At 47.7% G+C, this 280,504-nt stretch overlaps 8 protein-coding genes, 3 long non-coding RNA genes and 2 other non-coding genes across 34 annotated transcripts in view; 11 read left to right on the top strand and 2 right to left on the bottom strand.

Annotated features, from left to right (window-relative positions):
- The first annotated feature begins 39,552 nt into the window (after positions 1-39,552).
- On the top strand, positions 39,553-49,361 carry CTSE (cathepsin E). Its single transcript, XM_045536569.1, has 9 exons — positions 39,553-39,731; positions 40,272-40,428; positions 41,010-41,127; positions 42,095-42,213; positions 43,119-43,318; positions 45,389-45,511; positions 46,533-46,674; positions 46,773-46,871; positions 48,582-49,361. Exons 1-9 carry the CDS (start codon positions 39,667-39,669, stop codon positions 48,744-48,746), a joined length of 1,188 nt encoding a protein of 395 aa, XP_045392525.1. The 5' UTR covers positions 39,553-39,666; the 3' UTR covers positions 48,747-49,361.
- A 6,370-nt stretch (positions 49,362-55,731) lies between these two features.
- Positions 55,732-75,089, top strand: RAB7B (RAB7B, member RAS oncogene family). 2 transcript variants are annotated; one of them, XM_045536566.1, is made up of 6 exons: positions 55,732-55,920; positions 62,379-62,447; positions 62,987-63,113; positions 63,844-64,059; positions 69,553-69,678; positions 72,942-75,089. In XM_045536566.1, exons 2-6 carry the CDS (start codon positions 62,395-62,397, stop codon positions 73,017-73,019), a joined length of 600 nt encoding a protein of 199 aa, XP_045392522.1. In that variant the 5' UTR covers positions 55,732-55,920; positions 62,379-62,394; the 3' UTR covers positions 73,020-75,089. The 2 variants fall into 2 exon arrangements, with proteins under 2 accessions (XP_045392522.1, XP_045392523.1); XM_045536567.1 differs by lacking the exon at positions 55,732-55,920 and adding an exon at positions 57,675-57,763.
- Positions 75,090-101,468: 26,379 nt separating this feature from the next.
- Positions 101,469-128,761, top strand: SLC26A9 (solute carrier family 26 member 9). The gene is made up of 21 exons (XM_045536565.1): positions 101,469-101,553; positions 108,595-108,737; positions 111,417-111,556; positions 111,686-111,796; positions 112,428-112,603; positions 114,096-114,260; positions 114,825-114,977; positions 115,288-115,370; positions 116,147-116,294; positions 116,578-116,691; positions 116,892-116,969; positions 117,549-117,644; positions 119,118-119,224; positions 119,881-119,950; positions 120,070-120,162; positions 120,256-120,369; positions 121,016-121,297; positions 122,324-122,378; positions 123,517-123,662; positions 125,166-125,237; positions 126,496-128,761. Exons 2-21 carry the CDS (start codon positions 108,613-108,615, stop codon positions 126,541-126,543), a joined length of 2,376 nt encoding a protein of 791 aa, XP_045392521.1. The 5' UTR covers positions 101,469-101,553; positions 108,595-108,612; the 3' UTR covers positions 126,544-128,761.
- Positions 118,886-125,135, bottom strand: LOC123627120. Its single transcript, XR_006731144.1, has 3 exons — positions 124,973-125,135; positions 121,586-121,661; positions 118,886-119,360 (listed from the first exon to the last, which is right to left on the bottom strand). It is a non-coding gene; the product is annotated as an uncharacterized LOC123627120 (long non-coding RNA).
- Positions 128,762-130,596: 1,835 nt separating the features above from the next.
- Positions 130,597-152,773, top strand: PM20D1 (peptidase M20 domain containing 1). The gene is made up of 13 exons (XM_045536564.1): positions 130,597-130,838; positions 133,140-133,226; positions 135,290-135,522; positions 135,971-136,057; positions 136,650-136,783; positions 137,062-137,181; positions 138,052-138,127; positions 138,598-138,659; positions 138,908-138,986; positions 140,873-140,944; positions 146,800-146,968; positions 148,605-148,704; positions 149,896-152,773. Exons 1-13 carry the CDS (start codon positions 130,670-130,672, stop codon positions 150,017-150,019), a joined length of 1,512 nt encoding a protein of 503 aa, XP_045392520.1. The 5' UTR covers positions 130,597-130,669; the 3' UTR covers positions 150,020-152,773.
- Positions 152,774-153,164: 391 nt separating this feature from the next.
- LOC123627161 lies at positions 153,165-153,271 on the top strand. The gene has a single exon (XR_006731164.1). It is a non-coding gene; the product is annotated as a U6 spliceosomal RNA (small nuclear RNA).
- A 7,351-nt stretch (positions 153,272-160,622) lies between these two features.
- On the top strand, positions 160,623-182,616 carry SLC41A1 (solute carrier family 41 member 1). Its single transcript, XM_045536563.1, has 11 exons — positions 160,623-161,026; positions 162,754-163,781; positions 171,686-171,793; positions 172,889-172,960; positions 173,618-173,762; positions 173,878-174,024; positions 174,627-174,774; positions 175,671-175,750; positions 176,871-177,005; positions 177,311-177,459; positions 180,036-182,616. The coding sequence occupies exons 2-11, from the start codon at positions 163,410-163,412 to the stop codon at positions 180,219-180,221; spliced, it is 1,542 nt and encodes a 513-aa protein (XP_045392519.1). The 5' UTR covers positions 160,623-161,026; positions 162,754-163,409; the 3' UTR covers positions 180,222-182,616.
- Positions 182,617-187,912: 5,296 nt separating this feature from the next.
- On the top strand, positions 187,913-192,658 carry RAB29 (RAB29, member RAS oncogene family). Of its 5 annotated transcripts, none has more exons than XM_045536559.1 (6): positions 187,913-187,975; positions 188,288-188,518; positions 190,499-190,570; positions 191,308-191,489; positions 191,794-191,915; positions 192,203-192,658. In XM_045536559.1, the coding sequence occupies exons 2-6, from the start codon at positions 188,395-188,397 to the stop codon at positions 192,315-192,317; spliced, it is 615 nt and encodes a 204-aa protein (XP_045392515.1). In that variant the 5' UTR covers positions 187,913-187,975; positions 188,288-188,394; the 3' UTR covers positions 192,318-192,658. The 5 variants fall into 5 exon arrangements, with proteins under 5 accessions (XP_045392515.1, XP_045392513.1, XP_045392518.1 ...); XM_045536557.1 differs by having other exon boundaries at positions 187,914-188,003; XM_045536562.1 differs by having other exon boundaries at positions 187,926-187,975; positions 188,283-188,518.
- Positions 192,659-199,122: 6,464 nt separating this feature from the next.
- LOC123627115 lies at positions 199,123-205,254 on the bottom strand. The gene is made up of 3 exons (XR_006731143.1): positions 205,216-205,254; positions 201,334-201,402; positions 199,123-199,162 (listed from the first exon to the last, which is right to left on the bottom strand). It is a non-coding gene; the product is annotated as an uncharacterized LOC123627115 (long non-coding RNA).
- Positions 205,255-206,832: 1,578 nt separating this feature from the next.
- On the top strand, positions 206,833-238,379 carry NUCKS1 (nuclear casein kinase and cyclin dependent kinase substrate 1). Of its 2 annotated transcripts, none has more exons than XM_045536556.1 (7): positions 206,833-207,147; positions 223,850-223,899; positions 225,469-225,574; positions 228,378-228,433; positions 230,351-230,503; positions 231,567-231,713; positions 232,749-238,379. In XM_045536556.1, exons 1-7 carry the CDS (start codon positions 207,131-207,133, stop codon positions 232,946-232,948), a joined length of 729 nt encoding a protein of 242 aa, XP_045392512.1. In that variant the 5' UTR covers positions 206,833-207,130; the 3' UTR covers positions 232,949-238,379. The 2 variants fall into 2 exon arrangements, with proteins under 2 accessions (XP_045392512.1, XP_045392511.1); XM_045536555.1 differs by having other exon boundaries at positions 231,564-231,713.
- Positions 223,073-223,201, top strand: LOC123627176. Its single transcript, XR_006731177.1, has one exon. It is a non-coding gene; the product is annotated as a small nucleolar RNA SNORA72 (small nucleolar RNA).
- A 611-nt stretch (positions 238,380-238,990) lies between the features above and the next one.
- Positions 238,991-254,392, top strand: LOC123627113. The gene is made up of 3 exons (XR_006731142.1): positions 238,991-239,095; positions 250,826-250,912; positions 254,246-254,392. It is a non-coding gene; the product is annotated as an uncharacterized LOC123627113 (long non-coding RNA).
- Positions 254,393-264,074: 9,682 nt separating this feature from the next.
- Positions 264,075-280,504, top strand: part of SLC45A3 (solute carrier family 45 member 3) — a 21,606-nt gene continuing 5,176 nt past the window's right edge. The window contains exons 1-8 of one of the 16 annotated variants that reach the window (XM_045536544.1): positions 264,508-264,524; positions 266,255-266,391; positions 268,616-268,727; positions 270,243-270,325; positions 271,609-271,669; positions 272,698-272,742; positions 278,404-278,799; positions 280,049-280,504. The exon at positions 280,049-280,504 is cut by the window's right edge and continues 330 nt beyond it. In XM_045536544.1, coding sequence (XP_045392500.1) covers positions 278,625-278,799; positions 280,049-280,504 — 631 coding nt within the window. In that variant the 5' untranslated portion in view covers positions 264,508-264,524; positions 266,255-266,391; positions 268,616-268,727; ... (2 more) ...; positions 272,698-272,742; positions 278,404-278,624. Of the gene's footprint in view, positions 264,098-264,507; positions 264,525-264,615; positions 264,743-265,251; positions 265,523-265,568; positions 265,603-266,254; positions 266,392-267,733; positions 268,536-268,615; positions 268,728-270,200; positions 270,326-271,608; positions 271,670-272,697; positions 272,743-273,213; positions 273,311-275,135; positions 275,588-278,403; positions 278,800-280,048 lie in introns of those variants that run through there. The other 15 variants (XM_045536539.1, XM_045536540.1, XM_045536541.1 and 12 more) reach the window with 15 other exon arrangements.

The following is a 280,504-nucleotide window of genomic DNA, read 5'->3' as shown; positions in this document are numbered from 1 at the left end:
ATACGCCCGGGCACACACACACTGCTTCATTGGGCTGCGGACGCTCTCATACCCTCACAAATAAGTTTATTTTAAAAAACAGTTTATGAATTCCACCAACATGTTGGCAAATATGGAGTTTTCTATAAGCAAAGTCATGATACTTTCCAAGCCTTTGAAATAATACTTGCTGAGCACTGAGGTGAGGTCGCATCCACCATCCTGCTGCAGACGTGTAAACCATTTTTTTTTTTTTTTTTTTGGTGAGGAGTAATAGGTAATTTTATTCCACTGACAAGGAAGTTGGTCAAACTTTAATGTGCATAAAATCCCTGAGGGATCCTATTACAATGCAGATTCTAATTTTAAGTCTGGGGTGGGACCGAGACTCTGCATTTCTTTTTTCCATTTATTTATTTATTTATTTATTTTTTGAGACAGAGTCTCACTCTGTTGCCCAGGCTAGAGTGCCGTGGCATCAGCCTAGCTCACAGCAGCCTCAAACTCCTGGGCTCAAGCGATCCTCCTGCCTCAGCCTCCAGAGTAGTTGCGACTACAGGCATGCGCCACCATGCTCGGCTAATTTTTTCTGTATATATTTTTAGTTTTCCATATAATTTCTTTCTATTTTTAGTAGAGACAGGTCTCACTCTTGCTCAGACTGGTCTCGAACTCCTGAGCTCAAACGACCCTCCAGCCTTGGCCTCCCAGAGTGCTAGGATTACAGGAGTGAGCCACCATGCCCGGCCAACAATGTTCCATTTTTAAAGGAACTCTGGCGGGTTAGTATTGATTACCTAATATCGAATGTCTCATTTGTCCTTAATCACCAAAACGATTCTCCTCTTGAAAGGGGGTGGCCAGTAAGCCGGGCTGATGTCCTAATATGACACTCAAAGTTTTTAATTTTTTAAGGCTCCTCTCCTGATTTATTAAAAACTACACAACTAATAGATATTTGTAGAAGAATTAAAAATATAAATGATAAAAGCATTTTATAAAATCATCTCAAATCTTATTCCATATCCTTCCAAAAAATTTTCTCAACATTTTCATGAATATATGTACTCTATGAATGTGTGAGTGTGCAAATATGTGTGTACACATATACAATCTTTTAAAAACATGAGATCATGCAGATTAGTAGCTTTTTCTTCACTTAACATGTAATAAACATATTTTCTGATCAGAAAAACCTCCATTAAAAGGCCCCAATTTGGGGATTCACAGGCCAAATTTGGCACCTAGATGATTTTTGTTTGGTGATGTACTTTAAAGACTTGAATTTTTATGCCCTAAAATGGGATATGTCCTCTTCAGTTCCTGACTGATCCCTGAAGGCATCAGTTTGCCTCCCCTGAGATTGATAGCATCACTTTAAACTACCACCATTTCACTTGTTCAGTGTTTCTCACTAGTGTCTGACATTTGGGGCTCGACAAGTCCTTCTTGTCTAGAACTGTTTTACACATTGCGGGACATGAAGCATCCTGAAGGCCCACCAAGGTCAAGTAACAAGCAAAATGACCAAAGATGACCACACACATTTCCAAATGATCCCAGTTGAGAATCACTATATTCGATAAATGTTCTATTATTTTAAAACTAAACATCTTATTTTGGCTCTTTATGCAAAACTACATTGCCTACACTTCCTTCCATCATTTTAACATACTATGAGCATCTTCCTAGCCAGATGACACACAGCAGCTGTGTTAAATGAAAGCAGTAGACAGCATAGACGGCAGACAGAGCTAAATAGGGATCCCGGTTTTGTCCCCTTGTAGATGTGAATTATTGAACTCAGTGCCTCAGTTTCTGTGCCTGTAAGATGAGGAGAATAACAGTATCTACTTCACAGAGTTCTTGTGGGGGATCAGTGATTTATGCTGTTTGTTAAGACCTTTATACAACGCCAGGCACATGGGAAGCACTCAATAATCAGGTATTATTTAACCCTAAAACACACCACCTCGAAGGTGACAAGAGTAGAGCTATTAAAAATTGGGTTGGTCTATTTTAGGAGGCTTAAGCATTTTCTTTTTTGAGTACGGTTTGGAGATAAGGAAGATCCAGCACAGGATAAGGTATGAAAATTATGACAGATGTCATTATTTAAGTGGTTAATGGCCCCTAACCACAATGAGCAGCTTGTTCCTTGGGGTCTAATTGACGATTGCTGATCAGACAGAAAATCAGCAAAACATCTGCTCATTTGCTCACACACACACACCCCCTCCCCCAAATAAGTAGGAAATGAGTAATTTAAAGTAATTATGTTGTGAAAAAGCTCCTGGACCACATGAGAGTTTAGTACACTTTGGTCCCTCGTCAGGGTAGGGACTGTCCTGCCCTCTTCCACTGTGCTGAATTTTGACACCCAGACCCACACTAACGTAGTGCCCTGCCAGGCGCTGCAAAACCACACTTCATCAGACCTATAGTCAAAGCTGAATTCCATTTTATTAAATTTCCCTCCTCTACTGATGAATGAGCTTTCTCACGCACGGCCTTCCTATTAATAACAGGTGCAGCATAACATCAGAGGTGGGGGAAAAAAAGATGCCTCTTTTCTTGCCTGACACTATGTTTTCTTAGGATCGATTTATTCTAGAAAGAATGGTTTAAAATGAAATCACAGAAGATTGTTTCTATGAAAATCATATGGATTAAAATAATTACAATCAATATTGTTAGACTGACTTTATCAATCTTTTACAAATTAGTTTTAAAGATTATTTTTGTTGTCTTTATTAATTTATTCTTTTTAACTTTAATTAAAGTATAATGGAAAGAGAATGAGACAAGGAAATGGGGGCCTGGCTTCCCCTGGCTCTGTCACTTGCTAATGGTGAGACCTTGGATGGGCAGAAGTCTCCTCTAGGCCCTGGTGAATTAGGGGGCTTGGCAAAGTACCCCTAAGGCCCTTTCCAGCCTTAAGCATTCTTTTCTGTTCTATTTTTTTTTTTTTTGGAGACAGGGTATTGCTCTGTCACCCAGGCTAGAATGCAGTGGTGTTATCATAGCTCACTGCAACCTCACACTCCCGGGCTCAAGCGATCCTCCTGCCTCAGCCTCCCAAGTATGTTGGACTACAGGCACATGCCACCATGCCTGGCTAATTTTTTCTATTTTTTTGTAGAGACAGGGCCTCACTCTTGCTTAGGCTGGTCTCGAATTCTTGGCCTCAAGCAATCCTCCCGCCTCAGCCTGCCAAAGTGCTAGGATTACAGGGGTGAAACACTGCCCTGGGCCCAGAATTCTGTTCTTTAAAGGCTGGAGTGTGGGAAGGCAAACAGGAAGCAAAGCTGGATGGAAATAGAAGATTTAAAAAGAAATAGATTTTTATTTCCATTTTATAATATCCAGCCTCCTCCACATTACTAGACTTTTCCCCCCAATTTAATATGCAGCTTCAAATAATCAAGAAAAGGAAGAGACTTAAATAAGCCAAATTCATGACATAGGAAATATAACCACAGAAACAGAAGAGATAAAAAAATTGTGGGACGACTAAGATTTTTTGGATGAAATCTCAATAAAATTGGTGATTTCCTGAAAAAAATTATAAATTAGCAAAACTGATTCCACAAAGCACAGAAAACTTAAACAGACCAAAACCAAAGCACAATAACAGGAAAGAAATTTGGGGAGCAGCACGGTATCTGGCCACTAGCGTTGGAGTCAGACTGCTTGGGTTCAAATCCCCACTCGTTCCCAGCCTGAGCTTGGCCTGGTTATTAACCTCGCAAAGCTTCAGTCTTCTTATATATAAGACGGGACAATAATCACCAGTGTCAGGATTAGATAAGGTAAATATTAATGACAACTACTTCTGAGGATGAAATAAGATGTATGCAGAATAGTTATTATAGCTTTTGGCACATAGTAATAAGCATCCATGAATGCAGCTATTATTATTCAGAAAGTAAAAGCATTATCAGAGTTATCTCCTCAAAATCCATAGATGGCATGACAAATGAGTTATTTCAAACTTTTAGGGGAACACGTAATTCTTATATAACATAGGCCAATTTAGGGCACAGAAAAAGATGGAAAACTCTGCAGGCCCATCTCACGTATGAATACTGAGATAAACATACAGTAATAGAAAGAAGTTAGCCCAGCAGGGCCAGGAAATCGATGATCATAATAATGGAAACTAACACCGAGTATTTACCACGTACTTTAATCCTCTCACTCTACAAAAATAGCCATGACCACCATTTCATAGATAACCAAGGCTTAGAGAGGCTGAGCAATTCGCCTTGTTCCCTGGTTGGAAGAGTCGTGTTTCAAAGAGCATCTGACTCAAAAGCCTAAATCCAATCATCACAAGAGCTGCCTTTTATATAATACAAGTACGACATCGATAGATCCAGTTCTAAAAATCATGATCTTGGTAGAGTGCCCAAAGCATTTGATGAAATTGAATCCTCATTTCTAATTTTTTTCAGTTCATAAAATAAAAGCATAAGGAGTGTTTCTTACTGTAATAAAGAGTAATAAATTGGTGCAGCACTGATAACTGTACCAAATAATCACTATCTTAACAAATGGTAAAATATTTTAGCAGTTATCTGAGCACAAGGATGTCTGCTGTAACCATTTTTTGAAATTAGTCCTAGAAGTTCTAATTCCTGGAAATTGAAAGTTCCTCCAACCTCTTATAATAATAAGGATATAAATATTTATTGAGTACGTTCTATGTGGCAGACACTTTTAGGTATATTAACTCATCCAATTCTCAAAACCACCCCAGGAAATAGGTACTATTATTATTTCCAATTAACAGGATAAAACTAGACACACAGAGGTTACCTAACATGCTGAAGCTGGGGAAAGAGTTCACGGGGCTTTGCACTCGGGCAGGAGTACGGAGCAGGTGCTGGAGCCTGAGCTATTAACTGCTACATTAAACAAATGAAAGTATAGCTTTGGGCAAGGAGAAATCAAACTCATCCTTCTTTGCAAAATATATGATTTTATACCTAGAAATCCCAAAAGAATCCCTTGCAAAACTAGTGGAATTAATGAGGCTACTCAGTAACGTCCTGTAGAGAGAATAAATATCCTAAAATTACCAGCTGTTCCTATTATTATACTAGCAATGGACAAAATATAGAATGGGGGGGAAATACCATGAGATTTAGCAACCACAACAACAGAAATATCTAAAAACATCTTAATTATCAGAAAATTTTTGAAGAAAATAACAAAAATTTACTGAGAGATATAAAAGACTTAAACTAATGGAAATTAGAGACATATGAAGTTTCAGATTGAGCAGATAGAACACTTTAAAAGATTCCTTTTCAAATTAAATTACTGATGCAGTGAAAATTTTTTGTAACTCAAGATTATTCTAAAATTTATCTGGGGAAGAAATAAGAACAATCAAGCAGAATGGAATCGTGTTTGAAAAGGAACAGGACAAGGTAGGTTTCTGACTACCACATTTTAAAAGTAGTGTAGACTTGAAAAAATATGCCAGTGTGTACAGTAAATATGTCACAAAAGTGGTTCACAAAGCAAGTGGAGGAGAGGAGAGCATTATTTAACAAACATCACACACAGGACAATGGGTTAGCTGCCTGTAAGGAAAAAGAAAATAAGACTAGATAACAAAATAAATTCCAAAGGGATTAAGGAGATAAATACTTTTAAATCGAGCCATTAAAAGTAGAAGGAAATGAGATTAGATATTCATATATATATTATAATATTTATTAACTCCCCAGATGGGAGAAAATTTTCTCAGTTTAGATGCAATGAAAAAAATCATAAAGGAATACATTAAAAATAGATTTGACTCTAAAATATGAAAACTTCATATGTTAAAATTTTAGAGGCAAATGGACAAAAAATTGGACAAGTATGGCAAAGCACAATTTTGAAGAGTTTACATCTTTTTTTTTAATATAAATTGTTAAGAAAAACACTAGGACCCCCAAATGGTAAATGGATAAAGGGTGTGGAACAGACAATTTACAAATAATCCAAAGCGATTATTGCGAAAGAGCTCTATACTGTATTGATTATAAAAGTGAAAAATGGCAGTCTAAATAAAAAACCAAAAACTAAATAAATTAGGCTTAAGGCATATATGGAATATTATATGTCCGTTTAAAATTACATTTAGGAAGAATTCATCTGGAGAAAGAAATCTGTTCTGTAAAAAGGTAGAATGCAGTTGTATTTAGCTACATACAACACAATCACCCTATGAAAAGTGAACATAAAAAGAAAGATAATTTGTAAAGAGAGAAAACTCTGGGTCATTAAACTTCTTTCTCTGTCATATTAGTTCAGTAATTACCCACCCAGTCAATTTGATTCAGTTTGCCAAATCCAGAATAGTTTAACAATAATATTGTATATCAGATATAGATATATTCACAAATATAAATTTATGGAAAATAAATGGGGATGTTATTTAAATGTACTTTTTTCATAAGGGGGAATTGGAAGAAGATACACCAAAACCTCAATAAAACTGGGTATTGAGATCATGGATGATGTTTTATTTCAGTCTTTATACCTTTTGTCACTTTCAAAGTTTTCTGCAATTAACATGCATTTTTCTTCCAATTAGGCAAAAAATTTTAAATTTATTTTTTAATTGACAAAAGGCGTATGTATTTATTGTGTACAATATGCTTTGAAATATGTATACATTGTGGAATGGCTAAATCAAGTAATTAACATATACATGACTTCATATATTTATTACTTTTGTGGTGCAAACACTTAAAATCTACACTCTTAGCAATTTTTAGTAATATAATACGTTGTTATTAACTATCGTCAAGAAAATGTTTTAAAATACTGAAACAAACTCAGATTTCCTGAGTGCCTTAAGTTAGCATGCCACCAAATTTATCTATATAAATTATATCACACTATGTTGATAGAACACAGATAATCAGCTAGATGTCTGAATTTCCGTCAATCAAATATTTACTGAGTGGTCTATGTGCATGGTCCTGTATGAAATACTCTGACAGCATGAAGAAGGAGAGAAAGCCATTTGCACCTTCAAGAGCTCATTTGTCCTTGGAAAATCAAGACCTTAATATATGAAAAATTATCGAGGCACAGTGGCTCTCATCTGTAGTCCCAGCTACTCGGGAGGCTGAGGCAGGAGGATCGCTTGAGCCTAGGAGTTTGAGGTTGCAGCGAGCTATGACTGCACCACTGCACTCCAGCCTGAGTGACAGAGTGAGACCCTGTCTTAAACTTTAAAAATTCATATATATATAAATTCATATATATTCACACACATATATATGTATGTGTATATATATATATATATATGTATATATATATATATATATAAAGTCAAAAAGCAGAAGAAATGCCACAGGAGAAGAATGATGAATTGTCAGAAGTGGTATCAGTAATATATGATATTTCAGAGGAAAAAGAGGTCCCTGTGTGATAGAATGTTCAGGGAAGAGTCACCGAGAGGGCATTACTTGAAGAGCAGGCAGTGGGTGGATGGAAAGAGGGGAGACTGCAACCCAGCTAAGGGTGTCCACCAACCCTGGCTGCAGGGGACAGCTTTAGTGGAATTGGTTGTCTTCCGACAACGTTCGATTTATATTTGACCACAGGTAAATAAGACAATGTGGAAAACACTGAGTACACTGCAAAGCAACCGCACAAGTGAGGACAGGAGAACTGCGAGGTGCAGGGACTTCGTGGCCACACAGGCTGTGGTGGGATTTCAGCTCTGGCCTTCTCAGCTGTTGAGTTGCTTTACGTCTCTAGCCTCGGTGACAGATCTGTAAAATGGGGATGGCACCTGTTCCGTGTTTTCAACTCACACGTGTTGTGTGTGATACCCATTTTACAAATGAGGAAACCAAGGCTCACAAAAGTTTAGCAAAGTGAGGATTTGAAACCAGCTTTTTCTGGATCCAAAGTCTACGCACTTTCTAGCCAGAGCCCTAATGGCTGCTGCTGCGAGAGCAGACAGATCTCAGGCCTCAGGAACCAGAGATTGATGCCCATAAGTGCAAACTGCTGAATCTCAGGCTCACTCCAAGCTGATTGCAAATTGAATTCCACATCCTGGAATCCCAGCACATAAACAGAGAATCCTCTCTAAAACTTTAACACATATACGTTCACAAACAAATGCACACTCTTCAAGCTAATTTAAAATCCTACTTACCCAGACAGTACTTACCCCTGGGACCATGAGCAAGGTCTGATCCCAGCCTGTGTTTCAGCGATGTCCTAATGGAAACATCTCCCCCACCCCTCTCCGCCCCACCCCAAACCTTCTCTCTCACTGGAGGTCAATCACAAATGTTTCATCATTTCCAACAAGACCGTGGCGCTGCTGCTCGGAAGATAGCAATCTGGCTCCGTCGAGTAGAGCAGGGTGAAGCCACAGATAACACCTCCTGTCTTTTCTGACCGTGCTCTGCCCTGCTCCCCAGTGCAGACAGTCTGGGTAGATGGAGGAGATCAGTAGTCGCTTTCTCTCCATATGTGCACACATTTAAATACTACAAATCTGCACACAGCCTGGTAGAGCAGAAAGAGCACTGGAGCAGGAGTCATGACGCCTGGGTTCAAGTCCCAGCTCTGGCACCAACACGCTGCATGAGCTCAGACAACTCACTTCCCCACCGAGGGATTCATGTTCCTCCTCTATAAAATGAAATAGGTCTCCAGATATGTTAGCAAAGATCCCTTCCCACCTGGCTTGTCTCTGAATCTGTGTGTGACGTGGCTATAGATCAAGAGTGTGCATAGGACATACGGCAAGGGATGAGAATAATTTTTTGAGGACAGCTTCTTTGCCGTTAAGCATCGGTTGAGGCCAACCTAAAGTGGCCATACAGTGTGTCTGACAGATAACACCACAAAGGGAAGGAAGGTCAATTTCAGGCTCTTTGGCGATCTCAAGCTAAAACCCCAAGATCTAAACTGGGGGTGCAGAAGAACGGGAGGAGGATAAAATGACCCAGATATAAAACAGACAAAGAAAGCAGAAATGTATGGGCCTCTATGATGTCACACCTCTATTTGGGACAAATTACCTGAAGCCATTATTTCAATCCAGGCTCCACCACTTGATTTCAATCCTGGCTCCCCCACTTGGTAGCTGGGTGACTTGGGAGAAAGTTACTTAACCTCTCTGATCCTCAGTTTTTTCATCTGTAAAATAGGGTTAATAATAAATATCTAATTTTAAAAAAAATCTCATAAGATTGTGTAAGGTTAAAATATAAATAAGAAGGCAAAGCACTTTAACAGTGTGTCCTTTCTGTGGTAAACAACAGGTCCTTTACGACCCGTTGATGTAACACAGCTCACCGTGGAATTATGGCTGCAGCTGCAGTTTTCCTTCCTTTGCGTAGTTTATGTTAAGAACATGAAGCCCCTTCATTACTGGAGATTTTAGGGCAGCACAAGAACCATGTTAGCAGCTACATGGAGTGATTTCCTACCTGGGCTCTCCACATCCACTCCGGGTTTGCCGTGCCAGTATCCATACACACTTCTCTCTGCTCCCAACTCAGCTGTGGGCTCTAAGTCATTCCCTCTGGCTACAGTTAAGCTGTGGCAATCAAGCCAAGATTCTTGACTTGCTATTTCTATCACCTGTTTACAGGAACCGGTGCAGATAGGGCAGCAGCCAACATCATGCAACATCGCATAATAGTCACACTGCTCTAGTCTTCTGTGTGGACTACTCTTGCACCAGAACCCTCCGTGGTGCTACTCCAAGACTCACAATATCATGTAGTTGTTGAGGATCTTGGAATACAACAAATTTTCGGTCCTCCATGTGTCATTTTTAGAGATCCTCATTTGATTGGGGACTAGGATGGGGCATTTTTAAATCACATGTCAGAGATGGCGACACCTTTATTTAGTAGCTACACTTTTGTGCACACTCTCACCAGGACAGTGTTGCAGCCGTGTGCTTCCATCTGTGTAAGACGCATCAGCGTTTAGTAGAAAATCCACTTGACTTAAATTCCAAAGGCCTCGAGATCTGAGGCGTTTATCCTTTCTGGACTGCATTTTTCTCACATACGATTATAAGTTTTGATTAGATTATTTCCAGCATCCTTTCTGCTCTAAAATTCCTTGATTTTGAGTCTTATGTGTCATCTGAGACTGTGCTCTAAATAGCAAAGTGAGAGCTATTGAGGTTTATGACTTATTCTCTGTATCCCTACTTGCCAAAACTCTGCCTGTACCTAGTAGGTGCTCAATAAATGTTTTTGGCATGGGTAAATGAGTGCATTAAAGTGCTCTGTTACCCATGCATGGTGTATACCTGCATCTTACCCACTCCTTACTACTTTTCCAAAGAGGAAAAGATGATTTGCTCACAAAGGCATTTCACCTGCTCCTGCCCGGAGGCCACTGGGAATGGACTCACGCTTCTCTGCTCCCGAGGCCTGGGTCCAAGCTCCATGCCAAGCCCGGCACGATACAGCCCCCCTCTTTCTGCTTTCAGCTGACAAGACTCCAGCCCCAAGGGTAGCATGCGAGGGGAGATCAGAACAGTGATAAATGAAGTTATAACACCTGTAACATTAAGAGGAAGCTATTTTTGATAGTTTATCACCTGGTGGAGAAGGAGCCGCTGATGGAGGTCGATAACACACTTTCGCCTCCCACCCCATCCCCTCACCGTTTCCTAAGATAACAGCCTCCCTTCCAAGCCCAACACCCCTCCTGTGCATAACGTCTCCCACATTCGTGGGACACAGTTTGTCTCACAGAGAACAGAGCTACTCTCGGCGGGAGAATCAATTTTCTCTCTCCATTTCGAAGCTGGGAATGGTGTGTCAACAGCATCAGGGAGTTTTCGAAAAGGAGAAAAAGTCCTACTCCCTATCCAATCACCCTAATACATTTTTGCATAATGCCCTTGTCTGCATACTTGCATCTTAAAAAAAATAGTTTTTAAAATTGTTTTCCACCTCATAACGAAGGAGCTTTTAACACCCACAATTCTGGTTACATCATTCCCTGCTTAGAATTCTCCAGTGGCTTCCCATTGCATTTAGGGTGAAATCCAAGATCCTAATAAGGTCTATCAGGCTTCCGTACTCTGGAACTGCCACCCTTTCAGCAGTGTCCCTGCTACTTTGCTTGCTTTTCTCTTTTTACACTCTACCAGCCCTGCTCCCACTGCAGGGTGTTTGTGAATGAGGGTCCCTCTACACCCAGACATTTCTCATAGTATTTGTAATTACTGCCAAATATCTCACCTTGCTGATATAACGCTAAATTCCGAGCCGTTCCTACAGGTCATCATTCAGTTGTTTCCAGTATTCTACTGTTGGAGATAATACTATGATGGATACCTTTGTATATATTACATTTTAGGGGGCTTATTTTATTATTTTCTTTTATTTTTGAGATAGGGTGTCGCTCTGTTGCCCAGGCTGAAGTGCAGTGGTGTGATCACAGCTCACTGCAGCCTCCAACTCCTGGGCTCAACTGATCCTCCTGCCTCAGCCTCCCGAGAGGCTGGGACTACAGGCGTGCATCACCAAGGCCAACTAATTTTTATTTTATTTTTTGTAAAGACAAGGTCTCTCTGTGTTGCCCAGGCTGGTCTTGAACGGGCTTCAAGTGATCCTCCCATCTTGGCCTCTCAAAGCTCTAGGGTTACAGGTGTGAGCCAGCACGCCCAGCTTTTAGGGTTATTCTTGATTATTTCCCTAGGGTGAAGTTCCAGGAGCAGATATTGAAGTCAAAGGAAAGATACCTCTATGGCTTTTGCATTATATTGAGCTTGTGCTGTCAGAAAGTCCATTTTACAACTCCACTAGTAGTGTTTGAGTGTGTCTATTTCATTATGACCTGGAAAGCAATGAATTGTCATTTTGCAGTAATTCTTTAGTATCTCCATAGGTGTTTTAATTTATTTTTTCAAATATGTATATTACTAGTGATAAAATGTCTTACTATTTTTTGAGCACCAGCCACTATACCAGTTGTATGCCAGTCTATACCACTATACCTGCCACTGTGCACTAACTCATTTAATGCTCAGAACAACCTTACAAGGAACACATGATGGATACTTTTGTAAAATGAAGAATCTCAAGACTAAAGATGTTAACTTGCCCCAAATCACAGAGTGGTGGTAAGTAGCAGAATTGGAATTTCAATTCAGATAATTTATTATTATCATTTTGAAAGCCATTTGCTTTATGCAGTATTTCTCTACCTTCTGTATCTTCTAGCTAATTGACTTTTTGCACACTCAACCTGCCATGTCTTGGGCTGCACCCAGCAGGCAGCAGGTCTAGACAGAGGACACATATGCACACCCATCACTGTGCCTTTAGGGCAGCGCTCTGTAGGCAGTGACTTCTTGCCCCCTGGCCACCTCTACCACCCTTTCCCTTTCTTGCAGGTTAAACTTTTTATTTGATGAAAGATCTCACTCCATACTCTGAAGCTTAACCCTAATGACAGATGTATTAAAATGCCTACCTCAGAGTATTGTTCAAGATTCCATGAGCCCATATGAAGTACTTTGTTAACTATAAAACACTCTGCAAATGTCAGGCTTTATTATTATCATTTATTTATTTATTTTTTTTTTTGAGACAGAGTCTCCCTCTGTTTCTCGGGCTAGAGACCATGGTATCAACCTACCTCACAGCAATCTCAAACTCCTGGGCTCAAGCAATCCTCTGCCGCAGCCTCCACAGGCATGTGCCACCATGCCTGGCTAATTTTTTCTATATATTTTTAGCTGTCCAGATCATTTCTTTCTATTTTTAGTAGAGACAGGGGTCTCGCTCTTGCTCAGGCTGGTCTCAAACTCCTGACCTCAAGTGATCCTCCTGCCTCGGCCTCCCAGAGTGCTAGGATTACAGGCGTGAGCCACCACACCCGGCCTTTATTATCTTTAAATACGGGTTGAGAGTCCCTGGGTAAGGGCACTTCCCGCATTTCTGCAACCCCCAAACCTCCTCCCCTACACTCGGCGTGTTGTCCGGCAATTGTAGGGGGCAGACATGCAAGGTAGTCAGCCATGCACGTGTCCACAGCCATGCACGTGACCCATGACTTAACCCCTATGGGGTGTTAACTCCTGACGGGGCAGAATAGGAGAGACAAAAACCAGAAGCCGGGCCCTGAATGGTATGAATCCCCCTTCTTAGCCCTTGCCTCAGGAGGAGCGAGAGCTAGGAAGGGCTCCTTTCTTGGCCAGTCTGTCTCAGGAACCTGACTCTGGGGCTGGGGGTGTTCTGGGTGAGCATGTCCCTTGTCTCTCATGTGTCACTCCTGTCCCTTAGAACTGCACATAGATTCCAATAAACGAGAAGAAACACTCCAGCCACCTCCATCAGAATAGGTTTTATGCATTTTTAAACACACACACACACATATACATAAACCTAAAGCAAACGCTGTGGGGGGTCCAGCCAGGGCGCAGGTCTGACTCCCACTCTGAGCATCTCACGGGTTCCCATCAGCGGAACACGATGGAGGCGTACTCCACCTGGTCTGGGGGAGTCGTCCTGGGGCGGTGGAAAGGGGGCACGTTAGCATAAACAGCGAAGTTGTCCTCCTTCCGGGGGGCCAGGTTGATCACGTTGGAGTATATGGCATCGGCATGGCAGGAAAGCTCCTAGAGACAGAACGCTGGTTAGAGGCAGATGGCCGGGCACCAGGAACTTCCAGAGACAAAACCAGGTCCCCAGCTGTCCCTACAGGACGGCAGCTAGGACACGGGGTTCTTGCTGAGCAAGCCTGGGTCTCTGAATTTTCACAAACACGTCTTCCAGGCCTGTCCCCTCCTCGTCCCCACCACCCTCTGTATGGAGTCTGTCTAGGGACAAGAGGAAATGCCGGCCGAGAGGGCCCCGAGCCCCTCTAGGTGTGACTGGACTATTTCCTTACCGAAGATTTGTGGAGAAAGTTGCTCTGATGCCTCAGTTGTCTCTTAAATAATCCTAGAAAAATCAATAAACTCAGCGTCAGTCTGAGTTGGGGTAGTAACCGTCTTTACTTGGTTGATTGCTGGATTTAGGGCTCAGCTTTGAAATGCAAAATCCACCATATTCAACCCAAATAGGCCTCTAAGTTAAATTCCCAGGAAGACAGGGGGGAAATGAGTACACTTTCTAATTTTGTTTTTATTTAGATGAGATGATTTGGTATCAATATTTTTTTTTGTTGATGTGTATAAACCATAGTGTATATGCAGATGGCGTATACTGTACATGGCTTTCAACGTGAAGAATTTGTGCGATGGATCCATCTTATTGCCAGGTACGGTGTCCCTGGCAACTCTAGAGAAGAGAACCTATAGCCTGTCCCTTCCCCTCCTCCCCCAAGGCTGCCCCTTGGGAAAGACATCCCCATCTCTGCCCCAGTTTCTCCTCTTTCTTCATCCCCAGTTCCAGGGCTGGGGATGTTCCACTCACTCTCGTGCCTCCATTTCTTCAGGGTCATGTACAAAAGACACACCAGGAGCGAGATGAGGGCCATGACACCAACGGAGCCAGAAAGGACTGTGGCTACTGTGCCTAGGCTGAGGGAAGCAACCGAGAGAAGTGAGGACGACCCAGCTGCCCTGGCTAGCTTTGGTAACCACGCACAGAAGTGCCCCACCCCTGGGGAAGCCCTTCCAGCTCTGGGCTTCCACCTCCCCAGTGGCCGGCCATCTCCTGCCTCCATTCTGAGCCCTTCTCCTTGGCCCCACCCACACCAGTCCCCACGGACCCCCAGCCCTCCTCCTCCACGGGTCCAACCCTTCTCTCATCCACCTGCTGAGTCCTGCAGTTTCAGTCTCTGGCTTGAGGGTGGTGATGTTCTCTGCAGAAAGGGAGGGAGAGGAAAAGCAAAGGAGATTTGAAAGCAATTCTTGCACACATATGCAAGTGAGCTCCACAGGATCCTAAAGGGTAACATTAGCTACCATTTGTTGGGGACTTAATATATGCCAGGCACATCCGTTCTCTCACATAATCTTCATAAATAGGCACAAAGTAGGAACAATCATTATTTCCATTCTACGGTAAAGAGAACAGCTCACAGGGATCAGACTCAACCAAGGTAATGGAGCTGGTAAGCAGCAGCGTTTGGCCTTGAACCCACGTCTCTCTGGAAGTACATTCTGGTGCCTCCTTGTGATCGTTTCACTCCTGAGCTCTACTCTTCTTGCCAAGGGTAAGCAGATGTGGCAGCACGTCCAGAAGAAAGACAACAGGGGGCAGAGATAGGTATGGGGCAGGGGTCGTGACAGAGGTCAGGATACCAGCATGTTGGGCTACGACTATGAAGAGGTGACAGGTACGAGTGTCTGCCCATGCTCTGGTAAGGAAGGGGAGGATCATTCACAGTGTGAAAGAATTTCTCCTGCCCCAAGGGATGGAGACACCGAGCCCGTCACCTCTCCAGCAGTAGTCTGTCCCCAGAGTCTCAGAGTTAGAAGCAGTCTTAAAAGCCTCCCGTTGTGCAGGGGAGGGACCTCAGGGGAAGTCACTTGGCTGGGGTACGTGCTGGAGTCAGGACTTGAGTCCGCGTTTCTGACTCCAAACTCGAAGCTCTCTTCCCCGGCACTCAGTCCCCTGCCTGTTTCTTCCCCCATAAAGGGGAGCCGCGTGATTCAGCCTCCTGACAGGTGGCGCCTCTCTGGCCACATGTCTTGGGAGCCAGCTACTCAGATACTCTAAGGCAGAGGCTGGTGTTGGGGTTTGTGCAGGGAACATATGGGATGACGAGGGCGACTGAATGAATCCTCACTGTTGACAAACAGCATGTGGGGGGCAAGCACCAAGAATTAAAGGCTTTTGGGGCACCAAGGCCAGATGGAATCATGTTGTCCATCTTAACAGCTCCCTTCATCTCTGCCCTTTTCCCTGTCCCTCTTCTGACCTCGGCGAGTTTTCCTTTGACAGCTCCGTCCACCTACTGGGGGGAGGGCAGGGAGGGGCTTGGAAACCTCATCTTCCCGGCGTCTGCGGCATCGGCTGTGAATCACCCCAGATGAGGCACCAAGTCACAGGGCATGGTGTGTGGGGGTGTGCGGAAGGTGAGATGACATAGATGGGGAGCAATGAGAGGGGAACTTGGGTCACCAGCTGGGGGAGGCTGGTGGGGGTTGGGCACACCTGTTTACAGCAAGGCGGAAAGACAGCATGAGGGTGTCCAGCCAGGGCCAGACAGGCAAGTACCTACCCTGGGAAGGCAGAGGAGGTGGTGGGGGCGGGGGGAGGGTGGAGAACAAGCATGAGGGATGACATCATGAAAGAGCCTGAGATTTAAGGTCTAGTGACCCGGGTCTCATGCACTTCCTAACTGCGTGATCTTAGGGCACCCACGTAACATTTCTGAGCTCGTCCGAGAAATGGACATAATATGAATACCTACCTCACAGAATTGTTCATGAACTCAGTGGTCAGACTATTATTTAACAGTAAGTAACCACCATTTTGCATTGGTCTTACCGGAGCAGAGCAATTGGGTAGGATTGTCCAGGGAGGCGTTGCCGGCTCTTGAGTCCTGGAACCTACAGTTGGTCCAGTTCATTTTGCTAAGGGGCCCATCCAGGGTTTCTTGTTCCAGGTATTGAGGTTCCAAGGACAGGTGGTCCCTGTAGCTAGAAGCAGAGTTTCTCAGCGGTCTTTAGCAGCAGCTGGCAGATGCAGGACCCCAGGGAGCTGGCACCCCTCTGCTCCTCCATGCCTTTCATTCCTCCATGGGAGCCTGCTGGACAGGAGGATGTTAGAATCTCCCACTGGAGGGGGGGCCTCAGAGGGCACGGAGATAGCACCGCTGTCTTGGTGAAGGCACGTTCAGATAGGACTCCCGCAGCACAAGTCCAAAGTCAGCTCCCAGCCTTTCCGTCTCATCTGTTAGTATCTGAAATTATCCAGATCATTTATTTGTTTACTTGATTATTGTCACTCTCTCATCACAAGAACGTGAGTTCCACAGAACAGAAGCCTCCTCTGTTTTGGTCCTCACTACCTCCCCGATGCGCAGAACAGGGCCTCCTGCGGCGAACAGGTTCAATATTGAATGAATGAATGAATGCCACAGACTCCTTCATAGCAGCCTGACCAGGGTCACCCAGCCTCTACCAGAATTTTGAAGAGCCCACACCACAGACTTTTGAATCTCTTAGTTGATGGCAAATCTTTATCCTTTGAAGAAGAAATTGGTTTAAAGTAGCCCAAATTTGCTCTGAATCAACCCAATTGTGTGATAGACGTAGGTGATAGTTGAACTGGATAATGCCAGTTTCAGGAAAAGAGGAAATGTGCCAGTGGAAGGCCTAGAGCAGTGTCCTGGGGGAGCCCGGAGGAGGAAGCCCTGCCTGGGTGTGTGTGGCGAGGGGGAGAGGAAGAGGAAGAGCGGGGGAAGCTGCGATCCCACAGTCACTGTCCCAGGCACTGGCCCGCCTCCGGCTCCAGCCACTGGTCAGAGTGTGAAGCAGGAGAGAGGTGTGCTGAAGACCAAAGGAAAGAAGATTGTCACCTCTGCTCCCCCCACCCCTGCCAACCCCCTGCAAAGAGAACTGCAGGAGCAGTCAGGAAATTCCCTAACAAGGCAAGCATTGGAACCAAGAACCCAGGGGACACAGATGAGTCACTTCCCCGGCTTGGACTCAGTTTCCCTACTTGTGAGATGACGCGAGGGTGACTAAGAAAATGATGAGTTCTTTTCACAAGTGCATCTCCTTGCCCCTTTCTCTTGTTTCCTTCCACGTGTCCCCTTGGACATTGTACATTTCTTCTAAAAATCGTGCTAATGCCCCAGGAATATTCAGAACTCTTTTTGGAGAATAGCCTTTCTAAGTGTTAGAAATTGTTTTTATTTTTAACTTTGTAAGGAGGGAGGACATCATAACCTGTTCAGTTTGGGGCATTTAAAGTTTTGTTTCATTAAGTAACATTCCGATGGTTTAGAATTCAAAAGTTATGAAAGGATAGTCCTTGAAAATCTGGTCTTCCACCCTTGACCTCGGCCAACTAGTTGCCCTTCCTGGAGGCAGCCAGCAGTCCCAGTTTATTGTCCACCTTTTGCATGCATGAGCAAACACATACACACACTCTGTGCAGGTTTTTTTCCTACAGGTGATAATGTACTATACACATTGTGCTGCCTTATACTTTTTAAAAAATAAATCTTGGAGTTAATTTATTATCAATATGTGCAGAACTTTCTCATTCTTTTCTTCAGCTGCAGAATGTTCTATTCTATGGATGCCCACAGTTTATTTAACTGATCACCCAGTAGTGGAGCTTTAGATAGTTTCCATTTTTACTCTTGAAATGATGATGCCGTTATTAAATTTCTACAAGCGTCATTTTGCACGTGTGTGAACATATGCATACACTTAGATGGCCATTAGACTTGCAATCCGAATTCTAAAAAGTCAGTATTACTTTTAAGAAACTCAAAATGCAGTGTCGCCCAATGTGACTACTCATATTATAAATAAGATTTCACTCCAAGTGCCCTCTGGCTGTTTCCAAAAATAAAAATGCTCCTCGAAGAACAAAGATTTGAGACACTGAGGATATTAGACAGAACTGCCAACTTCTCTAACCCTGTCCTCCGTGGAGTCTCCAGATACCTTCAGCAATAGCAGTATCACTAGAGCAAGTGGAATGTGTGCCCAGATGGTGGCTATGGGTGGGATAAACCCACAATGGCACAGATATTTCCAAATATTTCAAACAAGATTTACTGAGTCTCAACTATAGTCCGTTTAAAATCCAGACCGTAAGGATGAACAGAGAATGGCCTTGTCATCAAGAAACTTATGGTCTAAGGTGCTAGTTCTCAAAGTACGGTCCGAGGATCCCCTGGGGGTTCCAGAGATCTTTGCCGAGGGTTGATGAGGTCAAAACCATTTACATGATGATATTAAGATGCTAGTTGCCTTTTTCACTCTTAGTCTCTCTCAAGTATACAGTGGAGTTTTCCAAAGTCTACATGACATATGGTACGGCAACAGACCGAATGCAAAAGCAGATCTGAGAATCCAGCTCTTTTATCAAGCTAGAGCTAGCTATTAATAATGAGGTTTGCAAAAAGGTGAAACAATGCTAGTCTTCTCACTAAATTTTTCATGTTTTGGAAAACAGTTATTTTTCATAAAATATGTAATGTTTAAGATATAATCGTTTTAGTACTATTTTTAAAAGAAATTAAATAAACATTTAAAAACTTTTTAGTTTTCATTTCTGATACGGCCAATATAGATAGATATGAAACAAATAAACAACAGCTCTTTGGGGTCCTTAATTTTTCAGCGTGTACAGGGTTCCTGAGACCAAAGAGTTTGAGAACCACTGGGCTGATGGCATCTCTTCACCACAGGGTGAGATGGGGGCATTTTGCCAAGAGTGTGTGACATCACAGGGTGCAAGCCAAAAGGTACAGGGGGAACAGAAATGGGTGTTCTCAAACAGTATATGGGTCAAGGAGGTCAGTAATCTCTTGGGAGTGAGAATTCTTCCGGCCTCCTGGCTGGCAGAGTGGCAGCTGTTTAGACATGGGGGTACCGAGGCTCAGGGGTGGCGGGGGCTGGAGAAGCAGCAGCAGCTGTTGGCCAGACTAAGCTGCCGTCTGCTTCCTGTGGTGATCCCAAGGGTCACCTGCCCTAAACACTTCCTCGCTGGCTGCTGCTGCCTGAGATTCTCATGGAAGTGTTTCACTCCCTTAGCAAAAAGGCATACTCAACCCCAATAGTGCCAGGTATCACTGGAGCTTTCACAAATGTGTAAGTAACATTCTGGAAGATAGATTAGGTCACACTGTAATAAAACAAGAGTCCATGGAAGCAGTGGGATGGGGTGGGTGGGGGAATGCCAATGGAGAACAAGGGGGACTAAAACATATGAAATAAATAGAGCATAAGAACTGTGCATGGCCCCATGATGGCAGAGCGCCAGCAACTAAAGAGTTTAATCAATCTAGTTCTGGATAGCTAAAATTAAAGAAAAAAATATAATCCAGCCAAACTTTTTTTAGTACGTGGTATGTGTCCAGCAGTGTGAGACCGGTGGCAGTGGTAGAGAAGAACTGGACATGGGCCATGAATTCAGAAAGGAGCTGCCCCACGCCCACCCCTACCCTGGTCTAGGCGGGAAGATATCCACCCTGCCCAGCAGCTGTAGCAAAAGGCAGGTATATGGTCAGTGCTACCAAGACGTACAAAGAAAGGGCTGTTGGATCAGAGAGGAGGGGCAAGTTGTTTCTAACTTGGGTGATGAGGGAAGGCGGCATGGAGGAGGTGGCATTTGTGCTGTCCCTGGATGCATGGGAAGGATTCCTACATGCAGTGCTGAGATTATGGACACACCAGGTGGGAGGGGGCTTGGAGCAAAGGCGTGGCAGTTGTAACATGCAGTCATTTTTCCTCCCATGAGCATCTGAAATCATAGTAAAGGATGGAGCGCTGGGCTCCTGAGGGCGAAGGGAAAGCTGTCACCTAGGATGCGGAAGGAAGGAGAAACAGGACCCGGGCAGACAGACTGCGAGAAAGATAGTTCATGAACTAGACCTCAAGAACCCCATGTGGACTGGGAGCCTGTCGGATTTCACTTGTCTCCCCAGCACCGGGGCCAGTGCCTGGGACACAGCAGACCCTCGATAAAGCTCGGTGAATGAATGACAGCTGGTCACGCTCCCTCTCTCCTTTCCAGGCTGGCCCCAGAGTAGCGCTGTAATCACGCAGAACCATCAGGAACAGAGGGGAAGGGGACGTTCACGCAAACTTCCTCCTGGCTTCCTCTGAGGCAAATACTCTCCCCGTTTCTGGGACTTTAAATGTTTTCCTGGTTGTTTTTGCAAAATTTCATTTCTCAAAATAGAAACCTGAGGTTTTTTACAGGGCCATTTGCTGGTTGAGGTTGCTTTAAAGATCACCATCAGGACTGCAGTTCGCACAGTTGCTTATCTGCAAACAGCAAACACGCCCTTAACACTGGGCTTCCTAAGAAAGTCAAAATGTCAGCCTCTTGGGCTCCTACCTCAGAGCACTGGTGAAAATGTGAAGCAGGTGATTTCACAGGAACTGACCCCATATTCATGGGAATTACTGTCCTTTACTGGCCCTGCACGTATCCTTCATTCGATTTAAAAATATAATAAAATTCTTTTTAAAAGCAAGCACATTTTTAACAAGTGCCAAATGGAAACCTTATTCACATCTATGATCTCATTTAATACTCAGAAATGGGGATATCTCCTGTGACTTTCAGGCAGCAGTTTGAAGGATTGGGCATACCTATGTCCGTTTGGAGCTCAAGGTCACAGTTAGCAAACAGCGAAACCAGCATCCAATCACAGGTCTTTTTAAAAGGTTTTTAAAAATAAACATGAAGAATCTGAAATGATCCTCAATAGGAATGCTAAGTATTCAAATTTCAAATCTGATCTGAAATATGTAATTATGAATGCTGCAAAACAGGTTCTATATGATAAGGAAAATATTGGCGTGCTGTGGTTGAATACATAATAAACACAATTCCGTTTTGGCAAGACCAATCTGGCATTCAGAGAATTATTCAAGAAAATGTATGAGCAGTATAACCAGAATTTTCTTCATTTACAGAAACCATAGAAGATTCCTAGCTTTATAGCAGAACATTCATACAGAATACAAATATAAACACCAAATAACATTTACACATTATTTAGAAGATGAAAACCAAAATCAAATAATTAAAAATAGCAGATTTGTTGACTGAAATCATTTTGAATTTTGTAAGAAATTTTAGATATCACACAAACAACCAAGGTTCATCTCCCAATGTAAGCCATGGGGAATGGTTAACAAGTTTTTTTAGATTGTAAATTTTTAAGATGCAATTATGTCTATGTAAATATTTTAAAAATTTTTCCCACAGTAAATGATATTGCTGGAGAAGGATTATACAACTTTTTAGTAGACCACCAATGAAAAACCACTGAATCTAAGCTAGAATCATTGAGGAAGCAAAAGAGATACAACAATGATGAAAAAATGTGTGACAAACAAATGAGTTTCAACGTTAGTCCCTACAGGATTCTAAGGCTGCCTATTCTTTAAGCCTAGTAGTGAACAAAATATCAAAAAGGTTTTTTTTGACACCACTGAATCCTATATCATCCAAGAACTGTTTGACTTCAGCAAAACATTGGAGAGTATTGAAAACAGAGTGATCAAACATAAAATTGAGACTAGTGTCAAATATGTGACAGAAATATCAACTTGAAACCATTACCCAAAGAAGTCAATTAGAGGCATATGGAGCATTCTTTAGAGATCACTGATACTGATAAAGATAATACTAAAGATTCTAGAACACAAGCAAATCTATACTTTTGAAAATATATAATTTTAAATATATTTTCTCAGCACTAATTGGGCATGATATTTTAATTAAAATTTACAACAGCATAAATATTAAAATAAGCAGGAATCAAAACTTAATGTACCCAATGTCCCTGAAAATATCAATAGGATTAAGAAACTCTTGGAAAAAAATAAACTTTTACCTAGTTTATTACACAATGTTTACGAAATATATATTATTGATGCGAAACACGTTGTAATCTCATGACATTGATGCCAACTTCTCCGAAATAGAAAGAGCTAAAAAAAGGAAAGAGACGACTCATTTTAACTGTGACTTGTGTGACCAGCCCTTCCACGCTCCAGAGGTCAATATCAAAATCAATTTTATTCTATATTGGAAACAGTATCTCTTTTTAAAAAAGGTTTATGAATCTAAAAGAATATCATGGCCTTTTCAGTATTCTGGTTAACATGTATAATTTGAAAAACTATGATAAATGTGAGTTTCTGAAACCATTAAAAATACATGATTGAAATTGAGGAACATCATACACGTAAGAAGTATGACACTGTAGATGCCACATTGCTGTAAAGGGGAACTAAAATCCTTAAGTTGCTTTCTAAAATCTAGATGACTCACAAGAAGTACCTTGATATATTTGTAGTAATAACATACTGGTCACATTTTACTAAAACCACTGGAACTCTCCCCCAGTGAAAAACGTAGCTTCTCACATATAAAATTTATAAAACACTACTTGTTCACAATGTCACAAGAAAGACGATCAATTTTAGTGACCCTTTCTATAGAAAAGGGTCTCTGCACCTAACTGATAATTAGGTTATCAATAAAAGTTGGGACAAAAACACACGCAAATGGCCAGATACACACATCTATTTTAAAAGTTCCATCTCACTAACAATCAAAGAAATGAAGTTAAAACAATTTGGAACCATTTTTTTTTTTGTCAGCCTCTTTGAGAGTATATACATATATATATATTTTGTGTGTGTGTGTGTGTGTGTGTGTGTGTGTGTGTGTGTATGTGTGTGTGACAGGGTCTTACTCTGTAGCCAGGCTAGAGTGCAGTGGTGTATCATAGCTCACCGCAGACTCCAAATCCGGGGCTCAAGCAATCCTCCTGCCTCAGCCTCCTGAGCAGCTGGGACTACAGGTGTGCACAGCCATGCGTGGCTAATTTTTTTTTTTTTTTTTTAGAGACAGGGTCTTGTTATGTTGCCCAGCCTGATCTTGAACTCCTGGCCTCAAGCAATCCTCTGGCCTTAGCCTCCCAAAGTGCGGGGATTACAGGTGTGAGCCACCATGTCTGGTCTAATTTGAAATCATTTTTTAAAAATAGTTAAAATGCTCAGCCCAGCTAAGTGTTCTGCAGGTAGACACTCTAGCAGGAAGGCAAATTGTTATGATCTGAAGGCAAATTTGGTCATGAGTATCAAAAAGCAATGAAAATGTCCATACATGTTCTTTGACTCAGCAACTCCGCTTAGAGGAATTAATCCTGAGGAAATAGTCAAGAAAGCATGTGCAAAGGTCGAGATGTGAGGTGGGTGACTGCTGTGTCATTCACAACAGCAGCAACTGAGGAACGACCTTAATTACCTAATTGTGTAAACCATGGGACATCCATGAGATGGAATACAACTGAGCCACTCAAGTATCCATGGAAACAAACTTAGCAATAGCAAAAGATGTTCACGCAATATTGTTGAGTCCACAAAAGGCAGATAACACAACAGAATGTCAAATAGACTCCGTTAAAATGAATACGCTGTATGTATGTGTGTCTGCGTGCCTATAGTGTATATTTTTTCCCCACTTAGCAATACATCATGACCATCTTTCCACATCCACGTCATGGAAAAGTAAATACCAAAAGTGCAAATAATAATTGTCTCTGGATGGTGAGATTTCTTGGGATTTTCATTATTTCTCTGTTTTCTAATTTTTCTATAGTGAATATACATTGTGCTGAAAGAAGGAGGAGAGGTTAAAAAACAAAAGAGCAGGCTGCAGAGAGAACTGTCCTCCCCTAGGCTTGTCAGCCCTCACCAAGGTTAACGATCAGAGAGTGAAAGGCAGGGAGTGGGCCAGGGAGAAAGGAAAGACCGGGAATTAGGAGGGCAAGAGGGAGGGGTTGAGTTGGGAGCCCTGGGAGCTCCAGCACTGAGGTAACAGAAGCTTTGGAAAGTGAAGACGGTTTTTCAAAAGGAGTGTTGAGAGGCAAACGGAATTACCAAAAGGCAGCCTGGGCAGGAGTGAAGCCGCCTGTGAATGCAGCACCTGGGGAAATATTCTCATGACAGTTCAACTTCTTTTTACAACCCTTAGGTTTTTTTGGGTTTTTTTCCCCCTATTTACAGAGCATCCCTCCTTTTCGCATCTAGCAAGGCTCGCAATTTATCTCGCTGCTCTGATCTCTCTCTAGTAATGCCTGCTGCTTTGAATGTAGGTCAGCGAAGCAGCTTTGCAATGAACTTGGTTTTTTTTGCAATGAATCTATTTTGATATGTGATGACCAAGGGTTAGACTCCTTCCATTTTCCTACTATTCTATTTTAAAACACATTTCAGTAAATGTTCTCTTCATCTGGGACACGTAGCACCGGAGCCTCGTTGGAGTCCCTTTATATTTAGCTCATTTTGCAAATCAAAGCTGCAGACAGAGCAGATGCTCAATACGTGTATGCTGTAAAGCGAGGGGGAAAGTTGCGAAGCAAAGAGAGCAAGTGAGAGCCGGCCGGTGGCTCAGCAAGAATCTCCGTCCTGAGCAGGGACTCAGGTTCTAGGCCCAGATCCTCCTGCCCCTCCATCACCCAACAGACACTTCAGCCAGTTGTTCTTGGTCTTTTCTATTTGGGCCACTCTGGGGAAGGACTTGCTGGACCCAACGCTGTGGGAGGAGGGGTGTCCCGTATCCAGCCGTCTCCCCTGAAGCCTTCCTTCCCCCCAGGGCCGGCAGCACCAGCCTAGCGCAGAGTGTGCCCTCCCTGGAACTGTCCTCTTCCCAACCCTGCTTCTGCATCCCCTCCCTCATCTTCATTCCAGACCCGCACGCCCAGGGGCAGCACTGCCACTCCTGCCCAGACAGGACAATGCTTTGCCCTTCTGAAGGGGCCCTGGGCTTTCTCTCCCATGCCCTGTGCCTCAGAGGCAGAGCCGGCAGCTCCAGGAGCAGGCGAGAGCCCCCGGCAAGAATGGCAAGTCAGCAAGGTACTGGCACCTCACCACTTCCTGTTGATTCGGCATTTATTGAGTGCCTACTGTGTGCTCCCTGCTTTGCAAGGCTCTCAGCCCAGTTAAAAGTTTACATAAATTTCCCTCAGCAGTTTCTAAAAGCACCACACTGTTCCCTGGGGGCAAGAATACGTCTTTACAACCTTGCTAAGATTAAGGTCATTTTTACCTTTGTTTTTAAAGACATCATCCCTGTTTCTGAAGCTCGTGGTCTTTGGGGAGAGGGGAGAGTATAAATAATAAGCTTTAGCCAAACAGAAAAACATCTTAACTTATTCTGCCCATCAAAGCTGCTGCCTGCAAGGTTAGGCTACCCTCCGGGGGCCTTTTCTTAGGGATTTTCACAGGAAAGATGTATTTAGAGGTTACATACATTTATGACTTGACAATCTCCATTGTCAGCAAATTGAAAGATCTTTGAGAATTTATCTGTTTGTTTGTTTTCCAGAAGTAACTCAACAGGGCTTTTGTTGATATAAAGTGTTTTTCCTCCTTTTCTTTACAGCTGCACGGGGTTAGGCAAGGCTTCTTAGTCACGGCCTTGAACAACAGGTGGGCCCTGGCTGCTAATAGGCACAGGTAAGACACAGGTCTTCAAATCCTAACAGCTCTTCCCGTCCCTTCTCCCCCCACCCCACCTTCAACCCCCAGAAGCAAATTTCAAAGGGAGTTAGATAAAGGATGTATTTCCCCAACCCATTCTTTTTTTTTTTAACATGAAGGCTCAAAGACTTGAAGTGAATTAATTTCAGGCTCAGCCTACTTGAGCAGATAAAAATCATTATTCAGCCCTAAATCCATTTAGAAGCACTAACGACTGCAGGGCACTTAAATTTACCCTCCAGGGATTTGGAACAAGAAATGGCAACTCATTTGGAAAATTAATCTTCATCGGCCTTCTTAGCAGCAATCAGCAGGCATTGAATAAAGAAATGTGGGTGAGGCCTGAGCTGGGCGGATGGGTAGAGGGGGGTTTAGCTGCCTTTGGACTAATCAGCGCACAGCTGTGAAGAGCCTCCGGGCTGGACTTTATTAGCTCTTCACATCTAGCTTTGAAAAGGGAAGGGGCTGTCAGTCTCAAAGAGTGGACTCCTAAGGCCGGCCCCACTTTGATGCTGCTCTTATAAAACGGGCTTTTCAGGGAGGATTATTAAGCAGGCTTATGAAAGGACTTGGCACTCCTCTCGGATCTGCTAAACAGGTAATGAGGATTGCTAGTTATTAGAGCAACGATACCGGATTGCAATTCCCAGGACATGCACCAAGTATGCAACCGCTCTGGAAACCACCTGCTGAGTAGGCAGCCGTCAAAAACCCCCTAATCCTTGAAAATGAACTTGAGGTTTTCTGCCCACCCACACAACGTGGACTCCCTCGTCCCGAATTTAGTGTTCAACACATTCAACAGAAACCTGAACATGAGGAAATAATAAGGTTTTCAGATTTTTTTGAATAAAAATTCTTTAGAAAACAGTCCACTAATTCCAGATGCAAACCATTAGGGATTAAGCTACACGGGCAGCTGGGTGAGATGGCGGCACTTGTCTATAGTCGCAGTTACTTAGGAGGCTGAGGCGGGAGGATCGCTTGAGGCCAGGAGTTTGAGGCTGTTATCTCGCCTGTGAATAGCTACTGTACTCCAGCCTGGGAGACATAGCGAGATTCTGCCTCAAAAAACAAACAAACAAACAAGGCTACAAAGGCAGCCTAAATCGGTTTCCCCACCCGGCAGGCTCAGGATCACAAATGGCAAACAGTAAAGGTCCATTTTGTTTTAGCTCCTTGTCCTAGGTCACTTAATAATAGAATGTACCCGGGTGCTCTGAGACCCAGGTGGGCTCATTCCTGCCTGGCACAATCTAGAAATCTGTGATAAAGAGTAAACCATCCAGGGTCTCCTGAACCAGCCCCTTCCGTGGGCAGGCATCATAGAACAGACAAACAAGCGGGAAACCCCTGGGGACTCAGCTCAAATGATGCAGAAGTGAAGCCACGTGCTACCAGCGGGGGAAACTCGCCCTTCGAGTCAGGCACACCAGGTCTCCAGCCCTGACCCTGAGCTTCTTACTAGGGGGATGATTTGGGACGAGTTATCAGAGCTCTTAAGCCTCCGTTTCTTCATCTGAAAGAAGTAGAGAAAGCAATGCCTACTTTACCAGGCTGGTAGGAAAATAAATTCAAAGAAGATAAAATTTGTAAAGCTGGTAGGTAGCCTGGGCATTCAATTAAAGTTAGTCCCTCTCCTATTTGCCGCTGCCTGCATTTCTTTATCCTAGAAAAAAGGGTGCAATTATAGATAAGGCTTAAATGACATGAACAATGCATTTATTAAAGTGTAATAATCAGTGATTCAGCAAACATAAAGGGATCCTGCTCTGGTCAATTAAAGATTCTGAGGGCTTTAGACGCCCAGGGAGGAGGACGTCTCTAAGTCTGGTTAGAGGTTAGGGGCAGCAAGGGAGGGTGGGAGAGGGGAGGCCGGGGAAGTATAGATCAGAGATGTTCAATAGAAACATAATGCAAGCCACTTGTGCAATCCAAAATGTTCTAGTAGCCACATTTTGAAAAGTAAAAAGAAACGAAAAAATCTTAATAGTGTATTTTATTTAACCCAATATACCCAATTTTTATACTCAATATAAAAATTATTAGTGTATTCTGCTATTTTTTTTCCTACTAAGTCTTCAAAATCAGGGTGTATTTTATACTTAGTGCAAATCTCAATTCAAGTGCTGGACAGTGTGGGTATAGACAAATCCTCATGTCCAACAGCTGTTCTGGGTGTTGGGAGACCAAAAAATCTAGACCAGAGCATGGGTCCTGCCCTCGAGGGACTCAGTATCTAGTTTGGGATCTAGAACAGATGGGGAAAATTCACCCAACAATATGCATTTTCCTGTAGGTTCTCAAAGTGCTTATCATAAGGTACTCAACCTGTAGCGCGATCCTTTGCCTATAAGCCTTAGACATACCCCAACCACAATATTCCTTCCCATTGTCCACATAAGCAGTTGTCAGGTTACGTATTGGATTTGGGGGGTTGGGATATACAGCACCCTAGAAAGCAGTTCAAAGGAAGGGGGATGCCCTACTCCCTAATCCCTTTGGGCCACGTGGTGCCCCCTTTATCCTGGGTGAGCCCAAATTCCGCACAAGTAGGAAAGGGACTGAAAGAGAAGTCGCAACCCTACACAGACTATTTACCTGTCTCCTGGCCGAGCAGCAGCGGCGGGAGGAGCCCTCCGAGTTGAAGAGGCAGCTGCTCTCACTGCCTGCTGCACCCGCACCACCCTGTCTTCTTCTTCTTGCCCCTCCCTTGAGAGCCTCTTCATTTCCTCCACTGCCTGGCTCAGCTCTCGGGGACACTCCGCACCACCCTGAAATGAAAAGCCAGTGGCTGCTGTGGCTTGCAGAGCAGTCCTCACGCTGTGAAGGCATGAGCCTCAAGCAGAACCAGAAATTGGGGTTTGCTTTAGATTCCCTAGCATTTTTTGGAAACCCTTTCCTCCCTTATGCAACCCCTCCCCCACCCTAAGATTCTTCCTTAACTATCTCTGCTGAGAAACTAATTCATACTAAAGGGTTAATGACTGTGTGGGCCATCTTTCCCAGGGATATTTGCATTTTTAAAAGACTAAATAATAACAAAAAGAAGAGCTAAAAATGTATTGAGTGCTTACTAGTTGCTAGGCACTGTGCTAAGAAGGTCATGCCTCACTCCAGGGGAACGACTAGACAATGGCAGGATTTCAAGCAAGGTTTCACCAGGTGGAATAGAGGTATCTTCCTGATGCTTTTAAAATACTCAGTAGACAACTCCTGTGCAACCCTACGTATGGGGAATGGTTACTGGAGTATATAAGAGAGTTGCACTTTTTTCCCCCTTATGTTTTCAATTTTACAGCCATTTTTTTTTGTTTATGGATTGAGGGTAAAGGAATCAAAGTTGTTTTCATTCATTCACTCACTCATTCATTCAACAAATTTATTGAGTGCCTCTGCTGAGCCAGGCAGTAGAGCAGGTGCTGGGGATACAGCCGTGATCAAGACAGGCAAAACTCAGCACTCATGGAACTCACAACACGGTGAGGAGAGACAGGCAATAAACAAACCAACAAAACAAGGCAATTACAGATTGTGATCATCCCATAAACAAAATGAACAAAGCGGGGTGATAGAGAAAAACTGGGGAGTAGGCTGGAGGCTCTTCTAATCCAGCCTGCCGGGGGAGGCTCCCTGGAGGAGGCAGTGTGGTTTCCCCGAATCCCACTGGTGCCCCTTCCTGGCTTCCTTTGCTTCTTCCTCCTTACCCTACCTGTGGGCTTCCGAGCACCAACCTGGGGCTTCTCCTCTTCTTCACTGGAGAACTCTCCCTGGGTGCTCTTGGCCAGTTCCATGGCTTCAACCACTTTCTATATGTTAATGACTCCCAAATTTATATCTCCAGTCCCAACAAGTCTGATGAGCACCAAACCCACAAACTCAAGGGTCAACCTTTTATCACCCCTGAAAAGTCTACTGGCACCTCAAACCTCATATGCCCAAATAGACCACTTCCCCCAACCTATTTCTGCTCCCTGGATCCCTGCACTCGGTGAACAGACTGCTATCCACCCGATGGCTCCAACCAAAAGTTTGGGAGTCACTATTTTGTCATTGTATTTTAAATTGTTTTTGAGTAGGTAATTGTGGTAGGCAGAATAATGGCCCCCAAAGATGTCCATATCTAAGCCCTGGAATCTGTTCTGTGTTGTTGCCTTACATGGCAAAAGGGACTTTGCACGTGTGATTAAATTAAGGACCTTGAGATGGGAAAGTTCGCTTGGATTATCTGGGCAGGTTGAATCTAATCACAGGAGTCTTTAAAAGTGGGTAACCCTTCCCAGCTGTGGTCAGAGGGAAGCACAGTTTTGGAAGAAGCGTCAGAGACATACAACACTGCTGACTTTGAAGATGGAGGAAGGAACCATGAGCCAAAGAATGCAGGCAGCCACAAGAAGCCAGAAAAGGCAAGAAAACAGATTGCCCTAAAGGGCCTCCAGAAAGGACCACATCTCACCAACCGCTTTATGTTAGTCCAGTAAGATCTGTGTCAAACTTCTAACTTACACAACTGTCAAATAATAAATTTGCACCATTTTAAGCCACTACCTTTGCGATCATTTATTATAGCAGCAATAGAAAACCAATAAAGTAATATAGTCCCATGATTCAAAATTCAAAAACGTACAAAATGATATGCAACAAGCCCCCTTCTCACCCTGCCCCCATCCACCCAGTTCTCCTCCAAGTACCTAATGCTACTGATTTCTTGGTATATCCTTCCGGAGATATTCTACATGTACATAAGCGAGTGGGGCTATGTATATTTTCACCTTTTATTTTATATGAATGATACTACACATACCACTCTACATTTTCTAACCCAGCAATATATTCTAGAGGTTTTTCTTTGAAGCTTTTCCTTGTTCTATTATAGCTCCACAGCAATCCATTGCTTAGATGTAATTATGTAGCTATCTCTTATTGTTGCCTATTTCCAAGCTTTCCGATCACAAACAATTCTCTGTGCATAAATAACCTTGAACCTGCAGCATTTCGCCCAGAACTCAGTGTGTCCGTGAGACAAACCAGGAGTCATCCTTTCCTTCATCCCTATCTAATCCACAGGCCTGCCCTGTGGGTTCTGTCTCCAAAACAAACCTCAGCCCCCCACCTCTTTCCTTGTCCATCACCTCCACTCCATTGCAGCCACCGTCATCTCTTGCTTGGGCCATCGCAGTGGGCACATCCCCGTGAGAGTTGGATCAAGAAGATTGAGTTTCCTGTACTTACATCTTGCCCTTTTGAGGACAAGCTCTCTTGGGGCCTCAGATTCCTAGTCTCTCAAATAGGATCAATGAGACTAAACATCCAGATTTTTCTTTTAATGAATAAATGGTGTTTGCCAAGGCTTCAGTGATGGGGCTCCATTCGGAGGCTCTCCTATAAAAGAAACTTGTTAAACCTGAAAGGAAAATCAGATGAGTGTATCCGTGCCTTGGAATAGACATTATCTTAATTGCGTCTGTAGTGTGTATTTTCCTCCTGTGGGCTCTCAGGGCATTTAATAGGCTGGGAACAAGACAAGAGTTTTTAGGAATGGAGATAAATGCACCTTACACAAGACCCTGAGATTAAAATTTTGCCTTTATTTTATTTACCCATAGCCTAAATCCTTCCCTGAGGGCTCTTGAGGAAGCTCCAGGATGGAAACTGATGCAGAGTCCAGCGGGAAGTAAAACATTAGAGAAAGGAGCACTACAGAGGGAGGTCCCTGTCACCATAAATCTAAAAATGCAAACCCATGGAGACTCACAAAGGGAAGGAACCAGATTCATGACATCCTTTGCCTAGTGTACTCTCTTCTCTTATAATAAAATTTTAATCAATTATTTTTTGAACACTTACTATGTGTCATGCATTTTCACGTATGCTTTTATTTAATTTTTCTAACAACCTCATTTTACAGATAAAGAACCTGAGGGGTCAGACAGTATTTTTATTATCTAGCCTTCAGTGGTTGCGTCCTTGATCACAGAGTAAGAACTGAGGACAGGTAGAAGCCTTAGCAGTGTTCCTGAACAATTAAAATACACACAAGGGCGAATGACCTTCAGTACATATTTCAGTCTGTAAATACATGCAGTAACATACATGTGAGCTGTACGTGGCAGCTGAGAGTTGTATTTAAGATCACAGACTCTGTAGAGAGACTTCCTGAGTTTGAGCCTGGTTCCATCATTACTGGCTGTGTGACCTTAGACAAATTCCTTTACCTCTCTGAGCCTCCTGCTTATTACATCTAAGTCCACTTAGAGCAGTATGTGGCATAAAGTGGGAACTCAGTCAGTGTCAGACACTTGCCCTGGCACGTGTGCTTTAGCCAGGGTACCCCTACTGAGGGCTCACTCTGCGTCAAGCGCTGGGCTGGGTGACACACAGAAAGCACTCATTCTGAGCGCTTTGGTCTCATGGTCTCATGGAATCCTCACAACTTCCTGCAAGGAAATCATCCCTCCTTTTCTATAGTGGAGGAATCTGAGGTTTTCACACATCCCTGATGTCACACAATCGTCTGTTAAATGGCAGAGCTGGAATTCAAACCTTGCTTTTTCCGCTTTCAAAGCTGGGCTCAGTAACGCGAGCAGAAATTGGTGGTGTTACTGTGCAGGGCTCCTCTCTGAAAAGCCCAAGGCATGAACTGCTCCTCCCACTTACAGGTACAGAGACACATGCACAGGTGTGCACACACCACACACACACACACACACACAGAGGAAGTATTCAGGTAAGAAACTTCCCCAGTGCCTGCACCCTCTGCTGACTGGTGCTGTGACAATTTCTGGCCTAAAAGGCACTTTTCTGGCATAGAATTGTTGATGGTTTTGGAAATGATTCAAATTAATTGAATTCTTGACATGGTGAGATGCTAGAGACTTTGGATCCTTCGTATTTACTGTTGCATGAAAATGAGAGGCTTTGACAAACCAAAGCAGATCAAGACACAGGAAAAGTAAGCATTTAGTGCCAGGTGCTCTCTTTTAGCAATAAACAAATGATTTGATCACTTTAAACTTTTATTTTTTCATAATTCAATGTGAGGGGGACTAGCAGAGTGCATGGGGGCATTTTTGCACCTGTCAGCAATGCAATAATGATCCTTTCTAAGAGTCTCCTTGAAGGCAAAATAGAAAATGTTTGCAAAGATTATGCAATGAGAAGGTTTCTCATCACGCAGCTCCTCACCTCCACACGCCACACTGCACACACTCTTCTTATGATAAAAAGTCCTCAAGTTTTTCACTATCCAGGAAATTCTTCTTCTTTCTCTCTATCCCCTTCCCCTCCTTCTCCCCAACCTCATCTTTCTTTTCCAGGAAGAAATTCTAGAATGTTAGACCCTAGAGATCATCCAGTACAGTGCACCATTAAGAATACACGCTTCAAAGTCAGGCAAACCTAGGTTTGGGTCCCGGCTACAGCACCTTATGCAAGTCCCTTAAACCCCCTGTGCCTCAGTTGCCTCCGTTGCCTCATGTGTAAAACAGGCTTAAAAATAATACCTACCTGATAGGGTTGGAATGACATTTGAATGAGCTGGATGCTTATAAGTCCCTTAGCTCAGAGCCTGGCACATAGTTTATGTCCCTAACGTGTTCCTTGTTGTATCAGCTAACCCAACCTCTTCATTTTATAGACAAGGAAACTAGATTCAGAGAGAAGTGATTTATCTGCAGTCATATGGCCAGTAAGTGGCAGGGCCAAAACTAGATCAAAGGCATCCCATCTCAGCCCTCTTTCTGCTGTACGCACACAGCATCATGGATCTTCCCTCGTTTATTAACTTCAAACTGAAAGACGTTGGGACATTTTCCAGTTGCCAGAGCCAGGGCACCCTGGAGTGCATCCTGGTGGGCATCCTGGAGGGCATCCTGGAGGGCTCCCTGGAGGGCATCCTGGAGGACATCCTGGAGGGCACCCTGTAGCGCCTGCGCCCTCTGATCAGGAGCCAGCTTGTGTCCTACAGTAACACACTCTGTCCCCGGAGCTCTCAACCCCTGATAAAGCTGATTTCTGCAGAGCACTGAGCAACTGTCCTCTCATTATTAATTTACCTTCTAGAAGCTGAAGCTCCAGAAAGGAGAGGTTGATTTAGGTAGTGTCGCCGCCAACAGCTTTCCCATGTTCTGGAAACAGACAAAACCTCCAATCCACATTTCTGAGGGTCTCTCTCTCCCCAAAGACCCTCTCCCGTTGCTGAGAGACTAGATCATTGCCTATATTATGCCTCATTTTTGCCTACAAAAATGTGGTACTATTTTACCCCAAATGTTCCTCCCTGTCCCTTTTCTCACAGGACACACACACACACACACACACACACACACACACACACTGGCACGCATATGCCCAGGGGCTGTTGTTCCCTAGAAAGTGTTCTCATTGTCCACAGCAGTATTCAATTCCGGCTGGGAGGTGCCAGTAATCAGCAGTCAATTTTGGTTCCTGGTGTTTCTGGAGAAAGCAGATCCCATTTGCTCTAACAAACGTCCCACGCTCCTGCTCCTAACCCTTGTCAAACTTTCCAAAATCCAGCCAGACCCTGGGGCTCCTTGCGGGCAGTCCAGGCCGTGTCAGCCCACTCAGTGGCCAGGCAGCCCACAGCTGCACGGGCCAATCAGCACTTTTTCAAGCCTAGGCCAGCCAACCCCTCTACTCTTAGTGTGGGGAAAGGTCTGGAAGATGGAAAAGGAGGCAGAGGTTATGGTTATGCTTGTTTCAACAGTTCACATTAGAAGGCTGAGGCAGAAGGATTGCTTGAGGTCAGGAGTTTGAGACCAGGGCAATAGTAAGACCCCATCTCTACAAAAAAAAAAAAAAAACAACAGAAAAATTAGCCAGGTGTGGTGGTGTGCACCTGTAGTCCCAGCTACTCAGGAGGCCGAGGCAGGAGGATCACTCGAGCCCAGGAGTCTGAGGTTGCTGTGAGCTATGGTGACTCCACTGCACTCCAGCCTGGGTGACAGTATGAGACACTATCTCAAAAAAAAAAAAAAAAAAACAGTTCAGTGATAGTGACGCTATAATTCTGTAGCAGAAAGATGGCTGCACTAGAAGTTCGGCCGCCTGGGTCCTAACCCTAGCTCTGACACTAAACGAACCACATGGTCTTGGATCGGTCACTTTGCTCCTCTGTCCCTCAGTTCTCCCATCTGCTATATAAGTGGATTTACCTTGAGGACCTATAATAAGCTTTTCAGTGCAGTTTTTATAGTGACGATCTTCAGTCCCTAGTACATGTGATAGTTGTTAAAGTACTTCCACATCCAGGCCCACCTCAGAGACAGTGTGGCTTTGATTCCAGACCAGCACAATAAAGTGAATATTGCAATAAAGCAAGCCACACAAAGTTTTGGGTTTCACAGTGCATATGAAAGTTATGTTTACATTGTACTGTAGACTATTAAGTGTGCCATAGAATTATGTCTAAAAACACAATGTACATACCCTCATTAAAAATATTTTATTGCTTAAACATGCTAGCATTCATCTGAGCCTTCAGTGGGTCATAATCTTGTTGCTGATGGAGGGTCCTGCCTCGATGTTGGTGGCTGCTGACTGATCAGGGTGGTGGCTGCTGAAGGTTGGGATGGCTGTAGCAATTTCTTAAAATAAGACAACAATGAAGTTTGTCATATAGATCGGCTCTTCCTTTCATGAAGATTTCTCTGTAGCATGTGATGCTGTTTGGTAGTATTTCACCCACAGAACTTCTTTCAAAATCAGAGTCAATGCTCTCAAACCCTGCTGCTGCTTTATTGACTAGGTTTGTGTAACAGTCTAAATCCTTCATTGTCACTTCAACAATGTTCACAGCATCTTCACCAGGAGTAGATTCCATTTTAAGAAACCACTTTCTTCGCTCATCCATAAGAAGCAACTCCTCATCTGTTCACATTTATCATGAGATTGCAGCAATTTAATCACATCTTCAGGCTCTGCTTCTAATCCTAGTTCTCTTGCTGTTTCCACCACATCTAGTTACTTCTTCCACTGAAGTCTTGAACCCCTCAAAGTCATCCATGAGGGTTGGAATCAGCTTTTTTCAGACTCAAGTTAATGTTGGTATTTTGACCTTCTCCCATGAATCATGAATGATCTTAATGGTGTCTAAAATGGTGAATCCTTTCCAGAAGGTCTTCAATTCACTTTTCACAGATCTATCAGAGGAATCACTATCTATGGCAGCTATACCCTTATGAAATGTATTTCTTAAATAACAAGACACAAAAGTCAAAATTACTCCTTGATCTGTGGGCTTCAGAATGGATGTTGTGTTAGCAGGCATGAAAACATTAACCTCCTTCCACATCTCCCTCAGAGCTCTGGGGTGACCAGGTGCATTGTCAATGAGCAATAATATTTGGAAAGGAATCTTTTTTTCTGAGCACTAGGTCTTAACAGTGGGCTTAAAATATTCAGTAAACCATGCCCTAAACAGATGTGCTGTCATCCAGGCTCTGTTGTTCCACTGATCGAGCACAGGCAGAGTAGATTTAGCATAATTCTTAAGAGCCCTAGGATTTTCAGAATGATCAATGAGCATCAGCTTCAACTTAAAGTCACCAGCTGCATTAACCCCTAACAAGAGCATCAGCCTGTCCTTTGAAGCTTTGAAGCCAGGTATGACTTCTCTCTTTAGTTATGAAAGTCCTAGAAGGCATTTGCTTGCAGTAGAAGGCTGTTTCATCTACACTGAAGAATCTGTTCTTTAGTGTGGCCACCGTCATCAATGATCTTAACTAGATATTCTGAATAACTTGTTGCAGCTTCTACATCAGCTCTTGCTGTTTCATCTTGCACTTTTATGTTATGGAGACGGCTTCTTTCCTTAACCTCATGAACCAACCTCTGCTAGCTTCCACCTTTTTATTTGTATCTTCCTCACCTCCCTCAGCCTTTATAGAACTGAAGAGAGTTAGAGCCTTGCTCTGGATTGGGCTTTGGCTTAAGGGCATGTTGTGGCTGGTTTGATCTTCTATCCAGACCACTACAACTTTCAGCAATAGGCTATTTTTCTTTCTTATCATTCGTGTGTTCACTGAAGTAGCACTTTTAATCCTTAAAGAACTTTTCCTTTACATTCACAACTTGGCTAACTGTTTGGCACAAGAGGCCTAGCTTTTGGCCTGTCTCAGCCTTTGACATGCCTTCCTCACTAAGCTCACCATTTCTAGGTTTTAGTTTGAAGTGGGAGGTGTGTGACTCTTCCTTTCACTTAAGCACTTGGAGGCCATTGTAAGGCTATTAATTAGCCTAATTCCACAACTCTTGTTTCTCAGGCAGTAGGAAGGCCAGAGGAGAAGGAGAGGGATGGGAGAATGGCTGGTCAGTAGAGCAGTCGGACACACAAAACTGTTATTGGTTAAGTTTGCTGTCTCATATGGGCAAGGTTCTCGAAGCCCCAAAACAATGATAGTAGTCACATCGAAGATCATCGATCACAGATCACCATAATAAATATAATAATAATGAAAAGTCTGAAATATTGTCAGAATTACCAAATGTGATGCAGAGACAAGAAGTGAGCACATGCTGCTGGGAAAAGGGCGCCGAGAGACTGGCTTGGCACGCAGTTGCCATCAACCTTCAATGTGTAAAAAAAAACATGCAGTATCTGCCAAGCACAATAAAGCAGAGTGGAATAAAATGAAGCATGCCCGTACCTTATTTTGTATATTTAATCCTCTGGTGACAGGTAGGGTATTCATCACATGACAAAACTGAGGTACCTGTTGGCTAGGAAATTGTGGGCAAACCATGGCAGAGCATAGTGCTAAAACAAATTATCTCAACTTCTACCCACTTCTGACTCATGCTGCCCTTCTGGGGGTAGACCTCTCCCTCCAGCGAAAGGTCAAGAGGCAGTCTCCTAGGAAATGGGTAAATACTAAAGAGGCTTTGTTGCCTTGGCGTCAGAAATTAAAGGTCTAGGTTGTTCCTCAAATCTTTTTGATGTCTTTTTCACATTTTTGGACCCAAGGGAGGGTTTCCCTTAGCTCCACACTCCCAGTTTGCTTGCTTCTTGACCTTCAGAGGTCGAAGGCAGAGCCCACAGCAGCTAAGAGATTTGCCAGAACACTAGCTGGTCAGGACAGAGCTAACCTAAACCCAGGCCACCCACTTCCTACTTCAGAGCTAGTGCCCTCTGGATGCATTGGCACGTGTAACAGTGGGGGTGGCCTCTGCTGCCCTGGCTCAGAGGGTCCAATTACTTGAGTCAGGGTCAGGAAGGGTTTTCCTTCCTGTCACCCCTCCGTCCCCACCCAAGGCACCCTCTGTTTAGGAGGCAGATGCTCACAGAGATGAGCTGATGGTGAGTGAGCTTCTCATGCTACAATAACTAAGGCCTGAGCCCCACCCCTGTGCTCAGTCCCACTTGACAGACTGAAGATCCCATGGTCCCTGGGCACTGTTAAGGGATGAACTCTGTCCCCCAAAATCCATATGCTGCAGTCCTATCCCCCAGGACCTCAGAATGTGACTGTATTTGGAGATAGGGCCTTTAAAGAGGTATTAGGATTAAATAAGGTCATTAGGGTAGGCCCTACTCCAACATGGCTGATATCCTTAAGAGCAGAGAAAGTTTGGACACAGAGGGACGAGCAATGTGAAGACACGGAGAGAAGGTGGCCATCTACAAGCCAAGGAGAGAGGCCTCAGAAGAACCAACCCTGCCAACACCTTGATCTTGGACTTCCAGACTCTAGAATCATGAGAAAATGAATTTTTGTTGTTTAAGGTGCCCAGCGTGTGGTGCTTTGCTATAGCAGCCCCAGCACCCTAATAGGGGCACCTGTTCCAGACCCTGCCCCTGCCTTGACCCTCCATGGCTGCCCCTGTGTTCTCCTACACACACACACAGTCCCAGATTCATCAAGGCCTTGGGATCAGGAGAGGTGACTCCACACATCCACAGCCAAATCTCCCCATTTCGGGGCCTTTGGGAGTGCTGATTTCTGCTCTGAAATTCTCCTTTGCGGAGGGTAAACTGCCTTCAGGCACCTGAGGGAACGAGGAGGGAATGCGACATACTGAGAAAACGGACCGATGACTGTTTTGAGTTAAAATCCTGCCACACATGTGACAATTCAGCTTCTGCCCCTCTGGAGTCTTCAACCAGACCTCTCGTGGTGACAGTTCAGTAGGGTGGCTCCCAGTGTCCAGGGCCACGCCGCTTTCTCGATTAATACAGGGTTTCGTGGGCAAGGGTAGGCTGCCAGGCCCCCGGTAGAAGCTGAGCCTTGGTCGACCCTCTCGTGCTCAGAGGTGTGCGGAACCCCAAGTTCTCACCCCAGACTCACACTCCCCTCGCAGGAGGGGAAGAGATGGCGGGGTGGAGGGGAACGCCCTGTCCCACGTGCTGTGTTTACTCTGGGCCAGGCTAATGACTCCAGGGCCTTATCATTGGCCCCCAGGCGGGGCTGGGCAGGGCAGGTCTGCGAGTCGGGCAGAGCCGGTCCCACTGCGCTGGGGGAGAGAAGGAAGACGAGGGGAGGAAGAAGCTGCTGGCCGGACCCACAATGAAAACGCTCCTTTTGTTGCTGGTGCTCCTGGACCTGGGACAGGCCCACGGATCACTTCACAGGTGAGGCCACGTCTCCGGCATTGTGTTCAGCTGGAACAGTCCCCTGGCCCCCAGCTGAGGGCCGCCCTGGGAGAGGAAAGCTGGCGGGGAAATGAAGAGGAGAAGAGACTGCGGGCTTGCCTGAATCCATGGAAGAGGTGGACGGCCTTAATCTCCAGCCCCGACAGGGCATCCCCCTGCCTCCGCCTGCAACGGAGGTGCCGGCTCAAGCCCCCAGGGGTGTTTCTGTCCCTCTAAAGCAGCCCTTCAAGGGGTTCATGTAAAACGTCAGACTGCCCTACATCTCCCATCTTCCTAGGGATCTCAGAGCCTGTCTCCAGGGGGGAGGGCCATTCCCACCCTAAGATTCTAAGAGTGCACAGGGCAGAGGTGAGGCTGGGGGGAGCAGAGCCGCCAATTCCAGTCATACCCCAGCACGTTGCCTTGCAGGTCCCCTCCTGTGCCACCTCTAGTTAACCCCTGAAGACACGGGACAGGAGGAGGGGAGGGAAACGAGGGAGGCACAAGTGCACCTGCTCCTCACGTGGGCTTTGTCCCCAGGGTGCCCCTCAGGAGGCATCCGTCCCTGCGGAAGAAGCTGCGGGCTCGGAGCCAGCTCTCTGAGTTCTGGAAATCCCAGAAATTGGACATGATCCAGTACACCAAGTCCTGCTCAATGGACCAGAGCGCCAAGGAGCCCCTCATCAACTACTTGGATGTGAGACATCCCGGGGAAGGGGGCTGCGGAGGTGGGGAGGGAGGGAGGCTCAGCCTCAGGGCATGGCCAAGGCCACTTCAGCAGCCTTGACGGCCATGGCGGATTGCTTCGCTTGGATGACCCACATGGACTGATCCCCTGGGTCCCCGGGGACTGGGCTAAGCAGGCCCCAACGTGCCCCAAGGTGTAGAGCTCTCTGCGGGAGGGAAGCACAGAGGGTGCCAAGCATCCCGCAGGGAAGGCCCTGCTTCTGCTCTGGCGGGCAGCTTGCTAGCTGTGTGCCCTGAGGCAAGATGCTTAACCTCTCTGGGTGCCAGCCCCCTGATCTGCAGAACGGAGGTGTAACTTCCTCCTCTGCCTTGCTGACAATGTAGTTATGAGAATCAGGATAATGCAAGTAAAATCAAACGAAGAAGCCAGGGGGCTTGATTTGATTTCCTCCCTCACGGTCCTGCCTCTGCTCCTTCTACCTTTTATCTCCCACCTTGCCACTTCCTAGGCTCTGTGAGCTCTAGCCCTCTGGGGAGCACCCTTGTCCCTCCCCCCCCCACTCCCTCCTTCCCTCTCTCCCTTCCTTGTAGATGGAATACTTTGGCACCATCTCCATCGGCTCCCCACCACAGAACTTCACTGTCATCTTCGACACCGGCTCCTCCAATCTCTGGGTCCCCTCCGTGTACTGCACCAGCCCGGCCTGCAGTAAGTGGGGCCAGAAGGCCCAGCAGGGGACGGCCCCAGCAGGGCCTGGTACTCCGGGGGTGGGGGGCTGGCGTTCCCGAAACTGGCCCTCCCTGCCGCACCAGCTTCCCCTCCCCATGTCTGAGTCTGCCCTGGAACAGCAGAAATAGGGCCAGGCCAAGGAGAGAACTGAAATCTGGCTGCTATCCAAGACAGCAACTTCCATAGTGATCAGAATTAACAGGGTGAAGCTCAGCCACTGAAAAGAGAAATCTTTGACATGATGACTCACTTCCTTCAGAACACCCTGAGGAATGCGGGAGAAGTTCCATTGGATTGGCTGTTTCTGGGCAGGTGGGGGAGGGGGGTCGGGTTCTAGGGCAGACTGTCCACTTGCTTCAAGGAGACTTGGTGGCCTATCTCCCAGGGCACCAGAGGAGGTGGCGGGGCGAGATGGCTCAGGTGGGTCCATTTGGCCAGAGGTAATTCAGCGGTTTCAGTGAGGATTGGAAAAAGAAGAATTAAAAAAAGATGTCTTGGTTGATACAGGACAAGTTCCAGAGACACTCTGTCTCAGGAAACCCCAAGGCTTGACGTCCATGGATTGGGCAGAGTTGGGAGTAATTTCCTGGGGTGGCAATGGTTTATCCCCGAGTTTCTTTTGAAAGCCAGGCTCTGACCCACACTGGGTGGCAGAGATTGTGGCTGGCGCCTGATAAATGGTGCTTATCTCAGCGTGGCTCATGAGATCATTGTGGACAATTGGGTTTGCCCAGGGACAACTGTTTGGTTTCCAATTAGGCCACACCTGTGGCTAGAGGGAAATGGAGCTGCTCCCCAGGGAGGGCCCTGGCTGGCCTTTCTAGGGGCCCCCACTCAGTGTTCAGAGCTGAGGGAAGAGACCCTGCAGCTCTGGGGCTGGGGGCGTCAGGGCTGGGATGCAGGGGGAGCCAATGGCCTAGGCAAGAGCAGCACCCTTGTTTTCCAGAGACACATGCCAAGTTCTACCCTTCCCAGTCTGACACCTACAGCCAGTTGGGGCAACATTTCTCCATTCAGTATGGAACCGGGAGCTTGTCTGGGATCATTGGAGCTGACCAAGTCTCCGTGAGTGCAATTTCTTCATCATTTCTTTCTTGGCCAGAAACTTGGAAGACAGAACATTGATGAGTGGTCTTAGGTTTAAAATCTGCCTCAGGAATAGGTGGAAACAGGGGGTGGGGAAATTTTCTGGGAGAAGGAGGGAGCAACACTCCCCACCTGAGACAGCAGCAGTGGGTCAGTCTGCTCAGCGTGCTGGGCCCTAGAAGGGCAGGTTGAGGGCAACTCCCACAGAAAGCAGCACCCAGTGCACAAAGCCTGGTGGCTGGAGCACCAGTCCCCAGGCCTCCATCTTGAAGGATGGAGAAGTCCAAGCCAGGGGACAAAGTGGGGACTCAGTTACTAATATAAGGGGGCAAAGTATGAAATGGGAGTCCAGTCGCAGAGACAAGGCAGAAATACATACATGTGTTCAACAAAAGACATGTACAAGCAGCACTATTAGTAACAGTCAAATAAAAGACACAACTCAAATATCCATCAATGGTAGGATAGATAAATAATGGTGAAATGTTCACATCATGGAATACTAATAAGAATAAACAAATTACAAAAATTACAACAGCACATAATAAGCACCATGTTGAGTGACAGAAGCTAGATACAAAAGAGTTCATGCCAGATGATTCCATTTATGTAAAGTTCAAAAATAAGCAAAAGCAATACATGCTATTAGAAGTCAGGAGACACGTTACTCTTGAGTAGGGGTATAAGACTGGCAGGGTGCATGAAGGGGCTTCTGGGTTGGAATATCCTGTTTCTTGGAAATATGGCAGAAATCTCTGTGCCCATTTAATCAATGAAAGTTGAGAAGGAGAAGAATTAGCTTCTGGTCAGAGGAAAATCCAGGAATCCGAGACCCTTTGCCAGCAATTCCCTGTGCAATTCTCCTGTGGGCTTTCTCCTGCCAGGTGGAAGGACTGACCGTGGCTGGCCAGCAGTTTGGAGAAAGTGTCACAGAGCCAGGCAACACCTTTGTGGATGCAGAGTTTGATGGAATTCTGGGCCTGGGGTACCCCTCCTTGGCTGTGGGAGGGGTGACCCCAGTGTTCGACAACATGATGGCTCAGAATGTGGTGGATCTACCAATGTTTTCTGTCTACATGAGCAGGTAAGGCCTGTCACACCTGCCAGGGTAAGGTCACTTACGACTACAGGGAGACAGCATGGTGCACTAGACTTAGCAGCCAAAAGACCTGGCTTGGATCTCTTGGCCTATTACCAGCTGTGTGATCTTGGGCAAAACACTTAACTTCTCTGAATATTGAGGAAATGGGATTTGCTTCATAAAGTAGTTGTGAAAAGTACTTTGCAAACTCTACCACAGTGGGTTTAATTTAAGAAATCTCTGGGATTGGCTATTCATTTATGCTGTCAATAAATACCAAGCTCCTATTATAATATATGCTGAGCATGATGCTGGACACTGGGGACAAAAGGAAAGAAGAAAGACAGTCCCTGCAGTGGGTGAGGGAGGCGGGGTAGGGAAGAGAAGCAGAAAAAAATTAATAATTAAGCTGACAATAAAATAATTGCATGTAAATTAGGTGGATAGACAAAATGTGGTATATTCATACAATGGAATATTAGTCAGCCTTAAAAAGGGAATTCTGACACACTACAATATAGATGAAACTTGAGAACGTTATGCTACGTGAAATGAGCCAGTCACAAAAGGACAAATACTATATGATTCCACTTATGTGAGGTACCTAGAGGAGTCAAACTCCCAGACAGAAAGCAGAATGGTGATTGCAGAGCCTGGGCTGGGAGGTCAGTGGGCAGTTCCTGTTTAAGGGGTTTAGAGATTCAGTTCTGCAAAGTGAAAAAGTTCTGGAGACTGGCTGTACGACAGTGTGAATGTCCCCAGCACTACTGAGCTGTAGCCTCAAAAATGGGGGAGATAGTAAATTATGTCATGCATATTTTAACATAATTTTCTTTAACATTGCATATTGTAGTTGGAAAAGTTCATAGGCTCATCTGCCTCTAGGCACTCTTGCCTGGGGTCCCGGGAGGGTCGTCTTATCTTCCACCTTACCCAGGAAGGAGATTTCTGACTTCTTTGACTCACTCACCCCCCACCCCACCCCACCCCCGCCCCATTTCGGCATAAGCCCGTTCCCCCGGGTCCCCTCCCCGTCTTTCCTCCGTCAAGCCGGCTTCCTCGCCAGCACTGCTGCCCTTGCGACCAGGCCTGGGCAGAACTATGAGTAAGAGAGGCAGGTGGTCTGGACACCTCCACTTCCCCTCGCAGAGCTTCCTGCACCCCTGGCCTGGGAGAAGTGGGCTGCGGTGGGAACAGCAGGGGCTTTGCTCTCAGGCTGGCCTGCATTTAAATCCTGCCACTTACTTTGCTTCATCTCGCTGAGGCTCAGCCTCCTCAATGGACACCAGGTGGGTGTTAAGTAAGTTCAGGTGGACAAAAATCCCAGCACGGCCTTGCACAGAGGCCAGCGACAAATGCTAGTTCCTTCCCCGGCTCCCTCTCTAAAACCACTTTCCTAAAACTCCTGCAGATACTCAGTTCTCTCCTCACTTTCCTATCCTGTCCTGCAGTGCCTTGATGTTTTCTAATTTTCTGATCCTTTTCCTCCTGAAAATGAACCCATTTTATGTCCTATTTCTCCAGAATCCTGCTAGGTGCCAGAACATAATCTGAGAAATCAACACCAATGAAAATAAGTAAATATTTAAGCTCTAGTAAATCATAATACATCCAAATTAACTTCTTTGCCTTAACGCAAAGGAGTGAGTGACACAGAAACTCCAGGCACCACCACAGCCATAGTGGGGAAGATATTTTGGGAAAAGCTGTCTTTTATTGGGGGAGGGGGTCAAGTCACACAGTGTGCACACACCAGGGACAGCCCTGGCCTTGGCTCTAAACGACCAGACCTGTTGTCCCCATTTCCCACCTCCATAATCTCTCTATCCAAGAAGCAGGAGGACATTCACAGATTGTTGAGTGGAGCTGTTTCTATCCTTGTGCCCAAAGGCCCAGACTAATCAGCCTGCAACAGTGAGAAGTCCTGGTCTCAAAGCCCAGGCAGCTGTTCCTGCCTGCCGGGTGCTCGGTATGAGTAACCAGACCAAGAAGCAAAGGCTCCAAGCTGGGGCTCATCCCTAGGGGTTTCCCGTGGCCCTTCCTAAAAGACAACTTGCCTTTCTCTCCACGTAGTGACCCGGAGGGTGGTGCCGGGAGCGAGCTGATTTTCGGAGGCTATGACCACTCCCATTTCTCTGGGAGCTTGAACTGGGTCCCGGTCACCAAGCAAGGCTACTGGCAGATTGCACTGGACAAGTGAGTAAACTCCACGAAGCAGTCACAGTGTGATGGATGAACTCGTAACAGCCACGACTCCAGCTGAATCAACTGGATGAGACTGCTGGCCACTAGGAGAGGATGCCGGGAGCTGGCTGCATGGGCTGGGGGTCTGGAAGTGCTGGGCAAAGCTGCAGGAAGGGGCATCAGTAAGCAGGGCAGCAGGCACAGCTTCCCTCCCTGTGCCCGCGGTGGGCCTCCAAGCCGACAGACGGTAAACACCAACAGGCAGCCGCTGCCCTTCGTTCTTCGACATGAGCACGCAAGGCCAGGGCTGAGTGACGTGGGGAAGGCAAAGTGAATTGGATTCAGGTTTTTCCCTCACAAAGCTCACACAGAAGATAAGACCCACACACAAACTGCTATCACGTAAAGTGGAAGGTGGTCAGTGCTCCAAGACAGGTGTCCCCAAAGTGGCCCAGCAGATAGGGCAAGACAGCTTCTATCCGAAGAAGCCTCAAGTGTCTCATGGAGGGGGTGGCTTTGAAACTGAGCCTTGAACCCTGTGCAGTATCTGGGCATGGAGCCGCTGGGGAAGTGGGACTAAATGCTGCCACTTACCTAGTGCTGTGCTGGACGATGCAGGAACTCAAAGACGGGTAATTCAAGTTTCAATTCAGCTGAGACTGAGTTCCTGCAAGGTGCCAGGCATTAGGAATACAGAAGTAAAAAAAAAAGCCTCAATGGTTCCTGTCTACCGAGGGTTTTTCAAACTGTAGAAATTTACATATTTGTGGGCCATGACAGCATTTTAGAAGATCATGACCTACATTTTTTAATGAAATGGAATACAATAGAAAATACCAGCATGCACTTCAACTGTGTATAGGTGTGTGTATGTACTGGTTCAAGAAGTAACTATTTCCTACTAAAGATATCAGTCCAACAAACTGAGGACCACTCGTGATGGGAAATGTGTTCCATGTACTGAAGAACCCAATAGAGAGCAGGAGTTGCCTGGGATCAGAGGGCTGGGCTGACCACGACCCTTTGTCTTCAGCATCCAGGTGGGAGGCTCTGTGATGTTCTGCCCCGAGGGCTGCCAGGCCATTGTGGACACAGGGACCTCCCTCATCACTGGCCCTTCTGACAAGATCAAGGAGCTACAAAAGGCCATTGGGGCAGCACCGGTGGATGGAGAAGTGAGTGCCTACCTGGGGGGAAGGGTGGGGGCAGGAGAGCCAGGCCTGCTCTTGGGACATGGAGAGCCTCTAAATGGAGCCTTCGTGTTGTGTTTTAGTACGCCGTGGAGTGTGCCAACCTCAACGTCATGCCGGATGTCACCTTCACCATCAATGGAGTCCCCTACACCCTCAGTCCAACTGCCTACACCGTGCTGGTAAGAACTGTTTCCTTATTCTGCAAGTCCCAGGGCTTCCCCATGTGCCTGCAGCTTCCCCTTTCCAAACAGTCGCCTGCACTTACGCTTCACCCTCCCCAAGCCCCCTCCCACCGCGTCCTGCTCTGACGTGGCAGTCCCTCTGGAAGGGGCACAGCTTCCTGGGGTGGAAAGACCACTGGGCTAGTTCAAGTTTCCAGTTCTGCCATGAATCAGCAGTGAGATTCAGGCAAGCCATTTAAGGAGGCCTTCTGATACTGCCACGTAGGACTTCTCAACTGACAAAGTTAAATCCCCTCAGCCACCAAGTCAGACTGGAGAGGTTACTGTCCCATTTTGCAGATGAGGATATTGAGACTCAGAGAGATAAATCAATGGTTCAAGATGTGAGCTGTTTAAGGAGGGGTAGAGGATAATTTGAATGTTTCTTCTAACATTCAGATTAACTTTCCTCCTCAAGCGAGAAAATGTCTTTTGTTGCAGTCATTTCTCAAGTTTGTAGGGAGAGGTAAAACGGGGACTCGCATGCATTTTGGACGCCTATGAGCACTTTACACCACAGGTGGCCTGGGTTTCCAACATTTCAGTTCTTTGGCAGCACACGTGAATGTGTTGATTTTACCAAGGGTCGCCCAGAGTGTCGGGGTGACTGTGCCAGAATAGAGGCACGAAGGTGCAGACTGAGGGCTTTAGCCTTGTCCCCTACGCCTTGATCTCCGTTAACTGCTTCCCAAAGCCACCAAATAGAAACAGACACTCCGAAGAAAAACAAATGTTTGCTTTAAAACACAGCTTCATGGTAAGCCCCCACGCCTCCTGCCACTGTGCACACCACTCTGAGGACCAGCCGGACGTTCAGACGGAGCCCTGCTCATCAGTCTGCACAGCCGTCACCTCCCCAGCACCCCACTCTCTCCCACCTTCTCTCACCTGAGTCCCCGCTCATGCCCACACCCTTCCCCGTGCCCAACATGGTGCCCTGCGTGGTCCTTTCCTGCCAGCAATTTCAATGAGAGCCATCCCAGTCCATCAAGGATGACAACTTTTTATTCCCTTCCTCTCGAGAGGGCTCCTTAGGTCCTCTGTGCATTTTCCCACACCTTCTTCAGCAGCAGCCTCAAAGTTCAAATAGTTGTTGGAAAGACCACACCTGCCTGGCAGAGCACAGGTCTTTGCCAAACTAAAAATTAAGGTTGGGGGAGGTTACACTCTTCCCATGGAGCAAGGGATGCATACCTGCCTTTTATCTAAAAGGGATTACCCAACGATTTCCTTCCAGAACATCAAAACAAGTAAACAGCCGTGGCTAGCCACTTATAGAGCAGTTTCTCTCCCTTAAAAAAATTAAAACGAGCTCTGCTAGAAACTAAGGAAACCAGAATTTAAACCAAAGTCTTCTAGCACCAAATCTTTTGTTCTTCCAGCCAGCAATAAGGTTCCAGTTTTCCCAATAGTAAAATGGTGGGGGAGGGGTGGGAGTGTGTGACACATGAACAGTTCTGCCCCAGCTCACATGAATGAACTTGTGCAAACAAACGCTTTATTGAGAAAACTGGGGTATGGGGCTTTGAAGTTCCACCAACCAAAATGGTGGAACCCACCAGCTGTCCAAGGCCATTCAATGCGGCCACCACTGCCACAGGACAGCCTCCAGGCAGCACTACTTCCTTCTTCCCCTGTCTGTCATTTACATGCTTGTTCTCACCCCAGGACCTAGTGGATGGAATGCAGTTCTGCAGCAGTGGCTTTGAAGGACTTGATATCCAGCCTCCAAGTGGGCCCCTCTGGATCCTGGGGGATGTCTTCATTCGACAGTTTTATTCGGTCTTTGACCGCGGGAATAACCGTGTGGGCCTGGCCCCAGCAGTCCCCTAAGTAGGGGCCTTGTGTCTGTGCCTGCCTGACACCCCTGGGGCCTGTTAGGTTGGAGCATTCTTTACACCTGTCAAAAAGTTGTTTTTCACAGAATGCTGTTGTTCCCAGAGTTACAGCTTGACTCAGGACCAAACAGAGCATGAGAACACACCCTAACACACACACACATATGCACATGCACAGCCTCACACACATTTCACATATGCATACCGACCCCACCACCACCGTGATGGAAGAATTAAGTTGTGTGTCCGTATCTTTGATTGCTCTGTTAGCTTTTTATTATGGAAATCCCCAAACATGCACAAGCAGAGGTCATAGTACAATAAATCCCTATGCGCCTCCACCCAGCTTTGACAACCTACCCACACGTGGCCAGGCGTGTTTTATCTACACTGCCGCCTGCTCCTCTCCCCAGCTCCTAAAACTGCACCTGGATTGTTTTGAAGCAAATTCCAAGTATCACATCATTTTGTCCCCAAATACTTCAAACATCCTTAAATATGCAGTCAATATTCAAATGTCTCCCATTGTCTCATAAATGTTTGGCTGTTCTGTTTTTTACAGTTGGCTTGTTTGTATCAGGATGTAAACAAGGTCCATAAATTGCATTTATGTGAAATGTCTCTTAAGTTTCTTCATCTGTAGAGTTTACCACGTCTGGAATTTTCCTGGTTGAAACCCAGAGGTTCATTTAGCACGGTTCTCGGAGCCCAGCTTCCCCATAAAATGGTCGTTAGATCTGGAGGTCTCGTTTTGTGATAAAAATACGACACAGATGGTGCTGGATACTTCCTGCTGTGTCCGTCGAGAGGCAGTTGATGCCTGGCGCCTCTCAGGGCTAGTGCTGACACCAGTGAGTGGGTTTGGAACTGTCAGCCTTAGCCACCTTGCCATCGGTCCCTTTGGTGTTTTATCTAATGGTTTCAGCAGCCACCGATGGTCATGGCTGAGATCCACACTAGCATTAGGGGTTGCAGAACAGGGGGTTTTTCTAATTCTGTTATTCCTTCTGTATTCGTCAGCTGGAATTCTGTAAAACATAACCTTTCTTCATCAACTACTTGCTCAGGAAAGACGATAACCACGTGGAGTTTTATTTCCCTTTCTTTACCAGTTTTCAGAATGAGTTGGTGCTAGGGTAAATGCCAGTGGATTTTAAACACATGTCATCTGTTTCAACTTACTGGAGTTTTTTTAATGCTCACGTCACCCCGTCTTTAGCCGGTGAGTGACCTTCGAGTTAGCTCCTGTGAACTTTTCCAGCCCTTCTTGTGCTCTTCCAGCCCCATGTGCCGCACCAGCCGTTGTCCCAAGGACTCCTGGTTCCTTGCAGTGCGCCCGTATTTTGTTATGACCAAAAATATTTCATAGTACGTAGGGGATGAGGAGAGAGAGCACGAGGTGGAGGAGTGAGGGGAGAGAGAGAGAGAAGGATTGAGAGAATGTTCTTTCCACCTTTAAGACCCCAGGGCCCGTCCTGCGGAGTCTGACATGGAGAATTCCGGTCTGAGACACATCCCTGTTCTGACGCCACCGGAGACAACTCATTTTTCTCTTCCTCCCTTTAGCTTTTGCTTCTTTCAAAATGGAAGTATCTTCAGTCTTTTTCTTAGTATAAAATGTAAGATTTGTCCATAATTCTCCCCCTCAGAGAAAAGCACCGTTATCATTTCAATGTGATTTGATACAGACATCTTTGTTGCACATATCAACAGGTAGAGATGGCTATTGGTAAGGAAACCTTTTTCTTTTTACAAAAAAGGGATCGTACTCTACATTTTCTTCTCCAAACTGCTTTTCCCATCTGACGGTAGATTCCCCGTCAGTGCACATATTCCTCTAACACCTACAAGGTGTCCATTTATTTATCAAATCCTCTCTCAAATGCACATTAGGTGCATTTGGGGTTTAATTCAATCCAACACAGTAAATATTTATTTTATGCCAGGCACTAAGTGAGGCACTCTCAGACTTCTAAGATAACTGGGACAGATGCTGACTGTCACATTTTGGTAGCAGGAGTCATAAGAAACACAGGAGGCTGAAGGTCAGATAGCCTGGATTTACATCTGTGCTCCGCCCCTCATCAACCTGGTGACCTTGGTAATGACTTCGAGTCTCTGAGACCCTCACCTCACAGAGCTGCCGGGAGAATCGGTGAGCTCAACTTGGTGGAAGCACTTGGCTCAGAATGTTCTGGCTTCCCTTCCCCTTTGGGTGTCGTGCTCAGAGTAGGTCACAGCTACACATGTACAACACACACATATACCTTTTTTTGCTTTGTTTTTACTTGTATTTTTGCCTTTTTAACCAAATTATTGCTTTCAGAATTAATTCAGAGCAGTCTAATCCAAACAAGCTATCCAAGCAGCATAGTAGAACAGTTAACAACACGGGCTCCGGAGTCAGGCTTGGACTTGACTCCTACAACCAGCTGTGGGACTCTGCACCTCAGTTTGCTCATCTGTCAAGTGGGCATGATAATAGCAGCTACAGTGACCCTCGAACAATGTGGGTTTGAGCTGTGCAGGTCCATGTATATGTGGATTTTTTTTCAACCGAAGGCAGATTGAAAACTATTCGTGGGATGCAAAACCTGTATATATTGAGGGCTGACTTGTCCTATATGTGGGTTCTGCTGGGCCGACTGCAGGACGTGAGCATGCTCAGATTTTGAGATGTGTGGGGGCCCTGGAACCAATCTGCGTGTACCAAGGAACGAATGTACTTCATGGGGTTATGGTGAGGATGCAATGACATATTGCACATGTGTAAACACGTAACTAGCTCATCTGCCTGTGCTCATCAGGGAACAGACCTCACTCGAGACTGGAAGCCTTTCCTGTGCACTCTCTCTCCTGCCAACCTGACATTCAGCGCTTCTCCTCCGGCCCCCAAGTCACCGCTCCTTATATTGAACCTGACCACGCCCTCCACTTACCACACACCTGCACGTGTTCCTATCCTCCGCACCCTTCAAGCTCCAGTTCAAATTCCTTCTTTCCACGAGGTCCTCTTTGATGCCCCCTAACTAGAATTAATCTCATCCTCCTCTAAACCCCCACAACTTCTTAGCTGTGTTTCTTACACCATGATTTGCTCCAAATCTTATTTCCAATGGTAAAATGCAACTATCAATTTTTGTGTCCCCCAAAGGGTCTGCCGTACTCAGATAATTGAATGAAAGCCTGCAGGAGGGCAGGAAGGAAGGAAATTCAAGGAATGAAGCAAGGGCGAGGCTGGTTGTCATTCTGCCTCAGAGCGTGTGTCGGAGGGAGAAAAGGGAAGTTGTTGGTTTTTGATCCATGTGGATGGAGGAAGTGGGACCAGAGCCTGAGGGTGGCTGGCGACTTGGCTTTCAAAGGTGTTAGGGATAGTTCTGCAAATGGCCCCTGAAAGTACCTGTTTCAGTCCTGGATTCAGACGCTGTAAGGACTAGCCGCGGCCAGTTCACTTCCCCTGCCCCAAAGCACCCTCAGCAGCGGCAGGCCCAGGAGAACTTTCCCACGTTCTCTGAAGGAGGCTCAAACGTGCCTCTACACCTCCATGGGCTCTCTCTCTCTCCCTCTCTCTCTCTCTCACACACACATACACACAATGTTCATTTAAAATCTAGTTTCAGAAAAAAGTGAAAGAATATGGGGGACAAAATTCTAAAAGGACACAGTTTAAGAACACGTCAGCTGTCACAAATTAGTGTTTGTCCTAAGCATGGATTGATGCACACTTTCCCAAGTAACCAAAATAGAACATTGTGGGTAAAGTGCTCTAGAATTTTTCCATGTATGATGTCTAATCTTACACTTCATGGAAATCTTTGTGTCCTCTCCCCCCCCCACCCCCCACCCCTGGCATGTTTGCGAATGGAAACAAGGAAATGAACTTCAACTTTAGTTCTACCAAAAACTCTTTAGCAAGGCCCCTGCCTATCATTGAGCAGGGCCAAGAGTGAGATTCAAGGACATTCACTCTGCCCTTGAGGAATGTGTAGTCTAATTAACCAGATTAGACATGAACAGTAGCAATAAAGCAGCATCAGAGACTTAGGACAAAGAGGAAGAACTTTTTTACCACTGGGATTCTTAAACAGAGGGATGGGCCACCAAGGAGGCCAAACCCCATCTCAGAAGGACTGTGGGGATAGAGGGGTGCATCAAGGGCATTACACACCTTGAAGGGATCCCTTGAGATCTGATGATCCACTTAACTTGGGCACATCCACACTTACTTCGTTCCCCTTTCATCTGCCAACCATGGTTATTCAAGGCATGGCTCCAGGAAACTCAAAGAGATACTGAAATTAGCCTCATGCTAACAGCATTTTATTATTTATTTATTTATTTAATTTTTTTCTTTTTTAGTTTGCTCTTCCTTTCCCCATTCCTTGAGATAATTCATTAGATTGTTGATTTGTGATCTTTTGGACATAGGCATTTAAGGCTATGAATTTTCCTCTTAGGACTGCCTTTGCGGAATCCCACAGATTTTGCTAACTTGTGTCCCCTTTGTCATTCGCTTCAAAGAATCTTTTGATTTCCATCTTAATTTCCTCCTTGGCCCAATAATCGTTTAGCAGTAACTTATTTAATTTCCATGACTTTGTGTACAGTGGAGTGTTTCTGTTGGAATTGATTTCTAATTCTATTCCACTGTGGTCTGAGAAGATACATGGTATAATTTCTATTTTTTTTTAATTTGTTGAGACATGCTTTGTGGCCTAGGATGTGATCAAACTTAGAGAATGTTCCACAAGCTGAATGTATATTCAGTAGTTTCAGCGTAGAATATTCTGTAAATGTCTGTTAGGCCCATTTTTCTAGAGTTCTGTTTAAGACCATTGTTTCTTTGTTTATTTTCTGCTTGAAGGACCTATCCCACCTGTCAGTGGGGTGTTGAAGTCTCCGGCTATTACAATGCTGTTGCTTATCATTTTGTTTAGATCAAGTAGGATTTACTTTCTGAATCTCTGGACTCACCTGTGTTAGGTGCATAAATATTTAGGATTGTCATGTCTTCTTGTTGAATTGTTCCCTTCACCATTATATAATGGTCATCTTTGTCTTTACTATTGTTGATTTGAAGTCTATGTTATCTGATATGAGAATAGCTACACCAGCTTTCTTTTGGTTTCTATTTCCACAGAATATTGTTTTCCATCCCTTCACCTTGAGTCTGAATGAGTCCTTGTGGGTTAAATGTGTTTCCTGGGAACGGCAGATACTTGGCTTGTATTTTTCTGTCCATTAAGCCAGGCTGTGTCTCTTCAGTGGGGAGTTCAAGCCATTCACATTTATTGAAAGAACTGATAAGTAGGGTGGATTTCTGTTCATCCTGTTGTGTAGAACGTTATGCTTTGTGTTACCTCTTGAGCCATTGTGGTAAGTGGGCTCTGAACTTTATCATTTGGATGGTTTTACACTGGTGGGTGTGTCTTGTGCTGATCTGCGTATAATGCAGTTCCGAGTGCTTCCTGCAGGGCCGGTCTGGTCTTGACAAATTTTCTCACCATCTGCTTGTCCGAGAAAGTCTTTATTTCTCCCTCATATAAGAAACTTAGTTTTTCGGGATACAAAATTCTTGGCTGGCCATTATTCTGTTTGAGAAGACTGAGAATGGGGCCCCAGTCCCTTCTGGCTTGTAAGATCTCAGTTGGGATCTGCAGTTGGTCTCATGGCCTTTCCTTTGTAAGTTACCTCATGCTTTCACCTTACAATTCATGGGAGTTCCTCTTTCATGTTAATTTTGGCCAGTCTGATGACTATGTGTCGTGGTGATTGCCTCTTGGTGATGAATCTCCCAGGAGTCCATCGCACTTCTAGTACTTGGATGTCCAGATTTCTAGCAAGAACTTTCCTCAAGTATTCCCTCAAATAGGTTTTCCAGCCCTTGTGTATTTTCTTCTTCACCCTCAGGGATGCCTATGTTCTTATGTTAGGCCTCTTTACAGAATCCCATATTGTTTGTGGGGTCTTTTCATTCCTCTTATTTCTCTGTTCTTTCTTTTTGACTGATTTGTTTAATTCAAAGGTGTTGTCTTCTAGCTCTGAGATTCTTTCCTCTGTCTGGTCTAGCCTACTTTTAAGGCTTTCCACTGTATTTTGTATTTCCTTGAATGGATTTGTCATTTCCAGAAGATCTGCCTGATTTTTTTAAATAATTCAATTTCTTTAGTGAATGTTTCGTTCATTTCCTACATTGTTTTTGTGGTTTCTTTGTGTCAGGTTTCTATTTTCTCTTGTATTTCATTGAGCTTCCTTACAATCCATATTCAAAATTCTTTATCGGTCATTTCAATATTCTTGTTTTGCTTGGTTTCCATTGGGATGGAGTTATTGTTTTCTTTTGGGGGTGTCCTTTCACTCTGATTTTTCATGTGTCCCAAGATCTTTTACCGATTTCTTCTCATCCTAACAGCATTTTAAAGTGCTGTAGTCTCCTATATACTTTCGTTTGGGTCACACATCCTCACCTGAGAGGCCCAGGGCGATGTCAGGACTTGTCTCACATCTTACAAGCCTGGTGTGGTGGATTGTGCGTGTGTGTGCGTGTGTATGTGTGGTGTGGAGTGGGGAGGGGTGTGTGTACGTGGAGTACTGGGCTGAGCGAAAGGCACGAGGACCAGAACCTTTTCCTACCAGGCTGGTGGTGGGACTGAATCTACCACACGTGTGTACCTAAACCTTCAACAAACTAAAGGGCCCCTTTACTGGGTGGCTTCCAGCAGCGCAGGCAGAAGGTCCTAAACCCAGCCAGAGACGCTTTATGGTGCCCACAAACTCGGCACGTTACCCTGCAGGCACCCTGACCCGTGAGCTCCCACCCTCCCCCCTACAGGCCAGAGTCCCCATCGGCTGCATTCTCAAGGCGCCCCAAGTCCAGAAACCTCAGCCCCAAAGCTCAGAAAGCTTGCTTTCCCATTCCACTCCACCCCCTCCACCCACACAGCTGAGATCACACAGCCCAGCCTCTTTTGCAACTTTCCCAAGTCTGTGCCCGAGAGACAGAGAGGAGGAAAACCCAGAGGGAGGAAGCCTGACCTCAGCAATCTCTTTTTTGCTCCCGAAGTCTTTTTCCTGTGGCCCAGCCAAGACTGCTGCTCTAAGAAGAGATCTCCAGACTCACAGAGAAACCCCATCTGGCTTCGGAGGCTGAGTGCTGCTCAGCCACAGCAGTAAGTGCTCTGGAAGTTTCTCTCGGTCCTTCTGTCTGCCCCAGCAGCCCCAGGGGCTATTTGCCAGTTTGGGTGGAGGAGTGGAGAAAGGGGGTGCAACGATGAGGCTTAGAACCTGGCAGCTGCAGGGTTTAGATCCAGTCCAGAGAGCCCCACCCTGGAGAAACTCCCGGGGAGTGACAGCAAGAAAGGACTTCCCTGCCTGCCCGGGGAACTGGGGCCCAGCTCAGGACCGAGGCAGGACGCAGCTGCCAGCTCAGTCAGAAGAGGGCAGCGCTGCTCCCTCAAGCCTGCAGGACCTGCCAGAAACTAGACCCTTCAGGTGGGCTGAGTCCTGTTGGCACCCGGAGTCCCCTTGCCACACGGACAGGGTACCTTCCGGGAGGGAGCTGTGTCGGCCAAAGGGTCTCATCAGGGGAAGGGTAGCCCCCGGAGTGGGAGATTATCCCTCTTGTTCTAAATCGTAAATGCTTCTCCAGGAGCACTGCTGCAATGCTAGGGGAGCCAATGAATGGAGGGGGAAAGATCTGGGTTCTAGGCCCAGCTTGCCGCTAACTACTTAGTCTTGACTCAGGAATCCACTGCGCTATAATGGCATTTTGTAAACTGCAAGTGCTCTATAATTTCTACACATTATGTATAAGTAAAAATAATTTAGAGGGGCTTAAAGATCAATCCCCTACCACACGGGTCCCAGCAAGATAGTAACTTGCCGGTATCCTCAGACCTACATCGTGCTGGTGCATAGTAGGCACGAGATACATGAGCTGGACGGATGGATGGATAAACAGAGGGACAGTTGGATGGATGGCTATTTGTGGAAGCCTCTGTAATCCCAGCATCAGTCAGGGTCTGCAGGGGGGATACAGAGAGGTGCGAGGCACAGTCTCGCCCTCAGGCATGGCCAGTCTCCTTGGGGAGACAGGACTAATATCTACAAAGAACTTACAGAACAAGAGTGCTGAGCCTCCTGAAACCAGGGGTGTGGGGGCACTTCCCGGAGGGAGCGGGTCTGGACCTGCCAGGGTTTGAGTGGGAAGGCAGAGTCGTGTGTGTTCTTAGGAAGCAGCAAAGCCTTGTACTCCCTAGAGAGCCTCTTTTCGCAAACTTTACTCCCAAGATGGTGAGTCCCATTATTTTTCAGGGTGGATGTATTTGTCATTTTCCAAGGTGTGGTATCTGGGTTGGGGGCGGGGTGCTGAAAAGTAGGGCAAGGAGCCAGGTAAGATAAAGTGATGGGAGTGGGGACGACTGTGTCGGCTTCAGAATTCTCAGCTGCCCCTGCTCACTGGCCCCCCTGTCAGCAGAAATGACTCCTCACCCAACACAAACGCAGGAGAAGACAGTGCCTGGGTCCCGGCTGGGACCAGTGGGGTAGGGAGGGACGGGAAGTGAGAAGGTGAGAGCAGGGCAGGTCCAAGAGGGCTTGTACCACTGCCCCCCAGCCGGACAACTCAGTTTTTCTTACTGCACAGGGACTCAGCTACATTGTAGCTTTGGCACATGGGCAGGGCCAAGGCTCGGGGCTTAGAAGTGCTGCCAGGCCAGAGTGGGAGAAGAGCTGGTCACACCCAGTGGGGAGTGGGTCGCCGCGGGTTCTGCTCTGTGTAGACCTGGTCTGGCTGAAGGCAGTGTCCAATCCTGCTTTTCCAATCCTGCTTTTCACTCTTACTTAACAGTGGAGGATGACTCAGACTGGCCTCTAGGAGGATGTCTTCCTTTGAAGCATGAGTCAGCTGAGTGGGTGGGAGGAGGTTTAAAATGACAGTCATTGCCAAAGCCTAGCAGAGAGGACATGGGCAGGGACTCCAGCCACCATCTGAGATCTGCATATGCCGCCCAGGTGAGCCAGCCTGTGTCTACCCCTAAGCGGACCGCACCCCCCACCCTTGCCACTGACCCAGTCCTGGTCACTCTCTTGCTCTTGCTAGTGATCCCAGACCCAAGGACCAGGCTATTTTTAAACAGCAGCCTCAGCAAATTCCTCCCCTTCTGGGAGTGGGGCAGTGCAAGCTGCAGGGCGACACACTCTGAGCCACATGCAGGGGAGGGGGCCAGGGTGGTGGTGAGCAGGGACAGCTCAAAGTTAAAGCTGAGACAAGTGCAAGGCTCTGAAGAAGACTTGAAACCCAAAGGGAAGACTTCTAACCTCAGAAGGGCTGGCGGAGGGATTGAGCATTTCCATGTGACCCTGCAGGAGAAATTCACCCCTAGTAGGGAGAAGAAGCTCCACGAGGCAGGTCTGGTTCTATCTTTCCATGCATGTGTCAGAGAGGGCTCAGGCACGGCTGAGAGACTGGATAAAGTGGCCTTTGCAGCAGTGTGCTGGTGCAGGCTCTACACTGGTGGCTTGAATCAGCCATCGTGGGAGTAGTGACATCATAGAAAGTGGCAAGCACTGCAAATCAGGTCTCTGGCCCCTACGCTCCTCCCCACTCCCAGCTGTTGAACATTTATCTGGATCTTTCCAAACGTGGGGAGCCTGTCGTGCTGTAAGCACATGACACATGCTACCTGCAGAGGCAGCCACAGCCAGGAGCGATGCCCATTTTACCCCTGCGGGCACAGGCTGCCCAAGGCCAAGTAACGCATCCAAGCTCACAAATGTGCAGAGCTGGGATGAGAACTCTGACCCCAAAACTCAAGAGCACTGCATGGTACCAGGCAGCCTCCCTCTGCTGTCCAGACACAAAAGCGATTCATCCTATTAGGGAGTCACATTTGGGCTGCAATCCATCCACAAGGTCTTTTTAAAGAAATGTTGAGTCTTTATTTCACACTTTTAATTACAAAAACAACTTAAGCTTGTGTAACAAATTTTAAAACAAAACATATAAAATAAAATTAGCTTTTAGCCTCTAATCTAACTTTCCCCTCTCTTCTTGTTAATCATTTAGGAGGTATCTACCATAGCTTTCTGTGTATTTACAGGACAAGCGTATATATAATATTAAGCATATAGTCACGTATGTAGGGCTGTTGTTTGTTTTTATACGATTAGCATCATGCTATACAAAATGTTCAGTGATTTTTTTTAACCTAAATTATCATGTTTACCTTTCTATAATATTTTATTACTTCATCTTTTTAAAACTACCTAGTGTTGCACAGTATGAATGGATTAGGATACTGATGGACATGTGGATTGCAGCAATGCTTTGGCAATCATCTTTGTACAAATATGTGTCTGCGCATATGCGTGAGTATTTCTGTAGGATATTAATAAACTCCTAGCATAAGAACCTACGGTATGTGCATATTAAGTTTTGATATTGTCAAATTGCCCTTCAAGGACTGTGCCAATCCACACTCTATCAACAATATACTGGAGTGTTTCCCCCGCACACTTGCTAACCCTAAATATTGGCATCAATCTTTTAAAATGTTTGCCACTCTGATGGGTGAAAAAAAACGGTATTTTGAACAATTTTTATTTCCTTGATAATTAGTAAGGTTGAGTATCTTTTCAAAGCTTACTAATCCTTTATAACTGCGGTCTCCAACTCTTGGGCCGTGTCACCGTCCGAGCTCCACCTCCTCCTACCAACCCTGGAAAGATGGTCTTCCATGAAATTTAGGAACCGGGCTGTACAGCAGGAGTTGAGCAGCAGTGAACAAGCGAAGCTCTATCTGTATTTACAGCTGCTCCCCATCACTCGCATCACTGCCTAAGCTCCGAATTCCCCCCGACCCCCGTCCGTGGAAAAATTGTCTTCCATGGAACTAGTTAATGGTGCCAAAAAGGTTGGGTGGGAACTGCTGCTTTATAAGACTTCAGTTGGTTACTTGTTCATATTCTTTGCCCGTTTTTCTACTGGTATGTCATCTTTTGTCATCTGTAGGAGTGCTTTACACACGGTGCACATCCATGCTCTGTTGCATACATCACATACACTTTCTACCTCCCCCGCCCACCCCAGCGCTCCCCTCATAAGCACACAGCTGGGCTCCCCGTGTCAAATCCTCACTCATCCAGCCCCTGAGCTCTCTGGCAGGGCCATCACCGGGCAGGGGGTGTGATCCTCGTTCTAGTTTTGCAGACACAGAACCTAGCAGTTAAGTGTGTAGTCTCTGGAGTAAAGTCCAGACTCCAATTCCAGCCCCAAATTCAGGCTGCACCACTTCCAAGGTCTATGTCTTCAGGGATGAACTGCTTAACTTCTCTAAACATGTTTCTTCAGCGGCCAAACAGAGATGATAACAGTGTCAATCCCACAGGCTATTTTTGTGTGTGATAAAATGGCTAACATTTCTTGAGTCCTTAATTTGTGCCAGTGAATATGTCACAATAATGTGTTATAATAATGTGTTAATTCATTTAACCCTTACAACAATATGTGTATTATTTATTTGCATATTCACAAAGCCCTCAGCACAGGGCCTGCCAGGTAAATGTTAGCTTAAAGTGTGAGATGCACCCTAAGGGCTCAGTGGCCTCATTCCCCAGTTGCAAAGCCAAGACTCAGAGAGGGGAAGTAACTGGCCCAAGGTCACACAGTAGCAAAGTGAGAACCAAGGCCTCAGGACATCCAATTTACATCTTTTTCCAAGTACCAGGGGAAACACAAGCTGCCCAACTTCTGACACCTCAGCGGCGCAGAATCGAATAAGGTTTGCTCAGCAGCCTGGTGCATCCAATGATAAAAGACCCAGGAGTTGGGAATAGTGCATATGTACGTGTGCACATAGGGTGAAACCAAAGAGCCAGTTAAGCACAGACCTCTGTGACAGTTTCGCTTTACCTTGTTAAAAAAAAAAAAATATATATATATATATATATATATATACACACACATATATATATTTTCTCTTATAGGAACAAGATATACTTGTTATTGAAAAAAAATTGGAACATACTAAAAAGCATAGAGAACAAAATTAAAATCATGTAATTTCCTACCACTCAGAATTAATCACTTACATTTTTAATTGACAAATAAAAATTGTACATATTTACCATGCATTACATGTTTTAAAATATGTATACACTGTGGAATGCTAAGTCAAGCTAATTAACATATCCATTACCTCACATACTTATTTTTGTGTGAGAACACTTAAAATATACTCTCTTAGCAATTTTCAAGATTACAATATGTTGCTATTAACTGTAGTCACCACGTTGGGCAATAGGTCTCTTGAAAGTATTCCTCTCCTATCTAACTGAAATTTTGTGTCCTTTGACCAACATCTCCCCAACCACCCACCCCAGCCCCTGGCAACCACCAGTCCACCCTCTACCTGTGAGTTCGACTTTCCTAGATTCCACATATAAGTGAGATCACGCAGTATTTGTCTTTTTGTGCCTGGTTTATTTCACTTACCGTAAAGTCCTCCAGGTTCATCTGTGTGTAAAGGATAAGATTTCTTCTTTTTTAAGGCTGAATAGTCTCTATTTGTATGTGCCACATTTTCTCTATCCATTCATCTGTTGATGGGCGCTTAGGTTGATTCTATATCCTGGCCATTATGAATAGACTGCAATGAACTACAGATGTTTCTTTACCATACTGATCTCATTTCCTTTGGCTATATACCCACTACTGGGATTGCTGGATGTAAATTTTTTATATATTCCTTTCTAGGCCTTTTTTGCGCAAATAGGAACTCATTTAAATATTTGGGGAGGTATTGTATGCACAGCTTAGCATCTTCTGTTTTTCACTTGGATCCTAGGGCATGAGCTTTTTCTCTCATTATTATAATATATTAACACTCAAAAACTTCATTTTAATGACTACTTAATAGTTCATTGTGTGCCCTGATTTAACCACTTCTTCATTGTTGGATGTTTATAAACACTACTGTGAAGAACATTCTTGAAAAAAATCTTTACCTACATTTTGGATTATTTCTTTAGGACGAATTCCTAGAAGTGGAGGGCAGGAACATTTTTAAGGCTCTCAACACTTGCTGCCAATAGCTTTCCAGAAACATGTACCAATTACACTCCCACCAGCTGCATTAGAGAAGAGCCTTTTGATTCTGCGATTGCAGCAACTCTCTGGGCTGGGGGAGGGGTGCTCTTCCATCCAAAGACTCTGGGTGTTCCTGACAATGAACGCCTTGTCCTGCCCACCCCCCATCACTTCTTCCCGCACTGCCCTCCATCGCCGGCTCCAGGCTTGGCTGTCTGCGTGGCCTCTGTTCAATCCTGTCCTGCCCTCTTGGCGCTCCAGGCTGCCTCCGGGAGCAGGGTCGGTAGAGGTGAAGGATGAGAGGTTTGCCTGTCCTGTGGGGCACCATCCTGCCAGCCCCGAGGAGGTCCCCACGGGTAGTGGGGGGAGGGCATGTAAGGCTCACTGAATTTTGTGCCTCTTTCAGAGAACAACCCCACCTAGTACTGGGCCAGGGCAGTGACCTGCCCATGGAAAAGGGGAAAGCTGAGGCCAGCCTCAGTGACAATGACCACAGGGGACACTGGATCACCTCTGTGGATGACCTCTGTTTCCCTACAGGCTCTGAATCCCCTCCATGAATCCTCGGAAGAAAGTGGACCTGAAACTCATCATCGTTGGAGCCATTGGGTAAGCTCAGCTCAGCTCTGGGAGTTGGGAAGCAGCCTCTTACTTAAAGACAATGAGACCTCAAGGGTGTGTTCCCACCTGCCATGGGTCCCTTTTTTGATTCAGGGAGGCACCAGGAAGTGCATCTCACCCCAAGGAAGGGAGCTTAGTTGGGAAAAAAAGGCTGGGAGTAAGCAGATGGTTTCTGGCCCCAGCTCTGCAGTAACTCTGCAGGAACCAGCTGTGTGAATTAGACAAGCCACTGAGCGTCTGTCTGCCCTCCTATCTCCTACCGCACACAGGGAAAACCGAGCATTGCTATGAGATATTCAGTTCTCTCCAAACCAGTCTGCTCACTTTGATTGGTGTCTGCTTCTAGAAATAATTTCCCAGTCCCTTGCTACTCGAAGTGTGGTCCATGGACCACAGACATTAGAAATTCAGAATCTCAGGGAGAGATAGTGGCAGGAGGGGCATGATAAGATTCTGAGGATGGTGTGAGTGTATGTGCGTGTGTGCTTGCATGTGTGTGCTCACACGAGTCTGGGGTTTTTCCTCAGTGTGGGAAAGACCTCTCTCCTTCACCAATATGTGCATAAAACGTTTTACGAGGAATACCAGACCACGCTGGGGGCCAGCATCCTCTCCAAGATTATCATGCTGGGTGACACAACTTTGAAGCTACAGGTGAGCAGCCCTCCCTTTCCCACTTCAACTTGCAAACACCTGAAAGTCACCCCACACCCCCTGGACAGCCACTCGTGTAGCAATGTGCACCAGAAGCTAGGATGGTCTAGAGCAGAGATGGGCAAACTTCAACTCATGGGCCAAATCTGGTCCACCACCTGCTTTTTTGTAAATATGTTTTCCCTGGGGCACAGCCACATCCATTTGTTTATTTGCTGTCTTTTGCACTGTAATGGCAGAGCTGAGTAGTTGCAACAGAGACTGTGCGGCCTACAAAGCCTGAAATATTTCCTATCTGGCTCTTTACAGAAAAAAAAAAAATGCTGATGCCTGGTCTAGAAGGAAAAGCACTAATGCAGCAGGAGCTGGGAGGCCCCACACCTAGTCTCAGGTTCCCTGGAAAACTTGGCGGGTGGCTTTGGGCAAGTCACTCCCAACGTCCAAGTTTCTAAATCTGTCAGATGAGAACAACAACCCCTGCCCTGATGACCCAGAGGAAAAATGAGAGCTCAGAGGTGAAAGTACTCTCAGGATGCTAAATGTTACTGTAAAGGTGTCATAGTTTGCATGGGTGGGACAAAGTGCCACAAGGACCACATGCCACCTGTACCAGGGCTTCCTGCTCCCTACTTGGAAAAGGAAGCCTTGACACGAAATAACCAACCCAGGTGGGCCTGACTCCAGCCACTCACCACGATGGCCCCTCGGGGCGGCTGCTCTTCCCCTGCAGATCTGGGACACGGGCGGTCAGGAGCGGTTCCGCTCCATGGTGTCCACATTCTACAAAGGCTCCGATGGCTGTGTCCTGGCTTTCGATGTCACCGACCTGGAGTCCTTCGAAGCCCTGGATATCTGGCGGGGCGATGTTCTGGCCAAGATTGTCCCCATGGAGGAATCCTACCCCATGGTGTTGCTGGGGAACAAAATCGATCTGGCTGACCGGAAGGTACCATCGATTCATTCATTCATTCATTCAAAAAACATGTGAGCACCCACTATGTGCCAGGTACGGTGTTAGGTCCCGCACGTACAGAGCTGAATCAGGCACAGTCCTCACTTCCGGAATTTCACAGTCTAGTAGTGGATACAGACACTGTAAAAGACAATCGTGGTACAATACAGTAAATGCAGCGATAGAGAGAGACGTATCTTGGATATTTGGGGACCACAATAAAGGGACATCTACCCCAGCCCAGAATATATGGCAGACTTCCTACAAGAGGCGGGTTCCAGGCTGAAGAAACAGCATGATGTGAGTGAAAACCGAGGACAGTTTTGTCTGGAGACAGGGAGAGGAGCAGCTAAGGCATCAGAGATCGGCAGGAGTCAGGTCTCGGTGGAATTTGAATTAATCTGTGGAACAACAGAATTTCTGCCTAGGGTCAGATGGGGGGCCTGCAGTTATAAATTCTTGGATCTATAAGTTTTCTAGGGAAGTAATGGTTTTTTATTAGCTTAAGAATATTCTGGATCATTAGCTGAACCACCTGAGAGCTGGTCCGCTCCACCGGCTCAGGTGCCGGCCGTCACAGGGCCGCCGCGGAGAGAGCCCTTTCAACTATCACCCGCTAACAAGGAAAGAGTGTAGGTAGACTTAATTTGTAAAAGGTGCTCTGGTGTGAAACGAAGCCCAAATGACACCCAAAAAAGCTGTTTGAACTAAGTTTTCTTAGTGCTTCAAATGGAGAAAAGTAATGGGGAACGGAGCCATCACGTTTGAACTACACTTTCACAGTGGTTCAAACAGAGAAAAGCAATAGAAGGAGGCATCGTTTGGCACAATTAAGTGTGCTGATGGATAGAAGGCAGGAGGGAGGGACGATGCTTCCAGCTGAGCCACCGCGGGAAAGGAGAACTTCCTGTTCATAAAGCGACGTGTTTGGTGTGGACATGCCGAGTTTGAGGAGCCTGTAGAACAACTTGTTGGAGATGACCAGCAGGCTTTGGAACACATAAGAATGAAATTGCAAAGGAGAAGTCTGTCCCAAGAAGCCCGTCCTGTGTTCTGGGTTCGGGTAGATGCCCCCTATATAATAAATATCTAGCAGTCATCAGTTCTACGGTCACTTCAGGTTGGAAACTCAGTGTCAACTCTCTAATTACAAATATCCAGCCTCAGATAACAACCTGAGGTCATTCAAAGCCAAGGTGTCTCCCTTTCTTCCCCGCCCTGGGGCCAGCTGCAGGTGAGAACCCTGAGGTGGTCTAAGAGAGGGGGGAGGGAGGCCAGGGTTCATGTCACAGTGACCCTGGGAAGACGAGGCTGCCCTGGACAGAGGGTGGGAGGGCAGCTGTTTGCTGAGGGAGGAGGAAGCCTCGCCCGGTTGCAAGAGTCCAGTGAATGAGGGGCACCTGCAGGCCAGAAGGGCAGCGATGCCTCCCAGGGGTAGAGCGGCCCATCCAAGCCTCAGGGGGGTGAGCTTTGATTTGCAGAGAGGAGGAACAAAGGTTTGAAAGGAGTGGTGAAGGACCAGGCAAGCCACTGCCTCTCTGGGACCTGCATGAGCAGAGCATGCAAATAGCCCCAGGGGGCAGGCCAGGAGGACAGCAGAGACCCCAGGAAGAGCCAGGGCTCTGCCAGGCGGGACTGGGAGGGAGGATCCTGGAGCATGGAGGATGAGAGGAGTTTGTCTTTCAACAAGGCAGGTGGGGAAGGGGTTTGGAGGGAGGTGGTGCAGGAGGGGCAGAGGTGAGGGAGCAATAGTGGCATGACGACAGCAAGTGGCGAGGAGGAGGTGGGCGGGGAGAGCAGAGGGACTCTCACTCCCAGACCCGAGATTGTCAGGCTCTGCACAGACCTAGCCAGGGCTCTGCCAGGCCCTGGATGGTGTGAGGAAACGGAGAAGGTGCCGCTGAGGGCGGCTGAGGGAGCGCCAGGCTCACATCCACTCGCCCGCCCGTGCACCTCGCGGCCCGTCTAGGTTCCCGTCAGTGGAATGGAGACCAGAACCCCGACTCCCTGAGAAGTCATTAAAGGAAATGATGCAACTGATATCCCCTTTCTTACCATCTCCAAGGGATGGGCTGGGGAAATACAGCGGCCTTTCCTACTTAATACAAAGAAAATGAATATTTAAAAATATATTGCTAGATGCCAGGTGCGGTGGTGCACCCCTGTCACCCCAGCTACTCAGGAGGCTGAGGTGGGAGGATCACGTGAGGCCAGGAGTTAAAGTCCAGCCTGGGCCACATAGCAAGACCCACTTATCTCCACCCTGTCTCTAATATATATATACATATATATATATGGCTAGATTTGGGAAGATGAGAAAGTTCTGGAGATAAATAGTGGTGATGGTTGCACAACCACATGAATATAACTAATTAATGCCCTTGAAGTGCATGCTTAAAATGGTAAATTTTATGTTCTGTGTATTTTACCACAATGAAAGCACACACAAGTATACACACACACACACACACCCGTGTGTATATGCATATATACACACACATATAGGGGTGTATATGCATGAATATATTTTTTGCCAGAATGATTTTAAAGAACTTAGTGACTTAGCTTTAAAGAAAGTCCCTACTCCTTCTATGTAATGTAATAGTGAAAAAAAATTAGTTTATTAGAAAGCTTTGCTAGCATCTATGCTATAAGGAATTTATTCACTGGGATGTGAATTCTTTGGTCTATGCTCAGGTGGGTAATTTCTGATTTACCACTGATTCATAGAATTAGGATCATGGTTCCTAAAAATATTCTTTGTTATTTTTAATAATAGTTTAGTAATTAGTACTTGACATGCTAATTTTAACACTTGCATAATCGATCATTTTAGATGCGTATGAGATGGAAAACATCATAAATAAAATGATGTAAACTGGACTAGTTGTGTTAAAAGTGTGGCCCCCAACGAGCCGGCAAAACTGTAACAAGTAAACTGTTAATAGTATATTGTCAACCAAAAGCAGAATTAATGAAAGCAACACTTTGAGAATGTTCATCCTTCTCACGTCCCCAAGTACCACACCCGGAGCTTATTTCTGGAGTCAGAGCCTAAGTTATAAATAACTTTCAGTTTATAAATAAAAGATGAGATGATCTTTAAAATCATGAAACTGTAGCTGGAATTGGAAGAGAAAAGAGAAAAGTACTGTCTGGGTGGCTTTCTTCCCAGGCCAACTTTCTGAGGTTGAGTAGCGGGGGAGATGCAAAAAGAATGTTAATTTGCAACATAATCTCCACTGATAATTCAGAGTCTGTATTCAGTCATTTCATATAAAACAAACAGAGAAAGAGCAGGGAAAATGAGATCAAAAAGTCCGTCCTAGCTGGACACTCAGGCAGACCCGGCCATGACAAGAGGGCAGGTTCGGCCGAGATCGGTGACCTGCAGCCGCGAGCGTGTTCCCGGTAGCTCTGGGTGAACTCGGGCACCCGTCCTGCCCTTCAGCTACTCATGCCATGAAATATAAAGACTCCCCCTGCCTCCCGGAGAAGCAGGGTCACTTCACTTCATTTCACTTCACTTCAATTTGTACTGTAACGTCTGAGCACCACCTGCATGCCCAGTTAAATGCTTGGCACCTGGGGGAGTGGGAGCCCAGGCCCGGGCAGGGTAGAATGAAACGAGCCATGAGGAGTGTAAGTCCAGGCCTTGCCTTGAAAAGATACAAAACCCTTGGCGATCCTAAGATGCTATCAAGGTATAAGGTGTTAATTTCTAATGATTATTTATTTGCATGTTACCAGTAAAGATGATAATATTCAGTGGCCTGGCCATCCTTTATTCTTTAACGAGATACCTCAGGATTCTGCCTGAGCCGTGGGGCTTCTTGGCTATTCACCATGTCTTGGGCATCTACGCCCCACAGGAGGGAGTACTTTTGGCCAATTCTGGGATCAGTTCTCCCAAAGGCAGGAGGATCTTAGAGGTCAGGGGCCAGGACTAAGGCCTGGGGATTCTGCCTGCTGTGCCCAAGTTCAGCTGTTCCTGGGCATGTGGGTGTCACCTGGGCTCCCCAAAGTTCAGGCTGCTTAGCTGATCCCAGCCTTCACCCCAGTCTTGGGTTGTGAGCCTCACGAAGCCAGAGTACTGCTGGGGGACACAGAGGCATTGTGAAAGAAAGCCACGAGCCACCGAGCCCTCCTGTCACTTCTGAAGCCAAAGAAATGAGGACCAAAGAGAGAGTGGACAGCAATGATACTTTTTATCCCAGTAAGATAGATGTTCCCAGAACCTGTAGGAGTGACAGAGACAATTTGAACAGGGGCAGTCTCTGCTCTCCCCCTGCCTGCACTGCGTTCTGGGAGACGGCAGAACGGTCCTTTCTCCATGAGAGAGACCTTGGTTCTCCCTAAATAAATTGAAATAATGGTTATAAAATACCAGGCACAGCAAGTGCTTGATATGTTGTCATTTCCTCCTACCCAAAATAATCGGACATCAAACTTAGTGGTACCAGTCGTCTTTGGAAGTAACTCAAAGACCTGCCAGAGCATTTCCGATCCAACATCTCCAAACTGTCAGCGGCCATTTGCACTTGGGTGGAGATGTGTTCATTCCCCTGTGCTGCGTGGCTCACGTGTGTCAGGCCAAGAGCTGAAAGGTCTTGACTCTGAGCTTAAGGAACCTGTAGTCTAGCAGGACAAACGGAAAGGGAGAAGCATGGCTCTTACACAGTGCTTAGATGCCAGGGGAGTGCTGAGTGGGGGCTGCATCCAAGCTCTGCCTTCTCCCAGCTGTGTGGTCAGGGGCAAGTCACTGAACCTCTCTGAGCCTCAGTGCTCTTATCTAGAAAATGGAGCTAATAACATTCATCTCACAGGGTCATTGAGAGGCTAAGATGAGTTAATGTCTGATAAACTGTCTAACACAGTGCCTGGCCCATAGTACGAGCTTGTTAACTCCCAGGACTCTATCCTGGGTAAAAAGGGTCAACAGGGACCCAAATCTCTGCCCAGATGTAGGCCTCCCAAGCGTGGGCCTACCCAGCTGGCTCAGGGGAAGGAAGCCCTCTCTTCCCACCCTTCCTGGCTCGTGTCTGCTGCGTCCATCTCCCTTTGAAGGGACTGAAGAAGGAGCCAATGGCAGGAAGACGCTCCTAAGATCTTAGACCTTAGACCTTAGGAAGGCAGCATAGTGCACTGGGCTCTAATTCCACCAGGCCTGTGTTCAAATCCTGCTCAGCTGCATATATTTAAAGCAAAGTTGTTTTTTTCCCTCCAGGCCTCAGTTTCTTCACCTGTGGAATGGAGCTAACAATACCCACCTCACAGATTTACGTTGAGGATTTAAGAGATAACACGTGTAAAGTTACAGACACGTGAAAGGTGTCTGCCCAATAAACAGGCGTGGCGGTGATGGTGGTGGTGATGGTGCTAATGTGATGCAGATGTGGTGATGGTGGCCACGGTGGTGACGTGACCATGGTGGTGATGGTGGTGATGATGACACAACAACAGTGATCATTTCTTCCCTTCATTCAGGTGCCCCAGGAGGTAGCCCAAGGCTGGTGCAAGGAGAAGGATATTCCGTACTTTGAAGTCAGTGCCAAGAACGACATCAACGTGGTGCAAGCCTTCGAGATGCTGGCCAGCCGGGCTCTGTCGAGGGTGAGTAGCCGTGGGGGAAACACCTGCCAAGACTGGCCCCTGGGTGGGGAGGACCTCAGGAGCTTCCAGAGAAGAACCCCTGAGTACAGGGAGGGATGCGGGTGGACAGGACTGCTCGTCGTCTTAGCTAACTGTTTTGCTGATGGGCTCAGTGAAACTCCAGTGCTGGAAGCACAGAATGCCAGGCACAGCCCTACCCGAGAGCGTGTAGTCACTGGCCTCTCAGTCGGGCTGTCAGGGTCCTTTGTGGAGTATCTGAAAACTCCAGTCCCGAACCTCACCCCCGAAGATTCTCATTTAGTAAGGGTTTGAAAAGTGATGATCTGGTCTAATCCTCACTGGCAAGAGGGAAGCCCCATGGTGCCAAGCATTTATCCAAGTGAAATATCAAACCTGCAGGAGTTGCTGACATCCTTCCGTCAAAAAGATGAATAGGGCCGGATGCGGTGGCTCACACTTGTAATCCCAGCACTTCGGGAGACCAAGGCAGGAGGATCGCTTGAGGCCAGGAGTTTAAGACCAGCCTGAGCAACATACTGAGACCCCATCTCTAAAAGAAATTGAATAATTAGCCAGGCGTGGTAGTCCCAGCTACTTGGGAGGCTGCGTGGCAGGAGGATCACCGGAGCCCAGGAGTTCAAGGTTATAGTGAGCTATGATGGCACCACTGCACTGCAGCCTGGCCGATAGAGTGAGACCCTGTCTCAAAAAAAGAATAGATGTGGGCCGGGCGAGGTGGCTCACGCCTGTAAGTCTAGCACTCTGGGAGGCCAAAGCAAGAGGATGGCTCGGGGTCAGGAGTTCAAGACCAGCCTGAGCAAGAGTGAGACCACGTCTCTACTAAAAGTAGAAAAAATTAACTGGGAGTGGTGGCACACATCTGTAGTCCCAGCTACTCGGGAGGCTGAGGCAGGAGGATCACTTGCACCCAGGAGTTGGAGGTTGTTGTGAGCTAGGCTGACACCACTGCACTTCAGCCGTGGCAACAGAGCGAGACTCTGTCTCAAAAAAAAAAAAAAAAAAGAATAGATGTAGATCCCTTGGGGGTGTGGTGGTTCAACAAGCACGTGTTGAGTGGCAGGCCCTGTGCAGGGCTTGGGGCCCTGTCTCATGAGGAGGGCAGACAGGCACCTGAGCGACTGCAATTCAGTGTCGCGTGTTGGGGCAGAGCCTGGTGAAGGGGCCCAGAGGAGGGGCACAGACATCCCACGCTGCAGGGGAGGGGAGTGGGGAGAGAGCAGGACAAGATCACGGAAGGCTGCCTGGAAGCAGTAGCAGGGTTTTAATGCCAGTGTGAGGTGGAGTTCGAAGCTCAGAAAGGGGCCATGAGAGATTGGCACGGGAAGGGTCTCATCTTTTTTGTTTATCATTCCGCCACATTTAATCGAGGCGGGCTCCTTAGACGAGGGAGAAGATAATCGTGGCAGTGATTCTGAATATGTGGAAACCTCCGCGGTCATCACGGGTGGCCGTGCACTGCCAGCTGTCCTGGAGAGAAGTGCCCAGGGCCCGGCTGGGGGCTGTCCCAGACGGAGAGAGGCAGCGGCTGCCTCTAGAGGCTGCGCAGGGAGAAGGTTCCAGCTAGCCGCCCTTACACTCAGAGCCTAAATCTTAGGACCCCCCGACCCCGCGAGCTCTTCTTGTGCCTCCCCTGCCAGCCCCCAGCCCTCACCATCTCCAGCTACAGGGAGCAGCCGGGCGTCCCTGTCTTAGTGCTTGGTCACAAAGTGTGGCTTTGTGGTCGCAGTGGAGTCGGCTCCTAAAGCACAGACGGGTCTGTTCTTTCCATTCGGCATCGCCCTGGCATGCCAGGGGCGCCGTTGGAACTCGTATGGTGACATGTGATAAACAGTCCTCCACAAACACGGCGCCGCGATTGCCAAATGCTTAGTCACAGGCCAGCTTCCGTCAGCCCGCAGCCCGTGCCTGTGCACAGATAGTATCTGTCCTTTCTGGGGAAGACGTGTCCTTTATTCTTCAAAGTGTGTCCTTCCTACTGTGTCGCTTTTATGACACGGTGCTGTTCGTAGACAGTAGCGTGTCTGCTTGTTGTTTGTTTGCTTTTTTAACATCCTGTCTTGTTAAAGAAGAGGTTGGCAATCCCATGTGAGTCCCCCACATTTATGGGGGAAATGTGCTGATCAGGGTCTGGAAGTCACAGGTGTGGTATCTGCCATCAGACCGACCTGGGCTTGAATCCTGCCCTGGTTGTTTCAAACGCCCCCCTTGGCAGGCATGTGACTTCTCTGAGCTTCAGCTTCCTCATCTGTAAGGTGGAAATAATTCGATTCCTTAAATATCTCTTCAGTTGTCAGGCGAGGGCTGGAGATTTTTTTCCTAGCCCCCAGGTTTCTAGCTCGACAAATGAAGGGACAATGGATCCGTGATGCCATGAGCCAAGATAGGGAATAGAGGAGAAGACAGGGCCTTCGTGAGAGCGAGGGGTAATGAAGTGCATTTGGGCACATGGCACTCGAGGTTCCTGGAGACACCGGGTGGAAATGTCTGAGCTCTGGACTAGAAATAGCAATTTGTGAGTCATCTATAGAGAGACCAGGGTAGGTGCTCAGTCAACATTCTAAAAGCAGAGAAGGTAGGTAGGTTACTTTACTGTACCAATTTGGCCACATTCAAGGTTTAAGGTCTTTAGTTATTCCAAAATATGACTAAGAACACCCTGATAATTAAAGAAGAGTCACCCACCTGCTCTAGGGGATTTGGGTCCTAGAATGTTAGCAACACCATCCCTGCTGGGGCTGGTTGGGCCCCCAGCTCCAGTGGCCTGAGATGTCACAGAGAGGCCCAGTTCCCTTTGGGTTAATTGGAGAAAGACGAAATTGCCACATTCGGGAAGGAAGCAGTCTGGCTAGCGGCTGCCCAGTGGAACTACAGCACCTTTATGAGGTCCTCAGGATGCCACACCTGAAGGCAGGGCCACCGGGGTGACCAGGCCGAGGGCACGGGGACAGACTCCCACAGTCACACCCCCACTGGAAGGGCGCACGCATCAGGGCAGTGCCGGCTCACTTCACAGTTAGGTGTACGTGTTGCCGAGAGGGCCGGGGCCTGCAGAAAGGATTGCTCGGGAAACGCAATCACAGCCAAGTTTGCAGGAAAGCTGAGGAGCCAGATGATGCCACGATCGAGTAAAAACGATGTCGTAAATGGCAAGAGCTCGGGGTTGACTTGGACCTGGGGAGGCTGTGAATGTTATCTCTTCGCATCTCGGGATGTGCATGCTGACTTCTCCTTTCCTTCCCCAGTACCGAAGCATCTTGGAGAATCACCTCATAGACTCCATCAAGCTCTCGCCGGAACAGTCAAGGAGTAGCTGCTGCTGAGCTCCCGCTCTGGACGCCCAGAGAGAGCCAGCCTGCCCTGGGCCTGGCCGTCCCGGCTCGAGATCAGATGACAAACCCTTCCAGCCCTGCCGCCTGCCCAGGCTCAGCCCAGGGGCCAGATGTGCGGCCAGAGCCCTTGGCCCTATCGCTGGGCTTCAGGCTGAGTGTAGGGAGGGCAGGGCTGGGCCCCCAGGGGTCTGCATGAAGCCCAGAGTGTCATAGCCAAATCCTGGCCTGGAGAAGTCACAATTCCCTCAGTGGCTCCAGCTTGCTGCCACCTGCCCTCCCCAAACACGCTCCTGCTCTGGAAAGCGGATCTCTGCAGACAGGCCACTGTCTCTAGATATGGTTAGAGTCTCCTGTGGACGGCCCTTCTCACTCTGTCCCACCTCCGACCCCTGTGGCCACAAGCACAGCTGTGGACAGTGGTGCCGCTCAGCCTCCCTGGGCGATCAGGCCAAGCAGTGAGGCTCCGACACTCGTGCTGGCCCTGCCTGGACTGCAGGCAGAAGCTCGTCAGGCCCAAGACAGCCCTCTGCTCCCTCCAGGGTGCAGGACTGAGGGAACACAGGAAAAGCCACCAGGGCTCTGGCTCATTGCTCCTTGCTGGGTGCTCAGGCAACTGACATAAATCTCTGAGTCTCAGTTTGTTTGTCTGTCAAATGGGGGTGATGTGCGCCCTGCCTGCATTAGAGTGTGGTTTTGAGGACCAGAAGCTGTGCTTACGTCCCAGTTGCTGTTGTTGATATGCATTCATTTACTCCTTCAACAAGCACGTCTGAGTATCTGCTATGCACGATGCACTGAGGTCCAGTGACAGACAAAACAGACCAGGACCCTGCCCTCCCGAGCCCAGCTCTGGTGAGGGGAGAGGCAACAGACACAGAATTTAAGCAGATATTTTCAAAAAGCAGGTAAGTTCTATGCACAAAGTGAAACACAGTAATGGGATAGAGAGACAAGGGCTGGGATGAGGTGCTATTTTGACAAAGTGATCCAGAAGGGCTTCCCTGAGGAGGTGACATTTGGCCTGAGGGCTAGAGAATAAGAAGGCAGCTGCCACCTGGGAGCTGGAGGAAGAACATTTCAAGGAGAGGGAGCATCAAGGGCCAAGGCCTGGAGGTGAGAGGCCACGTTCCAGGAACAACAAAAGGACATTTTTTGACATGAGGACTCAAAGCTGCTGCCCCAGAGACAAGGCAAAGGGGACCCAGCCCCCTGGACGGCCCCCTGACGCTCTGCGGTCTGGCCAGCAGAGGGCAGCAGTGCTCTTCTCTCCCAGGCTGAGCGGCCCGTGGGGGTGGCACGGACGCCGGCGTTTTTGTCCTGCAGGTGCTCCAAGCTTGCTCCCCGGCTCAGGCCATATTCAGCCCTTCGAGATTTGTGGGGCAGAGAATTCCAATTTCTGCAGCCTAGAAAGAAATGAGCAAAAACTGCAACATATATGATTTGGGCAAGAAATCAATGTCTGTGACAAATACTAGAACGATGGGCCTGGAGAGCTCGTGGCGTCTCTGTCCTTCTCTGTCCCTGCAGAGTTAAGGCCACAGCCTACTTTCTCTTCTGGCTCCAGACAACAGAGGTAGGGCCCAGCCCAGAGGGGGTGGACAAGATGTCCTTTCAGGGTCTTCAACAGCCAAGTCCCTGCCCACCACAGGGGTCTCCTGTCCACACAGGTATCCTTTCCTGAGTTCCGAGCAGAGCTGGGATGTTAGCTTAGGACAGCCAGTGTCATCTGACTCTGAAGCTACGCCCAGAGGTGGGGGGCAGCAAGGGAATTTGGGGGCCTCTTTTCCCCCCCGCCCAGCTCTGGAGCTTGATATGGCTTGTCCTGGGCAGCAGCAGGAAGCCGGCGTGGGAGCAGGGTGGGCCTGGAGCACACCTGTCTGTGACAGGCCCTCCTGGCAGGGGACGGTACATGTTGCCTGTCACGTGGGCTGTCCCGGGAGTCGGCGAGACGCGACTGGACGTGTCCTGCATGGGTGTGCAGCAGCTCCTGCACCACAGGGGACATAAGAACACTTTCTAAATGTGCGCAACAAATAATAAATGTGCACTTCTTTGTTTTTATCCTGCGTGGCATTTAGTTTTTATATCTACAAAACACACCTACATAGTTCAAACTGCAAAAGACACTAAAGGGCAGACAACTAAAAGTGGACTAAGACTGGCTACATGATTTGCAGGGCCCGGTGCAAAATGAAAATGCTGGGTCCCTTATCCAAAAATGATTAAGAATTTCAAGATGGCAACAACAGAGCCTTAAGTGAAAGATGGGCCCTCCTGAGGGTAGGCCACGCATCCGTGAAGTCCGTCCTGAGCAAACCTGAGTTTTCAGTGCCCCCCAGAGTGACAGCACCCCTGGCCAGGCCCAGCCCGGTGTGGCCCGGTGTGCCTGGGCCTTAGACACACTGCAGCGTGAAGGGAGAGGATTCTGTGTTTGCAAGAGTCAGAGCCGCACTGAGATTCAACCCTAGGCCCAAAGCATACATTCTGTGGGAGTCAGGAGCCAGGACAGAATGTTCCAAATGGGGGGGGGGAGCTGGAGAGTCTGAGAACCCAGAGCATCCATCCATCACAACCGACCCATGCCCAGGGCAGAGGGAACTGAGCTGAGGACCACCCCACCCCCCACCCCCACCCTGCTCCTGAGTCTGAGACTGGCCCTCGGTACCCTGCCCGGTAGATGGAGGCAGCGCCTGGGGGCTGTGACTTCAGGCTGGGCCCTGATGGGGGTGTGGCAGCACTTGCCGTGCCTTCGTTGCCACCCCTTCAGAGAAAGGACCCGGATGAACAAGATGGCTCTGGCCTGGGCCTGGCACAGCCCAGCCTGAGGAGCAGCCCCAGACTGCTGCGGGTAACAGCGGGACTCCAGGCCAGGGCTCCGGGTGGCGCACGCCCTTGGGGCTCGGGGGAAAAACAAAACCAAATCTTATCACCAAATAAACCTGGGCTGGGCCAGGCAGGATGCCAAGGGATCCGTTCCCTTCTCCCCTCACCCTCTGCTCCGCCCTCCCCGCAGCCTCCTGCCTGCCCTCTTGCCCCCTTCCTCGTCCCTCCACACGGTGGCCATCCCTGTGGCATCCATGAGGACAAAATTCTTCTTGGGGTCCTCAGGGTCCCCCCCCACTGCCCTCCACTGCCTACTGGTCAGGCCTCAGCTCCCTCAGGGCTCCCGAGGAAGGGACTTCTCTCAGTTCCCCAGGCCACTGTGCCTGTCACCTCCCTGCCCTGGCTAGCCGGAGACTGCTGGAGGGAACACTGGCCCTTCTCGCCCTTCACCTGGCTAACTCCTCCCCAGCTCTTGGTTACCAGTGGAAACCTCCTTCCCTGCAGGTAGACTTCCCGGACCAGGTGAGAGGCCGTGCCCTGAGCCTCCACCTCCCCCAACCTCCCTTGTCCCAGCGCCAGAACATCAGCTGCACTGGGATGGAAGTGGGACAGGGCTTCTCATGGGCTGTATTTGCCGTCACCTCCCCTGCGCCCACAGCAATGCCTGGAGAGCGTGTGGTGCTCAGCATTTTTGCAGTGAATGGTACCTGCAATACTTCATTGCAATTGTCCGTCTGTCACCCTTAGACTGTGGTCTCCCTGAAGGCAGGGCCCGTTTTGAGTCATCATTGGACCCCAGCACCCAGCATAGACATCGGTGCACAGTAAGTGATGAATAAATATTGGTGGAATACGATAGAATATGACACAGCTGTTTTTAAAAAGAATGAGGAAACGGTCTGTGAAGTGGAATTGACACCCAAGATGTGTCATGACGTGGAAAGGCAACTGCAGAATCACATGTATAAAGTGCTCCCCTTTCTATAACAGGAAGTTTAAATAAGACTGTATGCTCATTTTTGCTTACACATAAAGAAAACGCTAGAAGGACACATAAGAAATGAATAAAAATGACTACCTTTCATAAAAGGGACCAAGCAAGTGGGAGTCAGTAGTGGGAACAAGGCTTTTCCTCGTATAACTTTATGTTTTGAATTTCCAACTCTTTGAATATATGACCCAATCAAAATTTAAAAAGAAGGAAAACAAATATTGGTAGAAGAAAGAGGGGAGAGAAGGAGGAAGAACAAGCAGGGAGGGGCGGGATCCCAACCAGGACCTAGCTGCCGCCAGTCGGTCACACCATGGCCTTGAGTCCAAGGCTGACAAGGTTGGATTCCGCGGCAGGAGAAGGACACAGGCTTCACATGCTCTGGCAGAGATGCCAAGTCTCCCAGCTGGGGTGAGATTGCCTCGCTTGTTCTTGCTTCTCCTGTGTCAGAGGGGAGGCCAGTTTTCTCCTGGGATGTTGGCCAAATAACAGCAAGTATTTCCAAGTATTTCCAGGCTCAGCTCTGGAGATAAACTATCAAGTGCATGTACCGCTCTGTGAATTACCATGTAAATGACTATGCTCAGGGTAGATACTTCTCAAGGTTAATCTCAAGGCCTGCCAGTGAGTTGACACCTTGGAGCCCCCTTTCCTAAGCTCAACACCGGCCCCTCCAAAGACCCTCTTCTAGCTTGCAGACTCCGAGGGAAACTAGTACAACTACTTTGGAGAGGTATTGAATAAAATGCACCACAAACAGGCCCTGTGACCCTGCAGTTCCACCCCCTCACACATACAACCTTGTCAGGTGCATCGGAGGACATGATCAAGAATTTTCTTTGGGCCGGGAGCAGTGGCTCACACCTGTAATCCTAGCACTCTGAGAGCTCGAGGAGGGAGGATTACTTGAGCTCAGGAGTTCAGACCAGCCTGAGCAAGAGTGAGATCCCGTCTCTACTAAAAATAGAAAAAATTAGCCAGGTGTCATGGTACATACCTGTAGTCCCAGCTACTCAGGATGCTGAGGCAGGAGGATCCCTTGAGCCCAGGAGTTTGAGGTTGCAGTGAGCTATGATGACGCCACTGCACTCTACCCAGCGTGACAGAGTAAGACTCTTGTCTCAAAAAAAAAAAAAAAAAAAAAAAGGAAATTGAACCTCACTCCCCCTTCATATTAAAAAATAAAAAAAATAATAAAATAAAAAAGAATTTTCTTTGTAGCATTGTCTGTAATAGCAAAAAATAAATAAATAAAACTGGAAATGACCTAGACATCCTTCTGCAGGAAATTGGATAAACAAAATGTGGTACAGTATATTCAAACAATGGAATTTCACAGCAGTGGAAATGAATAAACTGAAGCCACACACATCAACCGGGTGAATCTGAGAAGCACGTGGAAGCCAGCAAGCAGGGGAAGAAGACATGTTGTATAACATTTATAGAAAGTTCAAAACCAAGCAAAACTCAATAGTTTACCTTTGCACATGTTTATCAGAAACACATGTGATAAAAACAAGGAATGGCAAAACCAACATTTAGATAGAGGTTAGCCTGGAGTGGGGTGGGGGCGGGGCACACAAGGCAATCCTATTGGAAATAGTCTATTCCAGACTCAGATCATCTGGTTAGCATCGTGGTCACTTAAAACAGAATTTAAAATGCAAATTCTTACACCTGCTTAGAGTCTACGGAAGTAGGTAGCTGACAAGCTTAGCCCCAGGAAGATTCTACCTCTACCCTCTGAACCGGACAAAAGATCCTCTGCCCCCACGGCACCTGGCGCAGTTCTGGGCCCACCGGCTCCCTGAGAAGACAGCTGCTCATCGGGAGGAGAGCCCATCGGCTGGCAGGGAGCTCCCCAGACATTTGCAGGCTTGAATCTGTCACTCTTGAGCCTCTAGGAGTTTTCCTTGACCTTAAACTCTCTCAGCATTTGTCTTATTTACAACAGCCTATGATTAGAGAGAATTAAATGGATTTCCAAACTCTGAAAACTAGGCCTTCATTTTTAGCCCTTCTGAGAATCTCTGCCAGCCTCTGATATTAATATTTTGTTTGTTTGTTTTGTTTTGGGCTAGATATGGGGGAGGGAATTACCCGTGGAATCACGGATAGGGCAGTACATTTCGAAGTCAGATAAACTTAATTAAAGCCTCCGTTTGACCTCGAGCCAGACTCATCATTTCTAGCTTCAGTTTTTTTCCTCTGTAAAATAGAGATAGCAATTATTTCCTGCTTACTTCACAAGGATGATGTAAAGATAAAATAAAATCATGACTATGTTGGAGATTTGGAAGCTACAAAGCTCTATATAGCCTGGTTCAGAGGAAGAAGTCTAGATTTAACATCAAGATACTTAGATTTTTTTTTTTTTAGTTACCAAATATGTATTGAGGCTTATCATGTACCAGGCACTATTCTGAGTGCTTCATGAATGTTAACGCATTTAGTTCTCATGACAATTTTATGAACCCAGTGTTATGTTATCATTCCCGTTAGGCAGGTGGGGAAACTGGAACACAGAGAAGTAACTTGTCCAAGTTGCACAGCTAATACGTGGCAAGGCCAAGATCCAAACCTAAGCAGCTGGGCTCCAGAAACTGGGCCCCTTAACTAGCTATTCTGCCGCCTGCTTGAGAGGTTTGAAGCCTAGCTCTGCCATTCACTAATTCTTCTATCCTTCACTAATTCATCCCACATATATTTACTGAGTGCTTACTATTTGCCAGGCACTGTGGTAGGGGCTGAGGATGGAGCAATGGACAAAACAGATTGTCACAGAGCTTACATTCTAGTAATCACATAAGGTGTCCAGCGGGGTAAACGCTGTGGAAAAAGAATAAAGCAGAGCAAGGGGACAGAGCATGACATTAGGCCAGTGGTGTCATCCCTTTGAACCTCTGTTCTCCTTTTGTAAAATGGAGACACTGAAGCATGCCCTGCCTCCTTTAAAGGTTTAGGGGGCAATCAAATGAACTCTGCAGGTGTGCGTGGTGCATAAATTGGAAAACGCTACTCAGGTGGAGGGATTGTAGTATTCATTGTTGCTGCCTCTGTGGGCCTGGGTGCTTGGTCCGTAGCTCTGTTCAGCACACTCACCCTTGTCTCGCAGCCGGGCACGCGGGTCTCTGTGTCATTCAGTACACTGAATCTTGGAGGGCAGGAACAGATCCTGACACACAGTAAGTGTGAAACAAAGGTATAATTAGTAATATTAATAATCACTATTTAATGAGCCCCTACTAGTGCCAGACACCACCAGACACTTATACACAATGCTGAATTTAACCTCCAGTATAGAAGTTATTATTATCCCTGTCCCAGAGGAGGGGACAGAGAGCTAGGTAACCTGCCCATGGCCATTCACCAGTGAGTGACAGAACCACAATCAGAACTTGTACCTCTCTGACTCCAAGATCCACCATCTGTCACCAACCCCATACTCATCCATACATACCCAGTCAACAAATATTTCTTGAGCACCTACTATATTCTAGGGGCTTTGCCAGGTGCTGGAGCACAGAGATGGCGAAAGCAGATGAAGTCTCCGTCCATAAGAAAGACAGAACAAACAAGTTACCACAAAAATAAGATAGGCACAGATTTGGTACATGGGGCGGGGTGGGGGACATCAGAGCTTCACTCTGACCGGTGAGAAGGAGCTGGCTTCAGAAGACCTTGGAGGAAAAGCCAACAAAGGCAAAGGAGCTGAGGTGTGAATGAGCTGGGAATGTTCTCCAAGCAGGAGGCAGCCAGGGGCCTGAAGAGCCACCAGAAAGGGGACAGTGGTAAGAGGTGAGGAAAGAGGGCTGGTGCCACACCACACAGGGCAGAGAGACTGGAAAGAAGAGGTGCTGTCGAACGTCTTCAGGTAGCGCAGTGTTGCCATCTGAGCTCCATTTGAGAATATCACTGTTATGAATTGTTGAAATAGCATCAGAGTTTGCTAATCATAATTATAACAATGTTTTTTTAAAAGCTTGTTTAGAAGAGAGAATGAAAAAGAAGCAGGTGGGGAAGATGGGCGCAGGCTGGGAGGAGAGAAAAGGTATTTGGCCAGCAAACGACTTTTGCAGGTGTTTTCCCTCAGCTTAGTTTCAGCCGAATCAAGCCTTATTTATCTCATATGCAATAATTGGCCGTAAATGGAAATACCTAAATAGCCGTCCAGGTTTCTGCTGTGAGAGGGATTAAATTTCTTCTCCCTCCCCACCCCAGGGAGAGAGATGGCCTTGGGGAAGGGGGGCCCCTTTTGCTACTACTGGGGGCAGGGTACCTGTTGCGGGGTTTGGAGGATGCTTAAGACCAGTCCCTTCTCCCCAGGAGCAAGGCTCTTGCTTTCTAGATGCAGGTCAGCCTCTGCCAACACGTGGCCTGGGGTCCAGCTGTCTGCGCTCCTGCTGTGTGGGCTTGGCTGCGCTATGGGGAAAGGGCAGACAAACCCAGCCTCATCCCTGCCCCACTCCCACGAATCTGCGAGTGGAAATAAGATCCCACAGCACTCTGGCAAGGGGAGGGCTTAACGAAAACATCCCACACACCTCAGGGTCCTTGGGCGTCATGGGTGGGATGGTGGGAGGGGAGACAGCCTGGCTGGGACCTGGCTGAGACCTCAGATGTCTACACTGTCCCTCTTCTCCTCCAACTCAGATGTCTACACTGCCTGTCTTCTCCTCCCCACCCTCTCCCGGTGCTCCTACTCAGTCCGCTTCTCTCTCCTGGAGAGGAGGCAGATCTGCACCTTAGGAAGCTGGCAGGAAGCCAAGGAAAGAAAACTCCAAGAAAGAGGAACTTTTAGGAAGCAAAACGATGGAATTCAAAAATTTCTGGAAAATTGAATAACCCTCGCCCTTGAAAGTGACATAGAATTACGCACATTTACACAAATCAGTCACATTTCTTTCTCTTTATTTCCAGCCCCACCATCTTGCACACCTGGAGGTGTCTGGAGGTGAGGGGTTCCTGACAGAGTCCCCCCACACTAACGCAGAGCTTGAAGAATTGCGTTTCCGACCTCTGCCCCTCCTGGGATTGCAGATTCTCCCTCTGGCTCTGTTTCCATCCACTGACCCCAGGGAAACTCCTTTACCAACTGCCCCCCTCCAGATTGCTCTTGTCCTGGTCACTGGACAGGACATTTATGTAGCATATTTATTGATGATGGAGCAGGTTTGGAGGAGGGAGGAGCTGAAAATAGACTCATGCAAATATAATCTATTTATGCTAATGATATGCAAACACAGCCACTTTCCTGTTCCTTGGCCCCTTGGAGCCCAGAAATGACTTGTCTGTGTGCAGTGGACCAAAAAGAGGCCAGGAGAGAGAGCTGGAGGGAGGAAGAGGGGAGAAAGGCCTGAGAGGCCTGGCTGACCCCCACCCCTCCCCACCCCCAGACACAAGTGACCCCCCGGCACAGCTGACAAGGCGTTCCAGGCTGCCCCGGGGAGAGCTGTGGCTCCAGGCATGGAGCTCTGGGTGTCTGGGAGTGCGGGGACGGTCGCCTGTGTCCCTGAACTTTCAGAACAGGTGCTGTCCCATTTCACCCCCCTGGGGAGTGCCTCTCACCACTTCCCTCCACCTGTGTAGAGATTGTCTCCCTCTGCGCTATTATCTCCTACAATTGCCCATAAATGACACCACCCCCAGCGGCCCCCGCCCAGCACTTGAACCCCTTCTGGCTGGGCCGCTTGCCGGAGGATTAGCTCCTCTTTGGAGATCCCACAATAGCCCTCCATGTCCTTTGTGTCTCTGTTTGCCGCAAATATTGAAGCTCTTTCCTGAAACCCATTACAGGCCCCTGGGACAAAGGCTTTCCGCGGGTCTCCAGGACAGAGCCGGTGCCAGGATGTTCCTGGCTTCTGTACCTGCTGCCTCACCTGCTGCTGCTTCTCCAGTTACCCCCAGAGGAAAACGATCCACATTCAGACTAGGCGTCTCTGTGCCAGGGCAGCGGGCGGAGCGGATGCAAGGGTGCCCACACCCCGTCTGCCCATTGGAGGGGAAGCGGGGAGCTGGGCAGCCCGGGGAGTAGGGGGCGGGCGGGGTCACAGTAGTTGGGAGACGGAAAGGTCAAGGGTGAGGACATAGCAGCAGGTGTGCTGCACTCTTTTGCCATCAGGGCTTCACAGCGCTGTTTCCTCTGCCTGGAACACCCCTCCCTCCCACTCCCCAGCCTCGTTTTCAGGGACCAGTTTTATTCACCCTTCCGGTTTCAGCCAAGACTTCACCTCATCACCTCCTCCAGGAAGCCATCCTTGCCTCCCCAATTTAGGTGTTGCTCCTCAGTACTCACACCTGGTATTTTAACTGCCCACTCACTTTCTGCTTTTCTTATCCCCCGGAAGTCCCAGCCTCTGAGCTGCCAAGGCACTTCATTATTGTGCCCACGACATCTGACACAACTCCCAAACATGGCGGACAACTATGATTGAATAAATGAGTGAGTGAGTAAACTCAGCAGGTGTGCGCTGGGCCTCCTCCTGGAGTCCTCGGAATTCTGACTCAAGTGGTGTTGGGTCACGCAGGGCCCCAGGGCAAGGACGGAGGGGCTTTCGGGGCCTTCCACGTGGACAACTCAGTTTAGTGAAGACAGTACTGGGCTGCAACTCCCTGGGTGAGTCTATGAGCCAACCCAAGCACAGGAGCTGGGTGGACACGAGGGCCACGAGAGCAGTCACGTGGAAGGGATGTGACAGACCCTGGCTCGGGGCAGGAGAACAGACGAGCTCTCTGGGCAGGTTGTGCTGCTCTGACAGTCACCCAGAGGCCAACCTGTGACAGGCACGGGGTGGGAGAGGACGTGGGGGTCCTGCTTCCAGGTCTGAGGGAGGGGAAGGCATCCCTGGGGCTGGGGACTGCAGGAGGCACCCCCAGGGCCTGAGAGCCACTCTCTGCCCTTCCCGTTCCCGGTTACTGTAAGTAAGGGGTCTGGCCGGGCAGGCCGAGGTCTGAATCCAACTACCTCCTGGGCAAGTTACTCATTTCTCCTCACCTCAATTTCCTCCTCTGTAAAATAGAAATAATAACAGTGCTACCTCGTAGGGTTGCTAAGAAACTTCAATGAGATAAACTATTTCAAGTCTTTAGCGCCACTCCCAGCACATAACAAGTGCTCAAGGAACACAGCGCATCATTCCCGCCTGCCCCTTTACTCACCCTCGCCTTGGTTCGGGGAACCACAGAGATCATCGTCCCATTTCACAGAGGGAGAATCCAGATAGGTTTGGAACTTGGCAGAGGTTATCAGTGACTCGGAAGTGGGAGTTAGACACAGACCTGGGCTGTCTAGGTTTCTACTCCCATCTGCTCGTGCCGAGGTGGCTCTGGCAGCCACGGGAGCTTGGGGCTGGGGGCGGGGAGCTGCTTCACGGCCTGGCAAGCCGGGCAGCGGCACCGGTCCTGGGCCAGGAGCTTCCCCCGCAGGACTGTGGAGCTCCAGTAGCAGCCTGGGCTGCTCAGTTTGGCCGTATAACAGGGCTTTGAGTCATCTGGAAGAAGGCTGCCGTGGAAAGGTGGTGACACGTTCGAGAGCTGGCAGCAGCTGATGTTCTAGAAATGTCCCTGCACAAGCCATGGGGGCAGTTGGCAAGAGAGAGGGCACTCGCAGGGAATCCTCATCTCCACGGTACAGAGGGCGTCCCGGCCTGCCACGCACCCCCCCACCCCCCACCCAGGGTCCCTGGCACATCCTCACCCCACCCGCCAATGCCCCTTGGGGATCCAAGCCACACGGGGCCATTTGGGCAAGAACCACGCCTGTGCGTGCCACCCGGGCATCTGACAGGGACAAGGAGAAGGCTTTCCAGGCACACGGGACTCTCCACCTGACCTTCAGCTCACGAGGGAGGAATCATGTGTCCCTTGTTCATGGCTCTCTTCCCTGTTCCGAGCAAGTGCCAGGCACAAAGTAGACACTAAAACACACTTGAGGCACAATTGTCCTCAAAAAGCAGCAGGCTGGAAGCTTCCACAGCCTTCTTCCTGCGCCCGCGTCAGCACCTCACAAGTCCCACCCTCTCAGCTCACCTCGGTCCTTTCAGCCGCGGCTTAATCTCTGATTGTTTGGTCAAGAGTCTAATAAATAAGCCTCTCCAAGTTCTTGGAAGGCGATAAGGTGCCCTCAGCCTCCTCTGGAATAAGTGATCCTAAAAATATCTTTCATCACTTCCTGGGCTCTGCTCTTGGCCCATCTCCAAGCCTTTCCTCAAGTTTCGTCTTTGGACCCAAACCTGAGCGTTTCTGGTTGGCTCTGCGGACGGAGAGAGCTCTTGTGTGAAGTCCGAGGTGGGGTGGCGGACGGGAGGTGAGAAAGCAATTTTCTGCTTCAAGGGCGCCCAGCCAGGGGCCTGCCTTCCTGCCCTGTCTCTAACACTCTGCTCATTCCACCGGTCTTATCTCACCGCCACCAACCCGACTCCTTCCTGCCATCCCCGGAGACCAGCCCCTCCCCGGCCAGGGACAGTGGGATGGTCTCATGCGGAGGCTCTAGGCCTTACTGTTCCTAAGGACTCCCGGGAGAGCTCATTAGGATGCAGATTCTCAGGCTCCATCCCCAAAAATTCTGAATCCGAGGACCTGGAATGAGGTCCAACCAGCTCATTCTCAAGAGGTTCCCCAGAGGATGCTGACGGCCCAGGAACGCTGCTCCTGGACCACCTTCCCAGGAGACCAAAGTGCCTACTGAGAGGGGACAGATCCTGCAAGGAGACAGAGCCCTGGCCTTGCTGCCCATGGCAGGCAGGAGTCAGACAGAGAGGTGGGGCAGGACCTTGGGTCTGGCCACCCCCAGAAAGTGAAACCGTCTCCCACCATCCCCCCACTCAGGGCCCAGAGCGGCAGGAAGCTGGTGGAGGGAGGGGCAGGAAAGTCCCAGGGAAGAGAAGAAATGACACAGCCTGGCCTGGCCACAGCCTCTGCAGTGACAGAGGTTTCACTTGGCCCAGGGCACAAACAGGCAGAGACCGGCTGCCTTACAGATGAAGAAGTGTGATTGCTGGGTGAAGGGGGGAGGAGGGCAGGGTGAGTGGCCCTCGATGGCCTGTGAGGCTGTCCACTTGTCCCTCCAGTCTCGGTCTCCCTGTCTCTTAGGAGTCACTCCAGCCCCTATGCCCGACAGCCCAGCTCGAGGCTCCTGAGCTTCCCGACATGTCCAGCTCCCCCAGCCTAAAGCTGAGCAGCAAACACTCTCCCGTTGCCTCTCGGCCCCATGCAGTCTGGAGATTCCCACCATAGTCCCGCAGTCCCCACACCTAGACTCCATCAGCCTCTGTGCAAACTTACTGCCCACCCTCCTATCCCAGGGGAGCTCCCTGGAGTTCCAGACAGCCTGGAGTGCAGAACGTAGAGCCAGGAGGCCTGGCCTGGGAATTCCATCTCTGCTGCTAACCAGGCCTGTGAGCTGGGCAGGCTCCTGGCATTTCCGAGCCCAGGTTTTCATCTATCAAGTGGGGCTAGTAATCCCCACCTGCCTGTGAGGTCCAATGAGAACATGCCATGCTGGGGCACCTCATACGAAACATTCATGCTGAATACTCCATGTGTTTCTGCCGTAAGCTCCACTTAGGGAAACAAGGAAAGGAGACGTCTACATATTAGCGCCAGTGGTGGTCAAGAGGTGACTTCCAGAGAAAGATGCCCTGAACCATCGTCCTCCATCTGAGTGGTGTCTGGAACTCTCCAGAAAGGGGGTGTTTCATCAATCAAATGCACGCTCTGTGGAATAGACACCACCCACTCAGCCTCAGCCGGCCTGGCCCTGTCACTCTCCCTCAGACACCCATTCCTCTACGCCCACCCACACGCCCTCCCTCTGCACACCGAGACCCTGAGCATCTTTCAGAGCCCAGCTCAAACCCCAGCCCTCCAGGGCCTCCTCAGACTCCAGTGCCCAAAGAGATTTCCCTCTGGGGGGAGACAGACACATAAACAAGGAATTGATCATTCATCGCGCTAGGTAGGCCCTACGATAAGGCTGTGTGGGGTTCAGCGAGCTCAGGGAAAGATACCTGGCCCAGCCTGGGGGCTGACAGAAGGAGAAAGTGGGCTGAATTCAGAAAGGAGAAAGGGCATTCCAGGGCAGGGTAGACGGCATGAGCAAACGTGTGCGGAAACACAGCACGGCACATAGAAGCTGTTTGCACATGCTTAGAGAGAGATCTGGAAGGGTGTACACCCAACTGCTAAGACTGGTTATCTCAGGAAAGTTAGATTATGGAGACTTTTGCTTTTTTATTGGCACGTTACTGTTTTATTTGAATTTTTACAGTAAGCAAGAACTACTTTCATGAGCAGAAAAACTATAACTAATAAAGAGTGTTCTGTGTATGATGGAACTTTAAGAAGCATGGTGTTTAGGAGCATAACATTGGAGGGGGGTTCAACTAGGAGTGGAAGAGAAAAGGCAGGGAGCTGTCACAAGTCCCTGGGCCTGGAGAAGCAGCAGGTTGACACCAGCCTCCAGGCAGTGGCCTGGAGTGCTCGTTAATTGGGCGATTCCTTTGCTGGGAAGCTGCAGGGCAGATCGGGGGAATATCCGTCAGCTCAGGCTGATGTCTCCCAGCTAGAGCTCCAGAGAGTAAGCAGATCCTTGGGGTTCTGGTGCCCCCCAGATAAAGCTCCCCCTTTCCTTTGGGTGGAGCCATGCGAGGGTGAGGCTGAGAGCCGGTTCCCACTAGCAGCATTAGAGGGTTCTAACTGGGGTATCTTTCTTGGCCTCTCACTCTTTCCTACCATCTCACTCCCCAGCCTAGACTGGTAAAGGACAAAATGCCTGAAAGGTCTTTGAACAAGTTCATTTGCAAAAAAAAAAAAAAAAAAAAAAAATGTATTGACCTTTCTAATGGGTTTTCTGCAGACCTCAGTCATTTTTCTGTAGAAGATCCTCTACTTGTCTTTTGCTGGAGGAGGAGGAAATAACTGGCAAGCTGTAACTCAGGTGTGTCATTCAAACACACACTTGTACAGTATCTTCCCCATTCCGTGTGGCACATGAGAAGCGGCCGCAATTTTAGGAGCAACAACCGTGTCCCCGATTCAGAACACCCTCTCCCTCACTGGCGCTTGGAATTTTGTTTGGGGATTAGACACGCTCATCCTCTTCCCAGAGTGTGTGTGTCTGTTCTCCCTTTCCTGGCACTTTTCCCCCTTATAATGGACGCCCTGGGGAGGTTAGGAGGGGCTGCGTCCCAGAGATTGAATGCAGGCTTCTTAGTGAAGACTCTTCCCTGTGGAGGTCACAGACCTAGATGGTATTATTCCACTGCTTAAGGTAAGCTCAGTAAGGAGATGGGGTGCTGGGGACAGGCTGGGGTCCTGGCAGGTCTAGATTACCAATGTCCCCTCCTTGCTTTGGGGACTGAAGAGAGTCTCCCCCCAAAAAAGATTGGGAGAATCCGGTCATTCTGAGGAAGAGCTTGGTTCAGGCCTGAGACTCAAACTCACAATGAGCCAGTCCCTAATTTGACCATTTTGCTCTTGGCTAGAAAAATGTAGAACTGCTCTCTCCCTCCTCCAAGGGTTGTTCTGCCTTCCAGAGCCTCAGCAGATTAGGAGCGGCTCCAGGGGACAATGACACTGCTGACAAAGAGATGATGGGCTTCGGTAACAAGGTAGAAACAGCAGGGAGACAGAGGCACGTTTCAGAGAGTATTTGATTTAAAAAGTGATGATGTGAAAAATCATCCATGACCAATCAAAACAAGCTCATTTGTGCCAGAAAACACAGGACACATGGTTGCGAGGCGAGGAGGGGAAGACGGCAGGATGAGGGTCAGGGAAGGGCTTCCCCTACTGGGCTGTGTGTTTGAATCAGCCGAGGAGCTTTCACAAAATCCTCATGACCAGGTCCCCCCGGGACATAATGAACACGAACACTTAGGGCAAGGCCTAAGAATCTGTTTGTTTGTTTCTTAAATCCTCCAGGTGGTTCTAAGGTACAGCCAAATCAGATACACCTATTCGTGGTTATGAAGGGGATGGAGGATGGGGGAAAGACCTCCAGGTTCGGGCAGGTGAGGCAGGGAGGGAGGAGCTGAGAACAGGCAGTCCCGTGCCCGCCCGTGGTGGCCTCCTGATGCGGCCAGGGCCTGTCTAGAAAGAACCTGGACTCCTCCACCCTGAGCTGGTGGAGAAGCAAGCCCCGCGGAGTCAGTTTCCCCAAGGGCAGAGGCCATCTGGGGAGCAGGGACACCCCCTCTCTCAACCAAAGCCCTGATGAAAGGACCATCTTGGGTTGCCCTTCAGGATCAGTGGAACGGACTGAGTGATTTTCTGGGTCCCTCAGACCCCAAATTCCTGCCAGTGCCCAACATGCCTTTGCCAAAATCTAAGCCTCCCAACCCAGGGCACACTACGGCGGGTCAGGGAAGCCCGAGCCAAGGGAAAGCCACGAGACAGACCCTCGAGCCTCGCTGTCACGCAGGCATTTGGCAGGGCTGGGGAGGGGAGTGCGGGTGGCTGTCTCATCCACCTGCCCCCTTGAGGTGACACACAATTCTTCAACGACGCACCTCCTGAAACTGTTCTGACCTCCCCTCCCCCCTTCCTAATTTTTACTTCGGGTCTCTGGTCACTACCTTTGGGTCTTTCAACATATTCAAACCTTTCTATCTCTCTCTCTCTTTCTTTCCTTATTTGTTATTATTAATGGGTCAGCTCTAGACAGCGACTGTCACCTCCCCTCTGGGCAGGACGTGGGAATCGGCATCACCCTGCCCCTCATCCAGGTTTGCCGGCCAGGGCATCGCTTTGATATCATCAAGGCTTTAAGTTTCTGCACTTTGGCTGTGGCTTGTGTCTAGGAATGAACAGGAACCTATGACATCTGTTTAAGGAAATGCTGCACCCGTTGAGCATTGCTGAGTTGCGTCTTTGGACTCCTGTGGGGACATGTTCACAGCTCCCCTCCTGCCCTGCGGGAGGGAGCCCGACGGCAGGTCCGAGAGGCGAGCCTGTCAGGCCCCGTTTGGAGATAAAAACAAGTCAATACTTGGTAGAGGCAACACCTCGGTGGAAGGCAGTCCGGTTACAGTGTAACCGGGACTCTCCGTTATCTAGTGTAAATGGCCGCTTATCAGATCCGTCTGGTTTGGTTCGGGAGATGGGGGAGGGCATGAAGAAGGCAGAGACCTAAGTGCCTGGAGTGGGAAGAAGAGCCGGGGTGGCGAGGGGGCCGGTGGCCCTCCAGAGGGCAGTTAGGGGCAGAAATAGCAGTCTGGGGGCTGAAAACCTGCCCACCTGACACGCGCCTCTCAGCCCAGCCCTGTCGCGTTTAGCTGGTCAAGGACAAACAGAATGAGTGCATGTGCATGGCCTCATGCCCTTGTACACACAGCTTCCCTGAACTTAATGCAGATTAGATTTGAGGACATATATTTTGGTGGTTTAAGAAAAAAAAAAAAAAAAGTCTGGCTTTATGTAAAGCAGACTCTTTCCCACAGAACCCAAGAGTCACTCTGCTGAGGGACATAAACCCTGACAAGGGTACACATTGTTTGACTTCATTTATACGAATGAAGTTACAGAACAGCCAAAACAAAAATCTGTGGCAGAAAAAATAATCAGAATAGCTAGGAGTGGGGCAGGGATTTACTGGGGCTGGGCATGAGGAAAGCTTCTGGAGTCTTCCCCACGTTCTGCACCTTTAGAGGGGTTCAAGCTGCACTCGGGGCTCGCAGGCGGTACACTTGAGATTGGTGCCTTTCGTTGTAGGTAAAATTTATCTCGATAGAAACAAATAACTGCGAAAAATATTGAACTCTTGTTAATGATACAATGCTGAAATATTGGCCTAAATGGGTCCTGACATCTACACCTTGCTCTGAAATGCACCCAAAAATACAAGGGATTGAGTGACAGGTAGTTGGGCAGACACGTGATAAAGCACGTGTAACAAAATGTTACTGGCAGAATCTAGGCGGTAGGTGTGTGGTGTCCGTTGTGGAAGTCTTGCAACTCTTCTATACGTTTGAGAATTTTCATAATAAAATGTGGAAATAAAAAGAATTAAAGTGTCAGGGTCCTACCTCCTTAGGACCCTCTCGGCCTCTCTCTTGGGCCTTGGTTCATGTGTCCTGGTGGGTTCTGGCTGCGGGCGAGGACTGGCCAGCAGCCACACTGTAGACCTCGCCTGGCTTCCCGTCGTGCCCTGTCGCCTGAGTCCACTTGCCCGGGCAGACCTGATAACTACTGTAGATGTTATCAGCCACTGGACACATGGAAATCTGTATCTCACGGCCTGTCACCCACTTTCCTTTCCGAAGAGCCAGAGAGTCCTGCTTCCCTGATAACCACTTGCCCGGCAGGCAGGCAGCCCCTCTCCCTGGATTCAAAGTATGTCTGCTCTCTTCCACTCCCAGGCACAGAGATAAAAGGATATCGTTCCCAGATACCTCTTGTTTTGTTCCTTTATTGCTTTGCCTTCTGCCTGGGCTTGAAGGCTGTCGCCAATAGGAATTTCACACCTTACTTATCCAGCTATCTCTGGGCAAGTCCAGTTTAGCTCTTTCCGACCTGACACCAGGGGATAAGCATTTCTTTCACATTTATAGAAACTATCACACATCCTTCAGAAGATTCCACACTGTCCAGTCTCTGATCTCATACAATCACTCTGGGAAATTCTCTTTTGTGTCTAACCTAAATCTTGTGTGCTACTTTTCTATAGAAGCAGATGGGGCCCTGTGGCCCGGGGCCTGTGGCTCTTGACATGTGGCCATGTTCACGTCAGGTGCATAGGTCTGTGTTTGTGTAACTGGTGGGGCAGCAAAATCAGGGGCACTGGGGTCAAACCAACCTTTCTTCCCCACTGGCCCTTGATCCCACACTCTACCCAGGCACCTGGTGCGGCTGGGCCACTGGAGGTGAAAGAGCAAGTTCCATCCACCCCCCACCCCCTGTCTCTCTGGGCTGAGGACTTCTCTCACATGATGCTTCCCCACCCAGAGGACGGCCTCGTGTGGTTCACCCCAGGTGAGCAGATCTGGGAGCAGCAGCCAGCTGCCTCTTCCTCCCCAAACCCCAGCATCCTCGGACAAGTCTAAGCCCACCATCCAATCTACCTTGCAGTCTCCGAGCAAGGGCAGGAACGGGGACTGAGCCTGTGAAATGAGGAACAAACTCTCCACTTGGTCTGGGAGCGGCAGGGATGTCCTTCCCGTTTACAAAAGGAGAAACTAAGAGTTGTGTTGGTTAAGTGGTCCCCCAAAGTCAATACAACACCCTCTAATGCCATCCTCAATATTCACTGCTTTCTGAACATAAGTCAAAACACGTCACTTTTCAGCCCGGCAGTGTATAGAAGCAGAGCACAAAGCTAGAAGTCAGGAAGCCTGAGGTCTAATCCAAGCCCTTCCTAGGTGTCAGTAACTGATCCTCAGTTTCCACACACGGAAATGATGACTAGCCCCTGTCCACGTCACAGGGCTGCGGTCGAGATTAGATGAGCTAATGCCTCTATAAACTGTAAGTTCTCTACAAATGCAAGGAATTATTAAAGTATTATTTTCTTAACCCAGTTAATAGCACAACTTCACCCATCACCTGCTCGCTATTCCCAGGGTTACACTAAGAGAGACCTAGAAGATACCAACTCACAGGGTTCTTTCTTGATCCTAAAGACCCCAAAAGCTTGCCTTCTTTTCTCACCCCAAGCAGGAGACAGAGGTGAACCAAGCAGGAGGGCTGAGCCCTCACTTAGTGAGGCTCACCTTATACTGGGGCATCAGTTACAAAGATTCTGCTGTTAGAGATGCACGGAGCCAGGTGTCCCAGCTGACCCTAACCTGGGATCCAGAGTCTGCAGATGTCCAGTGAGGGTAAACTGGAGGCCCTCTGGCCCTCTGTTTATACAAGAGGAAGAGTCCCTGAGATCAAGTCCCTGGGAGCAGAGAAGGAGAACCCAGGAAATGGGCGTCTGTGGCCTCTTTGCCCAGCGAGGCCCTGGGGTTCCAACCAGCCCTTCAAGAGAGGGGGTGCAGGACTCCAAGCAGAAGCAGAAGAAGATATTCTCTCACCAGGGACTTAATGAGACTCAGGCCCACGTGTGTTAAAGACTAAACTATCATAAAGAGAACCTCAATACAGTGGATTACGGAATATAGGCGTTTTTCTCTCCTTGAAACAATAGTCTCAAATTGAGTAGTCCAGGCTGGTGGTGCCCTCGGCTCCATGAGGTCATTCACCGGCCAGGTTCCCTCCATCTGCTGCTTTCCCACTTGCCAGGCCATCGTCGTCACGCACGGTGGAAGCCGGCTCACCTGGGCTCCAACTGCGGGAAGACAAACCGTCACGGAAGAGGCTCAACATCTGAAGGCTGGACCTGCAAGCAGCTCACCTCACTCTGTGTTCCACTCTGTGAGGACCCAATCGCGTGGCCACACCTCACTGCAGGGAGCTTGGGAAGTGGAGTGCGATCTCTGGTGGTAGGCAGCTGGCCGTCTGCACCACAGCACATCAGGGTTGGCACAACACAGCATGGCACAGATTGGAGAGATGCCACCACCCACACTTCTCTGTGACACATGGCATGGCTGCCGGGCACAGTGTGCCCTGAGGTGTTGGGCCCTCGAGGGCTGGAGCTCCAGGACATAGCACCAGAGCGGAGGGCAGGATTTTCAGGAGGGTCCCTCTTTCTGTGACTGGGTGGGCAGTAGACAGTAAGAACGAGTTTGGGGCAGAAAAACCTACCCAGAGACACCGAGACTCGGGCTAACCACGGCAAAATGCTGCAGAGGAGAGGATACAGGCCCTGAGTCAGAGGAACGGGGCTCACGCCAGCGAAATGTGGGTAAGTCACAATAATATGAGCTCACCAGCTGGTGGGGAGTGGCTGCAACTAAAGCACATCTTTGGAACTCTTGGACCTCCTAAGTGCAGAGCTGAAACCACAATAAATTATGGTTCTTCTAATTGCGCTGGGGCAGGACCCAGTTGGGCATGTTCAGTCGTGGGTAAGCACCCGCATTCATATGCTTAGTATGTTTTGGTCCGTGAGAGAAACAAAATAAGGAAACTGCCCAAATCCCATGCTCCAGGAATGAAGCCTCTTGTAAACCACTGGAGCCAAATGCCTGACAGCACTGGGTCAAGTGTCTGGCTACAGTCACCCCCTGAGAGTGCCACGGGAGTGTGGGTACAGACAGAGCAAGCAGCAGGCTTCACGGAGATGTGGCTTGAGCTGAAGGACTTGGGAAGTGAGAAGTGAAGGGAGGACATTCCCAGCTGGATGGGGAGAGGGGTCAGAGAAAGCACGGTGTTGGTGGGAGGGGCCCCTCTGGGGTTGGGGAAGTGTCAGAACTCAAGCTGAGCGCTTCTCATGCCTCACTCAGGTGGGTGATGTTATCACCCACATTTTGCAGATGAGGAAACTGACAGCTTGGGGAAGTTTAGGATAATAACTTGCCCATATCTAACATCTTGTTCCTGGGGGAGCCACAGCCCATCTCAGGACGCTCAGGTGGCAGGGCCTGTGCTCAGCCTTCCTTCCCAGGGCCGGCGAGGATGTCAGAACTTCTCGGGCAAACTTGCTCCTGCCCTTGGCCGAAAGCCCCAACCAGTCACATCCCAGCCTGACAAGCCCCTGCCACTTCTGAGCTCCCTGCTCAGTAGAGCAATCCTGGTCCTGCCCACAAGCCTGGCGTCCTGCCTGCCCCCTGAAGATGTCTTCAGTAAGAATCACAGCCAACAAATGTACCAGCACAATGAGACAAGCTAAATGCTCAAGAGGCTCCCGGAGAACAATGAGGCTCTGTGAGCTGCCCAGGCCAGAGCACAGCCCTGGAGGGCTGCCAGGGACTAGTCCCAGCCGACCAAGAACCCACTCGCACTCTGGGGGTGAAGGTGCTTCTTGAGCCTTGGACCCCAGCGCCTCTCAGCCAGCCTTTGTCACACCCACCCAGGGCCCGCCTGCCATGCTGGTAGACACAGAGAAGTGGCTCCAGCTGAGGTCCCAGTGGGCTGGCGCCTGGGTTCCCTCCTGCACCATCATGCTGGGACCAACTTGCTCAGGGAACGCCATGCACAGCTCACATCCACCTCACTCCCAGAGGGAGAATGGGCTGTAGGCTGGCCAGGGCGGAGCAGGCTGAGAAGCCTGAGTGTGTCCCAAGCTAAAGCTGTGGCTTGGTCCCAGTCCCCTTCCCAGAGTAGACATGTCCCTTCTCTAGAGCTGAAAACCTATTCTTGACCATGTTGCCACCTCTACCTTAGCCCTTGGTGAGCGGTTCTGGGGAAGGTTGCTGGAGGAGAGAGAGAAAAATCAGGGCTAAGTTCCCTGACCTTGGAAGGTCATTTTTTAAAAAGCACAGCAGTAGCAGGTTGACTTTGTGCAAGAGTGCTGGTGAGTTTCTGGACTTGCCCCCAAACACGGCCCCTGGGAAGAAACTCCCCTCCACCCTCCCTTCTCTCCAGTGTGAATTGGGGGCAGCCCCAGCTGCAAGACTCTGCTCTTGCAAAGGCTGCCCACACCCAGCATGGGTCCGGCCCTGGTTCATTCCTTAGGTGGGAAAGCTCCAAGGATCTAGAGTGCCGGGGGTTCAGCTGCGACCAGGGCTAGATGAAGGACCACCAGTCACCAGGGGGCGTGTGGAGGTGAGGAGGGAGCAAGAGGAAAGGTGTTCTACCTGCCCCAATGCCCCTTCATTTTAGAGAAGCGTTCTTGCTCTTGCTTAGTAAACTGCGCGCACACACGTGCACGCACACCCTCTCCACCTGGCACCACCTAAAAGGAGAAAAGGCAGGGGGGCGGGCCAGGGCTCGGGCTCAGGTGCAGGTAATGCCATGATGTTTTGGCTCTGCTAGAGACGCTTGGGAGAAGAGCCTTCTGGAACCTATTCCATCACTTGGCTGCATCTCTGGGAGATTGTGAGAGCAAGGCCTACAAGTGAGGGCTCAACAACACTCCTGGCTCCCCGGGACAAGGGAGCAAGGACCATTCCTTGTGCAGGGTAAGAAAGGGTGCCACCTAGCGGGGGCGTGGCTGACAGCTGAAGGCAGCGGGGTATCGGGGGAGACATGGAGATAAGCAAATGGCCGTACGGTGCCTGGTCATCCGTGGGCTGTTTGTGCCCAAAGGAAAGGATTTTGCCTTACGACAGCACTGCCTTTTGCCACTTGTCCCCTTTCACAGATGAACAAACTGAGGCTCAGAGAGGTTAACACTTTGCCTGAGGTCATATGACTAGCAAGCCCCAGAGTCAGGATTTGACCCTAAAGTCTTCATTCCTGCCATGATAGCCTGATGTTTTTCAAGTGCATGTGACAGGATCCCTGGCCTCAAGGAGCTGCTGCAGAGACAAAACCAGCCTTCGGCCAGGAGTGAGGGTCAGCAGGAGCACTGTTAGCACTCAGAGGACAGCGGTCTGTGTGGTCAAGTGTCCCCAGGGACGAAGAGTCAGGTGGACGGGACCAGATGGTGGGTGACAGGTGCCTTCTATTTTCAGACTCATTCTTGGAGAACGTGGAATAGGAAGGGGGAGACAAGAAAGTATCATTTTCATATGACTTTCCCGAGGTCGCAAACACCACCTTCTGACCTCATTCCCTTGCTGCCCAAGCCAGATCCTGGAGATAGCGCGAGGCCCTGGGCCCCAAGATTACTCATTCCACACCTCTCCGGCTATCTCAGCTCTCCCTGAATTGGGGGTCTAGGCCCCCCACACCCCACCCGTAGGCGCATCCCTATGCCCAGGTTAATATGTACTTGGCTTAAGTCCCCAAAGTCAGAATTGCAGCCAGGAAGCCTGTCAGTCAACACTAAGCCTGGAACTCACCCCCTCCGGCCCCATTCTCGGCATTCTCGGGGCAGTGTGAACTGCCTTGAACGCCCTCCCCCAGTCCACCGATTTCTGGTTCTGAGCAGAACCCTTTCCTCTTTCCAGAAGCTGCAGGACCCGTCCACCTGTGAGTCGCATCCCCCTGGGCTTCCCGGCCCTGACACTGCGGACCCGCCTCCCGCACCCACCTCGCGCTCGGCCCGGGCAGCCCGAGCTCGGCCGGGAAGAACAGACCGTCCGCGGCGCGGGCGGCACCGGCCCACCTCGGGAGCATGTGGTGTGTCTGGGTAATGACCGGGTGGTCCTGAGACTGGGGAGTGGGGGCAGGTCCCCGAGTGACCTCTTGCCCCCTCTGTGGAGGGGGAGCTTGGCTTGTGCTCCAGGGACGGGGTGGCGGGGGAGGGTGGGGGTGGGGAAGCACCGACCTAGCCGGCTCCTCAGCTCGGCCACTGTCTCTCTCAGTGACCTTGGGCAGGTCCTTGGCCCTCTCTGGGGCATCAGATTTCTCATCTGTAAAATGATGCAGGTGAACCAGATGGACCCTAACGTCCCTTCCTCGTCTCCCTGCTCTGTGGTCTGTGACGCTTCCTTTCCTCTGGCCTCGGATACGTAGGGATCGTGGCCAACTCTGACCTGACTCTCCAGACAGGTTCTGTCCAGACCTCCACACTTCAGAGTCCCCCCTGAGCTCCCTCCCAGCCTACTGTCCCCCAGCTCTGTCATTGCGTGTATTCTGCAAAGCCTCGCTCTGCCTGCTCCTGTCAGGGTTTTCACTTCCCAAGTACCGGTTCTCACCGGGCCTTGTAGCCCCAGAGCCCAGCACAGCGCCAGGCGCACGGCAGGAGCTCGGGCTCCCTGTGCTGAGAGACGGAGCACCTCCTCTCCTTGCCTCCTCTGTCTCCTGACCAGCCCGAGATGCTTACTGCTGGGCCGCTGGGGACAGAGTGAGCATTAGCCATTCTTGGGGTCCTCTGCAGCCCCACTGGCTCCCGTGCACTCATGCGTGACAGTGGCAGCCACAGAGCCGGGCCAGATCCTGCCACTGCAGGGCAGGGTGGCGAAGACATTTCTGTCCTCAGCCTTGAGGTGTTTGCTTAAGTCACTGGGCTGCTCTGCCCAAAACACGATCCTGCCCACACCCTTGGCACCCACACAGGGCACATGTGCAAGAAGCCAGTAGGTGCAGGTAGGGCCAGAGGCCCAAGGATGGACAGAGGTCCAGAATTTGTCTCCTTCCTGCAGGTCTCGCCTCAGTTTGCTCATCAGAAAAAATAGGTGTTCCTTAGCTGGACCTTCTCAAAGGCGAGACATGTCCGGAGTGCACCTTGTGAATACTTTGGCTTTATCTTCGTAACCCAGTAAATCCCCAAGACCTGTTTGTGTGAGAGAGAGAGAGTGTGTGTGTATGTGTGTGTGTGTGTGTTTGGAGGAAAATGACCAAGCCCTGGTTCAGAGGGGAACACAGGGATGGGCTTTAAAGTGAGAATCGTGGGTGGGTTCAGATGTCAGAGAGGACTTGGGGACAAGCTAGAAAGCCCTTCTAGAAATAGTGCTTCCAGGGGCAACCCACATCCTACTTCCTCCTGGGAGCGCTCCCCACCCCAGGGTTATAGCTCAGGTGTCTAGGCTGCCGCTATGGCAGGTCCTCTGTGTCCCCTCTTGTGGGAAGTCCTCCCAGACCTCCCTCTCCCTCTCCTCAAAGGCTGAGCTAGGTGCCCCTGCCCTGTACTCCCATGGCACCATGTGTTTCCATGTTCTAATGCTCTCTTTACCTCCCTGTCTTCCCCACCAGATTGTGAGATCTTTTCAGGACAGGGATTGTGTCCTATTTATTTCAGTATCCTCAGGATAGGACCCTGGCCCTAGATAAGGGGTTCCACGTGAATGAATGAATGTATGAATGAACAAATGCGGCTTCTAACCCTAGGGGTGGGGATGAAATGGGGTGCTTCCAAAGGAGAATCTACACAGCTCTGGAGAGAGGTATAGGGTTGATGTTTCATCATGAAAAACAGACAATGACTTAACAAAACTCAAGACTTGGCTGCTTTGGACGTTAATGCATCTTTCGCTCCTTTCTCTTTGTTTCGGAGTCGTTGTGTCCATCTCTGTTTCTATTTCTGTCGTCTGTCTGTCCGTCTCTCCATATCTTTGTATTCCGCCTGCTAGCCCTAACCCTGTCCCACAGTTTAATTCTATCCAAGATGCCCCCAAGTGCCCTTTGCAGGCATCAGGGCTGCTCTCCCTCCTGCCCTCAGCTTCCCCGACCTCTGGCCTGACTCCCTGCTTCCTGGGCCTCCCACCAGGACCAGTCCCCAGATTCTGAGGCTCCTGTCCATCTTCCTTAGTGACTTCAGAGGAACCTCTGGACTCATCTAGCCCTCCTGCCCCTGCTACGCAAGGCCTACCTGCCCAGAATTTTGCTGCAAAAGTAGAAGAGTTACGGAGGAGAGTTAACAAGTCCCCAACTCCAGCACGTGACTAGGAGGCCCCAGCCATTCTCATCCAGGTGATCTTGGGAATTATACCTGAGAGGGAGGCCGGAAGTGTCTAAAAGGTAGGGTCTTGTGTAGGGTCTCATCCTTAGCTTTGCAGGTTCAAAGATGAAAGTGGACTAAGCAGAGGATTTGAAGTATAACATCCAAGTTAGAGTCCTATCTCTTTCATCCAGATCTTGTGACCGTGGACAACTTATTTCACTTCAGTCAACCTCAGTTTACTCACCTAAAAAATAAGAGTACCATGCCTACATGGCATGGTCAGTATGAGAATTAAACTAGACAACCTGTGTGAAATCCAAGTGTTACTATGGAAAGCAGGTCAGACTCAGAGGAAACTCACATTAATAAAACTCACACTAGACCAATTGGTAGCCCAGTATGTCTGTGGGTCATTTAAAAGAAATAAATGTACATGCTGACAGCCCTGGATGCTCCAGTCAGTGCTCAGTGCATTCTCTGCCCTGAGCATGTACAACCAGAAGATTCCCTGGGGGGCATGGCGTCTCAGCAAGGGGACTTAGTTGTTTGATCTTGATGGCTACTGTCACCTGGCTGTAGGAAGAGCCTGATGACTCATCTGCTTTCTAGGAATTTCCTGGCAAAGTTTAGGACAGGCTACCAATGACACTGGACAATGCTGGAGATACAAGGACAAATTCTTGCTCTCTGGCTCTGTTTTGATTAAAGACTATTGCACAATCATTCATTCATTCCACAAATCTGTACTGAGCTTCTGCTACATGGCAGGCACTGGGCTAGGTGCTAGGGATACAAAGACAGGCACTGCCCACCTGACCTCCCCATGGAATTTACAGTCTTTGGAGAAAAACTCACAATCGAATGCATAATTACCATTCGTTGTGATCAGTGTTACGATGAAGCAGAGGAAGCCATGAGAACAAATGTGCAATGTGGCAGCTAAGTCCGTGCAGGGGCTGGAGAAGGGCTCACAGAGGCAGTGCCCACACACACATCCTTCCCGCGGCCGGCGGCAGAGCGTGCTTGCTTTCTGGCTTTCTTCAGCCGGTTGTCTGGCTACACCCTGACAACTCCAAGTGACCTCGGGTGTTCCCCTAGTCCCCACAAGCAATGCGGCTACAAACTATCCCTTGGGTTGGGCTTGCAGACAATTCATTCTTTCATTCATTTAACAAATATTTATTGAGTCCCCATTATGTACTGAAGCTAGCTCATTTCACCTTCCCAGGGAGACTCAACTTGACTCAACTTCCAGGGGTGCCTTACTAAAGCCCCCTGTTCTGATTCTAGCCCACTTCGGAGCCTCTGGTTTCCTTGGGGGAGATGGGAGGATAATTCAGGACTAGGACAGGGCAGCCGCAGATGTCTCGAAGAAAGGGCATCTGGCATCACGTAAGGACTCTCCCTCCCAGGAGATATGACAAGAAACTCCCCCTCTCCACCTCCCACCCCTTGTCCAGAACTGGTTTCTGAGGTTCCCTCACAGTGCTCAGTGGGCATGGACGGGCAGCTCTGCCCCAGAAGGCAGGACACAGTCTGAGCAGTGCCATGACCCAGTCGGACATTAATGCCTGGAATGGCAGAGGCCTGTGAATCGGAGATTTGCTGGCCTTCAGGTCACCTTTCAAACAATTGCTGTAAGTCCAGTTTCTTGAGCTCCTTTACCGGGTCCTAAACCCCCATGTTCTAGAACTTTGCACACCACCTTGGAAGTTAGGAGGGTCAAGAATACTCTCCCCATTGTACTGCTGGATAGACCAAGGCACAGAGCTCACAAGTGACTTAAGGCTGGGGACAGAACTGGGAACCAGGTCTCCACCACAACCCCAATTCCCCCAAGGGCAGGCTCTCAGGGCCTCCCACACTCTGCTTGTCCCCTTCCCCAGGGGTGTTCAGAGGTCCACGGTCCCCCACCCCCAGATCTCCAATCTTCAAAGCAAGCAGCCCCAGAACCCAACCCCTCTGGTGGCCTCAATGGCTCCCATTGTCCAGGAGGCTATTTGGCTTGACCCCCAGCCCCATGAGCAGCAGGACAGCAGGCTCGGAGAAGAGTCTGCCTTGTCCCCCTGCTCGGCTGGCCGCTGTGGGGGAGCCTGTGTGGCAGCAGCCCCGCTGAATGTGACCTATTGTCTTCGGGGTGGATTTAGGAAGTGCCAAGCTCCCATCAAACAGCCCTGCTCCCCAGGTAAAACAAAAAAAGGGCTGTTCATTTGGGACCTTTTCCCCTTATCTCCTTTTCCTATCTCCTCGGGCTTAGCTATGGTGTAGTGTTCAAAACCACTTCCCCTCCGAGCCAATCAGAAGCCGGGGCTCACCCCGTGGCCCCGAGGTGAAGTTATTTATAAACGTCTCCCTGGATTATTTGAGCAGAGCCCTTTCGCACACCTCAGGAACACCTTGCAGCCGCCCGCTCCCCGGACGCACCTGCAGCCCTGCCCGGCAGCTCTGCTCACCCACCGGTAAGCCCCACCCAGCCCACCCCGGCCCACCCTGCTGGCTGGGGTCAGCCCTGGCAGAGGGCGGGCACCGGGGGCACCGAGAGGCAGGATGACAGGATCCAACTTGCCCGGGGCAGGCTGTTTTCCAGCCTCAGCACAAACGGGAAGGATACTCAGGCCCTTGGGTGTGAGAGCAGACCCCACCTTTCCCTTCTGGGAGCCCACAGGGTCCTCGCTCCCATACAGGGACCTCGGCTGCAGGGCCGAGCTTGGCTGAGAGAGCACAGGGGACAGAGGCTGTGGTGGAGGAGGTCTGCCAGACCCCAAACAGAGGCAAAACAGCCACCTCCTTTGCAAGGCCTTCCAGGGAGAGGAGAACGGTGGACCTTCCTCAGGGCATCAGCCTTCGAAGCTGCTGGCTGCACCTCTCTGCTTTCCTTTCAAGTCTTGGCAGCAAAAGCTCGCGGTGCTTGGCTCACCGGCCCACTCTGTGTGGCTGTCTCCCCCACTTCTGCCCCCCAGACACCCTCCTTCGCTCATTCACCTCTCCAGCAGCTCAGGGCACTCAGCATGGACTGCATGGAATCCCGTTCGTCCCCTAATCCTGAGGGTTGCAAGAAGTGGAAGGAGAGGAAATCGAGGAGTGTGACAGTGAGCAAGGGACCAGCTCCATCAGGCAGGCAGGCAGGCAGGTGCAGGACCCGGGGGACCTGACTCCCAGGCGGATGCTGCAATGCAGATGGGTGTGGGCCAGGACAGCGCAGGAGGAGCCAGCTTCACGGCTCCCAGCCTCCAAATCCTGCAACCTGCAGCTTTGAGGGCCCCCAAGTTGCCCTCGGGCAAGGCCCCCATTCCTCAAAATCAGAGGGTTCCTAGCCTGGGCCAAGAAAATCTCTCTATTATGCTAGCATCAACTCCACACTTACACTTGGCCCCACTGGGTCTGAGCACCAGGAGGAATTCCAGCTTTAAGGGCATGTCCCTTGGAGTGACATAGCCCCCCAAGTGGGCAGACTGAGGGCTTTCCCCAAATGGCTTCCCCACACAGACAGCCTCTCCTGGAGCCCTGCAATCCCCCTCCCCCTCCCGCAGCAGAACCTGGCAAGACCCTGCTTGGGGGTCACGGAGACCAGCATTCCAGGAGCACCTCCCCACCAGGGTGGCCTTCTGGGCACTTCCCAGGGCCTGGCCGCCTGCTCTGAGGCTCACTTGCATGGCGTCCTGGGGGCAGAAATGGATTCTTTATCTCTTCACGTCTAGAGTCTTCTAGAGACTGGCACACACTCAGTATTTAGTGAGTGCGCGTTGAGCTGTACTAAACAGCCAGAGCCTGATCAGCAGTGGGCTCCCCGAGGGAAGGGGGACCCGCTTGACACTGGCCAAGCTCTGGGGGCTGAAGGACTCACCACTTGTTCAATGGAAGCTGCAGGGCCACCTCCTCAGGGGGAGTTGGCCTTGACCTGGTGCCTCTCTGGCCTTTGACCATGACTCCTTGCCCCAGAGCAGCCGGGCCCTTCACTGGCTTCCTTGTCCAGGCCCCTGCTTGCAATGGGAGTAGCCTGGTCTCCCTACAGACTTCCAGGAGTCTAACCTCAACTGTCCGTTCCGGGGATCCCATGACCTTGAAAGTGCTTCTCAAAGTCCAGCCTTGATCCCTTTCGCTGGAGCTTATTTCCTCAGCCCAGCACTATCCACCCCTCCCCGGCAGGGACAGGGACAGGGAGGGGAGAGTCGGCTTGGAGGCAAAAGTGGGGATGTGGGGGTGGTAGGAGTGACTCTCTCCCTCCTCGGGATAAGTCCCTGGACAGCCAGACAGTGAGGAGACACCTTAGCGACAGCTCATCCTCTGCTCACATTACGATGCGGAAATCGGGCTGGGGCGAGGAGGGGCGGGAGAGTGCCCAGCAACACAGGGCCAGTAGAAAGAAGAGGAGTGTTTAAAAATGCTTTGGGGTGCACAGACCTCTACATCCTCCTCCTCCTGCCCGGGACACGGTCTCCAGCTGAGACCCCGGCCCGCTTGTCCCATCACCAGCTCACACCTCACCCTGGCCCCTCAGAGGCTGCCCTTGCTCCCACCCCAGATGAGCCCGTGAGGCAGCTAGAGCAGAGGGGAACCTCAGAGTGACCTTTCCTCTGCCCAGAGCAGCCACCAGCTGGGCAGGGAGCAGCGATAAGGACGCCAGGGTGGGTTGGCCATGCCGGGGCTGCTCTCGTGCCTGGCACATGTGCGTCAACCCCCCCCACACACACCCATGCACACCCTGGGCAGGGCTGAGGGAGGAAGTCGGTCTGGGCCACAATGACAGGATCACCTCCAGACCTGGGCAAAAGCCCACAGACAGGCTCCCCTCCTTCCTGCGCCCCAGATGCTCTGCCCTCTTCTAAAGAGCCTTTCTGCTTTTCCTCTCACCAGTCCTGGGAAGGTTTGGTGGGGTAAGGGCATGGGGCGGTGGGTTTAGGTACAGACAGGAAAAAGGAAGCCAAGAAAGGCAGAGGGGCCTGCCTGGGGTGGCAGAGCAAGGAAGGGAATGTTCTGGAGGAACAGCAGCGATGATGATGGTCAGTTTATTGCTCTCAGTCCGAGCCTCTCCCTGCGTTAACTCGGGCCCTACGCCCAAGCCGATCTCTACCCACAGTACTCTGACGGTGTCAGACTGGGTCAGAAACGTGACTGGGAAGAGGCACCCATGGGCTTTCTTTTGCATGCACCCTTTGCAAAGGGGATCCCAGAGAAACCCAGGGGATTCTGCTCCAGCCTGTGCCCACTCCCACAGAGTCCATTTGGACTTTGCTCCCCCTCTCCCCGTTCCTTTGCTCCACAGGACCCCTGGCACTCTTGTCCACCCACCCCCAGATTTGACCCCACTCCCCTGCTAGGAATTGTCCAGGCTCCACATCGCCCACCCTCTGCTCTCCCCTCCCTCTATAATCTTTCAGCCCCACGGAACCCCCTCAAGTCCCTCCAGCTCTTGGGGACTGCCCCTCCTTCCCCCCACAGTGGGGGAGGAGCAGGGTTACCCTTGTGTTCCTCAATATTGTCACATGGCACCGCTATTTATGCCTGAGCTGGTGGGGGGATGGGAGGCGGTGGAGGGGTTGACACCATTCAGCGGGGGCAGGGCTGGTTGGTACACACCTATGGCAATAGGGCACTGGACTTTTTTTCCAGTGATATTGACATCACTCGGCAGGGCTGTGTGTTTGTTTAACTGGGGATCAAATTGTCATGTTCCCTATACCTGGTTCCCTTTCTTGCTCCCTCTTCCACCTTCCTACCCCTAACCTAGCATTGTGAGGCACCGTCTCTGGGCATCCCCCTTAGCTCTCTGAGACCCTGGAAGCCCGTCTGCAAGAGATAGGGCCCTCCCCACCACGCAGACTCACCCTTTTGCCCCTCTCCCATCCCCCTTCCCTCCATCGCTCCAAGGCCTGAAGGACTGACGGGGAAGAAGTAACCTCCCCTCCCAAGCTCCACCCCACCTCAACCCCTATTCTTGGAATTAGGAAGTACGGCTAGAGCACCTCCTCACCAGGCGCTGCAGACTCTGTCTGTCATTGTCCTGGGAAAACTGATGCCAGGAGGGGAGGCCGACCCCACAGCAGAGCCCTCGAGAGGAGAAACAGAACCCAGAAGTCCTGTCCTGTTAGCTGGGGTGGCAGGGCCACCAGGGCGGTCCTATAGGGGCACTCTGGATGCCACTCAGGGGAAAACCCCCAAGGAGCAGGGAGCAGGGAGCAGCGTCGTCCATGGAGGTCAGGGGCACTTGAGTCAAAGGCCTGGCTCAGTTCCCCTCCCGCCTCTCTGCAAGACGCGCTTTTCTCACCCGCAAAGTGAGAAGACTGGAACAGCATGGTCCTCAGTTCCCCTGCTAGACAAACTTCCTGATTCCAGCTGGCTGCTGGGTTCTCCTCTTTGTACAAACTCAGGATTGTGACAGCTCCCAGAGCCTTCTCCCCTTTGGGCAGAGAGTACGGGAAAGGGACAGACGTGACATTCCAGTACAGCAAGGGAGTTTTTCCCCCAGTTAGCCTGTGTCAGAGGGGACTCCCATGGCTTCTAGTGCCCATCTGTCGGGAAGCCTGTCCAGAGGGACAGAAACAGCCCTGAGCCACCTACCTGCTGCTGTCGGAAGGACCTCCACCACCCCTGCTGCTTTCCTCCCACCCTTCCCTGGAAGAAACAGCCGGAATGGCCAAAGCCAACGCTGGAGTAGCTGGATAGGTACACAGGAAGGAGATCCCTCAGGGCCAGGGCGATCAGGAAAGGCTTCCTAGATGGGAAGGAAGAGTGGGAGAGGGAGGAGAGGGGAGGAGGAGGAATGTAAACAGGTCTTAAGGATGGGCAGGTCTAGAAAGGCAGAAATGAGTCAGGGCATCTCAGGGAAGGAGGAGAATGTGAACAGAGACCCAAGCTGGTTTGGGGGTGTGGAACAGACCAGCCTGGGTGGTGTGGAGGGACCCAGCCAACAACTCTACCGAATACACCAAAACAAGGCCAGAGGATAAAAAGCAAAAATGCCAAAATAAGGAGTTTGGTCTTCATCCTCCTGGAAATGGGAAAGATGAGCTTTCTGAGCAGGGGGTGTGGGACGGGGTGGGTAGAGGCACAGAGGAGATGGGCAGGAGAGAAAGAAATAGGGGAAGGAAGGAAATAGCGACAGGGTTTGATGAACAACTGAACGTGGAGGCTGAGAGGGAGGGAGAAGGTGGGGACGAGTGTGGGAGTGAGCTAGGAGGCAGGGAGAAAGGTACCATGGAGGAAATAGGGAAACCGGGGTGGGAAGGCAGGGAGGCTGGGATAGTACGGGTCAGTAGGATCAGTGCTAATAACACCCCTCCCACAAACACACTGCTGGAACTTACAGCCTTTGGAAGCAGCCTGGGAAGAAGCTTCAGGCATCGATCGCTGCCTGCTGGCTGGCATGGAAGCAAGTCGTCCCATCACCTCCCTTCCCAAAGGGCTGTCCTTTTCTGATTCAGCCCCCCTTGAAATTTTTGGCTATTTTTTTGCAAGTGGTCTGTTCAATGGCCTGGGATAGGACTCCCCAAACCACGGGTCTTTCTCTGTAGCGAGGTCTGCAGGTCTGGGTTCCTATAGCGGGGTGGGGTCCTGCTCCCAACTCGTTGCTCCCAAAGAGCCCCCCAGACAAACCATGCAGAAAGACAGACCCTTGAGCGGGTGGGGACGAAAAGCAAGATTACTCTGCCTCACTGGAGGGTGACGGGCTGGAAGCCTCCGAGTAGCCTCTCCTACGAGGAAGAAAGCACCTCCCATCTTAATAATAGTAATCATCGCCGTTACCATTTACTGGGTGTCCACGAAAGGCCGGCCACTTCACACACATGATCTCATTTAATCCTCACTGCAACTGCCGGGGACTGTTATTATCCCATTTATAGATGAAGAAACTGAATCTTTGACCCAGGTCATTCCGGCTCTAAAATTTCTGCCGTTTTCCTTATGCCACCGTCTTTCATTTCTCCCACTGAAACGTCTCACATGCCATTTTTCTTACTCATTTCTGCCCATGTCTCCTCCAAAATCCCATTTATTGATTCACTCAACTAAGTGCCAGGCAAGGGGCTGGGCACAGGCGCTGTGGGGGTTCATTTCCCCATCTTCCCTTCCATCGGGCATCATCCGTGGGGTTTTGCCAGGCACCCGGTTCCCAGTGGACCTTGAGTCCGGAGACCGAGTGAATGACATGCACCAGCCCACGCTCCACCAGCTTGAACACAATTTTATTAATAATGGAAACTCATGTTTGCATCATTCTTTACATTTTACATAACGCTTTCCTATCCAGTAACTTGTCGATCCTCACGACTCTGTGAGATGGGTATGTTACCCCCATTTTAATGACAAAGAATCTGGGTTCAGAGAACTGATGTCACCTGTTCTGCCTCACTACTAAAGCTAGGACTAGAACCCAGGTTTCTGGACCCTTCGTGAATGCTCTATCTTGCCCCAGTGTTATCTTCTGCAAGGTGCATCAGCCAGGCTGCTTCCCTCCGGTAATTTCCCCACTCACCCAGTTTCTCCCCTAGGAAGCTGGGGGCATCTCTGGCCCCTGTGAAGTTACTCATTTCCAAGTACATCTAAATCTTTTGCCAAACTGGCCACAGCCACCCCACACTTCCCATCTCCCAGATACAAACCCTCCCTCTAGGCCCGCCCTATTTCTTCCTTCTCCTTCCTTCTTCCTCTGTGGTCCTCCAGCAACTTCTCCCAGCCCTGGGGGGCCCAGGACAGGAGGGGGACCTGTCGTTGGGGGAGGGAGGGGGAAAGGTCCCCACAGGGAACTCCTCTGGGCCTCAGGGGCCCTGGCACTTAGCTCTGCCCGACTCAGCTCCTGGAACGCCAGCAAGGTTGCACAAAGAGCGGGGAGGAGAGGAACTCTGGTACACAAGGGTGGGGGAAAGGTTAGGCACAGGAAGCCGTGGGAGAGTGAGCAGGCGGGTGGACCATCCTGATTTCCCCAAACACACCATTGTCTCCCGGGGAAACCTGTCGGTGAAGTTCTAGGCATCTGATTCAAGAAGGGTCCTCCTGAGGTCACCATGGCTTATCCCCCTGCCTCCGGGCAGGCTGGTTTCTCTGTTTCCTCCAAGCTCATTGGCTGAATGGTATGAGCCTTTCTGCCAGGGGAAACTATGGTGTGGGGAGAGGGACTGGCTTGTGGGCGCACCAGGGGCCGGGGGAGAGTCGGATCCACGTGCTGGAGTCAGTGGTGACCCCTGCCCTTGTACTCCCACCTCCTCATTGCCTGGTGTTCAGCGGGGGTGATGGTGATGTCACATGTGCAGAGTGCCAGCCACGTGCTGGGCGCCAAGCAAAACAGCCAGGGCAAGTGTGTGCATCATCAGTGCCTGGGAAGGAAGGCCACCAAAAGAAGAAAGTCTGGTGGAAAGACTTGACAGAGGGAAGGGAGGCACCTTGCTGGTTGGGGGCGGGGAAGAGAATAAAACTCTGCTGCCGCAAGGACCAGAGAGACAAGGCCCGGGCTGGCACTGGGGAGGGATGCTCCCTCATCCTCCCCTACTCTGCTTCTCCCAAAGCTTGTAAATGCCCCAGACATGAGCCAGCCCAGGCCCCGCTACGTGGTAGACAGAGCTGCGTACTCTCTCACCCTCTTCGACGATGAGTTTGAGAAGAAGGACCGGACGTACCCGGTGGGAGAGAAACTTCGCAATGCCTTCAGGTAACGTGGCCCAGAGCCCAGACTCCTCTCCTCTCCTCCCCACCAAATCCTTCCTGCACCAGGACGCGGCTTCTGCCCCAGTGTCCCTAAGACAGGCTTTAGGGAAGCCGTGGGGAAGTGAGGTTCTGAACCCTGAGACCCCCAGGGAGGATGGGGAGGAGGAGCCAGAATCGTCCACAGTCTCAGAAGGGTTATAGGGCACCCCTGACCCCTGCATGGGGTCCCCCCTATTCTCAGTCCACTCCAGTCTTCTCTGGGCTTTTAAGGAGTTGTACATGGACATGCTACAACACGGAGGGTTAGGGAACACCACAGCCCTACTGCAGGCCCTGTTCCCTCCTTATAAAAAAAAACCAAAACCTGAAGACACAATTACCCCAAGCCCTTTGCCCTTTCCCTCCCAGATGTTCCTTCCTTCACCTGGTCCAGAGAATGCTCAAAGGAGGCCCTGAATTCCTGGGCTCTCCAGCAGGGGACCTACCAGGGTATAGTCCTAGCAGCTCCCAGGCTCTCTCCATTCTCAGATCCCTGGAACTGCCGGTGGGTGGTGACACCTTGCCTCGGTGGGTGGTGACACCTTGCCTCTCGGGAAGGGGCTACCCCGGCAGCCTGAGGCTGTGAGCTTCATCCTCCCCCTTCCCTGTCTCCTGGGCAACCTGGCTTAGGCCTGGCTGTGGGCTGGCTCGCTCTTCCTCGCTCCCCTGGGGAAACAGCTGATTCAGTTACCTGGATCGAGGTCATTGGCAATGGCTGAAGTGGAGATGCAGGTGGAACTGGTTCAGGCCGGGGGAATCACCCACTTGAGATTTTACTAAAATCCCCAGCCCAACCCTGTTTCTCTTGGGAGGCTCCATCTCTGTCCAGTTACAGTCAAGGCCTTGGGTACTCAGTACCCACAACTATGCTCCTCAGACAGGTGGGGCTCTGTTGGTCTTTGTGCCCAAAGAGTTTAAGTTTGGTTTGCTTCTGTGCTGGAGGAATGAAGGGATCTGCTGTTGTCCTAAATGATTAGGATGATCAAAACTACAAAGGGATGCAGGGAACTAACAATTCCCACAATGCTAGCATGGGAACCTCAACCAGTGCCTGGCACACCGAAGGTGCTCCAGTAAATATCTGTTTAATGAATGAGTGTCAAGAGAGCTGATCTCTTTCTCCACTTCCCTCTTGGTCTCTGCTCCCAGCTATTCTTTCAGGCTTCTGATGGCTTTGTCCAATATACGGCACACTTGCAAGTAAGGTTGGGCATGGACTGGCCCTCCAGTGAGTTGCTTTTCTTTCCCTAGCCAGCTCTCCATTCATGAGTCCAGTCTTCTTTGCCACAGACAAACCCGATAGACTCCTACAGGGCTGGTCCTCTCTTAGAACGAGGCTTTAGAGATGCATTAAGCAATTTACCACCAGTCCACCTCTCCTCCCACCATCCCCGGGATGGGAAGGCACCATGAGCCCCAGAGGAGACTGGGAAGTCAGATGTTGATGAGGATGTCATTCCATGGGGTGTTCATTGGGAAAGAAAATCTGCCCAGACTTTCCAAAGTACAAAACATTGTCTGTGTTGGTTTCAGTCTTGGGTGACATCCAGGGGACCCAGTGTCAGGGAAACTATTGTTGAGCAACTGCAAAGAGCAGGAATCGGTGCCGGGCAGGAAAGGAAGCCTAATCAGAGCAGGCCAGTGAGTCACCAGATGGGCCCTGAGTATTTGAGTTCCCTCCACTGGGAGAAGAAAAGCAAATCCCCCCACCCTCCTCCAGTCATCAATCCACTGGCTGTCACCCTTGAGTTTGTAGGCCCTTGTTCCTACCGCTCCTGAGTTTCTATAAAAGGACCTCAAGGTGTTCAACAAACAGGGAAGGGATCAACTTTCCCCACCCTGCGTTGACCAACGAACAGCCCCCCCATTCTTCCCTCCTCCACAGATGAATTAACAGGGGAAAGAACTCCGCTATTGGAGTTATCACACACAAAGGCTGGTGAGTCAGCAGAGGTGCACCCTGCAGGAACAATAGGGCCTTTGGTGCTGGGGAGAGTTCTAAGAAAAATGGCAGCAGGAAGCCCCCACTCAGACTAAGTTGCAATACCAGCCCATCCTTTCACTTATTCATTTATTCAAATAATATTTACTAAGCACCACTGTGTAATGCTCAAGGTGTACAAAGATGAAGAAGACAGACTTCTCGCCATGGTGGGGTGTGCTGTCTGGTGGGAGAGACAGACAAAAAGCAAGTAATTACAACACAGGATGCACACGGAGGGAGCTGCAGGAGCCCAGACAAGCGTAGCCAGGCCTGCCTCGGTCAGACAGGCACTCAGAGGAGCCCTTCCTGGAGAAAGGCCATCTGAGCTTGGCATGGACCTGAGACCTGAGAAGGCTGAGCCACCATAAAATGCACACCTGTAAGCCAAGTCTGTGGACTTCCCAGGGGAGCAGCCAGCAGTCAGACGACCTCCAGCTGATGCCCAGGTGTATGGACGAGCTCTCAAGAGAAAGTTCCTGCCTTTTCATCTTGGTACCCCTGGCATACAGTACAGTGTGGGTGCTCAGTGTCATATCTGAAATCTGAGTGGATTTTGAGTGAGTGAATGAATGAAATGAACAGGATATTAACCATCCCTCTCCAACTCGGAGCGTCCAAGCCATGCAGAGCCGACCGGAAATCTGCCCTCTTTCCCTGCAGGTGTTCCTCAGCCAAGGTCAAAACCGTGCTGTTGGGGCTGCTGCCTGTGCTCTCCTGGCTCCCCAGTTACAAGATCAAAGACTATATTGTCCCCGACCTGCTTGGTGGACTCAGCGGGGGATCCATCCAGGTCCCACAAGGTGAGGGGGTCCCCTCAGCCAGGCCTGGCCTGCTGCTCCCCCATTCCTCTCCCCACCCCCGCCCCATCCCTCTGCGACCCTTATAAGCTGACTGTGTTCTTGAGGCTTCCATGTCTTTGTCCTCTGCAGGCATGGCATTTGCTCTGCTGGCCAACCTTCCTGCAGTCAATGGCCTCTACTCCTCCTTCTTCCCCCTCCTGACCTACTTCTTCCTGGGGGGGGTGCACCAGATGGTGCCAGGTAAGGCCTCTCCCCTCCGGACCAGGACGGGTGGCATGGCGAAGAGGGTTGGATGCTTTTCCATCTGCATTCTCCTAGAGTTGGTGCTGGCCGGTCCTGGAGGGACGGTCCCTGTGAGTGTCAGTCCCACATCCTTGGTGACCTTGGAGAAACCACTGAGCCTCTGTGAGCTCCGTTAGAATTACCTGTTCCATCTTCCTCCCTGGAGTGAGAGGAAAATTTGGCAGAACAAGATACACCACATGCTATAAAGGGCTAAGCAGATGTGAGAAATCACTGTCTAACTCCCAGGCTGGTCCGAGCAGCTCACTGCAGGGACATTTGGACTTGTCTGGTACTAAGTGACACGGAGAAAAAGGACGTGGTCACAAGGGCTGGTTTCTGGTTCGGCTCCTGCGTGTATTTCTATTTCCTCATATGTCCAATGAGATAATATTGACAGCTGAGGTGAAATACCTTGAAAAGCATAGATTATGGTTAGATGTGAACGGTTGTCACTGTGCTGGAGATGACCCTGGAGGTGTGAGGATCCATCACCCTGGGGGGTCGGGGAGCATTTCTGGGCCCCTTTCTGGTTTCTGAGGGTGTGGTCCAAACCTCTGATTTTTGCTGGCTGGATGGGGCACCACAGGTACCTTTGCCGTTATCAGCATCCTGGTGGGTAACATCTGTCTGCAGCTGGCCCCAGAGTCGAAATTCCAGGTCTTCAACAACGCCACCAACGAGAGCCATGTGGACACGGCAGCCATGGAGGCGGAGAGGCTGCACGTGTCAGCAACGCTCGCCTGCCTGACTGCCATCATCCAGGTGAGGGAACGGGCCCCAACCCTGCCCCTGCCTCAAAGCCCTCGTTTTGATGTTAAATCTGGTTTAGGGCTCTACCTCCTCCCTCTTCTCCATCTCAGGGCTAAAAAGGACCTTGAAAATTCAGAGTACCTCGCACCTGTAGCTAGCAGGCCCATGCATAGGAACGACAGCTCACCTGATAAAACTGTCCTGAGCCTAACGGCTGTCTAAAAGGCTCACAGCCTCTCTCCACTACCCCGGGAGAAGCCCCACTCTCTGGCAGCGTGGTCTTCCAGACTGCTAAGTTTCTCTAACGTCCCTCATCACCCCCCAGCCTCCTCTGCTCCAAGCCACAGCTGCAGTGGCACAACATAAATTCAGCTTCTACAGAGGACTGCAAAGGAGTCTGCTAGGTTTTACAAAAGGAAGCACAGCATGACAGAATGCAAGAGCAGGAAGCAGTCTCAGAGAGCACCTCGCATTCATTCATTCAGTTAATGTTTTGCTCCAGGAACTGGGCTGGGCCCTGGGATACAAAGACAAGTAAGAAAGAGGCCCAGTTCCTGAGCTGCTCACAGCACAGCAGAGGAGCAGCCATGCCAACAGGCAAATTTGAATGTCGTCAGACAAGCAGCAGAGTAGAACTGCGTACAAAGAGCGGTGGGAACACAGAACAGAGAGTCGGGGAAGACCTCAAAGAGGAGGTGACACTTGACCTGTCTTAAAGGATGAGTAGGAGTTAACCAGTAACCAAATGAGCAAGGTACAGAAGGATGGTCCAGGCAGAGGGAACATCGCCCCAAAACATCAAGGCCTAAGAGAGTGTGATCTGACCAGGAACAGCAAGGAGTGGTGTATGGCTGGAGAGTAGAGGGCCAGAGAAGAGGCTGGAAAGGTGGGCAGAGGCCAGACAATGAAGTCTGGGGTCTGTCCCCTAAGCAGCAGCTCTGGGTCTGATTGGCACTTTATAAGGATCATTTGGGCTGCAGAGACGATGGGTGGGAGGGGGATTAGAAGCAAGGCAGGGGACCTGTTGAGAGACCCTGCAGAGGCCCAGGCAGGAGCAGTAGGGGACTAGACAAGGTGGCCCTGGAGAAGGAGGTGGGAGTGGACTTAGGAACATTTTGCCAGGAGCATTAACAGAGCGTGGTGACAGATTGGGTGTGGGAGGCAGCGAGGATGACTGTCAAGTTTTCAGTTGGGCAACCAGGTTTATGATGGTGTCATTTATTGAGAGAGGAAACTCTGGGGAAAGACCAGGTTTATTTTACAGATAAGGAAACAAAGCCAGAGAGGTGAAGGGACAAAGAGGCCTATGCCCTAAAGGAACTAAAGGTCTGATGGGAGGCACACAGGGCACAGCGAAGGGCAGGACAAGGTCACAGGCTCATTTCCCTATAGCTACTGCTATCCCAGGGCTGCATGGGACTCCAGGCCTGGGTGTGTGTCAGGCAGGTGGTGGGAATGGCTGACCCATCTTGGCCTTCCCCCAACACCCCTTTTCTCCTCGCAGATGGGCCTGGGCTTCATGCAGTTTGGCTTTGTGGCCATCTACCTCTCTGAGTCCTTCATCCGGGGCTTCATGACGGCTGCCGGCCTGCAGATCCTGATCTCGGTGCTCAAGTACATCTTCGGACTGACCGTCCCCTCCTACACAGGCCCGGGGTCCATCGTCTTCGTGAGTCTGGGGATGCGCTCCTGCAGCTGGGCAGGCGCGGGCAGCACTTAGCAGGGCTTACTGTTTCAAGTAGCTCTGAGTTTCTCATTATGAGATATTCTCAAGCAAGGGCTGGCTGACCCGTGGTTTAGGGAGGATTCCAAGGGGGTTCCCACCTTGAGAAGGAAGGTCAAATGCATGACCTCGAGAGCTCGCTGAGGTTCTTCGTAGCTAATCCCTGCAGGAAAGGAGATGTGCATTCTCCATCAGTCCCCCGTTCCATTGCCTCAACCCCTCCTTGCCTAGAAAGTCCTTCCTTATGTCTAATCTCTATCCCTCCTCCTTTAGCGCGAACTCTTCTAGAGAAAAAAAAAAGCATTCCCGTCGGAGCATGAGCTCTCAGTGTGCCCTTTGGGAGAGGGTGGTGGCAGATGAGACGGTGTTCGTGACCGGGGTCTGGATTCTGCTTTGGTGTGCCTCTGTTAGCCCTGACGGCAGCCCTTCCCTGGGCCAGGCACCCAAGGGTGGGTGACATGGGAAGAAGGGGTGGGAGCCTGTGAGCGTGCGTGATGCTCTCTCCCCCAGACCTTCATTGACATTTGCAAAAACCTCCCCCACACCAACATCGCCTCGCTCATCTTCGCCCTCATCAGCGGTGTCGTCCTGGTGGTGGTGAAGGAGCTCAACGCTCGCTACATGCACAAGATCCGCTTCCCCATCCCTACGGAGATGATCGTGGTAAGGACCTTGTCCGGAGCTGGGTGTTGGGGGGCCACGCTGGAGAGGCTGTGAGAAGAGGAATCTAGCTCCAGCCAGAGCCAGGGGAGCCCCACCCCACCCCCTCCACCGGCAGCCAGTGGGACCGGAAGTCAGACGTGAATCCATCCCATCCCCTGTGCGTGGCTCTCCCTCTCTTCCTGCTCCTCGGATCCTTCCCCTCAAGGAGGCAGGCGAGCGGGATTTGGGGCCCCCAGAGAAAAGGCGGACTTGGGAGAGATTCCTGCCCTGGCCCCAACTTAGCCCCCATTCTCCACTTTGGGGTTTGCAGGTGGTGGTGGCAACAGCTATCTCTGGGGGCTGCAAGTTGCCCAACAAGTATCACATGCAGATCGTGGGAGAGATCCAACATGGGTGAGTCCATGAAGCCCAGGCCCCCCTCCAAACCCCGCCCCCACTAAGGCCTGGGCTCAGAGACAGAAGACACAAACGCTAGGAAAGTGCAGGGCACACAGCATGGCGCTGACCATACGGGAATTACTAGTGTCACCTATCACTGAGCAGGGCCACACAGCCAGCCAGTGCTGGCTGCTTTATGGAAAGTGAGTCTTAACTGCCACGCTCCCCTTCTGAGTCTCATTCCATCAATGCTGGTAAACAAAGCCTCTCTGATCAGCCCCTTGCCGGCTCTCTGCCCTGCTCTAATGCCCTGGCTCTTTGTCCACGTGGAAAGGCAGTATTCGGATCAGCAAAATTCATTAAGCAGCCCCTGTGTGCCAGGCACCACACTGGGCCCTGGGAGGAGAGGGGCAGCACTTGTCCTGCAGAGTGGGGGCAGGCGAGGGTGGGAAGGGCTCACGGCACTGGGGGTCTGGGGGTCTGGGGGCTTGTGAGCACAAAGCCCAGAATCCGGGAGTAAATAAACCAAGCCCTACAACATACTGGTTCTGTGACATTGGACAAGCTGGGTTCTCTAAGCCTCGGTTTCCTCTTTTGTAAAGTTGGAGTGACGGTACCTACCCTACAGGGTTATACTGAGGATCCGGATTGGACGGGATAACTTATACAAAGACCTTGGCACAGGGTGGGGGCCTGGCTGGTCCCTGGAGGCTGGTGAAGGACACAGCGGCGCCCCCCTCCCCACAGCGCTCACACCCTTGGGCCCTGCCTCCCTTCTGGCTCCTCGGCAGGTTCCCCACTCCGGTGTTGCCTGTGGTTTCGCAGTGGAAGGACATGGTTGGCACCGCCTTCTCTCTGGCCATTGTGGGCTATGTCATCAACCTGGCTGTGGGCCGGACCCTGGCCAACAAGCACGGCTATGACGTGGATCCGAACCAGGTAGCTCCGGCCATGGCCGGCAGGGCTGGGTGGGATGGGCCACCAGAGGCTGGCTACGAGATATCTCGGGGCAATTTGGGCTGCGGTGAGGAAGCTGCCTGCCAGCAGGGGGTGGGGGAGTCTCTGACCCCAAGAGGCTGACCTCCTCTTGATTGGGAGTGTATGACCTTATAGCGACAGGGTCACTCTCAAGCCCTAGGCCCAAGATCCGGCTTGCACGGCTGACTGTGCTCAGTCCCTGCCCGGCCACCACTGGCTTCTAATCCTGCCCCTCTCCCCACAGGAAATGATCGCCCTGGGCTGCAGCAACTTCTTTGGCTCCTTCTTTAAAATTCATGTCATTTGCTGTGCTCTCTCTGTCACTCTGGCTGTGGATGGAGCTGGAGGGAAATCCCAGGTGAGCCCTGCACTAGGGGAGGGAGGTAGAGGTGGTCGCAGGACAATTGCCCCAGAGAAGCCCAGGCAGCCCGAGCCAGGCCGGCGCTATCAGCCTTCCTCTTCCCTCCTGAGTCTCCCTTCCCCAAAGCCATCTACAGGACATAAATCGGGAGCAAAACTGTCATACCTACCCCCCAATCCCAACTCTTTCTTGGACAGGTGGCAAGCCTGTGCGTGTCTCTGGTGGTGATGATCACCATGCTGGTCCTGGGAACCTATCTGTACCCTCTCCCCAAGGTAAGAGCCCAGCCAGAGAGCAGAGGACAGCGAGAGACTCCGGTGAGAACAATCCCTAAGAGCTGTGTAGCACTTTGCAGATTGTAACGAGCCATCATGGTCATACTCAGTCTCAATCACAACCTGTGAGGTAGACGATGCAGGTTTTATTCTCCCCATTTTACAGGTGAGGAAAACTGAGGCTGAGAGTCTAAGTGATCTGTCCATGGTGAGACAGCTCACAGTGCAGCGCTGGTCTCAAACTCCAGGCTTCTGGCCTCAGAGTCTGATCCCCAGGCAGTGTTTCCAAGCACCTGCGAGTGCCAGGCACTCCTGTAGCCCAGCTAAGAGGGCTCCGGGCACGAGCCATTTAGGGGTGAGGGAAGAGAGGAAGGGCAAAGATGGGGCCAGGATGGACCCCATGGCTCTAACGCCAGCACTTCCTAAACCTAAGATTGAGTGCAGAGATTGGGGGCTCTGCCAGGGGAAGCGTTCTGGAACTCCAGCTCCGTCCTGCCAGGCTCCAGGGTCAGGAATGTGTAGGAGGGCAAAAACAAGGGGATACCCCAGGTGACACAGAGCAATGTTCTGCTTCTCCAGTCTGTGCTGGGAGCCCTGATAGCTGTCAACCTCAAGAATTCCCTCAAGCAACTCACCGACCCCTACTACCTGTGGAGGAAGAGCAAACTGGACTGTGTGAGTATTGAGCAGGCTCTGGGTCCCAGCACGCCCCTACCCCCTCCCCCAGTGCCACAGCCCTGCAAGTTAGCCCTGTCCTAAAGGTGAACCCTCTGGTCTGCTGCTGTCTAAATGGCTGAGAGGTTAAGAGTTCAGACTTTGGGGTGAGATATCCTCTGTTCAAATCCTAACTCAGCCATTCACTGGCTCTGTGGCCAATGGCTAGTCCCTTAACTGCTCTGAGTCTCAGCTTCCTCATCTGTGAAATGGGCGTTGTATACTTCCTATGCCCTAGTGTTTTTTATGAAGAAGAAATAAGATAATACAAGTAAGCTGCATGTTGTCTGAACTGCACTAAAGCCAGAGGACCAGGGTCTCGATGGTGTTATTAGACTTTTGTGGGATCCTATTTCCTCATCCGTGAACGGGCGTGGTAGTCCTCGCTGCGTCATGCACGGGCTCTGGGGATTAAACGAAATCATAATGGGAAAGCACCGTGTAGCCATAAACATTCTGCAAACATGACTGGCTGCTGTGATGAGTCACATGCTCCACTGCGTCCTTCATTGGACAATAGCAATACAGGCGACCGTGGACTGATGACACTGCAGTAGCTTCATTTAAGCCCCACCATGACCTCGGAGAGAGGATTTACTAACCTCCCTCAGAGATGATGAAACCCAGGCTCAGAAGGGTTTGGCAAATCGCCAAAGGCCACAGAGGTAGGACGTGGCAGCGTCTAGATTGGAACCCCAAGTCTTGGGCTCCAAACCTCTACACGGAGCTGTCTGCCAGGCGAGGGAGGCTCCCCCACATGGTGCAGGGAAGGAAATCCTGAAAGCAGAGAGGTGAGGGGTCCACCTGGGGTTCCCCAGTGAGGGAGTGATGGGGATAGGGAGAAAAATTATGTCACAATCCCCAGCCCAGGGATCTGCTTCCACCACACCCCAACAACTCCCTGCTGTGGCAATAGTCCCTTACGTTCATGGAGTGCTTTGTGTTTCCATTGGGTTTTCGCGACGATTCTCTGCAGAAATCCAGGTAGATTTCTTTGCTTTGGAGGAATCTGGGGGTCCTAAAGCTCCACAGGAGGCAACTATCAAGACTTCACCCAGCCCTGCCCCCCACCCACACAGCCAGGCCCCAGCCCCAGGCTGCAGGCTCTGGACAGGAACGTGGAGCTTGCATTAGACAGAGAAAGGGAACTCACAGTTAGTGATCACCCACTGAGTGTCTCAGGAGGCTAGGACCTTTCCATTCTTAACTCTTTAATCCTTTCATAAAGTAGGTGTTACGATTCTTCCTTTTTGGATTAGGAAACTGAGGTTCACATTGCTATTAAACAACCAAACTTTGAACCAAAATGCAATAAAAAGGGACGGGGAGGTCTGAGGTTGTGCTAGCAGAGAATGGCTTTAGCTAATCCAGGAAGACTTCCTGAAAGAGGCAGTTTTCTCCCCAGGCCAACTTTTGACATGTCTCTTTTCACAGTGCGTGTGGGTGGTGAGCTTCCTCTCCTCCTTCTTCCTGAGCCTGCCCTACGGTGTGGCAGTGGGTGTCGCCTTCTCCGTCCTGGTTGTGGTCTTCCAGACACAGTTGTGAGTAACAGCCTCCTCCCTCCCAGGCACTGGACGTGTTGGCAGGCCCAAGGAGAGCCCGACCTAGCCAGGACTATAGGCTGGCCTGCTTGACTTCCATAACCTGAAGACCCAAGAGGAGCATGGTCTTGTAGGGCTGGGGAGAGGAAAAGTAGGGGAAGAGCCGGAGGGGGAGACTCGATGTCCTTCCAAAGGCACTGCCAGAACCCCAAACCGTATGGGACCCCACCCCAGGAGAATACCAGGCCGAGGACGGATGCTGTGTTCTTCCTATAAAAATACTAAGTAGTAAGGGCCGGGATACCAGGGGAAGGGGGTCCTGGCCAGGGCAGCGAGGATGCTGAATGCTGGGAGAACCTTGTCTTCTCTTTCTGAGAACTCAGAACAAGGACGTGGTGATGTTGGGGCCACTTAGACTTGTCAGCCTCTGTGCCCCACCACTTCTATCCGCTGAGCCCCCGTCTGGCAGCTGTATCAAGGGCTTGCCACCAGCCCCCAGGGCAAAGAGGCAGACACAGCGAGCCTGGGATGGGGACAGGAGGGCATCCTACCCTGGCTTTGCCCCAGCCCCCACCCCCACCCCCACCCCCAGTGTCCTTCCAGGCCCCACGTGCTATTAGCATTCTCTTATGTTTTTCTTTTCCTCCTTCATCCAGTCGAAACGGCTATGCTCTGGCCCAGGTCACAGACACTGACATTTACGTGAATCCCAAGACCTACAATAGGGTGGGTAACCCAAGCCTGTGACATCCCTCTCTTGCCCTGCCCCATCTCAAAGAGAAGCGGTTTCTTTAAAAAGCCAACAAAAACATTTCTGCAACCTGAGCTCAGTCTCCCTGTCACAGGTCCAGGAAATTCAAGGGATAAAGATTGTCACTTACTGCTCCCCTCTCTACTTTGCCAACTCAGAGATCTTCAGGCAAAAGATCATTGCCAAGGTAAGGCTCAGTCCTTGGTGACCAGAGGGGCTGGACAGTGTGTGGCCCAGAGAAGGCCCCCCACAGAGGCTGCTGTCGGCTCTCTCCCTACAGACAGGCATGGACCCCCAGAAAGTGTTACTGGCCAAGCAAAAATACCTCAAGAAGCAGGAGAAGAGGCGAGCGATGCCCACCCAACAGAGGAAGTCTCTATTCATGAAAACCAAGGTGAACGGAGCCTAGGGGCGGCCCTCATGCCCTGTTCCCCTGGTGCCTGTGGTACTCCTGGGACCCCACCTCCCACCCTGAGAGGCAAAGATGGAAAGTCTCTGGGAACGCTGCCTGGGGGCCACTGGCATCCTTCTGCTGGGGTGAGGGGCTACCGGCTCCCAGGGTAACCGCTGAACTCCCACCGACCCTCCCATTTTCTGGCTAAGATAGGACGTGGCCCGTGGACTTATGAACAACCCCAGACGGGGAGCAGCAGAGGATTTTCGGGGGTGCCCAGCCAATGTAGAGCTGGCAAGGCTGGGGTGCGTGTGGGAGTTCAGGGGGGAATAAGGTGGGCCTAGAAAAATGCAAAAAGGAGCTCAGTTGTCTCCAAAGGGGCTTCCTCCCAGAGCAGAGTGGGCTGAGGCTTCAGCGCCCCTCTCAGAAGGGTCCTCTGACTTTGGGTCGTGGGAGACTAAGTTTGCAGGCCCTGCCAAGGAAGGGGCTTTGGGAGAGGCCTCCCCTGGGGGGTTTTCAGAGCCTGCATTCACCACCACCGTGCCGTTACTCACCTCCACCTGCACCCTCCTTGCCCTGCTTCGGCCTAGCAGTCTGGCGCAGTTCGGGGGTCCCTGACTCTGCCCCACCCACCCCACCCGTCCAGACTGTCTCCCTGCAGGAGCTCCAGCAGGACTTTGAGAACACCTCCCCGACCGACCCCAACAACAACCAGACGCCCGCTAATGGTGCCAGCGTGTCCTACATCTCCTTAAGCCCCGACACCTCCTCAGCTGCCCAGTGCGAGCCACCAGCCTCTGCTGAGACCCCTCCTGAACCCAGTGACACGCTGGCCAGTGTCCCACCCTTCGTCACCTTCCACACCCTCATTCTTGACATGAGTGGAGTCAGCTTTGTGGACTTAATGGGCATCAAAGCCCTGGCCAAGGTGAGGCTCTCTGCACCTGCACCTCCGCTCCCTGCTCTCTTGCAATCCCTTTCCTCAGGGCCCTCATTTCAGCAAGCTGAGGGAAGAAGAGGCCAAGGAGGCTAAAGGCTCCGAAGGACCCTCCTTCCCCCAGACCTGACCGGGACAGGGTGCTCTCTGCAGAGCAGGCCCAGGCAGGCCACGACAGTGAGTTGCTGGACAGGGCTACCGGAGCCTCCGGCCCCACTGATCCACGCCCCCTCCAGCAGAGGCCATCCCAAGTTCCCGCTCAGGCCCCCAGGAACCCACCCAGGGTCCTCTGACGAGAGTCCAGCTTGGCCCCTGGTTGATGGTCTACTTCCCCTCACTGCACTCGCTGGCCAACCTAGGAGAGAAGAAATGACATCAGGGCCCCACAGTGCCCCACAGTGCACCCCCAGGCCAAATAGGCAGCCCCACAGGACCCTTGGAATGAATGTATCCATCCACCGCCAATGGCAGGGAGTCAGCAAACCTCAGAACTGGCTCAGGTGGAGGCAAACCAGGGAAACAGAGGGACACAGACAGCATACGGGCTGACATCACCATCAGCGGGGTGCAGAGAGGGCCCCATGCCCCACCTGGAACCTCAGCCTGCCTCCCTAGCCTCGATCTGGAGTCCCGACCAGCCTTGGCTGAAGTTCCAGACTCTCTGAGCCTCGGTCCTCCCCTGCAGCTTCTGTCTGAAGCCACAAAGTCAGGAAAGAGGTGGAGACTAGGAATCTAAGCCACTGAAAGAAAAGATCTGGCCTCACAAGAAGGGGCCACGGTGACTTTAAGTGCCCACCACGTTGGCAACGTCCCATTTCCGCCCTGCTTTTTAGAGAAGCCCTCAGCCGACACTCCAGAGAGAAGTGGTGTGCTTTGCTGCTATTTTTACCTTCGGCCGCAGGGCTCTCAGGGTTGCTTACTTGTTTGGCTTCCCCTCTCAAGTACATTTTGTGAATCACTTTTAAGACTCACTCAGAACATTCCTTCCCTTGTGTCTCTCCACCCCACCACTTCCAGCTGAGCTCCACCTATGGGAAGATTGGTGTGAAGGTCTTCTTGGTGAACATCCACGGTAAGAGAGGAGGACGTTTAGGGACTGAAAGCCTTGCAAGGCGATGAGAAAAGGCTGCTGGGTCTGAATGGTGAAGGGGTGGAAGTGAGAGGACCCAAATACCCTCCCAAACTACTGCCTGCTCACAAGAGCTTCAGACACAAGTCCAGAGAGTCTGTCCAGATCGTATAAACATCTGAGGGGTCTTGATAACAGTGGGGGGTGGGAGGACATGGAGTTGGGAAAGGACAGCTAGGATTCTCATCTGCCCCATAACTAATTTGCTGTGTATCCTTGGCAAGTCACTTTATCTGTCCAGGGACCCATTCTACCTACGTAAAATGAGGGGGTTGACTAGATGAATCTGGGGATCCTCTCCAACTCAGATAGCACATGAATCTTACATAGGAGGCACAGAACACACACATATCCTAGCTGCCCAGGGAACAGACAGATCTGCAGTTTATAAGCGTGTAACCTCCAAAGGGTGCATGCACACAGCCTCCAGGTCATGGCCAGAGATCAATGCACAGTCCCAGCGTTAGATAAAGCAAAGTGCAAGGATGTGGAAATACAGCAAGTGCACACGGACACACAAGAGAATGTGACAGGGCACAGCACACATGCCCAGCTTCCTGTGGAGGGTCGGATCTGTTCCAGCAAGGCTGCACGGCCCACGCTCTGCAGAGACCCCACTCATGCATCATGCTATGATGTGCTCCCAAGTTAGAATGAGTGGATTCCTCCCACCCTCCCTGGACACTCCCTCAGGCAGCCATCTCTGGGATTCAGTAAGAGTAAAGGCTCTGCCACACATTGGAAAGTGCAGGAAAGATCTGGGTAAACAAGAGGGAGGATGGCCTCTCAGGGGACAGACCTGGCAGCAGCCTCTTCACAGACGGTTTAGCCTTTCCCTCTCAAATCGCCACAAAGTACCGACTCCCTATCAAACTGCTTCCTTCTGCCCTGGGTTGATGTTCAGCATCCTCAAGCTCGAGTTGCCCTCTGCCGTCCTGAACTGAAACTGCAATGCCAATGCCAGGGCCCCCATGCAGCTCAGGCTTCTCTCTTCTTCCCCCACTGCCCTGCTCTCACCCTTCTCCCCCCACCCCCAGCTCCAATCGCGATCTCTCTGAAGGTTGATCTTTCCTCCTTCCAGCCCAGGTGTACAATGACATTAGCCATGGAGGTGTCTTTGAGGATGGGAGTCTAGAGTGCGGCCACGTCTTTCCCAGCATCCACGACGCGGTCCTCTTTGCCCAGGCAAATGCCGGAGAAGTGGCCCCCGGACGCACCTTCCAGAGGGTAAGGTCCCTGCACCTGGGGAATCCTAGGCCCCAGGGCACTGAAATAGCAGGACCAAGGGGCATTAGAAAGAACACAGGAGAAGCTTTGAGTTCCAACCCTGATTCTGCCATTTAATTTTTCTGAATCTCAGTTTCCTTATCTGTAGAATGGGCACTGTCAATTAACATCACCTACCTTACAGCATTTTTCTTTTTTGTTTTAGGATTAAATGATAATTATCTCTTTTATGTCCCTTGAAAGTACTTTGTATATTGTAAAACGCCTTTCTTAATTTTAATTTCCCGATTGCACAAACCAAAGCATAGTACGGTATGCCCACTATTCTGGCATTGCTCCCCAGCCTCCTCCTCCTCCTCTCTTACTAAAAAGGGCTTTGGGGGAGGGCGGGGAGGGGAGTAAGCTTGCTCGTTTTAATTTAGCAGAGCCTGCAGATTTCAGGCTGGTGATGGATGAAGAGGCTTGGGGTAGAGTTTTGTCTCAGCTTCTTGACATTTAATTTACTAGCTCAGTAAGTGGTATGCAAATGAGATACAAAGAACACTGTCTAGGACTCCAGAAAGCTGAAGAGTCAGAAAAAGTCCACCCCATTGGGGTCCCTGCCCAGGTCTCTCCAGCCACCCCTCACCCCCCAGGGTCCCAGGGTCCCCTCCCAGCTCAGCCCCTGCCCTTGGCTTCCCAAGACTCTATTTGTACCCCAGCCCTTGGTTTAAAAAAAAAAAAAAAACCTCCCCTGCCCGCTGTGGGCCATAAGAAAGGTTTTTCTGGCCCCAGAGCAACGATTTGCTCGTTGCCTTAAGAGACGGACAAAGGTGAAGCCATCTGTCCTAAGTGCTGAACGACTGCCCAGGAAAGCAGGGCCTTGGCTCCTGCCCTCCCTGCTGAGAGCTAAGGAAACTCTGGGGAACAACAGGCTTCCTGCTTCCCGAACCTTGTCCACACGGCAGAGAGAGAAGATTCTGGACTCGTGCTCCATGTTGCACTAATAATGTCCAGTTATTACAGTTTACTTACACAAGTTATATGTTTATAAATAATTTATATTATAGAAAAAATTTATATAATTACATATTACAGAACGTATTCATACATAGAAAAATCACACACACACACCTCTTATCAACAGCAGGGTGAGGGACAAAGCCAGCAGAGTGAGTCTGATTGTCCTATGTTTACAGATGAGGAAACAGACTCCCATGGGGTGAAGGAATCCCCCGGGGCTTGGCTAGCCTAGTCTTTGCAGGCTGGGTAAACCCCCCCCCCCCCCCGCCTCTAAAGCACCTCAAAGGCAGGCAGACTCTGATACGCACCTGTCTCGAGTAAGGGGGAGACCACAGCTGGGCCATATTTTGTGAGGCAGGTGAGAGAGGAGGCAAGAGAATGAGTTATGTGTTAAAAAACATGGTGCTGACCCAGAGCCAGCCACGTGTCCTTCCTGCCACCATGCGCTGACTTTGCTGTTCTGTCACCGGAGCTCACTCTGCACCGGCTTCCCCCCTGCAGGCTCCAGGGGACACTGAGCTCTCCCTGTATGATTCAGAGGAGGACGGCCCCAGCTACTGGGACCTGGAGCAGGTGAGCGGAGGGACGGGGCTGCGAGGGGGAGCGGGGAGGGAAGGAGGTGCTCTCAAATGCAAGGTGTACACTGGGCTCTCTCGCCTCCCAGCCAGAGCAGTCACCTTGAAGGCAACAACGTTCCATCCTCATCTTTCCTTTAATAACAGATCTTAATTCTTCTCATTCCCTGAGAGGCATCATGGGGGAAGGGAACATCACTGGACCCAGTCCCAGAGAACGAATGTCTATTCTTAACTCTCCAGTGCATCAACCATGTGGTCTTGGGCAAGCCACACAACACCCCTGGGGCCCACTTTTTATCATGTGTAAAGTAAGGGAAATACGGGTAACCCCTGTCTCATCCACCTCTCAAGATTAGCAGGGGAATCATTTGTTCTTTCATTAATTCTACAGGTATTTATGGCGTGCCTACTGCTTGCCTGACAGTCCCAGGAGGGGCACACAGCAGTGAACAAGCAAAGACCCTGCCCTTAGGAAATATATTCAGATAGAATCAGATGAATTATAGAGGACAGATGAATTATTACCGCGTGTGAATAGGCCTCACAAACTAAAAGCTACGCAGATACGAGGGGGTTACTACCCCCACGGGGCCCGTGAAAATTAGCGCCACTGCAATGCCCTGAATGAAGAGCAACTAGATGACTAGTTTTAGAGAAATCTGGCTTTGGGTCTATTAGAAATAACATCTCTCTTTGTGTGTCTTCCCATTCTTTTGGGGTTCGAGTTCCATGGTCCTCTGAACGTATCTCTCAGAGCGCCAATGGCAGGTGGGAGACATCAGAAAATAGAACTGGAGCCACAGAGATTTGGCTGGCTGATTTCTGTGCCCTCTTGGAATCTCCACCACATTCCAAAAAACTGGGATAGGACCAAAATAGCTTATCAAAGTGACAATGACCTTTAGGGCTTGTCTAGTCTCAACCCTCATTTAGCCTAATGAAGAAACTAGAAAAAAGGGGGAGAGGCACACGTGGAAGGTCACAGAGCACACCAGGGGCAACTTGCTCCTGTCGCTGCTGGACCAGTTCACGTCTTAGGCTGACCCTGCCTTTCCCCTGTTCACACATACACTGGCTCACGTGCACGCACGCACGTGTGCACGCACACACACACACACACACACACACACACACGCATGATACTTCTTTCTGTCCAGGGGTCCGTAGGGTCACCTCTTGGTTGCAGCCACTCTGACCCCAATAGGTCTAATGCTCTCTCTTCCCCTCCTGCTTCCTTCCTGTGGCCCCTGCAGGAGATGTTTGGGAGCATGTTTCACGCGGAGACACTGACTGCCCTGTGATGACCCAGTGGGTCCTCGTGCTGCCTCCAGAGTGCCTGGCCCTTGGGACTTCCATGAAGGATGAGCCTGGGATCGCGGGGAGTGCTGGGTAGAGGACAGTGCACCCACCAGGAGTTCAGCCCCTCTCTCCACTCTCCCTCCTCTCTTCTTCCCCTACCTCCCTCCCTGCATCTCTAGAGAGAGCTTCTCAGCAGCAGGGAGAGCCTACTCTTCTTACAGGAGTGAGAGTCTGGAGAACCTGCCCTTCACCCCTCCCCGGACCCTCAGGCCCTACCCGCCCATGCTCTGCCCGCGGCAGCTGATAGACACCTTGGCTTCCTGACTTAAAGAGTGAGTCAAGAACAGAAGGACAAATACAACTGTGCTGACCTGGTATGCAAGCTTCAAAAGGTGTCCTAGGGCCTGCAAGGCTTGGTGTCAGATGGAGTCAGGCTGTCACAGGACACAGGGACGAACTTGGTTGGGACTCTCTGGCTTGCCTCCTCCAGCTGCCCTGACTCAGTCACCGATGGCTCTCCACACCCAGGAGTCTGTCTTGGTGACTGACTGCCCTTCCTCCTCATCCCGAGGCTGCCGAGGCCTCCAGTACTGTCCAGCCCCTCACACGCTAGCCTGGGCAGTGGCTGGGGCCCTCAAGACTACCAGAGCTACCTCCCCAGGGGCAGCCCACCAAGAGACTGCCTCCGCCTCCAGAAACATCACTCCCCCTGCCCTGAGGGGCTGCTCCCTTTCACTTGAGGCTGGGTAGGAACCCAAAAGGGGGGATGGGTAGCTGGCAGAGTCCTCTGGCAATCTAGCAATAGATACCAGTTATTCTGCTCAAACGCTTTTGGGAATCCCTCTCTGTACCACAAACGTGGAGGGGAGGAGGTGCTAGTGCCAACCCAGGGCAGACTGGTGGGACCTGGGCCCCATCAGGGAAATACCTCCCCTCGGGACATCTGCCTTGTCCTTCTTTACTTGGCAAAGAGCCAATTATTTTAACTCTCCCTTATCAGCTTGTGGCCCAGAGCCATAATGGGGTCCTCCTGCCAGGCAAGGGAGGAAGTCCTCCAGGGACCGGCTGCAGCCTCTAGCTGGGTGCAGATGTGCAGAAGGGCTGGTCCAGACTAGGTCTTCTTCCACAGGGACCCCCGAACAACCTTAGGACCTAAGGCTATCTTCTTCTTAGAAAGATGAAAATAGGGGTTAAGTTCTTCATATATGTAGGGGGCATCTAGAGGAACCCCACCACTGACTTGAAAATAAAGAGGTTCCATATGTACGCGTTTTGCAAAAGTTCCACGGACGTGCATGGAAAATCTTCTGGCCTCTCCTCACTGATCCTTCCAAGCTTCTTCAATGTAATGACCCCCAACTCTACCAGGCTGGGCTGGCCCAGCCTGGGAAAACATCCCAGTGTCTAACTTCAGCCTGACCAGCGTCGTCTGTCTGCGTGTTGAGTGAGCTGGTCAGCTAGCGAGGCTTCTTAGAGTTAAAGGAGAGAGTGCCGGCGAAGAGCCAGCACATTCTTGGCCTGTGAGCATTGCTTTTTTGTGAATTCATTATGCCATCTGGCTGCCAATGGAACTCAAAACTTGGAAGGCAGAAAACAATGTTATCTGGGATTCACTGTGCCCAGCACCCGAAGTGCCAAATTCCAGGAGGACAAGAGTCTCAGCCAATGACAACTCACCCTCCCCTACTCCACCTCCTCCAAAGTCCAGCTCAGGCCCAGGAGGCAGTGAAGGTCACAGAGCCTCAGGACATGCTAAATCAGAACCCCCTTTGAACCAAGGGTCTAGATCCCCTGAGGACTTGACAAAGTGACCATTAATGCCCAGGCCAGCCCCAGAACTGAAGGGGACTGCTGACTCATAGTGGCCTGGAGTTAGGCTCAAGGAGGGATCCACAATGCGTCTGAGGGTACAAGTACTCACAGAGCCCACGTGGGGGTATGATTGGAAACACGTGGAGCAGAGGGAAGACATGAAGAAAACTTCTCCGATTGAGTATTTTGGAAAGAACACAAATTCACAGACTGCTCTTCTGGACAGGACTGAGGCAGGGGAGGGGGGAAAGTTAGCGAAATAATCCAGAATTTCAATACTTTTGAATGTGCTTAGTGCTACCGACTTGTGATGATATGATTCCCAGGGAGGACCGGGAACCTTATCTCTTGAGATGTTTGTGTAACTTATTTAATTTAAACGCCATTCTCCTTTTGTTCATTTTGGTAATAAAGTGGATTGAAATGTGAACAAATGCACGTGTTTGGGTGGCTTTATAGACAGGTAAAACCAGTCGCCTCCAAGGATGGCTGGCCGTGCTCTGCACCACCCTGAGGGGACGCAGCAAGGACCGAGACTTCCCCAGGGGTCTCCCAGCTCCTCTCCACGTTCCAGTTGTCCACTCCTGGGAATGAATGAACTTCCATGAGCTAGCTGAAGGATCCACACACCCAGGACCAGTTCCCAGAGCCAACTCTGTGATTTTGTGGCTATAAGGGAAGTAGAAGTCCTGTCATCCCTTCTGCACACCCACCACTCACTGATTCTTTCACATTTATGGGATGTCTATGAAGGGCCAACCCCATCAATACTCAGCAAAGCCTTGACTGAAATGTTAACTGAAATAATCCAAGCACAGAAAGCCAAATACAGCATGTTCTAACTCTGTGGTCCCCAACACCTCCCCCCGCCATGGACTGGTTACTGATCCGTGGCCTGTTAGGAACTAGCCACAGGGCTGCCTGAACTCCCCTCCCCCCAACCCCCTGGAAAAATTGTCTTTCATAACACTTAAGAACTGGGCCGTACAGCAGGAAGTGAGCAGTGGACCAACAAGCAAAGCTTAGAAGCTTCATCTGTATTTACAGCCACTCCCCATTGCTTGCATCACCGCCTGAGCTCTGCCTCCCCACCCTGCACCCTGTCTGTGGAAAAATTGTCTTCCATGAAACCAGTCCCTGATGCCAAAAAGGTTGGGCACCACTGTCAGACTAACTCATACGTTGGAGCTAAAAAAATTGATCTCATGGAGATGGAGAATAGAATGATAGATACCAGAGACTGGGAAGGGTAGGTGGAGGAGAAGTTGGTAAATGGGTATAAACTTACAGTTAGACATAAGAGATAAATTCTAACTTTGGTAACAGACTAGGGTGACTATAGTCAGCTACAATGTGTTGTATATTTCAAAACAGCTAGAAGAGAGGACTTGAAATGTTACCAACACATAGAAATTATCAATATTCAAGGTGATGGATACCCCAAATACCCTGAGTTAATCATTACATATTCTATGCCTGTAAAAAATACTCACATGTACCCACAAATACGTGAAAGATTATGTATCAAAAGAAGAAAAAAATTGTAAATCTAAGCAAAAAAATCTAATTTTATACTGTCATAAGAGTTTTTTAAAAGAATGATCCTCCACTCTGAACTATGAAATTTCAGTTTAATGCATCAAAATTATTAATGCAACAAAATTTTCTTAAATATTTTTACAGTGATCTTCGTAAAAATCCTTCAGTCTTAGCGTATTTGACTAGAATCGCAAAAATGTAGCGTTAACATTAACATTCAAAATAGTTTCAACGAAATTCGTGAACAAAAGCAAACGAACCTTCTAAGCAGTATCTATAAACAGGGCAGTGCTGTGCCAATTTCAGATGAAATCAAGCCAGGATCCCCCAAGGAATCAAGGGAATGGTAGTCAAGTCCTAAGCTTCAAAAGAAAACAAAAGCAGAGTACGGTATGACAAACGTCATGCATTTTATCTCGCTTTTTTCCCCCTTTAGTTTGATTCACTGTCATACAGCACGGGGTTGAGGAGTGCCTGGGGCCGATCATGTGCAGATAAGACCTGACCCTCGCCCAGAGTCCTCGGTCACCTCTGCTCCACCTCCGCCTGCGACTGCGCGAGAAACCACACCCCCAAAAGGCCTTGCGGGGCTGGGGTGGGGCCGTCCCGTCGGATTGGTTGTTCCCCGGCCCCAGCCAAGCGATGATTGGCCAGCTCCGGGAATGGGGCGGGGCTGAGGCTGATCGCGGGAGTTGGAGCGGAGCCGGGCTGAAGAGGGCGGCCGGGGAGTTCGGGCGCGGGTTCCGGCGCAGACTGGCGGCGGGGTTCGAGAGGAGCATGGCTCAGCGGTACGTTTGCGCGCTGGCCCTGGCGGCTGTGCTGCTACTAGTTTTTGCCACCGTCTCCATATCGAAGGACCTGAAAGGCAGGGAGCATCAGGGGACGTCGCGAATCCCTTCTCAGTTCAGCGAAGAGGAGCGCGTCGTGATGAAAGAGGCGCTGAAAGGTGAACCTGGGTCCCCTTCGCCCACCTACGCCCAGATGTGGGCCGCTCCCGCCTCGGGTCAACCGTGACTCTCCCTCCCTCCGCTATTTCAGCTGGAGCTGAGCACCCAGGCCCCAGCACCCTTCCCAGCTCCTTGTGCCCTGGTTGGGGACTCCGCTCTTCACGCCACCCCTGGCTTCTGGGACTCCAGTGTTTCCTGCCTGGCCTGGAAGCTCCAACTTCACCCCTCTTGGCGTGGCCACCGTCCACTCTCTCCTTTGCTTGCCTTGAGTATTACAGCAGCTTTTATTTGTACAGCACTTTTAACCTTTGAGAGTTTTCACCTCTGTTAAATCTCTACGGTATCTTAAAATAAGACTAAATGGCCGGGCATCGTGGCTCCTGTCTGTAGTCCCAGCACTTTGGGAGACTGAGGCGGGAGGATTGCTTGAGCCGAGGAGTTGGAGGTTATAGTGAGGTTTGATCGTGCCACTGCACTCCAGCCTGGGCAACAGAGCTAGACCCTGTCTCTAAAGATAATAAAAATTTAAAAAAATGAAAGTGCTTAGCTAAGAGAGACACAAATTGCAGTGGGAGCCAGGAGAAAAAGAGCTTATCATTTTGAGAAAAGGAAAAAATTAAAAAGAAGAAAAATAAAAACCAAAGAAAAAATCTGATGGACACTAAAGTTTGAGGGAGAAAAAAGAGGAAGAAAAAAAAGACTAAATGATCTTTGTCTTAGCTACAGGTAAGGGAAATGGAGGCTTAGGTCAGTTAAATGATCTTCCTCAGGGTCTTACAACAAAGAGTGAGCACTGGGTGACAACATCTAATGCCAGTAGAACTTGCTGGGCTCCACATGGCTCTAAGAAGGGGTTTGGAGTATTGCTGGGGTATAGGATGTTCCTAATTCCCTCTCCTAGTTGAAGAACATCTCTCCCCTAGACCTCCAAGCAAAGCTAAAAATTCATTCACAAAAATTCAGGCCAAGGCTAAAAACTTACAAATACTCAGTTCTGAATCTGCATTTTCCAAGAGAAAAGAGGAACGTTTCTGTGAGTGCTAGATCCTGTGGAGTAGTAAGATCCTTCTTCACCATCAGGCTTAGCTCCAGGTTTTTCCATTTCATTAAATAATGGATCAAGAGAAACTGCCTACGTTAATGTGTGCAGGCAAAAGCAGGCACTGAAAGCTAACCCCTGTGGTTGGATGTAGATTGTACATGTGATGGAGTGATAGGCCTGGGAGACAGATCAGGGCTTTCCCAAAGCATAGTATAAATATTCCTCTAAAAGGCATTAGGCAGCCTCTCAGAGTCTGCACAGAAAAGAACAACAGCTAGATAAAAACCTAGAGTAGGGACCTTACAGCCACATGTCTTAGAACTCTGAGCTGGGAGTTCTAAGACCTGAGTTCAGATCTTGGGTCTGCTCTTGAGTAGGCACTTAAATCTTTTTGAACCTCAGCTTCCCCATCTATGTGGTGGGCTATGATGATATAAGGTTGATCTTTAGCAAAACTGAATGTCTTTCAGAGGCCATCCCTGGTTGTCAAGCTGCCCCAGGTGAATTTGTTGTGTTCTTGGATTGTGTTTCTCCTCCTAGTGATGTTTGCATTTGATAATGGAACCCTTTAAAACTTAAAGCCCTAAAGACAAACGGATAAACCTAGCAACAATTCAGGAATTGAGACAACTGAGTAGGGAGAATGAGATTAATTTAGGAATGAAGAGCTTGTTTGGGAGCTTTGAATCCACCCTTTCCAGACAATGTATGCCCAAAAAGCTGGCCTCAGTTGAAAGATTTGTGAGACTCTGGATGAGCCAGTCCATGAGGAATAAGCCCACCGTTTACACCCAAAAGCACACAAGCCTCATTGATGTAGGGACCTAGGACGGTGGATTCCTTGAGACTGATGAAGCTTGGATTCATCAAAGGGAATGGTGGTTTCAGAGGCAGAGTGAGGCGTAGGAAGAAATTTATAGTAGCTTCCCCCTCAGGATTAGGGTCCAAAATCTACTCCCCCCGAAACTTGGACTTTATTTTCCTGTAAGAATCATATTAGCCTAAACAAACCCAGAAGACCTGGGTTTAAATCCCAATTCTGCTTGTTGCTGGGCAATCTCAGGCAGCTTACCTAACCTCTCTAAACTTGTTTCCTTGTCTTTGAACTAGGAAAAACAGCAGTACCTACCTCACAGGATTGTTTTGCTCTCTGCAGAAAGATAAGGAACACAAAAGAAGTTTTTATGCACAGAGGACTGTAAAAAAAAAAAATGATTGTTATCATCTTTAATCTTTTGCCTCTATTTGACTCTGACAGGTGCCATCCAGATTCCAACAGTGTCTTTTAGCTCCGAGAAGTCCAATACTACAGCCCTGGCTGAGTTTGGAGAATACATTCGTAAAGGTCAGCTACAAATCATGGCCAAGCATTGGTACAGGTAGCAATGGCGACACAGTTCTTTTACAACATGACAAGTTTATTTTGTTACTAATCAGGGACAATTTAATCTCCATGGACAAAGTAGAGACTATAGATTTGCCCTTTGAAGAACTAAGCCACATAGCAGTTGGGCTGGAATTTAAACTCTCCTAATGTTTGCCCTAGGTGTGTGTCACTCAATAAATATTAGGTAATCAAAAGATTATCTTTTTGAAGAACTAAGGGTTTCTTATACCTATGCATATGTCCAGAACTATGACCCATGCTCCTCTCACCCCTACCTCTTTACACACACCTACACAGATGCACTCTACCTACTTGGGCCTACTCCAGATTCATTACTAACATGTTTCTAGGCTTCTAGGCAGTCAACAGCTTCAAGCTATGTCGGTCCTCTCCTCCCATCCCCACTACCCGTGGCATACAGAGCTGAGGAAGTATGGGTTAAAGGAAAAAAGGATTCTTAGAACTCCCCCCTTCCCTTTATGAAGATCTCATTGAGAGTAGTGAGGGTACCCTCCTAAATCAAATACAAAATAGCCCCTCACAGTTGTTGGGTGGGAGGAGCTGGTCTAGGAGCAGCAAGTAGCCCCCTCTCTAGCACTCTGGGACAAGTGGATCTGGGATTAATGCCTAGTAGCCAACCTGAGGCCAGGCTGGAAGACTGTACTAAATAGGAGATAAAAATAGGGAAATAAATGTACAGTGACAACAAACAAGATAAGCTGGGTGACAAGAAAAAACCATATTTTTCTTCAGTTTTTTGTTTTCAGGTATTCACAGAGGTATAAGTGGATTCTTCCAACAAAGCCCAGAGGGAGATAAAAGTTCTTTCTCTGGTATAGCTAAGGCCACTCGAGTAATTGACCCTGGGAATGTTACCACCACTTGTTCTTAGGTTCTGCATGCAATGGAAATTGATAAGAAGCTAAACAAGTTTTCCCAGAGGGGGCTTTATTGGGGCTTATGCTGCAGCAAAGGCAGTCAACATAGCAGGAAGAATTCTCAGACCAGCTCTCCACCGGGAGTTCAGGGAGAGTTTTAAAGAGACTTAGGCAGGAAAAGGGTGACAAGTAAGCATGTAGAGGTGGAGATTTTCCTGTGCCTGCGTAGTTCTTTTAGATGCTTCTTCATGTATTGCATGTCTCATTAGCATGTTAAATCTCTACCCCTGCATGATTTTTAGCATTAAAATGAGATTATAATGAGGAAAAAGTCAAGGTAAAGTCAGTAGGGGGTCTATTCTGGCTTGAGGCGATTAGATCCAGAGAGGTCTGGTTTCTTTTTAGCCAGGTACCTTATCAGCTTGTGTCAGTGTCTTGCTTTAGTGGTCTTGAAAACCATTACAAGATTGATAGTTTAGCCGTTTCCTTATATGAGTATGGGCTGAATTCTGGCGGTTGGGAAACTATTTGTTTTAGCCCTTCTGCAGCTAATTAGGCCAGGGTATGTTGACTTCTGTGGTCAGGGGTCCAGGGCCTGAGTCATGTCCCTGTTCTGTCTCAGGAATATCCACCCCTGCACACAGAAGTATGACCTTGAGCCAGACAGGATAATCTTTACCTCCATATAACACAAACAGTAGGTATGTTATTTTTTTAAAAGAAAAATATCCCTGAATTTTTTTATATAAGCATCATGTTTGATTCCAAGTAATTTAGCTAATGGGGCCTACTATATTCAAAATTTAACACACCCCTAGTCTGCATGGCCCTTAAACACATACACGTGGTGGCATGTTATAGGTCAGACCAAGCCCGATCTTGAGATATTGACCATTTATCTTTATCTTAATGGCGGGTCTTGGTTTGCATGTTATTCCATAGTAACAGCGCATTAAAATATGTGGAAGAATTTCAGAGATTGTCCAGGCAGATCAGGAGTCAGACTCGCTGTGTCCCAGAAGACCTCCCAAAGGAGGATGCATTTAGGAAAAAAAAAAGGACAGGGATCACAGAATGGTAGGAAAACCTAAGGAAATTGTTAAACCTGGCTTTCTACCTTGCTTTTTATCCTTTTGCCTCTAGTCTTTCCTACAGTGTTCAGCACCAGCTTTATCCAGCATGAAACTGTGGGGGACTACTCCCACCTGTTCACTGTCCAAGGCTCAGACACCAGCTTGCAGCCCTACATGCTATTGGCTCACCTTGATGTGGTACCTGCCCCTAAAGACGGCTGGGAAGTGCCCCCATTCTCTGGACTAGAGCACGATGGCTTCATCCATGGTCGGGGCACACTGGACAACAAGAACTCTGTGATGGTCTGAAATGCTATTCCCTCTGCCTTAGGGCTCTAAAGGTCAACTGAGGATGGGAGTACTTGGCTGACCCCTGGGAGGTAGGAGGTAATGGTAGAAGAACCTTAGCTCCAGAAGACCTGGGTTCCAGCCATCAGTTTGTCACTTCCCTTTTCTGAGCCTTGATTTCTCAGCTGTAAATAGGGATTGGAGTAGATGACCCCGAAGGACCTTTCAGCTCTGACATTGATAAGTTTATGCTTTCCTCCAGATGGTAAAGACTTTATGCAGAGTTCTGCTTCCCCACATCTGATCCCCAGAACCATTTGAATTTGTTGTCTTAAAAGAGAATCTGTCAGATCCTGGTCCCACCAGCCCTGATGCAGGCAGCTGAATGAATGTCTCTGCTACCCTGGTACTCCTACTTGAATGATATGCCTTTCTCCTCTTCCATTGTGCTTCTGAATCCCAGGCACTCCTGCAAGCCTTGGAGCTCCTGCTGCTTAGGAACTACATCCCCCGAAGATCTTTCTTCATTGCTCTGGGCCACGATGAGGAGGTAGAGCCTCCTCATCCTATGCCTACCTCTGGGACCCCTGTTGGGGGGAGGGGAGCAGGTACTTCACTCTAGTCCAGATGGCTCCCTAGCTGTAGGGTCACCATGATATGGTGTAGTGGTTTGCCAACTTCTCCATGTGTCCGTGTGCCAGAACTATCTAAGGACCTTGACAAAAATTCAGAGTCGTGGGCTCTGTGCCATAGATCTGAATTTTAAACAAATTCCCTGGTAATGTCTGAGGCAGGCAAGTGATCCATCAGCTATACCTTGAGAAACACTCGTGTGATGGAAAGAGAACTGAACAATGACTGTGTTTTATTTTCAGTGATGCCACTCACTTAGACTCTGGGCAAATCACTTCCCTCTCTGGGCCTCAGTTTCTTCATTCATGTAGTGAGGGGGGTTGGGTCCTTCTAGCTGTGACATTCCAGGATTCTATGAGGCAGGATTGTCTAGGGTCCTGCCCCACAGGAAGGAGACTAGATGGGAAGGTTCTAGAGCCCCTAGCTAAGCTGAGTAGGTTCCCATTAGCTATCCCTGGAGGTCTGTCTCTGACTGAGGAGGACTCTGGCTCTGTATTCAATGTCTGCAGTTGTCAGGGATGAATGGGGCTCAGAAGATCTCAGCTCTGCTACAGGCAAGGGGCATCCAGCTAGCCTTCATTGTGGATGAGGGTAGCTTTATCTTGGATGGTGTCATTCCCTATGTCAAGAAGCCTTTTGCCATGTGAGTAAACCACTCCTCCCCAACCTTGGAAGGGGTTCTAACCCCATTTGAGATGACCCCAGCCTGGTATATGTAAGCCATGCTGAGACAACCCCTTGTTTGCCCCTCTTGCCTTAATCACCCTGATCTTCAACCTGTCTTGGACTTCCGCTGGTGTATATTTTTCAAAGCAGCATAAAGCTGACCTCCTAGCCCACCAGACCACCACACAGATGGGCCTATGGGATAATTCAGGATGGGAAGAAGTCAGGACGACTATCTCTGATCCTCTTCTGTAGGATTTCAGTCTCAGAGAAGGGTGCAATTAACCTCATGCTGCAAGTAAACATGACTCCAGGCCACTCTTCAGCTCCTCCAAAGGAGACAAGCATTGGCATCCTTGCAGCCGCTGTCAGCCGGTAAGCAGCTCCTGGCCCTGCTCCCATGCCAGACTCAGGATGGAAGACCTGGCACTTTCCCACTTTGAGTTTGAGAAGGCTTAGCTTTCTGCCCTGAAGCTGGCTGGGAAGCCATGGCATGGGCCACAGGAGGGACAGAGCCACCAGTACCTAGGCAAGGGCTGGGGTCAGATGGGAAGTTTTAGTATATCCACGTGGCAAGCAAGGGCCAGCAGGCAAAAGCTTGGTCACATAGCTGGGGTAGCCCAGAGCCCAGACAGTTAGAAATCACATGTCGGCAGTGACTTGTAGAGCTGTCTAAATTCTCCACCTGCCCTGGCAGGAGGACAAAGATAAACAATATGTGTTGACTGTGGGCAGTTGACTGTAACAGCAGAGCTCACCCCTGGCTGGGTTTTCTTAACAAAGTGGGAAGAAGAGATATAAACATTTCACAAATATTGAACTAAATAGCCACCATGGTCAAGGCACAGAGCCTATGTTACCTACCCCCTTGACCTAGGTGGTAGGCCATACAGTAATGAATGAAACAGCCTCTGTCCTCAAGGAACTCATGGTTAGCAGAGGAGACTGACAATTCTGCTGCAGTGTGAGAATGGACACACAGGATGCCGGAGAGCAGTGTAGTGGGGAGGAGGGGCCCTAACGTGGACTTTGTAGACAGGGAAAGCTCCTGCTGGTAGAGTGTAGGTAGTCTTGCTGGTGTTTTGACTTCTTCAGAATGTTGAGTTGGTGGAGGTGATAGGGAGGTGAATGGGAGACCTCCTGGCCAGGCTTGTGGAAACTTCCTCCTATCTCCCTCCTTCTCCTTCAGGCCACTGATCTTTGACTGGGGTTGTCTAAGTCCTGAGAACTCTGTTTCTCTTCCAGACTGGAGCAGACACCAATGCCTCACATGTTTGCAAGCGGGCCGTTGGAGATGACAGTGCAGCAACTGGCAAATGAGGTATGGGAAGGAGTGTCACATACTCCTGGTCAGGTAGGAACAAAAAGGTGGCAGAGAAGGGACCTTTAGGGTAATAAAAGGGCCCTGGTGCTGACCAGTGCTCTGCCCATTTTCATCTATTCCCAGCCAGTGGCTGAGCTGGGATGAAGGGATCTTGATGATGTTCATCTGAGACCCTAAGATCTAATATACCCTGGTACATTTGGGAGCTGGTTCCCACTCACCCTTGGCTGCTGAGGCTGCTGAGCAACTGTTCTAACCAATCAGATAAGCCCAGCTAGGTAGTAAATAATTGCTTCCCCTTCCCTGGCCTTCTGGAAGAGATTGAGCTAACTGAGCTCAGCAGCACTCCTGACCTCTGAGGATCCCCGAGGCAGGTCTAAAGCAGAGAGAGACTCAGGCCTCAGGAACACTTGACCCTGTTGGGCTGACCCCTCTGAAATCCTGCTGACCTGTTCTTTCCCTTTCAGTTTCCCTTCCCTATCAATATACTCCTGAGCAACCTGTGGCTATTTCGACCCCTGATAAGCAGGTAAAGTATTATTCTCTTTCCTCCTTTCACATCCCTTACCCCAAACCTACCCACCCCATGAAGTCCTCTCTCCTTGGCTTAACTGGCCCTACCTAATCATCCCTCATCCACCAGACACTACATCTGTAAGATATCTCTCTCAGTCTTAAAGATCTCCAAGGTTCAGGAAAGTAGATGATCTTTCTCCTCTTTCTCTCACCCCATTGGACACTTCTTCCTAATGTCTGACCTTAATCCTTTTGCTTTAGGTTAATGGAGAGAAATCACTTAACCAACGCACTGGTCAGGACGACCATGGCACTCACCATGTTCAATGCAGGGATCAAGGTAAGATCTCCTGGTTCCTTTCCATACACCTTTTTCTCACTGCCCTCCACTCCTCCCTCCCTTGGCTTTAACTACTGGCTCCTTCTTCATTGTCTGGTTACAATTTAAACAACAGGAAGAACCAGTGCTGAACTGTCCTGTGTCATCCGTTGGGTAAACATCATGAGCCTAGGGTCTAGTTGAGGTCTACATACCCTCTGAAATTGCTGGCCAAATTTTATACATGTGTATTTTAGTGGACGGTGTCATGGCCCTGTCAGGTTCTTTAGGTCTATACTTGCAAAAAAACAACAGTTACACTAGTGTGAAGAGGGGTATTTGGGGAGTTAAGTTTTGTGATCTATGTATGCTCAGACTGTCATTCAACATGTTTTATATTACCTCGCACTTTGGTCACGTAGACTAAAGTTTTCTAACCTTTCTACCACCAAGGTTCTTTTTTTATTCTTCCCCATGTTTTAAAAGATTTATCCACCTAACAAATTTAACGATTAATGTATTTTCCCCTGGTGTTACCCTAGATTGAAAAAGAGAAACTCACCTGCCTTTTAAAAAATCTATAACATGTGTGATATATACAACACTTAAACACAGTGTCTCTTCCCAAAAAGTAGATATTGGGTGGCCTTAGCAAACATAAGTTCAGCAATAAATTCTGTATTAGGTTTACTTTTATAGAAATGAATTTCAGGTGAATTCAATACTTTGAGAAATTTTTATTCCAAGAATTACTTTTCAGCAAATTGGTCCACTTCCAGTTGCGTTAGCCACTAAGGGGGAGTCTCTCTTTAAAGGACCAAGCTTAGCCGTACAAAGGCACAGGCCTTTCTGAAATCTTGAAGGGAGTTAGACTGTTCCTATAACTGCCAATGCCACCAGCACAACTTCAGGGGGCACCAGTCACCTAGAGTACAGTGTGACCTTGAGGTGCTCTGGCGATCTAGAGCCCAGGTTGGATATAAGTGAATGGTGCCCCAGAATTCATTTCTGCCATAACTGACTGGAGTGTCCAGTGTGCCAGCTGGAACCAAGCTATCTTCACCACCTGCCTGTAGTCGTCACCGAAGTAACAGTATTGTGTTCTTACATTTGAATGGTGTTTTTATTGCCCCAGAATACTTGCACGTGTTACTCCATTAGATCCTTCTAAGAGCACTATGGTTATTACTGCCCGAATTGCCAGTTGAGAAAACAGAGGCACAGAGAGGTTGCAATTATTCAAAATCATGCAGCTAATTTGCATTAGCCCAGATCTCCTGTCCCTGACCTAGTGCTTTTTTGCACCATACCAGTTCAAAGAAAGGGTTGTACTTGGGTAGTCTGTTCTCTCCACCCTCCAAGGAACAATCCCTCTGTAGCCTGTCTTTAATTAGTCCTGGGTTCTTCCTGGTCAGGCAAAGAACAGAGTCAGATTTTGCAACTAGATGTGGGAAACCATCATCCCCCTCGGGTATCAAACGTGCCATGATGGGGGCCTACAGAGGTTCTGGGTGCCCTGTCCTGAGTAGGCACTAATGTTAACAGCTGTGGAAATGTTCCGGGTGCCCTGGGAAAGAAAGCGCACACAGAAGGATTCTAATGGCACAGCGTGGGCCAAAACAGATGTCTGAGCAGTCACAGAGAAAGCAGTGTTGCTCTGAGCAGCTCTGTGACCCCTCCAGGACCAAGAAGCACAAAGGTCTGGCCTAACCACTCCTCTGGCTCTGTATATAACCACATATCACTTGGCTCAGAGACGACAAGGGACAGACTAAAAAAATTAAGCCCTGGGTTCTTAAATCAGCTTTCACTGCCCCTACTGGTGGTAATTGGCATTTTTCTGGGTGGGGATCAGGTGTGGAAAACTTGAGGTTGGCTCAGGCCATGGTTTGTGGTTCTCTCTCTAGGTGAATGTCATCCCTCCAGTGGCCCAGGCCACAATCAACTTCCGGATTCACCCTGCACAGACAGTCCAAGAGGTACGTACTGTATGTTTCAGACAACTGGTTCAGCATCAGGGAGTGTGGCCCTCAGGACCTGAGTTTAACTCCAGTCCTAGGGCTGGTCCAGTCTCTCATTTGCTCAACCAACATTTTTCAAAGGCATCCTGTGTACAAGGTATTTGGCTAGGATAAGTGATCTCTGGTTTTGGGGGAACCTGGAGTCTGGGTGTGGGAGACAAATATGAATAAATGATAGCAATACCCGTAGTAGTAAACATATATATAATGGGCTTGCTATGTGCTTGGCACCATTCTAAGGTATATACACACACACACACACACACACACATATGCACACACATTTAATCCTCACAACCACTCCAGAAGGTAGAAGCTGCATTATCCACATTAAAGTGGTGAAAACAGGCACAGAATAACAGCAGTTAAGTAGCATACCCAAGATCACATGTCTAGTAATCTAGTTCCAGAGTCTGCTTCTAGTCATAACACTAGGCTGCGATTATAACAACTAGAGATGAATGAATTACTGTAGGACCACTGCAAATAAGAAAACTGATAGTACCTCTGAGGGTTGAAAGTCTTTTATGACCACTAAAAATGTGAGCTGGGCCTTAGAGGACATATAGGACTTTGCTAGAAGACACTCTTTGTGGCTAAAGAGTGGGATAAATTGGTAAGAAGTAATGGGAGACGAAAATGATGGGAGAGGGAGTTGTAGTTTGGGCATCAAGGCCTTGTATGCCATGCTAAGGAGTTTGAGCCCTAAGCTGTGACAAGAGAGAACTTTCAGAGGTCTTCAGAGAGGGTTGTGATATACTCAGGTTTGTTTTAGTGAGATAATGCCGGTGGCAATGCCAAGGAAGTGCTGGAGTAGAAAGGGACAATGAGGAAGCTATTGCAACATCTCAGGCAGTGCAGATGGAGGTCTGCAGTGAAGCCATGGCCATGGGTGGAGAAGAGCATACCCCCCAGAGGGAGAGAGAGAGAGGTTAAACAGGATGTGGTGTGTGTTGTATACGAATGTGGGGTGAGAGAAAGGCAGGACGGCTCCAAGGTTTTTAGCCGCACGCTAATGCCTTTGACCAAAATTGGGAATTCAGGAAGAAAAACAAGTTCAAGGAGAAATACAATAGTTTCAAAGTTTGAGAAGCTTACAATATATTAATAGTTAATTATAAATACCTCAGGTCTGGAGAGAGACATGAACTATAGATGCAGGCTGGAGTGTTATAACAATACCGGAAACTCTAGAGTCAATAAAAGCCCATGAGAAGGATGTGTAAAGTTAGGAAAGTGGGAAAAAGTTGAGGCCAGAGCCTCCAATCAGTGTGCTGCAATGGTCTGCTATGAACATCAATTTAAAAGTGAATGTACAATCAATTTAAAAATGAATGTACAATCACAAACCACAATGAGTGCTTTGATGAAAAGAAACCTGGTGTTATTAAAAAATGTGACAGGCCGGGCGCGGTGGCTCACGCCTGTAATCCTAGCACTCTGGGAGGCCAAAGCAGGAGGATCATGTGAACTCAAGAGTTTGAGAACAGCCTGAGCAAGAGTGAGACCCCATCTCTACTAAGAATAGAAAAATTAGCCGGGCGAGGTGGTGTGTGCCTGTAGTCCCAGCTACTCTGGAGGCTGAGGCAAGAGGATCACTTGAGTCTAGGAGTTTGAGGTTGCTGTGAGCTGTGATGATGCCACTACACTGTACCCAGGGTGACAAAGGAAGACCCTGTCTCAAAAAAAAAAAAAACTGACATATTTTTAAAAAAGAAATATGAAAAACATACACAGAATGTTTGACATCTATAGGAAATGCCAGCTTTTTAAATATCAAGTTGAGCTAACAAGAATTCGAAAGGTAAACCTGATCCTTCAAAAAAATGATCCACAAAGGCAACCCAACAACTCTTAGATGAATAATACATTCTAGAATATAATAGGGTTAAGAGCAGTTCTCTGGCATAGATCATCAAGGGTCAGCCACACCTAGACATCTGTGGTCCTTTCTCCTAAACTCTTCCCCATGGAGGATTCCATTTGTCCTCGTGCAGGGAGGGAGGCACACTCCTCATCGCAGAGGGAGGAGAAGGTTGACATCCTGCCCAGAGCCATCCAGCATTGGTCAGGGGGGACCAATGTGGGCCCTGGGCTCTGCTGCTTTTCATCAGGTGCCAACCTTTGTCCTCTCCCTGGGGCCAGGAAATCACTGAATTCCCCTCATTGAGCTTCTTTCCACCAGTTTTTTCCCAGCCTCATTCCAACCCCATGCCCTTTCCAAGGGCTGTTTTCCACCCAGCTGGGGCTTTCATCTGCCCAGGTCCTGGCACTCTTCCCTCCTCTCTATTCCCCCACCACAGCGGCCTTCCTTCCCTGTCTATCTGATGACACCCCTAGAATCCATAGGCCATCCTGCCCACCTGCCCCAGTGAGGAATGGAAAGCTTCCATCATTCAGAAAGCCCACAGGGCCCATGTGTCCTCTGCTCCCTCAGGCCCCAGTTCCATGTTCAGGCACACTCCCTGCCAGCCTGAGGGCTGTGTGCACAGAGCCTCGGGCTGGATCCGGTGGGAACACAGGCAGCCCCAGATTTCTCTACCTCTGTCTTCAACAGGTCTCCCCAATGTTCCAAATGTAGATAGGTCTCCAGCAGCTATCTGTGAAGAACAAGTCTGTAGAAATTTAATAGGCTACCATGTGGAAAGGAAGGCTTGCCCTGAGTAGGCCTCAAGGAGTAGAAAGAAATGAGGCCAATGAGAGATGTTTCCAGGAGCCTCTAGTTAAAGGAGAGTTTGGGAATACGCCATCTTGGACAGCGACGAGCTCCTCATCCCTAAAGGGCTCAAGCAAAATGTTAGAGAAAACTCCTTCATTTATTCACTCCCCAAGTGTCTGTCGAGTGGCCACTGTGACTGGACATTCCTCTAACCACTAGAGATAGCAGTGAACAAGATAGGCAAGATTCTCATCCTAACAATGTTACATTCTGCTGGGAAGAGACAGCAATAAGCAACTAAATCAGTAAATGAACTAGGTGAATTTGTAAGTGGGAAGTACCACAAAGGAAGTAATAGGACGCTGTGTCACAGAGTGGGGGGTGGGTGTGGGGCAGCTGAGCTACTTTAAATGCAGCGGTCGGTGAAGCCATCTGAGAAAGAGCGAAGACCTAGCAACGGCATCCGGGCAGCAAGAGCACAAAGGGCAGACGGTACAGATGCCCTCTGATTTTGACAGAGCTGAGATTCTGCAAAGTGTTTATGATGCGTCTAGTACCATATTGCCTCCTGTGGTGTATATACAATATCATTAAAAAAGGGAGAGGGACTAGATGTTACAGGACGCCATGTCTCAGTTCATAAGAAAGACATTCATAACCCATAAGCAAATTGCTTAAAAATGGGATGATATATAGCTGCGGTCCCTAACCCCCGGGGCTGTGGCCTGGTACCAGTCTGTGGCCTGTTAGGAAATGGGTCGCACATCACTGCCTGAGCTCCACACCACCACGCCTCCACCCATGACACCCCACCCCCCAGCCCTGGTCCATGGAAAAATTATCTTCCATGAAACTGGTCCTTGGTGCCAAAAAGATTGGGGACCACTGATACATAGTGTGCGATGGTGAGCTTTCTGCCACTAGAAGTATTCAAACAGATTGGATGATAACCTGTTATGAGTTTTCTAGTGAACAGTCTTACAGCAGGACGGAAGCTGGACTTGATAACTCCAAAGACTTTTCCAATTTTTAAGTATCCGTTGTCCTTCAACAACTATTCCATTCACCTAAGAGGAAAATATCTCTACATGTAAAATAAAAAATAACGTTACATTGTGGGAATATGCTGTAAGGACTGTGGGAGATCAAAGAAACAAGAGGTCAATGTGCTCTAAAGTGACCTTTGAGGTCTCTCTCACCATTCATGGGTCCCCCTCCCAGTCCCATCCTCGTAGCTCTGATTACTGCCCAGGCAAGCACAGCTAACATTTATTGAGTGCTTACTGTGTGCCAGGCCCTGGCCTAAGCGTGTTACGTATACTAACTCCAGTAATGGTCACCATCACTTAGGAGGCAGGTGCTCCCGTCATCCACATGTCAACGGATGAGCAAGCTGAAGCACAGAGAGGTTAAGGAGCTCACCCAAGGTCACACAACTATGAGTGACTGACTGAGGCACAGGGTTTGTTGTCATTCCTCAATTTTTGTGCATCCCCCTGTCTCTGCTGAGACTATCTCTTGCTTCTTTTCCATCAGCTTCATATACTGCCTTCAAACTTAGGCTCAAAATTCATGCCACTAGGGAATCCATCTCAGATGAACACCTTATTTCTGGTCTACGCCACACCACCTCCACCTGTGTGTACTTAGGAAGCAGTAAAGCATTGTTCTTGTGAAGTCAGACAGTTGCCCAGCCCGGTGATACTAACTGTATAACCATGGACAAGCTAATTAATGAGACAACTCCTATTATTATTTTTATTGGTTCACATCTTTTAAAAATCTTATATGTCCGACATTTATTGCATGCCTTTCATATGCTTGGTACTGGAAATACAGAAGTGAGATAGACACAGTCCCTACCCTGGCCTGGCCTAGCAGCTAGTGGGAAACATGGCCTCTTATAGTCTCTTACTGATGGAATCCAATCTGTGTGCTGCCTTTGATTTCTGGGGACAGGAACCTCTAAGTAATTTGGGGTGGAGGGGTGGCAGGCACAGTCCCAACCCACCTCATAGGGGCTACCTTCAGGAACCTCCCAATGGGTTGAGAATACATCAAGACTGTACATTAATTCTTGTAGTAGAATATTCAGGCTTTAAGGGCTAGAGTGAAAATAAGCTCTGATGACCTCACCCATTCAACAGCAGAGAATTTGGTTAGACTCACATGATGGTTTCTAAGCCAGAGGTAGGACTCCTCACTCTCTTCTAGACTCAGACCCTACTATTCTTCCATGGCACACTAGCCTAAAAGGGGTACTCTTGAGATAATGCCCCCCATTCAAGTGATCCCCACCTATGGGATGATCCCCCCCCCCTTCCTAGGGCTGAGGCAGTTTTAAAGCAACTACTGATCAAATGGGTTGAGACTAGTGCTGGGGCTTTCCTTGGGTGGCTGGATGGGTTTTGTGGGGTCCACCTGAAGCCAGCCTCCTGATCCATTCCCACATGGCCCCATGGAACGTAATCCTCAGGGTCTGGTCTACATCCTGACTGGAGCCCGGAATTTTGCTGGATTCGCTCTAGTCATTTCAGACTGAATTTTCTAGGAGTTTCCTCAAGTTCCTTCCTGAGGAAAGGAGGCAAAGAGAGAAAACTTGAATACCAGTACCCCAACTCCTGGCTTTTCATCTGTGCTGAGCTCATCTTCCTGGCTCCAGTGTGACTGGTTACAAACAGGAAGCAGGGATACCCAGAGAGGGGAAAGAAAGTTGTGTGGCCCTTTCATCACCTGTCTGAGACTCCCAGGTTGAAGCCGAGTCATCACATCTATCCCCCTGCCTCCAGATGGTTGAGATTCCCATTCTGCTGTCTCCTTGACACTTTCACCCAGCCCATGGCTCACAGCCCAAAGGGGAAGACACGTAATTTCCTGATTTTCCAATTACCCATCTGATTCATGGCTATAAGACAAGTTTCTCGAAACATTTAACCTAAATCCACCATGCTATAAATTGCTTTCCAGGAAGACACAGCTGTTCCATCCCGGATAGCTAGTCAGCTGAAATCGAGGTCTCAGCGCTAGAAGATGAGTCCTCTCTGTAAACCCCAGGGCTCTGCCTTGCTGGAGAGAAATCAGGATATTTAAATTCTTATGGTACTTGGATAGTAGATCGATAAGAAATCTAATCCCCTTTATCTCCACCCTGGAGGTCCTAGAATTTGTCAAGGATATTGTGGCTGACGACCGAGTCCAGTTCCACGTGTTGAATGCCTTTGAGCCCCTGCCCATCAGCCCCTTTGACGACCAGGCCTTGGGTTACCAGCTGCTCCGCCAGACCATACAGTCCGTCTTCCCGGAAATCGATATTGTCACCCCAGGTAATGACTTCATCAGCTATGACTAGAGGGAGGTGGGGGCTGGAAATGTTTCCTCTCCAATGTCCACTGCTCCACCCCCACCCCAGCTGTTCAGCTTGGAAACAGCTGGCCGCTTCCCCTCCTGATGGGACTGGAACTATATTTTCCCCTCATGGTGGAAGTGAGAAAATAAACAGGAAGGGAGCAGAAACAATAAATTAGGTCAGTTAAGCCTGGATCCTTGCTTAACCTAGGCCAGCCACTCTGGCATAGAGGGGAGGATTGCCTTAGACTCCTCCTCCCCTGGAGGAGCACAGAAGGGGCCAAGATCTTCCCAGATTCTGGTTCTAGTCCATTCTAACATAACAGCTCAGCAGCAAGGCTCAGAATCCTCGGCCCAGAAAACTCTCCCAGCCCATACCATTTGCATTAACCTCATTCACCTCTCCCAGCCCAGACCTATTTCAGCAGCACCCCTCTGCACCCCCTCCCCAGTCTCCATCCAAATCTGTGCTGTGTAGACTTAAGAGTGGAAGAGGATCACCAAGGGAACTTATTAAAATGCAGATTACCCGGACCAACTCCCAAAGATTTGCGTTAACCAAAACTGCATCGGACCCTAGAGTCTACCTTTTAAACAAACACACCCAGGGGATTCTGATGCAAGATGACAGTTGACCACTCTGTGAGACTCTCTGGTCTATGATGTGAGGAGAAGATGCTCAAATGTTAAGGCCTGTGCCCAGTTTCTTTTTATCCAGGTTTAATCAAGGGTTCCTCCAAATATCCAGGAACCTTGGCCCTCATAGTTCCAGATTCTCTTCTCTTGGCCCTCAAAAGCTCCCTAGTTTACTCTCTCCCTTCTGGGGCACCTTCCATAATCCCATCAATAGGGTCAGGCTTTTACAGGAAAAAGACAGGCAGAAATCCATAAAGCAAGGCATTGTGAAGGGTCTGGCTACCCATTTGAAACCAGGAGAGGAAAATAGAACAAAACACAAATCATCATCTCAAATCATCCCACACACGTGAATTGGTGCTCCAGGGTATCTTTTCCCAAAGAACACACCTGTGGGGACCAGTCCCAGCCCCAGCTAGGTGATCTGCTACCACCTTCAGGAGAGTGGGAGACTAGATAGACAATATCCTGGGACTTTCCAGACCTGGGGTTTGACTCTAGGAAGACAGAATCATCCTTCAAAGGATAAGAATAACAGGAAATTATGTTCCATATTATGGCAGTAAAGTTCCCCAGAGTATTTATTTCTGACCCAGGATGATACAGAATAAAGGTCAGGTTTGATAAAGCAGTGATATCTAGACTCTGGTTTCTTAAATAGCAAATGGCCGTGGACATGGGTATGAAATGAAGATACTGGCCTCCCTAGTCATCTTGGAGAGAGAACGCTTAGCTTTGGACCATTCAAGGGATATCTCACCAATGCCCTTGGAAGGAAATTCCATGTCCTTGGCTGAAATGGTGTTTTTTGTAAGGTGTTCTGGAGGACAAAATATCATAGCCACAGGCTCCTAAGAGAGCCCAGGCATTGCTCTATGGTGACCAGTCATCCTAATTTTCCAGCCAGCCCACCTCTCACCACTTCCTTGGCTTGGTTGCTCATGTAAAGCCCCTTTCCTCTTCATCTGCCCTTTGTAGGTATTTGTATTGGCAACACAGACAGCCGACACTTTACGAACCTCACCACTGGCATCTACCGGTTCAACCCCCTCTACCTGCAGCCTGGGGGCTTCAGGAGGTGAGTGGAACAGGTGGGAGCAGCAGGAGGGAGAGAGGAGATAATGTCTGGCCTCTTTTTCCACCCCACGCTCCTGACAGTCCACCGAATGGGGGAAAGCTGGGGTTTGGCAAACTAAAATGGAAACATCATAGAACCTAACTTGGCCCTGTCATCCCAGAATTTGTAGGAAAGGGCCCCTCTATTACAAGGATGGAGATAATCAGGTGATCGGTGAGAACCTGGTGGATAGTACCTTGGGTGCTAATCCCAGCTCTCCCTCTCTGGGAGAGTGCTTACCCTCTGGACCTCATTTTCTCTACAAAATGGGGAGACTTTTCAGCATTCTCTGAATTGCAGACACACATGAGGTCAAAGGTGGGCACATGCTTTGACTTCTCAGAAGAAAACACCATGGAAATCCAAGATGTGATCACCAATTTTAACTGCTATGTGTGAATTACTATCTTGTGGGTTCTTCAGCAAACTTTTAATCCTGGGGCGTGGGAGGATGATTCCAATTACTTCTCTGCTGCTTATCACATCCAGACCTGATTTCCCTACCATAAGTCAGTTATAAACAGAATGAAAGTATTTGCATGTGAGCTTAAGAATGAATAGCTTTCACGTTTTTGTTTTTTAAACAGGGGGCAGGTAGCTACTCTTTATTTCCTTTCATCTTTGAGGTTACATGTGTAGTTTAGTTGTTTGTTTCATTTTGTTTTGCTTTGTTTTTCTTTTTTGTGGTGGGGAGGCAGGTTGGTGGGCATGAGATCTGATAGTAAAGTTCCCAGGTGAATCAGAAAACTGGATAGGTACCCTGAGCAGTTGCCCTCCTTACCCTGACTTACCCCTAGTAAGTTGAGGGGGCAGGGGCTGGCTTAGAGGTAAGTCTGGCTAGGTACTCTGTCCTAAGAAAGAGAGAAAGATAGTTCTCTCAGGAGACATATTATTGCATGGATTTCAGAGCAAGAGGTGATTTTGAACTCTCCGGGAATTTATTCATTATGTACTCCACTGTTCTCTGTCATGAGCATGGGTCCTTGAGGTGACCAACATGTCATATGAAACCTTACAAATGGCCTCTCCCACCTTGCCCACTTCCTACCCCTGGAGGGTCAAAGGCCAGTGGTTTCAGGGTTGGGGAGCCGGTAGGGAGCGTGTTCTGTAATAACACTTGCACTGCAGCACCTAGCTCTCTCTTTCCCTCAGCATCCACGGAATCAATGAGAAAATCTCGGTCCGAGGCTACGAGACCCAGGTGAAATTCATCTTTGAGTTGATCCAGAACGCTGACACCGAGGTGCAGCCCATTCCTCACCTGCATGAACTGTGAGGTCATGGAGCAGCTGGGTTAGGGGTGCATAACCCTGGGCCAGGAATAACTCAAGGGGGTGAGTTATTGATGAAACTGTTGATGAAACTGTGGGCAAAACCACATTGTGATACATTTCCCGCCTGCCTTGCTCACTCCTAAGCTCACCCAACAAAAATGCTGGGGGTAAGTGAGGTCAGCAGAAATCTGCCTTCTCCCTTCCTCCCAACATTGCATCCCTTGACCGTCGGGCATTTACTGCCTTCTTGTCCCTGTGTGTCTCATGCTGGCTATTTCACCGCTCCACCCTCCACCGCTCCAGCCTCCTTAAATGCAGATTTGAAAAATCTCAACCAGGTTTTGCCTGCTAGGAGTGTTTAATTTAGGGCACTCTTGCTGGGATGCCTTCTTCAGGGCTTATATATTTCTTCTTGCGAGAACCTCCTTTCCCCTTTCTTCCCTTCTCTTCTTGGACTTGTGAGCTGCCTCTTTATCTCTCCTCTCCTGGCCCCACATCTCTCCCCCTGCTCTGCAATTTACTCGACATCTGGAGCTGGATTTACTCAGACCGTGATACTGCGTGATTGCTGCCACAATTGGTCAAATAAAGTTGCCATGACCAGCAGTCACTGGGGGGTGAAACTGAGGCAGGGGCTCTGGAGGAACCCCAGACCCCCTGGTTCTGGAGGCCAGAGACTGGAAAAGAAAGCCTCTGTCCTTGGGCTTCTTCTCAAGGACTCCCTGGGCTTTGTTCCCTCCCCTGCCCTGTTCCTGCCACCTGCTGCTGCTGTCTCACTCCAGGAGGCACTAATCTGTGGAAACATTTCCCTGGCACATCCTATGGACTGAGCTCATAAGGGAAGGGCATTCGTGACCTGGCCTCCCGGCGGAGCCCAGAACCAGCAGGGCCCTGGCCCTGGCATCATGTGTTGGTTCCGACTGATCAAGGGGAAGTGGAGGGCATGGTGGGGGAGGGCACGAAAGCTGTCCTCCATTAGGGGACAGCAGAGCTCCTGACTTTTTTCTCTGGCCAACCCTGAGCATATTTGAATCTGCTCAGTAGCTGCCAGGTGGGGGGCATTGGAAGGCAGCATTTCTTGGCTCAAAGCTAGGAGCTGTGCTTTGTGGATCACAAGGGAGGCTGGGTCACAGAGGGAGCTGGGACTTGAGACTCCCCTCTTCTTCCTCACCAGGCAAGGACTTTCCATGTCTTGCTGGGGTTTGACAGCAGTGGGCTCCTTTTCCTTCTCCTCACGACCCCCCTGCCCCTCACACCCCCAATTTCTCACCTCCCTCCCATGGACGTGAGCTGTTCCTTGGAGCTCAGGCTTAATGGAAAGTGTTAGAAACACAGTGTGGAGATTATTCAAGCTTTTTCGCTACTCCCCCTGAGGGTCACATTCCTTCCCTTGCCCTCCCTTTTTTGGCCAATTCAGTACTTATTCAGCCTTTGTTAGAGGCCGAGCTGAAGAACAAAAATAATCCTTCACGTTTGTACAGAGCTGTACAAAGTGCTTTCATGCACCTCCTCTCAGCAGAGCCCCACAAGAACCCAGTGAAGAAGGTGTTGTTACCCTTTCTTACAGGGCAGGGATTGGTTCTCACAGAGGTTAAGTATCCAGCTAGGGACAGTAGGCTCAAATCTATGTCACTTGGTCCCAAACTATTATTCTGTGATCCTAAATTACCAATGGAATCTACTTCCCATCAATTGTCTTATTTAATCCTCACAACAACTCTAAGGTGGTTATTGCCCATTTTATAGATGAGGCAACTGAGACTCTGAGGTTAAGTAACTTGTCCAAAGTCATGCAGGTGTTAGGGGCAGAGTCGATCTGATTCCAAAGCCTGTACTAAAAGTACTTAAGAGGAGACTGAGATTTGCCCAAGATGACAAAGTTCTTAAGAGGCAGCCCCAGAATTAAAATGCAGGTCAAAAATCCCCGAGTCCAGGGTTCAGTTGCACCATGCTGCCTGCCCTAAGAACCTGTGGAGTGTGGCTCATTCATTCTGATCCAGGGAGATGTCAAGGACAAAGGCTATTCTACTTTTGGATTTAGGTCTTCTCTCTAACTCTGTTCTCCTGGCTGACCTCTCCCTATTCACACCTCTCCCTCTGTCTGCCAGCACTTCTTAATGTCCCTACCCCCGAGCTTCTGGATTCAGCTCTTTTCCCTTCTCTGAGTTTGCGGACAACCAGGTCTCTAATGATCCATGGAGTAACCGGGAGAAAAATGAGCAGCAGACCCTGTCCCCATCCAGTGTCACCAGCCTCCCAGCTTTAGAAAGGATAGTTTTCTGAACCCCCAGAGGGGGAAGGAAGGCCCCCGAGAGGGAACTGCTACAAATCCTGGCTCTGAAAACACAGACATTCCAGCCTAGCGGCCCCTGAGGACTTCTGAACAGAGCAGCTCAAAGTGCCTGGCCAAGACAACATGAGCCCCAAGACTCTGGGTGGGATAGGGTAAGGAATCTGGGACTTTCCTCCACCTCTGTCCCCATCCATCTACAACTCCCCAAATCCACCTTGGAAGGCTCCAGCAGATAGTCACAGATATACCCTACACCTCCATCAAGGACTTAGTTCAAGCTTTTTGCTCACACCTTACTACCTAAGATGGGAAGAAAAACAAAATATTCATAAGCAAGGAGAATGGGAAAGGAAAGGAATAAATAGGAGACAAAGTTCCCACTCAAGAGCTAAATATTTCATTAAACTTTTTTTGAAAATTTTAATCTAATTAAATAGTTTTAGAGAAATGAAACTATTTGCAATTCTGGTGATCAGTGTCCCCCTAACTGTCGACAAAAAGAATCAGTATCATGTTTCACATGTTACATTTAGCCCTCCAAATATGAAAATTTAAGATTAATGTAAATTGTTTAATACTACAAAATGTTCCTCGGCCCATATGTCCGATGTGGCAAACACTACACTGATTCTTGGATACTGGTAAATAACATGTCATAAAAGAATCTACCACAGTCGCACTATCTGAGAGGAAGGACTTGACAAGTCAATCTTCTTTTCTCTTAGCTAAGCACTTTAACAGCTCAATTCCTCCCTGCTCTTCAAAGCCATGGCTGTCTCCAAAGTTCACAGTGACACAACCCACAAACCTTCAGGGCATTCAGATGCAGTTACCTTTGTTTCTGAAAACAGGATGTGCTTGCTTCAGTAGCACATATACTAAAAGTGGAACCTTACAGAGAAAATCAGCATGGCCCCTGCACAAAGATGACACAGAAATTTGTGAAGAACTCCATATTGTTAACGTATACATATTTCAAAATAGCAATGTGTATGCAATAAATGTATATAATTTTTATTTATCAATTTAAATGAACAAATAAGACATAGGGCAAGATACAGAGAAGTGTTTCTCTGGGGCCTTCACTGTATTCGTGTCAGGAATGTGTGTTCAGGGTTACTGGTTGCTCTGTGCCAGCCCTGAGTGATGAATGCCAAGTGTCAGAGACATCCCTGGGTTTTTAATAGATTTATTAATAGCTCCTTTGTGGTTATACTGTATGATGCCTTCTAAAGCATGAAGCTCAGGGCAGGGGGCTCTCTTGCCCAAGTCTAAGAGATAAGGTCATACCTTATATAATTTAGTCATTTGGGAAATGCAAATCAAAACCACAACGGAATACCACCTCACATCCACTCAGTTGGCCATAACTTTAAAAAAATGGAAAATAGCAAATGTTGGCGAGGATGTGGAGAAACAGGAACACTTGTGCATCGCTGGTGGGATATAAAATGGTGTAGCAGCTGTGGAAAGCAGTTTGCTGTTTCCTCAAAAAGTTACACATAGAATTGCCATATCATTCAGCAATTCCACTCCAAAAGAAATTAAAACAAAAGGTATTCAAACAAAAGCTTTTACATGAATGTTCACAGCAGCACTAGGCACAATGACCAAAAAGTGAAAAGAACCCAAATGTCCATCAATAAATGAATAGGTGAACAAAATATCTTGTACCCACACAATGGAATAGTAGCCATACAGAGGAATGAAGTACTGATACCTGCTACGATGTAGGTGAACCTTGAAAACATTATGTGAAAGAACCCATTCACCAAAGGTCACATATTACATGGTTCCATTTATATGAAATACCCAAAATAGTGAAATCCGTAGGGACAGAAAGCTGACTAGTGGTTGCCAGGGGCTGGGGGAAGGGGAGAGTGGGGAGTAACTGATTAATGGGTCCAGAATGTTCTTTTGTGGTGATGAAAATGTCCTGGAACTAGGCAGAGGTGATAGTGGCACAACATTATGAATATAATAAATGACAATGAATTGTACACTTTAAATGGTTGGTTTTATGTTAGGTGAATTTTACCTCAATAAAAAAAAAATAAATCCAAAGAAAGAAGTTATTTAGGATGGGTAGTGGGGAGATGGGAAAGTAGAATGACTCCCAGGTGGCTGACTTGGGCAAATGGAAGGGGGACTCAGTTTCTGGGATGGAGAAGACTGACGAAGGAGCAGATATCTAGGAGATAGCCAGCCCCATTTCAGATATGACAAGTTGGAAGTGCTGAGACATATGAGTCTGGAGCTCAGAAGAGAAGTCTAAGACAAAGATATTTTGGAGTCATCCACATAGCATGATAAGTTGGCACCATGAGAGTGAAAGAGACTCAATATCTAAGAGGCTGACAGAGAAAGAAGACCCAAATTTAAATTAGAATAGGTCAGCAAACATCACAGAAATTTTAAAATACAAAGCATTAAAAATTAATATAAATTTTAAAATATAAACTCTCTATGCTCAAGGACCTTGTAATATAGCTGGAAAAACAAAACCCACACATAAAATATTTAGCTCATGAAAAGAGGCCTTAAGCTGTGTAACTCACATATCACGAAAGCTTACCATTCGGCTTTCATCTTACGCTTCTCCACATGCCTTCGACTACACGTTGAATAACCTGCTGTTCCCTGAAAATGCCAAATTCTCCCTTGCCTGCCTGCCATTTCACTGTTCCCTCTAACTAGAATAATTTCCAATTCTTTTAGGCACATACTTAGGAGTGAAATTGCTCGTTGATATGGTAATTCTATGTTTAAATTTTTGAGGAAAACCAAACTGTTTCCTACAGCATCTGCACCATTTTACATTCCTACCAGCAAACATACAAGGGTTCCAATTTCTCCACACTCTCACCAACACTTCTTATTTTCTATTTTTTGCTTTCTTTTTTATGGCCAACCTAGTGGATGTGAAGTGATATTCCACTGTGGTTTTGATTTGCAATTCCCTACTGACTAACATAAATAACTTTACCTTTTTCCAATGCACTGACCCCATTTTTCACCTGTTATATTACAACTTACCTCATAGAGTAATTATTAGGATTCAGTGAAGTCACATACAAACCCACAGTCAGAATCAATCAAAGCACCTCCATGTCTTTGAAGACTTCCTCGGCCTTCCCAACGTGCAGTGTTTCCTCCTATGACGAAGGTATGTTTTTGTTAAAGCTCCCCAGGAGGTTCTAATATGCAGCCAAGATTGAGAATCACCAGACTGGGGCAATGTTCCCCCATCTGGTGGGATCATGGGAGTCACCTGGGATACTTATTTAAAAGGGTGGATTTCCTGGCTCAACACGAGACCTTTGGAAACCGAATTTCCAGGAAAGAAGCCTGAAAAATGCACATTTTAAAAGAAGTGTGCACCGGTGATTCCTATGACCAGGCCAATTTAGGAAACCCTAGGCTAAAGGATAGTCATAGGGTAGTAAACACAGAGGGTAGTTTGAAACTAGATAATCTGGTTTGCAAGATACAGTCTCTTGGCATTCTGGCTCTTGTAAGGTAAAGTTTACTGTCTTTGGCTTGTGACCCGCTGCAGGGATGCTGCCCTGATTAGGTCCCCACCTGCATCCACGTGGGAGACTGTCCATCTTTAACTCTTTCCAGTCAGGCATGCCCTCACACTATGAAGTCTAAAATTCAATGTGAGGCCCAGAGAGAGCTCTTCCTCCTTGGTGAAACTGTAACAGTCCTACGGTGTGCAGGGAATGTTCCAGATGCTATGTTACTGCAAATTCTTTCATCATCTCTGAGAAAGGGAATCCTGTCTCCAATTTATAGAAATGGCCCAAGGTCACACACCTAATGTATGGCTGAGCATGGACTCAAATCCATGTGATCACAAAGCTTTGGCACATTCTACTCTGCAGCTCTGCCCCTCAAAGATTACTTCTCTATCGCCAGTTATAGTTCACCAGACTATTTTGCTTGCCATTAAGGCTTGCTTCCCAACTATTAGTAATTTCAGAACTGCAGCTCCAAAATACCTGGAATCATCCTGCCTAGAGGAAGCCCAAGGTGGATGTCCAGTGGGCTTTTGGAAAGGGGAGCTAGCTCAATTATAGAGAAGCAAAAGGGATGGTGACAGCTCTGAGCACAGGTGGCCACACTTCCCCATCCCACCCCCATCACTACATCCTCCTAGAACTGAATGAAGCCGGAAGGGGATGTCACCTCAGCTCTGGGCAGCAGGAAAGAAGTTGACCTCTGGGAGGGAGATAGCAGGGGAGGGGTTACAGCAAGGGGAAAAATGGGAGGGGGCACCCTCCCCCAACAGAACAAAAGACAGAAAAGTTTCCAGCCATGTCAGGCCAGTCTCGTGACTATGCCACGCTAATTAGCAGGTCCAGGATCTACGGGGCTCTGGAATCTTATGACACTTGAAGATGAGTATCCAGGTAGTCCATGGAGAAGCCATTGGTAGACAGCAGCTGTTCCTGAAGGAAGGCCATGGGGCTCAGAGGACCTCAGGATAGGGGATCTATAAACCATATATTAGGACAAGTGCCAAGCAGGATCGAAGAAGGCTGCCCGTGCCCCATAGAGGCTCTTCCGTCACAGGCTCCTCCAAAGGCCCCTGGTAGTGATTAACAACTCTCCTTTCCCGAAACCCTCTGTTCCCCTCCCCCATAAACTCATATTCTAAGTGAAAACACTGTGTTTGCTACACAAATGCCATTTCATGGCAAGTCATCCAGCCTCTCTCCAAATAGACTGATGCCCCAAGCTCATCCTATGTAATATTTGAAGCTACTACCACATCCTATGAAATATTTGGAGCTACTACCACACTGCCTTCTGGAGGACCTGGGGAGGAGATGCTGTGAGTCTGTTACAGTGTTGTGAGGGGGGACCTCTCTCTCCCACAGTAATGGCAATCAGTCTGAGACCCCTGGCCAGACGGCTCCACTACCGCTGAAGGAGGAGAAGGAGAGCATTCTGGCGAGAAAGACAGCAAGAGAAAGGCGCTATAGGATGCAACAGCCTCTAAAAAGACTTCATGGAGAAGAAGCTGGCAATGACTTAATGGTCTTCCATATTCGGGATGGACATTACAGACTATGAGATATGAGTAAAAGAGTTCCCCAATGGGGAATAGGAAAAAGACCCTGCAACCAAAGACTCAGGGGACCTCCTCTGGAGAGAGAAACATGTCTCTAAGTACAGAAAAGTTTTTTCAGCGAATGATCTTTGACAGTAGGCATGTCTTGAGGCAAGAAGAGGGCCCACATGACCTTTGGAGGTTCCTGTCATACAAAGGACCACATGATGCTCAGAGACCCTCACTCTCTTCTTGACACTCCCAACTGAGTCTCCACTTCTGGAGTATCTGGCTGGCTTGCTACCTGCTGCTAGTTCCTGTCTTTTCATCTGTGACCTCTGCTCCCTACATCTGTGCTCCTCGATTCACAGACTGTAGCTATTTCTGCTCCTTCAGTAGAGAAGGGCTGGGATGTTTTCCCCTTCCCAAGGTCACAGCTGGCTGGGCTGGAAGGAAATCTGCTTACCCCAAGCCCTCTTGGTGTTTGACTCTAGGGATCAGTACAACATAGGGCAAACTACCCAGATGAGTCTCTTCCATCTCATTCGATATTCATTTAACATATTTATTGGGTAACTACTATGTGCTGGGAGCTGGGGATACACTACTGACCAAAAGAGATAGAGAAATTATAGTCTTGTCCCAGTGGTCCTGGCATTTCAGAAGATCCTAAAACCAGGGACTTCTGTACTTACATACTCATAGAAATATTTGCAATCCCTACAATCAACAAAGGACTCATATCTGAAATATATAAAGAACTACAAAGCAATAAGATAGAAAGCCTAATAGAAAATGGACACAATACTTGAACAGATATCCCAGTGGCAAATAAATGTATGGAAAGATGGTCAATCTCATTGGTTATCAGGGTGAAACAAATGTAAACTACAATACCACTATACCCACCAGAAGGGCTAAAATTTTTTAATCTTTTTAGATTGACAATACCAACTGTTGATGAGAATGCAGAGCAACTGGAATTCTAAGACACTGCTAGCAGTAGTGTAAATTAACATAAGCACATTGGAAAATTGTTTAGTAGCATTTTCAAAAGCTAAGTATATGCCTACCCTATGTCCCAGTAATTCTGTTCTTAGGCGTATATCCAATAGACATATAAACGTAAGTGTACCAAAGGACATGAACAAAAATGTTACAGCAACCTTACTCATAATAACCCCAAACTGGGAGCAACCCGAATGTCCATCAACAGAAGAACAGATTAATTGTGGTATAATCATTAAATGGCATAATGTACAACAATGAAAATGAATGAGCTACTGCTACCATAATTCTACACAATGTTATAGGTGAGTTTCACAAACAAACAGACACAAAATAATATCTACTGAATGGTTCCATTTATATAAAGTTCAAAAGCAGATAAAACTATAGTGCTAGATAAGGGTTACCTTGGGGAAGAAAGGTGGGATAGTGACTAGAAGGGGATAGAAGGAGGGCTTCTGGGGTGCCAATCATGATCTCATTCTTTAACTGGACAGTGGTTACACAGGTATATTCACTATGTCATAATGTGTTGACCTACACAATTCGGGTTTATGGACTTTCCCAAATGTGTAGTATACTTCAGTTAAAAAAAAATACCCACAAGAGAACGGAACTGTTTTCAGATGGGTAAAATAATGGAAGGGGGGAAGGGAATGAATAGGAGAGAGATCAGATTTTGTACATAGGTAGCTGACCTGCAGCAAGATGAAATGGGGTCGGAGCGGGGAAGGAACTGTTGAGTGGAGCAGGGCGGAAGTTGTCTGCAGCCCCTGACTGAAGTGTCTCCAGATACATCAAGCCCTAATTCCCTGCCCAACCCTACACCCCCTATTCACAAACCTGATCTTTCTGAATGAGGCCTAGTGTTTCCCAGTCTAGCAGCTACCTCTGTTTCCAAGCAGAGAAGCCCAGTATTTAAAGTCAAAATTGGAGTTTGAGACACTTACATTTATGCTAGGTCCTGTGAGTCCGCAGGCACCTGATGCAAATGCTCCAGCAGCTGAGCTGGAATAATTCTAGGGGTACTAGATACTAGATACTATTCCTAGAATATTCTAGGGAATAGGAGGTGCGAGAGGATGGGTTGTGTACGTGTATTTGTCATCCCTGTCCAAAGAAATGACCTACTCGGGTTGCTGTGTGTGCTGTTGTGTGTATGTGCCGAAAACTTCATACCCAGCACTGTGTCCTTCTCTCCCCAGGCACATCTCTGCCCCAAACCCTTCAGGGGTCTGCAGTCATGCTTGAATGCCCCCTGAGCCACTTTCCGGGAGGAAAAGGGTAGGAAGGAACAACTGGTCACAGGTTCAACCGACAAGAGAGGAAAACCTGGGGGTGGGGGTTCCTTTATGGGGAAGGTCACACCCCCCTGCACAAAAACATCCCAAAGAGACCTGGTACACAGTTTGCGTTAGAGAGGTGGAGATACCCCAGGGAGGAAGTGGCAAAAGGCTAGCATGGGAACACCTCTCTTTGATTCCATAAGGTGCGTCAGGGAAAGTTGGATTTCGTTTAGCTTGGGATAGAGACATCTCTCCCCACACTGCCACCAGGCTCTGTGGGTCAAAGGAAGCGAGGCTTCCCTCCACCCCCACCCCAGGTGATGCATGTGAGACCCCAGCCGTGAGCCTGACCTCTTTTCCCTCCCGCCCGGCCATCCCCACCCCTTTCAAGGCCGGGGCTTTATTAAGGCGGGATCCGTCAGGGCTGAGCCATTTGCTTAGAGGAACGCGGCATCGGGTGGAAGCGCGAGGTGACCGGCCAGCGGGACAGGCGCCGTATCCAAGAACAAGGTAGGGACGGTTCTGTCTGGGTACTGAGCGCGGGGAAGGAGCGCGGGGGGTCAGAGCCGGCTGGCTCTACACACGCAGGGACGCCTGCCGGGCTCCTCCAAGGCCCGAGGCTCCGAGGCCGCAATCGAGAGGCCGGAGTGGACGCGCACCGGCGCACACGCCCTTCCAAGGCCCCAGGAGCGCCGGCGCGGCGGAGCGGGCCCGAGGGCGGCGGCCCTGCCCAGGGAGCGCGGGCGGATGGGCGCTGGGACCCGCGCTCGCGCGGCCAGAGCCGGCTGCAGTTCCCGTCACTCCTCGCCCTGCGTTTCCCCGCGCCCCGCCTCCGGGCACGAAGCGAAGGAAAGGGGCTGGGCCGGGGCTGGCACCGCCCCCTCCCTGGGTCCTGATTGGCTGCCGCAGTTGTCTATCCGAGAATCTATTTTTGATGGAGGAGGGGGTGCCACCCAGTCTGCCCCAGATCACGTTTGCCACCAGCAGCCAACCAGTCGGGCCCAAGTCCGCGGGCAAGAAGCGATTGGGGGCGAGTGAGCTCGGCCCCCTAGTCCCCCGTCCGGGCTCCCCCAGTCCGGGTCACCCCCGCCCGGCCCGAGGCGGTATATCCTGCCCTCCCCGGCCACCTCCCCCCTCGTGGAAGCGGAGCGGCGGCCTCGCTGTAACGCAGAGGCGAAATGTAGCGAGCCGGGTGTCGCGGCTGGACGCTAGCCTTGGCTGGGGGTGTAGGGGGGACACGCCGGGGGCCGAGGAGGACTGCTGAGGAGGAGTGATGAGAAGAGGGGGTACCCTGCAGCCCCCGAGACCACGGGCCCCTGCTGCCACTCGCCAGGCGCCCCCTTTCCTCCCAAGCGAGGGGCAGGTCAGTCCTGTTGGGTCTGGGGGGGCGGGGGGCGGAGGGCGGGAGTCCTGGCGCGCAGCGCATTTGCTGAGTCTGAGCGGTGGAGAGACGCGGGGAGGCCACCCAGCTACTTCTCCCCTCCCTGGGTTGGGGTTACTAAAACGGATCTTTTTTGTCCCCGACTGGGAGGAGGAGATAGGGCGTCCTGGTTCACTTTTTGCTTCTTTCATCCCAGGGCCTTAGGCCCGTCTGAAGTCTCTTTACTGGGGAGTGCGTGAGGGACTGGATTCCCTTCCTGTGAGCCCCCTTTCAGGTTAAGTGGCCTGCCAAGCTGACAGGAGGGAGGTGGGGGTGTCACATTTTAGTGGACTCAGAAACTTTCGTGGCACAGGGGCGAAGGACTCAGAGGTTTCTTCCTGCATCTCTGCTGAGAGTCTTTGAAAGAACCACAGTGCTGTGTTTAAGGAGACTGGAAAAGGGAGTCCTGGTGGGTGACTGGATAGAAAGGGAACAGTTCCCGTGGGCCAGCGACTGGGGTTTGATCCAGCCTTTCCCAAACTGGAGCTAATTGTGTGTGTTTGGAATACTTAAGGACCTGTTCTTCTTACCTGGGGGAACTCTCTTTAAATTTATTTTTTACTTGTAAGAGCTGTTCTGGTGAAATGGACTTCCATTAGGAATTAGGAAACCTGGGGATTCCTTAGGCAAAGAAAGGTGGAGCTATTACAACTAAAGAGACCCATCTGGGAGCAAGTGCACATTGGCATATGGTGCCTCAGTTTTGGTTTCTTGGAGGGTTTTTTATTGTTACTTTTTGTTTTTTGTTTTTAAGAATTCTACTATATCCAAGTCGCAGTAACCCTGGGGAACAGGAGGAGCCTAGGGAACTGAAATGTGTGGGTGATAACCAATAGTTTATCTTCTGCCCCTTCAAACTGAGATAATTCCCTTGTCCTATCTGACAAGCTCACAGGCCCAAGAACGGGGCAGAGAAGTAGAGACAGAGGCCTGGATCTGAGTCAGAGTCAGCCTCTGAGCTTTTTGTAACACTGTTGACTCTCAAGGGCAGGAGTGGGTAGGCCTCTGGCTCTTGGCCTTGGTCTGGCAGGCTTGCCCCTCTACCCAGGGAGTCCTCCTAGTTTTGTTTTGTTTTTGTTTTTTTTCTCAGAGGCTAAGTGTTTGCAGATCTGGGGGCCTCCACTCAGTGGTCAGGTTCTTCTGTTTATTTGCCTTACGTGGCTGTCTTGCTGTGGCTGTCTTGTGACGATAAACAATTACCTTCTACAGTGGGGTGGGTGGCTGTGTGGCAGGGAGTTTGCAACTGAATTTATAACTGTCCCCTCTGAGAGACCACACTTAAATAATCCTGGGCTCTTAGTGGACATTCAAGAAGGGATCTCCCTGAGGACATCTCTACCCACCCCACGATGCTGAGAAAACAGTGCCAAGGTCTCCTACCCAGCATCTTCCCAGTGCCAGTCTGGTCACATCTCATTGCTGCAGACCACGGTCGTGATCCCTGTGGGTGGTAGGTTGCTGGCTGGGAGGATGGTGAGGGTCCCAACCTGTTGGACCTCCAGATGTAGCAGTGTAGGATTGAGTAATTTTACTGGAAAAAGGGAAGCAACTAGCAAACCCTCTATGTAACAAACTCATAACTGCCTGAGGGGAGAATTCTCCGGGTATGAGCTGTCCTTTGCTGTACCATAACATTCTCTTTTTTCTTTTCTTTCTTCTTCCCACATAAGGTGTTCCACGCAGATTCTTGTGACTTTAAGGACCAGGGACTTGGGGAGGCACAAGGTCTGCTCAGGAAGGGAGGAAATCTCTGGAATAGAGGGGAACGGCCACAGACAGTGCCCTGGGACCAGCAGAGCCTGAGGAGCTGCGGGAAGCTGGAGGAGCCCAGCAAAAGGAGCAGGAGGGAGCCACAGCCCCAGGCTGAGGCCGTGTTCTGAAAGATTTGAACTCAAGCTACTTTTGATGAAAGAGGGGTCTCTTCAGAGGGCACCCCAGACTTTGGTTGGGCTCTTATACTCTGGATGCCCCCTGCTCTGAGGAGCCTGCTGCTGAGAACCAAAGAAGATAAGAGGCCAGACACGTTTCCCCAGGCACAGAGCTGGTCGGTTGGAGTCAGGCGTCTGCACCCCTAGTGGCTGGCTGCTGAGTCTGGTGAGGAGTTTCTTGTTTCCCTCCAGCTTGTGGCTTCAGTGCTTGATGGGGCTGCCTGTTGGTGGATCAGTTTTTGCAGTGCCTGGTAGGAGCGGAGAGCCGTGGGAAGAGGTCCCGCGGCACCCAAGCCTGGGTTCACCCCAAGACTAAGTTCTTTCCCAATTTAGAGAGGGAGAGAGAAAGCAGAAAAAAAAGAAAGGAAAGTTCTCCCTTCCCCTCCTCCCTGCCTGTCATGTCCTCTAAGTCGGAGCCGAAGGACGTCCACCAGCTGAACGGGACTGGCCCTACTGCGTCTCCTTGCTCTTCCGATGGCCCCGGGCGAGAGCCCTTGGCCGGGACCTCAGAGTTCCTGGGGCCTGATGGGGCTGGGGTAGAGGTGGCGATTGAGTCTCGGGCCAACGCCAAGGGGGTTCGGGAGGAGGACGCCCTGCTGGAGAACGGGAGCCAGAGCAACGAAAGTGACGACGTCAGCACAGACCGCGGCCCCGCACCACCCTCCCCACTCAAGGAGACCTCCTTCTCCATCGGGCTGCAAGTGCTGTTTCCCTTCCTCCTGGCAGGCTTTGGGACTGTGGCTGCTGGCATGGTGCTGGACATCGTGCAGGTAGGACCTGAGTAGGGCAGCTCCTGACTGTGAGCCCGGGGCCACCTGTGCCTCCTGGGAAACTGCGACTCTCAGAACTTCCTCTCCACCTCCCTGCTAGAAGCAGCTGCTGCTTCCTAGAATACTGTTTCCCTTTGGGTCATGGCCTCAGTTTCTTCTTGGTCTGGTTACTTTCTACAGAAACCTTGAGGAAGCCGAGTAGCCCCGGGGAGGCAGTGCGGGCAGTGTTGCTTAACGGAAACAGAGTTGGTTCCAGAACTCAGGCTTGGGAGAGGAGACGTGGAGCAGGGTTGTTGCTTGCCTTTCCTCCTGGGCATTCCTACCAAGCCCAGCTCAGTGAGAGACATTTAAATGGGTCTCTTCTTTATGTCTTTTTTTCCCTTCACTTGGGGTTTCAAGGATACCCATAGTGAAAAGCTCGGTTTCAAGCCTCTCCTCCATCCCCCTGCTGGGCAGGAATTTGTTCAGCTGCCCGGAGGGTCTCATATTAAGTGGGAAGGCTCTTAAAGGCATTTTGTGTTGCTTATCTTCCTGTAACCTTGGCACAGGCTCCTTGCAGAATAAGGGTGGGCACATGCTATCTGATGCGCGATTTGGGGAGTTGGCGTAACAAAACCTAAAGTGCTAATTATGTGCCGACGTAAATGGGGACAAAATGTAACCAGGTCTAGGCAGAACTGTCTCTTCTCTTTGTTCCCCACCTGTCTTTCATGAACCTGCCCTGCACAAAGAGGGCTCTTTATTTTTTTATTGTATTTGTTTGTCTTTTTTTGTGGAGATGGGGTCTGGCTATGTTGCTTAGGCTGGTCTCCAACTCTTGGGCTCAAGCATTCCTCCTGCCTTGGCCTCCCAAAGTGCTGGAAGTACAGATGTGAGCCACCTTATCCTGCCAAAGATGGTTCTTGATGAAGCTACTGGGTAGAATGAAGGATAAGAGTGAGCAGGACCTGGAAGATAAGAGCCGGGGACATGCTATGTTAGCTCATTGTGAGTTAGGGCTTATGCAGAACCTCCAGGTCCAAGAGATGAAGTTTTGTTTCTAGGTAAAAGTTCTTGAAGCACAGTATGGCACACAGAGCTTTTTGAAGGTGCTGGGTTTATCTAAGTCGATCAGCAGTGCGTATCAAATTCCTGCTGAGTGCTGGCTTCTGTCCTAGGTACTCAGAGAAACACCAAGGCAGGAGGAGATCTGGCCTTTGCCCTTTGGGACCCCCCCAGTGTTCCCTGACCATGACATCTCCCAGAAGGACATGAAGCTCAGCATCACTTTCCCTATGCCAAGCCAACCCTATAAACCGTGCATGTAGTGATGTAGAGTCCTGCTGGTAGGTCTCACCACACTCGTGTCCCAAGGGCCTGAAGGTTGGTTGTTCTCAGTGGTTGCTTCTATAGTATCCACCTGGACCACTTTGACTTGAGCCCTTCAGGAGAACCTTCGGTTGCTAATGAGAATGTGTCTATGTCATGCCAAAGTGCCTTGCACTACCGCCCCTCCCTCCAAACCTGTTACCTTGAAGATTGTTCCTACGCGGAGGTTAGGAAGCCAGCCCAGAGCTTTGGGTTCCTCCCCCCAGTGACTGCCCCTCCCTCTAGGGCAGTGAGTGGAGGAGGGCAAGGAGGAGAAATGAGACAGGTAGCTGTTTCCTTGCCTCTTCTATCCCTTTCCTGTGGCCTTGGTTCATTCTTAAAGTTTTTGAGTTCTGGTTTGGTACCTACCAAGGGTTGCCAAACCAAGATCCACTGGTGAATTAGGGGAAAGTTGTCTTATTTTCTAGATGATAATGTAGTGGGGAAGCATTTTGGAGGCTCTTCTGTAGGCCTATGAGATACGAACCATAATTGTCTCCATTTCGTAGGTAGAGATCCTATGGCTTAGAGAAATTCGGTAACTTGTCCCTGTTCATCTGACCCCAGAGCCTGTACCACTTACCTCTGTGGACTTCACTATGGCCCTGGTTCACCAGTTGGTTAAAGACTCTGGGAGGAGCCTGCCCTCTTTGTCTTCCCCTGGAGAGCAGGGTCGACTGGAATCTGGAATAATTGCAGTTATCTTCTGATGTAAGCAAGAACAACAGTTTTTTTGTTTGTTTGTTTGTTTGTTTGTTTTTGAGACAGAGTCTCACCCTGTTGGTTGCCTGGGCTAGAGTGCCATGGCGTCAGCTTAGCCTACAGCAACCTCAAACTCCTGGGCCCAAGCAATCTTCCTGCTTCGGCCTCCTAAGTAGCTGGGACTGTAGGCGTGCCCTACCACTCTCGGCTAATTTTTTCTATTGTTAGTAGAGACGGGGTCTCCCTCTTGCTCAAGCTGGTCTCGAACTCCTAACCTCAAGCAATCCTCCCGCCTCAGCCTCCCAGAGTGCTGGGATTATAGGCATGAGCCACCATGCCCAGCCAAGAACAAAAGTTCTTAGAGGGGGTAGGAAGGCACCCCACACACACACACATACCCGTACCCATCCCACACACTCAGATTCCAGAGCTGAAAAAGCCCTCTGATGTCTTGCCCCACCCCCACCCCATACCCAGGAGCCCGAGATACGGAGTGGCCTAGGTGGGGAAGCCTTGGCGCTGCCCTTGCTGTCACACCTAGGGCATCTAGGCTCAGCCCACAGCTGGGGTCGAGTTGGTGTGGATGACAATGGCTGGTTTGTCCTTGGCCTCCTCCCCCAGCCTCCCTGCTGCAGCTGATGGCTGTGGTGATCGCAGGAGGGGGTGAGTGCAGAAGGACCAGGGAGATTCTTACTCCACATCCACAGGAGGGAGGAGGGTGCCTGACGGTCTCAGATTCAGGAAGAGCAGGACAATGTCTAAGGATTCATACCTGCATTCCCCCTTCACAAGCTAAGATGGCCTTCAGTGAGACAGAGTCTGGAAGTGCCTGTCACACTGGGCCATCTGGAGGAGTTGGCTGGAGTGTGTCCCCCAGTGTCTCAGAACAACTGAGCAGAAGTCTGTGTTGGCCGGGTTCAGCTGTCCCCTGGGTCCAGGGCCCCCATCTTTCCCCACTGCTACAGAAGACCCAGTCTCTCCCTGAAAGGCCCATTTCTCTTATCTGCCCTCCGCTCCATTCAACCAGCGTGGCAGCCACAGCAGTGGAATAAGGGGCTGGCATACAAGCCAAAAGTAGAAGGACAAATGGGCCGTGACCGGCTCCATCTTCCCCCACCGTGGCAAAAGTTCCCGTGGCGTCTGGGCCCAGTGTTGGCTTCTGAAGGGGGCTGGGATATGGGAGCCTCTTCGCTGCAGATGCTTGTGCCGCTCCCCCCCGGTTTGGCCCTGGGCTGCCAGGGGATGTCTCACTCCCTTTTTCCGCAAGCCCTTGTGCGGGCTGGGGCTGTGCCGGGCGGTGGTGCACCGGTCTCCACTGGAATCCCCAGCTAGGTTAAGACACGTGGGACTCTCAGGTCCTGATTTTAACTTTCTCCTCACTTGCGAAGGATCTTGAAGAAAATAGACACCTCCTCTCCCCCCGAAAATATATCCTCCTCTGGCTTCTCTGCCCTGCGTACTGAGGAGTCTGTTACAGCTACTGGGAAAGTGGGTAGCAAGCATGGCCTCGGGGAAGTGGCGTGGGAAGGAAGCATTCCTCCCATGGCTGGTCTGCTCCCATGGCCACTGGCGTTCCTGGGCAGGACACTTGGATCTGGTCTCACTTGGCTACCCCGTCTGCTTTTCCTATCTCTGCCCCTTGCTTGCTGTCAGCGACCCGTCTGCTGTTCTCTTTATTTGTACAGCCTTGTACACCCAGGTGTTGCCCTGAGGCCTTCTTGCTTGGACTTCTAGAAGATGCCTCTGGGGAAAGCCGCAGCCAGATGAAGGCTGGGGTTCCTGTAATCTGATCTGACCCAGTGCTCACCCTGAAAGGTCAACTCCAGCCCAGTTTTCGAGGTTCTCCCATAGCCTCATGCCTAGAGCTTGTATCTGGGAATTTAAATCTTAATGTCTTGATGCCATCTCTTCCTGGCTCTGACTTTTTTCCCGGCTGCCACCCTCCTGGAACAGAAGGCAGGTGGGGGTCAGTGTATGAGGCTGGAGGAGGTGAGGGATGCAAGAGGCAGGTTGGAAGGACAAGGAAGAGGTACCAGCAGGGCCACTGAGATTCAAGACTTAGGGCGATTGCTCTGAATCAGGATTAGAGCGTGGGAGAAGTGGTCTCATCCTTCACCCCCCAGAAATTGGGGACCAGTGACCCCCCGCCCCAAGAATAGAGAAAGAAGGGGAAGAGAGGCTGCATTTCTGAGAAGCAGTGAGAATCTGTAGCTATTTCCCCACCCCTGAGCAGGGCAGTGCTTCCTGGACGGTGCCCATTTTCACCCCCCGCAGAGCAGGAAGGCGTGGGTGGCAGCTTGGCTGGCGGCTTGGCTGACGGGTTTGACTTCAGGGCAGATACTCCCAGCCTGGATGAACAGGATGGGCCTGAATTAGGCCAAAGAAGGAAGAAGAGCTACTCACTGTCTTCCCCTGCCACGTCCTACCGACCCCTAAGCCCAGGGCCGCCCCAATTCCTGGGCTGGTTCCACATCCCCAGCCTCCAGCATCTCTCCCCAGAGTCCTGTGCGTGCCCGTGTGTCCGAGGCTCCCCTGTCTGAGCTGCATCCGTAAGGGTTTTGTGGGTGAAGAAAGTATATGTGACTCAGGTGCCAGCTCAGGGCTTTGCTGGGCTGGGGGTCAGGTAGAGTGAGGTTCCGGGCTGTGTTCTGTGAGGGCTGGAAGACTTTTGCATGGGGACTGTTGCCGTGACTGCTCCTTCTTGCCTGTCTGTCTCTCATCCCTTTGCTTCTAAAATCCCATATTTTCCAGGTCCTCCTGTAGTTAAAAGGGGAGGGTGAGCATGTGTGGGGAGGTGGAGGAATTGGGGGGCGTGGTGGCAGCCAGAGGAATTTAGCTGAGGTTTATACGTTTTTTTCTTAAGTAATAATAAAGACCAGCAATACTTCTTCCAAACAATTCAGGAAATATTTACTTGCATACGCTTGGAGTATTTCCTTCCAGGCCTTTTCTCTCTACCAGTGCATGCACATTACATACGCCTCCCTGCAGAACTTGGATTTTCATGGAGCTGGAAACAGGATGGAGTGGCTGTTTTGGGGTAAAGATGGGATACGAGGCTGTGCTCTGAGAGGAGCTTCGAAAGCCCACAGGTGGAGAAGAAGAGGGGAATTCTTCCATCCCTGGAGCTGCTTGTCCAGTTTGGGAGGCGGCAAGAGGCAAAGCAGTGCAAGGCGGGACTGCAGGGAGCTGGCGCCCGGAGAATGCACCAGCGTGTCCAAGAGTAGCAGTCCCTGTGTTCCTCTGGGGCAGATGGGACTCCCAGGGGGTGACAAGGGATTCACATCCCTTCAGTGGCAGCAGTGTTTGGAAGGGGCTGGCTCTATCGGTGGCTCCCTGAAAGCTCAACACCTGTGGTTCAGAGGGGGATATGTCGCCTCGCCTCCATCAGTCCTCGCAGAGGGGCTCCCCTAAAGAGAGTCTTAGGTCCTGGCCAGGCCAGGAGCTCAGACAAGTGTGGCTCTGGCCCCAGTGAAACAAGCCCCTCCCCGGGTCCCATTAGGTGCCCGCTCCCTGGACACACAAAGGGAACTCCGACAAGGAAAGAGAGGCCCTTGTCATACAGGCGTCCGGTGTCCAGCCTCCTCTGGTGCCAGCCCCGTCTGCTAGCCAGGCTCATCTTTTTTTAATTGTGGTAGAAAAACATCCAACATGAAATTTACTGCCTTAACTGTTGGCAAGTGTGCTGTTCAGTAGTGCTAAGTGTATTCACACTGTTGTGCAACAGATCTGCGGAGCTTTTCGTGTTCCCGAGCTGAAACTCTGTGCCCACTACACGCGAACTCCTCTTTCCCCCTGCCCCCAGCCTCTCGTAACCACCGTGCTACTTCCTATCTCTATGACTTTGACCACTTTAGGTACCTCATGTAAGTGGAATCACATGGTGTTTGTCTTGGTGACCGGATTAGTTAGTATAATGTCCTCAAGGACATGTTCATCCGTGTTGTGGCATGTGACAGGATTTCCTTCCTTTTTAAAGCTGGGTAGTATTCCATTGCTTATATTTGTCAGGTTTTGTTTATTCATCTGATAGACGTGTATTATGTAGCACTACACATGGCATACAAATACATCTTCAAGACCCCACTTTCCATTCTTTTGGATCAAAATCTAGAAGTGACATTGCCAGATCACGTGGTAGTAGTATTTTTAATTTTTTGAGGAATTGCCATACTATTTTTCATAGCAGTTACACCATTTTACAATCTCACCAGTGGTGCACAAGGCTTCCCATCTCCACGTCCTTGCCAACCCTTATTATTTTCTGGGTTGTCTTTTTTTTTTTTGATAGTAGCCTTCCTAATGGGTGGGAGGTGATACCTCACTGGTATCGGTGGTTTTGATTTGCAACCTTGCTCATCTTTAACAGTAGAGTGTCAGTGCTGGAATCACCTTTAGAAACCATTTGATCTGGCCCCTGAATTGAACGTTTTACAGTCCGGAGCTTGAGGCCCTTGTGTCTTGTCTAAGATCTCCAGCTGGTCTACGCCAGGAGGCATGTTGGGGAGATAGCGTGAGCCCCTCCCTGTGGTCTCTTACAGGAGACACGGGCTTTCAGTGCAGTGCAGGTGCCCATCACAGCACTGTGCCTCCCGCCCGCAACACCCAGGGCAGCTGGCACACCCACACCGCTGCCTGGCCACCTGCCCCTCCTGCCTCTCCCCACCTGGAGGCTTTTTTTTTTTTTTTTTGGGCTGGTCAAGTGAAGCGGTGGGAGTGGAGAAGGAACAAAGGAATCTGTAACTGGTTGTGACCAATTAGTTGTAAACACCACTACACTCAGACCAACCTGGAGGCTTTTCATTCTTAAAACAAATAAAGGAAACCACATTGCCCATCAGGCCAGGGAGACTAAATCCTAGCCTTTTTTTTTTTTTTTTTTTACAGAGCCTCCGTTTCAGTTGCAACTAAAGGAGTTTTCAAATAGCCAATCCCAGCTCCTACCTGTTTTCAAACACTTAGCACTAACTCGTATGATGCTCTCTGAACCGAAGTTTCCTCACTTACAAAATGAGAATAAAAAGAGCTCCTATCTCATTGGGTTGTTGAGATGGGTAAATGAGGAAATCCGTGTAGAGCACTTAGCCTAGCACACAGTTAGTACTTAATAGGTGACCGAGGAAACTGGTAGGAGAGCCAGGGCCGACTGTCTGGAGACTAGAACCCATGTCTCCTGGCTCCCAGTCCTGGGCTCTTCCTACCGGGTTCCACTTGCTTCTGCTTGCTGAGACTGGGGGAAGGTGTGTGGGGTGAGGGAGGGCGGAGGGAAGCCAGCATTCTGAGGTTTGGGGTCACCATCTCAATTCCGAGCCTGTTCAGGAGAATTGCTGTGGCCCAAGGCCCTTGGAGATGGAAACCAAACAAACTCTCTAATCTCAGCCCAGCCCCGGCCCCGCGGAGCCCAGCGCTCCACAGCTGAGACAACACCACCCAAGGCTGAGGCCACAGAGCAACTGGACTAAAGGCAAAGGGGCCGGGGATTGTGATTTGAGGGGGGATTGCAAAGGAGTTCTGGGGTGTAAGGCAGCCTGGGGCAGCTCAGCTGTGTGGGTTCCCCCGCCCTCCCCACCGGCTCCAGGAAAGCAGGCAGAGGACGTACAGCCGGGCTAGGGGTCTCCTGACTGGCAGAGACCCTCTCCGTCTCCCCTGGTCCAGGTGGCAGGATGGGGGGCTGCATTGTTTGGAGAACTGTGGGCTTGGTTTGGTTCCAGGGTTCCTGGAGGAAAGGTGGCAGGCGTGCTCACTCCCTGCTGACTCCATTTCCTCTTCAAGCCCCTGATCCCAGACTCTCTCTTGAACCTCAGTGCCAGCCCTTTGGGGCACTGAAATTCCTGGGTTCTGTTTTCACCTTGTAGCACTGGGAAGTCTTCCAGAAGGTGACAGAGGTCTTTATCCTGGTGCCTGCGCTGCTGGGGCTCAAGGGGAACCTGGAAATGACCCTGGCATCGAGGCTTTCTACTGCAGTGAGTGTCCTGGCTAGGAGGAGGGGGACACAGAGCCGGGCGGTCGCTACAGGCCCTGCTCCACTGCCCAGGCCTGGAGCGTGGTGGGCTGGAGTGGGAAGGGGGGCCTGACTGGGCAGGTGTAGGGAGATCCCTGGGTGTCCTGCGCCTGCCCAAAGTGGTTCCCTGCCCAAAGTGGTTCCCAGGTTTGGTTTCTGGATGTCCCAGCCGTCCCTGGACTCCTGCCCCACCCCCTGCTTCACAACCCGCCTCGTGACTGTTTGTGCAGCTTTGACAGGCGGGCATCATGCTGGTTCCTCCAGCCGCACAGATGGGGGCCTCCTCTGATCTCCAGCCCTAGTCTGCAGCTGGGCGGGAGCAGAGCCAGGCCTTCCCAGCCCCCTCCCGTCCCATTCCCATTCCCTCTCCCCGTGGCCTGGCCGCTTGCTCTTCTTTAAGGTGGTAGACAGGGATGGGCCACTTGTCACTCCCGCCTCCCACCTCCCATTAGATCAGCCATGATGAGTCAGGGACTGAACCAGGCAGCACCCTGGGATGGGAGGCGGTAAAACTCAGGAGGCGAAGGATGTCCCTGCATAGCCAAGAGTCTGGAGAAGGCGGGGCAGAGAAGTAGCAGCCAGCTTAACGCACCCCAACTTGGCCCACCCTACCCCTGGCCCAGGCCACCCACTCCTTCCCAAACACTCTTACAACCCCGTTCATGCGCCAGCAGCTGACCTTTCCTTCCCTGGGATAGCAAGCTGGCTTCAGAGTTAGGGATGGAGTCATTCTGACCCATGCGGGAAAGGGCTGCCCAGATAAGCAGGGCAGAGGATGGAATCTGCCTCGCTCAGCGGGCGTCCCGAGAGGAGGAGAGAAGAGGGGGCTGCCTTGGGAGCCCCCTCGCACCCCCACCCAGCTGCAGGAGCTCAGCTTTAGCTCCTTCCCTCTCAGCCCAGCACCCCTGATCGTACTTCACTTCTCCAGGACTTTCACGTCCTGGTCCCAGAGTCTTGGGCCACATGTACCGCTCACTGATCCAGGCAGGGGCCTAACGGAGGGAGCTACAGGCCTTTTCCAGCCTGGAGCTCCAGCCCCTTGCCCTCCCTCTCCCAGGCCAACATCGGACACATGGACACACCCAAGGAGCTCTGGCGGATGATCACGGGGAACATGGCCCTCATCCAGGTAAGAAGGCAGGCACCGGAGAGGGTGGGCTAAGTGTCCCCCTTAGTCAGGAATCTCTCAAAGGCTTAGGTCAGCCCCAGCTGGCTCCTGAGTGAATCCCCAGCAGCCTGCTGAGTTGGACTCTCCCAAGGTGGCTCCAGGAGGTAACCAGATCACCCAGGAAAACAGCCTCCATGGGGAGGGGCCCAGCATCGCCCATGTCAGTTCTCAGTTCCTAATGGCACAGGGGCCTTTGAGTCCCCACAGATCCCAGCCATACAAGCAAACTCAGGAGTGCTGAAATGTCCTGTGCCACTGCTATCCCACCTGCCCATGAGGCCACTCAGGTTCCAGACGGGGACTCTTCCCTCTTGAGCCCCAGGCCTTGACTCTGGACTGAAGTCTCCGGCCCTGTTGAACCTCCCTCCCAGCCCCAGAGGAACGCTCATTGGGCCAGTAACATGTCCCGGGCTCCTGCGGGGGGCACTGCCCAATACTAGTGTCTGGTGTGAAACTAAATAAATAAAGACAGGCTCCCAGCCTGGAAGGGCTGGAGAGTCCAGTCCAGCCTGCCTCCTGGGGCTGCTGGGGGCCAGGAAGAGGTCTGCCCGAGTGCTCAGCGACCTCAGCCAAGAAGCTCGCTGCTCCGGGTCCTGCGAGTTACCGCTCCCTTCTCAGGTGCAGGCCACGGTGGTGGGCTTCCTGGCGTCCATCGCAGCCGTCGTCTTTGGCTGGATCCCTGATGGCCACTTCAGTATCCCGCACGCCTTCCTGCTCTGTGCCAGCAGCGTGGCCACAGCCTTCATTGCCTCCCTGGTACTGGGTAAGGAAGGGAGGGCGCAGAGGGGTAAGGAGGGCTGCCCCAGAGGTGTTGACTGCACCCGACACCTCCTCTGTCCCCTCTCACCCTCCCTGTCCCTCCTCCCCTTCCTCACCAGGTATGATCATGATCGGAGTCATCATTGGCTCTCGCAAGATTGGGATCAACCCAGACAACGTGGCCACACCCATTGCTGCCAGCCTGGGCGACCTCATCACCCTGGCGCTGCTCTCGGGCACCAGCTGGGGACTCTACCTGGAACTGAGTGAGCCGCCAAGAGTGTGGCTCGGTGGACTCCTGGGCGGGATGGGGAGAGATGGTAGTAGTTTTGCAAATGTGCGAGGATTCTGTCTGTGTTCTTAACTATTTGGCTTGAACACAGGTTGTAATAACTCCTGATCTTAGGTGTGGCCAAGTACTGATCTCAAACTCATGCAGGTGGCAGGGGCAGGGGAAGTATTGGAAATATATTCCTGTTTGGTCCTGTGGATTCTTGCTTTCCTTGGAGGGGTGAGGCGGAGAGGGTAAAGGAAAGGAACTGAAGGCTGGAATCTGCTTGCAAGATGAGCAAAGGGATGGGAGATAGTGATTTCTGGGATCACATCAAGACACGTAGAGTCTGGTCTCTGCCTGTGATAAATTCAGTACCCGGGTAGCTCTCTACTTTGGTTTCCTCTTCTTTAAAATGAAGAAGGCTGGCCACACCTACCTCCCGGACTTACAGTGAAGAGCAAATGAGGTAGTATGTTTACAGGCATTTAGTATAGTATTGCTCTTGATGTGTCGGGACATTTGCAGGCTGAGCCAGGAGGAAGCTGGAAGGGGGCAGCCACAGTGCTCATCTCCTTCTGATCTCTGCTCTCTCAGGTCACTGGAGATACATCTACCCCCTGGTGTGTGCCGCCTTTGTGGCCCTGCTGCCTGTCTGGGTGGTGCTGGCCCGACGGAGCCCAGCCACGAGGGAGGTGCTGTACTCGGGCTGGGAGCCCGTCATCATTGCCATGGCCATCAGCAGGTAGGCTCAGGCCCTAAGGACATACCCCGCCCCACCCCCACCCTGTCACAGACTCCCGTTTAAGCCCTGGAGACAGAGGTTGTGGGTCAGACCCTAGAAACATGTTCAATAGGGTATTAGCCACATTCTCTTTTGTTGCAAGTGAGAGAAACTATCTGAATGGGTTTCATTCCAAAGCAGAATGTATTGGCCTAGAAAACCAAAAAGGAGCAGCTGGATTCAGGGACGTACATAATATCAGGGCCCCCCGGTACTGTCCCCCTCTCAGCTCTGCTTTTCTCTCTGATGGCCTGCAGTCCAGGTTAGTGTTTTTCTTATTCCTACCAATTCCAGTCCGAAGAGAGAGATCTTTCTCCCAACAGTTCCACAGAGTCCCAGAATAGCTCCACTGGTTCTCACCTGGTCACATAACTATCCCTGAATCAATCGCTATGGCCTTGGGGATGTGATACTCTGATTGGATGGGCCTGGAGCCTGGCCATCATTGGAGCAGTCACCTGAGCCCCAGGGACTGAGCTTGAGAGAGGTGGTTCGCTGAAGAGGAGTCCAGTGCTGTTGCCAGAAAGGGAAGTAAAGGCAGAGCAGGCAGCACAGTACAGGTCCTCCCAGCAGGGAGTCCTGTGGGAAGCTCCTCCAGCCAACTTGGAGGGTGGGTATAGGAGGCGGCTGCCTGACCCAGCCCCACCAGCTGGTCCTGGGGGCACTGTGCCAAGTCAGAATGTTACAGGCAGCACCTGGTTCTGGCAAGGGAGGCGAGGACTGGAAGTAAGGCACTCCTGGGAGCCACCGTGCTTCCTTCCCTTCCCAAGGCCAGCTGAACCTACAGCCCTCATCGCAGAGACCAGAGCAGAACTCTTCCTTGGTCTTTATGTCATTTTGTCTTTGTGTCTCTGTAGCGTGGGAGGCCTCATCTTGGACAAGACTGTCTCAGACCCCAACTTCGCAGGGATGGCTGTCTTCACGCCTGTGATTAATGGTGAGGTCTTGGCATCAGCTTCCAGGGGGGGAAAAGGAAAAGACTTAGGGGGTTGGTTTCTGTATCAGTCGGGGTCCAAGCAGGCAAGAGAATCCAGCTCAGATAGTTCAAGACTTTAGTGAAGGGACTGCTTATGGAGGTGGGAGCAGGGTAAAAGGACGAACAAGGGATGTTGATGCACCCAGAGACTAGCAACAGCAGGAAGCCTTTAGTCCTGAAGGGTCCAGGGGAGTGTCTGAGTCCATTGTTTGTTGCTTTAATAGTGAACTTGAAACTAGGTAATTTATAAAGAAAAGAAGTTTATTTAGCTCACAGTTCTGAAGGCTGGGAAGTTCAAGATCAGGTGGCTGCATCTGGTGAGGCCCTCATGCTACATCCAAACATGGTCAACCACTGCCAAACAGCAGAGACACCAGGAAAGAAATACCTGATCTCTCTCCCCCCGCCACCCTCTGATTGCCTGCTGGTGGCTCCCATGGAACAAACCCAAGTGGAAGCAGCCAGCAAGGGAGGCTGGGTGATGCAGTCCATAGAAGTCAGTCCTCTAGGGCTCAGAGCAAGGCTTAGAAAAGCAGAGACCAGATTGGGGTGTGAGGGAAGACGAAATAATCGGCACAGTTTCTGGGACAGATACTGGATTCCAGAGTTTGGAGCTCAAACCTGACACTTGAAACTGTTACTGGAACCAACACACGAGCGTTGGGTGCTTGGGTCTGCCCGGAGCACTGGAGAGGGGTGAGGCAAGGCAGGGCTTTGTCCCCTTGGCTGTGCAGGAAGGCAGGTGCACACGCTGTGCTGGCTGAAAAGTCAGGCTTTCTGAGTCTGCAGATCTGCCTGTGTCCTTTCCAGCACTCTCACAGCCGTGCCAGGGTCACATGGGACTGCCACAGCTCCATAGAAGGGAGGATGGAGGAGCCTGGAAGACTCCCCTGGAGGTGGAGGTGTCTTTCTCTTCCTTCTTAGTGCCTCACTCTTCTCTTGGGGACCAGTGAATGGGTGACGCCCACACAGACCCTACATGAAGACAGAGGACAGTGCCTCTAAGATAAAAAGACAAAGAACGAGAAGATCGTTGCTTCCCACTGCTCCCCGGGGTCTAAGCCCTTACATGTCTCTGCAGGTGTTGGGGGCAATCTGGTGGCAGTGCAGGCCAGCCGCATCTCCACCTTCCTGCACATGAATGGGATGCCAGGAGAGAACTCTGAACAAGCTCCTCGCCGCTGCCCCAGTCCTTGCACCACCTTCTTCAGTCCTGGTAGTGCTCGGCCTCCCAGCCCCATTCCAGCCCTGGAGGGAGGGGGCCTCCAGTCAATGAACCCCACTTAAGAGACAGCTGGGGCCAGATCCACAGCTCTGCTTCTCTGCTGGGCTGTGCCAGCTGTTCTGGCGGCACGAAGGGTGTCTTTTCCTCGGACCCCCTGGGGCTAGAGACCACTGGATGGAGAGGTAGAAACAGGTGTCTACCGCCCCGGGGCGTGGTGCAGTCCCTCCTCACTTTGAAAGGCCTCCCGGGCCCAGGGCTCCTCCTCTCCTCTCACGCCCTCTCTTCCCTGGTCCTAGATGTGAATTCTCGCTCGGCCCGGGTCCTCTTCCTCCTCGTGGTCCCAGGACACCTGGTGTTCCTCTACACCATCAGCTGCATGCAGGGCGGGCACACCACCCTCACACTCATCTTCATCATCTTCTATATGACAGCTGCACTGCTCCAGGTACGGACTGGCAGGAGCAGGGCTATGGGGAGGAGCTGGGACGCCCTGCAGGGATGGGAGAGGAGGCCCAGGCTGGGCCCAACGGATGCTCTGCCACCTCTTTCTGTGTGTTAGGGCTGCTGATAAACACCAGACAGGGGCTCAGGAGAACAGACTGTGGTTCCAGCAGTTACTAACATGCTGTGTGACTTTGACCCGGTGATTGTTCTTCTCTGAGCCTTGATGATATTTATAAGTTGAGAGGAATGAACCGGAAGTGGTGGTTTCAGGCAGGTGGTTGTAGAATGCCGAGCAGGTGGGCCTTGGGTGCCACCCCCACTGGCCTGGCCGCAGAGCTCTATTTGGCTCTGTTTTGCATGCTGGGCTTCCTCGGGAAATTGCATTTGAATAAAGGGGTCCACAGCGTGAAAAAGTATCTAAACCACTGCACTGGGTAATCTATCTATCTGTAGGATACCATCCGGCCTTGCCATTCTATGACACTGTGACACTTTCTCACTTCTTGTATTATTACATTTTTTAAACTTTTTATTTTGAAATAATTATAGATTCACAAGAAGTTACAAAAAAAATGTGCAGGGATCCCATGTACTCTTCACCTAATTTTCCCCGGTGGTAACATCTTACGTAACTGTGGTACAATATCAAAACCAGGAAATTAGCATTGGCACAATTCACAGTACTTAGTTAGATTATACCAGCTTTACATGCACTCGTGTGTGCGTGTGTGTGTGCGTGTGTGCGTGTGTGTGTGTAATCTGCCGTTTTATCACAAGTGTAGGTAGATTGGTGTGACTACTGCTGTAATCAAAATACAGAAAACTGTCACCACAAGGCTCCTATATGCTACCACTCTATGGCCACACCCACCCTTATTATTACATTTTAAATTGGTATAGATTTGTTTCTGGAATAGATAACAGTCACATAGTTCAAAAGTATTTTAAGGTCACATTCATAGTGCGACCTCCGTGAAAAGTCATCTTCTCTGCCGTCCTCTTCCCACCCATCCAGTGTTCCCCTTCGCAGGCCATCCGTGTTACCCGTTCCTATGGACCCCTTGAGCTTACTCTGAACTTACACAAGCAAACAGATACATTTTTCTTATTTTCCTCCCTTTGTTACACACATGTAGTACACTGTACACACTGTCTGCACCCTGCTTTTTTCACTTAAGAATTCATCTTAGAGGTCATTCTGTATTAATACATAACAAGAAGAGCACCCTGATTTTTTATGGCAGCATTCTCTTCTCTTATAGATGTTCCATAATTTTATTTAGCCAGTCTCGTATTGATGAACACTTATCCCTCCAACCCCCCCACCCCCAGCTTCAGAAAGGTTGTGTTAGGACATCTTGGCAAGGGCTGGGCTGAGAATCGGCCATATGCTGTTGCCCTGCAGCAATTAGCCAAGTCCCCGTGTTCCCTTCCGAGTGGGCTCAAGTGCAGCACGTGGCGGGAGAGGGGAGGGGGTGGGCATGCCGAAGGTCTATGATGGAGGTTTTCAACTCGTCCTTTGGCCTGGGTTGGGAAGGATAACCTTGGCTCCATTACCTACTATGATACCCTGGGGGACACTCTCACTTCTGGTTTCGTCTCTAGATCAGCAGAGGGTCACAGTGTGGCACATGATGCCCTCTAAAGGTTTTTTTTCCTGATCCCTTTGCCACCACCTCTCAGCCTTGTCTCCTGGGACCAGCTCAGGTGGCTGGAATGTGAGGACAGCTGCTGCTATTCCCTTCCTGGGGGAGGTCCCGAAGGCCTCCTGGCCACACTCTCTTTGGGATTCTTCTGCAGCTGCTGGAAAGGGTGTGAAGTTATGCAGGGGGTGGCCTCACGGAGGGCCAAGGCCATGGGAGTGCAAGGCAGCTGTGTGCGGGGCAAGGGGGATGTGCGTGAAGGGTGCTGAAACTGTAACCTCTGGCTTCCTTGGAGAGAGGACAGAAGAGCAACCAAGTTTGCCTTCAAATAGGTGTCATTTCTGGCTTCTGGATCCATTAAGGGCTCTGGTTCCTGCATCTGGGCCCCTTAGGGGAAAATTTTCATATCACAGTATTTGCAAAGTACGGTCAACAGTGAAACGTCCCAGATGACTACACTGGAGCTTCCACCGTTTCATTCTCATGCAAATGCAGTCATTTAGGGAGCCCAAGTGTCAGGCGTGGTGCAGATTATAGAAGATGCAGGACCTGCTGTACCATAGTATTCTAGGTCAAGTGCATCTCCAACTTAAAAGTGCTTGTGAATCTTCCCAGAATTAGAATCAAGAGGGCTGAATTCCTGCAACAAGTAGGATTTAAATTAGGAAGCCCCTTGCTTGGCAACTTTGGGAGCAGAACATAATGCTGATGTGAGTGACTCCAGGTAGTAATAGCGTCTTCCCCTCTAAAGAGCCCTTTTGCCTATTATCTGCTCAAGTTGGTAATTGTGGGATGGAAAGATGAAGATAAAAGATAATGACTGTGGCTCTCCAAGCCTCGTGCTGCACTGAACCGGAGTAGGTCTGATCGTGTGGCCTCTGGCTCCCCCTGGAGAGAGGGGATGGCTGCAGGCTGGGCCCTTCTGTCTCTCCAGGTGCTGATTCTCCTCTACATCGCAGACTGGATGGTGCACTGGATGTGGGGCCGGGGCCTGGACCCAGACAACTTCTCCATCCCATACTTGACTGCACTGGGGGACCTGCTTGGCACTGGGCTCCTAGCACTCAGCTTCCATATCCTCTGGCTCATCGGGGACCGAGACACGGATGTCGGGGACTAGCTTGGTCACTCAACCTTCTCCCCATCCCTCTGTACTTTCTCTTTGAAATTTTTCTTTTGTTCCCTTGTCCCTACCCCACCCCACACTCCCACCTCTTTCTAGGACTTCACTTTGATACCAAGTTCTCATTATTTTCAATGGGAATTTTTATACATTGAGCCAAGTTTATATAGCACGAATTCAGGAGGGACAGATGGACTGAGATAAGCAGTACAAGTAGATTTTTGAGACAATCACCAAGTGCAATTTCATGGTGGGTGCCTCCAGGTGAGGTGGATTGGGACAGGGGGCTTTTGTCTAGGGTCTGGGGACATTTTGTTTGGCTTTAGTAACCTCAGTCTTGGTCCTAATGAGAAACCCTTTGTGAGTGGGTTTTGGTTTTTGGTTTTTTTCTTTTTCTTGGTTGAACAGCGGAATAAGTAACACTCCCAAGCACACACATACTTTTGTAGACATGGACCAACTTCAGAGCCCTGGGCAGGAGACAGCTGCTCCAACCCCTTCTACCCCTCACTCATCCCAGCCCGATTCTCTGCCCTCTGGACCTAGGCCCTTCTGCTGTCAGAAGGACTAAGGTGGACCGACCATTCATTTGTGCCCATGCCTCTTACCCGACTGCCTGATCAGCATCACTAATCCCTCCCTCTGATCTTTTTCAATTGGTTGTCACATCCAGGAAGAAATGCACAGTGGCCTCATCTCCCTGTTGACCCGTGTCTACCCATAGGTTTCCCAAAACTCACATTCTTCGTGGGCCCAGAGGACTGATTGTTTGTCTCTATCCAACCTTCATCTTTAATTGTCTCTAAGTGCTACCTTCCCCAGAGCTCTCCAGGTTGGGTTCTGAGATTAGGGGCATCATGGGTATCTGGAGAGTGATTTGGAGGTTGAGGGCAACCAGGGGTGTTTCATTGCTGCTGTTTCTCCCAAGGACATAATCATGTGGTCACCTTGGACTCTGTCACTTCCTAAAATCAGTCATCTTATGCCATGAAGGTCAGTCTTCCTCTCTCTTGGCTTCTGCCCACGGTCATCATTCATTCATTCATTCATTCACTCATTCAGCAAATACACAGCCTTCCCAAGATGAGCTCTTCTGCAGCATGATCCGAAACATTCATTGAACAGTATTTATTGAGTGCCTACTATGTGTTAGGTACTGTGCCAGGCACTGACCAGCCAGTGATAAGGGAAACACAGCTCTAACCGCCCCTCATTCTCCAGGTTACAAAGGCCATCTGCCCTTTCAGTGTGGCAGACAGAGTTTCCTCATTGTAAGTATTCTCTACTTCACCAGCCCGGGGTCTGCCTGTTTCTCCTGCCTAGATCCCAACTCTGCAGTGCTGACCACAGCTAGAGCCACCAGCCCCATCGCCCAGCCAGTGTTCGTTTCCCTAAACTGCCCTTCCTCACCTTCCCTTCCCTCCACTCCTCACCAAGCACCCAAAAGAGGATTTAGAACTAGCAAGCTGGACAGCCAACTGGTTGCTTCTACTTTTCTCTGCCTAGCACAAAATTGGGAGAAAACTGGAGCCTCTGCCTCTTCCCCACACATTGCTCTGAACAGCTCAGAAATCTGTCCACACTCACACATGTACAAATCTGGGCATTTGGGTGGAGACTTTTTCTAGCTTCCCAGAAGCCTCCCCATAAGCCCTCCCCTCTGTAGCCCACCTCCAAGGGAAGGCTTAGGCAATGACCCTGTTTCTGCCAACACCATGCCTTATCCCAGGAACTGGCTCTAGACCTCCAGAGACTTCTCTCCCTGCATGTCTACCCAGGCCACCTTCTGGAATCATAGAACCTTAGGGTTGGAAGGAATTGTAGAGGTTATCTAGTTGGAGTTGTGGCCAACAGAGCTCATTAACACCAGCCTGGGCTTGTTTTCGCTCTTCCCTCTGGAATTCTTTCCTCTTCATCTTCTCCACCTCAAAACATACTCGCACACAGACTCTCCTTGTACAGGCCCCAAACCGACTCCTCTGCCCCTGAGGCTGTGAGCCCCTGTCACCTCCAGCCACCTCTGCCCCAGTCCTTCACTCCTTCCTCATCTCGAGAGTTCAGCCAGGCAGTCCTGGAAGACTCTGGAGCGTCTGCCTAAATATCAGAAAGATAGGCGTGCCCCAGGCCCTGAGTGTGTGAGCAGAGGAGGACTGTGGGGCGAGAGGGAAGGACAACGAAGTTGACTTTCATGGAAGATTTCTTTTCCCCTGATTGCACCAACTGCGCGTACTTTTGGCCTGGCTGTAAGGAGCAATATTGGTTTACTCTTGTATCCTTAAAAAGTTACAGAACTGTGTCTTAAGAGAATTATTTATAGTTACTATAACTGAATTGACAAATGTCAACTTAACTGATAAATTATATTTGGTAAAATAAAGAGGACGTTTATTTAGATGGTTGGTGGTTCCTGTGTGTCTCATCAAAAAGCAGCTTCCACTGTCTTCCTGGGCCCCTCTGGAGTCCCACCCTCTCCTCACTCAGAAGCAGAAAGGGGCCTAAGTGTGACAAGAAATGCAACATCTCTTAAATACAGAGATTGTGTAATAGAAAACACATCAGGGTTGGGTGTGGTGGCTCACACCTGTAATCCTAGCACTTTGTGAGGCCAAGGTGGGAGGATCACTTGAGGACAGGAGTTCAAGACCAGCCTGAGCAAGAGTGAGACCCTGTCTCTACAAAAAATAGAAACACTAGCCAGGTGTAGTGGCATGTGCCTGTAGTCCCAGCTCCTCGGGAGGCTGAGGCAGGAGAATCACTTGAGCCCAGAAGTTTGAGGCTGCAGTAAGCTACGATGACTCCACAACACTCCACCCAGGGCGACAGAGTGAGACCCTGTCTCAAAAAACAAAACAAAAAAGCTCACATCAGTCACTTATTGAGAAACAATCAGTGGTGCTCTGGGGCATAGTCCAGGAACCAGATGCAGAGTCCTTACTCTCGAGGTTATACTCTGGTCTCCACTCATTAGCTCAGCCTCAGTTGGGGTATTGTTCTAGGGGATTCCTAAAAAGTTTCTTCCCTACAGACGCTTATAATCTTGTTGGGTCAAAATAATAATAGCTATTATATGTGGAGTACTTACTGTGTGTTTTCACTGCGTTCAACCCTGTACCCTGTTAACCCTTAGAAATTTACAATTGACTGCAAAGGGTTTAGTGTCAGGCCTAGGTTCAAATCCCAGCCCTTCTGCTTGTATTTGTATGACCTTGGGCAAATCATTCACCTCTGAGCTTCAGTTTCCTCATCTATACTAATACCCATTTTATAGGATAGTTATGACATACAGCACTAAGCTCTGTGCCCAATACATACTAAACCCCAAATCCTAATCAGTACTACAGTGGGGAGATGACTAGGCAATGACAATCCACCGGCCGTAGGGGTAACTCAAGGGCGGCTAAGGGAGCAGGCAGGTGCAAAGGGCACCTGACCAAGCCTTACGGGTCAAGGAAATCTTGGCGGAAGCAGAGAAGAATAGGATTTAGCCTAGCAGAAAGCGGCGGGGAAGAGCGTCCTGCAGAGGGAACAATGGGCTGAGCCAAGAAATGAGCCTGACGCTTTGGGGAACCGCAAACACTTCCACAGGACTGGAGTTTGCAGCACAACCTTAGGAGACATGCAGATTTGTGACGAGGTAAGTTTTCTGAGATGGCAGATATAGAAAGAAGGGCGGAGTCAGAGGTCTGTCTGACTCCCAAGCCTATTCTGGGAGCCATTGCCCACCTAGGACACGTCCCCCACAGCAGCGGTCCCCAACCCTTTTGGCACCAGGGCCGGTTTCATGAAAGACAGTTTTTCCACGGACGGGGTGAGGCGGGGCGGAGCTCAGGCAGTGATGCGAGCGACAGGGGAGAGGCTGTAAATGCAGATGAAACTTCACTCCCCCTGCTGCTCACCTCCTGCTGTGCACCTGGCCCCCCAACTTTCATGGAAGACCATTTTTCCACAGACCGAGGGGTGGGGGGCGGCAGAAGCTCTGCAGCGGGTCCCTCGTAGGCAGCGGACCAGACTGGGGCTTGGGAACTGCAGCCCCACAGGATACGTCGCAAAAGTAAATGGCATATACTGAGTGCTGAACATTTCCCAGCCTCAGAAATTAACAGTCTGTGCTCCTGTGCTAACTCTTCAAAGCAGCACTATGTCAATAAGACTATGAAGGGTTAATAGAGGAAAATTGCTTGTTGATTATTTATATGATGTTTTACTATACAGTGTATTATACTACATAGTATACTTTTAAATCATAATAATAACCTCATTTACAACTTCAATGGTATCTCTAATAACTATGAGATAGATACTATCACCATTTTACAGAAGAAGAACTGGGGTTCAGAGAAGTTAAATGTCTTGCCTAACATCATACTTCCCACCCAGGTCTCTCAGCGGTGCCTGCCTTCCGTGCCTGGAGCCAGATGAAATGGCTGCCAGGGTGCTCCTCTCTACAGAACACAAAAATTGCTAAAATGATCAAAAATATGGTGCCTGCTACCTCAGTTCTGCTCATGAGACACCTCGCCTACTGCAAAATGTTGTTTACTGAAATAGACAGTATTTTCCAGTGGACATTTAAAATCATGCCTCCCAGGCGCCAGCCTATCTCTGATGATATTTTTACAACATAATTACAGACAGTACTACCAACCCTGAGGTCAGCCAGCTGACGGTTTCCCGAAGCTAGTTGTCTCTTTCAGCTAAAATTTAGAAACTGAATAATGCACCGCTATAGTGCTGTTTACTGTACCGTACTGTATTTTATCACATTATCTAAATATAAAATCCTTTAATATGGCTCCCAAGAAAATGTCTGGCTTGAAGATTGAAAATACAGCAACAACAACAAGCCCAACTCTAGAGCCAGGCATGGGGGCTCACATCTGTAGTCCCAGCTACTCAGGAGGCTAAAGCAAGAGGATCACTTGAGCCCAGGAGTTCAAGTCCAGCCTGGGCAACATAGCAAGACTCTGTCTCTGAAAAAAAAACCCACTAGAAAGGAAACAAATTGCAGAAAAGTGAGGAAAATTTGGCCAACCAAAAAGAATTTTTGAACATAATTTGAAAGACTTTAGACTATATTTACATTTAGTTAAGTCTGAATGACTATCTAGCTAGTGGTGATTTTTTTAAGAAGTTAAATGATACTACTTTTATCTGAAAAAAAAGGTTAAATGAAAAACAAGTCCAAATAACTTTAAATATTATGTCATATTCAGTTATATTTATATGGTATAAATTCCTTATTTTGAACATAAATATTTTTCACTATATTCAAATGTTAAGAGAAAGGAATGTTGAAAAAGTATGTAGAGAATATTGCTTTAGGGGATCTCCAAATTGCAGTCTACCCCGTGTTTATTTGTCCTTGACTCTGTTACAGACTGTCACGTGCATAACTTTCAACATATTACCTAAGTTGTTACCTACTTCACAAATTATTCAGAAATGAAGTATTTGGTTTTTAGGAGTTAGAAATCCATAGAAAGAGTCACTAACGCATTAAGAGGTTCACTGACCCACACCAGGTGCCAAGGGTAGAATATTAACTGTAGCCTTCTGATTGGCAGGCCAAAAACCAAACTGCCCATCAATACCAGTTCAGGAAGTTGGGGGAGATGTCCCCATGGCCCGAGGTGCTCTTGGAGGGGACCCACTCCCAAGCTGAGAGCACAGCCCCTGATCTTTCTCCCTCATACCTCCCATGCTGGGGAGGACAGAATAGTCCATCATGTGCCCACTCATGCTTCTACATTCTATATCTCTTGCTTCGTTTAACATCTAGGTTATCTTTTTCCTGTATCAGGTCAAAGCTGGCTGCCAGAATCCCCTGGGAGGCCTCAAGGCCTACCTAGAATTCTACTTCTCCAAACAGAAGCAACTGCCAGGCTGCCAGTTTCGCTCTGTTGCCCAGGCTAGAGTGCCATGGCATCAGCCTAGCTCACAGCAACCTCAAACTCCTGGGCTCAAGCAATCCTCCTGCCTCAGTTTCCCGAGTAGCTGGGACTACCGGCATGCACCACCATGCCTGGCTAATTTTTTCTATATATTTTTAGTTGTCCAGATAATTTCTTTCTATTTTTAGTAGAGATGGGGTCTCACTCTTGCTCAGGCTGGGCTTGAACTCCTCAGCTCAAATGATCCACCCACCTCAGCCTCCAGAGTGCTAGGGAAACAGAGAGGATAAGTGGGGGAAACCTTTACTGAAGGAAGAGTCAATCGGTTGTGGCAAATGACTTTTTTAAAGGGGAGGAGCTGTAAAGGGATGTGTGTAAAAGGAAATGTTAATGATGCTTGAAGTCTGACGTCTACGTGGAGGGAAGAAATGACGAGGCCAGTGACAGAAATAGGAAAGCTGAGAAGACGAGCTATTTTTGTGATGATATAGTGAGAGGCAGGACATCCAAGTGGAAGTGCCTTTTTGGAAGTTGAACATACTTGATTAATGATAAAGAACAAATAAAGTGAAGACAGAGAGATATGTGAGTCCAAGGGCCATTCACTAAAGAGTTTATAGAATGATCAACTCAAGGACCAAGAATCAAGGTGTAGGAAATACTTAGAGGGAGGTAGGATGGAGAGAAACCTGAAAGAAAAAAGGTGATTATCAGAGAAGTAGGAGGATGAAAAAGAAAGAACAATATCACTGAAGCCATGTGGGAAACGACTGTCAAGGATTGGTCAACTATGTCACAGCAAATAGGAACTGAGAAAACTGAACCCTTAAAGATGAGTATCCTAGCCTAGACTCCTGTACCTAGGGAACAAATGTTTTGGGCTAAATATGTTGTGAACCATGCTGATGTTCTTTCCTCACAGAATGTGTGAAGCCCTGGGCTGTTTTCCCATGGCCCTGCTGGTTCTCTTCCTCTATTCCTGGAAAAAGCATAGAAAATGGAGCTCTCTTTGCTTGCCATTGAGCTCATGCCCTGCCAAGGTCCTCCTCCATAAAGGACAGGGAGATCAGCAAAGTTACAAGCTGAAAAATTAAAATTATTTGCCAGACTGTAGTTTTATGAATATTCATGAGCAACAGCAGCCGGAAATGCAGGAGGACTCCCAATGTACTTCAATTAGCCTCCAGCTCAAATGAAGAGTAGTGTGGCTAGAATGGGAATTGTGGAAGTGTGAGTGAGGAACTGTCTCTTGTTTTCCATCTTTATTGCTATTGCTAGTTATTAAATGCTGTATCTTTTGGCATAGGTTTTTTTTTCTAAGGATTGGTCTCTTGGATCAAGATTTCCTCCACTTGCCTGGTATTGGGTCATATGGAAAATATGAATCGTGTTCACAAGGTCCTGGACTTGTCTATCTGTTTGAAGGAATAAGAAATGGACTTCACCTGAGCATGATGGATGAGGCTTGGGTTTTTCTTAACGGAATAATTTTTAATCTTAACTCAATAAAACCTTTAAAGATAGGAGAAAATTATCTGGGGACGGATTTAGGCAGGTGAGAGCATGTTGAACATATCTCCTCTTAAGAAATCTTTACTGACCCAGACTGGTTTTAAAATAAGATTCCGAACAGCTGAAGGAATGTGAACGCCTTGAAACTGCAGGGCGTCTTAAAACACAAATAGTGAAGAAACTACACTTCCCAGGAGGCCTCGCGGGGAGTCTCCGCACTCGGCTGGTTCTTTCTACCGCGAGGTAAGCTGGGAAATGTAGTGCTCCAAGCAACGCTGCACGTGACGCTCGTAGAGGAAGGCGAGAGGGACCGCGCCGTCGGGGGCGGGACGGGTCCAGGGCATCGAGGTGCGCCTTGGTCCTTCCCCACAGTGTGGTGTGTACAGTGAGGGGGGGGGCCTATCTCCGGCCGCAAACACGTAGTGAGCTGGCCCGGGGTCGGTCGCTGACGGGAGCCGCTCGGGGGACGTCCCGGCGGGTGAGGGACTGGGGCCCGGTCTCGTTTCTCGGCAGCCGGGCTGGGAGGGGGCGGGGGAAGGTGCGAACGGCCGGGGGCTCCGTGCTGCCGCCCTGCGCCCCACCCCGGCTGTGGCCGCGCGGGGAGGAAGCGCGTATAGGTTTGAGTGCAAAGTTTCCTTTTTTGCTTTCTTGTCAGAGCAGCACCAGCAGGCGGTGGCTGGGAATGCCCAACTTCAGTCTGAAGAGGGTTAAAAAAAAGCGACTGCCTCTACTTCTTGCCTCCTTAAAACACACACTGAGGTTTAGCCATGGGCAGCCGCGACCACTTGTTCAAAGTGCTGGTGGTGGGGGACGCCGCAGTGGGCAAGACGTCGCTGGTGCAGCGGTATTCCCAGGACAGCTTCAGCAAACACTACAAGTCCACGGTGGGAGGTGAGACCTCGCCGGGGGGCGGGAGGGGGAAGGAGTTGACTGGGGCTCCGATGGGGACTCCAGCTGTGGACCCAAGCGGGATGGGGAAGGGGAATCGGGTGTCCTTTGGGTCCTTCCTCGGGTCAGGAAGTAGGAGTCTGGGATCCTAGAGGGAGAAGTTGCTGGCTGTTTGGTTTGCATACCTCTCTTGGGTTTCCCCAGGTAGGTTTCCCCAGCCAGGGCCGACTACCTGGAAGGAGACGGGGCAAAGGTGTGAAGATGAGAAATAGGGACGGGAGGATGAGGATGAGCAATTGCTGTTGATTGCCGGCGCACTCTGAATTCAACTCTCCTCCTGCAGCCTTCCAAGCCGTCAGGGACAGGTCTGTCCAATCAGCAGAAGCGACGGAGACTCTCCGTAGGGCCTGGTTAGGAGCCCGCTGGGGCTTTTGTCCGGCCTCTCCCGGGAGTTACAGACAGCCACTGAGAAAGGAACAGAAAGGTGTTTAACTTGGCTTCAAGGGGAGAACCTAGGAAGCAGAACTGGTCTGAAGGACTCTAGTTTTGTTATGGTGATGTAGGTGGGTAGGGGGCACAAAGTCCCCAAAGGAGCTCCTTGGCTATGCAATCAGATGCCCATTAGGGCTAATGAGCTGTGGCTTTTGTCCATTCATGGCTTAAATAAATGTAACCTAGGAATTCTTAGAAGAGTGTGAAAGATACCACTTCTCTGACCTCTCTTCCCACCCCTTCTCCCCTCAAACTGAGGAAAGGAAGGAGGAAGGAAACACTGAGAATTCATTCATTTCTTTCCCAAGTGGGGCCTTTGGACCCAACTGTTTTTTCAGAGGTAGAAATGCATTTTTGTTAATTACAAGGTGTTTAGCTAGCAAGAGCTGGTGACAGGGGAGAGTAACTTAAAACTTTATCTCTGTTAAAAGAACTTGTTTTAAGGGGGAAAAAACGTTGTACTGATAGAAAATTTGAAAATGTGTGCTGGTGTTCATATGGAAGTTGTTAAAAAAATTAAAAAGCATTTACATTGCAATTAAAACATCCTCCTTAAGAACATCTAGCAAAATTAAGAGTTTAAAGTTTCAAAGACTGTTTCCGCACCACTCTGCCCCCCGCCTCCCATTTCATGGTTTTGGGTTAAAAGTGTTCTGCTAGTTAATTTTTAGCAATTGCTCTAGTTTTCCTTTAGTAAAGAATATAATTGACTCTGAAGAAACTCTTTTCAGTGTTTCTTCTAAGTTTCCCCTAGCTTTTATTTCTGTCACAGATGTATAAGAATATATTTCCAAACTTCGGAAATTATTCTATTTCTCTCCGTATCAAAAAGCTTTTCCCCCAGGAATACTCGTTCAGCCTTAACTCATGGAGTCTCGGCATCTCCAGACTTACTAGATTATATCCAGCGCAGCTCTTAAGCATCATCCAAGCAGTGTCTTCTGCTGGGAATCCTCTGGGACCTTTTCCATTTATCCTATTCCTGCCCAAGTTAATTCCTGCAGCTTTATGGAGAATGTAGAATTCACCAGGGTGTGTTTTCCTCATAATACAATTTGATTAGAAACCAACAGTGAAATTGAACGTGGAAGATACAGAAGTGACCACACTTATCTCATTTCCCCCTTCTCCTCCATCATCCCCTCCCTGAGAAAAACCACCTAAATCTCCCAGAAACTGTTTAACCTGAGAACAGGAGTTGTTTTCATAATTATTCCCATCTTCCTGCCCCCAGCCTTGGAGACAAGTAGTAGCAAATAAATTTGTTTGACAGAAGAGTGAAAGCTGGAGACCCCTTTGGAAAGCAAGTATGAATTATCTGTCCCACACTTGATACATGAGTGTGGGCTCATCTCAGCCAATCGAGGGCTTGAAAATAAATAAATGGGATTGGAGTTGTATGTCCCTGGGGTTGTAACTTCATATTTGGTCTGAGTTTATCCCTGGATTTTTTAAAGGGAAATTTTATTAAAGTATAACATATATTTTCAGTGGATTTTGCTCTGAAGGTTCTCCAGTGGTCTGACTCAGAGATGGTGCGGCTCCAGCTGTGGGATATCGCAGGTAAGCTGTGAAGGCTGGATAGGAACAAGGGAAGAAATTTTGGTTTAACCAGCAAACTCTCAGAAAAAGTGAGGCAGTAAAACCAGAAATTATCGTTTCTGAAGCTGGCATGATTGGGCTGCTCTGAGGATACATAGAGCTTTTGTAGATGTTCTGCCCTGAATAGATCTGGAGCAGTCTGTGTGGGTGGCAGGGCTGGCAAGGTGGTGGATTGTCCAGACCATAGGTGGATGCTCCCAGAGCAGGGGGAAGGTGCTTTTTCTAGGTTTAAAGCTGACCTTGGTGAGAAACAAGACCCCCAGAAAATAGAGACAATAATAATAGTGAACCCTTATTATGTGCCAAGCACTCATCTGAGCATTTTAAATTCACTGATTCATTAATCCTCACAACAGTTCTATCATAAAACTCCTGCTTTTATCTCCATTTTACAGATGAGAAATATGAAGCACCAAGAGTTCGATTTGCCCTAAGACACATAGATGGTTAAATGGCAGGGCAGGGATTTGGACTTGAGCAATCTGGGTGCAGAATCTACCTTGGAGATGATTGGGCTTAATTATCCCTTTATGGGACAGATGGAAAACCAAGTTAGAGAGGGACAGTGAGTGGCTCCCTCTGCCACGTGTGCTTACTGCCTTCCTCCTCAACAAAGGGAGAGAGGAAGGGGTGTCAGAGAGGGTGCTGAGACTGGTTCTTAGGATCACCTTCTCAGGAACTCTCTTCTTTCTCCCCAGGACAGGAGCGCTTCACCTCTATGACACGACTGTACTATAGGGACGCTTCTGCCTGTGTTATCATGTTTGATGTTACCAATGCCACTACCTTCAGCAATAGCCAGAGATGGAAACAGGACCTGGACAGCAAGCTCACACTGCCCAATGGAGAGCCCGTGCCCTGTCTGCTCTTGGCCAACAAGGTATGTGGCCAACCTAAGAAAATAGCCCCTAGCCTCTATCTGTGGTCAGGGAGTAAGCATATCTACAATGCTGTCTGATTTGGGGCGTCCGTTTCCCCTTCTCAAGTTAGCAGAATCATCTCTACCTCCTTTCAAAGGATGTTGAGGGTGAGACTTTCTTTAGGAAGGATGCTGACTATAGATTTTAGATGCTGGTGTGTTCTTAGCCATTGGTAGAAAAATGTTTTAAATACACAGGCATCTAAGCCATATTTCTATTTCCAGGAAGTTTATGGTGTTGCCTTTTATTTATTCTCTTTGTCAGTGTGATCTGTCACCTTGGGCAGTGAGCAGGGACCAGATTGACCGGTTCAGTAAAGAGAACGGTTTCACAGGTTGGACAGAAACATCAGTCAAGGAGAACAAAAATGTTAATGAGGCCATGAGGTGAGTATTTCATGCTGTCCTGGGGACAGGCATGAAGATTTATCCGTCTTCCACTGAAGCCCTGTGGAACTTCTTTTCTTATTTCTGAGCGAACAAGAACAGACTGAGCCACTGGAATGCCAGCTGCTGAAGGTCAGGGATACTGTCTTCTCTCCTGAGATAACTGAGCACGAAGGGGCATTTAAACCTTGGGGCTTTACTGAATGCTGTCTGGTGATAAGACAATGTCTGCCATTTCTCCTTTTCCTCCATCTAGCTTCTCAGGCTTATTTTTTATTTCTTTTTAGAGTCCTCATTGAAAAGATGATGAGCAATTCCAGAGAAGATATCATGTCTTTGTCCACCCAAGGGGACTACATCAATCTACAAACCAAGTCCTCCTCCAACTGGGCCTGCTGCTAGTAGTGTTTGGCTTGTTTTCCATCCCAGTTCTAGGAGGTCTTTCCATCTCTTTCCTTTGATTGCCCACCCGGCAGTTTTATTAATTACATTTGAACTGTCTCCTTCCAACTGTCCAGTAAGGAGGTCCATCTCACTTAGAAAAAACAGCTGGGACCCAGGTGCATTTCTGCATCTCCTGGATGTTGGCTCTGACTTGCTGCTGGTTCATGTGACTAGTTAGTGCCTTCAGTATAAGAAAGATCATCTCATCCCTCAATTTGTGATCTGGAATTTTGTGGGAAGGATTAGAAATCCACATCTGTGTTTTTAAGGATTATAACCCTCACCTACTTTTAAGCTTATTTTTCCGTTGGATGTACACTGATACCATGACTTCAGATTGAGAGGAAATGAGATCAAATGTTATTTCCAAAATTCCTTATAGGCCATTGCTTTCAGATTCTTTCTGTCTTGGAATTTAAGCATCTACTAATTCTGAGATGCAGAAGGAGGGGGTCTGGACATCAATGGGTTTGGGGCTACTGGAGGTGACCCAGAAGTCACTGTTATTTTGAAACTTCTAAAGTTATAATTAACTTTCTCTTGTCTTGGCTTCAAGAATAGTCAAGCTTTTAAACTATTTTGTGTGATGAGAGCATTTTCTTCCACGAAGAACTTAATCCTCACATTAGGGTTGTCTAGTGTCTCCCTACCAGTGGAATGGGAGCAAGGTTTGCAAGTTTCTGGGTTGATGTCTTGATGCATAATGCTGCAAGTGACAGCAGTTGGCTGTGGTACTCTGAAATAGGTCTGTTCCTTGCAGCTTTGGGAATCTGAATGCAAGAAGAAAAAGGAGTGGTTAACAGAGCAGAATCCAGCAGAACAACTTCATGAGCACTGGAGGTGGCTAGCACTTACCCATGGGAAGCAAATATTATGTGCAGGCCTTGGCCCGGGGGAGGAGAGTGGATAGACAGAAAATCATTAGGTAATATAAGTACTAAATTGGGCAGGTATTTTAGTATCAAATCACTTCTAGACAGTTTAATTTGTTAAATTCTCTCTAGGCTGGTAATTTATAACTACCCAAAGTTACAAATATCCTTAGTGAACTCAGAGACCTGAAGTTTTTTGGATAGATCTTAAATAAGTGTCCTAAATCAGTATTCCCAAATCTGGATGATCAAAACTACCTGGGAAGTTTGTTAAAATTTTAAAAAATGTTTTAAGATTTTTTGGGGTCCCAACCTCAAACCTGCTAAATCAAAATTTCTAGGGATGAAGCCTGGGAATGTGGTGATGGTGTATTTCAGAGCTTCCCAGGTATTTCTGATCAGCCTGGTTTGGAAGCTTGCTGGAGAACATGGTAAAAATACAGAGACAAGGCCGGGCATGGTGGCTCATGCCTATAATCCTAGCCCTCCGGGAGGTCAAGGTGGGAGGGTTGCTTGAGGCCAGGAGTTCAAGACCAGCCTGCACAACATAGCAAGACCCCATCTCTACAAAAAATTTAAAAATTAGCTGGGCATGTTAGCGTGCCTGTAGTCCCAGCTACTTAGGAGCCTGAGGCAGGAGGATCACATGAGCCCAGGAGTTTGAGGTTGCAGTGAGCTATGATGCCACCACTGCACTCTAGCCCAGGCAACAGAGCAAGACCCTGTCTCAAAAACAAAAAAAAGATACAGAGACCCAGGCCTTTCTTATTTAAATGATCCTGGGCTTCTGTATGCTCTTGTTAGCTCTCCAGAATTCTGATACACACCACCAGACATTGAAAATCACTGTCCTGAGAAAGAGATCAGAGGCCAAATATCAGAGAAGGGAGGCCAAGCCTTCAGTAGTTAATTTTTTTTTAATGCCAGTTATTATAACTTGTGCAGTCTTTTCAGACATTATAGTTCTCTTCTGTATTATCATTTTCAGGCAGGGTTTTGGTTACAATGATTCTGAAGATAATAGTTGAGTAGCAAATTTCATTTATGTGAAGAGATAATTTTTTCCCATTGGTTTGAAACCCTGCAAAATCACAAAATAAATGGGAACTAAGTCTTGTATTCATGGTAGTTATTGGCCTTTAATGTGAATTTGTTAAAGAGCTATTTTATACTGATAGTTCAAGAGAATTGTAGAAACATAGACTTTATTTTTTAAATACCTTCTTTTAAAATAAATGAAGGCAAATATTATTCTGTATATCTGTTAATTTACTAGTACCAATTACTTTAGATCCAGTTGCCTAGTACCAATTCTGTACTTGATGTAATATCCCAAATACTGCTTGGAGATGTGAACCTCTTAAAAAATTGAATGTGCTTTCTTTTCCCTTTTGCTGACTCAGGATTTACCTGCCTCTTCAAGCATTGCTAGAGCCCTTCTGAATTTTCTGTCCCAATGGGTGAACATTACAGACCTGAAACTAATTAAAGAAGGAATTGAAATATAACTAATTCCTCTCCATGCCCTTATCCATAAAGCAAAGCAGTTAAGATAGGGAAAATGAAATATTTACATGAATGGAAATGTGATTATACTAAAAATAATTAGGTCTTATCATTTGGATGCTACCCCTTTGGTAAAATTGTTTGGGACGTGGATATTGTTGTAGCCCTTCCCTAGAGATGGTTCTATATTTGAGACAAGATGCCCATCTAACTACTGAGTTGGTCTTTGGCCAAAAAGAAAACATAATTCCCTACAGGGTTTTCAGAGAAACCCAAGGGAGGGCTGAGAACACAGCTGTGGAATAGTGACTGCCCTGGCTTTCGTCTTTGAACAGAATAGCTGAGTGACCAAATAAGTGGGGGGAAAGAGATCGTAGGTCAGGAGGGCCCTTTAGCAATAAATAATGATTTGCTGTTTTATCACTACTATTGAGCCAAAATTTCTCCAAGGCGATTTCCCTAATTTACTTTCTCTAGCTATTACTAAGGTATAATACGGTTCATCATTTTTTTCTGTTACCTCCAGATTTAACTTTCTTCTTTCGGTGGTCTGTCTTCTGTCCTCAAGACACTCTCCCATCTAACATGAGGCTTTTCTTGCCTGTCCTTGTCCTTTTATAGGGTGTGGCCTGCTTTTGACATGATCTAAGGCTGTGGTTAGAGGATGTAAAAATCTTCATGGAATGCTATAAAATCCAGTGACCAAATTGCCCAAGGAAAAAAACCTCAGTGCCCTTTTCCCCTCCACCCCTCTTGACTCACTATGTATAGGAAGATTTCTCAGCTGTGTAAGTGACTCATCTAAAGCCAAATAATCCCCAAAGCTGCAGGCTGATTGAATAGGTAGGAAGTCACTAGAAAATTATGTTGGAAAGAATTCTATGTGTATTTTTGATTCAGCCATAAATACCAGAGACTTCAGAATATATATATGACCTTTCTTGAGTTTTCAGGCATGATCTGAATTCTCTCAAGTTTATCTGCAGAGTTTCAGTATAATAATGGTACTGTTCTGAATTAGGGTTCTCCAGGGAAACAGAACCAATAGGAGATAAGGATATTATAAGTATATATAAGATATATAGAGATAGAAATAAATATATAGAGATATATGTAGATATATAAGTGTATGTATTTATTATAAGGACTTGGCTCACATGATTATGGAGGCTGGCAAGTCCAAAATCTGCAGAGCTGATGTCTCAGTTCAGTTCCAAAGGCTGGCAGGCTGGAGAATTCTCTCTTACTTGGGGAAAGACAGTCTTTTGTTCTACTCGGGCCTTCAACTGATTGAATGAGGCCCACCCACATTAGGGAGGGCAATCTGTTTTCCTCAGTCTGCCAATTTAAATGTTAATCTCATTCAAAAACACCCTCATAGAAACACCCAGAATAATGTTTGACCAGACATCTGGGCACCCTGTGGCCCAGTCAAATTGACACATAAAGTTAACCATCGCATGCTCTAACAGTACTTACTGAGTGACAGGCCACTGTTTTGATTCCTTTTCTTCACACTCTAATTTGATTCACATTCAAGTTACAGTTCATCTGATTAGGAGTTACCTGCATGTTAGTGGGAATAGCATGTTAGAGGAGAAAGCAGGTAGAGGAAGGAGATAAGATAGGTATTTTATAATTTATCATATAAGCCCAGTAGCACTGGACACGAGCATTTGATTTTGTATAGAACTCTTCCCTCAGATCTGTGAGTTGTATGTGCCTCTTACACTATCTTTGAAATAAGAAAGCAAGCAGTTCTTCCCATTTTATGTTTCAGGGAACAAATGTCTCAAAATTTGACTGAAAAGCAGCCGGTGGAATTTGTAATAAAGCCAAGACATAACTGCAAGTCTCTAATTCCCCATCTCCATTCTGTCATTTAGGTTTCTGGGAAACATTTGGCCTGAAAAACCTATTTTAGAAAATAAGCCCAGACACTTAGTGAAACAGAACTGAGCCCTTTGGGGTTTGAAATTCTTGGTTTGTGTTAGATAGCTTTGGAGAACATGTTCATGTGTGGAGTAGAGACATGTGGGTAATTAAATTTGGGGCCAAATTAGGTGCAGTTTGAATAGCATGCAGTGCAGACATATCCTAAGCTGTTTAATTGACAAGTTCCACTTACCAAGATATGGCACCCAAGTACAGTGACTGCCATTTAATTTTAAATATCAGCTTTTTTGTTTGCAAGTGCAGGGATTTTAACAGGCATTCCATTTTCAACTGTTGCTGCCAGTATCTAATGTTAATCTGAGTGTTTGCTATAAACCAAGTATTAATACTTTCCTAAGCACTTCACATGGATTTTTATTTTCACAGCAACCCTATCAAGTAAATGTAGGGGAAAACTGAGGAACAAAAAATTAAGTCTTTGATCAAGGTTAGACAGCTAGCAAGTGACAAATTGTGATTTTTTTTTTTTAACCCTAAGCAGTGTTACTCCAGGAACTGGACTCCTTTTACTACACTACACTGCCTCCTATTTGTATGTGTGTGCTTTGGTAGAGGAATTCTTGAAGTTTTTCCACTTAAGTTTTCAGGATGGTGGAAACAAAGAGTAATTTATTAAATAGGTATACAAATTTTCCAATATTTTTATAATGAAAGATTAAAAACCTTTCATTTGGGGGCATGGTGGCTCACACCTGTAATCCTAGCACTTTAGGAGGCTGAGGCATGAGGATCGTTTGAGTCCAGGAGTTCAAGGCTGCAGTGAACTATGATTGTGCCACTGCACTCCAGCCTGGGTGATGGAGCAAGACACTGTCTCAAAAAAAAAAAAAAAATGAAACAAACAAAACAAAAACACCTGCTCTTTAAGGAAAACGAAGAAGAAAAATCCAAACCACCCAGAGCCCAATAACCCAAACAAAATCTCTATTTACATTTTCATAAGTTTTCTTTCAATTAATTTTTAATGCAAAAATTTGTTTCATGTAATTGTGTTCATAGTTAAAACTTTTTTTATGACACACCTTTTATGTATCCAGTATTGCAGTAGTAGTTATAGGGGATATAAAAACCTATGCCATAGAAGTTCAGAGAAGAAGGAGATCAAGAAAGAGTTCTTGAAGTAGACTTTAAGATGGATAAAAATTGAAAAAGAGGTGACAGAGAGTTTCAGGTTGGGAAGAAAGGAAGTTTAGAATTCTTATGCAGGTTTGGGAAATAACCAGTAGACCAAAAGATTCATGCGGAGGGCAGTGGGCAGTAAGGTTGGAAAGATTACTGGCAGATTGTTTAGGTTATTAATTTCAGCCATAGTGGTGTACCTACCATGTGCCAGGTACTTCACTAGGTATGTGGGACGCAGGGCTGGGGAAGAGAAGGTTCCCATCCAGGAAGGGCATTCCAGAAGGCAGATGGACAAGGAAAGAACTGTGTCTCAGTGCAGGGAGTGCCACATCTCTACTTCTACAGTGATGGAGGACGAGGAGGAGGTCAGGGAAAGCCTGTGACAGAGGGGGCACTCAAGCTGGGTAAGAGTTTGCCAAGTGGAGGACCACAGGAGGAAATGCATTTCAGACAGAATAAAGTGAGTAAACGCTTAAGGGCCTGCAACGAACAAAGAGCTTGCTCAGACGATATTGGATATTCATTATAGCTGGAGTTGCTGGGGAAGAGGGACTGTAAGGTTATCTTTGTTTGGGCTGCTATAACAAAATACCTCAGTCTGGGTAATTTATAAACAGCCAAAATTTATTGCTCACAGTTCTGGAGACTGGGAAGTCCAAGATCAAGGCCCCAGCGGATTTGGTGTCTGGTAAGAGCTCACTGCTTCATTGATGGTGCCTTCTTGCTGTTTCCTCACATGGCAGAAGGAGCCAACAAATTCCCTCGGGCCTCTTTATAAGGGCACGAATCCCTTGCAGGAGGAGTCCACCCTCATGGCCTTGTCACCACCCACAGGCCCCACCTCTTACTACCAACACGTTGGGGATTAGATTTCAACACAGGCATTTTGGAAGGACACAAACATTCAGACCATAGCAAAGGGAGAGATGAGAAGATGGGGTTGGAGGCAGGGTCAAATCAAGGAGAGTTCTGTATGCCATCCTGAAGTGGTTTGGACTTCATCTTCTAGTAGAGAATTATTGAAGGGTTGGGTTTAAAAAAATTTTTTTTTCTTATTGAAAAATACATAAACATTATTACTTCTTTTTTTTAAGTAGCTTAAAACAACACAAATTTATTATCTTACAGTTCAGGAGGTCACAAGTCCAAAATGGGTCTCACTGGGCTAAAATCAATCTGTTGGCAGGGCTGCATTCCTCTGTAGTGGCTACTATAGGGAAGAATCTCTTCTTGCCTTTTCCAGCCTTTTCCTCCTACTCAGGAGGCTGAAGCAGAAGGATCGCTTGAGCCCTGGAATTTGAGGTTTGCTGTGAGCTAGGCTGACGCCACGGCTGCCCGGGCAACACTCTGTCTCAAAAAAAAAAAAGATCAGCTGAGTAGCAACTTTACTCTTACTTCACACATTAACAGATTCCAGGGATTAGGGCATGGACATTTTTGGGGGGCAGGGGTGTCATTATTGTGTCTGCCAAAGATAGAAAAACTGAGTGATAGAGGGGTTAAGGAACTTGTCCAGGGTCACATAGCTAGTTGGTAGCAGAGTCAAGAATAAACATCCATTTTTTAATTCAAATAATACATTTTTGAAAAGGAGATGGAATTCTCCTGTAATTTCATCTCTGAAAGATAACTTGATTAAGAGTTTGCATATTCTTCCAGGTTTTTCTCTATATATAAACTACCAGCTGTAAACCCCTTCCCTAAAAAAAAGAAAAGAAAAGAATACAAGAATAGGCTTATCTAAGGCTCTCTGCAATTTGCTTTTTTCTTTTTAATGTATCTTGGATACCTTCCCATGTAAGAGCATACAATTCTATATCATTCCTTTTAGTTGTTGCATAGGACTATATGGATGTTTTATAATTTATGTAGTCAGTTATCTATTAATGGATACCTGGAGTATTCCTTTTTCCTCTATTACAAATAATGGTAGGAACTAACATCTTTATATATTTATAAATTTATGTGAAACTTTCTTAGGAACACCTAGAAATGGGTCAAAGAGTATGCATACTTTATTTACATGTAGTGCCAAATTTCCCTCCAAAATGTTTGTACCAATATAAGCTACTACCAATGGGGTCTGAGAGGCCAGTTTCCCTATATTCTTAACAAGACAGTTTTCAACCTTTACCAATCAGAGAAGTGAAAAAAATGTTAAATTATTTTGTTTTTCTTTTGTTACAAGTGACCATATTTTTAAATGTATTAGTCATTTTTATTTCTTCTGTGAGTCACCTATTTGTATTTATATCTGTTTTTATTTTGTTGTCTTTTTCTTAGTTATTTTTAAAAAGCTCTGTGTATTAAAGACATTAACTTTTTGTTATAGGTATTGCAAATATTTTCCCCAGTTCATGGAGAGATTTTAAGCAGAGTTATGTTAGATTTGTGCTTGAGAAATCTCTCTGGTAGTAACTTACATGCTAGTATAAGGAGTTTAGACTTTACTGTGGAAGCTGTATGGACTTATTGAAAATTTGAGTATGGGAATGATATGAGTGATGTGCTTTAGGAAGGTAGTATTGCCTGTGTATCTACTGCAGATTACAGAAAAAGAGAAGAAAGGCTGTTACAGTAATTCAAGCATCAATGGTGACTATGGAAATGGCAAGTGAAAAATGAATTTGAGAAATGAAGGAGGAATCAAGGGATTTCCATGTTGAAGACTAATAGTAAAGTAGTAGAGTTAATAGCAACAGGATTTGAGCTCAGGTGGCTAAGAGGAAAAAAACAATCAACAAATTAAACAGCAGCCTATGGAATGGAAGAAAATATTTGCAAACCGTATATCTAAAAAGGCATTAATATCCAAAGCAGGCCGGGTGTGGTGGCTCACACCTGTAATGCTAGCACTCTGGAAGGCCGAGGTAGGAGGATTGGTTGAGCTCAGAAATTATAGACCAGCGTGAGCAAGAGTAAGACCCCGTCTCCACTAAAAATACAAAATTATTCGGATGTTGTGACACATGCCTGTAGTCCCAGCTACTCAGGAGTCTGAGGCAAAAGGATCACTTGAGCCCATGAGTTTGAGGTTGCTGTCAGCTGTGATGACACAACTGCACTCTACCTAGGGCAACAGAGCAAGAGTCTGTCTTAAAAAAAATCCAAAATATATAAGGAATGCATACAACTCAGTAGCAAATAAAACCCCAAATAACCCAATTAAAAAATGGGCCAAGGACCCGAATAGACATTTTTCCAAAGAAGACACACAAATGGCCAGCAGGTATATGAAAAGGTACTCAACGTCACTAGCTACCAGGGAAATGCAATCAAAACCACAATGAGATATCACCCCACACCTGTTAGGATGGTTATTCTCAAAAAGTCAAAAGATAACAAGTGTTGGTGAGGATATGGAGAAAAGGAAACCCTTATACATTGGTGGGAATGTAAGTTGGTACAGCCATTATGGAAAACAGTATAGAGTTTCCTCAAAAAAATTAAAAATAGAACTACCATGTGACCCAACAATCCCACTTCTGCATATATACCAAAGACAATGAAATCAGTACCTCAAGCGGTATCTGCACTCCCACGGTCATCACAGCATCATTCACAACGGCCAAGACATGGAGTCCAACCTAAGTCAAAGGATGAATGGATCAAGAAAATGTGGTGTGTATATACAACAATATTATTCCGTCTTAAAAAAAGGAAATCTTGCCACTTGCATCAAGGATGAACCTAGAAGACATTATACTAAGTGAAATAAGTCAGACACAGGGAGACAAACACTGCCTGATCTCACTTACACAGTATGTAGAATTTCAAAAAAGTTGAACTCAAAGAAAGTAGAAAGGTGGTTACCAGGGGTCAGGTGGTGGTGGAAATCGGAAGATAATGGTCAGAGGGCACATACTTTCGGTTATAAGATGAATAAGTTCTGGAGACCTGAAGTACAGCATGGTGACTGTAGTTAAGAAGAATGTATAGTTGAAATTGCTAAGAGAGTAGATCTTAGGTACTCTCACTATACCAAATTAAAAAGTAACTATGTGAGGTGATTTATATGTTAATTAGCTTGGTTGTGGTAATCATTTCATAATGTATACAAAACATCACCTTGTACAATTTTTATTTGTCAATTATATCTCAGTAAACCTGGTGGGGGGGGTGAGTAGGGAAGATGATGCTGCTGACAGAAATGGAAGAGTCAGGAAAAGAATATGGGTAGGGAAGGTGATTTGTTGGGCATAGATAAATTTGGGCTTGTGGACATCCAAGTGGCAATGTCTGTCAGGCAGTTAGGGATACTGGCCAGGAACCCACAGAGAGGCAGAGAGACTGGCACTAGTTGGTGGAATCATGCCCATTGTGGTCATGATTGGAGTAGATGAATTCTCCTAGGAATAGTTAGGAGGTAATGAAGACAGACAGACAACTTGGACATGGACAATGCTGGAAGCTGACTGTCATCACTGCTACCTTGTCTCCATCTGTAAGCTGTGAGCAGTCTTTGTTAACTCCCTTCCCAGGGTTTAGGGATGGTTGTGTTGGGTTGGAGGAATAAACCAGCTGTTGGAGGTTGGGTTTTTCCTTTAGTGAAGACAATGTGATCCCCTTCTACCTCCCACAGTGCTTCACAAATGAGCCCCTTTTTTTCTTGTAATTACGCTAACCTTGTGAAGTAGGTAAGGACCAATATAAATATCCCCATTTTACAAATGAAGAAGCGAAGGCACAGGGAGTTTGAAATTTGCTGAAGGTCCCCTAGCTAGTAAATCACAGAGCTCAGAGACAGACATTCTTGACTACAAGTTCAGTGTTCTTTTTGTTATACCTTGGACGTCTCTTTTCAGCATCACAGTATTTGTCAGTGGTTTAGACAGATGAAGTTGCATCTCCAATGTTACAAGAACAAGTTTTCTATGGATTTTATTGGTGTCCAGCAAAACAGCAAGTGTTAGTCTTTTGGCTTTTTTCTTCGGTTTAAACTGGACATCAAGTTGTACATCTTTATTGTTTTAGTAGCAGAAATTCACCTAAGCTTAGCTCTTAACATTCTTCAAAGTAGACAAGAAGATGAAATTCTGAAGCAAAGAAATATAGACACTTGAGAAAATGAAGACAGGGAGCATCCTCTTCAACCATGGACCTATCTCCAAGCAGGCTATGCAGTCTCTGGGATTGTAGAGAGACTAACCAAAGACACATAGCTCTCTGTCTTATAGAGTGGTGGAGCAGAGAGACCCAGCGGTTGGAGGTAGAAGTTTAAAGAAAAAAAAGAAGATGACTGGGAGAAGCTTTAACTTCCAGGCAGGGTCTTCAAAGAGCAACACCCTTCTGTGCTCCTGTGGTCAGGAGAAGCAGAGTCTGTCTTTAGACCTGGGTGGCTGACTTTCATGAGTTGACAGTACTGGAAACACCCAGCATAGAGTAAGTCCTGAAAAATTGTTATAAAACTCCCAGCTGCTATAGTGTAGCCCTTGATGGAAATGGGTTTTTGTTAGGGGTATGGAAGAATCATCAGTGTTACCATCCCAGCACTGCCAGCTCTTACTGTCTTTAACATACGCAGGAGAGAAGGAAAAGGCTACTTCTCAAAATATAACTAAAATCACAGGGGCAAATAAGCATTGGGATAAAAAGGCCACCAGATTTCATTTCCAGGAAGAGAAAGGACTGCCTTTTCTGTCTCCTGAGCCTTTTTTGTTTTCATAGTTTCTCACGGTTTCATTACATATATTGTCTCTTCGGGGTTATCACATGGTGCTTCTAAAACCTAGTTTATCATATGGTTAGTGTCTTTCTTCAGTTTCCAACAAACTGGTTGTGGCTGAGACAGGTACACAGGGCAGATAATTTGGGATAGGCCAGAGGGAACTGACCTTGGAGATTGTATTCCAGGTTCTCTTGGCTCTAGTAAGCATAATTCTCCACTTGTCCACTAAAAAGTAAACTAGAAGTTCAAGTCTTAAGTTATTTTCTTTCTAAGAGACAGTGTTAGTTGAAATACTCAGTGAATAAATGAGCAAATGGAGGGAAGATGTTAGCTGGAGCTGCAGTGGAGAGGTAGGATATGATTCTGACCCTGGATGGGGGAAGAGTCTTCATTCAGTGGCCATCTGTATATTGACCTTGAGCTAAAGTATCAGGCCAAAGCCTGGAAGCCCTATTCTGAACTTTCCACCTGCCTGCACATGTTGACTATGGCCAGTTCCATTCATTACCTAATAAATGAGTAACAAGAATCCCTCTGCCTCATCTCACAATACCAAATAATGGTATTTATTAAAATAAAGGCAATTTGTCCTAATAAAACAGCCTCCAACAAAGCTACTTGTTGATCACTGTACCACCCAAGTCTCTGCACTGGCATTCTGACAATAATACAGATAATAATGCACTTACTCAAAACATATATGAACACTCATTAGGATGGCTACTATCAAAAAGACAAAATAATGAGCCAGGCATGGTGGCTCCCACCTGTAATCCCCAGTACTTAGAAAGCTAAGGTGCTTGAGGCCAGGAGTTCGAGACCAGCCTGCGCAACATAACAAGATCCTGCCCCCAAAAACAAATTTTAAAAATCAGGCATGGTGGTGCATGCCTGTAGTCCTAGCTACTTGAGAGTCTGAGGTGGCAGGATTGCTTGATCCCAGGGGTTCAAGGTTGCAGTGAGCTATGATTGCGCCACTGCACTCCAGCCTGGGCAACAGAGCAAGACCTTGGCGTGCTCTCTCTTTTTTTTTTCTTGTCTCTTAAACAAAATAAAATAAAATAACGAGTGTTGGCAAGGATGTGGAGAAATTGGAACACTTGTGCATTGCTGGTGGGAGTGTAAAATGGTACAGCCGCTATGGGAATCCGTATGGTGATTCCTCAAAAAATTGAACAGAATTGCCACATCATCTAGCAATTCCACTACTGGGTATATACCCAAAATAAGAAAAAGCAGGGACTTAGACAGATATTTGTACTATCATGTGTGCAGCAGCACCATTCACAATAGCCATAAAGTGGAAGCAACCCAAGGATCCATTGATGGATGAATGGATAAACAAAATGTGACATATACATACAATGAAATATTATTCCGCTTTTAAAAGAAAGGAAATTTTGACACCTGCTACAAGGTGGATGAACCTGGAAGACATTATGCCAAGTAAAATAAGCCAGTCACAAAAGGATAAATACTGTATGATTCCACTTACATGAGGTTCCTAGAGCATTCAAATGTATAGAGACAGAAAGCAGAGTGATGGTTGTCAGGGGTTGTGGGGGCCGAAGGGGAAGTGGAGAGTTAATGTTTAATGGGTACAAAGTTTCTTTCAGGGAAGATGCAAAAGTTCTGGAGATGAATGGTGGAGATGGTTGCACAATATGAATGTACTTAATGCCACGGAACTGAACATATAAAAACAGTTAAGGCTGGGTGCAGTAGCTCACACCTGTATTCCCAGCACTTTGGGAGGCCGAGGCAGGAGAATTGCTCGAACCCAGGAATTGAAGACCAGCCTAGGCAACAGAGTGAGTCCTTGTCTCTACGAAAAAAGAAAAAAATTAACTAGCAGGGTGCCCTGGCACGCTCCTGTAGTCCTAGCTACTTGGGAGGCTGAGGTGGGAGGATCGCTTGTGCCCAGGAGTTCGAGACAGTGAGCTATGATCGTGCCACTGCACTCCAGCCTGGGCAACAGAGTGAGACTGTCTCTTAAAATTTTTTTTAATTAAAAAATAAAAAGTTTTAAAAAAAGTTAAAATGGTAAAATTTGTGTTATATATATTTTTAATCACAATTTAAAAAAACACATTCAGGGGAGAGAGGGTGGAGTAACATGGAAGAAACAAAAGATAATTTGTTTAACAGTCCAGCCTTCCTGGTGGACTGTGCTATTCTCTTCCTTAGAGAAGACAGATTTCACAAAGGGAGACTTTCAGGAGGCAGATAGTGGTTTGTTTTGTTGTTGTTGTTTGGGGAGGCTTTCTTCAATTGGTCATTAACACTTTGCCTGTGGCAGGGATTGAAGTCTATTTACAATAGTGGGGTAAGCCTTAGTTTGTTCCCATAGGGAGCCTGAGCTCTGCCTCTGAGAGTTGCAGGCATCCAACAAATGTTTATGGACGTAAATGGAATGATATGAGTCACCCTCAGTTATATGACTTGAAAGAGTCTTGAGCCAGCCCTGTTCATGTCTACCCAGGGATGGGATCATCTTTTAAAAATTCAATTTAACAGACTCTTACATAGTGTTTATTGTGAGCAAGAGACTGTCCCAAAGGCTTTTGATATATCAACTCAACTAATCTTAATTACTCTATAAAGTAGGTACTATTGTTTCCCATTTTACAGATGAGAAAACTGAGGCACAGAGAAGTAAAATCATACAACTATTAAGTGCTGGACCAGGGGTTCCAACCAAAACATCTTGTCCCGGAGCTCACATGTTCCTAACCATTGCACTCCTGACTCTGTCTTCTTGAAATAGTAATGTCACGGGGACTGGGACTTTAATGACCCTGAAGCTGATCTCAAGGTCCAGAATGGAGAATGGGAAGTGAGGGTGAAGATATTCCTTGATTATGATTCTGGCTCTCTACTCTGGCAGTGTGGTTGGGCCCTTGAGGGCTGCTGACGCCAAGGTAAGGGGTTTGTAGGTTTAAGGTCAAATTTTTTGAACCTAAGGAATTTCCCTCCAATTCTGTAGCAGCCCCTTAGTGACGAATCTGATGCCTATCCCACGGGTTTTGCTATTAGTGAATTTTCTAGGTGATCAAGGCAAGCGAAATGAAACACCATTAAACTAACCTTGAGTGACGCTAAACCCAGTATAAATCTTTTTTTTCTAGTCGTTCCAAGATACGACCCGAGACGAATCTGCAACTCTGGAGTGGAAGCCAGGGGGCGGGCTGAGCAGCGACCATTTTTGTTTTGCGGCCGTGCGCTCTCAAAGCATCTTGACTAACAGGACCCCACGGAGAAGGCGGAGCCTATCAGAGAGCAGGGCGGGGCCTGAGAGACGTGATGATTCAAATAGACTAATGAGCTGGGCGCATCTGGCAGAAGTCGCCAATGAGCTGACGTGTTGGGGCGGAGCGCCCAAACCCTAGTGGGTTTGGTTGCACGGCGGCTTTGGCGCATTTTCGGCTGGTTTGATTCATCCATTTTGAAGAGACGGGGGAGCGGGGGGCTCGTCTGATCCAAGGGCCCTGAACCAAGGAGCCGCGGAGTTTGAGAAGCCAGCAGCTCGGGGTTCGGCGGCAGCGGCCCCATCGGCCGAAGTTCGGGGGGGGTGGGGCGCCGAGCGCGCGGGGTGGGGGGGGTCCTGGTCTTTGGCTTCTCGACTCGGTCCTGTTTCAACAGCGAACATGTCGCGGCCTGTCAGGTCAGTGCGGAGTCCGAGGCCTGGAGCGGGTTGGGGGGCTGGGGGTGAGTAGTGATGGAATGGGGAACAGAAGCCTAGAGTCGGCCCTACCGGGCGCCACGCGCGGCCTGCTTCCTTTCGGGGCCCGCGCGCGCCCTTGAGCGTGGGGGGCCTTGCTGGCGCGCGGGGGTGGCGGCTGCGCGCCCGTGCGCGCTTCCCTCCCCGCCCCGCGCCGCTGCAGGGCTCCGGCCCGCTCTGCTGCCTCCCCCACCCGCCGCACTGGAGCGGGCGGGGTGTCCCCGAACCGCCAGCGGCCGGAGGGGGAGGGGTGTGAAGTCAGCGCCCCCGAGCAGGCCCCACCTCCTTGGGGCCGGCCTCTCAGCCCACAGGGGAGACGGGCGGACTCCGGCTCTGCCCCCCACCTTTAGTAGGGAGGGGCGGCAGCGCCCGTGTTGCCCCTTCCCCTGCGACTTGCGCGGTGGTGGGGGGCACTCGGCCCCCTTTTTTCTGGCGGACCCGGGTGTTCCACGCAACGGGGGAGGGGCAGTATTGCCACCCGGCCCCGCCTCCGTCCTCCCGGGTCGCTGCAGGCCCGGCCTCCCGGATCGGGCCGGGCGTGGGCGGGACCCGTTCTTTTCCCCTTGGGCAAAAGTGAGAGTTCGGGACTGGATCCTGGAAAATTATGGACTGCTGCCTCTCCCCCACCTCGGAGTTTTGATAGAGTTAACCCCAAAGTCCGCTCTTTCTCTCCGATTAGAAATGTCCTTCCTTAGGGAAATGCCCATGCTCAGGGAGGCGCGGGTTAACAGCACGGCCCAAATCCCGTGTAGTTCTCGTTCCACTCTCACCCGCGTCCACGTCTCGGGATATTTTTGTAACCCTCTCCTTCCCCCCAGTGACTTAAGTAATAAAGGGACTAGATTCGGTTAACCATTAGACTTCATTGTCAGAATTTCAACAAGTTTGCTCTTCCCCCAGCGGTCGGTGGAATCGCCCTTTGCCGTCAAGGCTATTGTATGGAATGTGCCATTTACGGAGGGGTGTGGTTTAGTCCAATCTGTTGAGGCCTTAAAAAGGAGGGCTGTTGCAAATAAATACTACTTTTAATGTAAGGAATTACCTACTTTGCGTAGTGTATTTTGAATAAATAGATAAAAGGTATAGTTTTTAAACGTTTTTAACAATTGTCGTTTCCCATTCTTCATTCCAAGTTTTGTGGGAAACGGAAGTATCTTGAGTCAGAGTTTTAAGAGAGATTTGGGACCCTGAAAAGGAGTATTGGGTATTGTTCTACACCGTTTTGTCTCCTGACCAGATCGTCCTTCTCCAACTGGGGATGGTATGGGACTGCGTACTCCTACGCGCGGGGCGGGAATGAGGATGAGCTAACTACTTGACTGCTTTTCTGCCGTTCAATTTCAACCCTGTTCTCTAATAACCCACTATCTCTATTGTGAAAGTTTTGCTGGCCTTTTGGCAAGGATTCTGAATAGCTATTTAAGATTATACTCTGCATAAATTTTTTGGCATAAAACTTGACCGATGTATCCCATCAATTCAAGTGGAATATTTTCTTTAGGATCAGGTAAAATAGACAATATCATAATAAAGATTTCTTTTATCTGGATTGGAAATTACTGTGTGGTTAAATTAGATTATTTTTCTCTGCCTTTTAATTTTAAACTTGAGTTCACTAAGTTTTGATGACTTTATTGTAGTGACTTTCTTATCTCATTTGCCTGAATTTGTTTTCCCAGATTTAGGTATTGGAACACGAACAGAACTTACTTACTGGAGAACTTGGATTTTTAATTTTACCATGTGGGGATAAATATATTAAGCACATTCTATCAGTTTTTTGGAGGCATTGGGATTTCTGCACAGCTTTTTTCTTAGTATGTTATTAAATTTTAACCTTGCTGATTGCCCTTAATTGAAGAGTGAAGTTAATATATTGTGGGCTTTTTTTTTTTTTGTCACTTTTAAGTTAATTCAGAATAAGTTGGTTTCTGATTATATTTTAGTCATAAAGTTTCTTTGTAACAATATTTTAAAAGAAGTCTTTAATATATTCATGACCAATAATAAAACAGAAATAATTAAACTTGAGTTTGGTGGTTTGTTAAATTTTGCAATAAAAAAGGAAATGCTATTGTTTCAAAGTATATAATTGACGAATATTACCTCAGGACATTTAACCAAAAAATAATGGTAGACATTGACCTGATTTCGGAATGACAAACCTTGTTTAAAATTTTTAAAAAAGCACATGTTAGAGAAAATGTCAGTGTCACAGCATATCTTCTTTTGGGGTACATGTCTGCCCTTAGACCTGTGTATAATTTAGCTATTTTTCTGGTTCTCATTTTTACTGTAAATATTCATTTTTATTTTATATGAACCTAAACATTTAAAGAACGTTTAGAAATGTACTAGTGGCGCCTTGACGTCAATTTCCAAGTGAATGGTATGAGAGACCTATTGTCTACAGCATGATTTTGCATATTGTGTGTCTAGCACATTATATCTAAATAACTTTGTTCATACAAGATTGCTATATTTACTTTATACAGTGTCTGGCTTGTAAGTGAGAGCTCAAATATTTTAGAGCTTGGATTCAAATTAATAGCTCAAAATTACCGTCTTGGGGCTAGAAAGAAGTTTAAGCAAACTCAGTTAACAAGGAGACTTAAATGGGGACCTGGGCAAGTGAAGTGCCTTGCATCACACACTAGCAGGTGCCAAGGTTGGGCCTGGAATGTAGATTTCTTAATTCTCAGTCCTGGCTCATACCCCCCCCCACACCCCATTGGTCACTTTACTTTCTGTCTGATAAATATTAATGTTATCAATGTCAATTAAAAAACATAGTGTATAACATTTTTAACTTTTTAAAGTGCTTTCATTACTCTTAATCTTGTGAAGAAGGAAGGAAAATGCCATTACTTGTAAAAGGTGAGAAAGAAAGCTCAGATTAGAATTACCCAGAATAGAAATCAGGTTTCTTGAAATTAAGCTTTGGTAAACTCTCCAGAGATTCTCTTCCCTTATTGGAAATGGTCCAAGTGGCTCAGATCAATCTTTTTGTTGTTTGTTTTTTGAGACAGTCTCACTCTGTTGCCCTGAGTAGAGTGCTCTGGCTCAGCCTAGCTCACAAGAACCTCAAACTCCTGGGCCCAAGCAATCCTCCTGCCTCAGCCTCCCAAATAGCTGGGACTTAACAGGTGCACTCCACCATGCCCGGCTAATTTTTCTCTTTAGTAGAGCCGGTTTCACTCTTGCTCCAGCTGGTCTCAAACTTCTGAGCTCAAGCGATCCTCCCACCTTGGCCTCCCAGAGTGCTGGGATTACAGGCATGAGCCAGCACACCAGGCCCAGATCAATCTATTTGTTCCTCTTTGTAATATAAGTATACTGGATATCTTGGGGGTTTTTCTAATACTTGAGATTTGCAACGAACCTTAACTATTGAAAATTCAGATGTGAAAGCATAGGCTCCTACAGGTTGATATAAAATTATTTTATTGTTTGCTATGTTTATAATGTTGAGAATTAGCTTTTCCAAGATTCCAGATTACTTTCTTTTCAAAGAGAGTTATTTGGGATGTGCCTGGATTCTGAAAATTAATATTCTCTCACCAAAATATTAGTTTCAAGAAGTCCTCAGTTAAAGCAGAAACCTAGAATCCTGAACATTCAAGGTAGCTTGGAATTTGTTGCCAAGTATGCACAGGAAGACACTTAAAAGTTTAGTATCTTAGAAAATATGGTTGAGCCTGGTTCATTATATCTCTTATTCCCTACTCCCAGGGGTGTGTGTGTGTGTGTGTGTGAGTGAGAGAGAGAAAAGCGCTATTTTATTAACTTGGGATCTGTACATTTTATTATTACTTACATGTCACTTTCCTCTAAAAATAACATAATTCCTTCAGTAGACTTTACCTTCAAATACTTGTCATCAAAGATATCTCACATAATTTACAATGCTTGAATAATGGAGAAGTTAATTTTATATGAACACTATTCAACTTTGCTCAAAATAATGTAATTAAGCTGAAAATTATACAATGTTTAAAATGCAGTTATCAGAGTATTAATAGCTCACTGAACAAATATTTGAGGAAAAACTGCAGTCAGGTACTGTGCTAGAGGCTTTCACTTTATGTTTTATCCTTCCTGCAACTGTGTAACCTAGGTATTTTTTTAATCACCATATACCATGACAAAACAACCTTAAAGAATGTGTTACTCAAGGTTATTGAATTATAATAGCAGAACTCAGATCTGAATACAAGGCTAGTATTCTTTCCATGGTCAGATTTTATTTAGTAATCTCTTCAATGGCGAATACATCATACATGGGCTTTTAGGTCTCTCTATAAAAAAATTTAGAGAAAACATGGCCAAAATGTCTTATGTGAGCATTTTTGCTCAACTCAATAGTCAAAGTTACTTTCGGAGATAATTTTTAATTAAAAGTATTAAAAAAAAAACCTAGAAAGAACTTGAGAGAGTAAGTCCAGTTCCTTCAGTTTCCCTGTGATGACTTTGAAACCCAAGGAATCAAAAGTGTAGACATAATAGCAGAGCTGGATTTAGACCGTTTGAATCTTAGCCATTCGCTTTTCTACTAAATTTATATTTGCAGTGTTTGATTTCCACAGAGAACGTATTACAAGTCCACATCCCTAGTTTAAAACCATTGGGGCCATGTGTGTTTTAAGACTAAAAAGACTCACAGGTCAAGTTTTGCTACCCTGTAAGTTATGGAAGAACTTTGTTTTCAGAACTTTTTGGCTTTCTAAATTGTGGATTGGGGATTGTGGATCTTTAACAGCATAGGTTGAAAAAAATAAAATCACTTCCAAAACAAGTTATCACTGAGCAACTCTTAGGTGCCAAATACTCTGCCAGATACTTTATTTATATTTCCAAGTTATACAAAAACTCTTCAAGCAAGGTGTATGTAATCCCCATTTCATATGTGAGTCTTGAGGATAAATAAAGTAACTGGCATAGTTTAACTATTGAGAGATGAAGCGGGAATTTGAATCCTAGTGTGAGCAACCCAAAGCCATGTGACAATGGCACAGAGTGTTCCTCTTCCTCATGGTGGTAGCACCCTTTGTCTTTGGAGTGGGTTATAATTCATAATGGGACTTTTGTGGAGAGGACTAAATTTAAGGTGAACTTTTGGGGAGGCAGGGGAATGAAGAAAAGGACAATTTTGGGGGTAATAGAATATGTGAAGGGATTAAAGGAATGGTAACACCTACTGGGAGTAAAAACCAACAAAATGTTCAGTGTGAGCCTTTGGAGGCAAGGGGGAATGTGAATGTTTATACATTTCACAGTATGAGGGCATTTCCCGCTGACTAAGTGAATAGATTCCAAAGCCACCTAAAGGACAATACAAGAAAATTGTGTGTTCATTTTACGTAAAAATTGATGGAAAAATGCCAGACAAACTTGGCTAACTGAAACCAGTGGGTACAGTAAGTCCTCACTTAATGTCATCGATAAGTTCTTGGAAACTGCAATTTCAAGTGAAATGATTGTATAGCAGGCCCTAAATAAGTTTGTTTTGTTATAACAATGAGAAAAAAAAATCTCATTATACAATTCTTTGTCTAAATTCGTGGTTTCCAAAAGCCTGTAAGTGACATTAAGTGAAGACTTACTGTATTAAAAATATATGTGATCAAGTAAGGTTTATCCTAGGAACAAAACAATCTACCTCCATGATTCATCATATTAAAAGACTAAAAGAAAAACCATGGCATTTTAAAGAGTTTCACCTGTTTAAAAAATGCATTAAAAGTAGAAGGAAATTAAAAGTAGAAGGAATTGATTTAACTTGACAAAGGTTACAAACTAAGGTAAGTGGTTGTTTTTATTTTTTTTTTTTTCTTTTTAAATAGAGAATGGGGTCTCACTATGTTGCTCAGGCTGGTCTTGAACTCCTGAAGTGCTAGGATTACAGGCGTGAGCCACCACGCCTGGCTGAGTTTTTAGTGTTTTAAGTCTGAATTACTGGTAGAACTAATTCTTGGGGGGAAGTAGCCTGGCACAGCAAAAGAAACCCTAGGTATCTGGACACTTGCCTTTCAGCCTCTTAAAGGTTTATATAATGGAGATGTTGAATGCTATTGCATTTACAAAGCACTTTACAATTTTCAAAACTTACTCTCACTGGTTTCTTCCAGCTCTGAAAACACAATTTGTTAAGAAACAAAGCTAATTTTGAATAAAGGTTTTTGGTTTTTGGAGTTTTTAGTCTGTTTTTCTCAGAAGTGTAAAACAAAGTCACCATACTGTATAACTCTGGGATATTGTCCACATTGTAGTCCTTGTGAATTTTGTTCCTCTGGAGTTGTATAATTTACAGTCTGCAAGCCATACGGGTTGCTCTGCAAACTTTGATTATTTTTAACTTAATAAAGGTATTGAGCATGCTGAAAGTGTTAAATTTGCATTTTAAAAAAACAGCTGGGTAGAGAAATGTGACCTCATTACTCTCAATTCAAAAGTAGCTTTATGAATTGTTCAGACTAGAGACAGCACTTAGAAAACTCCCATGTTGTACACAATAAGGAGGAAACCTCTGATTTATTATGAAAAATTTAAAACTATCTAGATTTTAGGAAGTGAACTGATTGTTATAGGATTGTATTGCCATGTTTTAAAATAACTAGTTATAGGTCTTGGAAATGCTTGAGATGATGAGACCACAGGCTGCCAAAGAGTGTTTCAAGTAGGTATTGCAATTTTCAGGTGCTTCTTAGTGCATATCTATTTTTTAATTGTGTACCTGTTCAGTTATCTGCTTAAGCAAGGTGATTTTCAGGGAGATTTCCTTTCCAGCTACCTTTGGTTGAAGTGTAGAATCCTTCTATCAAGATAAAATGACCCAGAAGATGAACTACTTGAGAAACTAAAAATTAGCTTTACTGAGAAAGCAAAAGTCCACCCTGCTGTTTTTGGGCTGGGATAATACCTGTCTTCCAAGGACATGCTGTAGCTATAAAGATTCATAACACCCCCACCCCCATGCCTGTCCCCCTTGAGCAACTACTACTTTCTTACAGAGAAACTTGGTGTTCCCTAAAATCAGAGACTGTCAGAAACTTTACTGTTTGGAATTATATCAGGTAGAATGAAGCTCTAAGTCATTTTGACACAAAGAACTAGCTTCAATTTACAACTTCAGAGCTTCAGATGAGGGTTTGCTAGCCACAAAATTCCTGATCTACCTTAAACTTCTTTCCTAGTAGGACCCTAGGTTCACTCTGCAGTCCAAACCTGATGTTGTTGACCCCTTTAACACAGAGGCAGAGCCTATCAAGACACTGTTTCATTTACCTTAGTTCTACCTTTCCCCAAAATCTATAATTTTTTTCTTTTATGTGAGATTTCCCCAAACTTCTCTGATGTGCTTCTCTGGTGTAATTAGTTAATAAACCTAACTTTGTCAGATTCCAGGTTTGTCCCTGGTGATTGGGTTAGACAATTTGGAAGATACCACTTAGATTTTCAGGACCCTCTCTTGCAGACTGGGACTCAACTCAATAATTGCATACCTGAGACCCCTTCAGTTTTGCCCATTTGAGGTTTCTCTGTCCCCAGTTGCTAGGTTTTGCTCTAAACTTAAACAGGGAAAAATCTAACCAATTTTATTTATCAAATGCTTTATCTTATTACACTCATTGAACTTTGACTTTAAGAGGAAATATTTTCCTATATGGTGGAACTGAATATAGTAAGTTGTAGAGTAAAATAACAAGTATTGAGAATAAGGAGTGCTGTGGCAATATATATATATTTAATAGGAGATTGTGACATATATCTAGTAAATGTGTCCAGCTTATCATTCAGAACACTTTTATCCCCCTCCCTTTTCTGCAGAAATGAAAAACTCCCATTTCAAAAACTTAGCAGCTCTTTCTTGTAATTTTCCTGGTTTTTTTTTTCTTTTGCTTTCTTATATCTTGTGACTTTGTTTTGAATTTTATATTTTAAGTGTAAGTAACAGTGATACAGTCAAAACAATATATCTTAGCCAAAAGAAACTTGAAGGTCCAGATAAGTGAAGCAATTGTAAGAAATTACCCTGAATTCAGTTCAAGCATTCTAGCCTCAGTGAACTAACATTTCTATGTCCTGAGAAAATCTGGCATATGAAGTTTCTTAATCATCTTTGAGGGGTAGAAGAGTAGAGAGACTAAGTGTCCCAAGTTTTCAAAGGAGGCCAATAGTTGATGTGCAGTGACTTTAATGGCATCACTTCTTTGGGAAAGTATATTTGCAAACACTTAGGAAAGGAAGGTTTGAGAGGCCAGATCAGCAGTGGCATGTGTGGATTATAGGGTTTGATGGAGTTGGATTGGAAAATTGCCTTTACCACTTCATGGATTGTAGTAAAGTTATTTAGCTTTTCTGAGAACTAGTTTACTTAGATAAAAGTAAAATGTTAATTAGCTCCTTGTGTGAAAATTAAATGAGAATTTGGGCAAAGTAACTGGCACATCTAAAGTAACTGCTGTTGTAATTATTAATAAAAGTCATGGCTTCACAAAAAACTTGTGTGGATCAGTAGTCTTCATAATGCTGGCTTTCAGGGTTGTCTTAAATATTTGATTCAGATTTTAAAATATAATTTTGGAGATAAAGTTCAGCAGTTCCTTTAATGTGGAACTTTCAAAGCTTTTCAAAACTTAACATGTTGTTAATATTCATTCTGAATGTTTAAAGAGTTGATAATACTGATGATATCCAATTGATCTGACCAAGAAACCCTTAGAAAAACTATTTTGACAGAATACAAGTTGGAAAATTCTATAATGAAACAATTTTTTACAATGGGATAAGACAAATGTATACTCTTAAAATGCTTATCCTTTTAATTAGCTTTGTTTTACTTTGTGGTTCCTGGAAAGATTTTGTTTGAACAAAAAATGTTTATTGCTAAAAAGTTTTAAGTATGACTGATTTAAACGAACTCATTTCCTTTTTAAAAAAGTTTATTAGGGCAAAATCTGAAAATACTGGGTTTTTATTTCAGCAAGGATTTTGACAGAGCTTCACATGAGGTACTTGTGGCGAAATATAGGCAGAGTAATAGTGCAGTGTAATGGACCTGTGCCTCGGTAGCTAGACCCAGAGAGGGCTAATAGATTGATGTCATCCTGGAACACTTTCCACTGGTGCTGTAAAGGGGTTTCTTGGCCTTTTTGTTAATGACATGGATGATGAGGACATTGATGGTATGCTGATTAAATTTACAGATGATACGAAAGTTGGGAAAGATAAGTAACATGTTGAAATGGCAGGGTCAGGATCCCAAAAGTTTTTAGGTTATAGAAAAGAAAGTTTTAGTCGTTGGAATTGCAGTATGAATTCTACTGAAGGATAGGACAGCCCAAAAGGCAACTGAGATCTTGGATTGCATTAGAAGTATAGAGGAGAACAGGAAGAGGAAGGTCATATTACTGATCTGCTCCCCACCCCCAGCTTTTTAAAACTGTGTTATATTTAGTTCTGGGCACAGCTTTATAGACTTTACTAAATCCCAGGTGGTATGGAGGAAAGCAACTAAGCAGCACTCCCCAACCTTTTTGGCACCGTTTTCATGGAAGACAATTTTTCTACCCGGGGGAGGGGCAGATGGTTTCAGGATGATTCAAGCACATTTTATTTATTGTGCACTTTATTTCTATTATTACTCCATTGTAATATATAATGAAATAATTATACAACTCACCGTAGGATGGGGACCCCTGAACTAGAGCATGAAGAGGGTACTTGAAGTATGAGTAAATGTTCAAAGGAACCCTAGATAGAACCAATGAGTGGACATTAGAGGCAGATTTCATGTCATTGTAAAGAACTATTATTGGAGTTTCCTTAGCATAGGCTGCCTTTGAGAGGTTCTTAGTCATAACTTTCTAGGGATATTTGTTAACAAGATACAAGCTAAAGATTGATTTAGATTGTATAAGATCCAATAGCTCTAATACTTATAATATTGGTACCACTATCTCCCATCTCCTACTACCACCACCATCAGACTTTAATGGGTTTTATGAATGCTTAAGCTTGAAAAGGTGATTTTTAAAAATTGAGACTAAAATAGGAAGGATGTCATTCTTTTGTGACTATACACAGGTCAATAACAATTATTTTTTGTAAAGGTAAAACCAAAGACTACCTTGGAAATCCTCTTTCTATTCTAAAGCAGTGGCTTTCAGACTTTTTTGATGGGGTTCCAATAAGAAATATATTTTACAGGTGGGCACAATGGCTCATGCCTGTAATCCTAGGACTCTGGGAGGCTGAGGTGGGAGGACTGCTTGAGCTCAGGAGTTCAAGACCAGCCAGAGCCAGAGCGAGACCCCGTCTCTACCAAAACCAGAAAAAATTGGCGTGGTGATGGGTGCCTGTAGTCCCAACTACTGGGGAGGCTGAGGCAGGAAGATTGCTAGAGCCCAGGAGTTTGAGGTTATAGTGAGCTATGATGACACCACTGCATTCTACCTGGGGTGACAGAGCAAGACTCTGTCTCAAAAAAAAAAAAGAATGTGTGTGTGTGTATCTATATATGTATATTACATTGCAATCTGCTCCACACTTAAGAACACAAACACCTGAAACAAGTTCATGAACTTATGGTTATTTAGGTATAATGTTCTCTGTTATTTGCTTTTTTTTCCCCCGTATTAAATAAAATTTATATATCCATAAATTGATTTCAAGACCCAGTGAGGGTTGCGGCCTATACATTGAAAAACTTTGTTCTATAGGATCTCATCTGATGAAGTGACATGTTTACTACCTAGGTGATTAGTAAAAAGAGCTATGTTGGCTATTGTGGTTTTCTTAAAACTCAAGATTTGAAAAGCATTTTAAGTGCCTACTGAAAAACTTCTTAAATTCTAGGAAGCTAGCAAGATGGGTTTTTTTTACTTCCCTGCATTGACTAGAACAGTATAATTTCATCAGGTTAAAAGTGGCAGCCTTAATTGGGCTAAACAATGTAGTAGACTGTTTAAAAGTTTTTTGGGTTTCATTTTTTTAAATGATTTTGTTAAAAGCTTGGGGTACCAGTAATTAAATATAGGTTTGTATTTGACAGCTTCATTATTCAGCTTTCCTCACCTGGAGTTTACTTGTTATTTCTATATTCTGACGATATGTGGGCTTGTAACCAAGTAGAGCTGGATTGTATGGTCTCAGTTTTCTCATCTGTAAAATTAAGGGGATTAAATGAGAATTTCAGAGGTGTGGTAATTTCCCTCTCTAAAATACTATGTGTGATTGTTGGCTCTTCAGAATGTTGGTTTCACATACCAGGAATATTGCTGTTTTTGTTTGCCATAAGAAAGAAAAACCATTCTTTGGGTAGACTTCAGTAGAAAGAAATTGATGATTAAGAGCAGACTAATAAAACCCTATTGCTTTTAAACTACTTTGAGTTATCTGTGTTTGGTGCCAAATAGATCTTATAGTGTTTGTTGTCTAGATCCCCACTTTACCTTTCACTTTCGTACTTTAAACAGATATAAAAGTGGGGGCTTCCCATCTCAGAGTCCTAGGGGAATTATCCACTAGTTGGTTCTTTGTGACCAAGGTACATTTAGAATCTAAATACTAGAGATTGTATCTGCTTTTAAAGTACGAACAGGCATATAGTTGAAATTCTGAAGTTTTTTGTGTTCCTATACTTTGTATTAACCTCGTTGCGTTGCATTTTTCCTTTTCTAGTGCAAACTTGTCAACTTGTTTAGATAGAACTACAGTTCATTTGAATGAAGGAAATTGGTATAACTCATTTGATGGCTTTAAATAGCTACTACTTGCTACTTTCTCTGGTCTAAATGGTAACCTGAAAACTGCCATAAAGTGGAAAATATTAATAACTTAATATAAAAAGAGGGAAGTATTTTGAAAGTATTGCATATTAGTGAAATGAACAAGAAACCTTTTAAGACAATCTTTCTAGATGATACTGGAACCAGTACTGCCATAAGACCTACATATTTTTTAATGGTGTGATTTAATCATCTTATCCAAATAGGAGTGTTAATTATGTGTTCAAAATTGCAGTAGTATTCTGGGTGACACAAGTTAATACTTATACGTAATGATAGCTATTATTTATTGATTTATTGAATAGTTTATGTACCTGGCACTCATTCTTACAACAGTCTTGAGAGATAGGTATTGTTACTCTTATTTTACAAATGAGGAAACTGAAGTTCAGTGAGGGGAACTTGCTCAAGGACATACAACTAGTAACTGGCAGAGTCAGGATTTTAATCTAATTCAGAAATATGCGTTTTTAACCTCTATGCTGTATTGAAATCTTATATTGGCCTCCCAGTTCTAGTTGTTGATATTCATTTTACACTGAAGAGTTTAGCTTTGGCATTTAAGTAATAGTACAATCATGTGTCACTTTACGAGGATAGGTTCTGACAAATGCATCATTAAGCAACTGTCATGGAAATATTGGAGTGGGTACTTGCACAAATCCAAATGGTTTAGCCTATTGTACACCTAGGCTGTGTGGTATAGTCTATTGCTCCTAGGCTATAAACTACAGCATGTTACTGTATTGAATATTGTATACAATTGTAACATAATGGTATATATTTGTATATCTAGACATAGGAAAGACACAGTAAAAATACAATATTATAACCTTATAACTATCATATATGCAGTCCATTGTTGACTGAAATGTCCTTATGCAGCACATTGCTGTATTTTGAGAACTAAGAATGTTTATTTTCAGCTAGAAATAGAACCTCCCATTCCCTGGGACTTAATATTACCCTTAAGTGCTGGGCTTCTATCCTATTGTCTCAATTTTCAGTTTTTATAGGAACAAGTTTATCAAAAATGTACTTTAGCCCTAAACAAGGCAAATTTCCAGGTGGTAGAATTAGTATGCTGTTTTGAATAAATATCTTAGAAGGTAGAACATAGTTTAAGAAAGAACCAAATTATTATGTCATTATAATGAATTATGAATGGCCCTTGTTACTACAGATATTTAAATTATTTTTTTCTTTTCCCTGTTTAGCATTTATGGATGACTATTGATTTTGACTAGTTACTCTTAATGAGACAATTGCTTCTATATTCATATTTTGCTTTACTTTCATTTTTTAGTTTTTGTGATAAATGACATATAATAAAAGTCTGTTAATTCTGGCAGTTTTTAGATCATTGAAATTTAAAATATTTTGTTTCAAAGAAAGGGATGGTCTTTTCAGTTTAATTTTGAAATTTAATTTCTTATGTAATATCAATAGAGTACATAGTATTTCTGTTAGTTCTCTTTGTTGGAAACTAGGAGAGAAAAAAATGTACTAAATAGTATCCTTTTTAATTTTTTAGGTTTAAAGTAACAAGTAATTTAGTTAGGAGGAAACTAAGTTTCCTTTTGTCATGAAAGGCAGTTAATTAAATGTCTGATAGTCTGAAAATGCCAGTCTTGTAGATATCCTCTCTACTGATGCCTTTTCCTATCCTAATCCTTTGCAGTTGCCAAGACTATTCACTCATCAAACGTATTTCTTGAATTTGGTGTTTCTAATGAAGAATAGATAACCCCTGTCCACAAGAAGCTCGCATTCAGTGGGAGAGACAGACATTTAGTAGATTATATGGTATAAATAAAGGATTAAAGGTGTGGAAAGGAGGTAAAGTTGTATCTGATATGAGTGGGAGTGATATGAACAGTATTCTAGGATGACGAACAGCAGAACCAAGTGGTAAGAAACCACAGGATTGAAGGAATTACAAACTTCCTCGATTGGTTGTTAAATGGCAAAAGATAAGATCTTAAAAGGCTTTAAGGAGACTGGATGTTGTCCTCTAAAATATAAAATCAAGCTTCTAACAGAACTCTTATATTTGTCCCTAAGAACAGACAGTTCAGAAAATATTTGAGCGCCTACTTTTTACCTTGCTCTGTACCAGAAATATGTCTATGAGACATGGCTTTTACCTCCAAGTGCAGAAAACAAATGGTATAGCAGGATGTCATAAGATGTGGAGTATGCACAAGGATAGTTGACTGTTTACAATAGAAAAAGTAATCCTTTTCATTAAACTTTAATAATTAATTTTATACCATATCTTTTAGATTTGTCAAGCAATTTAGATCATCAGTTCCACCAGAGGAGGAACTGAGGCCCAGAGAAATTAAATGATTTGCTTGAAGTTGTAGAACCAGGATCCAGGATTCCTAGTAACAAAGATTCTGTCCTTTTTACTATGTAATATCTTTCTTTTTTTTTTTTTTTTTTTTTTTTTTTTTTGAGACAGAGTCTCGCTCTGTTGCCCGGGCTAGAGTGAGTGCCGTGGCATCAGCCTGGCTCACAGCAACCTCAGACTCCTGGGCTTAAGCGATCCTACTGCCTCAGCCTCCCGAGTAGCTGGGACTACAGGCATGCTCCACCATGCCCGGCTAATTTTTTGTATATATATTTTTAGTTGGCCAGATAATTTCTTTCTATTTTTAGTAGAGACGGGGTCTCACTCTTGCTCAGGCTGGACTATGTAATATCTTTCTCAAGTGTTTCTAGTGATAGCTTAAGGAGACTGTATGGCCACTAAAGCTAAGCAGGTACTTTTACTACTACTTTCACCTCAAAGCCCTAAAGTAGCTAATATGTTTTCCCTTTTGCAAGTTAAATATTCTCAGTGTATTCAGTTGTTCTTCATATGATACACCCTTCACGATTTTGGTTGTCCTCCAATATATAGTCTCATAGGATATATCTATTATTATGTGATACCCAGAAATTGGAGAATAGCATTTTAATTGCCATCGCACAAGCATGGGATAAACTAGAATTATTATGCCTACAAATTCAGAGCTCACTGCAACCTGAAACTCCTGAGCTCAAGCAATCCTCCTTCCTCAGCCTCCCAGGTAGCTGGGTAGCTGGTACTATAGTCGCATGCCATCCTGCCCAGCTAATTTTTTCTATTTTCTGTAGAGATGGGGTCTCACTCTTGCTCAGGTTGGTCCTGAACTTCTGAGCACAAGTGATCCTCCTGTCTCAGCCTCCCACAGTGCTAGGATTACAGGCATGAGCCACCTTGCCCAGCCTTAGATTTTTTTTAACAGTCATTTTTTAGGAAGAAAAGATATTTTTATTGTGATAAAATATGCTTTGTATAAAATTTACCATCTTAACCATTTTTAGGTGTACAATTCAGTACTGTTAAGTACATTCACATTGTTGTGCAGTAGATCTCCAGAACTCTTCATCTTGCAAAACTAAGACTAGATCCATTAAACAACTCCCCATTCCTGCTCTTCCAGCCTCTGGCAACCACCGTTTCTACTCTCTATAAATTTGTGTACTCTAAGTTCCTCTTTTAAGTGGAATTAATAGTCGTATTTTTAAAGTTAACTTTCCTAATATTATGGTATCTTTGGTAATATAAACTCAGATTCTTATTATATGTAGTTGGCATATACTTTATAGTTTTGGTAAACTAAAGAAAAATAGAAGAGAAAATCCCTTAAGAGCCTTTTTTTTCAAAATTCACCCCCACCCATATCATCTTTGCTTATTATAATGGAAGATAGATCCGTGGTTGCATTCTGACCCATCCTGTCTTTGAACTTAATGCTTAGCTTTAAGTTTAGTTAGTGACATATATTTCCCTTAATCCTTTTAATTCACTTGTATCCATTTAGGCCTACAGTTAACAGTACATTTTTTTTTTTATCGGAGCCTCTTTTGCAAGGTAGGCTGTTTGGGTACTAACATGGAAGCTTATATATCTCTTTCTAGAAGAGGAATATTAAATTTTTAGAAATTTAATAGGAACAAAATAGGAAACTAGAAATTAAGATTAGTCTGAGATGTTTAAAGATGCCTAACTTGGTGGGAAGTACTTAAAATCATTTAGAGTCAAGATACTGTGAATATTCTCCTTGGTCTGATTTTATAATAGTCAGGACAGGCTAAACATTCACTATATTAAGACCATGCTTGTGTCCCCAAACCTAGTTTTTTCCCTAGGTCTGGTTTTATAAATGGTGATAAACCAGATCTGAAAAAAAGAAAGAAAAAAACAGAAGTTTTAAAAAAAGTGAAATAGATGAAGAAGTTTGTGAGGCTTTCATATTTTTAAAAATTATTTACCCTTTAATAAAAAGCATCTTTTGACTGGACCAGTCAAATTCTTTTCCTTTCCCTTATATGTAAGGCTTAGTGTTACCATAATTTTTGTGCATTATAATGTAACTATTGTATCTAAAAATTGCTTTTGCCTTGAACCAAGCTTTTAATAACCTCATTTATGAAGTGTATATCAGTAAAAATAAAATAACATTTACAGTTTTGGCTTATAAATGTGGCATTTCTGTATAATGAATATGTAGGTACATGGTGATTTGGCCCATTTTGTTGTTCTGTGTATGTATATTTTGAGAGGTGGGAGATTGTTTTGTAGGGAAGAATGGTATTTGAGCTATCACTGAGATGAGCAATATGAGAATTGTAGTTTGAAATACTTTTGGTTTAAACTGTACTTTCTTGTAACAAAATGTGAATTATTTTGGCAGAAGTGGAGACTGTTAAATAATTTTCAAAGAGCTAGTACAGTTCTGTTTATGAAATAGAAATGTGTGTTCTGATGTCTTAGAAAAGTCCTACATTTTTATGATCTTAATTAGAGTCTCTTCTTTCTACAGAAATAGGAAGGTTGTTGATTATTCACAGTTTCAAGAATCTGATGATGCAGGTAAGTTTTGTTATTTCAACAAATTGTAAGTTGGACTGACCAGTGGAGGTTTGCCAGCTTATTATGTATTTTTTACTTTTAGAATATTTATCCAAATTATTTCATGATCGGTGTCAACCAAAGTTGAACTTACATGGATTTTTAACTTTTCCATAGTAAATCATTGGTAATAAACACTTAAATAATTTTTTTCTTACCTGGTTTTGGAGTCCAAAGTTTAAATGTTCAATAATTCTGATATAGTGTTTATTACTTATAATATCTCCTGCTGTTAGCACAATAAAACTTGTACCTTGCATTAGGGAGTATTTAAGGTTTTTGCATAATAAAGCAACTAAGTGTCCATTTTGTGAAACAGCTTTGATTCATGAACTAATCATCATAGCATGAGTGGTGTACCTTAAATCTTAGCCACAAAAGGTTTCTTTAGAGTTGTCTCCTAATCTCATTATTTTCCAGATGCATTTACTATTCTTTTTTTCTTTTTAATCTAACTTTACTTTATAAAGATAATATGTGCCCTTTGGGAAAACTTAATAAAATGCAGAAAGATATAAAGAAGAGTAAAAAAAAGTAATATGTAATCTTGCCTCCCAGGGGTAATAATAACATTTATTAAATGCTTGCTACATACCAACATTTGTTTGTATTCAATAATTTATTCCTTAGAACCTTTTAATTTGGTATGTACTATTATTATTTCCATTTTATAGTTAAGGAAACTGAGGCAGAGATAACACTCAGCCTCTCTTAGCCAGCAAATAGCTATTTTTACCTTTTTGTTAGTCATTTATCTTTTTTTCCTTTTAAAAATATAGCTGAAGTCTTACTATAGTTTTGGATTCTGTTCCCATACCACCCCTACTTCAGAGTATCTCTTTTGTGTTATTAAAAGTTATGTGAAAAATTCCTATTAATGATTGTATAATATTCCGTAATGGAATTTATAACATATCCAACCATTTAATAAATTGCTGAAGCTCCAGACTACTTCCAGCTTCTCCCCATCATGTATGTGTAGTGCAGTAAACAGTTTTGGAAGTAATTGCCTTTTAAGGAAGGGTCATTTTCTTTAGTTTTATAGAGTTTTTGAAACTGGAAATATTTCTTCAAGTGCCAGAACATGCTATATTTAATACTTTAGTTTAAAAGTAATTTGCTTGATAATAGTAATTATGTAGAATTGTAGTTTCTTTACCTTCTAAAAAGCTTGTAATATACTTATATGACTATAATAATTTTTAAATAAATATGGAGATGTTAAAACATGAAAAATCTTTTATCAATCAAGAGGGTAATATATAAAATGGTAAGAGATATTTAGCTATAGATATACGAAATATATATATATATGAAGACTAGAGGGTAATATGCAAAAATAGAGTTAAGTTGGTGGGGCTGGGATGGAAAAGAATTTTATTTTAAAAAATGAAAGAAACTAGTTGGGAAATCCTGTCCCTCTTACCATTTAAACAGCATGAGAGATAATTATGTCAGTAAATACAGTGGTGATTTTAACATGTAAAAATCATAATATAGTTAATGGAATTTGAAAAATGCTCTGTTTAGATGAAGATTATGGAAGAGATTCGGGCCCTCCTGCTAAGAAAATTCGATCATCTCCCCGAGAAGCTAAAAATAAGAGGCGATCTGGAAAGAATTCACAGGAAGATAGGTGAGAGGCATCGTCTTTCTGCTCCTGCTTACGCTGTCACCACTCTGAGATGAGGACAGTCTCTGATCTCTAAATTGGCAGAATCTTTATATACTTTTGGAAAATAGTTATGGTCCACTTAATGTTTTGCCTATTTCATATTATTTCAGGCTGTGCTTAAGTATTAATTTGTTACCTAAGGTTAGTATTGATACTTTCATTATAGTGATAACAAAAAATAAGTGATGTATCCCATTCAGTCACTTATCATTGGCAGAATTACAAGCAAAGCTTATAGAATCTTAAGTTGTATAGCCTGCTGAGTTTTACTGTATCATAATCAATTTTCCTTTGTTTAAATAATTTAATCATATTGGGCAGTTTCTTTTTCCTTAGTTTTACAAATGAGTTCATGTGAGTAATAATTTTAACTATAATTTTGCCTCATAAGATTTTTAAAGGTATACACATACACCCTCACACTCAGTGTTGGATAACTTTAAGACCTCCTTGATGATGATGATGATGATGATGGCTACCATTTATGAATATTATGTGCCAGTCTCTATTATGTGCTTTACATAGAATATCATTTAATTCTCACAACTCATCTATTAGGATAAATAATACTAACTTAGAGGAGTTCAGTGATTTAACCAAGGTTACTCAGCAAATGGACAAACAGATTTTGAAACCATGTCTGTTGGATTCCAAAGTCCATTTTTTTATTTGATTTTATTTTATTTTGAGACAAGTTCTCGCTATGTTGCCCAGGCTGGTCTTGAATTCCTGGGCTCAAGCAATCCTACCTTGGCCTCCCAAGTAGCTGGGATTACAGTTGTGCACCACTGTGCCCAACTCCCAAAGTCCATTTTTTAAACATAAGGCCATACCATTTCCAAATAATACTATTATGAATGAATGAGCAGTTCAAGAAATGAAATGATACTTCTCCCTGGTTCTTCTAAGAACTTTGGAGCATGAAAATCACTATAAAATACATGCATTTACCTTATATATTTTGTTTGCTTATTTGCTAACCTCTACTATTTCCTTTGCTGGAGAATTTTAGAAACATGCTTTTGAGGAGAAATAATACAAAATTATGCTGTTGGGGAACAAGTCTTCCAGAGTTTCATAGTATATCCCTAAAACAGTTTTATATAGCAGCTCCAATACAGAACTACTGTTCATTATATTCTGTTATTATGTTTCTCCTAGGAATCAGCTGCTTCATGGACTGCTATTATGTCTCATCAATGTAATTATATTTAGCCCAAATTTTTTTTGTTGTAATCATTTGATTTTATTATTAAAAGTGTCAGGAATGATTGAGTTTTTGTTGCCATTTGTATTAGATGACTTGTATGTTTATTCTCTCAGACCAGTGCTATGTTGATTCTTTTTGGTCTCTACTTAAAAGTTCAGCTTTCACTTGACTTTGCTGTAATGGTGCTCAAAGATTAATAGTCTCTATGAACTCAATAAAAAGAACTAGAGAAAATAATACAATTCTTCATCATTGTGATGGAATTGTGAATTCAATGCTTATTTTTTATAAAATCATTTATATAGACTAGTCTCAGGTGTCAAAATTATAAAATTTCTTGTACTCAGATTGCTTAGTAAAGAAATGATACTTGGTTATTTCTTTGCTTAGGAATCTTGGGTTCAGTAGTTTATCATTCAAGTGTGATCTAGGTTATGGGGAATACCAAAAGTGATATATAGCAGTCCCTAACCTTTATGGCACCAGGGACCAGTTTCATGGAAGACAGTTTTTCCAGGGGAGCCGGGGAGGCGGAGCTCAGGCAGTGATGGGAACTATGAGAAGCTTGGCCCACCCACCAAGGGGGAAGTGGGGTGGCTCTGCAGCCCAGTCCCTGACATGGTCAGCGGCCTGGGGGGCTGGGGACCGCAGATTTACAAGACCTGCTGTTTGAGAAAGGAAAGCTGTGAAGGCATTTTTTTATGTGCAAGTGTTTCTTTTTTGTTCATTATGTCCATCAGAATTTCTCATGGAATCATAAAATTTTAGCACTGAAGAGTACCAAGTGATTTGCCTAAGGTCTTACAACTAATTAATGACAAAGAAAGACACTAGAAGCCAGCTTTCTGAGTTAAGACTTGTGAAGACATAATGTGTGTTTGTATACAACTTTAAAAATTGGTTTAAACCCTATCTATTGGACTTTGAAGCTTCTTCTTACTTAGCAGAGTGATCTCGAGCTCACTTTTATTTTCTCCATGGTGCAAGGCAGGCCTATCTGTTGATGTTTCTGATGCAAAGAAATAGTGGAAACAAAAACTGTGAAGAGATAATTATTGATTTATTTTCATTTTGTTTTAAATAAATTTTAAGGCATATTGCAAGTTATGTAACTGAACTCTAATTCCCTTTAATTTTTAGATATTTTAGGTGTGTTTTGCATCTATGTCTAGAGATATTTATTTGCCTAATTTGTCACCATTAACACATTAATATAATTTATTTTTATAATTTTTATATTCTACCTCTGTCCATAGAGGATGTTTTTCTTATTAAATGTGAGAAATTTTCAGCCTGTGTTGTGATAGCTTCTCCTTTTCCTTTGGGTCTTTGGAGGCCTTGTATTCCAAAGTAGATAAAATTGTGCTTATTCATCGCATCCCTGTAAAGTGAGGAAATAATGGAAGCAATTTTACTCCTTGGCATCTGTTTAAACATTTTATATATAAAGGAGGTATCTTCCATTTCTTCTCAAGTCAGAAATCAGAGATCTGTGTTCACTTAGATTTTGATCCAAGACTTCTAAGCATTTACTTTTTCCCCTTCCCCTTGTAGTGAGGACTCAGAAGAAAAAGATGTGAAGACCAAGAAGGATGATTCTCACTCAGCAGGTAGTAAACTGTTTTTAATATAATAGATACAATTCTATTCATGTATTTATTCATTAGATGTTTTAACAAGCAATTTTATATGCCAGGGCACTGTTGTAGATCTGGGATTACAAAGATGTCTCCATCTTCCGAGAGCTAATAATGATTCTCAATCCTTGGTGGCTTATAACAGTCACCTAAGAAGCTTTTTTAAAATGCATAGTCTTTGCGTGGTGACTTAGGATATAGAAAAAAAAGTAAATAAATAAAATGTGTATTCTGAGTCCCACCTCCAGATTTCTGATTCAGTTGACCTAGGTTGGACATTGGAGTTTTGTTTTTTTAAATTATCTACAAATTTTTCTCATGCATAGTCAAGATTGAAAACTATTTACATGAACAAATAAAAGACATCAAACTAAATAGAATAATATATAAATATAATACTTGGTGAAATAAAGGTATAAAAAGGGGAGAGTGATTGACTCTGGGTTGAAAAGCAAACAAAAGTTAGTTTTATTCCCACTCTTTTTAGCTGGGACATAGTCTTTTGAAGCAGTAGCCTTAGAGAAAGATTTTTGTAAGAATTTTAATTTAGAAGAAGTATTATGGATTAATGAGTCTTCATACCAAATAAAATGTTCAATCCTGATGACTTGACTTGTTGGTATTTATTTTTAAATTTAACTTTTCTAAAAATTGAGAGTTTTATTCCATATTACTTCCAGCCTCTTTAGTTTTGACCTACATTCCCTTAACTACTGTCTGCCTGGATCTCCCTTTGAATGAGACTGCTGTTTAGCTAAGAAGTAAGGGACAGACAAAGTTCCACTAAAGTCACTCTCCTGAGCTGTTTTGCTTTCCTTCCTACTCAGGTATGCTATCTGGCTGCCTAAGTTGAAAGGAAATTATATTAACCTTTTGCACTATCTAGTGATCTTGTGATAATAAAATATACACTTTCATTCATTTGCTCTATAAACCCTAATTTGAATCTCTTACATTTGTAATTCTGTACTAGTTAGAACCTACAACTTATACCAGGTGGGTTTAGTTTTGGATATACCAAGGTCAGCATTATTCTCTATTTGTCTCTAGATGAGGTTTGTGGAAGTGAAAGTGATGACTTGAACACTGACCATGGCAAAGCTCATAAGACTAAGAGTGTTTTCCTTAACAGAATAAGGGAACCCAAAAGTCCAGGAAAAGGTCTATAGGTGGAGACCAATGCAAATATATCTTGGTCTAGATCCAGTAGGCTGGCAGCCTTCTCTTTAACAAAATTTATTCACAAACACAACTGTGTGTGGCAAATTTTTTTTAATTAATAGACTATATGTAAAAGTAAATTTTTTATAAGCTTGTCCAAAGGTCTTTAGCTAATTGAGTTAAATGTATTTGAAAGATTCCCTTCAATCCCCTCTAAATTGAATCGGTCATGCCCCATTCATTGTAAAGGGTAGTAGTTTGACATTATTTTAGGGTTCACATGTTTTATATCTTAGAATAAAGATCACTGGAAGACATTCTTCCCCTCTTTTCCCCTCTAACTTAGCTTAATAACTTCAGCTCCTAAAAATAGTAAACATGGATTTGAATGTAATTGAGAATTTTAAGACAAAGCGATGACATAACTTTAAAGAAGTGTTATAGAAAGCATGTGTTCACACTTTAATTCATCTTTGTTTCTGTTTAAACTACATGCCTAAGTTTTTTTATACGTAATAGTGGGTACATAGTCTTGTTCAAGCTCACTCTTTGTGAATTTTAGTTCACCATTTATATATTTTGTGGAAATTTTTAAGGATAGAATTTTCCCTTTTAGAATGAAATAAAGCTGCAGGTTTATCCCATATTGGCCACTGTGTTGGCTTTTTATAGTCAGCTGTCAAATACAAATTCTTTAATCATTGTATTATGATAACCTTGATATTATAGAGGACAGTGAAGATGAAAAAGAAGATCATAAAAATGTGCGCCAGCAACGGCAAGCAGCATCCAAAGCAGCTTCTAAACAGAGAGAGATGCTCATGGAAGATGTGGGCAGTGAGGAAGAACAAGAAGAAGAGGATGAGGCACCATTCCAGGAGAGTACGTGACGTTGGCTCGTGCGCTTTGGTCATTTGGTGGTGATTGTAGTTTGTGAACATGATTATTTTGGCATTTTCTATAATGCTAAATATTTCAACTAGTCCCTTATATTAGGTGGATACTCCCTATTAGAAGAGATGGCTGTGTTGGTAACCCATTAATTTTTAAAAGTTCAGAGATTCTCATGACTATCCACCATTTATAATGGTTGCACTCTTTTTTTAATGATGTTTGTGTCCAAACACTGAATGAACGTTTGTTACAGTAACAGTTACATAGGATGTTGTGATTGAAATTTGCATTTTGGCCTACTGGCCTGGTTGTAGACCTCCTCCCCCAACAAAAAATGTTAATAACAGGATTTAGATATTTCGCAGATTATTTAGATTAGTTAATTATATATATTAACTACATATATAGTTACTTTTAGATATATATTTTTTGCTTTGCGCGGTTTTCTTCTTTCATTTATTCATAATTGGACCAAAAATATTAGATCCATTTCATTTCCCTGACCTCAACCAGTACTACATGGGAATGATGGAACTACCAAAAGTTATTTGATGGTTTCAGTTTTTATTCAGACGGTGTTTTTTTTTTAATTCTTTCATTGAGCAAATTTTTTTTATCATGGTTGAAAATTTTTTTTACTTCAAAATATTATGAGGGTGGTACAAATGTTTTGGTTACATGAATTACTTTTGTACAGTTTGAGTCAAAGTTATGTGTGTGTCCATCACCAGATAGTGTGCACTGTACCTATTAGGTACACAAATTAGGTACTGATTCACAAATCAGATTGAGTCTTGTCCCTTCCTGTTTTCAACCTCATCTTCAAACAAGTCAGTCAGGTAGCTCTCATGTGAGGTGCTCGCTAAACCTATTTTACAAATAAGGTCAGTGGCAACTCCTGTCAAATTGATGGTACAGCCTCAAATACAGTCCAAGAGTGTTCGACTCCCAAATCCCATCCTCCAGTCATTCTTAGCACTGTCTTCTTTTGTTCACTTGGAAGGATGTGTACATTAAGTTGGGCATTGAAATTCTTCTCTCCTCTCAGAAGATTCCGGCAGCGATGAGGATTTCCTAATGGAAGACGATGATGATAGTGACTATGGCAGTTCAAAAAAGAAAAACAAAAAGATGGTTAAGAAGTCAAAACCTGAGAGAAAAGAAAAGAAAATGCCCAAACCCAGGCTAAAGGCTACAGGTAAGTTCTGCAGAAGTGAAATTAAATATACTGCTTTAAAATGTTTGAGAACCAATACTTTCTCTACAGAAATTCTTCATTAGGACTTGGCATTGACCTGATATTTAACAGGAATACAGAAAATGTAAAAGGATCCTGCGTTCTACATCTGGAAGTATCACTTATTTCTTAATAAGCCCTCCAAGAGTCTGGTGGGTTTAGCCCTGTTCTTAAACTACTGCCATTGGTAAGCAAGATTTGGGAATGACCTTTTTGTTTCAGGCACACTGATAGTAACACCGTATCAACATAGCAGTTACTGCCTTACCCCCTACCCCAGCTGGTATCACAGTCCCAGCAGCTAGCAAAGACTTCAAACCATGAAAATGCACAAACCTACAGTAATGTATTTAAATTCTATGTTCTGATCTTTACCCCATCCTCTGTGCTATCAGAATAAAACCAGCTTGATGACGTGAATTCATTTTCTCTGGTTTCTAATGGGTTCTGCCAGATATTCTAGTTGGAGCTAGTTTGTTAATTAAATCAGAAATCAGTTTGCTTCTTGTAAAAGTGATTTTATTCTGGCAAATAGAACTAGTGATTTTTTAAACTTTTGTTCATTATTTCTTACTATTGGGAATGATGGAAATATCAAATATTTTTTGGCTTCAGTTTCTACTCAGATTAGTCTTATGCTTCCCTCTTTTTGACCTCCTTTTAAAGATAAACAACTGTTATCATAAACAACTTTTAGATTCACAAACCATTAAAAATAATGTGCATTTTCTATAACATCTTGTTTCTTCATTATCAGCATTACTGCTAACATAACATTAGAGTGTTGGTAAAAACTGATTGGAAACTACTGCAGCATATTGCAGTAATTTATCATGACCAGTTTGGAAATTCAGATAGATTTATCTAGGAATAAATGTGTACCCTAGTGCCCACTTTGGATTTTAATAAGTCTGGATGTTTTGTTTTGCAGCTGATTTTTCTTAAAGACATTTTTTTTCTCTTTCTTTCCCCAAATTGTTATTTTTCTACTTTCAGTGACACCGAGTCCAGTGAAAGGCAAAGGGAAAGTGGGTCGCCCCACAGCTTCAAAGGCATCAAAGGAAAAGACTCCTTCTCCCAAAGAAGATGACGAGGAACCAGAAAGCCCTCCAGAAAAGAAAACATCTGCAAGCCCCCCTCCCGAGAAGTCTGGGGATGAAGGGTCTGAAGATGACGCCCAGTCTGGGGAGGATTAAAAGTGATGATGGTTTGGGGAGAGATTTTATTAAAAAAAAGGAAAAAAAAAAAAAGAAAAAAGAGGGAGGAAAAAAAAGAACCTACTTAAGATAGAACATGGTTTTGGCTATGGCTTGACTCATGGGCTTTCAGTGCTTTTTTCCATTTGTTAAAAGTAACATTTTTCCTCTCGCTCGCTTTCTCTCTCTCTCTCTTTTTTTTTTTTTTTTTAAAGAAAACCATTGTATGTTTAAGTGTTTAAGTTGCCCTTTTGTCTATTGGTCTCTTTGCCACCACCACCCCTTTCCCGATGAAAGCCATGTCAAATTAATCACTGGATTGACCGCTTCATCTTTTTATTCTTAATGGAAGGTGTACCACAATTGTAAAGCAATAAGATTTGAGATGAACACTATGGAAACTGCTTTTTGCTAAATGATAGCAAGTTGAATAGTAATCCAAAAACGTAGAAAGGTTTTAGCTGAAGATGATTGCTTCTTTCTCTACCTGGACTTTTTAAAAATCAATTGTCATCTAATATGAATTTATATGTCTATATACACAATTATAAATGTCTAAGAAAAGTCATGAATTAAACTTCCACTGCTGAGGCAGGTAGGAGATAAAAGAATTCTGAATTGTTACTAAAAGTACTCATATTTTTTACCTTGAGGGGAGGGTGGGGAATGGGGTTACCTGACCTTGTTTGAGGGTGAGTTTTCTTTTTTTTATCTCATCACTTGTTATCTCAAAGAGACTCGGAGCCAGTGATCCTTTCATCCTGCCACAGTCTTTAAGGAGCTTAAAAAAAGAAAGAGCAGTGGGCTGCCAAAACTGAAATCACTCTTGATTTCGTATTTCTTTCTCTAATGGTTCATGTTTTAAAAATATATATGTATCCTGGTTTTTGTTTTTTTTTTTGGATAAAATTTTACCAAGGATTCCCCCCCAAAATAAAACCATCCTAGAATTTAATTGGCAAGATCAATCTACACATCACAGTGGATTCCTTCTCAAACTGACAATGTTTAGGGTTTAAGCAAATAAAGTTCCAGTTAATGTGAAACTCAATCACAAAGAGTTGAGATTTTTCCTTTATGATAACAAAGAACTGAAATTCTTTTATGCTATAAATGTGCGTCCAGATTCCATGAACCATGCTCTGCTTTTATTTGGGGATGGAACATTTTCCTTTCTGTATCCTGATCTTCCCATTTCTTCACAGAAACATGGTAGGAAGTACGTCTGTCCACTTGCTGCTGCTACATAGGACGCCACTGCACACCCTAGCCCTGGTGCCTACGAACTCTACTGTAGGACACTATTTTCCTGGCTCTGTTCTTCACTTCCCATCCTGCCCTTGATTGGGAGTATGTTAAATGCTGCTCCCATACTAATCAGTTTACTCTTGTGTTTTTAGTCTGTCCCAGTCCTCTGTTTTACTGCTCATACTGCTTAAAGCAGGACACGGGGACTAGAGAAATCCTGCATTTTAGGATTTTTTAGGATCAGCTGCACAAGTGGGACGTGTGCAGTTGGTAACAGACATTTTACATGCCTTATGAAAGCAGTCAGGAGATAGGTCTGTAGATTCGATCCTCCACATCCTGACACCATGAGCTAATGGGAGCAAGGTTTAAGGGTCCTAATATGCTCATAAATATGAAAAATTTGTGAAATTTAACTTCTGCCTTTTTCCTGCCTTTTAATCTAGATTTGCTTCCTTAACATCCTACTTTGTGGTTTTCTTTCTTACTCTTAAGTGACAGCATATTTTTCTTAGACAAAATGGCTTTCTTGCAAGTGTTCCTAGGACTAAAGGTTATTTAAGGATTATTTTTACTATGATTTTTAAGACACTTTAAGGAACATTCTTACTCTGATTTTTTTAAACACCCAGTGGCAGAGTCATTTCACTGTTGCACTGTGTGTTAAAGAATGAATAAGGAGTTTTTAGTACATGGCCAAAAATACAGGGCTTGAACATAAGTAGCAGTTGGATGATTCTCTTTCGTGATGATTAAATTCATAGTTGTAAACTTTGTAATAAGGGTGTTAAGGATTCATCTGTTTGCTCAAGTGGGTTTGTTCAGGTATTCATTTTTAACAAAAAGGTTTATGTTCATATAGTAAAAGACCTATCAGTGTTTCCACCATGCACTTCTATTTTTTAGGAGTTTATAATTTTGTCTTACATTCCTAGTAACATTTGGGCTTTTCTTAGGTTATGTTTCATGAAGATTGGGGCGGGAGGAGGCTCTTTTAAAACTTCAGCTTCAAATTTTTTTTGTGTAACAGTCTCTTTAATATAATCTGCACTAACATCTCTGTGATATATGCACATCTTTTAGAGATAATCATGTCTTGTAGATTACTTGTGTGCATTTAATTGAGCTTCTTGTTTAGGGTCTCTTTTAAAATTAATTCATTAGGTTGAAAAATGTATTCTGTATTTCTAATAGACTGGACAGGAGGATCTTTGTTCCCCGAGTGAGACAGGCTCTGAATAACCTTTATTTTCTCCACTTTTTATTGATGGTTTGAAACACTCTTCTCTTCCCCTCAAATCATGCATGCAAATAGGAGAATGGTTGTGGTGACTCAACTGGAAACAGGTGCTCAATAGTCAGGCTTGATAGAGATGTCAGGACAACATTAGGAGCTGTAAGCCAATAGGGACTGGCCATTGGCACCGCCTTTGACTAAACTTCCTCTTTTTTTCTAGTGTGCCTATGGTGAAATGGCAATAGCATTCACTGTCTTATTTTGCAGTGCTCAGGAAGTGGGATGTTAACTTTGAAGGTGCTTGTTTGTGTTATTTGAATTCTCTTCGTTAGCTCTGCTAGGTTTACCTCTACAACATAGATTTCGGCAGCTATGCTGACTGACACTACATCCTAGTTCTTAAGATTCTTTTTTTCCAGACTCCCCCTCCCCAGCTAGACATAGTTGACATCCTTCTCAATCTGTCTGTAACTTGCTGCTGCTGTTAGTCCTCCACCTCAGATCAGAGTCGATGGAGTGGGCCCAAAGGATACGTTTTCATTTCAGTAATGGCAGGTAGATTTGTCCTGCTTTCTAAAACATCTCCCCTACTTCCTAGCTCCACTCTGTATTGATTCCATAAAGGAAAGTTAAGAGTATTTTCTCCTTTAGGGAGGTAGTGAGTGGAAATCTTTTAATCTTGAGGAATAATAGTTGATTTCCCTTGAAGAAGCTTAGATGTTGGTTTTTTCCACAATTAACTGGTTTGCCCCAGTTTAATACTCAATTTAATACTTCAGTTCTTGGTACTGGTTCAAATAGCATTTTCTTACAGATAACAAATCAAGAGTGGAATTGGAGGTTATACTCCAGTCAAGTTTTTAACCGTCTTGTGAATATGGTCAGCTAGACTGAACTTGACGCATTTTTTTAATGGTTCTTTTTTGAATCCATGAACATTCAAGTAACAAGTGGATTTTAGAGTACTGGTTGGGGAAGGGAATAGTACTTTTTGTTAACCAAACTTCAGTTTCGGAGTTGTTTTCAGAGTGTTAGAAAGGCAAGAGCAGAATTTAATACCAGGAGCAAGGAGCAGCGGGAAAGCTTTCTAAAAGATCTTGTGGCCATTGTTGCTGTATGAAGAATGAGTGCTGGTGTGAACAGTTCTTTCTTTGCCTGCCTCACCAGTAGCTGCCCTGAAAAGAAAAAAACTTTGACCTTAGGAGTTTGGAAAGGAAGAAACCTGGCCTCTGGTCTTAATGGCATTTAGACTGAGATACGTTCTACACATTTCTTGTGACGGGATAGGGAAAATGTAACAAGTTCGTTGCTCTTAAGGTTAGAAAATTATCCATTTGTCTGTGGATGAAGTTGGGTTTCCTTGAAAATGGAGAGTTGGTTTATATTTGAAGAATTGGGACATCAAACTCTCTATAACCAAGTTTCAGTTTCAACCCATTTTCCCTTTGTCTTGGATAAACTGAATACAACATGATTCATTTTGAATCCCAGATCCATAAGTTACAATTTTTTTTCAAAGCCTAATTCACAAAATTCACAGTGGTGCTGACTGTGTATAACCACTATTGGGAAAAATCCCGTAAACCTGCCTGTTGCCATGCCAATGGAGTGACTGAACTGGTGACATCTGTTTGAGCATGCTTTGTGTGGCTGGTAGAATGCCACAGTGTGCATACACTTTGTACATCCGGGGTGAAGGGAGGGTTTTCTAGATTATTGGGGGAGGGTAAAATTGGGATTTTTTTTGTTCCTTTTTCGATGGGGTGTGGGGGTATAGTACTCAGCTTATGCCCTAAAATAACATGTATAAAAACCCCCCTGAAATATTGTGTGGGTGTGTGTGTGAGTGTGTGTTTGTATATGTCTGGCAATTAAACCTTTGTCTTCTGGAACTTAGTGAATTCTTTTCTTTTTTCCTCCAGAAGTATTTGTTACAAGATTTGTAAATAAGAGCTCTACTTAGTTTGTTTACCATGAACGTGTTGCAGCAAACCTTATACACCTAATTCCTGCAAGATTTACAGAAAGACTAAGACTTGCCAGGTTAAGCAACAGCCAAGTTCTCAGTAATTGTTTGCCTTGATTTGTCTTTTAGACTTCATTTTGCCTGCTCTAAAATCCCCAGTCTTCCTTGATTTTACTCCTTAATCTTTTATATTCTGAGCAGGAAGGGTAAAAGAGAGGAACCTGCTTTAAATGTATTAGTTCATAGGCTGAGACGGGGCCATCTCTTTCTTCATCCTGCAGTGTTGCTAGGTAACGTGATCAGACACCAGAGGGTTGGGCATTCTTGCAATACCTTAACAGTGCTGAAATCTGCAGCATGGTACTAAGGAAGTTAAAGTTTGAATGTAACCACTTTATTTAAAAGGTTTTTTTTTTCTTTAATTTAAATGAAATGGGGTTGAAGTGAACATGATTTTGTTGACCATGTTCGTGAATTATAGATGCAACATGCATTGGTAGAATCGTGTGATGGTCTTTTGTGATACTTAATTTTTACATATCCCAGTCTCTGTATGTATCTGCATAGACAAAGACAAAGAAAAAAAAAAAAAAAACTCCTGCTTTGCTTTCATTGAAGGGTTTCCAGGACTGCGTGTCTGCTCCTGAGCTCTGTTTTAAGTATGTGTATCCTTTGCTTGTATTTTGTATTATGAGCATGTTGGCATTGTCCCCTTTATTTTTTTTCTCTTTTTGGGACATATGAAGCAAGTAATTCTTTTTCTGTATCTTTTTTTCTTTTGTAAACTTTTTTTTTTGTTTTGTTTAAAAATGGCTTTATAAAAGGGCTTTTATAACCCAGATGTGTGCTCTGTGTACTTCTTGTAATACTTTAAAGCAAATACACTGACTTATACAGCTGATTATCTTTGCCCATCAGCTCCCAGTCCGGCCTGACTTTGGGGGGATCCTACTTCCCAAATAAATTATTTAAAAACTTGACTGTCCCTGTTGTTGGTAAAAGAAAAGCATGTCTTGTCTCAAAAGTCAGTCCTTCAGAGCATGGAATCAAGAGGCAGTGGGTTCATCAGGTTTTGATTAGTTAAGGGAGCACTGGACTGGGTCCACGAGGTTTCCAAATTAACACTTTTTCTCATGTGCATATCCAAGGTTATGAAGTACTATACTATGGGAGGGCAAAGTTCATTTCAACAATCATAATCATATATAATACAAGTATTTATATTTGCAAAACATTTGCATTCAGTTGCAAATATTCATAAGAACTACACTAAACCATCCTACAATTTTGAATTAAATGTTACTTCTTACATGAAAACATGGTACAAAATCCCTCTTTAGAACTGGGCCAATATTGTAGCTATTAGGGCTTTTTTGTTTTCAGCTTTTCTCCTTGTTTACATACTTGCTTACTCAAATATTGTAATTGACATGCAAACTCACCTTGACTTTGAAATTTAATGCTTTGTGCATGCTGTTAACTGTCAGTGGCTAGCTAACTTTACATTTATTTCTTAATAGTTGTCTCAGGTGAAAGTTGACTTAGGAAAAAAACATTGACCATCCACTTTTCCTGATAATCTCTGGGTATTTTATGGGTGACATTCCAAATTTTATGTTTCAGGACAATGCTGAAGAAATATAGTCTGGTTTAAAGGATTTCAAACACCATCAAGTGGATAAACGGATGCATAGAGGTAAAACACGTTTGGAAGCTACCTTGACTCCTATCCCTGAGCATTAGTTTACAGTACTACACTGTAGTTGTTGTACAGTACTAATTACCTCGTTAATTTTCCCAACAACTGTGAGATTGGCAAGATGTGTGTTGTTCCTCCAATACTGTAGAAAATGACCTGGTTCAGGTAGGATGAGGTCTGATGTGACACCTGATGTGGCCAGTGTGTAGTACAGCAAGGGTTTGAATGAGGTCAGTGTGCTGTCAGTTGTCACAGCTGTTAGTTCTAAAGTCAGCTCCCATTGTCTTGCATAAATGGATCCCTGGAGCCTTCTTCCTGGGATTGAGCTCTTGAGCGTTTTGCTGTTCTTTAGCATCTCCATGTAACAGTGATACTTGAATCAGTCCAATGAGTTACTGGGGAAAATTGGAAACTTCTTTTCAATGAGATATGAAGATTTCTCATTAAATACTGCAGTTAGCTTGAAAATCCCTCTAACCCCTAGACACAAAGCCTCAAATGATTTAAAAGCTTTTATTTTCTGATTATGTCTCAAGATGGTGACTGTATTGAGGAAAATATTAGTCATCTTGGCTATGTAGCAGTTACCCTCTGCCAGTAGAGGGCAGTGTTTGCCCTCCATGTACTTAATGGAATGCTTGCTCCCCCCATCTCGGTTGTAGGTACTGTGCCCTACACACCCATTAAGATCACCTTGAATGGGGCTAGGATGCACAGCAGTCTACTTCTAGCTGATACTAGCATGTTCTCTAATACTTGCATCTTTTTTTCCTTCCATAAGTCATAGGACAGGTCTCAGTGTGACAGAATTAGATATACTGTTCACGTGTGCTCTTAGGACTTGCCTTACCTAGCATTTCAGGTGACAGACCACCGGACACTCTCATTGATGCCTCTGTGCACTGAGTGCATGGTATTCACGTCCCACAGGGACCAGGTAGCAAGCCAAGTACCATTTCTCAAGAGCAGTTACTGGCAGGGGCAGCCTGGCCTTGCCCTAAAACCCTGGGCTCAGAGTCCACTGTATCACGACACCGTACCACCTACTTGGGTTACAGAGGTTCTGTGGTCAGTGTGCCCACTTAACACCCTACTATATGCAGCAGCAATCTTTTCTGGATTTTAAATGCAAAATAGGATCTCTTGATTTATGCATGTCTGTCCTCTTACGTTGTTCCCTTTTTACATCTCCCAAGCCTATGTGGATAACATCCCAGAATGAAAGTGTATATTGAGATTTCAAAATGCAGCTATGAACTCTTGGCCCTATTTTGAAACAGGTGTTGCCTTTTGAAATTGCCTTCCAGCTCAAAAGCCTTGTTTCTTGCATAAGCAGCACTGACTGATACGTGTTCTCACACAGTGAATTACCGAGACTTGTTTTCAAGGTAGAGACTTGTTTTCAAGGTAACGTGGTACCTTGTGTTCCTTTATCTTGATAGCAGGCTTCCCTTTTCCTCTATTAATAGACTGTACAGGTCTCCATTCTGACATGTTTTGGCTGGGAGAAATCAGGAGAAATCAGCATTACTCATGGGTATGCCCCTGTTTCAGTAGTAAAGTCCTGGACAAATATTGTGAAATAAATGTTGTGTTAACTCTAGGGTGAGGAAGTGAGAGGGTACAGCCAGAGTTTCCATCGTAGTAAAGCAAATAATTAACTTAAAATATAACATAAAATGTTGGAAATCATAGTTTCCCTTGATTTAGCTCTAAACTGGCACCCAGAGTGATTTGTTTAGAAATCTAACTTTAAGGAACAAGTAGATCAAGGAAGAGTACACATATATATTACTGTTATTGGTAACATTTTAGCTATTAAGTTTAATACACACACACACACACACACACACACACAAGCCCTTTTATTAGAATGTGTAAGACTACCTCCTTGTCTGATATGCAATGCAATGTTTTTAATAGTTACACTTTTTCCATCCTGGGTAGAAACAGGAATACATAGTGTTTGTGTAGTCGGGGCTCTCCTGATTACAAGAGATTAGCGTGGATGGATCAAGTCAGACTCTGAAAGAGGTAGAAAGTCATTGATCCAAGAAAAATGATGGCCTAAATTTTAGGATACAATAACTACCAATTTGGTAACTCTAGCTGATTGGTTATGTGGTAAGAAGTGATTCTCATCTACAATGAACTGAATATGTATAGTGATATAATTAACAAAATATAGATTGTGGAATGCTAGTCCTTACCAAAAAGTGTGTAGAGACAGTAACATACAGTCGATCCTCACTGCAGCTGTAAATTGGTTCTCTCATAGTTCATTAATTCAGCCTAATGAAATAAAAACACAAAGCATTTTAAAAGTATGGTTTTACCCTTAAATTGGTGAGAAATAATGATACAGTGAAGCTCTTTCATGAGGCACTAAATGTCTTTAGGAATCAAGAAAGACTCAGTTGGCATTCCATTTAGATCTTGTAACATAATCTGGGGCTTTAGTAACATAACTTCATATCTAATGCATGCCACGTCTCAGTTACAAACTCCAAGCTCCCCTTGTCTTTTCCTCCTGCCTTTGACCTAATTTACCACTATCTCTCTTTCCCTTCTCCTTTTTTTTCTTTTCTTTTTTTTTTTTTTTTTGCACATGTGAATGAACAGTTGCTTTCCATGGAGTTAGTGTTTTTGAGGCAAATATATTGTTTATACATGAACCAGGTAGCCCTAGAGGTGGATGGAGAACCAGCTGTTCTGTAGAGACCCATACAACTGGCCTGAGTACAAGATAAATAGCATTTCCTGGTAAACCTGGTACAATGCAGAGCTTAGATTCCAAAGCTCTATTGTAGGGAATGCTGGTATGACTTCAGGTACACAGGATATACACAGTATCTAGTTCAAGCAAGGGGTTGTTGTCCTAGACCTTATACGATGGGCCAGTCTTGGCACATTAGCAAAGCAGGTCCTTCCTTCTCTTGCCCTCCTTTTACTCATTCTCTTCCCACACACTCAAGTGAAGCAATAAGACCTAATATTTGGCTCATGGGATACACTTCTCTATAAGTCAGCAGCACTGGGCAGTCACTGAGAAGAAGATGCCTCTCTCTCTTTGGGAGATTTAAGTCTAAGAGAGAACACGCTAATCATGCCTGACGGTGGAAATGGGAATTCCTAGAGCACCTGTTGCTTCTTTCTACAGGTCACCTCTGAATTAGTCAGCAACATTCATTGACAATGAAAGTCATGGTGACTATATCCCAACCCAAACATTGGGACCTGTGCTGTAATGAGATGTTTTGTCTTGTACGTCAATAGGAAAAACAGTCTCTGATACACAGTTTGGATCTCAGAATATTGGGATGTCCAGGATATTTTTACGGTTTAAGGAACTAAGGCATGAAATATTTAAAACTGGATTATTCTAGGGAATTTGTGTGAATAGTATAAAAGGTGCCACAGGTGTTACACCGCGGAGTTGAGACTAGCACATAATGCTCACTATAGCCTGAGTAGTCTGTCCTTTGCTTTATTTGAACTCCCGCTCACCTTTCCTCTTCTGGTTCCTTGCTTTGGAGAAGCTTTGTGGCTGGCTGTGGATGAAGTCAAAAGATCTATTTACAGGGTGATCTTCGGCAGGTCACCTACCTGCCCACCCCTCACCCTGTGTGCTTTTCCTTTTTATATAAGGGGAATAATAAGGGACTGATTCTCCTCTGCTTCAAAGGGACATTGTGAGAGTGAGTGAGGTTACTGTTGGCATTGCAGACCAACTGGCCTCAAACAAAAGCAGCAATGTACTTCAGGCAAGGTACATGGCTGCAAAATCCTCATTCCTGCAAAACTGAAATCCTTTTAGCTGTGTGTCTTAAGTACAAATGAGTTATTTATTACTTAGAACACTCTTGCAAAAAGGTAAACTTTAACCAGCCCACAATATAGGGTGGTTTTAAAGGGAAGGGGAGAGTGACAGTAGCTCCCAAGTCACCTGCATTAGTAAAAGTTTTTTTCTTTTCTTTTTTTTTTTTTTGTGAGACCAATCATAAAACAGCATAGTAAAAGTTTTTTTCTAGTGTATGTACACAGAACTGTTGATGAGAGTTTGAATGTTTCCCCAGCTTCTCATAGGAAAAAAGAATTTTATTAGATGGTTTCGAACTGCATTCCTAGTTATGGGGTGTATATTACAAGTGAGAGAACATTCATTTGGACTGGAAAACTGACTAGAAATACTTATCAGAAGGCTTTTTTCTGTATATAAAATTGCCATATTTTTGTGTCCTTGGTCTTTCAAGTTTAATATCAGAAAAGAAGCCATGAAACTATTAAAGCCATGTAGCCGGGCATGGTGACGCATGCCTGTAGTCCCAGCTATCGGGAGGCTGAGGCAGGAGGATCCCTTGAGCCCAGGAGTTTGAGGTTGCTGTGAGCTAGGCTGACGCCATGGCCCTCTAGCCTGGGCAACAGAGCGAGACTCTGTCTCAAAAAAAAAAAAAGAAAAAATCTATAAAGCCATGATCAGGGACAGAAAGGGGCTCAGCTGAACTGTTTTACTGATGAAATGTGACACCCTGTGTTCTCACAATACTGAAGCCTCACTAGAATGCCTTTGGTGGGGGCCTTATCTGGAGACGCTTTTGTAGACTAATAGCATTTTGGCAACTGAACCCCAGGAACACATCCATTCTCCCCTACAAATTCTCTTAAATCTTTAGGAAGAAAGACCCAATTTCAACATAGTGAAGATGCCTTTAGAAAAAAAGTTTGATTTATGAACGTTGAGTAACAGACTGTATAAATAACAAAATTTTGGTCAGGAGCCTGTTATCTTGTAATGCCCTCTTCTGTCAGATTGTTAAGAACATCATTTGTGCTTCTTGGATAGATAAGATAACTCCTAGAAATCTAAAGTTCCTCTTGTCATGTTATCTTGCTGAAAGAGATAGAACTGGTCATTTGGCTTTAGTAAAATTTTCACTTGTCTCAACCCAGTTGCTATCACTGAGTTCCGTTAACATGCATGACACTTGCTTCCCCCTCATTAGGCATTTTGGACAAGTGTCAGCATTTAAGATCGTGAGAACTGGATTTTTCGCCCCCTCTTAGGAGTATGGTATTAAGAAAACTTAACTGAAAACTAGGGTAGCATTCTTCCTCGAGGCTTAGCTTTCATAGCATCCTAGAGTCCGAATGCGAGCTTGGTCAGAGAGAAACACACGTACCCAAGGCAGATTCTCGGCAGGAAAGCATCCAGTGTGAAGGACTGGAGTGAGAAACCAGGGGCTCTGCTTCCTGAGCCGCCTTTCTCTGCCCACTTGACCAGCTAAGTCAGGTCTTTTTATGTAAGTTAGACATTCAAAAGAGATTTCTTTGTTTTGGGGTCTGGGTTTTTTTCTGTTGTTTGTATAAAATTCTTAGTTGAGAATACACATCTTCATTTTCTAATCAATGTGACACAAGAGAGAGGCTAATAAGTAAATGTGACGGTTATATGCACTGAAATCAAAGTATTAAAAATTCTGCAATTTAGGCCAGGTGCCAAGGCTCACACCTGTAATCCTAGCACTTGGAGAGGCCGAGAAGGGAGGATTGCTTGAGGCCAGGGGTTTGAGGCAGCAAAGTGAGACCTCATCTCTACAAAAAAATAAAAAAAATTAGTCGGGTGTGGTGGCACACTCCTGTAGTCCCAGCTACTTGGAAAGCTGAGCCAGGAGGATCCCTTGAGCCCAGGCGTATGAGGTTGCAGTGAGCTCTGATGTCACTACTGCTCTCTAGCCCAGGCAACACAGTGAAAGCCTATCTCAAAAAAAAAAAAAAGAATTCTGCTATTTAATATTCTTTGACTGTTCATAGAAAAATGCTTAAAATCAGTGGTTCTCAAAATGTGGTCCATGGACCATCAGCTGGGAACTCGTTCAAATTGCAAAATCTTGGGCCCCACCTCAGATCTATTAAATCGGGAGATAGGGCCTAGCAGTTTTGACTTAACAAGCCCTCCAGATAATTCTGATGTACACAAAAGTTTGACAACTACTGCTAGTTTAAATCATGCCAAAGGATCAGCTGGGCTAACCCTTATCCTGTTCTTATTGGAAAAGGCAACGTGGCCTGAGTGATGTTATTGAGAGAGACCAGTTTTTGTACCATTTGGGTTTGTTTTAACAGCATAAACTAAATCCTATAGTCGCATCCTCTTTGCCTTGCCTGGAAATAATTGTCTTCATTCTTGGATGTTTCTTCCCTCGGTTGGAGTCAGCAGAGATAGGACTGACGCGTCTCTCTTTGATGAATCCCACTGTCATTTACCTCCTCTGGCACCTGTTTTCTATCCTGTGACTTAAGAATCCTGGCTGCTATTGGACTTCCTACAGATTCAGGCCTTGGGTTTTCTTTTTCGTTCTCTTTCTGGACCCTGAAAATGTCTTTGACAAATCACAGATATTCATGTTCAAGAGAGGACCAGAGAGAACATACATAGTAACATCCTTTATTAATCTGCATCCCACCCTGGACCACTCATTTTGGCTTTTAACTTTTACTTCTTCTAACACTGTCTTAGAACTAATAATAACAGTAGCTTTTGTCTATTGAGGGCTTCCTATTATATGTTCAGGACATCGTCTTAAGCACTTATCATGCCTTGCTTGTATCATTAAATCCTCACCACAGTCCCATGAGGTACAGGTAAGATTACTATCCCCAATTTACAGAGGAAGAAACAGGTCTAGAGATGGTTAAACACAGCCTGGCAGCCATACCACTCTGCAACCTTTTTATTGACTAAGATCAACACTGATCAATTGCATTTTGGTTCCGTTCACTTGCTTCCCAGAATATCCAGCCTCTAGCAGAAGCATCGAGGAACAGTGAATTGACCAAAGATAGATGAAAAGAGAGAGAGAGTGGGAAAAACTCTAGACAGAAAGTCAGGGACCTATGTCCGAGTTCTGGTTCTCCACTAACCATCTGGGTCCTTGGCAAGATACTTAACCTCCGGAGTCTCAGTTTCTGAGACTTAACTAGGTCACTAACATCTACTTCTTGGGGTTGTAAGGATCACATGTGAAACTGTCTAGCAAAAGGCCTCACAGTAACATATGTCCCCCGGGGGATGAGACGTTAATGATGCATCAATAGCAGCAACAAGGAGCTGCCTTGGCTGCTGAACCACAGGGCCTTTCATTCTTGTTGCAGAGGGAAGTTACTAGTACCTTTCTCTGATTGTGCTTTCTCCTGAGGGTGGGTGATGGTGCAATCTAGGTAAATAAGGGGAAGGGAGGGAGGCTTGGGAATCACACAGCCAACAAATCTCAGCGTTCCTGACTGCCTCCCCCTGTGCTTCCTTGTGTGCCTTGCTTCAAACACTGTCTGTTTGTTTGTGCTGGTTATGTGAACTATCTGGCAAACAACATGCTTCTTATGTACATTTTGATACTTGCAGATGGAGCCGGACAGGTCTCTGCTGGCATGCCCTGACATTCAGGAAGGGCACAGGCCAAGCCTGCCTTGTGACAATGTTCTCTTGGCTGGTCAGATCTCCCTGGGTAGGTGGTGGGTGCTGGGTGCTGGTGCATGATGGCAACTGTGGGTAACGAGTATCCCTTGTGAAACGTTGAATAAGGGAGCTCTGCCTAGGAAATGGGACCATCATAAGGGCTGAGGGGCAGGGATGGGTTGGGAGTGGTGTGAGATCCCACTTAGCCCTCTCTCTCTCTAATGCTACAGTGGATTCTAAAAAGGAGGTAGGGGAAGGTAGCAGGCGGTGAGATATAGAATAATCCCACATGGGTCTCTTATTCCTTTTCTCTTGCTCCCTTGGAGCAGATGACTTGAGTCTGTCTGAGCCTTTGCCAGAGGAAGACATAGAGGCCACACTGGATAGTTCCCATCAGTCCAGCTTTTAGCAAGCCTCCTCCCCCGGCAGAGTGTGGGGGGAGGCTGGAATTGACCTCCACACCTAGGTGGACAGACTGATTGTCAGCCTAGTAGAGCTGTGGGGTCTGAGTCTTGTGGGGAGGGTGGGAAGAGCTTGTGGTGAGTGGAAAGTGAACCAGAAACCTGAAGCAGCAAGGAAAGGACCACAGGGTAGTACCTCCCTCTAGGAACTCAAGTTGCTCATGGCTGGGGGTGGTCCTGTGCCCACCATTCCGAAGGGAAATGGTGGATGCTGGGGTCTGAAGAGGAACCTTGCACCATGCTGGCCTCGAGACCCCTCCCCTTCGGCCTAGCTGCCACGCTATTTGCACAGTGCAAACTTTCAGAATAAGCAACGGTGACCAGCTAGGCAGGGCTGTGCTCTTTACTTACAGGATATATTGTCTTATTATTTGGATATGATTCTCCTTAATGTGTCACTACAGAAGGGAATGAAAGCTGAAATGCCAGCTAGTTTGAGAACAAATTTCTTTTTTTCCCTCCATACGAATGTTTCTATTTTATTGTTCCTTCTTATAATAAAGGGAAGAAGATAAAACCATAGACAGCTATCTCTCCAAATAGCCCCCACCCTGCCTTGTGCAAAGTGCTTGATTTGGGGATGCCTGGCACCTGAGGCAGTTGCAGGGAGCCCCCTCCCCACAACGAGACTGGGTGGGGATGGGGAGAGACAAGTGGGGAACAGAGGGGACAGGTCTTTGGGGAATGAGGACAAATTTCTTATTAGTAGGTAGTTTTGCTTTCATATTTTTCTTTGAGAGAAGAAAAGTTGACCCAAAGCAACCAGGAAGTGCTATTGGGTTAAGTAGGCAGTTTTGTGCATTTTCTTTTTTTTCCTTTAAGGGGGAGAGAGGAAAAATTTTGATGCCAAAGAGTCAGAGATGTGTTGGTTTATCTAAATCAGGATTTCTGCACCTTAGAACTAATTGACATTTTGGATCAGATGATTCTTTGTGATGAGGGGCTGTCCTGGGGACGGTAGAATGCTTGGTGGCATCCCTGTCCTCTACCCACCAGATGCTGATAGCACCCTCTGTCCCAGTTGCGATCATCAAAAATGTCTCCTGGCCAGGCACAGTGGCTCACACTTATAATCCCAGCACTTGGGGAGACTGAGGCAGGAGGCTTGCTTAAAGCCAGGAGTTCGAGACCAGCCTGGCAAACAACATGCTTCTTATGTACATTTTGATATTTGCTGATGGAGCCAGACAGGTCTCTGTTGGCACACCCTGACATTCAGGAAGGGCACAGGCCAAGCCTGCCTTGTGACAATGTTCAACATAAGGAGACATCTCTAAAAAAAAATTTTTAGAAAAAATTAGCAGTGCATTCCTGTGATTATAGAGGCTTAAAAAAATAAATAAAATAAAATAAAAATAAAAATTAGCAGTGTGTGGTGGTGTGTGCCTGTAGTCTCAGCTACAGCCACTAGGGAGGCTGAGGCTGGAGCATCTCTTGAGTCTAGGAATCCAAGCTGCGGTGAGCTATGATGATGCCACTGCAGCCCAGCCTGGTTGCCAGAGACCATCTCCTCAAAAGAAAAGAACAGAAAAGTCTCCAGCCAAATGTCCCCCCAGGGGGAAAAATTGTCTCCAGCTGAGAACTGCAGAGCTAAATGTTTCCTACAATGTTTTTCCTAGTGATTTGGTTCTAAGCTTTTTGTTCCGTGGGTCTTATCTGAGAGCCAGGGAATAAAACCAGCTGTACCTGAAGAAGCCCAACCCTCCGGCTCCACTCGCCCTGCCCAGCTTACAGAAGCTCTGATGGAGCCGTCTGCTTCTTCCCCTGGGCCGCTGCAGCCCTTGCAGAGCTCCAGCGCTGGGCTTTGAAGCAGGGGGAGAAGATCAGGAGGAGGGGGGACAGCCAGGGAGAGACGATCAGGAGGAGGGGGCACAGCCAGGGAGAGAAGATCAGGAGGAGGGGAGACAGCCAGGGAGAGAAGATCAGGAGGAGGGGAGACAGCCAGGGAGAGAAGATCAGGAGGAGGGGGACAGCCAGGGAGAGAAGATCAGGAGGAGGGGGACAGCCACTGCAGAACTCAGGCTTGGCTGGGGCTGGGCTGGCCTTGCACCTGCCTGCCTTCTGCCGCAGAGCGCTCCTAAGGCCCCAAGATGGGAAGGGCATCCCGTGTACCCTAGGGCACCTCGTGTTTCTTGTGCGTGTGTGGCCTGTGCATGCGTATGCGAGAGGCAGAGTACAGAATATTTGTGTGTTGCGGATGGTTGGGGGCCAGAAAGAGGCTTCTCACGTCTCTGGAGCCCAGTGCTTGTCAACATACCAAAGGATGTGTTCACTCTCCGGGATCCTCCCATTGCCCCGGGCTAATTACATGCCTCTTTAATGAAAGGAAATAGTTTCTCAGCTGAGCTGGGAAACCCAAGTCCCGGGTGCCCCCTCTTCCTGGGTATCATGAGAAGGCCAGGAAAGGAAGCAGCTGCTGCTTCTTGCCTGCTCTGCCCTCGGCAGGGGTGCCCAGCCCACCTGGAGACGGGGCTGTCTCCTTCTGCCAGCAGGGGCCCCAAACCTGCCACTAGGCAACGCCCAGACGGGGACGCGGGGAGGAAATCCAAGCAAAGGATGAGATTGGGTGGTGGATACAAGCTGGGTGACCAAAAGGCCCCTGACGAAGTCAAGTTTTTTATTGACGGCCCCTCAGCTGCTGCCTGGGAGTAAGGAGGAGTGTGGCTGTCCCCCACCCCTGCTGTGTACAGCTGCTGGGGACGTAGCCGGCTGCTTCAAGCCTGAGGGGGGTGTGTCACAGTGGGGAGGCTGGGGACATTGGCCAAAGTCCCAGGACCGGGCTTGGAGATCTTCCTTCCCCTGCAGAGCCTCCCTCTGTCAGAACGGTCCTCGGGAGGTGGTTTTAGAAAACAGTCACTTGGGGACTACAGGTGAGGGGGATGGGAGGGAGCAGTTATGGGGGCAGGAAACAGCTGGGCTGCTGCTTCCCTAGAGAGGTTACTCTTGGAGCAGATTCCGGGATGTGAAGGTTACAGGCACCTTTCCTCTTTCCATTGAGAGAGAGAGAGGGAGGGAGGGAGGGAGGGAGGGGCTCACCGCAGTTCTGCAGCCTGTTCAGTCCCTACAGCGAGATGGAATCGGGTCAGCTGCGAGCCAGGGCAACGTGGGACCACACAGGAGAAAACCTCAGCCTCTCCGGCTGTTTCTCTTTCACTTCTCTCTGATCCTGAAGGTTCCAAGTGCCTTCCACCTCCCAATTCTCCTTTAAGAAAATAAAATGCGCCATGCACGGCATGGCGGCTCACACCTGTAATCCCAGCACTTTGGGAGGTTGGGAGGATCAGGATTTCTTGCGCCTAGAAGTTCCAGGCTGCAGTGGGCTATGATCGTGCCACTGCACTCCAGCCTGGGAGACAGAGCGAGACCCCATCTCTTAAAAAAAATACCAAAGTTGAGGAGACTGGGATTGGGAAAATCAGGAAGAGGAGTGAAGATTAAGCTGATTTTATGGTCCTTAACTGATCATTTGGTAATTTCTTCCCTGAGGAACATCAGGACAGTCGTTTATTACACACCATTCAGCTAGATAAAAGAAACAACAGGAACAGAGTAGAGACTGTAAACTCTTCCAGGCAGAAGACTTCTAACGGCTTTTTTCTTTAATTGAAATTTTTATTGAGAATACTGTAGATTCGCATGCAGTTATAAGAAATAATACAGAAAGATCCTTGTACACTTTGCCCAGCTTCCCCCAATGATAACATTTTGCAAAACTGTGGTATAATAGCACAACTAGAGTATCGATGCCAATACAATCCACCAATCTTACTCAGCTTTCCCGTTCTACTTGTACTCATGCGTGTGTCTATTCAGTTCTACAGGATTTTATCACACGTGCATGTTGGAGCGTCCAGGTTCTGAACAGCGTCCACACTGCAAGGACCCTCATGCTGCGCTTTGGTAACACACCCCCTCCCTCTCAGGCCCCGTCCCTTACTTAGTCCCTGGAAACCACTAGTCTGCCCTCCATTTCTAAAGTTCTAGTTCAAAAATGTTATATAAAGGGAACACTATGGCATGTGACTTTGGGGGATTGGCTTTTTCCCAGTGTCATTCCCTGCAGGCTCGTCCAGCTTACTGCATGCAATGGTTTGGTCATTTTTACTGCTGAGTAATAATCCGTCGTAGGTTAATAGCAGAGTTTGTTTTACCACTCGCCTGTCGAAGGACGTCTGGGTTGTTTTCAGTTTAGGGCTATACAGATGAGGCTGCTGTGGACAGTCGGGTACAGGTTTCTGTGAACATCAAGTTTTCAGTGTTTTTCTATCTACTGACAGCATCGTGCTGGGCACATAGATCCTCAGTAAATGCTTCTGGGTGACACCTGAGGACAATCTGCTCCAGCACTTCGGTCCAGGTGGGGGTAGGGAGAAAGCAAGAATGATGGTGGATGATGGTAGTCACAGGGAACAACAAAACAAAACCAAGGCTCGGTCTGAACACAGCGCCTTAGACCACTCGGCCATCCTGGCACACTCAAGGCTCAGTCTGAAGAAAGGATTGCTCAGAGGGCACATGGTCATCAGTGGCATTAAGACATTAGGACCACAGGAGGGCAAAATTATCTATAGGGAACACAAGGTGGAGTTCAATATACAAGTGAAAGAGGCCAGGTGCAGTGGCTCACACTTGTAATCCCAGGGCTTTGGGAGGTTGAGGCAGGAGGATCACTTGATACCAGGAGTTCAAGACCAGCCTGGACAACATAGTGAAACCCCAGCTCAAAAAAAAAAAAAAAAAAACCAGCCAGGCATATGTCACACACCTGTAGTCCCAGCTACTGGGGTGGCTGAGGCGGGAGGATTGGGAGTTTGAGACTGCAGTGAGCCATGATCACACCACTGCACTTCAGCCTGGGCGACAGAGCATGACCCCGTCTCTAAAAAAAAGTCCAAAAACAATATACAGGTGAAAGAGAATGACAGTTGACAAGTAGCGTGTGCAAGTGTGTGGAATCCCATACAAGGATGTCACAGGAATGCTGATGCCGCTCTGATAATGACGGGAACCGCAGCTCTGGGAACACACCTGATTCAAATCCTGTCTCCATCACTTTTAGCTGTGTGTTCTGGGTGAGGCACTTAATCTCACTGAGACTCATTTCCTAATCTGTAAAATGAAGGCAGTATCTTTCTCCTGAGTCATAAGGAATACATAAAATAGTGTATATAAACTCTTGACTCACCGTATTCCCTGAATAAACGTTAGTTCCCTTTCTCCTTCCCCTCCCTAAGAGGAAGTGCAGAAGTAATAGCCCTGGGGCTGGCTAATCAGGAACGACCTCTGGGAAGAAGCGTAGCTTAAAGGAAGGCTGCAGAGGGACACACGAGCCACAGGGAGGGCAGACTGGACTCAGGTGGGAGCTGGACTCCGAAGTGGGCTGATGAGATGCAGGCCGCCTCTCTGGAGCACAGGGCTTGCCTCAAAGCTGAGCAGGAATTCCCAAATGGGTTTTGGCCCCAAGGGGTCACTGGTTCAGCTACCACTCGGCTGGGTACTCCACACTACGTTCAAGAGGAGCTTCTCCTTGCTTTACTAAAGGCCTGAGGTGGGCGGCGGGCCTCCCTCTTTGCAACGGCTACTGGGGCATGCTGGACGGAAGGCTCCCCCTGCTCAAGAACGTGCAAACTGTGCACCAAACCACGCTCCTTTCAGATTCCAAACCCCAAGTGGCCAAAGTCCTCGGTGCTTCCACTGCCTTCTAGAAAGTGGCTGGCCCTGCACAGCCCTCCTCCGAGGGCTGCCTTTGATCTGACAAAGATGCTTCTTAACCTTTTGAAACCATCATGGGACTGTCCCCAGGCCCAGGCTCCTGCAAAGGGAGAAAGAACCCTCCTTTCCTTGTTCCCACTCTCATTTCTTTTGAACAAGGGTTATCTCCCTTTCGGGTCTTTCTGGAAGAGAAGGGGATCACAGGCTCTTGACTCTGTACCTGGTCTCACCTACTCTTCCTGCCTCTGGCACCTCCCAGCTCCTGACTGCCTCCGGGTCCCCACAGGAGCCCCTGGCCTTTGAAGCCAATGGCGGTGGTGGCCAGGGCAACAGGCCACTGCCCTCCCGAATGCACAGTCCCTTCCCTCTGCCAGTTCTCTCTCCCATCGCCCCTTGGGCCTCTGGTCTTGCCTCCTCAAGTGTAGGGGTGGGGCAGGGGAGCCAGCAGGAGGAAGATGGAGACAGATGAGGCCAGTCAAAAGATCGCCCCCCTCCCTTCAGGGCCCTCCCCACCTGGCTAGTGGTCACAGCACATTTCCTGTTCTGTTCCAAACTTCTTGGTGCACGTCATAACTTTTTCGCTGGATTTATTAGTCCCTGCTAAATCCATACCTCCCAAAGCAATCTTTAAAAATGTAAATGATATTGTGTCACTCCTCTGCTTGACTCTTTCTGATATCGTCCTGTTGCCAGAGAATGAAATTCACATAGTCTGGATTCTGCCCACTTATGGGACCCCATTTCTGCCCCCCTGTCTTGCTCTGGCCTGCTTTCTTCCTGGCACTCACTTGCCCTGCAGGCTAGGCCCACCTCAGGGCCTTTGCATTTGCTGTGCTGCCCTCCTAGTGCTTTCCTCTCAGATCCTCCTGGGGCAGGTTCTTCCTTAATCCCCAGGTGCAGCTCAAATGTCACCCCCTTAGAGGGCCCTCCGTCTCTGACCCCAGCCCCCTAGCCCTCTAACTCATCATCTTGTTTTGCTTCCTTTGTAGCCATCTGAAATTATTTAGTTGTGAGTCTGCAATTTCCCTATTGTTCCAAGTAAGGAATCCAAGGCAGTAGGGACCTTGCCTTTCCTGTTTACCGGAGTGTCCCCCCTCCCCCAGGATCTAGGGGCTTAACAAACATCTTGTTGGGTGATAAATGAATGCCCCTGAGCTCGAGGTGAGACTGGGAAAGGCCCATATGTGGGCAGAACACTGGGCTCGGAGACTAGAAAACCAAGCATGGGGAAACACCAAGTACAGGTTTGCATCCCAGCTTTGCCGTTGTTAGCTGTGCGACCTCAGGCAAGTTGCTTTACTTCTTAGAATTTAATTTTTCTGATCTGTAGAACAGAAATGCTACCACTTGGCTTCATAAGATTGTGGTGAGGATGAGAGAATTACATGAAAGCACAAAATAGATATGGATTAAAAATAATCCACGTGGTTATCCAAAGATAGTAAAATAGAGCCTTGGTGGTGTTATGCACTAATCTTGTCTCCTTTCCTTTAATCAACTTTATCACGCTTTGCATTTAAGGAGGCTGACCTAGGAGGCCCCAGCCCGATGGAGGGATAGACAGAAAAGCACGACCGTGGGCCAAACCCAGGCCCCTGCCGGTGTCTGTATGGCCCGTGAGTAATGAATGGTTTTTCCATTTTTCAAGTGGTTGAAAAAAATCAAAAGAAGAAGAATATTTCATAATACGTGGAAATTGTATGCAATTCAAATTGCAGTGTCCATATGCGAAGTTTCATTTGAACACAGCAGCACCCATGCATGTACGTATCGTCTACGGCTGCTTTTGTGCTACAAGCACAGAATTGAGTAGTTGTGACAGAGACCGTGTAGCCCGTAAAATATTTACTATCTGGGCCTGTATAGATTCTAATAAGTAATTAGGAGCTTGTCTAAGAGACGGCATAATGACAAGGAGAGGACAGGACAACCTCTGGGGACTGCTCCTCTTCCAGGGCTCTCTGCTGCATGCCTTGGGAAGGTCCTGTTTCACCTCTGGCCGCAGGGGCAGAGCCAACCTCCTAGAGCCCAGAGGGTGCCCGGGGGAGCTGTCTGCCCCAGAGTGATGCCCTGCGGGAGCCCCTTGCCGGGCAGTTCCTCTGACCTCCCTCTTCCGTGGGCTTAGTTTTCTCTGGAAGGTGTGGGGGGTGGGGGTTAAAGTGGCTGGACTTCGGGACATCAACCCTCAAAGACAAAGGTGACCCTCCCTAGGTAGGAGCCCCGGGCACCCTCTCTCCTCCCAGGGGCTGCCCACATCTGTCCTGCAGGCCCCGCGTAGGCGGGCAGTCTGCGAGAGCCCCGGCAGAGGATTCTTAGGAAAAGCAGCAGAGCTGGCTGCTTCAGGGCGGTGGAGAGTCTGCTCCTAATGACAGGCCTCTCTCTCCAGGGAGCTTATAATCACCTTGGGAGCCTCCCCTTCGTGCAGCAGAGACTCCAGGGCTGATGGAGCCCATGACATTGGGGGAGGCTGCTGTGTGGCCTTTGGCAGGGGTGGGAGGGGGGTGTGTGCACATCCACGGGGCTGCGGAGGGAACAGACACGCAGCTAAATGCAAATGCAAAGGTCCTTGCAAAAGCCACCGTGCTGGGGAGAACCGAAAGCTGGCAGTAGGAGGGAAGGCTGCCTGCCCTCTTAAAGCAGAGGTGAGGGCACAGTGCAGACGTGTGGCCGCTTGAACGCATCCTTCTATCCCCTTGTCCTTCCTCTGTCACCTCTGTAGAGCCTGGAGGGCCAGGCCAAGACCCCACCACTGCCCTGCTCCCTCTAAGGAAGAAAGGCCCATTTTACCAAAGACTTCTCAGGGAGCAGAGACAGAACGTTGGCCTTTCTTGCCATCCCCAGTTCCAAGCATCCAGCAGCCTCTGCCCCCTTGGGTCACCTTCCTTAAGAAGTAGACCTGGTCAGAGGGCTAGAGGTCAAAGCCACACTCTAACACTTAGTGGCTTTGTGGCCCTGGCAAGTCACTTACTACTTGTCTAGGTTTACATTTCCCTCCCGTAATAACACCCGTCTCCCAAGGTCACTGTGAGGACCAAATGACATAATGCACACAAAAGCACTCTGTGAACCGTAAAGCCCAGGAAGGAATATTCACAGGAACAAGGCATGATCTTTGGGCCCATGCTGTCCCAACGGACAAAGTGACCCTGCCCATCACACTAACGGTGACACAGGCCAGGAGTGGCTGAGTGACTTGGACGTAGCCTTCCAAGTTTAGCATACCGCCAGGCAGTCAGGGGACAAGGCCTCTATCACCAAGATGCTACATCTGATCTAGGAGCCATGAGGGAGGGAGGGAGGTCCTTCCCCAGCCGCCAGGAGACCTTGGAGATGCTATCGTGCGGCCGCCTGATCTCTGCATCTCAGATACGGCCCGGCCTTCCCGTTCCAGCCCCGGCAGTTAGGCTGAGACAGCGGTCTGCTTTCCACCCACCCAGTGCAACAGCTTCTCCAGGGGCTTGGGCCTCCTCTGCTACTCAGACATCTGCTCAGGGCCGCGGGGGGTGGAGGAGAGGTTTTGAATGTGTGCGCTTCAGGTGCCCCCCCCTTTATCCTTGGAAGCGAGGCTCAGTGTGAAGGGCAGCAGGCCCCAGTCTAGTCCGGCCCTTGGTGAGTCACCCACTCTCCGATGCTCTCTCCTCACCTATACATCGCAGAATCGACGCCCTTCCTGTCCACCTCTCAGAGTGGCGAGGAGCAAACGGGAGGTGCTGATGAAAGTATTTTGAAAATGGTGCCATTTCTGTGCAAGGGACTGCTATTTTTATGGAATGGGGACTGCGGAAGCAGACACACACTGGCAGGACAAGGGGGACAGACCCAGGCAACAGGCCTGAGCCAGGGGTGGGGGTGACAGAGGGGACAAGGGGTGAGGGAGTGGGGGGACAGTGGGGAAAAATAATTATCCAGCGCTCTGTGTCAGGCACCAAACTAAGCAGTCTCTGGTCCCCACACAGCCCTGCCATGGGCTACTGTCGTCCCCATTTCACAGAGGAAGCAACCTAGCCTCAGCCAAGTTAAGTAATTTGCCCTGCGTTTATGGCTAGTAGGGGCAGGGTTGACTTGCAGACTCCAGAGTCCACGTTCTTTGCACCCCATCAAGTCTCTTAAAACCCTATTCTGGGTGTAGGCGTAAGATTAAAATGGGGGGAGGAGGAGAAGAGTCAGCTGGAGTGCAGGAAGTGAGAGACGGGAAGTGTTTCTCAGTGCCTGGCACGGTTCCTGGCCCACAGAAGGTGCCAGGGCTACTGTGGGCCCGTACAGTGCTTTTATGCAAATCAGAAAAAGATAGATGCGACCACAAGCCCTGCCTCATGGTGTTTGTGAAGTGAATAACACATACAATACTGTACACGGCACGCCTGGGAGGGACTCTGAAATTAACTCATTTATTCATTAACTAATTAGAGGAGAAAAGAAAAACAAAACAAAGTCCAGGAAAAGATGGAGTTAAACAATAAAGAATAACAAAGGATAGGGAAGAAGAAGAGAAAAATGTGGGGAGAAAATATATGTAAATGGAGCCGGGCACGGTGGCTCACACCTGTAATCCTAGCACTCTGGGAGGCGGAGGCGGGAGGATCCCTTGAGCTCAGCAGTTCAAGACCAACCTGAACAAGAACGAGAACCATTTCTACTAAAAAGAAAAAGAAAGAAAGAGAAATATATAAATGGGAGGAGAGGCAGGAGGGAGGGGTCATGTGAGGAAGGCAGGGAGAGGGAGGGCCTTCTCTGACTGCTGCAAATGCAGACTGGATCCTTCAGTCTGTCCTCTCTTCTCTGTGCCGCCCTGTCGGTCCACCTGTTCAGCTCACCTTGCTCGCCTAAGCGCCGTTTGGTCTGCCTGACCGCCAGCTCTGGCCAGGCAGGGAGGGGCAATGTTCTAGCATCCTACCTTTTCACCTCTCTCTGAGCGAAGGCAGTGTCTTTTGGCCCACATGGCTGGAAGGTGCTCAGCCACCACTTGTGGCTATTCCCTCTCCCTTTCCTGGCCCTGGAACCCAGCGGGGGGGGGGGGGGGGCTTCCCACCAATTCCTTCTGTTCCCCGGAGAGTCAGAGTCTGGAGCTGGTGTCCCTGCCCAGACACCTGGAACCCGGCCAGTGCCTCCCCTGCTCTCGAGCCTGGGCTGGATTGTGCAAAAGTGGCGCTGCACCCTGGGGCGAGAGCTGAGTTCACAACCTAGTTATTAGTTACTCACTTGCTTATTACCTGGAGCATTGCATCAGGGCCGTGAGAATGGCTTTACAGCCACTTCAAGCAGTATCAGCGCCCCTTGCTCCCCAGACACACACGCAGGCCAGGTACAGGGGTAAGTCCTGCCCAAAGTCACTGCAGTCCCAGCCCATCTCCCACAGCGGGCACATTCAAGCCATCCCTTCCAGCATGGGACAAGCTGCTCAGCCAGCAGGGTTCCCAACACCTCAACATCATGAGAGGGGGCCCCTGCCATAGGCCATCTCACCCATCCGTTATCCTCAGGCTATGTATGTTGCACTGAACTCAGGTGGTTTGGGGGGACACTTAGGGGAGAGAGGTTAGGGATTTTACACTTTGCCTCAGATGCCCCGAGCAGTCCCTCCTCTAGTCTGACTCCCAGCCTTCTTGCTGCAGTTCTAGTGTTTTCCCCTCGTTTGGCCCTCCTTGCCACTGGTTGAGTAAATACTGCGAGGGCACTTAATGGTGGGTGTAGCAGACTCCTCCTCCTTTTATTCCTGCCCTGCAGTTGCAGCACCAGCCCTACAGGGGAGAATGGGAGCGAGACCTCGGGGCCTCTCCCCCCGTGCCCTCCTGCCCCTTGCTTGACCCCTCTATTTTCCCCACTCTGAAGACTGTGGAGTCACAGCCAGCAGCCAAATCCCCTTTGAGCTCCTCAGCCTCCCGACCTGGGCGCTGTCTGAGCCTGCCGCCGCCGCCGCTGCCGGCCGCCCCGCTGAGTGCGGAACTGATCTTAGCTGGAGCCGGGCCCTCCGCTCTGCAGCCAGACGGAGAACTCCGGGCTCTCGGAGCACACCCAGGGGATGGGACCTCAGCCTCTCACTCTCTGCAGCTCTGCCACCTCGGGCAAGCCAGTTGCCCTCAGTTTCCCCATCTGTAAAAGGAGGTGGCACCTGCCTACCTTAGGTGTACGTGTGAGAATCAGAGCTGAGGATGTCTGTGAACGTGCTTTTTAAAGCCGTTAAGTATAACACAGAAACAAGTAATTATCGTTCACCGTCACCCAGGCCGGGCCTCAAACACCCAGCTCAGAACTTCCCCCCGCTCTGCCCGGCTTCCTGGGATTTAACCCACCAATCATTTTTGACCTCCCGAGTTGGTGCGTAGCCTTGAGATTTTTGCACTTGCTGGCGTTTTGCACTTGCTGACATGTGTGCAGCACTTTCTGTTTCCCGGGAAGGCTGTCGTCTCCACGGGGCAGAAACTATCTCGTCTGATGTTCTCCATCTCTGCACTGCCTCACATTTAGGATTCTGTGCGGAAGGCAGAATGCACATGCACTGAGACCCTCCTCTGAGTACATTATCTAGGCAATAGCCTGCATTCTTCTCAACTCAACAGGCTTCAGCATTAGAACAAAACAAAACAAAACAAAACAAAAAACATTAAAACCTGAGGCTTAGATGAAGTTAAAGATGGAAGTTAAATGACTTGTTTGCAGGCAGAAAGTTCCCAGATCCCAGCCCTGAGCCTGGTCTGTAACTGTTATTTACTAAGTGGTCACTGAAGGAGAAATGAACGACAGGATGCCTGGTGGTGGCACTGGGGCTGTCTGAGTCCAGAGCCCGCGCTTTTCCACTGCAGCACACGGCCTCTCGGTGACTAGCTGGGGGACACTCTCCTGTCTCCTTGGGGATGAGGAGCTGGCAGCGCTCTGTCGCCTCTGGCCGTCCCGCCCCCTTCTCCACCCCCAGCCTGTAGTTAGCCCCTCAGGCCGTCTGAGCTGGGAGTAGAATCCCTGGTATTCATAGTGACATAATCACCTCCTCGCTCCAGGCATTTCAGAAGCCAGCCCAGTTAACACGGCGTCTTTCCCTTTTAGAGACTTATTGGGAGGTAGTCTGGTCTGTCCTGAAACCCTCAGGGGAAAGGAGATAGCCTTACCTTTTGTGCCTGTGCCTCTCGGCCTTGAGTGAGTTCCACCTAGCCTTCTAACCCCAATCCCAATCTGGTCTGTTTACATTTTTTCGGTGTCTAAAAAATGAGCCATCAGCCATCATGGCTCCAGTTGTAGACCCCCCCGACTCCCTGAGCATTTTGCTGATGTCCCTAAAATATGGGAGGCCAAAGACCCAGTTCTGGCTTTTCAGAGATTAGGACAGGCTTCACTGGATTTCAGAACTGAAAAGGACTGTTGTGTTCATCCAGCCTCACCCCTTACCTGGTGCCTGAAAGCCCTACAATGTCCCCATCGTCCGGTCCCCATCGTGCTTAATCTCTGCTTAGGGCCACTTGGGACTTGCCCCTTAGGTAAACTCCCCCATCTCTCCTTTAGCCCCCCTCTTCCCTACCTTGGGCTGTGATCTGGCTCCCTGTCCCCTCTCCCCTCTCTCTAGTTTGCCCTCTGAATCTGTTTCTTTTCAACACTCACTCTGCCCGTAGAGGAGCCAGCGCTTTTCCAGGGCAAGAATGGTCAGCATTTCCCCACCTCTGCTCCCTGCTCAGCCGTGAATCGGAATAGATCTGCGTGGGGAAGGGGGAAGACACAGGAGGAGTTTAAGTGCAGAGGAAAGTTCTCTTTACAGAGGTCTTTCTGTTGCTCGCTGTCAGGGGCAAGCTTCCGGAAGAACGTGCCCTTGAAGACCATGTGTGTTGTTTTTAAAACCATCCTTGCATGGGGTGCCACTCAGATTGGAGTGTCCCCAGCTGTGTAGCGAGGGGCTCATTTGTCAGCAACTCCAAGGCTCTGCAATGACAGGGTAGGGCATGGGTGACCTTAAGAACTAGAGGCCATGGTCATTGCTGGCCTTGGGGTTTGATCAGGAAGATGCAGCTGTCCAATTCATTCAGTGGTTTTAACTTCCTCCTCTTCTGTTCCCATAAAGTATCTCAGCGCTCAGAGAGCTGCTGCTGGTGGACACACAGTCCGGTGTGTGTGTGTGTGTGTGTGTGTGTGTGTGTGTGTGTGTGTGTGTGTGTGTGTGTGTGTATAACCCCTCCAGGTTCTTTCTTCACCTTTTCCCAACTCTGCTCCACCTTACTTCTTTCCACCAAACTGTAGCAAGAGTTTCAGTTGAGGAGGCCTTCAGGGCTGGGTGGCCTGTTCAGGCTCCTGATCTCCTCCCCATCCCTCTGGACAGAAAGCAGGGGTGGGGTCCACACTGGGGACAGCCACAGTGGTGACCTCTCCTTCCTTTCTTCCTCCTTCCTTCGTTTTATTTTATTCTTGTCCTTAAAAAAGTTTTTTTCTAACATCCCAGAGAATCGGTTAATATTCTTGCCCTTTAAAAAAATAATATTTACTGATGCTTTTCTTTCTATTTACCAAAGCAATTTATGATCCACATAGAAAACTCAAAGATTCTGAAAAGTCCCCTTAGTCCCTGTTACAAATCAAAATCATCCTTCCACTCATAAAAAATAGTATTCATGTTTTGGTTACATCTTTCTTAGCATTTCTTTCCTTTAGATACATATGTAATTTTAAAACCTTTTTATTTTGGAATAATTTTAGTACAGAAAAGTTGTGCAGATATTTTTGAGTTCCCACATGCCCTTCAACCAGTTTCCCCTAATGTTAACATCTTACATAACCACGGTACAAAACTGAGAAACTGGGCCGGGCACGGTGGCTCATGCCTGTAATCCTAGCCCTTTGGGAGGCCAAGGTGGGAGGATCGCTTGAGCTCAGGAGTTCCAGAACAGCCTGAGCAAGAGCGAGACACCCCCATCTCTACAAAAAAATAGGAAAATTAGCTGGGCATGTAGGACAGCTACTCAGGAGGCTTGAAACAGGAGGATTGCTAGAGCCCAAGAGTTTGAGGTTGCTGTGAGCTATGAGGATGCCACTGCATTCTAGCCAGGGTGACAGAACAAGACCCTGTCTAAAAAAAAACCTGAGAAATTAATATTAGTGGAGTATTAATTTTTGTTTATTAAAGTTTACTAAACTACAGACTTTATTCAGACTCCACCAGTCCGATCACATTGCATTAATATATATGTAATTTTAAAAAATGTATATCCTACTGTACATACTATTTTGTAGCCAGCTTTTTTCACCTAGTAACATATCACAAACTTTCCCCCAGACTGTTAAAATTATTCTATGTCATCGTTTTTAGAGGCAACATAGTGTCCAGTGTGTGGATTTGCTTAGCCAGTGGCTTATTACTCTACATTTAAATTGCTTCTAATTTTTCACTATTATAAAGAACGATGGAATGAACAACTCTTACATACTTCTGACATACACATCTCTGATTATTTTGCCACAAAAGAAATCCCAGAAATGGAATTGCGGGGTCCAGGGGACCCATCCCTCCTCCTTCCAAGTCTGCAGCCAAGAGGTGGCCCTGCTGGTGGGCTGTCACGCTCACCCTCATCCTGGACAGGCAGCGGAAGAAGCGAAGTGGTCTCAGAGTGGACGCCAGCTCTTGGATGATGGAGACGGCAAGAGGAGATGGAACAGCAAGGGAACTCCTTGTTCTGTGCTTGTCTCTGTGGGGTGAGGAGGATGCTTGCTCTGAGCCCGAGGATAATGGGGAGGGGGTGGGGGGGTGTAGAGGCTGCTAATGCATTTTGCCAGTGTCTTTGGTTTCTCCAATATCCAGCCAGACTATTAGCAGTTCCCCAAGGATGGCCTGCTCCTCACGTCATCCCCCATTTCCTAGAAATGGGAAGCAGCCAGGGAATAGGGTTTTTATGTGCATGTGTGTATGGTGGGGGAGGGAGAAGGAAGGAAGGGAAAGGGACATGGTGGTTTTCCTACAGCTGACTTACTAGAGAACTGAGGCCCAGAGAAGTTGTTAATTGCCCAGACTGACACAGCATTTTGGGGAGTAGCATGGGTGCTACGACTTTCTCTAGGGCTCTGAAGTCACCGGCCAGGCTAAATAGGGGAGGGATTACTGCCCCTGCCTTGTTTCTGGAGCCCAGAGACTGTGTTTGTGTGTGTGGGTGGGGGGTTGAGGGGGCAGGGAGGAGAGTAACTAGGCTGAGGGATTGCCTCAGTTTCTGTATCTGAAATGGTATTCATCTCTTGGGATGTCTGAAGGATTGAATGAGTTAATACACGAAAAATATTGAGAAACAGTGCCTGGCAGTCAGTAATGGTTAACTAGTATTATTATCACATGAGGGTGCAGCAGCAGAGAGTAGGGGGGATTTTCAGAGCAGACGGCCCTGCTGCACCCTGTGCTGAGTGGGCCTGGAGAGTGCATCTATCTGGTTTGGTGAGGAAGGGCCACCTTGGGGAGGGGCGACTGACTGGGTAGTTATTCAGATGGCCGGGCCACTGGGTGGGATCCACGCTGTGTGGTCACTCTTCTGAGCCCTCGTTCTGCTTCCCTGTGTCACAAGGCATAAAGCACATAGGGCCCTGGCAAGAAGTGGGGGGTGGAGGTGGGGAGGGAGCCGGGCTCTCACTCCTCCGTGGTGGGACAACCTCTGTCCTGCTCCCAGTGTTCTTTTCCAAGCTTGGAAAATACCACCTTCGACTCTGTCCTGGCTCTGTAATTTTCCAGCTGACCTGGAATTCCCCCTGACTCCTGTCCTATTTCCTGGGGCAGAGGGGACACCAGCTCAGGGATCCAGAACTCCACCCTAGTCTTTCTGCTGGCCACAAATGGGTATGCCAAAGGCTTTGGAAAGCCATTGCCAGGAGAGTCCCCAGCTGGAGGTGTGTGTGCTCCCAGGGAGTCAACGCTGAGACCGTTTTCAAGTTAAACTTGTTTAGTGACTCAGAAGGTAGATTCTTGAGTTTTCTCTACTCTCTCTTCCCCACCAGGGCTCCACTGTTTCCTTCTTCCTTCTCTGGCTCCCTTCCTTCTCTCCCTCCCTCTGCCTCTCAGCTGGAGGTGCCCTTAGAGATCCTCCAACTCCCTCTTCTTACAGAGGCCCAGAACATGGAAGGCACTGGCCCCACATCACACAGCTGGTGGACACAGGGCCACCACTGGAACCCAGCACCCCAATGCCCAGTCCAGGGCTAAGGCGGACCAGGTCTTCCCCTTTAAAGGCATCTTTCTGCGATGTTGTAGCATTTAAGTCAACAACCCGCCTAGACTGGGTCTCTCTCTCTACCCTATAAAACTCCATGGAGAAGAAAAGACACACCTGGGCAGCGGACCCCCCACTACCAGGGCCAGCCTGGGACTCCAGTTATCTGCCTCCTATCTGCACGGTTCCAGTCCTGTCCAAGGCATTCTGGAAACAGGTATCTGTTAGGACGTTGCTCAACAGCTGACACAAGTAATATTTTACTGGGAATTTATTATTCCTGCTACCCCATACACACTCTTAAGGAGAAAAGAAATTGGAATTTGGCTTTTAGCAGCAGAAAGGGACGAGGAAGCTCCAACTCCAGGAGAATGTGACATCTCCTTTCAAGCGATGGTCCTGGACAGGTGGGGCTCAGGTCTGCTCGGAGACCGGGATGGCCGGATTGGCACGCACCGGCTCCGGGGAGGGGAGGTGCCCCGCAGAGCTGGGGAGCTTCTACCTAAATGTTTTGGTGGCGAGCGGCAGAGGGGGCGGTGCACTGCCCTAGGTAATGATAGGGCCGTCTGGGAGCCACGCGGGGGCTGCCCGTCGCGGCCGCGGCTACAAAGACAGCTTGGAGACCTCCGGCTTTCTTCCCTTGGGTACCAGCCCCACCCCTCCATCCCCCCTCCCAGCACCCCCCACCTCCGTCCCGCCTCGCCCCGCCCCCCTCCTGGCAGCCCCAGCGCGCATGCTCTCTCCCCCCGCGGAGTAACCTGGAGATTTAAAAGCCGCCGGCTGGCGCGCGTGGGGGGCGGGGGGGGGGGGGCGGAGAGCTCGCACGCGCTGGCCCCGGGTGACAGCCGCGCGCCTCGGCCAGGTAGGATCGCGCCCCCTCCTCTCCCAGGGGAGAGGGTCCCGGCGCGGGAAAGGGAGGGGCGCTCGCCGCCGAGCTCCGGGGTGTCGCGTGTTTTGCGCCCCGCGGGATGGGGCCGCGCCGTGGCCATCCCGGGGGCCGCGCGCCGAGTCCCCGCCAACCCCACGGGAGGGCGCGACCCTGACCTGCCGCGGGCGGGTCCCGAGCGCCCCGCGCCCGCTCCGGTGCCCCGCGGAGCCGCGCGTTCTTCCGCGGAGGGCGGGCTGGGCGAGGGCGCCCGGGCTGCCCCGGGCCGGCGGCGGGGTGGGCGGGGAGCGGCCCCTCCCGGAGCTCGGGCCGGGCCGACGGCTGGCGGGGCGGCCGCGCGCCCCTGCGGCAGCCTCCCGCGTCAGACTTTTCTTTGGAAAGTTGCGTTTATTTTCTTCCCTTGTCTGGGCTTCACCGGAAAGGGGCAGGATGAGTCACTGGGGCGCGCACGGTCCGGGACTTGGGGGGAGCCGGGAAAGGGGCCGACGGCTGGGACGCCGCGGGGTGCTCAGGCTCGGGGCAGCTTTCTCGGGGAGCAACGGGAGGGAAGAGGGACTGAGCCCTCTCGGACATTAGTTCTGGGACTGGGCTCTGTGTGTGTATTTTAGTGTCCCCCTGTTCAGCCTCGGTTATCCCTCTCGGGAGGAGGAAAGGGGCAAGAGGCGGCTGTGTCCTTCTCTCCTCCGGGTTCACGTGGGAATGGTGCGCGCTCTCCCAACAGCAGACAGGTGCGATGCGGCGGGACCCGGGCATCAGGTGCGGCTTCGCAGAGCTCTAGGCTCGGGCGGAGGCGGCCCTGCTGGCGAGGCCTCGGGGACCTGCAGTCCTGAGCCAGGGTCAGTCCTTCCCGTAGCCTCCATTCCCCTCGGACACTGGAGTCCCGTGAGCTTCTCTTGCCCTTGACCTGTGATCAGCCTCTATCTTCCTGACGGACGCTCTTGACCTACCCGGCTTTTCCCCCTCCCCGGGGTGCGGTCTCCCATGCTTCCTCTTTTCCCAAGGGGCCGGAGTTGGGGGCAGGGAGGGGTTTGGCATGGTGGGTACCTGGCGAGGGCTCGCCCTTCAGCTGTTACGCTGACCCAGTCCCAGTGGAGCGGGCACTAAGAATAGCCCAGCTGCTGTCTTGCTGCCCTGGAGTCTGCAGCCGGGCATTGCCAGTAAACCGGGGCCCAGAGTGACCCTTGCTGGGCTCCTGGAAGCTTTGCTCAGGGGTGGGATTGAGGTCCTGGGGGCTTCTGGCTGCCTTTCCTGATGCACTTAGCAGATCTTTCAGAGCAGAGTAAGCTTTGGTGTGGACTCACCTGCCCAAGATGTGGGGAACAGGCTGGTCTGTGGGGGGGGACGGGGAGGGTACAGGCTAGTTGGGAGGCCGGTAGAAACCCATACAGCAGCATATTCTAGGGGATAAGTGGGACATAATTTGAGGTCACGGGCCCTTCTGTTGGACCGGTCCCATCTCCTCATTCCTCCCTTATCTCCTCCCACCAGGCCTGTCGTGGAGCCAGGACTCTGTTGTTCTAAAAGTGCTCAGAAAATGGAGCTTGAGTCAGCAGGATGAGTCCGAAGATAAAAATACAGCTGTGGATGAATGTACAGCTGTGGACAGACAAGCCCCAGTTTAGTGGGTGTGTGTTGGGGGGAGTTTTCCTATGTATGCATGGGGTGTGTCGTGAACTCCCCCTGCCCTCCTGGCTCTGAGTAGCCCTGATGGAAGAGGGGGAGGAGCTGGACAGTGATCCCTGGTGGCCCATTGAGGCAGTTCCCAGGCCACCGGGTGGTGGAGGGATTGCATGAAGGCCCCTTTCCAGCTCTCCCTTTGCTGGAGTTGGAGCTGGAGCTCTCAGCCTGGGCAGGGCTGGCCTGAGCGCTCTGGAAGTGAAGTTAACTTTAAGTACTATCATCTGGACCATTACAGCCTGATGACACAACATTATGGATAAAAACCCAGACTGTAGGAAGGCAGTCTATATACTGGCTGCTCTGCTAGCTTGGCAAGTTACTTCTTCTAAGCCTCAGTATTCCTGGCTACAAAATGGGAATGATAATAATACCTACTGTATAGCTTTGTTAATTATGAAATTATAACAGATATAATATTTGTAAATATATAATTATAAAGTCTAAAAATTATAGCTTTATTAAACAGTGCATATAGAGCTCTTAACTGTGCCTGATATATAGTAAGTGCTCAATAAATGTTCGCTAGTACCAGCTATATCTATTATAACTAACACCTGTGATTGAATGGCTAGTAACACCCAGCCTGGAATTCTTGGGCCTTTCTCTTAACAACAAATATTATGATTATTTTTTGCTGTAGTCTTTATTTCTGAATTGGGAGCAAAGTGTCCTGGACTTTGGGAAGTTGGTATGAATAGTTAAGATGCTGGTCTCTGGCAAAATGGTTTGAATCTCATTTCCTCTTGTGCAAGTTAAACTTTCTGTGCTTCAATTTCCTCTTTTGCAAAATGAGGATAATAGTACCTACCTCACAGTATTGCGAGGATTAAATAAGCTGATGTAGGTAACGCTCTAAGCACAGCAGCTGCTTGTAAAAGGAGCTTGATAGATTTCAGCTGCTGTTATTTGGTGACAATGGGGGCAATCATTTTGGTTTATACTTGGAAATCAGAGTTTTGGCTGGGAACAGTGGCTCATGCCTGTAATCCTAGCACTCTGAGAGGCTGAGGCAGGAGTATGGCTTGAGGTCAGGAGTTTGAGACCAGCCTGAGCAAGAGTAAGACCCTGTCTCTACTAAAAATTGAAAAATTGGCTGGGCATGGTGGTACACATCTGTAGTGCCAGCTACTTGGGAGGCTGAGGCAGGAGGATTACTTGAACCCAGGAGTTTGAGGTTGCTGTGAGCTATGATGATGCCACTACACTCTATCCAGGGCAACAGAGTGAGACTCTGTCTCAAAAAAAAAAAAAAAAAAAAGAAACCAGAGTTTCCTAGCAAGGAAATTAGACCATATATAACTGTATGTGTCATATAGATGACACATCTGCAGTTGAACTTGTGGTCTGGTGCAAAGATCACACCAGGATTGGATGTCCTTGTCTCTCCCCAGTCAATACTGTGTGACTGGTATTTCAATTAGCCCAGAAACCCCTGTCCTCCCTCCCTCCCAAGAGTGTACTCCTCAAGTTGGAAGAGGGTACCGTGAGGTGATGAAGGTGACTGTATATCCTAAAAAGTTTGCCTTCTATGCAGAAAGGTTATTTGCTATTTCTAGGAAAACTGTGTGGGGAGGGTGTCCTGAAGTTGGGATTCTGCTCTGTCCTCCCTCCCCAACTCTTAAGATCTTTTGCACTGTTCTTTGATGTCCAGAAAAAAAAAAATGCAGCCTGGCTTGCTTTGAACAGTCAGTGGCCCTGTTTGCTGGGCAGCAAGGGTGGAGGCTGGACCAGTTGGTACCAGGCCCAGTGTCTTGAACGCTGATGCCACTTGACTCCCAGCAATAGAGCTGGAGTGTGGAGCTTTGTCCAGTGTATTAAATGCCCCTGCTTGGGGGCAGGCGCTGGTGACAGAGCCATCACGGGATGGTCCTGATCCCTGGCCAGAAGTTCCTGTTTAATTCCTTTTTCTCCTACATGGTCTGTTTCCTCCTCCATGGGAGGAAGTCCACAGTTTTGCTACCAGCCCTGAACGACTTGTGGGTCTTCTTGCTTCTGATGTTGGAGATGGGCCTGCCTCGCTTATTGGCCTTGATTTCTTTGGAATGGAGATGATAGCATTCACCTTGCAAGGCTCTGGTGAGGATTAAATGTATGTGCGTGTTTAGCAAAGTGCACAGACCAGATGCTCAATAGATGTTTGTTCTCTCCCCTTCTTTGTTACATCTGGAGATCACTTTTAGGGAGTTGGGATGAGCTAGCAAGAAGGGGACTGGAGGCCAGTCCTGCTCCTAGATCCCACAGTCCCTCAGTGACTACATCCGGGCCAGACGATGCCAGCCAGGTAGGGTGCCCTGGGGAGCAGCCAGCCCACAACGGCACTTCCTCTTTCCCCTGTGCTCGCTGCGCTCCTACCCCAAGGCCTCTCTAATCTCAGGTGTACTTTGAATTGGCAAATAGTGTCCAAGCTCAGAGCGCCTGGCCCATCCCAAGTGATGTGGCAATCTAGAGCCCCGCTCCTGGCTCCTGTCCCTAAAGAGGCAAGCACCCAGATACCTTGAGTGCAGCCCTGCTTGAATCCCGGGCATGCTGGTCAAGTCACATCCGACAGGAATCCTGAGTCAGCCTCACCCACAGGCCTTCTGTTGAGCACCCACGATTCTCATGCCCTGGGCAGGGCCCGTGCTCCGTCCTTTCCAGGAGCCGAGGCACTAGTGGTGAGGGCGGCAGTCGGGGAAGGACTGCCAAGCAGAGACGCTGAGGGGACAGTGTGCGGTATCCAACCCCGGGGATGCCTGGTCAGCACAGCCGAGATTGGCGGGAGAGAGGGGATACTTGACGGCTGGGGTCCCAGGGGGCCCTGGAGGAGGTGTGGGTTTCACGCTGCACAGGGTTCAGGCGGAGGCAGGGTGCAGCCCAGGAAGGGGAAGTAACCAGAGCATGGTGACCACTTTGGAAGCAGAATAAGCCCAGTCAGGGCTGATGAATCCCCTCTTCTTGGGCCCAGGGAGGTATTGTGATGACTCATCTAAGGACACACGGATAGCCAGGCCTGATCTGAGACCGAAACCCAGTCCCGTGGTTTTGGGTCTGGTATTCTGTCCAGCACGCCTCACTGTGGGGTGAGGGGGGTGTGTTTAGAAATCCCAGGCTCCAGGGGCCTTGTTTTATTTTTATTTTTTTTTTTTTTGAGACAGAGTGTCACTTTGTTGCCCGGGCTAGAGTGAGTGCCGTGGCATCAGCCTAGCTCACAGCAACCTCAGACTCCTGGGCTTAAGTGATCCTACTGCCTCAGCCTCCCTAGTAGCTGGGACTACAGGCATGAGCCACCATGCCCGGCTAATTTTTTTGTATATATATTTTTAGTTGGCCAGATAATTTCTTTCTATTTTTAGTAGAGACGGGGTCTCACTCTTGCTCAGGCTGGTCTCGAACTCCTGACCTCGAGCGATCCACCCGCCTCGGCCTCCCAGAGCTAGGATTACAGGCGTGAGCCACCGCGCCCGGCCTAGGGGCCTTGTTTTAAAGACATGTTCCCTTTTCTACTGTTGGGGTTCAGAAAATGATACCCCAAAGTGAAGGCCTCAGAAACAAAGTTTCTCTCTGACTTCTGCCTTCCTGTCTCTCGCCCCTCATTCTCCCCCGAGGTAAGCCATAGAAACTAGAATCCCTCTTCCCCAAGGCAGATCATAGAAACAAGAGCCCCTCTCTCCATAGCCAGTCATACAACCCAAAGATACTATTCTAACTCCCCCTTGCCTTTCTGTGTAAGAACTGGCCATAAAGAAATTCTCAGACCTACCTTGTTTGATAGCAGGTCATAAGACCCTCTTTCTAAAGGGGTCCTACCCGTTTCCAGGAGGAAGAAATACTACAACAGAGAAGCCAAGAAGAACCTGGACAGGCCCTGCTAGGTTTCCCCACTTCATCTGTTACCATTAGGTAATGCCCTTTTGGTCTAATCACATTTCCACACGGCTGTCCCTGCTTCCTCGAACCGAACCATAGAAGTGGGTAGTTTACCCTGGGTCTTTGGGTCTTTTTCTGAAGTCTCCCAGGTCGCATAAAACTGTAGCCAAATAGGTTGTGCTTTTTTCTTGTTAACCTATCTTGTGTTATGGGGCATCAGCCGTGACAGAAGATGGGAAGGAAAGGGATCACCCCCTCTCTGCGGCTCTACTGCATAGAGCCTACCTGCATATCTTCCAAGGCGAAGCATCGTGGCCACTTCTTCCAGGAAGCCCTGGAAGAACTAGACACACCCCCCTCCCCCCACCTTGGGTGCCCACCCTGTGGGCTGTGTCTTAGTCCCTGTACCACCTCACTGTGCACTGATTGCATTTTATCCCTTTTGCTAAAGGGAGCTGCAGGGGGTTTCTGCATCCCCAGCACCTTCTGGGTGGGCTTACATATAACTGGGGCTCAGTAGGGGTGGGTGGGTTTTAGTGCCCTTTCCTTTAGGGGAGGTTGGGTTGCAGGCACTGGGGTGTACCTCCTCCAACGGCCGGCAAACTTGAGATCTTTAATGAAAATTTTAAAAGTCTCTTTTGGGGCCAACTCTTACCACTGAGTGACTGTTTTTGAGAACACACTTTCAAAGAACTGAGTCTGACTCAGCCCCCTGATTATAAGTGGGGCTGATCCCAGACCCTAGGATTATAGATCTGATGGAGCCTTAGAGGCCTTTGAGTTTGAGACCCTAGAGGCAGGACATGGCTGAGCGGGGACCAGCACCCTGGTCTGACTCGTGGCCCAGGGCTCTGCCCATCTGTAGGTTTGCAGAGATCTGCAATCCCCTGGTCTCTTCCCTGGGGGGCCCCACTCCTAAGGGGGGCCAGGCGGAAGGAGAGGACCCGGATTGGCTGTGCATGATGAAGAGAGCTGCTGGCCAGGCTGACTGACAGGGTCCAAGTTCGCTAGGAAGGGGGGCTGTTTGGGTTTCACTTTGCAGGGGGTGTAGGAAGAGGTGGATGGGGGGAGGGAACTTCCGAGTGGCCTGGACACTGTGCCAAGCTGCTTGTTCCCTCCCTCGTTCCTCTTCCCCACCCTGGACCAAAGGATTTCTTGGTACTGCTGCCCCACCTTATAGGGAAGCATTTATTGTGGCCCAAGGAGAGCAGAATTTAGTTACTAATTTCTGCCGGGAGCAGAGTCCACCTCTGGGAGAGAGTAGGGAAGAAGGCAGTTCTGCCCTCACATATCCTGGTTACTTGGTTCGGTTTCAGGTGACTGATGACCCTTGGCACTCTGTTGGTATTTGAGCAGTGCAGGCCAGTAAAGGATGGGGTAAGTGCAGCTGGGGAGCCCTTTACACCCAAGTCCCCTGGACTCTTGTTGGTGGAAGGCTGTGAAAGCCCCTTCCTGAATGCCACGGCGCCTGGTCAGTGAGCCCTCAGTGGGCACCTGTCCAGGAAGAAGCACCTGCCTGGGGCCGGGCGTGAGATCAGTCGCCTGGCTGTACTGCGGTAGGGAGCCTTAGACGTTATCTACACTAGCTCTCATTTTACGGGCGCAGAAACTGAGTCCTGGAGAGGTGAAATGGCTTGTCTAGATTATACAGCCATAAAAGTTGCTGAAGCAGGACTATGCTCTCCTGGCTCCCACTTCAGAGCACTTTCCAGAATGCTTGAACCTTGGGTGCGTTAAGTTCTGAGACTGAGATGTTCATCCTGGTGAAATCGGAATACCAAATACCTACTCTGTATTTGGACTGAGTTATTAGAGAGCAGGCACAGTATGTCGGGTCCCTTGCACGAGCCAGGCACCTCCTGGGCAGTTGGTTGGGGTCAGCCCCTGTGTTCGTTTCCCTGTGGGTGGAAGTCGCCCTCTCTCACCGCTGTGGGATGTTGATCCGCCCTCTGCGGCCTTCCACCACCAGGCAGGTCCATGGCAGTGACCCCTCCTCACCTGCCGGGGCCAGCACCTGGGGAGGCGGTCGCATTCCTGGCATTCCTCTTGCAGCAGGGGCTGAAAGAGGCTCCAGTGCGGGTGGGGGAGGCACGTGGGTGGGTGGGGGCAGTGGAAGCCGAGAGGAAGGGCGGAGTTGGTCTCCCTGGACCACGGCCTGCCCTGTTTGGGAATGAGCAAGGCCTATCCCAGGTTTCCTGCACCGAGGAAGCCCAGGCTGCTGAAGAAGTGGCCTCCAGGAACTTGCACATCCTTTCTCCCAAACCCACTGCACATCTGTGAAGTCAGTGCTGTGAAACGGGTATATTAATTGTCCCCACCTCACTGGATGGTTGGAAGACTAAAATGTTTGGCAGAGTGTCTGGCGTGGAGTAAACCTCAGTGTTGGCTGCTATTACTGATTGCAGATGAGGAAACCGAGGCATGGGAGGCCAAGTGACACCACAGTTACAGTAAGTGGCCGGGCTGGTACGTGAACGCGGGTCAGGCTGACTGCCAAACCTGGGCCCCCTGCACGATCTGCTGGGCTTGGGGGATGTCGGCACAGAGCCTGTGGCCCCTGCGGTGGAACAGGAAGCTCCAGGCTGAAGAGCACTGCTTGTCCTGGTTTGGGGGACATGCCCAGTGTGACCTTGGGTAGCAGCTGTTCTCAGAAATGAAGTCTGGTTGGGAGAGCCAGGTGCCTGGAGTCAGAATGTGGGTCTGTGTTGACTGTCACCATGGGATTGCCAGGTGACCCTTGGGAGGGTCCTCTGCTTTAGCCTCAGCTTAGGCTGGCTGGGACTGACTCTGGCCAAGGTGAGGGTCAGGCTGGCCCCAGAATCCCTGTCACCGAATCCGAGAGGGGAGGGGAGATCGTCGCCGCTCTATGGACCGCTGCTCTGTCCCTTCCCCGCCCCTTCCCCCAATCTCCTCTGGCATTTGTTTCCTTTCCAAAGCTGGACTGGGGCTCTCAGACAGGGCAACAAAAGCAACTCTTCTCCAAGCCACTGCCACCTGTTGGGTTTTCACACATTGGGGGTGAGTGGGGGGAGGGAGCCATTGCCCTTTTCCCAGTGTCTGTGGTGTGCCCCCGCTGCCCCCCTAGGGCCTGGGATTCTCTTTGCTGCCCAGTGTGACAGTGCTCGGGAGCCGGAGGGGGTGGGGGCCTGCAGCAGCTGGAGGGGGAATTGAGTGGGAAGGGGCCGGCGCTGGCAGCCGGGAGGGAGTTTGATGGATTACTCCGCAGGCCGAGAGGTTTCTCCCTAATCCCCCTTTGTGTCCCGCCCGCAGCCCCCTCGCTCTCTCTGACAAGCTGCTAAGCAGAAGGCTTCCAGTCCCAGGGAAGAAAAGGCAGCTCAGCAGGGCGAACTCTAAATCCCTGGCCTCAGGGCCCTGGGGGGGGCAGGAGCTAGGGAGCCAGGCTGGGCGGGGCCGGGGACCCCTTCCCACTGCTCTCGTTCTTTCTTAGGAGTCCCTGCGTGGCCCTGCTGAGGCTGTAGTGTCCTCAGGTGGCTGTGACAGCCCTGCGAGCTCTCCTGGGCCTCAGCTATTTGTGCAAATCACGGCTGCATTTTTCTAGGGTGGGACTGGGGAAAGCAGAGACCCTCCCTGCTTTGGAAATAATCTGGGCCCAGAGAACCAAAGAGCGAATGGGTTGGAAGGCACCGACACCGTGTGTAGTCTGAAGCCCTGGCCCCCTCCGCAGCAGCCCGGGTAGGAGTCCTCACAGCGCCCCTAACACAGGGGATCTGTGACGCTCATGTTCAGGTCTCTCAGGAGCCGGCTCTTCCTGGGGGTGTCCCCAAGGCTCCCTGTGGAGCTGCCCAGAGAGCAGAGCTCATTTTGGGAGTGCAACGTGCCAGGTGTCATTAGCTAAGGCCCCGGGACTGGGGCGAGGGGCGGGGACGTGTAATAGGGATGCTGGGCTGGTGAACCCCCAGACCTGGGAGGGCCTCTCCCCTTCCCCCAGCCTAGAGGACCCTGGAGAGCTCCGCTTGGAGCAGTGTGCCAGGGTCCTCCTTACCCCGCATCTCGGCACAGTCCTGGCCGAGACAGGACAGCCCGGTGGGGTGTGTATGCGGGAGGTTGGCCTGGGGTGACCCTACCCCCTTTCTTCAGCTGAGTCATCACTTCTCCTGGCTGGCCTCCCGCCGGCCGGGTTTCCCCTAATGTGGGGAGGGCTCCGGGTGGCTGTGGGGGGCACAGGGGCCGCTTCCCGCCTCCCCAGGAGCGAGGAGCGTGTGAGAAAGCAGAGGGTCTTTGTGAGTGTGCAGGGAGGACCAGGGTTGCCGAGCTGTCGGGGTCAGGGTGGGGGCTGCGGCCGTTTGATGTGCTGGGCGGGGTGCGGGGTGCGGGGCGCTGGCCGCATAAAGGGGCCATAGAATTGCTGCCTGACACTGGCCCGGGGCGGGGGCTGCCCCCAGCCCGGCTCCCTCTGGCCTCTGTCTGTCAGCAGAGGGAGTCTGTTCCCCCAGCGCCACCTCAGCCGCGCACGGTGGCAGGAGCCCCTTTGAAAGCCCTCAAAGGCCTCTTTATACGTCCCCCTCTGACCCTCCCTTCCCTTAGGGAGCTACCGGGGAGTGGGCTCGGGTCGCCTTCCTCCACCTCCTCCACTCTGTCTTTTGAATTTCGGACAAAGTTCAGGCCAAGTTTGTTCCGTTGCTCAGTTTCGCTTCCCCCGTCCTCCCTGCTGGCGTGCGGTCTGCAGTGGGGCATTCCAGTCCCCGAGGGGCGATCGGAGCCCCTCGCCACCTCGAGCCCTGAGGAGTTGCCACTTCTGGGGTTGAGCTTGGAATTTCCTTGGTGTGTGGGGAGCACGTGGCGGAAGGAGGACTTATGTCTTTACCTTCTCTGTACACCCGGCCCCTGCTCTCGGCCATTCATTCATTAGGTAAACATTGCCCAGGACGCTTGTCTGGCAGGGGCTGGTGCCGGAGGGTCGTGATGGAGCCCATAGCTTGCCCTGGGGGTTGCCACATATTGGGGTGCATGGGGCAAGTAGGTCTCCAGGTACCTGGAGCTGGGCAGGGAGAATCCAGGTGCACTGACCTTGCCCGGGGCCCTCGGTTGCTCTGGGTTTCGGGTTTGTCCCCCCAGGCATGAGGAAGGATGGCCTGGGGCGGAGCTCCGTGAAGGTTCCCAGAGGTCTTGGGTTTCCTCCAGCTTTCTTGCTGTCCTGCCATTGGCAACAGCAGCAGAGAGGAGGGGAGATGTTTGGAACTTGAGAGGGACTTGTCCCAGAGGGCTGCCTGTTCCTTTCCGTTCTGAGTGGCCAGCCCCTCCACCTCCTGCCCACTCCTGCCCGCTCCTCACCAGGTGAGCACTCTCGGGTTGATCTTCTGTTTATCAGACAGACAGTGCTCCAGGAGCAGCGGGGCAGGAGGATTTCAGTCGGAAGCATCTCCAAGACTAGAGGGTACAGGGGAGAATTAGACCCTGTCCCCTTGCCTGTATCTCTGATCCAGGAAGACAGGGGAGTTTCTCCAGACAGGTGGGGCCCAACACTGATCTGTCACTTTCAAGCTTCGGTGAGAAGTGTGCCCTGGGGCCGCTGACAGCAGTGGTGGCCAGGAAAGCGGTACTGAGTGACTTCGAGTTCTCTGGCCGCCCTGGGCCTGGGCTTCTCTGTTAGTGTCCCAGGGAACAAGGCCCTGGAGGGGATGGCCTGTGGCTGGAGTTAGTGCTTGGGGTCTTCTGTAGTCCCCTCACCCTAAGGACCCTGGAGTGGGGATGAAGTGGGGGGGCTGGGGCATTAGGAAGCGTGCAAGGATGAGAAAGGGGGCCTTTGGAGGTGGGGTGTTCTTATGGGCTTGGGATTGCTTGGGCAATTCTGAGCTGGGAAGAGTAAAGTCTGGGGGTGGCAGGTGTGCCCTGAACCCCCAGGGCAGAGTAGAAATCAAAAGAGGGAGGAGGGGGCTCTGCAACCTAAGAAAAGAGGATGCCTAGCCGGGCTTGGAACCTGCTCACTTCCTACCCAACTCCTTTCAGTGAATTCTTCACCCAGCCCAGCCCCTGGTTACCAGGTGAAGAACCTCTGGGGTGGAGAGAGGCACCCCAGGGTGGGGGGAGGCAGCTAATGAGCTATCTGGGGGGTGATTCGATTCCTTTTTTCACCACCACCCCCCCCCCCTTTTTTGTCTTTTTCCCTTGTGGGCTAAGAAGGACCCCGTTCATTTCTGGGAGTACTGGGGAACTGGATTAAGGGAGAGGGAAGGCAGGTGGGGTGATTAATGGTTGCCTGAGAGCGGCAATTTATTTTAAACAACAGGGAGCAACCAGGTTTGGAAGAGGGGGCAGGCTGTGGGTGAGGCTAGGCCTGACAGAGTCTGTTTGCTCAGGGAGGACCTGGGCCCTTACACCCGGAGCAGGTGAGTGTCCAGGGCCCTCCCAGACCGCAGGTGGGGGGTGGAATGGGCTGGAAGCCTTTTGACCCAGAACCCTCCTTCCAGGCCAGGTGGCACCACCCCGTGGTCCCTGTGCAGCCCCCTGCTTTCCTGTGGGGGCTATGGACATGTAACAATGGGGGGGCTCACGTTGAACCCACAGCAGCTCAGCTAAGACTGGTCCCCCCGCCTCCCTTTTGGGACTGTGTGGGTCAGTATGTTACCCTGCTGCTCAGGCCACCCCGTAGGAGGTCCCACACCCCATCTCAAAGTGTGGGTGTGTGCAGGACTTCGGGGAGGAGGCTGCCGGGTCGCCCAACCTTCCTTCCTGATCTGCTAGCTGCGAAGCCCCAGAAGGCCGTTAGGGAGTGGACAGCCCTTCCCCAGGACTGACGGCCATCTGATTTCTCAGAGCACGGCGGCATTCTAAAAGAAATGGAAGCGCCTTTTATTATGAGGTGCTGTGATTGGTGGGGGGTAAGTGGGGGCTTGGGGTGCTCTCAGATTGGAGCCACGTCCTCAGCCACTGTGGTCCTTGCACCGGAGTAGCAGCCCTTCAAAGCATTTATGGGATGGAATTGGGGCGGAGGGGGAAGGCACTCCAGGCAGTAGTGCTGGGCAGTTCTGTCCCCTGCCTCTGTCTTGGGATGGATGACAGCTTAGGGGCCTCTTGCCTACCTACCTCGCCAAGGCTCGCCCTCGGTAGTACCTCCTCTTGGTGACTGACTTGAGTGTCCCTCTTTGGTAGTCACTTCTAAGCAAAGCAGACTGCGATGGGTACGTTGTCGGGAGGCAGGACCTGGAGGCCACCTGCTTGCAGAGGTGGGACTAGGGCAGCGGTGGCTCTCTGCAGGGACTCTGGGCTGACAGGAGGGGGGGTGGGAACCTCTGCTGAGAACAGATCCACTTAGGGAGCAGAGAAAGGCTACCCAGGAAGTAAGTGGTGGGGCACCCTGCCAGCCTGGGGGGTCACGGGCATCATCATAGCTCCTGCCAGGTGATGTGGTTTCATGCCCCTGCGAGGCTGGGACTTCTCTGCCGAGCACAGCTCCACTGTCCTGTGACAGTTGGACAGTTACCTGTGGACTTTCCTCCCCATGAGCACTGAACGCGGGGGAAAAACTCAAAGGTTTTTGGGCCCAGGTTCATCCAGGGGAGGTCTCTTTAAGTGGTTTCAGTGACAGGTTAAAACCCAACCCAGCAAAGCACAGCCTCTCCTCCCTTCCCCCCATCCCTGTCCTTGCAGGGGGTGGGGGGGTTATGGTACTGCATGGCTGGCAGCCAGGCAGCACGGAATGGGAAGTGTTACTCTTAACAAAGGGGAATTGAACAGCTCAGCTTTGGGAAGTGGAGAGAGAAAAGCAAACAAACCAGGCCTGGCAGAGGGTCTCCTGAGGCACCTTGATAGCCGGGCCTGGGCAACCAGAAATTCAGCCGGTTCGATTCCGTCCCGACCCCCATCCTAGCAGGCAAGGGCAGTTGCAAATATTGCCAAGCACAGAATAACCGGCATCTGTTTGGCTTTGGAGTGTGCTGAGGTTTAAAAATCATATTTACCTTATCAATTATGTCAGCCCTAGGCTAATATTAACATGCATTTCCTGGCTGGGCAGCAGGGGGTGGCGCCTAGGTGGCAGGGCCAATCGCCGGCCTGTGAATGAACAGGATTCAGACAAATTAGAGCAAATCCTGGAAACCTGTCTCCCAGGACTTAACACTGTGTGCCTGTGATTGTTCCCGCCCTTTCAGGATCCGAGCAATGAGATGTGTCCCCACCGAGGTGCCCCCCGGCAACAGGTGTTTAGCGTGGGCTGAGAAGCTGGACCTGCCCCAGACGGCTGGCAGACATGGGCTCCTGGCTGACTCCTAGGCCGTCGGTGGCAGTGAGGAGAGGTCTGGGCCCCTGGAGCAGAGCTGAGGCAGAGCAGTTCTGGAGTGCGTGAGCGGCCCGAGCCCGACCTGCCTGGCCCATGATGATCCAGAGGCTGTGGGTGAGCCGCCTACTGCGGCATCGGAAAGCCCAGCTCCTGCTGGTCAACCTGCTGGCCTTTGGCCTGGAGGTGTGCCTGGCTGCAGGTGTCACCTACGTGCCACCCCTGCTGCTAGAAGTCGGAGTAGAAGAGAAGTTCATGACCATGGTGCTGGGTGAGTCACGACATCTTCCTTCCTTCCTGTGGCAGATATGTGCTGCCTGGGATGTAGAGCAGGAGTACCTCTGCCCAGGGAGCTGCTTGGAGGGCGAGGTGGTTGCCTGCTGTTCATGCGCTTGGCGGTAGCCGTTGCTGGGCCGAAGGTGGACCCAGGGCTGAGGGGGTGCCCCAAGAGAAAGAAGACAGGACAGGGACATACTCTAGTCACCTCTGTATTCCTGACCCTGCATGACTCATAGGAGATACTGGAGAAGTTACTCCTACCCTTTGTCTACTCCTAGCCCTTTTATAATTAATGTCTATCACCTGGCCGGGCGCGGTGGCTCACGCCTGTAATCCTAGCACTCTGGGAGGCCGAGGCGGGTAGATTGTTTGAGCTCAGGGGTTCGAGACCAGCCTGAGCAAGAGCGAGACCCCATCTCTACTAAAAATAGAAAGAAATTATACGGACAGCTAAAAATATATACAGAAAAAATTAGCCGGGCATGGTGGCACATGCCTATAGTTCCAGCTACTCGGGAGGCTGAGGCAGAAGGATTGCTTGAGTCCAGGAGTTTGAGGTTGCTGTGAGCTAGGATGATGCCACAGCACTCACTCTAGCCCGGGCAACAGAGTGAGACTCTGTCTCAAAAAAAAAAAAAAAATTGCTAATTTCTATTACCTGATTTAACCCTTACCACCGCCCTTTGAGGTGATCCATTTTACAGAGAAGAACACGGAGGCCTGTAAGAGGTTAGGTGAGCCTTAGCCAAGGCTATACAGCTGCTGACCAGTAGAGCTGGGACTTGGTTAATGTCTCCCGGCCAGCGCGAGCTTTTACTCCTAGGACAGGGGGCGGGCTCCTGCCTCTGCAGATGAATTCTGCAAAAGCCACAGAAGGCAATTAGTTCCCATTGTGTGACACCCCCAACCCCAGGAAGAGGGGGCCCCATTAGGATTGCAGGCTCTGGAGTCAGACTGCCTGTTGAAACTCTCCCTCTTACCCTTTGAAGCTCTGTGCCTTTGCATAGGTATCACTCATCAGTTGCTCCATGCCTCAGTTTCCCCAATCTGAAAAGAGGGCTGTTTGTAATACCTATGTCATGAGGGATAAATTAGACTCCCTATGAAGACTTAGCATAGTGTCTTATGTGGAGTTTGCCCTCAGTGTGGTATCATTTCCATCCTTCTCCAGGAGCTTGGCTCCCCCCCCCTTGCCTCTTAACTGTCCCAGGCACTGACTCGTACCACTTGCCCTCTTGCAGGCATCGGGCCAGTGCTGGGCCTAGTCTCCGTCCCACTCCTAGGCTCAGCGAGTGACCACTGGCGTGGGCGCTATGGCCGCCGCAGGCCCTTCATCTGGGCCCTGTCCCTGGGCATCCTGCTGAGCCTCTTTCTCATCCCGAGGGCCGGCTGGCTGGCAGGGCTGCTGTGCCCGGATCCCAGGCCCCTGGAGCTGGTACTGCTGATCCTGGGTGTGGGGCTGCTGGACTTCTGTGGCCAGGTGTGCTTCACTCCGCTGGAGGCCCTGCTCTCCGACCTCTTCCGGGACCCGGACCACTGTCGCCAAGCCTACTCCGTCTACGCCTTCATGATCAGCCTCGGAGGCTGCCTGGGGTACCTGCTGCCTGCCATTGACTGGGACGCCAGTGCCCTGGCCCCCTACCTGGGCACCCAGGCGGAGTGCCTCTTTGGCCTGCTCACGCTCATCTTCCTCACCT

The sequence above is a fragment of the Lemur catta genome, chromosome 23, assembly GCF_020740605.2.
Source record: "Lemur catta isolate mLemCat1 chromosome 23, mLemCat1.pri, whole genome shotgun sequence".
In the NCBI taxonomy this organism is placed as follows: domain Eukaryota; kingdom Metazoa; phylum Chordata; class Mammalia; order Primates; family Lemuridae; genus Lemur; species Lemur catta.
This window is presented reverse-complemented; position numbering and strand designations above follow the sequence as displayed.

What these genes read in the sequence shown, in the direction of transcription:
- SLC26A9 (XM_045536565.1), top strand. Translation starts at nt 108,613, where the DNA reads ATGAGCCAGCCCAGGCCCCGCTACGTGGTAGACAGAGCTGCGTACTCT. An exon ending in GGTGCACCAGATGGTGCCAG is followed by an intron (nt 111,797 to 112,427) that starts GTAAGGCCTCTC and finishes GGGGCACCACAG; the next exon opens with GTACCTTTGCCGTTATCAGC. An exon ending in GCATCAAAGCCCTGGCCAAG is followed by an intron (nt 121,298 to 122,323) that starts GTGAGGCTCTCT and finishes CACCACTTCCAG; the next exon opens with CTGAGCTCCACCTATGGGAA.
- RAB29 (XM_045536559.1), top strand. Translation starts at nt 188,395, where the DNA reads ATGGGCAGCCGCGACCACTTGTTCAAAGTGCTGGTGGTGGGGGACGCC. An exon ending in CTACAAGTCCACGGTGGGAG is followed by an intron (nt 188,519 to 190,498) that starts GTGAGACCTCGC and finishes ATATATTTTCAG; the next exon opens with TGGATTTTGCTCTGAAGGTT. An exon ending in CCAGCTGTGGGATATCGCAG is followed by an intron (nt 190,571 to 191,307) that starts GTAAGCTGTGAA and finishes CTTTCTCCCCAG; the next exon opens with GACAGGAGCGCTTCACCTCT.
- RAB7B (XM_045536566.1), top strand. Translation starts at nt 62,395, where the DNA reads ATGAATCCTCGGAAGAAAGTGGACCTGAAACTCATCATCGTTGGAGCC. An exon ending in ATCATCGTTGGAGCCATTGG is followed by an intron (nt 62,448 to 62,986) that starts GTAAGCTCAGCT and finishes GTTTTTCCTCAG; the next exon opens with TGTGGGAAAGACCTCTCTCC. An exon ending in CCAGCCGGGCTCTGTCGAGG is followed by an intron (nt 69,679 to 72,941) that starts GTGAGTAGCCGT and finishes TTCCTTCCCCAG; the next exon opens with TACCGAAGCATCTTGGAGAA.
- NUCKS1 (XM_045536555.1), top strand. An exon ending in TCAAGAATCTGATGATGCAG is followed by an intron (nt 223,900 to 225,468) that starts GTAAGTTTTGTT and finishes TGCTCTGTTTAG; the next exon opens with ATGAAGATTATGGAAGAGAT. An exon ending in TGAGGCACCATTCCAGGAGA is followed by an intron (nt 230,504 to 231,563) that starts GTACGTGACGTT and finishes CTCTCCTCTCAG; the next exon opens with AAGATTCCGGCAGCGATGAG.
- CTSE (XM_045536569.1), top strand. Translation starts at nt 39,667, where the DNA reads ATGAAAACGCTCCTTTTGTTGCTGGTGCTCCTGGACCTGGGACAGGCC. An exon ending in CCCTCATCAACTACTTGGAT is followed by an intron (nt 40,429 to 41,009) that starts GTGAGACATCCC and finishes CCTTCCTTGTAG; the next exon opens with ATGGAATACTTTGGCACCAT. An exon ending in CAACTGCCTACACCGTGCTG is followed by an intron (nt 46,872 to 48,581) that starts GTAAGAACTGTT and finishes TTCTCACCCCAG; the next exon opens with GACCTAGTGGATGGAATGCA.
- SLC41A1 (XM_045536563.1), top strand. Translation starts at nt 163,410, where the DNA reads ATGTCCTCTAAGTCGGAGCCGAAGGACGTCCACCAGCTGAACGGGACT. An exon ending in CATCGAGGCTTTCTACTGCA is followed by an intron (nt 171,794 to 172,888) that starts GTGAGTGTCCTG and finishes TCCCTCTCCCAG; the next exon opens with GCCAACATCGGACACATGGA. An exon ending in CTTCACGCCTGTGATTAATG is followed by an intron (nt 175,751 to 176,870) that starts GTGAGGTCTTGG and finishes ATGTCTCTGCAG; the next exon opens with GTGTTGGGGGCAATCTGGTG.
- PM20D1 (XM_045536564.1), top strand. Translation starts at nt 130,670, where the DNA reads ATGGCTCAGCGGTACGTTTGCGCGCTGGCCCTGGCGGCTGTGCTGCTA. An exon ending in TGTTCAATGCAGGGATCAAG is followed by an intron (nt 138,987 to 140,872) that starts GTAAGATCTCCT and finishes TTCTCTCTCTAG; the next exon opens with GTGAATGTCATCCCTCCAGT. An exon ending in CTGCACAGACAGTCCAAGAG is followed by an intron (nt 140,945 to 146,799) that starts GTACGTACTGTA and finishes TCCACCCTGGAG; the next exon opens with GTCCTAGAATTTGTCAAGGA.